This window comes from Lissotriton helveticus, chromosome 6 (genome assembly GCF_964261635.1).
Source record: "Lissotriton helveticus chromosome 6, aLisHel1.1, whole genome shotgun sequence".
NCBI lineage: Eukaryota > Metazoa > Chordata > Amphibia > Caudata > Salamandridae > Lissotriton > Lissotriton helveticus.
This window is the reverse complement of record NC_136067.1, coordinates 16844969-17133326: the sequence shown is the minus strand read 5'-3', so window position 1 is coordinate 17133326 and position 288358 is coordinate 16844969. Positions and strand designations below refer to the sequence as shown.

Sequence of the window (288358 nt, the reverse complement as noted above, 5' to 3'; positions counted from 1 at the left end):
TACATGAGGTTCCAATGGGTTTACTTCGTCCTATGACTATTCCTCCTCACCCTTGGCATACAATCAGTTTAGATTTTATTACTGATCTCCCTAAGTCTAATGGTTTTACTACAGTCCTTGTGGTGGTGGATCTGTTATCCAAAATGGGACATTTTATTCCATTACATAAGATTCCCTCGGCAACTGAATTCAGTGCTGTATTTTTATCTAATATTGTGAAACTTCATGGTCTGCCCTCAAAGATTATTTCGGATAGGGGTCCTCAGTTCATTTCTAAATTCTGGTCACAACTTAGCAAACTTTTGGGAATTGAGTTGGCTCTGTCTTCTTCTTTTCACCCACAGACGGATGGTCAGACGGAGAGATTGAATCAGCATGTTGAACAGGGTTTAAGATGTTTGTTAACTACCTCCTCTCACCCTTGGGATGAAATGTTACCGTGGGCTGAATTTTCCTATAATAACACCACTCATTCAGCTTTGGGTTGTTCTCCTTTTTATTTTCTCACTGGTCAACATCCAAGATCTATTCCTATACTTTTACCTGATGAACAATTGTCTATGCCAGCAGTTACTGATAGGTTGACTCATCTGTTGGATATCCAAGATAAGGCTAGAAAACAATGGGTCAAAAGTAAGGTATCTATGAAAAAGACTGCTGATTCCCATCGTAAAGCTGCTCCTTTGTATAAGGAAGGTCAGTTGGTATGGTTATCCACTAGAAACATTCAGATGGAGGGTCCCAGAAAGTTAAAGCCTAGGTATATTGGGCCTTTTGAAGTTAAGAAGGTTTTGAACCCTGTATCTGTAAAATTAGTTTTACCTGAGGAATATGCTATTCACCCTGTTTTTCATGTTTCTCTGTTGAAACCTTTTGAACCTTCTACTCGTGCTGATAATCCACCACCGCCAGTAATTGTCGGTGACCATGTTGAGTACGAGGTTAAATCCATTTTAGATTCCAAAAGGATTCGGGGTGCTTTGTTTTATTTGGTTGACTGGAAGGGTTATGATCCTTCTGAGCGATCTTGGGAACCTGAGAAAAATGTTCATGCTCCTAGACTTGTTAGATCTTTTCATGCTCTGTATCCTGATAAACCTAGACCTGTAAGACGAGCTTTGGGGGGAGGAACTGTTAGGGGTGTTACAGGTCGTCTTAAATAGATTCTGGCCCAGAATTGATTCAGTGTAAATATTGAGAATCAAAAGGGTTTATTTAGTTTTGTGATTTCATTTAAAGTATTATTTTAATGTTAAGTTTAATTAAAATTCTGTTTAGAAAAATAATCGGTAGCAATTGCCTTTAGCAATGCTTGTTTGTTATTTTGTGCAGTTACATAGATTGTGCGCTCTGAGAGACAGGCTCGGGGCTCCCTCGCGCTAGGTGTCATTAAGTAAGAGCCTCGCGCAGGTCTCGTGGCTGAAGCTATAAATACTAGCTTCAGCCAACTGTCAAATGCTTCGTCTCTCGTTGATCTTTCCGAGAGCTTCTGCCCCTGCGATGGAATTCCTCTGTAACTGAAATCTTGTAAATCCGTTTGGTTAAATCAAGTCCTGTAACTCCTTGCAGTTTATTAACCTTTTCCCCGAGTTCCGGATGCCCTGCCTGTCAGCGTCGCAGATAAAACCTTTGAAGACGACGTGACAGGACTACCGGCATTTCTCTGCGGCAGCCGGGAGGTTTGTTTCCCCGCTTCCCTCTGCCGGCTGCCAGTTCGAGTCTACTGTTCTACGGTGCCGTTTTAAAAAGGAGAAGAACAGTAAGAGGTTTTAACTTTTCTTAAAACAAGCCACGAACTTCCTGATTTGTCTTTAGATGTGGCGAGGGTTATACCTTCCATGACTCTCACAAGACGCTTTCAGAATCACTACGCGTCGAGGAGAGCTAGACATTAAACAAGCCTTGACAAAGGCAAGCCATCCCTGAATAGAGAGCAGTGACTAATTCAGTGTGTTAGCGCAAGCAAGGAGAAGAGACTCTTAAGCAAGGACTTTAAGGAATTTTAAGCCTGCAATTGAATTGAGTCAAACCTAGAAAAGGATTAAGCGCTCTAAAGGTGGTCAGTGTGAAATAAACAAGCCTTGACAAAGGCAAGTCATTCTGAATAGTGAACTTTGACTAATTCAGAGGTTTAGCGCAAGCTATGAGAAGAGATTCTTAAGCAAGGACTTTAAGGGACTTAAGCCTGTAATTGGCATGAGTTTAACCTAAGAAAGGTGTTAAGCGTTCTTAAGATGGACAGTATGAAATAAACAAGCCTATGTAAAGTCAATAGTGTAAAATATGCAACCTGAATCTATATGTACAATTCCGTGTAACAAGTAACATAAGAAAGGTTAGCATATTTACAAGTTTGGTTAGGAATAATAATCTTAGGTAGTAGAGTGAATCTAGATAGGCTGCTGTATTTTTTCCTGTCTTCCAACTGCAGAATCTCTTTACGGAAGAATCATTTAAAGACTCAGGTATGACCTTGCATGAAGTTCTTTGAGTTCTGTTAATACTAACCTAACTAATAGAATTGGTCTGTTCCCTCAGTAAAAGTGTTAAGCTATTTTGACATGTTATGTTTACTCAAAGGTTTCGAGACTCAGAGTCAGAGCTAAGACTTCAGTAAAGTGCGGACAAGGGTCAGACGGATTTATGGTCAGTAATCACTATGTTTAGTTAATTGTTAAGGTTAGTTAAGGAGTCATCAGCCAGGTAACTGTTGTTAATATTGCACCGCAGTATAGCGTGAAGACAGCGCAGAACATACCTAACAGAAGGTCCTCGGCCTGGAGCACTTCCTAGAGAGAGAGACAACTGAAGATTTTTATCTTGTATAATTTGTTGTGAGTCTCTCTGTCCACTTCCCCTTTCCCTGAAGGAGAAGTCAATTCAGTCAGTGTCAAAGTCCTGAGTGTGTTGGTTAATCCTTGAGGGAGTTGGGAGTTTGCAGCTTGAGAGGAAACGCCAGAAGCGTCTCGGAGGACTCCCCAACAGTTTACTTTAAAAGGACACGATTTAAGACCATTTTGGGAGCCTATAACATCTGGAAAGCTTTCAGTAAAAAATATAGTTTGGGGAAAATTAATAGATATACTAGAATAAAAAACAATCTAGTATTTCCTGAGGATATATTTTCCGATTCAGTTTATATAGAATGGCACAGGAAGGGAATAATAAGAGTGGGGGATTTGATGGGTATGCAGGGGATGAGACAATTTGCAGAAATACAGGGGAAATATGATCTGGCAACAAGGCATTTTTTTAAGTACCTCCAAGTAAGAAGTTTTTTGGCGAACAAAAGGGGGGGTTCGAGTGGATTTGAGGAAAACTCCATACTTGAGGTGGTACATAATGGAGTAAACTGTACTATTAAAAGGTTTTATGCAGAGTTAATTGAAACAAAACCAGATGATATGGATAAGTGGGGGGAAAGTTGGTCGACGAAGTTGGAGACAGAATTGGAATGCTTCAATTTGTCACTAGAATTGGGTCAAAATATTCTGTGTTCTGCAACATTACAGGCACAGCATTATAAAACTATATATCGGCTGTACTATACTCCGGCAAAACTTGCACATTGGGGGGCGGTTACTGGAATCAATTGTCCTAGATGCGGAAGTTTGCAGGCCGATATAATTCATATTTTTGCAACATGTCCATGCTTATCTACAATATTGAAAGAAATACAGAATTTTTTACAAAGAGCATTGAAAATAGTCGTCAACTTAACCCCTACGATCGTGATACTGGGAGTGAACTCAGACAGCACCCAGGGAGAGGGTTGTTATTTTATTTTTGTTGCAATGGCTGTATTTAGATTATGTATTGCCTGAGCATGGCTCGATCAGTCACCACCAGTATTTCAACAATGGCTAGCCAGGATCCTAAATATTTATAGCTTGGAAAAAGTAATATATTCTAGAAAAGGAAAAAAGGGGAGGAAACTAGGGTTGAAAATATGGGAGCCGATAACAAATTGGAAGGAAGAACTATGATGTATTATAAAGTATAGGCTTGTAATGTTTATTGTGCTAGGAGGTAGGACTCCTAAGCGTCTAGTAAGAAATAATGTTTTGTATGGTTTTTTTCCCCTATTTCTTATTGCTTACCCCTTTTTTCTTGGTTTTTTGTGTTTTGTTTGGTCTCTACTATTCTCTCTTTACAGATTTGCTTTGTTACTTGTCAAATATAGTTAAAAATCCTATATATGATGTATATGTTCCTCTGTTTGTAATGAAGTATTAGATTTTTTTGGTTTGGAAAATATGTTTGAAGGTATATGGTAATTTGTTCCTCATCCCCGGTGTAGGGGGTGCAAAATGTGTTAAAAATTTCAATAAAAAGAATTAAAAAAAAAAGAAATTGTAGAAAAAAAATTATTTGACGAAATGCATCCTTTCACATTGGGGCCAGCTCGATGTGAAAGGGCTTGCGTCAGTCTTAGGCCTGCTGTGAGGCAGGTGCAAGATTTTAACACAACAGCATCCTCAAAGTGACGCAGTGAAATCTCTTGGATGTTACTGCGTCACTTGTACGACCCATCTTTGTGTCAATAAATCCCTTTGCATATATTATACCTGGTGCAGGTATAATGTGGCGCTAGGGTTTACAAAGTGACACATCTACCTAAATGCATTACTTTGTAAATATGACTCAACAAGGTGCTATTTTTACACCACTGGTGCGTCACAAAAAGTGACAAACTGGCGCCGTAAAAGTGACACATGTCCTCATAAATGAGGTACTGAAGCGCACCATAGGGAAAAACAGGTCTTCTCTTTTATTTTATTTCCTTTCTTTTGTTTTAATTCATTGTTTTATATATTTCCCTTATTTTATTCTCCTGACTCCACTTCAATTACTACTTCTTTTTCTATGTCTGTCTTCTTAGTTCTACGCTTCCCTTCCTTTAATATCTTTCTGTTAGCCTAATTCTCTCCATCCGTTTAGTCTCTCACTTTTCTTCTGTCACGCTCACTGCCTATAACTCGTCCATACTCATACACTCACATTCTTTCAGACCTTATACTTTACTTTCTTACCTCTCTTTTCCCATCCTTTACTCCTTCACTCTTTTCACTTTCCTTACTCCTTTTCTGCAGTTCAGTAACTGCTTCTGTCAATCCCTCTGTCCTCTAACTTACTCACTCCCCTTTTCTCACTCTCTCTGAGTTACCGCAATTCTCTCCATCCTCTTAGTCTCTCACTCCTCTTCTATCATGCTCACTCCCTATTAGTGAGCCATACTCTCACACTCATCTTCTTTCAGACCTTCTCTTTTACTTTCCTTCCTCTCTCTACACTCCCCCTTACCTCATTCTCTCTCTGTTAGTCTCATTCTGTTCGTCTCTTTAGTCTCTCGCTCCCCTTCTGTCAAGCTCACTCCCTATAACTTAGATATACTTACACACTCACCTTCTTTCGATCCCCCGACTTCACTTCCCCTTCCCCTCTCGTCCCTTTTTTTCATCCCTCGCTCATTTTCTTTTCCTCTCTCACTAAAATTAGGACTGGGGATGGCAGCGGTGGTTCTCTAATGCTCAAACAATGAACATAATACTTTGTTCCCCGTAACAAAGTACGGCATCACAATTTTTGCCTTTGATGCTGATTATTTGGGATCAGCTGCTCTGGTCGCCCCCTGACCAATGAAGTTATTCCGCTAGTTGAAGTAGAGGCACTATTTCTTGGAGCCTCTCGTGCCAGAGCCCTGACACTCTTTCGGGCATAGTTCTGGGCGTGCCTCCTCTGCACGTGCCGAATCATAGTTTGATTACCAAAATTGTACTTCATTCTGGGGTCTTTTCTGCAAAATATAGTATGGCACATATTGAATTCCATGTTTGGAGTATTACAATTCTCTGTATTCTGAAAATACAAAAAATGGCGGTGATAGTGTACACTAGAGAGAAATAGTGAGAGAAAGAAGGCATGAGATGAAAAAGAGATGTGAAATGCACATTGGAGAAAATATATTGGGAGAAGGGAAGTAACTGTGAGTAAACTTACTATGTAATACAGAAAAGTTGCACTCTATACTATAAGTCTCACTTTATACCACAATTATTTCACTACTATCTCATAAATTTCAAGTACAATAACAGAAAAATGTCTCAAACAATTTATAATTTATAAATATAAATTTATTCTTCAGAATTTTCATAATTTAGAAGTACTTCTAGCATTATTTGATCAGGAATCTCCTCATCACAACTCTTCATAAATGACTCCTGGAACTCAACATCGTCCAAACATTCCAATAATTGAGCATCCAATGTTTTATCATTAAAATCCTCCATTCCATCTTCTCTGAAAAGAAGGTCTTCTACATGGATAGTGTTATGAATAGGATCGTTTGAGACCTCAAACTCTCCTCAACAAAGGTTGCAGAAATTTCAAAATTAATATTAACGGTGTCCTCATTGATATTCATATTCTTTTCAAATTTCTTGCTGTAAATAGCAGAAAAAAACTCACTTTAATTTATTGTTTTTAGTAATAGATAATATTAAACTAGCTTTATCGAGTATTAAATTCCCCTTACAAATTAATAACTCACCTTTTAGAAAGGAGTAGAAGAGATAATACTGTGTAAATTTCACACCAGAAATAGAACACCAAATATTCCTCACAAATGTACCTCAAAGAGTACTATCACAAAATGGCTGTGTTTACCTCTTACTTGAGAACCATTTCATTAGTAGAAAACCAATGAAACTTCATCACACACAAATTCAAGACCGAAGAAACATTTTAATTGGTTGTAAATTTCAAAAGCTAATTGGCTCTTGGGTGTCTGTAAACATTCTAAATGGTCTGCATAGTCCGTCATCTTGTGACTCTGAAGAACAGAGACACAAGAGGTGAAAAATAAATGAGGAAATAATTAAAAAGGGGCAGAATAGACACCCTCTGCCTAGAAGGACCCTGACAGGCAAAAAAACTATTTTTTTTTATTTCGCGCTGGGTGTGTTCCCAGGTGCGCTCTCCGGTACGCGCACCCTGAGCGCACCACAGGGAAAAACAGTGTAAAAAATAGAGTTAAAAAAAATAATGTAGAGTGTTTAGAGGAAAGTGATGCATTGCTGGAATTTGTCACAAAAAGGATGCAACTCCAGCAATGCATTCTTTCACATAGGGCCAGTCTTATGTGAAAGTGCCTGCATCAGTCTTACGGCTGCTGTTAAGCAGGTGCAAGATTTGGACGCAAGAGCGTCATAAAAGTGACGCAGTGATATTTCTTAGATGTCACTGTGTCACTTCTACGACCCTTCCTTATGTCAATACACACCCTTTGCATACATTACAGCTGGCGCAGGTATAATGTGGCGCAGGGGTTTACAAAGTGACACATCTACCTAAATGCGTCACTTTGTAAATATGAATCAACAAGGTGCATTTTTTACAGCACTGGTGTGTCACAAAAAGTAACGCACCGGTGGCATAAAAGTGACGCATGGCCTCATAAATGAGACCTTCAGTCTTCTACTCATGCGTCATATTTAATGTATGACACATTATGTCGAAAGAAGTTACAGATACGTCAGTATTTCTGACGTATCTGTAAGTGCAAAAGTGATGCATTGCTGGAGTGTGTTACAAAAGTGACACAACTCCAGCAATGCATCCTTTCACATGGGGCCAGGCCCATGTTAAAGGACCTGCGTCAGTGTTACGCCTGCTGTGAGGCAGGTGCAAAAATGAGGCCTTCAGTCTTCTACTCTTATTTTTTCTTACACTTTCTCTGTTTCTTGACTGCCTTAATTACCTGGTCTCACACTTACTTGTCTTTATCCAGTCTGTATCTCTAGTCTTTCCAAAACATCACTGCTCTTTTCATACCCTTCCACCCCCCCGTTCCTTTAGTACATTTTCTTCGCATATCCACATTCCCCATGTTCACTCTCCTTCTCCTCACTCTCCTTCCCCACACTCACCTTCTTTCAGTCCCCCTACTTCACTTCCCTTCTCCTCTCGTCCCTTTCTGTGCTTTCTCACTCATTTTCTTCTCGTTTATCAATGCACTCCACTTCACTTACTCTTTTTCATTTTTTTAAGAACACAGCTCTTTGATGAGAATTGGAGGTAGTTCTGAAAATAACTTTTTTTTTCTTCTTTTTTCCTTTTTTTAGAACAAAAACAAAAACAGGGACTGGGAAACTGCTCAACAGGAGCAAAAAAACAAAACAAAATTAGGGCTGGGAACAGCAGCGATGGTTCTCCAATGCTCGAGCCATGAGCAGAACACTTTGTTCCCCATAGCAAAGTAGCTGATCGCAATATCTGCATTTAATAACGCCTTTATTAAAAGCAGGCTGAATGTTAGGGATCAGCTCTTGTGATTGCTCCCTTCCTGATGCAGTTTGTCCTCCGGTTGAAGTAGAGGCCCCATCACTGGGAACCTCTCGTGCCAGAGCCCTGACACTTTCCCGGGCAAAATTCTGGGGGTGCCTCCTCTCCACATGGCGAATCATTGTGGAGTTACCAAAAGAATATTTCTTAGTGGGGTCACCCCGTGACAGGACAGTGTGACAAATCCTGCACTCCACTTTTGGAGCATTTACTTTCTTCTGGTCATGAGGAATAGAATTTTTTTTCCAAATAAAGTGTTCTTTTATTTTCGGCTGAGGAGGCTCTTCATCAAGAAATTCATTGGAGTCATCTTCACTGCTGGATGGTCTGGCAGCCATGATAATCCAAGATTTTATTCCCACAAAGATCCGACAGCAAAAAGGCAGGTCTTGCAGTCACAAAAGTGAAAGAAGAAGTGAAGGAAATGGGTGGGGATTTCATTTTTTGTAAAAAAAACTGTTAGGAACCAATGAAAAGAGTTATTTTAAGATCACATGACTTGACGCGCTTACGCTGCGCGCACCGGAGCGCTTCCGGGGGCGCTTACGCGGCACGAACGTAGGCGCTTCCGGGGTCGCTTACGCGGCACGAACGTGGGCGCTTCCAGGGACATCATCAGTGATGTCATTTGAGATGTCATCAGTGATGTCATCAGTGATGTCACTGACCATGTCATGAATGATGTAATATGTGACATCATCAGCAGTGGAATGCGGGCGCGCGAGTTATAGTGAGTCCAACTAACTATAACGTGGTAATTTCAATGGTTTTGTATGAGTAAAATGTTCAGCTAACTATAACTGGTGTGAAACCTATGGTTTTTTCAGTGAATATATATATACATATATATATTACCTACTGGCGATAGCCAGTAGGTATATATAGTTAGGACCTAGCTACCATAGGAAATCCGCAACATTCTATTGGGAATAACTTTGGCGCCGGTTGAGGAATTTGCGTGTAATTTTCCAAAATTTTGGCCAGCTCCGCTGCGCTCATTCCCTGAAAGCTTTGGGGGGATTTGTGAAGTGGGGGCTGAGAAAAAAGGAGGGTCCCAAAACGTGTTTTCCCCATGTTAATTTCCATAGGACGTTCTGACAAGTCTACAGCCTGAACCGCTGAACGGAATTACACCAAACTTGGCAAAATTGTAGGGACTGGTACGCAGAAGTGCCTTTGCTATATTTGGTGAAAATTGCTACAGTGGTTTTTATGAAAATTAACTTCAAAAACACATATATATCTGGGCGGAGCCTAACCACACATCTCATCGTGAAATCTGATTGGCTGTCAGCACTTCATCCAAGAAGTGTTGGCAGCCATCTTGGGACCAATATACATGATAGCACCTCATTAAAAAACATTGTAGTTAATAGAGGGTTATAGTGATGAAGCAAAGCTTCGCATATTTTGCGGCTTGCCGAAATCAAGAACCTCGTTTATGTGTAATAAGGTAACAAAAATGTATGTTTTACTAACCTTTATTTTGTTTAGGCAAAGTTCCCGAAGCTTGCCTATGTGTATTTCTAATGAATTAATCCGTGTCCCTAAAAATGGCCGCCGCTTGTATTTTAGTTACTGCGCATGCGTCAGCCACACTCACGTGTCCTGACGCGTCTGCAGAAGTGGAGGGAAAGTTATGCGCATGCGTAATTCATAGCTGTGCTTATCATGTGGTACTGCTCGTGCCACTGCTCTTGTGTCCGTGTCAATGTAGCTAACATTTAGATGCAATAAGTTTATTTCTTGATGATGAGTTAAAAGTACAAACCCTGTGATGTGTTTTCATAATGACATTATTATGTATTAATTTGTTTTCGCTTACTTTTCATGTACCGCGGGAAATGGGGGTCTGAGTGAAAGGAGAGCCATATTGGAGGTCCCTTCTGCGCCTGTGCGACATTCGGCAGCACGAGGGACCTTGACAGATGGAACACCGCCAGTTGGCAGTGATGGGCAAGATGCTCCTGAGAAAGTCACCCCTGCCCTGCGAGAACAGCGAATGTGGCTCCTTATATGATACATTGTAATGTTGCGCTACTGTTTGCCGTGTAACTTCTCATGGGAACCCCAAACCTGCTAGGCGGTACCCAAATATGTTAATGAAGGCTTCAAATCGTGTATTGTGATTGGTGTGTTACCCAAACCCTACCTTAGGACCAATCGAAATTGAGGGATTCTGACACTTTGCAACATTGGGGGGTGGTACACTGTCCCCAAACTGTATATCTACCCTGGGTTCACCTAGTGAACCGTCCGACTTGTCTGGTTTAGCTGACCTGTCACTGACCCAACACACTCAATAGGTGACTGAAGATACAGAGCGCTGCGGAGCACTCTGTCCGAATTTGACCATAGACTAAGGTTCTACTGAACCTTAAAGTGCTGGCAAGGCACTTAGCTGGGAGTTCGCTAACCCAATCGGGGTCTTGATCGATAGCTGCAGAGCGGGTGGAGCGCAGGCGTTGCTTCCGAACTGTGGGTTCCGGTCCTGTCCTGAAGAGGGTCCTGTCCTGAGGGTTTGCTGTCCTGTCCTGAGGGTCCTGTCCTGATTCGTTTTCCGAGGGTATCCTGTCCTGTCCTGGGTGTCCATTCTGCACCTGCTGTCCTTTGAGGGGTATCCTTCCTTGAGGGTTTCCTGTCCTTAACTGACCCGTGGCCAGGGTTTGGTTTCCACACCTTTCTAGGTAAATATTGCTCTGAACCTCTTGAAATTCTTGCACCTTCTGAATTTCTAACTTTTGCTTTAATAAAGTTCAACATTGCATATGTGATATTTTCCATGCCTTTCTGCAACTATTGAAAGTCATTTATATTTTCCCTAAAGTTTATTCCTATGTCTTCTCATTTGTTAGAAATTATATTTTGCATAGCAGTGTGTCATTTCCTGATATGGTCTAGAACTTCGTTGCCTAGATTGTTCAAAGGCCCATTCACCTTAAGTGAAGCGTGGTATTCATTATAAACTCTCCTATAGTCACCCACACTTAGGCTATCCCTGTTTAGATAATACTGACTTGCATAGTATCTTTTTTCGTTACATTTTATTAGTACCTTGATGATTACTCTGTCATTATTTCTTTATGCTTATGTGATTTACGTTATCTTGGTTATTGATTGCCTTGTTTTATTGTACCTCATGCAAGAAAATATTGAACTTTAGATAAACATTTTAAAACTTCCAGTTGTCCGTGGTCATTTAAACAGTATTTGAATGTTATTGGTTGGGTTTGTATTTTGCTGCCTTTCTTTTACAGCTAGCTCCCTGATTCATTGTGGTCATTAGGCACCCGCATCGGTGGATGGTAAGTCGGGTGCACCGAAAATTGGTAGCAGGGAACACACACACACTCAACCTGGTAGAGCTCGTGAAGTCACCCGATCGATGTATATGGTGATTTGGAAAGTATATGGGCCCTGAAGCCGGAAACGGCGAAACTATTGGCCGGGTGGCCTCGCGCGCTCTATCAGTTTTCTGGTAGCTAGAGGATGGTTAGGGACTAGTTGAGAGTAAGGCAGGGATTAGTTGGACTAGTTAAGTCGGAAGCTGCTATTATATTAATGCTGCTATAAGAGCGGCTGTTCTAAGAGACCTGATCAATCTCTTGTGAATACGCACGAATAATATCTTGTAAAAAAAATAATTCATGAATTTTTGTATTGTCATTATTCTTGTTCTTATATTGTTATATGTACTAATCCATGCATTTGTAAATCGAATCGTTAAGTGTTGTCCGAACTCCCCGGGGAATTGAAAGGGCAAGTGGTGAATAGAATCCATTGTCCTGAGGTCACAGGTTCGAGGAAAGTTAGGTGCAGGTTAGGATAACCGGGAAGCACTAACTAGGGTTTTCTGAATACATGTGTGAATAAATGACAGTAACGGGGTTCATTGGCAAAATTCCCATAGTGGCGTAACCTAGTAAGGGTCACATCGGAAAAGTAGCAGGTTCCTCGGAGCTAGCGTGAAAGCAGAGGGGTCCGCTGAGAAACCTTAAACTCGGAATATATCCCGGACAGAAGTGGATGAGTTTAGGGGAATAACAGGTTCACCGATGCTAGAGTGAAGGGTAGGCGGAAGAGATCTGCCCGCAGCGAGTGAAAAGTAAATGGAAGTAGTTTACTTGCAGTAAAAGAATTCTTTCTCTGTCTAGACACTTGAGCACTGTGGCGAATGTGTATTTGTTGTAAAATAACCAAGCACTGAGCACTTTAAAAGAAAGAAAGTTTCCGTTACCTTGTGAAGGGAGGGAGTCAGTCGCGAAGCGCCTCTGACGTCACTCTGTGCCGCGCTGGGATTGGTAGAAGCAGCGGGCGGGTAGCGGAGCTGAAATTGTAAAGGAGGGGTGGGCGCCGGAGCGTGGGAACTGTCTCACGAAGGGGCCGCGCACCCATTGGCGGAGCTTATTTTGTGTCGCGCACCCATTGGTTGCACGAATTTTCTGAAGCGCGTTTTGATTGGAGGTAGTTTGTAAACAAAGTTAGCGCAGAAGTCGTATGTGGCACTCGCAGACTACAGAGACTCGACCTGATCCAAGGCATCTAGGGTTTGAAAGGGATCAGTGGAAGGCTAATAGATACGATATTATGTACGGAACCAAGAGAAAAATGTCCCTTGTAAGTAAGGTGAAAAATTATTTTAAAACGGACAAACCGATTAAATCTAGAGAAGGTGTTCTTGTCCCAGCACCCAATACTCCCGCCTCATTCATGATGTTTGACCGAGGGTACAATACCTGTGTGTGGCTGGAGAATTGGGTGAAGTACACAAAAGATGACGGAGTATTGGCTTTTCCGTTAGATGGTACTTTCAATGGTAGGATCTTATTTAATTTAAGAACCCGAATGAATGAACTGCATCCCAGACCAAGACTAACGCAGTATGAGGCATTAGAGGAATGGGAGATTGAGGCTTTTGAAAGAGAAAGACCCCGAATGGACAAGGGTTTGACCAAGTGGTACCCCAGGCAGAAACAGGAGTCCAGGGATAAAAGGATGAAACAGTGGAGACAGAGCATGATTGTTGAGGGTCTGTTTCCCATGATGCCGGCATGTCATAACATTGGAGCGGGTGAGAAAAGTACTGAAAAATGTAAACATTGGGGGGCCCTGGGGGAATCAGATGATGAATTGCTAGATGACATCTGTACCAGGAGTCCGCCACCTTACAATGAGGGAACCCGACCTTCCAGTGTAGGAGATGTTCCCCGACGCCACTTCCTAAAGGAAGAAGACAGGTCCCTGGGACTGGGAGGGGGTGGTCAAGTATTGCCCTATCCTGAAAAACCCGAACCGACGGAAACAAGGGATATATATCCCAAAGTGCCCGCAAGCCAGGAAGAAAAATATTCACGTACGAAAATCTTTTTTCCCAGACCCTTGTATGAAAGCGAAGAGAAACCATCGAATTCAGGACTGCCTTTTGTTCAACCTCCATATGGGGAAGAGCGCAGGTCCTTTAATACTGGAACTTTATTCCCGAAACCAAATTATGGGGGAGGACCAAGTGAAACGCATCCTACTGCCCCGAGTTTTACTCCTCCATTGACCCCCCAGATATTACATGACACAACTTTAAGAAGGGTACTAGTGGAAAAGGAGCAAGAGGCTCTAGCTAGACAAAGAACAGAAATAATTCAGAAAATTTCCCAGTTAAATACCAGTCCTGAGGCATTGACTATTCCAGTAACTATTGGACCGGTGGTCCCGTTATACGGAAATGGTCAGGGAAATCCGATTACTCCAGTTATGACCCCAGTCATGGCAACCCCGAGACAGGAACCGATCATCATAGATGATCAGTCCAGTGAATGCGAGTCTGAAGTTGCGTTCTTGGAATTACCAAACAAACAGACTGGAAAGGGAATACAGCAGAGGCATAACCCTTTTAATACAAAAGAAATTAAATTAGAGACAGCAACAGGTACTAGGAATGTCTCTCTGGTAACTCCGGACGAAATTGAGAGTTGGAGTCGTGAATTAGAGAAGCAGACTCCGCAAACAAAACCTTTAGACCTCTACAAGCTGAGGGTCGAAATAGAAGAATTAATGGCAGGAAATGTGGGGTTGGATCGATTGAATACCTACTCTGAAGAAGAATTGTCGTTCATATGTAAAAGCTTTACAAGGAACACCAGAGTGCTCCACGAAAAACTGACCGAAACAGCAGTTAGTATGGGGGTAGATATCTCAAAATCCAAGCCCTTACAGAAACTGTACAGAGCAGACTTCTCAGACAAAGATATAGAACACCTGAATGTGGCAGGGAAGAAGTTGCAGATTAAAGAATTAATGGGGGTACTGCAGAAATGGGGAGATGTGGAAAAATGGAGAAGCAGGTGGGCGAAAAAGAGGGAAGAGGTTCGCTCCCGACAAGTGACTCCCGAGTTTGCTTTAAGAGAGGTAGAAAAACCTGAGCAGTTATGCCCCATGCGCGAAGTTCCAGGAGGGAAATATGTGCATGTCCCCTGGTCTAGGCAGGATATTGTGTCCTTCACGAACGATTTTCCAAAATTACGAGAGAAACCAGTTGACTGGTACAGGCAAGTGGAGAGGTTCGTGAAGGTACAGAAATGTCTGTGGAAAGACCTGGATGGGTTTTTCGACATTGTGGTCCCAGTAGATTTATGGACCCAGTGTAAAATAGCCATAGACTGGCCCAATGAGGAGTATCCCAGAAACAAGGAAACTGGGGAGCCATCGAAGGATGTCATGCGAAAATATGAGCAGGTAATTCAGCACTTGAAAGAAAAGGTGCCCGCAAAGGAAACTGATTGGACAAAAATAGATAGAACAACACAAGAAAGGGACGAGACAGTGCACTCCTTCTATGAGAGGTTATTGCAGGTATTTAAAACATACAGTGGTATTGATAACATCGACCTGAAGGATATGACGCACTTTATTTACAGGTTTGTAAATGGTTTAAGACCTGAAATTTGTCAGTGGATAAAAGACAATAAAATCTGTTGGCATACTAAGAAAATGGATGAGGTCCTGCGGTACGCTAAGTACTGCGAGGACGAGATGGCAGAAAAGAAAAAGGCCCTTAAGGAGAAGGTTATGTGGGCTCAGGTGAAGCTCGCAGAACAACAGGAAAAACAATTGAGTAACATGGTTAAAAATGCTGAGAACAAAGGTCCTGGGGGAGGGGGTGGAGGAAAGCCCCGGCCCAAATTTAGCAGGGAAGAGGCTATGAAAAAATTTCCCTGCCATCAGTGCGGCGAAATTGGACACTGGCGAAACGAGTGTCCCCAATTAGTCGATGTTAATGAGAAAACTCCTGATTTAACTCCACAGACGCAGAAAGAAAGACCAAGAAAGACTCAACCCCAGGTAAAAACAGTTCAGGTGCCTCGAGCACCCAAGCAGGTATACAGGGGAAGACAGGCAGAAAATGAAGAGATAGAGGTTTGGGAAAGCGGGGAGAACAGAAATACAGCAACTTCGCAGTATCTGCTAAATGATACCTTCCTTTGTAACGATCAGGACTGACGGGGCCTGAGAGGGGAGGACGAGGAGTGCGTACTTGGCGCTTCCTTGCCGGTAGACCAGTCTGGACCATATATTGAAGGAAAGGTTGACGGAAATGATGTCACCTTCCTGTTGGACACTGGCGCTACTCGTTCCACTGTAAGAACAGTGGACGTTCCAAACCTACCCCTCTCGGGAGAAAATATCCAAGTAGTAGGTGTATCTAATCAATTGATTAGTACTCCTGTTACCGAACCAATGGAGATTTCAATTGGAAATTTTAAACAGATGCATAGATTTGTCGTCTGTGACACCAGTCCAGTGAATCTACTGGGACGTGATTTGCTGTGCAAAATGAACTGTACCATCTTTTGCACACCAAAAGGTGTTGAAATACAGACCCCAGATGAAGACGGCATTTATAAATTATTGTTGCTTAGACCTGACTCAGAAATTAAAAGATTGACCCTGCAGGACTTGCCCCAAGAACTACAGGAAGCTGTAAAGCCAGAGGTGTGGGATTTCACTGGAAAGGATGTGGGGTTGATGAAAGATGTGGACCCCATACAAATAGCCATCAAGGACAATGCAGTATATCCTAACACTAGGCCCTACCGAATGAATGCTGAAGTGAAAGCAGGTGTCACTCTGGAAATACAAAAATTATTGGAAGGAAACATCATACAGGAAGTGATGAGCAGCCCATGCAACTCACCGATTATGGGCATCAAAAAGCCTAGTGGCAAGTATAGGGTAGTGCAGGATCTAAGAAAGGTTAACAAAATTGTAGTTCCTTGCTGCCCTATTGTCCCAAACCCTGCAGTGATATTGTACCAGATTCCTTGGGATGCTGAATGGTTCACTGTGATTGATTTGTGTCATGCATTCTTTTCGATACCCCTGCACCCCGACAGCAAATTTCTTTTCTCATTTGCTTTCGAGGGTCACGTGTATTGTTGGAACAGGGTCCCTCAGGGGTATACAGAGAGCCCCTCTATCTTTAATCAGATCTTGAAAAAATGTCTAGAGACTTTGATCTTACCTGGGAACTCTGTGTTAGTGCAGTACATAGACGACCTTCTACTGGCGTCTAAAAGTCACCGGGACTGTGTAGTTGACACCATTGCCCTCCTAAATCATCTGTGTGAGAAAGGGCATAAAGTAGCCCCTGACAAACTACAGTTCTGTGCGAAATCTGTAAAATATCTGGGACACCAAATAGAAAAGGGTGTCAGAAAAGTCACATCAGAAAGAGTGAGAATAATTCAAAAAATGCAGTTGCCCCGTACTCAAAAAGATGTCAGAATGTTCCTGGGTGTATTAGGGTACTGCAGGCAGTGGATTCTGGGATTTGCAGCCTTAGCCAGGCCCTTGATAAAAATGACCACGAGAGGAATGCCAGATGTTGTACAGTGGGACGATGAAAGTCTAATGGCTTTCACAAGACTGAAAAACTGTCTGTGTACAGCCCCTGCGTTGGGAATGCCAGATTATTCCAAAGAGTTTGCCCTTTTCTGTGACACTCGCGATAATTGCGCATTGTCTGTCCTGACTCAAGAACATGGCACGACCAGAAGGCCTGTGGCTTATTTCTCTGCCACACTGGACCCAGTAGCGGCTGGGTTACCAGGCTGTCTGAAAGCAGTAGCTGCTACCTGTGCAAGTTTGGAACAGAGTGAGTCCATTGTCATGGGACATCCTGTGACCGTGTATGTTTCACATGGAGTGGTAATTCTATTGACCAGAACTAAAACACAGTATCTCACCCCTAGTCGGCTGACTAAATACGAGAGGATTCTTGTGGGTGCAGCAAATGTAAGCATTGTTAGGTGCGGTATTCTGAACCCTGCCACCTTACTCCCCGACCCCTTGGAAATGGAAGGTGGGGATGATGATGAACATGATTGTATTGACCTGACAGAGTTCAGTACTAAGCCACGCCCAGACATAAAAGAAGTACCATTGCCTGAGCATGATAAAGAACTATTTGTGGATGGTTCCTGTCTAAGACATGAATTAGGAGGCTTGAGTGCTGCTTATGCAGTAGTGTCTTTCACAAAAATTGAACAAGCAGGTTACCTATATAACATCAAGTCTGCACAAGTAGCCGAATTGATAGCCATGATAATGGCTTGCAAAATTGGGAAGGACTTACGCATAACAGTGTATACTGACAGTCAGTACTGTTATGGCGTTGTGCATGACTTTGGCCAATTATGGCTACAGAGGGAATTCATGACTTCCTCAGGTACTCCCATTCGGAATGCAAAAGTTGTTCATGACCTTTTAGAGGCCATCCAGTTGCCCAAAGAACTGGCAGTGGTAAAATGTACCGCTCATCAAAGGAGCATGGACAGAGTATCACTGGGAAACGATTATGCTGATCGAGTGGCTCAATGGTGTGCCAAAGATCGGTATATTGTAAATCCAAAACGAGGGGGGCCAGGAACCAGCTGCCAGCTTCAGGTGTTTGAGGAAGTGCCTACATGGGATGAGGTGAGAGAGTGGCAGGAGTCGGCTCCTTGGCAAGAAAGAGAGAAATGGAAGGAGGATGGATGTAGACCGAGACGTGTGGATGGTGTCATCTTGGGCCCAACTGGTATGCCTGTGTTACCCCGACACTTGCTTGGCACAATGGCTAGATTAATACATGAAGGATCACACATTGGTAGGGATGCCATGATTCTGGTATTTCAACAGACTTGGTACAGTAAAAAGTTCAGGAAGGTAGCAGAGTCCCTTTGCCAGAGGTGCCTGTCATGTCAACAGATGAACCCAGGCAAGAGGACAATGGTTGAACTGAGCAAGATTGGGAGATCAGGGGGTCCCTTTATAAGGATACAGGTTGATTTCATCACCATGCCCCGTTGTGAAGGGAAACGATATGTCCTTGTCATTGTTTGCGTATTTTCAAAATGGGTAGAAGCTTACCCTACTCCTCAAAGTGACGCACTGACAGTAGCGAAGTGTTTACTAAAAGAACTGATACCTAGGTTCGGAATACCATGCATTATTGAATCAGATAAGGGTGGACATTTCCAGAATGACATACTGGCTGAACTCTGTAAGGCCTTTGGAATAAGGCAGAAACTCCATTGTGCATACCACCCAGAGGCTTCTGGAATAGTGGAACAAGTAAATGGAACTATCAAAAACAGACTAGCAAAGCTGACAGATGCTACTGGCATGACCTGGGTGAAGGCCCTGCCCCTGGTCCTGATGGGACTGAGAAGTGTTCCAGACCGCAAGACAGGCCTAAGTCCCCATGAAATCATTATGGGAAGAGTGATGAGACAAGCATGGGTGCCAGGAAGCAAACTGTTGAGTATTACTGATGATTTGGTGCTTGAATACTGCAGAAGATTGGGTGACCAAGTGCGTTCTATCTCTCGCCAGATTGGAGACGACGGCATCCTCAATCCAACGACTCCTCTCCACAGCTTGGTTCCAGGAGATTGGGTCAAAATAAAGAAGCACACTCGATCAAGCTGTCTGGCACCAAGGTGGGGAAAGAAACGCCAAGTAATCCTGGTGACAACCACTGCAGTGAAGGTCGCAGGTGTTCCTCAGTGGATCCACGCTGGACACACCCAGAAGGTATTGCCAGACAAAGGATTTGAAGAAGAAGGGCAACCAGCAGAGGACCCTGAAGGAGCCAGACCAGAAGCAACTGACAACGAGCAGCCCAGCACCAGTCAGGTTGCAGGAACAGCAGACGTTGGCCCAGGAGTAGTTGACTACGAACTGCCAAGAATCCAGCCTGCTGAAGAGGTCCAGGAAACTGAGCCAGGAGTAGCTGAAGACGAGCTGCCAAGCATATGGCCAGAAGAATGGATACCGATGATTGATCTGACTGAAGATCCTATCAGAACAAGAGAACGACTTAGTGAAGGTAGAGAGTGGACTAGTCAGGAAAAGCAAGGCACAGGCGAAGAACCTCAGCCACTTGAGATTCAAATCAAAACTGAGGAAGGAGAAGGTCAGACAGGGACAGAGCAGGTATTTGATACACCACCGCGCACACCTGATGCAGATAAGGGAGAGACTAGAAAAAGAGTGATAGTTCGAGCAGAAGAAAATCAAGAGATCGAAGTGCTTGAACAGGATCAGAGAGGGTTAGAAGAACGGGTTCAGGAAACAGAAACAGAAATAAAGACAATCGAAAGCCAAAAACAAAATATTCCTGAACAAGGCCAGATTAACAACCAGGCAGAAGAATTTGATGCTAGCCCTGGAACTAGCCAGATAAGGGAAGTAGGAGAAGAAAGTGGAGAAGAATTACCACAAGATAGAGATAACAAAAAGATAAGAAAAGAAAGTGAAGTCCAAGTACCGACTAAGAGACTAAAGAAAAGAAACAACCTTGAGCCTAGGTTTGTAAAAAGATTGAGACTTAGGATAAAGACAGTGGAAGAAAAACGTGCAGAGGCAAGAAGAAGTGCTCGGATAGCAGAGCAAGAAGAAGACTCTTCCAAAAGAAGGAGTGAGCGAATAAAAAGACAAAACAAAAAGTACAAGTCTCCTGAATGGACACTGGTTTTGGAAGAACTTGAAGATCTTGATATAACTGACGTGAGCGACGGGGAGCCTGTCCCAGAGTACTCAGCTGAAGAGGAAGACGAACCACCGTGAATTTGCACAAAGTAAGCTAGTTGTGTAAAAAGCCAAAAAGAGGGGTGGGAACACTCCTTCTGAGCCAAAATGTCTGATTCAACAGTGAATGGTAGACCTAGTTGCAGCCGTTTTAAGACGTGTTGCAAGGTGTGTATATGTAGTGTAGTAGTACTGATAGTTATCTGGATAGGATTAACAATTTTCATTCCCTTTGCTGTAAGTAAAGATACTAACATTGTCCCTGCTGACACTGTAAATACTGACAGTGAGGAGTTGACAACACAGAGTGTAGAAAGACATGAAAGAGCTTTGAGACAAACAAAACAGAACTTAGAAGCATCAGATGAGGGAGGACTACATTATCATGGAGTTAAGAACAAGACACACTTAAATGTTTTCGCAAACTTGTTAATACACTATGTAGAGACTATGGAAATTGAAGATTGCTATGTCTGCATGAAGCTACCTACTTCTGTGGCTGAAGGCGTGACATACCATCATCTGCCATTGACATATGGAATTTCCTGTAGCATTTTAGCTAGTTTATTTTACAAAAGGGCACCGTTACAGTATTATTACTCTAACAATGACGTGATTTTTTCTGAACTTCCTATACGTGGGAACTTGAATCCAGTACATACCAAAACTGACACCATAAGATATATGGGAGACTACTTTCTGACTATAGGGAACATTGACATAGCAGACACACACAGAGATAACTTGACTTGTTCTTTGCGTGAGCAGGAAAAGATGTTCCTGAACATGGCAGAGAAAAGGAGAATTAAAATTCAGAAGAAGGCTAATGACGAAAGTCAGAAAAAGCCAAAGTGGGCAGAAAACATGGAAGGCACCTCATCTGGTGGAGCGGGTCCTGCTCTGTTGCTGGATTTTGAAAAGAAAGGCAAGCTATGTCTTCACCGCGAGAAGACTAGCTACTATAATAATGTTTTCATTGGTTCCAGTGAATGCGAACATAATTACAAGGTAATTGGAGGTTGGGGTTTCAAAAATGGGTCAGAGCCTGTGTTTCCTGGAATTTATTACATTTGTGGGGACAAGGCTTATTTCAAATTGCCGGATCACTGGTATGGGAGCTGCTACTTTGGCATTGTTTTCCCGAAAATATACCATGTGAATGGAAAAGCTGGAAGCAATGAAGATACTAATGGCTTAGTGCGTAGTAAAAGAGAAAGTATAGGTGAAATTATGGGTAGTATTTTCAGTGCACTGATACCTGGAGTGGGAGTGGTTCTGAATACTCACAGAATTTGCAAATTGTCTACTATAGTAGATGTGCTGTCTACTGAAACAGCTCATGGATTTCTGCTGGTCAATACCGAAATGGTTGCGATCAGATCAATGGTTTTACAAAATCGACTTGCTCTTGACACCTTATTAGCGAAAGAGGGCGGAGTCTGCCGGATGTTGAAGGCGCAACATTGTTGCACTTATATTCCGGATAAAAGTGTGCAGATCAAAAGATATGTGAAAAACATTACTAATTTGGCAAAGGAACTCAAACCACTCGAGGTTGATAGTGCCTGGAAGAGACTGGTAGATGGTCTCTCAAATGTAGGTCATTGGCTTGCTAGCATAGGTAAAAGCTTATTATTCAAAATTCTGATGCCAATTGGTATTATAGGTCTTATTATACTTTCCATTTTCTTATGCTGTAAATACCGCAAGCGCACCAAAAAGCACGAGGTAAATGCAAGAGGAGTGAAACGAAGTGTGGATGAGATTGAATTAGAGGAAGTGAATGATCAGATATACAAAAAGGTGAAGACTTCTCACCCTGCTAAAACTGAAAGAGAAAAGTTAGAACGGTTGCTGGAAGAAATAGAACTTTATAAAGTGTGAAAGAAAGTTGGCATCTGGTTCCATTATAATTTGTGATGATAGTAGATATCATCAAAGAGGGGATTGATGAAGCAAAGCTTCGCATATTTTGCGGCTTGCCGAAATCAAGAACCTCGTTTATGTGTAATAAGGTAACAAAAATGTATGTTTTACTAACCTTTATTTTGTTTAGGCAAAGTTCCCGAAGCTTGCCTATGTGTATTTCTAATGAATTAATCCGTGTCCCTAAAAATGGCCGCCGCTTGTATTTTAGTTACTGCGCATGCGTCAGCCACACTCACGTGTCCTGACGCGTCTGCAGAAGTGGAGGGAAAGTTATGCGCATGCGTAATTCATAGCTGTGCTTATCATGTGGTACTGCTCGTGCCACTGCTCTTGTGTCCGTGTCAATGTAGCTAACATTTAGATGCAATAAGTTTATTTCTTGATGATGAGTTAAAAGTACAAACCCTGTGATGTGTTTTCATAATGACATTATTATGTATTAATTTGTTTTCGCTTACTTTTCATGTACCGCGGGAAATGGGGGTCTGAGTGAAAGGAGAGCCATATTGGAGGTCCCTTCTGCGCCTGTGCGACATTCGGCAGCACGAGGGACCTTGACAGATGGAACACCGCCAGTTGGCAGTGATGGGCAAGATGCTCCTGAGAAAGTCACCCCTGCCCTGCGAGAACAGCGAATGTGGCTCCTTATATGATACATTGTAATGTTGCGCTACTGTTTGCCGTGTAACTTCTCATGGGAACCCCAAACCTGCTAGGCGGTACCCAAATATGTTAATGAAGGCTTCAAATCGTGTATTGTGATTGGTGTGTTACCCAAACCCTACCTTAGGACCAATCGAAATTGAGGGATTCTGACACTTTGCAACATTGGGGGGTGGTACACTGTCCCCAAACTGTATATCTACCCTGGGTTCACCTAGTGAACCGTCCGACTTGTCTGGTTTAGCTGACCTGTCACTGACCCAACGCACTCAATAGGTGACTGAAGATACAGAGCGCTGCGGAGCACTCTGTCCGAATTTGACCATAGACTAAGGTTCTACTGAACCTTAAAGTGCTGGCAAGGCACTTAGCTGGGAGTTCGCTAACCCAATCGGGGTCTTGATCGATAGCTGCAGAGCGGGTGGAGCGCAGGCGTTGCTTCCGAACTGTGGGTTCCGGTCCTGTCCTGAAGAGGGTCCTGTCCTGAGGGTTTGCTGTCCTGTCCTGAGGGTCCTGTCCTGATTCGTTTTCCGAGGGTATCCTGTCCTGTCCTGGGTGTCCATTCTGCACCTGCTGTCCTTTGAGGGGCATCCTTCCTTGAGGGTTTCCTGTCCTTAACTGACCCGTGGCCAGGGTTTGGTTTCCACACCTTTCTAGGTAAATATTGCTCTGAACCTCTTGAAATTCTTGCACCTTCTGAATTTCTAACTTTTGCTTTAATAAAGTTCAACATTGCATATGTGATATTTTCCATGCCTTTCTGCAACTATTGAAAGTCATTTATATTTTCCCTAAAGTTTATTCCTATGTCTTCTCATTTGTTAGAAATTATATTTTGCATAGCAGTGTGTCATTTCCTGATATGGTCTAGAACTTCGTTGCCTAGATTGTTCAAAGGCCCATTCACCTTAAGTGAAGCGTGGTATTCATTATAAACTCTCCTATAGTCACCCACACTTAGGCTATCCCTGTTTAGATAATACTGACTTGCATAGTATCTTTTTTCGTTACATTTTATTAGTACCTTGATGATTACTCTGTCATTATTTCTTTATGCTTATGTGATTTACGTTATCTTGGTTATTGATTGCCTTGTTTTATTGTACCTCATGCAAGAAAATATTGAACTTTAGATAAACATTTTAAAACTTCCAGTTGTCCGTGGTCATTTAAACAGTATTTGAATGTTATTGGTTGGGTTTGTATTTTGCTGCCTTTCTTTTACAGCTAGCTCCCTGATTCATTGTGGTCATTAGGCACCCGCATCGGTGGATGGTAAGTCGGGTGCACCGAAAATTGGTAGCAGGGAACACACACACACTCAACCTGGTAGAGCTCGTGAAGTCACCCGATCGATGTATATGGTGATTTGGAAAGTATATGGGCCCAGAAGCCGGAAACGGCGAAACTATTGGCCGGGTGGCCTCGCGCGCTCTATCAATAGGACTTTAGTTACATTATAAATCATTTGTTGATGGTACCATACTCATTTTAGGAATTCTGGTGTGTTCTAAGGTGATTTTACCATGTGAAAAAGCCTTCTGCTGGGATATCATGAATCATGTGTGAAAGAAACCTATTATCTCATGCTTTTCCCACAGTGGTTTGGAAGGGGATCTATAAGCTAAACTGAAAGCATATTTTCTGTAAATTCACATTATCTTTCTCAGTCATGTGAGCATGACGTCTGACATTCTCAGTAAAACATGTACATCCAACAAGGACAGAGACTGTCAGTTGATTCCTTTGTGTTCTACTGCAGCCTCCTAGAGTGTTCTAAAGAACAACTAGAGCACTAACAGTCCTACTTATAACAAAGGTATGGCACACCTGAAGCCATCTTGATTCGAATAAAGTGGTAACTCTTAAAACATTTAATTTAAAAAGGAACAAAATGAGGGGGTATATTTTGCCATAGAAGTATGATTAGTGCTGCAGAAAGAAAAATGAGGGCACATTTTGAGTGACTTCTCAAATCCTCTTCAATTTCATTAAAAAATTCTGACATGCAGTCTCCCAAGATGGCCACCAGAGACAAAAGAGCCCAAATGTAGCCCAAATATCACCAGATGTAGCCCAAGTATAGCCCAATGACAGAATGTCCCGGAGTGTTCTAAAGAACAACTAGAGCGCTAACAGTCTTACTTATGACAAAAGTATGGCACACAAGAAGCCATCTTGATTGGAATGAAGTGGTAAGTCTGAAAACATTTATTTTAAAAAGGAACAAAATGAGGGGGGTTCAATTTGCCATAGAAAGTATGATTAGTGCTTCAAAAAATTAGGGCACATTTTGAGTGACTTCTCAAATCCTTTTCTATTTCATTAAAAAAATTCTGGCATGCAGACTGAAACATGCACTTTGAATACCAGCAGCAGACTTCCCTGGTGAGCAGTAGCTTTACTACAGTGATCTAATGATCAACTAGAGTGCTAACATTCAGAATTTATGGCAAATGTGTGACACATCTGAATGCCTTCTTGATGGAACCAAAGTAAACAAGCATTGACAATGCAATATATCTCGTCCTCGTTTAAGTTAAAGCCATTCTGTTTGTAATGAGGTGGCTTTTTAGCTTTGCTTTTATTAGTGTTTTTAAACCTTTCATGTAAATAACATGCATATGTATGCATATATGTATATGTATGCATGCATTTATATTTGTATTTATAAAGATATGCAGATTATATATGTTTATATATGTATGTATATATATATTCACTGAAAAAACCATAGGTTATAGACCATATATAGTTAGGAATTAGCATTTAAAAAACCTTATTTTACTCACACAAAACCATTGAAATTCCATATATAGTTAGTTGCACTAACTATATATCGCGCACCCGTAATCCACTGCTGATGATGTCACATATTACATCATTCATGACATGGTCAGTGACATCACTGATGACATCACTGGTGACATCTCAAATGACATCACTGATGACAACATCCAGTGATTATGTGTTTCTGTAAAGTTTAAATATGTTTTACATATTGAAGAATGAGTGGATGTATAAGTGTCTCAATGAAGGTTTTAGTAGGTGCGTGATTGACTGTATGAGTGAGTGATTAAATGCGTCTTACTAAATGCACGGGTTAGTGACTAAACTGTCTGAAAGTGTGCATCAGCATGTCTGTTGTTGTGCAAGCTGCTGCATGTGTTGATCAGTAGCTATATAAGTAGCTATATGGGTTATTGATTGGTTGCACAAGTATTTGTATGGGAGACTGAGTGTGTGTATGACTGGCTGGGAGGTGTGTGACTCTGTGCAGATCAATGTGTACTTGTATCAGTGATTCTATAAGAGAGTAAGTATGTGTTAGTATATGTTTTAAAATGTAAGGTACTCTATGTTTAACTGTGTAGATTAGAAAATGGAACTGTGATTGATTCTTTACAGGACTGACTAGGTGTGTGAGTAACTCCATGGATGAGTGGCAGAGTGTGAGTGTCTGTATAGGTGTATGAGTGCATATGATAGTGTTGTAAAGATGAGTGATTGTATGTATGAATGATTGTATGGGTGAATGAGTGAATGTGTGTGTAGACGTAGGAATCAGTGAGTGGGTATGTAGTAACTAGTATTGGTGTGTCAATGGTTTCAAAAATTATACTCTGTATTTAACACTGGGTGTAACAGAGGTTATATTAAAGTGTGAGGAGATGCATTGTATTGTCACATTAATGATATCATCATTGATGTGACCATTGATGTCAAATGAGATATCATCAGTGATGTCATTTGAGATGTCATCAGTGATGTCATCAGTGATGTCACTGACCATGTCATGAATGATGTAATATGTGACATCATCAGCAGTGGATTACGGGTGCGCGATATATAGTTAGTGCAACTAACTATATATGGAATTTCAATGGTTTTGTGTGAGTAAAATAAGGTTTTTTAAATGCTAATTCCTAACTATATATGGTCTATAACCTATGGTTTTTTCAGTGAATTTTCAAGGTTTTGTAAATGCTAATTCCTAACTATATATGGTCTATAACCTATGGTTTTTTCAGTGAATTTCATTGGTTTTTTAACAGCTAATATCTGTAGCTGTAAAATGTATTCTTCTTTAAATCCAAAAATATATTTTATATGTTTATGAATAATTTTTTTTTTTTAATATTTTTTTTTCTTCGTTCCCGCTTCGCGAATCGGGAAGCTTCCCGTTAGCTGACCTTGATGCCGCGAAATAGACCGCGAGCCGGTAAACGTTTCTTTACCGCAACTGCCGCGTTAGAAAACAACATCGTGACGCCTCCCGTCCGCATGACGTTTCGCGTTGTCGCGTGATACGTCATATGACGTGCTACGTTAGCGAACTCGTACGCTTACCGAGTCGCAAAGCACAGGTTTCTGGAAGCAAACCGGGAGGCCCTGCAAAGCGCGTAACGTAAACACAGCAGGTCATGTGACTTGGTAATAACACTTTTCATTGGTTCATTTCACTTTCGGTTTCCTAATGATGTAAGACTAGGTCATATGATCTAAAATGAACACTTTTCATTGGTTGAGAACTATTTTTTTTCCCAAATGGTGAAAATCCCTCCTTCTTTCCTCACTCTGACTTTCATCATTGTGAGAGAAAGACCCTTTGTTACCAGTGAGCAATGGCTTCTTTACTAGCTTCAGCTGGTGCTTCCCCACCACCTCCACCACATCCAAGGAAGAGTGGACCACCTGCTAAAGTTATAATTCAGCAAGAAGAGGAAGAAGAGGAACAGGACGACCTAGATAATCTCCCTATTATGGCCAGAAGATCTGTTGTACCGGAAGTAACGGGACCAGAGGGCAGGGAGATGGTGCCAAATATACAAACGAGATTTCGTGAAGTAAAACAAGTCTGCGTACATTGCAGTGGAATCATTTGCTACGCAGAAAGTAGCATCACTCTGATCAACAGAGCTATTAACAATCATGCTCATGTTTGTCCGAAACTCACCAAACAATAAATTCTTTTTTTTGTTTTCTTCCTCCTGTTGAGCCCTTTACAATGAATCGTTTTCGTTGCCCCCTCCGAAAAAAAAACAAAAAAAATATAAAACTGTTCATAAAAATTCAAAAAAAGTAAAAAAAATGTTCAGAAAAATAATAAAAAAAATATAAAACAACAAAAACAATTTAAAAAAAAGTTCTTTTCAGAACTACCTCCCCGTTATAAAAAAATTGGTACAATATTTGCAACTGTGCCAACCTCTATTTCTCTTAGTTCGCTTCCCAGTTCGCTCCCCGGTACGCGAACCGGAAGCGAACCAAAAAATTTTTTTTATAAAAAAGAACAGTAAGTATAAGGGAAGGAAACAGACAGTTATGTTAAAAGAAAGACAGCTATAGGGGAGTAAACTAGAGATACTATTACCCGTAATCCACTGCTGATGATGTCACATATTACATCATTCATGACATGCTCAGTGACATCATCAGCAGAGGATTGCGGGTAACAGTATCCCTAGTTTATTCCCTATAGCTGTGTTTCTTTTAACATAACTGTCTGTTTCCTTCCCTTATACTTACTGTTCTTTTAAAAAAATTTTTTTTAGATCTGTCAGAAACAGTGAAAGTAATGAAATATAAAAGACTACGTAGAATATGAGCACTGTATGCAACAACTTTGACACTGACAGAAGCCTCACCTTCTCCATGCCTCCTACACAGTTCTACATGTACATCATAAATGCAAACAGAACATAATTAATTATACATGTTAAATGGTTTATTTTTGCTGTTCTCAGAATGTATCAAATTTCACTAAAACAGTGACTTGAAGGTATTCATCATATAACAGCGGGGAAAAAAAAACACAATCAAAATGATTGTGTTTAAAAAACCCATACATTACAAATCAGAATTCAGAACTCCTTAAAGTTAACTTACTTTCCATGACGGCCAAGGATGTCCTATGAACAGCTTACACTCTGTTGTGCTGTTATTACTTTCAACCCGCCACTTTCTGAAAGAAAACCTCCATCGTTTTCAAAAACATGTTACATACAATAAATGACTTCTCGCTCTCTACCACACGATTCCACAAGGCCAAATCGTGTCAGAGCCATGTATAACTCTTGGATTTCTTGTAAGCCAATCCCGTCTTTTCGCATTTCCGCAACTTTCAGAATTAAAATGTTGAAGATCATTTACACAATCCTGGACTAGTAATATCTTCCCCTTCTTGCTCAATCATGTTCTACATTTCCTATCACACTGATACTGCTTACTATGAAGCAGACTTACACTACCTTTATGACTAGTACAATTATTTAATTCTCTACATCACTTTTAATCACAAAGCAATGTAAAACAGTAGACAGCATTGCAGACTTACATTCCCTCTACTCCATGTTTTGATTCGCTGCTTCAATTAGCTTATAAAAAGAAATAGTTTTTCTGAACTCATTCAAAGTGCAGTTATTTTTCCATGACGTCCAGTCTTATGGTTAGAAGTTATGTCTCTGTACTACACTTATCCTCAAGGCCAAATAGTGTAGGAGCCATAAGAACTTCTTGAAATTCCTCAGAGCACATCCCGAGATTCTTTCCCTAAAATTTTGGTTTTAAAAACACCAGGTAAGAGTTTTTAAGGTCATATGGCAATTTTTTTTTGAAAATTAAAACAGAATCATTGCAGAATGACCAGCCATTTCTACACTTTAAATAAGCTGTATAATGTCCTGATGTTATTGAAGGACCATCATGATATATAATTGCTACAGTTACAAAAGTCCTTCCTGATATTGACAACTGTGAAGCCACAAAATTTTTAATTAAAGTTGTCAATTTTGTTCCATCAGGCCTACATCGTTGGAACATTAAAATGACATACTGGCCATATGTTCGTATAAATAAAGTGGACATCATTTCAGATTTACATTGGCTACACTCCATGTTGTGATCAGCTGCTTTTACTAGCTTATTAAAAGAGACTGATTTACTGTCTGGCAAAGTTAAATATATAAATCTTTCTGAGTCTACACTAGTAGTAGCTGATACCCTACAGTTCTCGCAGTCATGCTGCCATTGATAAGAAAGCCCAAACAGGTGATCTACATCTACACCTTCATCATGCAATACATCAAGCATATACATTAAAAACTCCTGACAATCTTGCTGACTATTTTGAGAGAATTGTGTTTGGCCTGAACATCTGTCTAACAGATTTCGAATTTCAGACACACTTTCTATGTTTGTTCTATCAGTGCTACATTTCTCTAACACAGAATTTAACAAACTGCAAAATCTTTGATCCGAATTGACCACAATCTGTTCTTTTAAAGTTTCTAGAGAAAAGACAACATTAACCACTACATTAGCATAGCAGTTGACACCAGAACTGTTTTCAAATTGAAAACCAACAACATCTTCAACAGAATCCTTTTTGTTTCTGCTTATAATTTCAGGTTCATCAACTTTTCGTCTTTTTGCTACAACCTCCCCAGTATTGGTCACATTTCTTCGTTTCCGGCCTACCACACGTTTCTCAAACAAAGGATACTGAGGCAAATGTGGCGCATACTCTCTTCTCAACCTATTGTATTCCTTAACACAATCTAGATCCGCACAAATGTTTGTGACATCACACTCAATCAAGTACAATCCCGATAAAGTCCTAACTCGTGACAATGCCACATATGCCATACCCTCCTTGAACACAGAACTGCCAATATTCACCAATGCACAGTCTACACTTAAACCTTGCGATTTATGGATTGTCACCGCATATGCCAAGCAAACAGGAAACTGCTTACGACGAACATATAAGTCTTTTACAAGCAAAAATCTAGCAGAACAACGAGCAATTAGCTGTACTTCCTCAATGCCATCAAATTTAATTTTTAAAAATTCAATTCCATCTCTATTTCTGTATTTCACAAAATCAACAACATTACCCATTGATCCATTTACCAGACCTCTTTCAACATGTAAATTCCTTCTTAAAATTATACGGCAGTTCAAGCACACATTCAGAGTCTTTTCAAAACCCGCAGTTTTAGATATACTCTTCTCTAATGAATCCAATTTTGTTTTCAGATTCTCAGACAAAATAATTGTTGATCCCATATGCTCTACTCTGTCAATAGCTTCCAATTTCACAATCTCTTGCTTTTCTAAATGCAACATTTTGTTGTTGAATTTGGCACATTCTGCAAGAGTTGGCATCAAACATATTCCAGATTTTTTCTCAGTAACTTTCTGAAAAATATTCTCAGGCACAACATCTTCGTCTGGATATAAATTTGTCAGTAATCGTGCATGTAAAGCTTCTTTCCCATGCTCGGTCACTTTTCCAATTCTAACATCTTGTAGAATAGTCTTGTAAACTTCATCCTTTGCCTGACGCATATTTTCATGCAGTTCAGCATAATTGAAGTTTAACCATATATTGACGTTGCCAATACTCCCTAAGCACTTCCTGGTATCTTCATGCGTGAGCATTTTGAACACAGGTTGCCCTTTCACTGGTGTCAGCTGCAGAAGATCTCCAAAAACAATGATGTGTTTGCCACCAAATAACACATCATACTCTGTTTTGAGAACTTCTTGCATTCTCAAATGCACAAAGGCAAGCATAACATTGGAAACCATGCTTACTTCGTCAATGATAAGAAGTTTCATTTTCCTCAAGACTCTTGAAACTTCAAAACAAGCATCTCCAGATAGCTTGTGATATTCTAATTTGTTGTCATGCTCCACTGGCAGCATCAGTAAACGATGTAAAGTAATCCCTTTAATGTTATGTGCTGCCAGTCCAGTTGGAGCGGTGACAACACAAGACAGCGATGACTCTGTCCTTTCCTGCAAATAACATGAAATTGCTTTAATAAGGAAACTTTTTCCAGTTCCCGCTTCTCCACTCACGTACAGTCGGACAGGCTTCAACGACGTACATGAGCACTCTTTCTTATCATGACTTAATCCATGATCAATTTGCATGGTAAGTTCGTCATATATTTTCCTCTGCTCAACGTTGAGTTGTCTTTCCAACTCTTCTAAGTTAACCGCATCCTCCTGAGCATGTGCCATGGCTCTTTCCACTTCATTCATAGCAGTGGCAGCTTCATTTTCGATAAGAGGTCCTCCTAGTGGATCCTGACTCAATGAAGCAGAACTCTGACTGTCCTGAGAACTGTCTCTGGCAATCTCGGCTGCAATCGTTGCTTCCTGCTCAATTTCCACATTCAACATTTCTACATATTTGGGAAAAGCAGGACATTCTATGGTCTCCTTGGCAGCATTGAAAGAGTCTTCGTAACAGAGGAAATCTCCAAGCAGTTCCTCTTCTGCACGCCAAGGCTTAAAAAGTTGCAAAAGTGCTAAATAGAAAAACTCCTTTTTTTCAGGAGATTCGCCACTCAATTTTCGATGGTTTATCAAGTGGCATTTTCTTTGCTTGACCAGACATCCCTCACTTCCTATTACAGCATACACTCCTTTCTCAGTATCTTCTTTGATGTTCCTCTTGAATATGTAATTTTGCAGAACCTCATACAGACAAACATTCTCGAGGTGACTGCTTCGATTTGGATAATATGTATCCAACATGTTGCTCTTCAAAATGTCGGTACTGTTTGGCTCCTTTTCCGCCAAATACTCAATTTCCCGCACAGGTTTCAGAACTCGATTACGCGTTGCAGCAAGACCAACACTCGCCCAAACGATACTCCTGGACTTGGCATAGAGACTTGCTGAAGACAACCGGTCAGAACATTCGTAAGCTCCGATTTCTCGATGCGACAACATCTTCAGACTGAAACTGTACAACTTCTTGCTGAGGCTCTTTTCATGGGAAATGTCCTCCCACATATCCTTCAATTCTGTCTTCTCTTTTTTGGTGATGTAAGATGTCACATACCTAGCCACAGCCATACAGTTATCAGCCACAAACTGTATATCCATGTTAGCATTCCACATGGACAAAATCACCGGGTTGTAGTCGTTGATGTACTTAGACTCTTCGTTCCTCTTCAAATTGTATGTGTTTTTAGGTGATTTCTTCATCACATTATGTCGCAGCGAAGACATCAAACTGTTCACTCTTCCTTTAGAAATCACCGATCGTGGAAAGCCGAAACGACATTTGGTGTAGAACTTGTCTTTGTTCCGGAATTTACGACGACAGTACTTTCCACATCGATGGCTTTGGAAACGTAGAACTTTTTCTCTTAGGCTTTTTTTCTCCTTTGCGTTTGGAACAGCACACGTAGAATACTGTTCTATGAAACTCATCACTGAGTCGTCTGCATCCGTTCCAAATTTAGGTGCATCCTTGATCCACAGCAACATATGTATATGAGGAGCACCTCTTGCTTGGTACTCCTTCCTCCAGAAGAAATCCAACACCTCTCCAAGAGGTGGATTCTTCTTATTCATGATGAAAGACATCATACCTTCAAATCTATGATTGAAGTACCTACATACATTGACTGGATCCAAAGAGCACAGTTCTCCGGGTGTCTTGAATTCGATGTTTTCTACGTTAGCATTTGCCTCTCGTAGAAATTCAAGTAAGTCTTCCCAGCCATACTCAGCACAGCTCAAAGTGAGGAACCATGTGGGAGTTCCTAAGTTCCTCAGCATACATTTTAAATCACCATGACGACGGTACCAGTACTCATTAGTACCACGCTGACACGCCATGAGATTAATCAGGTGAGAATCCAAAATGCTGTCTTGGACATTGACTTTATCCATAAAGTCACTTGCCGAGATGTTTTGCATGTGTATACCACTTTTCAAGATGTGGTTCACTGCATATGACAGTCCAGACAGATCGCTTTCAAACAGGAGATGAAACAAATAAGGAATGCATTGTCGAAACCTAGGATCTCCTGCATACAATCGCAAAGTCCGGTATTCAGAAGCAGGAATTTGATGAGGTCGCTCATCATATCTTCCTCCCTGACCTGTTGGAAAAAGCTGTGGGAAACACCGAGCTTCCAAACTTTCCTCCCAAACACTAATGGGACTCCCTTTCGCTTGTTTCATTTGAAACAACTCAATAGCATTCCCCATGACTTCCTTGGAATGCAAAGGATGAACACTATAATGTTCATATATTTCTTCACTAGTACAGGGTTCTACTTTCTCAATTTGACCAGCACACAAATCGCTATCCTCTTCCTCACTTACTTCCTCTTCTGCAACATATACATTTTTATAGTATTTATTATATTTTTTCAAATACAATGTTGCCCTTTTGACTTTCCTAACATCTACTAAATCTTGCCATATTTTCTTATTCTTTGTCGGAACCCCATTAACTAAGATAACCAGAGGTTCCTCTTCCACTTTTTCTACTCCAATTGTGTTAATGTTTTTCTTCAAATCTAGAGGCAAATAAACAACTCTTCCCTTTAATCCTCTCTGTAAATCTGATGGAGGCAATTTCCCTGTCTTTGGCTCCATTCTTACAATAGCCTGAAAGGGATGGATACTTTGAATCAAAATAGATTCATAAGTATTTAAATCCTTCAATTCAGAAGGAATTTCAACCAATTCCAGATTATTATGAACTGCTCTAGCAGGCATCTGGTTTTGATTTAATTTGTTACAACAATAAGTACACACACGTTGATCCAATCCCAAATCAAAACAATTTTCTACCATCAAGTATGTTGTAAAATCCTTCCATTCACTATTATTTTCCCTTTCACTTTTTCCATATAAATCCACTAACTTAGTCTGATTCTTATAATAAGTGCGTCGACAACACACACAAGTGAAATTTGGCCTCTCACTTGATTTCACCTCAAACGTCGCAATTTCCCTCTGGAAATTATCTGTACTGGAAACCTGTACACTATCTTCCACATTACTCTCTTCTTCTTGGTCAATTTCAACATTCTCCTCTTTACTTCCAAAGTAACAAAACTCAATTTCTTCACATATATTTTTCACATCTATTTCAGAACCATGCAAAAGAGCAGCGCATAATTGTTTTAGCATAATTGCTGGACTCTTAGCATAATACAACATTCTAACTAATTTCCTCACTTTATTATGATGCACTGCTAGCATCCTGAAATGATGAAAAACACTCTGGCATACTCTCCTGGAAAGACAAGCCAGTGAATGACCATGCAAACCTATCACGTCTCTCACTCTGCAAGGATCTAATTCTTGCAACAACTTCATTTTCTGCTTCAAACTTTTCTTACTAAATGACCGTATAAAATCACAAAGCAAATTGATGGAATCCTGTCGTACACTGCAAATACTACTACACTTCCAGGTGTACACAGGACCCTTAGGACGTCTCCCTAAAACCTCATTACCTAACACCTCTTCTATCTCTGTTCTCACAAGTTTTTCTTTTTCAACTGGACAACCATCTTTCACTTCATAAGCTCGACCACTGGTGTCAACTGCATGCACCAAATCATTATCCTGGAAATAACTCTCCTCATTAAAAAATGCCTCAGAGCTTGAACTATGCATCCATTCTCCAGAAAAAACTTCACAAAAATTACTACGATTAACTATTCTCTTCCATCTACTATTTCTTTTGAAATCATAAATTACCTTGTTTAGCTTCCTAATTCTATTGATTGTCAAAATAAATAACTTACGTTTAAATTCAAATGCCTGATCAATAACTTTCTCAACTATTTTTTTTCTCTTATAAAAAACCACTTTCTGCTGACCTTTCTTAATATTTTTTAACAAATTCCCAATTATCCTGTTGCGGAACATTCGTTTACGAATATCCCTAAACTGTTGTTTCCTTCTACTTTCATGCATAGAGTTATCTCTTACTCTAGCAGTAACATTTCTCATTGGCCTTTCCTTACCATTTGAATTCGGTCTCCTTTTCTGGAGTGAAACATTTTCTGTAGTAATATTTTTTTTAGTACACATATTTCTTATGACTGTTTTTCGACTCTTACCCGGTGCTTTCTTGGTGACTTGACAAATCTTTTTGTTAGAGGACTGCTGCAATATTCCATGCTCCTGCTGTCTTTGACGTTTTCCAGCCTTTCTTACTCTTTCTTTGCTAGGCATCCTAAAATCTTGAAATAATGTGCAGTTGAATCTGTGGTAAAATATAATAAAAAATGTTATTAACCACTATTACCCAACAGTAAATTAATAACAGTCATCAAAAACTTAACACACTACTTAAGTATATAATATACTGAAGCCTATCTCCAATTTTTCACTGAACAGGACTCATCTCTTCTTAACCTTGGATAAACCTCACCTACTCTGTGTCCCCTGCACATAATTAAATGTAAAGGGACAGATTTATATTAACTAGCACATCCCCAGGGATGCACCAGTTAACGTGCACCGCTGCTCTGCCACCCACGGTGTGCCGCATTTACAATCAGATAGGACAAAGCTACATCAAAACCCTGCGCCTGCTTGAAGCAGGCATAGATCTTGACGCAGGTAGGCTGAAAGCTAAAGCAACAACTAAGTGTCGTGTGCAGAAGTTACAAAAAAGGAAAAATGGCGTTTAAACCAGTAATGAGACCATGCTAACGTAATACAGAGTAAAAATATCCAGGATCTACATCAGTTTGGGGTTCACGAACCTGGCAGGTACAAGGCACTGAGGCTTTCCACCGTGCATGTCTCATCCCAAAACATATGTTGTTTGTGAATGAAACAATTTCCCAGACCAAATGCTTTGGATTGGCTACTTCTAAAAAATTAAACACCCCTACTATCCCGGAGTTAGAGGAATACGATGGTTGGAGTAATTTTACTCGTTGTCTATTAAAGATTTACAGGCCCTACTCCGTAATTCTTCCTTTAACATTTCCAGTATAAATCCAAAAGGTTGACTGCTTTGGCAACGTGCCTTATCCACGGTTTAATAACGCTGCCTTTTGCTTTATATAAGTTTTCAAATTGTATGAAATATATACCAATAGGTCGTTATTAACCTTTAGGTAGTGGTTTTCTTCATCAAGTCTGGTCGCTTCCATACACATACAGATTTTCAAAGATGATCAAGAACTTTATCTGAATGGAGAGGAATGCACTGAGACGCCAGATCATTCACTAATGTGTAGGCACAGACAGTTACACGGTTCATGCAACAAACACCGACCAAATATGGCTTGCGTGTTGCAAGGCACGCCAGTTCCTGCTATCATCCCCACGTTCAAGTTCTTGGAAAATGGTAGTTATTTGATGCTCAATAATGAAGATTGTTCTGGGTTAATTAAAAGTATTCATTTTATCGTAACAGTAAATGAACGGGTTATTTGCTGCAGAAATGTTCTATTTCCTCCCACACATGAACATAGGGAGTTTTCAATCTGGCCACAAATACCAACCTTGGGAGCACATTTCAACAGCATGGCAAGAATAAGAGCTCTTTTGTCTCAGAGAGAGGTGGCCTTGAGTTCGGCCCGTGAAACTTTCGTGCTTCACATAGCGAACACCCGTACAGAGGTGCAGACCCTTTTAAATACAGATTCGACTTTGCATTTCAGCAAGATTACCCATTCATTTCCATGCAGCAGGAGGCCCATAGGAATGAAGGTGCAATTTGCGATTAGCAATTACCTCATCGCAAATTACGAATTTTTCCGACGGTGCAGGGGTATCTCAAGAACACCCTGCTGCACCCCTGAAAAAAAAATTTGGGGTCATATGGCGCACATAAATTTTGAAAACATTCCTTTACCTCAAAAACGATTTTCAACTCATAATTTGAAAACACTGCACATGGGGAAATGACTTAAAATGTCCTTAAGACACATAAAAGCATTTTTTGATTGCCTTTGCAGCATGTTTCAGTCACCTTTAACATGCCTATGTAACGGAAACATTCAAAATCTAAATTTGCCATGCACAGGTGGGAGCATATTTACAAGCAATTTGCTCCACAGACAAACTTCTTACATTGAAATGGGAAAGACTCTCAATTACCTTATAAAGAAGCAGACACCATTATGTCCTTCTCATCAATATTAAAACCATTGCTTTTTCTCAAAAACGATTTACAAGTCATAATTTGAAAACACTCCACAGCTCCTATGCACATAAAAGCCCTGTCAGTACTAATACTTCACATTTTCTCCAATTACAATTTCTCAAACAAACAAAATCTATTTGTGAAACACTTGAGACAAAGCAACATTTGAAAAACACAACTTTCTTCATAATTTTCTCCTTAAAGCACACTATTTTCTATCTAAATTAAAGAAATTTTTTCTCACCTTAGCAAGTACTTTGAGTTTCAAAACAGTCTCAGAAACACACCAATTTGTCTTCAGCAGAGCAAAAGGTATGCACTCCAGAGTCTGCAGCTATCAAAAGCACAGAAATGCTGTAATTCCTCACACAGATCTCTCATGTCACCCAATCAAAACTCTTCCCTCACTTTTTTTCAAAGCAAAACCCTTCCCCCCTCTGCCCCCTCTCTGCTTTTTCTGCATAGCAACCACCTCTTGCAAGACCTCTCACACAACAATGTTGCAATTGAACTCTGAACTCTCAGTGCACCTGCATATCCAAAGCATTCTTTCATTTAATGATTTTTTCTTCGCCACTCAAAATACATCTTTCAACGAACTCATCCATGCACACTAACTTTCTGTTTTCAGCAATCAAAATCCACCAATCACTCTTACTGCTTCATTAACACAGAAACTCCTCAGTTTTTTTCATTTTACACTCTCATTTTTTCAACTGCCATTTCATTGCCACACTTCATCTGACTGCAGGAGAACCTTCTCTCGCCATGTTTTCTGTCTGGATTGTTGGACATAGCTACATCTATTGGGCTCAAAGGTACGCTGAAAACAGGAATTTACCTAACCTCAATTTACAAGATGTGGAAATTAAGTGGTTTGGCCACAGAGGATTAAAATGTCACCAATTGATACCATTGGTGAAAACCTTTATGCATTTGCCAAAACCTGACCTGTTAATTGTGCACTGTGGAGGTAATGATTTGGGCACTTTGACTGGGGTAGGTCTGGAAATGCTTTTAAAGGACACCTTTGAGCAATTGATGGCACTTTTTCCTCAGACTGCCTTGGTATATTCAAATATATGCCAAAGACAGAAATGGAGGTGGTCGAACCAATTTTGTCCACAAATTGAGAAATCGAGGAAGCATGTAAACAAATCTGTTTCAGCTTACATGAGAGACCATGGAATGGGCTCCCTGTACAACAATAACTTGCGTTACTACATGCAAGATATCTACAGAGGAGATGGAGTTCACTTCTCAGATGAGGGCAACAGAGTTTTCACTCTGAATTTAAGAATGTGCATTGGTACCTACTTATAAGTACCTAAATGTACCATAAACCCAAAAGCTCTTCTCAGAGCTACCCTACATCTGATCACTCACAATTATTATTGTACTCTAACTTTTTTCACTAATTTTCAAGAAAGTACGCTCCCCAGAACGCTTCCCGGTTCGCGAACCGAGCGCACTCCACGCAAAAAAACTAAAAAAACGGTATATATTTTTTTGCCCTGCGAGAACCTTTCAAAGCCTCCACATCAAACCTAGGGGGTCAGGGACGATCTACTATGCCCCCTTATGGTCATTTGCCCCTTCGCTTTGGCCTCCTCTTGTCTCTCGATCCTACCGAGAGACAAGATGGCGGCCGCTACGGACTGTTTGGAATGTTTACAGACGCCGAAAAACCAATCAGCTTCGCAAACCTCCGTAACGCGAAAAGTACGCGAAGCGGAGCGCTGTTACAGATATATATCTTTTTTTGAACGTTAATTTCTCAAAATCCACTGGAGCACATATATTGAGACCTAGCAAAGGCACATCGGGCTACCAGTCCCTACAATTTTGCCAAGTTTCGTGCAAATCCATTCAGCCGTTCGATTATTATTATTATTTTTTTTTTTTGCCCCGCGGGGCCCTTTTAAAACCTCCACATCAAACCTAGGGGGTCAGCGAGGATCTACTATTCCCCCTTATGGTCATTTGCCCCTTCGCTTTCGCCTCCTCTTGTCTCTCGATCCTACCGAGAGACAAGATGGCGGCCGCTACGGACTGTTTGGAATGTTGACAGACGCCGGAGAACCAATCAGCTTCGCTTCACAAAGCTCCGTTGCGCGAAAAGTCCGCGAACCAGACCGCTGCCTGGTCCGCGCTTACAGATATATATCTTTTTTTAAACGTTAATTTCTCAAAATCCACTGGAGCACATATATTGAGACCTACAAAAGGCACATCGGGCTACCAGTCCCTACAATTTTGCCAAGTTTCGTGCAAATCCATTCAGCCGTTCGGGCTAAAAGTGAGGCCAACCGCCCTATGGAAATTAACATGGGAAAAACGCGTTTTGGGACCCCCCTTTTTTCTCGGCCCCCCCTTGACGAACCCCCCCCAAATTTTCAAAGGCTGCTCAGAAACAAAATGTGCCATTTTCCTGAAAATTTCAGCCAATTCCGTCCACAAACGCCAAAGTTATTAGACATAGAATTTTCAAAAAACCCATAGAGAAAAAATCCTAACTATATATACCTACTGGCGACCGCCAGTAGGTAATATACACATACATATAAATAAATGCATATGCATATATATGCATATATATATATGTGTATATGTGTGCGTGAAGAGAGAGGTGTAGAGGTGTAGAGGTAGAGAGGTAGAGGTAGAGAGGTAGAGACTAGTAGAGAGAGAAGTAGAGAGAGGTAGAGAGTGAGTAATAGAGTAGAGAGTGAGTAGTAGAGAGTAGTAGAGAGCAGTAGAGAGAGTAGCAGAGAGTGAGTAGTAGAGTGAATAGTAGAGTGAGTAGTAGAGAGTAGTAGAGAGTGAGTAGTAGAGAGTGAGTGGTAGAGAGTAGTAGAGAGTAAGTAGTAGAGTGAGTAGTAGAGAGCAGCAGAGAGTGAGTAGTAGAGAGTAGTGAAGAGTGAGTAGTAGAGAGTAGTAGAGAGTGAGTAGTAGAAAGTAGTAGAGAGTGAGAGAATAGTAGAGAGTAGTAGAGAGTGAGTAATGTAATGTAATGTATGTATACTTGTAAAGCGCACTGTTACCTCGTTACGTGGCGTCCTGGCGCTGTATACCGCTGGGGAACCCGTCCTGGCTTTCCCTGTGAGAGGGCACCCCAAGGTGAAGCCAGGCATCCCCGGCGTTGCTGGGGCCGTTGTGGAGATTAAGCAAGCTATTGCTCAGAGTTGCAGAGTGGAACCCATGGTTAGCGTAGGCACCTAAGCGAGAATTATCGGGTCCGCAGACATTGACCCAAGACCCTGCCGCGTCGGGAATTGAACCCTGGTCCCGGGCCGACCTCTGCTTCAGGGTCTGCCGCTTCTAACCAGTGAGCCGCACTTCTCCACGTAGTAGTAGAGTGAGTAGTAGAGAGTAGTAGAGAGAGAGTAGTAGAGAGTGAGTAGTAGAGATTAGTAGAGTGAGTAGTAGAGAGTAGTAGAGAGAGAGTAGTAGAGAGTGAGTAGTAGAGTAGTAGAGAGTGGGAAGTAGAGAGTGAGTAGTAGAGAGTAGTAGAGAGTGAGTAGTAAAGAGCGAGTAGTAGAGAGAGAGTAGTAGAGTGAGTAGTAGAGAGTAGAGAGTAGTAGAGAGTGAGTAGTAGAGAGTAGTAGATAGTGAGTAGTAGGGAGTGAGTAGTAGAGAGAGAGTAGTAGAGAGTAGTGGAGTAGTAGAGAATGAGTAGTAGAGAGTGAGTATTAGAGAGTAGTGGAGTAGTAGAGAGTAAGTAGTAGAGAATAGTGGAGAATATTCCAAAGTTTGGCACAGCACCACTTGCACAATAAGTCCAATCAAATCATATCACTTAGAGTCCTTATTGAAGCGCTGAATCTTGGTGTATATTCAAATGATTTTATTTTCCTTAAGTTTATGTACCACATCCAGCCGACACGTTTCGTTCTGTACAACAGAACTTCTTCAGGGTGTTCTTATTTCCTTCAAGCTATGTCGGTATCCTGTTGTCATATAACTAGATATTTCTTCCAAATGTTAGACGAGACGTAAGTACATTCTTAGTCAAAGTGACTAGGTATCAATTTTACCCACACAATTTGGGCAGACTTGAGTAATTTATAGCATCCTCAAAGTCAGTCTTTCAAAACTTCCAAAGAATAGGACATGATAATCCAAATCCAAATGTTTCTCAAGAAAAGTAATTTTCAATCGTTCGGCATATCGGCGTTTGGGCAGATATGACCCAGGCACCCCCAGTATGCAAGGGGAATTAGTCCCCCCTCTACAAACGCGCCAGTGGCCTGCGTTCCAGAGAGGTGTAAAAAGGGTCATAGCTTCATTACACCTCTGTGCAATGCAGACCCCTGGCGCATACTGGAGGCTCCTAGTAGGATAGTTGGCCCCCAGGTACCCCCAGTATGCAAGGGGAATTAGTTCCCCCTCTGCAAACGAGGCAGGGGGCTGCGTTGCAGAGAGGTGTAACAAGGGGCATAGCCTCATTACATCTCTGCAATGCAGCCCCCTGGCGCATACTGGAGGTTCCAGGTGGGCTAGTTGGCCCCCAGGGGCCCCCAGTATGCAAGGGGAATTAGTTCCCCCTCTTCAAACATGCACGGAGGCTGCATTGCAGAGAGGTGTAAAAAGGGGCCTGGCTTCATTACACCTCTCTGCAATGCAGTCCCCTGGCGCATACTAAAGATTCCTGGTGGGCTTTCAGGTCTTATATAGTTAGGAATTAGCATTAAAAAAAACTTTGAAATTCACTGAAAAAAACATAGGTTTCAGGCCTTATATAGTTAGGAATTAGCATTTAAAAAACCTTGCAAATTCACAGAAAAAACCATAGGTTTCAGGCCTTATATAGTTAGGAATTAGCATTTAAAAACCTTTAAAATTCACTCAAAAAACTAGATGTACTGTGTAATACATAGTAAAACAGTGTAAAAGATATAACAACGTGTAAGAGAGAAAATGTAAAAAATATAAGGCTGTGAAACAAAGAAAGAGAGAAGAAGAATACTAAAGCAGAGGCACATGAAGAATGTGAGTGTCTGTAAAGAGTAAAAGGAAAGAGAAAAAATGATGTACAAATAAAAGGTAATAACGGAACCAGATTTAAATAACACTGGTAAGGGAGAGAGAGAAAAAAGTGGTGTGCATAAATAAAGAGGGATGAAATAAGATGAATAACATCGAATAAAGTTAAAACATGTCGATTGACAGAGAAAAAAACTAAAAGAAGAAGTAACAGAAAGGGAATAATTGAAGCAGCAAAGAAATGTAAATAACATAATGTGCTTGAACTTCAGGGAGAAAGCATAATGAACAAGTAGTGAAAGAGTGAAGAGACAGAGACAATTACAGTAAGATAGACGGACTGAGTGAACGGGAATGAAGAACTGTGAGAACAGAGGTACTGAGAAAAGGAGTGGAAGGAGTGCAGTAAGTAAATCACCCACACAACACAACAGCTACCCTACCTCAAAGCACTCTAAAATATTATTTTACTGTTTCTCTTTGTTTTCCCCTTGTTACGCTCCCCGGTGCGCTACCCATAGTAAAAGTAAAGAGGGGTGATAGAGGGAGAAATATTGAATTAGGATAACACACGGTGAGTGACATAGAGAGTGGACATAGAGAGTAAAGGAAACAGTACCTGAATGGGCTTGAGTACAACAGCAAAAAAAGATAAGTAATGCAGTGTGTGTGACTTACAGGGAGTTAGTGGGTGTAGGTCAAAGTGTGGGTGTGTAAGGTGTGTCTGTGGATGTGGTTGTGTGGAGTGTTTTGGTGTGGGTAGAGATGAGGGTGTGTGAAATATGTGTGAGAAGTGTATGAGTGTGGGGTGTATATGTGTTCAATGTATGTGTGTGTATGGAATGTGTGTGTGTTTTTGAGGAGTGTGTGTGGGAGGTTTTTTTTGTGTGTATGGTGTGTAGGTGTGGTGTGTGTGTGGGGTGTATGTTACAGGTGTGTGTATGTGTTGGGAGGGGGATGAGGTATATATGTAGGAGTAAGGTAAATAATTAAGAAAAAGAGAATGAGTAAATAAGCACAGGAAGGGAACAGAGGGTAAGTGAAGTAAAGAATAGGGATCAAAAGAAGTTGAATATGAGAGGGTAAATAATGAAAGGGGAGTAAACATGGAGAATAAAAATAAGTGAGAGAAGCAGAGTAAAAACACAGGAGTGAGGTAGATTGAGAAAATGTTAGTGACCTTAAAGCAAAGGGTGATAACAAACTACATTTTTTTAGTCATACTTACCATATAATAAATGTAACTATATTTTTTTTACTACAGTTGGTATCTGTGAAAGAGAGAAAAAAAATATAAGTTATAATTAGTAAAATATGTATTTTAAATTAAAATATACAAATGAAGAGCTAAAAACATCATAACACTCTATTTAGAAATACAGTGATAGTGAAGAACACAGAAAGGGAAATAAACTAAGGTAGAAGGACAAAAAAAAGGGAAAAAAAATAGAAGGAGAGCAAATTACAATGAGTAAGGCATATAGATTCACTAAGAAAAAGAGAGAGAAGTACAGAGAAATGAACTGAACGTAAGAAAGATACTAAAACAATGTGAGTTAGCAAAACTAAATCAGGAAACACAAGTAAGTAAAAAGATAATGACTGAGACTGAAAACAGTCTAATTAATGATGCATTGAGAAGAATGAGGAATAGAAGCTAACTGAGAGTAAGTGAAGAACAGTCATAGAGTGAAAGGATGAAGGGAGACAGAATAATATACAACAATTGAAGGAAATGGACTAAGGAAGTTATAAGGTAGACACACTAAGAGAAAAACAGAGTGAGGTGGAGTACAATGAGTGAGAAAAGAAAAAAAGTAAGTGAGCAAAAAAAAGGAAAGAGAGGAGAACACGACTAAAACAGTGCTACTGAGAAAAAATAATTTGGTGATGAAAGTAAAGAGAAGGACAATGAAAAAAAGGAAATGATGGATAGTAACGGAACCAGAGTAAAAGAAATGGGATGAAGAACGACAAGAGAGGAGCAGTGAAGTTGTTGTAAAAGAAGTGATAGAAGGTAGATAAACACAAGTGAAAATAACACAAGTAGAGTGAGGCACTGAGTACAGAGAAGTAGTGAACGAAAAATAGAGAGAAGAGGTCAAAAGTAAGAAGCAAACAAAGATAAGCGAGGGAGAGTGGATGTCAGAGAATGGGAATACAATTTAATTTACACAATCCAAACTATAGAATAATTTCTACAACATGTTACATAGTTTATTTTTGCTGTTCTCAGAATATATTGATTTTCACTTAAAGCAGTGAGTTCAAATTACTCATCATATGACAGCGGGAAAAAAAAACACAATCTAAAAGATTGTGTTTTAAAAAAACCCTTACATACTGACAAATGACAAATGTACGCTAATCTTTGATTGACTTACTTTTCCTTGAGGCCAAATAGTATATCATGGAGGTCCTTTTCTCGTTACATAGTATTTTGCTGTTCACTTAGAAATCCATTTCATCGACTTTCTACAAGAAAAGCTCCAAGAACATCTGAAATATTTTCAAATTTTTAATATACTCCTTTTTTTCAGTCATGACTCTTTACTCATTCTTGCACCTTTCCATTTGGCCAAATAGTGTCAGATGTATGTGTATATATGAGTACTCCTCCCGTCTTCATAGGCCAATTACCTTTACCTAAATTTTGGCTGTAAAAACACTAGGTAAGAATTTATAAAGCCAAAAGGCAAACGTTGTTTGAAAGTCAAATTATTGTCGTTAGATTGGGTCCAACCTTTAGAAGTTTTTAAATAGCATGTGTAATGCCCTGATGTTGTAGAAGGACCGTCATGAAAAATAATAGCTACAGTTGCAAAGGTTCTTCCTGATATCGATAACTGAGAAGCCACGAAATTTTTAATAGAAGTTGTCAATTTAGTTCCATCAGGTCTACATCGTTGGAACATTAAAATAACATAGTGACCATAATTTTGTAGAAATAATGTGGACAGCATTGCAGACTTACATTGGGTACACACCATATTGTGATCCGTTGCTTTAACTAGATTATTGAAAGACACTGATTTGCAGTCTGGTAAAGTTAAATATATAAATCTTTCAGAGTCTATTCTAGTAGTACTCGATGAAGCACAGTTATCACAGTCATGTTGCCATTGATAAGAAAGGCCAAATATATTTTTTATATCTACTCCTTCATCTTGTAATACATCAAACATATACATTAAAAATTCCTGACAATCCTGCTAAATATTGTGTGAAAATTGATTTTGACCTGAACATATATCTAGAAGATTTCTAATTTCTGAAACACTTTCTATTTTAGCTCTATCACTACTACATTTCTCTAACACAGAATTCAATAAACAGCACAATGTTTGTTCCCGATGTTCAACAATCTGTCTTTGTAAATTTTGAAGAAAAAAAACAACATTAACTACTACATTAGCATAGCAGTTGACACCAGAACTGTTTTCAAACTGAAATCCAACAACTTCTTCAACAGAATTCTTTGTGTTTCTCTTTACAATTACACTTTTATCTACTTTATGCCTTTTTGCTGATACCTCACTGCAATTACTCTCATTTCTTCTTTTTCGGCCTACAACACGTTTTTCAATCAGAGGATATTAAGGCAAAGGTGGAGCATACTCTCTTCTTAACCTATTGTATTCTTTTACACAATCTAAATCTGCACAAATCTTTGTTTCATCACACTCAATCAAGTACAGTCCTGCTAAAGTTCTGACTCGTGATAATGCCACATATGCCATACCCTCTTTAAACACAGAACTTCCAATGTTCACCAAAGCGCTATCTACACTTAAACCTTGAGACTTATGAATTGTCACCGCATATGCCAAACAAATAGGAAACTGTTTTCGGCGAACATATAAGTCTTTCACGAGAAAAAATCTAGCTGAACAAAGACAAATTTGTTCTATTTCATCAATGTCATCAAATTTAATTTTTAAAATTTCAATTCCATCTCTATTTTTGTAATTCAGAAAACCAACAACATAACCCATTGCTCCATTTACTAGACCTCTTTCAACATTTAAATTCCTTCTTAAAATGACACGACAATTCAAACACACATTCAGAGTCTTTTCAAAACCAGCAGTTTTAATATAGTCTTCTCTAATGAATCCAATTTTGATTTCAAATTTTCAGACAAAATAATTGTTGCTCCCATATGCTCTATTTTATCAATAGCTTCCAGTTTCACTATCTCTTCATTTTCTAACTGTAACATTTTGTTGTTGAAAATGGAACATTCTTTCAGAGTTGGCAACAAACATATGCCAGATTTCTTCTCATTAATTTTCTTAAATATGTTCTCTGGAAGAATGTTTTCATTTGGGTACAAATTTGAAAATAATCGTGCATGTAAAGCTTCTTTCCCTTGCTGACTTACTTTTCCGATCCTTACATCTTGTAGAATATTTTTATAATCTTCATCATTTGCCTGCCGCATATTTTGAAGCAGTTCTGCATATTTAAAGTTTAACCATATATTAACGTTTCCGATGCTCCCTAAGCACTTCCTGGTATCTTCATGTGTGAGCATTTTGAACACAGGTTGTCCTTTCACTGGAGTCAACTGCAGAAGATCTCCAAAAACAAGAATATATTTTCCACCAAATAAGACATCATAGTCTGTTCTAAGAATTTCTTGCATTCTCAAATGCACAAAAGCAAGCATGATATTTGACACCATGCTTACTTCATCAATGATAAGAAGTTTCATTTTCTTCAGGACTCTTGAAACTTCGGAACACGCATCTCCTGATAGCTTGTGATACTCCAATTTGTTATCATGCTCCACTGGCAGCATCAGTAAACGATGTAATGTAATCCCTTTAATGTTATGTGCTGACAGCCCAGTTGGAGCAGTAACAACACAAGACAGCGGTGATTCAGTCCTTTTCTGCAGATAAGTTGCAATGGCTTTAATCAGAAAACTTTTTCCAGTTCCCGCTTCTCCACTCACGTACAGTTGGACAGGCTTAAATGATGTACATGAGCACTCTTTTTTCTCATGACTGAATCCATGTTTAATCTGTTCTGTGACTTCGTCATATATCTGTTTCTGCTCAAGGTGTAGTTGTTTCACCAAATCTTCTAAGTTAACTTCATCATCTTGACCTTGTTCCATAGCTCTTTCCACCTCATCCATAGCAGTAGCAGCTTCATTTTGGATACTTGGTCCTCCTAGTGGATCCTGACTCAATGAAGCAGAACTCTGACTGCCTTGAGAACTGTCTCTCGCAATCTCTGCAGCAATTGTGGCTTCTTGCTCTATTTCTTCATTCAACATTTGCAGATAATTTGGAAAAACAGGACATTCTATGGTATCCTTCGTTGCATTAAAGGAGTCTTCATAACAGAGAAAATCTCCAAGAAGTTCCTCTTCTTCACGCCATGGTTTAAACAGTTGCAAAAGAGCCAAATAATACAATTCTTTTTTATCTGGATTATCACAACTCAATTTGCGATGATTAATCAAATGACCTTTTTCTGTTTCACTAGACATCCTTCACATCCAATGACTCCATATATTCCATTATTGATATCTTCTCTGATGTTCCTCTTATAAATATATCTCTGCAGAACTTCATAGAGACAAGCGTTCTCAAGGTGATGACTTCTATTTGGATAGTATGTATCCAACATGTTTGTCTTCAACATATCTGTACTTTCTGGTTCTTTCTCCGCCAAATACTCTATCTCTAGAATTGCTAGACCTCTGAGGCGGAAGCCGGAGGTGTTATTACGCTCGTTTTTTTAACAAAAATTGAAATTGTGATTATTGTATTTTAAAACTTGTGCACCTACCCCCAGTCATTGCAATCACTTTCCCGCCAAGCAGACACCCAGAACCAGCGGAACATAGCGCTGTTGGGAAAGGCAATTGGCACACGGACGCCATCGCGGGGAAACGCGAGGCCACGCCCACAGGATAGGCCACGCCCACCTCCCACCCTATGTAAGCGCTGATTGAGAGCGCCGCGCACTAGAATTGCTAGACCTCTGAGGCGGAAGCCGGAGGTGTTACTACGCCCTTTTTTAACAAAAATTGAAATTGTGATTATTGTATTTTAAAACTTGTGCACCTACCCCAGTCATTGCAATCACTTTCCCGCCAAGCAGACACCCAGAACCAGCGGAACATAGCGCTGTTGGGAAAGGCAATTGGCACACGGACGCCATCGCGGGGAAACGCGAGGCCACGCCCACACGATAGGCCACGCCCACCTCCCACCCTATGTAAGCGCTGATTGAGAGCGCCGCGCACTAGAATTGCTAGACCTCTGAGGCGGAAGCCGGAGGTGTTACTACGCTCGTTTTTTTAACAAAAATTGAAATTGTGATTATTGTATTTTAAAACTTGTGCACCTACCCCCAGTCATTGCAATCACTTTCCCGCCAAGCAGACACCCAGAACCAGCGGAACATAGCGCTGTTGGGAAAGGCAATTGGCACACGGACGCCATCGCGGGGAAACGCGAGGCCACGCCCACACGATAGGCCACGCCTACTCTCCTTCCCCATAAATGTGTGTCCCATGCAAGCGCAGCGGACGAGCGCAGCGGGAGCGCCGTTTGCGCGCAGGGGCCACCCCCCCTGCCCCTCCCGTTTCGCCGATCAGGACTTACAGCCCCGCGGCCCTACGCTCCATAGGAAGCAGAGCTACTGCCTCATGTACCCGTACTTTTGCAGCCACATCCCTTCCTCTCTGTTGCTCCGAATGCAAACATTCCTTCCGAAACACCCTGGCTGGCCCCCCGGCACAGAAATATTGCATGCTGGCATTAAACTGTCGATCATTGCCAAAGCATGGCACTCAATTGTCCATGCTGCTCGAGGAGCGCAAGCCAGATGTTATCTTTTTAACAGAGACTTGGCTCTCCATTCAATAAGACCCAGACATAGTCGCAGCTCTACCCAGTGGATATCACATTGTCAGATTGGATAGACCAATGGGAAGAGGCGGCGGTCTGGCTGTCATTTTTAAAGACCAGTACCGCTGTCGTACCACAGAGGAGAGTATTCCCGAGTGCGAAAGCATGGAATTCTGCATTGAGTTCAACGCCAACACCTCCTTCTCGGGTACGTTGATTTACCGCCCCCCTGATCCATCAAAACTGTTCCATAGGTCGCTCCCGGAGATAATAGCGAAAAGAACTTTATCTGCGGCTAATTACACAGTCCTAGGAGACCTGAATCTTCATTTTAACTCCCCCGCAGACAATATCGCTAAGGAGCTAATAGACGACCTTGGAGCTCTTCAGCTATCCCAGCTGGTTACAGCTCCTACCCACGAGAAGGGCAATTTGCTCGATCCAATCTTTACCAGCTGTAGTGATCTGACTGTTGACCATCCCATCCCCCTCCCATGGTCAGACCATTTTTTGATTCCGTTTTCTTGGGCCATTCACAAGGTCCCCCAGCTACCCCCCCGGACAACAATCAGGAGGAACTGGTCAAGACTCCAGCTGGAACCCTGGATGTACAGCCTGGATTCCACCCGCCCGCTTCCCTGCTCAAACCCCAGTGTAGCAAATGGAAACTTTGTCAGCTGGATTACTAACTCACTGGATACGATCCTTCCCCTCCGGAGATCCTCATCCAAGAGATTGCATAAATCTGCACCCTGGTTCTCCGACTCCTTAAGAGAGCTAAAACGCTGCTGCAGGCAACGAGAGAGGGCCTGGCGTTTAGACTTTCTCCCGGAAAAGAAGGTAGCCTACAAAGAGGCTATAAAGGCTTATAGAGATGGGATTAGGACGGCGAAAGCGACCTTCTACTCTGATAAAATCCTAGAGGATAAATCCAAGCCCAGGGAAATTTTTCAGATAATAAAACATTGCTCAAGTGTCAATACCGCCCCCCCTCCGAGCAAAACCCAAGACCAATGCAACGAGCTTGCGGACTTTTTTCACAACAAAGTCCTGAAAATATATTCCACCTTTCAAATGGGAGCCACAGCCCCGGAGATAGCCGACTCACCCTCCTTCAGAATCCTCCATCCCTCAGAACAGTCAATCCTCGAGCACTTCCCTCCCCTGGACCTCGACACCCTAGGCAAAATGGCATGCCAAGTTAAATCGGGCTCCCCGTGTGACCCAGCCCCACCAGAAGTCATGATACAAGCACATGCATCCACCATGCCTGTTATCTTGGAACTCCTAAATACATCTATAGCCTCCTGTACGGTTCCTATAGCATGGAAACAAGCCATGGTACGGGCGCTGCTAAAAAAACCTAACCTGGACCCCGATGACTACTCCAACTACCGCCCTATTTCACTCCTCCCTTGGGTTGGCAAGGTGTTGGAAAAATACATAAATGCCCAGTTGGTCCAGTTCATCGAAAACCACTGCCTACTGGATGTATCCCAGACAGGTTTCAGGCCGAAACATGGCACCGAAACGGCCTTATTAGCGGTAGCCGAGGAATCCCGAAGGGTCCTGGATCAGGGAGGATCAGTGGCAGTGATCCTCCTTGATCTAAGCGCCGCCTTCGATACGGTCAGCTATGCCACCCTGCTGAACCGTCTCCGGGACATCGGAGTCTCAGGCGATGCTCTAAGGTGGCTCGACTCCTTCCTGTCTGATAGATCTTTTCAGATCTTTGATGGCGACGTAATATCAACCAGCAGGCCTCTCAGCTGTGGAGTAGCACAGGGCTCTTCTTTGAGCCCTGTGCTATTTAATGTCTACATGAGACCGCTGGCTGGGATCGTCGAACCGTACGGCATCAAAATTGTGTCGTACGCCGACGATACCCAGCTAGTGGTATCACTGGCCCAAGAGAACATCAGTCAACTCCATGGAGGCCTGCGGAGCTGCCTAGAAGCTGTTAAGGAGTGGATGACCAGCTCCTCCCTTAAACTGAACGGGGACAAAACGGAGCTCCTGCAGCTGGGCCCAGTCTCGCCGATACCTTTCATGTCCCTATGGCCCCAAGCCCTGGGCACTCCCCCTACCCCCAAGGAAAGCGTCAAGAGCCTAGGAGTGTGGCTGGACAGGAAGCTTTCTTTTTCTACCCAGGCTACTAAGCTGTCCGCCACCTGCTTTGGCATCCTTAAAACTCTAAGGAAAGTTCTTCCACTTCTTCCTCTAGAAGCCAAGAAAGTGGCAGTACAAGGCCTCATCCAGTCCCGCCTGGACTCAAACAATGCCCTATATGTAGGGGCCCCCGAGATGACTCTCCGGAAACTCCAGGTGGTGCAGAACTGCGCAGCACGCACCCTGCTATTGATTCCACGAGCCCAGTCAGCCAGACCTGCATTAAAAAGCCTTCACTGGCTACCAATTAAGCACAGGGTGATATTCAAGGCGCTGTGCATTGCGCACCGGGCCTTCTGGAAAACAGGACCCGCAATTAACGGCAACCTTGTCATCCCCTATCACCCAAATAGGAACCTCCGCTCCACTGAGGCTTTCCTGGCAGTGGTTCCTAGAGTGAAGAGAGCTAGATCCGGGGGCAGGCTGTTCTCACTGAATACAGCTAAACTTTGGAACGCCCTCCCCCTTTCACTCCGTTCCAACCCGGACCTGCCCTCTTTTCGCAAAAAGCTGAAGACTTTACTATTCGCCAAAGCCACCGAGCTCTAATCTGTCACTCAGCATGTCTATCCAATTCTTATCTCAGCGCTTGGACGCCCTTGGGCAGCAACCGCGCTCAATAAATCTATTTCTATTTCTATTCTATTCTATTCTTGTACAGATTTCAAAACTCGATTTCGTGTTGCAGCAAGACCTAGACTCACCCAAATGATGGTTCTAGATTTGGCATAGAGACTTGCTGACGACAATCGATCAGAACATTCATACGCTCCAATTTCTCGATGCGACAACATCTTCAGACTGTAACTGTATTGTGATGTAAGATGTCACATATCGAGCCACAGCAATAGAGTTGTCAGCAACGAATTGAATATCCATGTTAGCATTCCACATGGACAAAATCACTGGGTTGTAGTCGTTGATGTGCTTAGACTCTTCGTCTCTTTTTAAATTGTATGTATTTTTTGGTGATTTCCTCGTCACAGTATGTCGCAGAGAAGACATCAAATTATTTACTCTTCCTTTAGAAATCACTGGTCGTGGAAAGCTGAAACGACATTTTGTGTAGAACTTGTCCTTGTTTCTGAATTTTCGACGACAGTACTTTCCACAACGATGGGATTGAAAGCGTAAAACTTGTTGCCTTAAACTGTTTTCTTCTGTAGTTTTCGGAACAGCACATGTTGAATACTCTTCAATGAAACTCATCACAGTCTCATCCGAATCTGTTCCAAATTTGGGTGCATCTTTAATCCACAACAACATATGTATGTGAGGAGCACCTCTCTCTTGATACTCCTTTCTCCAAAATAAATCCAAAACCTCTCCAAGGGGAGGATTTTTTTTGTTGGTAATAAAAGACATCATAGCTTCAAATCTATGATTAAAATATCTGCATACATTCACTGGATCCAAAGAGCACAGTTCTCCAGATGTTTTGAATTCTATATTTTGTATATTAGCATTGGCCTCTCATAGAAATTGAAGTAAGTCCTCCCATGCATACTCGGCACAGCTAAGAGTGAGGAACCATGTAGGAGTTGCTAAGTTTCTTAGCATACATTTCAATTCCCCATGGAATGTAAAAACCATTTATTTTCCCCAAAATCGTTTTTGACATTACATTTAGGAAACACAGCACAGATCCTATTTACCATCATCTGCCTCACAGCAGGGATAAGACTGAGGCAAAATCTTGCACCTGCCTCACAACAGGAATAAGAGTGAGGCAAACAATTTCTCATGGAGCTTCACAATTTTACAAAATACAATTCCTCTATGCAAACAAACTCAATAAGCTTCCTACACTGTTTTAAAACACAGCTAACATCATTGTAAAGAGTCAAATTGACACCTGTCTCTAAGAATGCAGACAGGGATATGCTTTATGAAGCCTAGTCCACTGCACACTTAGATACAATCCTCACCACCTAGGCTCCCCAGGAAAGCCCAAACATGTACCTTTTTTCCCCATATTTAAAAAGTGACGCATGTATGCGTCATTTTTTAAACCTTTGCGCCACATTATACTCAAAAATGTAAAATCCATTTATTTTCCCCAAAATCGTTTTTGACATCACATTTAGGAAACACAGCACAGATCATATTTACAGCCATCTGCCTCACAGCAGGGATAAGACTGAGGCAAAATCTTGCACATGAAGCTTCACAATTTTACAAAATACAATTCCTCTATGCAAACAAACTCAATATGCTTCCTACACTGAGTTAACACAGCTAACATCATTCTAAAGAGTCAAATCTATTTCTATTAAACATGCACACTTTCTTTATTCCTTTTAAAAAATGTAAAAACTATTTTTGAGCTTCATGAAGCCTAGTCCACTGCACTTTTAGACACAAGCCTCACTACCTACGCTCCCCAGGAAAGCCCAAACATGTACCTTTTTGCACCATATTTAAAAAGTGAGACATGTAATTAGATGCGTCACGTCTTAAACCTGTTCGCCACAATATACTCAAATATGTAAACAAAATTCATTTCCCCAAAATCGTTTTTGACATCACATTTAGGAAACACAGCACAGATCCTATGTACAACCATCTGCCTCACAGCAGGGATAAGACTAAGGCAAAATCTTTCACATGAAGCTTCATAATTTTACAAATTACAATTCCTCTATGCAAACAAACTCAATATGCTTCCTACACTGAGTTAACACACGTAACATCATTGTAAAGAGTCAAATTCACACCTGTGTCTAATAGTGCAGTCAGGGATAGGCTTCATGAAGCCTAGTTCACTGCACTCTTAGACACAAGCCTCACCACCTACGCTCCCCAAGAAAGCCCAAACATGTACCTTTTTGCACCATATTTAAAAAGAGACACATGTAATTAGATGCGTCACTTTTTAAACCTCTGTGCCACAATATACTCAAATATGTAAAAAACATTCATTTCCCCAAAATCGTTTTTAACATCACATTTAGGAAACACAGCACAGATCCTGTGTACAACCATCTGCCTCACAGCAATGATAAGACTAAAGCAAAAGCTTTCACATGAACCTTCACAATTTTACAAATTACAATTCCTCTATGCAAACAAACTCAATATGTTTCCTACACTGAGTTAACACAGGTAACATCATTGTAAAGAGTCAAATGTATTTCTATTAAACATGCACACATTTTTTATTCCTTTTAAAAAATGTTAAAAATATTTTTTCCCCCCAAAATCGTTTTTTACATCACATTTACAAAACACAGCACAAGTCCTACGTAGAAGCATTCCATGTCACGACTAAAAATTCACAATTTTACAAAATATAATTACTCTATGCAGTAAAAACTTTTTACCAAGCATTATCAAAAAGCATGACACAAAGCAACATGTAAAGACCACAATTTTCTTCCAAATCTTCTCCATAGAGTATACAAATCTCTATGTATATTAAATGAATCATAACTCACCTTTACAAATGCTTTAGGACATTCACAACAGTGTCAGATACACACACCAATATTTCTTTAGCAGAGTAAAAGGTATGTTCTCCAAGCACTGCAAACCATAAAGGCACAGAAAACCTCTAATTCTACACAGATATCCCTTTTTGTTAACCAATTAAAACTCTTCCCTCTCTATATTCAAACCAACACCCTTCCCCCCCTCAGCCCTTTCTACCTGTTACCATAGCAACTCCCTCCTTACTGAGCTGCCTGGGTTAAAAGTTTATTCTACAATGTTGCAAATCACCTCTGCAAGGATGTTTGACCTGCAAATACACCAGCTTATCTGGTGTAAGGTTTCTTTAACCCCTTCGACGCTCATGACGAGCTGGGCTCGTCATGGCGTAGCCTCCTCGCACGCTCATGACGAGCCCAGCTCGTCACGTAAAGTGCGATTTTTAAAAACCCAGCGTACGGGCGGAATTCCGCCCGCATGCGGTTAAATAACTTTTTTTTAACCATTCAAATTACTTCTTACACAGAACACAACCATGCACCCTAACTTTCAGTTTTCACCTATCTCATACTACCAATCATTGCTTGTGATTCAAGAGCACTGAAACTCCACAGGTTTTTTTTTGCAAACTCCTATTATTCCAACTGCCATTTCTTTTCCACACTTCATCTAACTGCACCAGAATCTCCTCTGACTATGTATTCTGTCTGGATTATTGGACATAGCTATATCCACTGGGCTCAAAGGTATGCTAGTACCAGAAATTTACACAACCTTGATTTATCAAACGTGAACATAAAATGGATTGGCCACAGAGGATTAAAATGTCACCAATTGATTCCATTGGTGAAAACCTTTTTGCATTTGCCACACCCTGACCTGTTAATTGTGCACTGTGGAGGAAATGACTTGGGCACTTTGACTGGTGTAGGTCTGAAAATGCTTTTAAAGGACACCTTTGATCAATTGATGGCACTTTTTCCACAAACTGCCTTGGTATATTCCAATATATGCCAAAGGCAGAAATGGAAGTGGTCCAACCAATTTTGTCCACAATTTGAAAAAGCACGGAAACATGTGAATAAATCTGTTTCTGCTTACATGAGAGACTATGGAATGGGTTCAATATACAACAACAACTTGCGTTACAACATGAAGATATTTACAGAGAAGATGGTGTGCACTTCTCAGATGAAGGGAATCAAATATTCCTCCTGAATTTAAGACTGTGCATTGGTACCTACTTGTAGGTACCTAAATCAGCCACAGAACCCAAAAGCCCTTTTCAGGGCTACCCTATCTCTGATCACTCCAAATGATTATCTTTTTCTAACTTTTTTCACTATTTTTCACCAAAGTACGCTCCCCGGTATGCTCCCCGGTGCGCGTACCGGGCGCTCCCCCCGCAAAAATAGAAAAGAAAAAAAATTGTCCCACGGGACCCTTTTATGGCCCCCACATCAAACCTAGGGGGTCAGGGGGGGTGTACCCTGCCCCCTTTTGCTCATTTCCCCCTTTGATTTTTGCCACCTCTTGTATCTCAATCCTACCGAGACACAAGATGGCGGCCGCTGCTGACTGTTTAGAATGTTAACAGACACCCGAGAACCAATCAGCTTGCCGTGCGCAAGTCGCGTGGCGCGCCCGGAGCGCTCCCCGGTACGCGTACCGGGGCGCGCTTACAGATATATAATTTTTTTTAAACCTAAATTACTCAAAATGCACTGGAGCACATATCTTGAGACATAGCAAAGGCACATCGGGCTACCAGTCCCTACAATTTTGCCAAGTTTGGTGAAAATCCATTCAGCCGTTCGAGCTAAATTTGCGACAGACCGCCCTATGGAAATTAACATGGGGAAAACACGTTTTGGGACCCCCCTTTTATCTCGGCCCCCATTTGACGAATCCCCCCCAAACTTTCAGGGAAGGAGCGGAGAGCAAAGTTGCTGAAAAATTCAGCCTGATTGCTCAACCGGCGCCAAAGTTATTCCAAATAGAATGTTGTGATTTCCCTATGGAAATCGATCCTAACTATATATACCTACTGGCGACCGCCAGTAGGTAATATATATATATATATATAGATATATATATATATCTATATATTACCTACTGGCGGTCGCCAGTAGGTATATATAGTTAGGATTTTTTCTCTATGGGTTTTTTGAAAATTCTATGTCTAATAACTTTGGCGTTTGTGGACGGAATTGGCTGAAATTTTCAGGAAAATGGCACATTTTGTTTCTGAGCAGCCCCTGAAAATTTTGGGGGGGTTCGTCAAGGGGGGGCCGAGAAAAAAGGGGGGTCCCAAAACGTGTTTTTAACATTGAGTTTTCCATAGGTCGGTTGGCCTCACTTTTAGCCCGAACGGCTGAATGGATTTGCACGTAAGCTTGGCAAAATTGTAGGGACTGGTAGCCCGATGTGCCTTTTGTAGGTCTCAATATATGTGCTCCAGTGGATTTTGAGAAATTAACGTTTAAAAAAAGATATATATCTGTAACAGCGGACCGGGCATCGCTCTGGTTCGCGGACTTTTCGCGCAACGGAGCTTTGTGAAGCGAAGCTGATTGGTTCTCCGGCGTCTGTCAACATTCCAAACAGTCCGTAGCGGCCGCCATCTTGTCTCTCGGTAGGATCGAGAGACAAGAGGAGGTCAAAACAAAGGGGGAAATAACTATAAGGGGGCATAGTAGATCCTCGCTGACCCCCTAGGTTTGATGTGGAGGTTTTAAAAGGGCCCCGCGGGGCAAAAAAAAATAATAATAATAATAATCGAACGGCTGAATGGATTTGCACGAAACTTGGCAAAATATTAGGGACTGGTAGCCCGATGTGCCTTTGCTAGGTCTCAATATATGTGCTCCAGTGGATTTTGAGAAATTAACGTTCAAAAAAAGATATATATCTGTAACAGCGCTCCGCTTCGCGTAACGGAGGTTTGCGAAGCTGATTGGTCATTCTGTCACTGGGCTATAGTTGGGCTACATCTGGCTGATATTTGGGCTACATTTGTTTTTTTGTGTGTCTGGCGGCCATCTTTGGGCTACATTGGGCTACATTGGGCTTCATTGGGCTACATTCGGCTAATTAGCAAATAGCTCATCGCAAACTAGGAATGGTAAAGAATCGCTATTTATTCCTTAAAGTTCGCTATTTAGGAAATGCAAAAAACTTTGATGATACATATGGCGGTTCATCTCTAACAAGATAAGAAGCATAGGGATACATTTATGATGACTGGCGCATCACCAGGGATGTGTTAGTCATTCTGTGCCGCTGTTCCGTCACCTATGGTGTGCTGCATTTACAATGCGGCGCATCATGGGGCAAAAACAGCACAGATGCGTGATGTATCTGTGCCGTAAAGGTGGCGCATTGCTGGAGTTGTATCGCAAGTGTGATGAAGCTCCAGCAAGGGTCGGGGGTGCCCCTGTCGCAGGGTTTCTGTTCTCACACAGAACCGTGGTCAAAGGATTGGAACCTCGGCGAATGCATTGCTGGAGTTGTATCGCAAGTGTGATGATGCTCCAGAAAGGGTCGGGGGTGCCCCTGTCGCAGGGTTTCTGTTCTCACACAGAACTGTGGACAGAGGATTGGAACCTCGGCGAATTAGGGTGTCCCAAAACTCACGTTAGTAATCAAAAACTCCTTAGCAAGCTAGGTACAGTGTCACATTGGATATAACAAACTCTCAATGTTTAGACAATCCAGAATATGAACTTATAGTACCTCAGGATACGTGGAACTCATGAACAGTCGGTCGTTATAGATTTCTTAGAAACCAGAACATGGAGTTAAGAAGAACAGATGTGTATTTGAAATGTTTATTTACTAATGCCGTCTTCTCAGGCGTAGTACCTTAGATAATAAAAGTACACATATTATCAGTAGCAAATTACTAGTACATAAAAAGTGAATGCTGATAGTATGTTAACATGCTGTAAATGAATAAGAGTTAGCAACACTTATAAGCAGCCGCGGGCCGTGGAGGGAGTTACGGTGAGGCAGGGAGGCGGGGAGGGGGAGAAGCAGGGTGGAGAATACAAGTACACATATTATCAGTAGCAAAATTACCAGCATAGTTACTAGTACATAAAAAGCGAATGGTGACAGTATGTTAACATGCTGTAAATGAATAAGAGTTAGCAACACTTATAAGCAGCCGCGGGCCGTGGAGGGAGTTACGGTGGGGCAGGGAGGCGGGGAGGGGGAGGGGCAAGTTAGAGAGGGCTCCACCCTGCTTCTCCCCCTCCCCGCCTCCCTGCCCCATCGTAACTCCCTCCACGGCCCGCGGCTGCTTATATCTCACCCTCCCTAATACACATATTATATTATTTGCTAAGAAGGTCTCTTTGTGTTGGTTTAGGGCGTGCCCATACTTTAGTGTCTTAGATTTGAAGGAATCACATCAGCATACACCAGCTCTCTCTTCATGTGAACCGCATCAACTGTTGTGTATGTGTGTTCGGCAAAGCAATATAAAACCCGCCTCATGCCCAGAATTGGCAGAAGTTGCACTTATGTTATGAGTATGAAGTCGTGGAGATCAGACCTCATAACAATTCTGTATCGTGTTGTTCTTGAAACTTTAGCACTCGCTGTACAGATATAGTTTAACAAGTAAAGCAGATAGTAGACCAATAACATATTATTCTCATGTAAACCACGATGAACTACTAGGTGGAAAGCTAAAGCAACAACTAAGTGTCGTGTGCAGAGGTTGCAAAAAAGGAAAAATGGCGTTTAAACCGGTAATGAGCCCATGCTAACTTAACACGGTGTAAAGATATCCAGGACCTAGATGACACCTCCTCATGATCCGGAAACGAACTGAATAAGATAATAGAAGTGCCATCTCATGAGAGCAGATTGCAAGTTTATATGTGGACGGTCCGCAAGGTAAAGCATTAAAAACTAGGAAAATTTAATGCTAAAGAAAAATAAAACAGCCAAGTACTTTATCGAGTCTTAAGCCAATAGGCAAGGTAAATAATAAAAACTTGACAAATAAGTCAATGAATTGTCAATGAAATGCTAGTACTCAGCATATCAAACATGAAAAAGGTCTATGACATAACTGTGTATGCAAAATAAGCTGCAACAGCCTCCAATAGGAAGTCACCGTCTTCATCCGAAAACAGTTCAGCCATCCAATTTAAAAGCGGAAAAGAACATACGTGCTCTCCCAGCACCGGATCCTCTATCACCATCAGAGGACAGCTCGGTGGGTTTTCAAGAAAGCTCTGTTCCAAGAAAGACTGTGCTGCCGCCAGTAAATTCCAGGGACCAAGTAGTCCATGCATCAATGCCACAGCCATAATCCTTTCGCCAGGACAAACCAACTCGTGAGTAATGATAGGAGTCATCAGCTGATTAAAGTCGACGTCAGGAGAAACCGGTCCGCAGAGACACAAATCAATGGCCCAATCGAAATCACAGGTCAGGCAGTGAAATACAGGCTGGACACAGGTGAAGTAGGAGAATCGAAAAGATAATCCATATGCCGTGCTTAATATCGCCAACGGCATTGTGCCATAATATTCTAGCATGCGATTGCGGAACAGTGTCAGCAGCTGCAGGGTGGGAGGTTGCATAGGAGGGACATCCATATTTAAAAATGTAAAAAAGCACAAGAGCGTCCGCTGGTAATGCAAGTAAAAATGCCAATCCACGAACCAGAGTGCAGAAAATAGAATGAAAGGAAGCAGGGATGACTCCAAAGATTTTCTCAAATGAAGTCACGAGACCACTGGCAACAACTTTAAAAAAGTGCGCCAGGGACTTTGTGGAGGATGCGTTAAAGATAGTCGGAAACATGTTGCTGAAATTGAAAGGCAAATCTTAATTGAAAAGGGTGTGCACCTCTGTACGGGTGTTCGCTATGTGAAGTACGAAAGTTTCACGGGCCGAACTCAAGGCCACCTCTCTCTGAGACAAAAGAGCTCTTATTCTTGCCATGCCGTTGAAACGTGTCCCAAGGTTGGTATTTGTGGCCAGATTGAAAACTCCCTATGTTCATGTGTGGGAGGAAATAGAACATTTCTGCAGCAAATAACCCGTTCACTTACTGTTACGATAAAAGGAATACTTTTAATTAACTCAGAACAATCTTCATTATTGAGCATCAAATAACTACCATTTTCCAACAACTTGAACGTGGGGATGATAGCAGGAACTGGCGTGCCTTGCAACACGCAAGCCATATTTGGTCGGTGTTTGTTGCATGAACCGTGTAACTGTATGTGCCTACACATTAGTGAATGATCTGGCGTCTCAGTGCATTCCTCTCCATTCAGATAAACTTCTTGATCATCTTTGAAACATCTGTATGTGTATGGAAGCGACCAGACCTCATGAAGAAAAGCACTACCTAAAGGTTCATAACGACCTATTGGTATATATTTCATACAATTTGAAAACTTATATAAAGCAAAAGGCAGCGTTATTAAACCGTGGATAAGGCATGTTGCCAAAAAACCCGCAATCCTCTGCTGATGATGTCACTGAGCATGTCATGAATGATGTAATATGTGACATCATCAGCAGTGGATTACGGGTAATGGTATCTCTAGTTTACTCCCTTATAGCTGTCTTTCTTTTAACATAAGTGTCTGTTTCCTTCCCTTATACTTACTGTTTTTGGTTCGCTTCCGGTTCGCGTACCGGTTCGCGAACTGGGAAGCGAACTAAGAGAAATAGAGGTTGGCACAGTTCCAAATATTGTACCAATTTTTTAATAACGGGGAGGTAGTTCTGAAAAGAACTTTTTTTTTATTTTTCTGAACATTTTTTTTACTGTTTTTGAATTTTTCGGAACAGTTTTATATTTTTTGGGGTTTTTCTTGGAGGGGGCAATGAAAACGATTCATTGTAAAGGGCTCAACAGGAGCAACAAAACAAAAAAAAGAAGTATTTATTATTTTGGGCGTTTCGGACAAACTTGCATATGATAGTCAATAGCTCTGTTGATCAGAGTGATGCTTTTTTCTCCGTAGGAAATGAATCCATCGCAAAATGCGCAGATGTGTTTTACATCACCAAATCTCATTTGTATATTTGGCACCATCTCCCTGCCCTCTGGTCCCGTTACTTCCGGTACAACAGATCTTATGGCCATAATAGGGAGATTATCTAGGTCGTTCCGAAACTGTGCAGCACTGTAGTTGTTAGGATGCCACCTAGTCATATGGCGATGCATTGTGTAGTTTCCGAAACTGTATTTTTTGTCGGTCCCTCTGGACAGTCTATCTTGACATATAAGGCAAGTTACGTATCTTGCATTTACTTTTTTCTGACCTTTGGGAATTTTAAAAAATTGCCAAATGAAGTTTTCTTTCCGGTGAGACGTCCTGGGCTGCTCAGGCAAAAACTGCCTCTCTTCGTGCTCATCCTCCTGTTCCTCCTCTTCTTCTTCTTGTTGAATTATAACTTGAGCAGGTGGTCCACTCTTCCTTGGATGTGGTGGAGGTGGTGGGGAAGCACCAGCTGAAGCTACTAAAGAAGCCATTGCTCAGTGATCACAAAGGGTCTTTCTCTCACAATGATGAAAGTCAGAGTGAGGAAAGAAGGAGGGATTTTCATCATTTGGGAAAAACAAGAGTTCTCAACCAATCAAAAGTGTTCATTTTAGATTATATGACCTAGTCTTACATCATTAGGAAACCAAAAGTGAAATGAACCAATGAAAAGTGTTATTACCAAGTCACATGACTTGCTGTGTTTACGTTAAGCGCTTTGCAGGGCCTCCCGGTTTGCTTCCAGAAACCTGCGCTTTGCGACTCGCTTCGCGTACCAGTTCGCTAACGTAGCATGTCATATGACGTATCACGCGACAACGTGAAACGTCATGCGGACGGGAGGCGTCACGATGTTGTTTTCTAACGCGGCACTTGCGGTAAAGAAACGTTTACCGGCTCGCGGTCTATTTCGCGGCATCAAGGTCAGCTAACGGGAAGCTTCCCGATTCGCGAAGCGGGAACGAAGAAAAAAAAATATTTAAAAAAAAATTATTCATAAACATATAAAATATATTTTTGGATTTAAAGAAGAATACATTTTACAGCTACAGATATTAGCTGTTAAAAAACCAATGAAATTCACTGAAAAAACCATAGGTTATAGACCATATATAGTTAGGAATTAGCATTTACAAAACCTTGAAAATTCACTGAAAAAACCATAGGTTATAGACCATATATAGTTAGGAATTAGCATTTACAAAACCTTATTTTACTCACACAAAACCATTGAAATTCCATATATAGTTAGTTGCACTAACTATATATCGCGCATCCGCAATCCACTGCTGATGATGTCACATATTACATCATTCATGACATGGTCAGTGACATCACTGATGACATCACTGATGACATCTCAAATGACATCACTGATGACATCTCATTTGACATCAATGACCACATCACTGATGATATCATTCATGTGACAATACAATGCATCTCCTCACATTTTAATATAACCTCTGTTACAACCAGTGTTAAATACAGAGTATAATTTTTGAAACCATTGACACACCAATACTAGTTACTACATACGCACTCACTGATTCCTACGTCTACACACACATTCACTCATTCATCCATACAATCATTCATAGATACAATCACTCATCTTTACAACACTATCATATGCACTCATACACCTATACAGACATTTACACTCTGTTGCTCATCCATGGAGTTACTCACACACCTAGTCAGTCATGCAAAGAATCAATCACACCTCCATTTTCTAATCTATACAGTTAAACATAGAGCACCTTACATTTTCAAACATATACTAACACATACTTACTCTCTTATGCAATCACTGATACAAGTACACATTGATCTGCACAGAGTCACACACCTCCCAACCAGCCACACACACACTCAGTCTCCCATACAAATACTTGGCCAACCAATCAATAACCCATATAGCCACTCATATAGCTACTGATCAACACATGCAGCAGCTTGCACAACAACAGACATACTGATGCAAACTTTCACACAGTTTAGTCACTAACCTATGCATTCAGTAGGACGCATTTAATCACTCACTCATACAGTCAACCACGCACCTACTAAAACCTTCATTCAGACACTTATACATCTACTCATTCTTCAATATGTAAAACATATTTTAACTTTACAGAAACATACAGTCACTGGATGTTGTCATCAGTGATGTCATTTGAGATGTCATCAGTGATGTCATCAGTGATGTCACTGACCATGTCATGAATGATGTAATATGTGACATCATCAGCAGTGGATTGCGGATGCGCGATATATAGTTAGTGCAACTAACTATATATGGAATTTCAATGGTTTTGTGTGAGTAAAATAAGGTTTTGTAAATGCTAATTCCTAACTATATATGGTCTATAACCTATGGTTTTTTCAGTGAATTTTCAAGGTTTTGTAAATGCTAATTCCTAACTATATATGGTCTATAACCTATGGTTTTTTCAGTGAATATATATATATATAAAACAAGCGAGATATGGAGTCAGCACCCATCAAAAAGTATCTTCAGCAGTCTATAATGTCTTTCAGTCAATCAAAAGATGAATCCCATAATAAACAGGTCCGGACTTGAATGATGTTTCTTTTTCAATTCTTTATTATGATGATCCAAAACAGAGTGGAGTGGTGTGGCTCACTGGTTAGAGGCGGCAGACCCAGAAGCAGAGAACGGCCCGGGACCAGGGTTCAATTCCCGACGCGGCAGGGTTGTGGACCAGGGTCAGCGGACTCGATAACTCTCGCCTAGGTGCCTACTCTAACCAGGGATCACACTCGGCAACTCTGGGCATTAGCTTGCCTCATCTCTACAACGGTCCCCCACATTCGCCGGGGATGCCTGGTTTCACCTTGGAGATACCCAGTAGGGACCATCTCAAAGGGATAGCCAGGATGTGTTCCCCAGCGGTCTACAGCGCCACGACGCATCAGGGCAGCAGTGCGCTTTACAAGAGACATATATTTACATTAAAATATCCAATTTTACAAGTTAATTTTTTCTTTTTAGCCAACGCGTTTCGTCTCAGGAATGAGACTTCTTCAGGGCTCATAGAGCTGTCTTTATCAAACTAATGCAAAACAGGATGGTACCTTTATCAAAAGCAGATATTTAGGCAATATGTTAATCCCATTCTGTATCTTAGGATAACGAGAAAGGCATAGTAGTCAGGATCATAACGATCATCGAGGGTAGAGCAGCACCAGCTATATATATATATATATATATATATATATATATTCACTGAAAAAACCATAGGTTTGACACCAGTTATAGTTAGCTGGAAATTTTATTGATATAAAACCAATGAAATTCCACGTTATAGTTAGTTGGACTCACTATAACTTGCGCGTGTAATGCACTGCTGATGACGTCACATATTACATCACTCATGACATCACTGATGACACCATCCAGTGAATGTGTGTCTTTCTGAAAAATAAATATGTGTTATATATGTATATATTATTGAATATCTTAATGAATACATATATTACTGAGTAATGCTTAAATATTTAAATATATGTATTAGTGTTTCACTCTGTGTATAAGTGGCTCCATGGGTTGATGAGTAGGTACATGTGTATGTATATAGGTTATTAGATGTTTTTCTTAGTATCAGTATGAGTGTTTGCATGGTTTGGTGGGAGTATTACTTACTACATAGATGCAAGAATGACTGAGTCTCTGTTTGAATGTGTTTTGAAGACAGCATATGTGCAGGACTGTATGGGTGGATTAGTGTGCATATGTCTGTGTTAGTGAGTGAATGACTGTCTTATTAGTGTCTTTATCAGTAACTACATATGTTTTAATGTAGTATATGTGAATATTGATGTATATAAATGAGTATATGTGAGAGTGAGGGATTATAAGAGTTCCTGTTTAAATTAGTATGTGTTTCTATAAGTGATTTTTTAAGAGAGTAAGTATGTGTATGTTTCCTTAGAAGTAAAGTGGTAGTGTGTGTATAGCTGTTTATGCAAATAAATGGATGTTCAATAGTTTATTTGCATGTGTGAGTATGTGTGTGAATAACTTTTGGATGACTGTCGGTGTGTAACAGGATGTGTAGGTGTATCACTACATATGATTAGTGAATATATGTATGAGTGACTATATAGAACTGTTGGTGAATTAGTGCATGTGTATATAGATGGTGGAATTATTTAATTGGTTGTTGTAACTGGTATGGGTATCTCCATTTTTTTGAACATTTTAGTTTCTATTTTTGAATATGCGTTTCAAGGGTTACATTACAGTGAAAGGAGGTCTGTCACTGTGTCACAAGGATGGTGTCAGCAGTGATGTCATGAGTGATGTAATATGTGACGTCATCAGCAGTGCATTACACGCGCAAGTTATAGTGAGTCCAACTAACTATAACGTGGAATTTCATTGGTTTTATATCAATAAAATTTCCAGCTAACTATAACTGGTGTCAAACCTATGGTGTTTTCAGTGAATTTCATAGGTTTTGTAAATGCTAGTTCCTAACTATAACGTGTGTAAAACCTATGGTTTTTTCAGTGAATTTCATTGGTTTTTAAAATGCTAATTCCTAACTATCTCGTGTATACAACCTATACTTTTGTCCATAAAGTTCTGGCAATATTTTTTTCGGAAACAAGCCGTTTTCTTCACTGTTCAAGTTGCATAGAGACTCCTTGTAAAGCGATACAGAATTAGAAAGTCTGTACCTTGCCTTTTTTTCAACGCATTAAAATTTGTCTGTAAATAAAAATAGCCTTCCTAAACTTTCATGCGCGACCCGGTGTGCGCACTCTCGGCAACAGTTCTCAATAAAATGGATAGCGCATTTCCAGGCTTTCGTGCGCGACCGTGTGCGCGCACCCACCTATATATTTCGTGAAAACTTTGCAATCTGAACCTATTGAATTTCTTCATAGACCCATCAAAGAACTTATAATACGTCAAACAGACTAAACCTAGGCTTCTTTTTTAATATTATGAAAATTTTCATTAAATGGAGCCGAATGTCTTTTTAAACTTTCGTGTGTGACCGAATGTACACACCTTGGTATTTTAAAAAAATATATAAAAGGTTTTATACTTTAACAATTGTATGCTTGAATCGAGCTCAAAGATATATTAAATCCGAATATGTTTGAATTTACTTCTTTTCACGTTTTGAAACTTCGCTGAATTAGACCGCTACTTCCAAATGACGTACGTGACTAGATACTATCACCGCGTACACGTCCTGAGACGCGCATGTGAAGTCATGTGACTTGAAAACAACACTTCCAATTGGTTCTTAGTAGTTTCTATTCTGCAATTTACACGGAGGACTCCACCCACTTCCCTCACTATCTTTTGTACTCTCAAAAGAGAACAACGTTCCACACCCTTCGGAAGACTTTGCTGAAATGGCTGCCGCCCCACATTCATCTTCTGAATCTGAAGGAAATGAGCGACTACCTTTAAAAAGAAAGAAGGAATCTTTTATTTGGCAATTTTTCACTTATCCTGAAGAACAAAAGAAAGTAAATGCGCCAAAAGTTACATGCACGATATGCAATTCGGTTCTCTCAAGAGGAAATCCAAGAAAAAAATATTCCTTTTCCATACATACCATGATGCGGCATGTCAAACAAGTGCCCCCTGTGGAATTTGCAAAGGCAGCGACAAGAGCCCTGGCCACGCTATTACCATCAGAGGTGGCCAGCACATCTTCTGGTGGACGACCTGTATCTCCATCGAGTGCTGTGATGGACTTGAGACCATATCTTGCAAAGGTGCACATGAAATGCAACGAGTGTGGAGAAATTCTTCTGTACGGAGAGCAGAGCCTCATTCTTACTAAACTAAAAATTGAGAGTCATAAATGCCCCGAGAAAAGATAAATTTCTTCATTTCATTTTGATCCTGTGTCACACCTGAAAATGTTGTTGCAAGTTAAAAAAATAAAAAACAACATAACAGTTGTTTAAAAAAAAAAAAAAAAAAAAGTTCTTTTCAGAACTAACTCATTGTACCAAAAACAGCTCCAGGAGCATATTATAAAGGGCGTTTATCTCTCGTTTTTTGGCTTTCGATCGTGCGCGACCGTGTGCGCGCACCCGCCTATATATTTCGGGAAAACTTCGCGATTGCAACCTATTAAATTTCTTCATAGACCCATCATAGAACTTATACTACTCAGAAGATATATTAAATACGGATATGTTTCGATTTACTCCTTTTCACGTTTTGAAACTTCGCTGAATTAGACCGCTACTTCCAAATGGCGTACGTGATTAGATACTATCACCGCGTACACGTCCTGAGACGCGCATGTGAAGTCATGTGACTTGAAAACAACACTTCCAATTGGTTCTTAGTAGTTTCTATTCTGCAATTTACACGAAGCACTACACCCACTTCTCTCACATCTCTACCGTGTTATCTGCAACTGTGAACATCAAAAGGAGCTGCGCTACGCCCCTGTAAGAGGCCTCACTCCCACTGCTGCAACGGCTTAGCAGTCCTCCAGATGCACAAGAACAGCCCCTCCGATCCATTGAAGTTCTATGTCGGTCTCAATACCACTTACGAAATGAAAATAAGCACTGAAGAATATTTATGCTGTAGCAGGAGGAGTACTACATGCTTGCAGAATGCATTCTATTACCTATAAAAAAGTGAAACACCCACGCTTCAATCATATAGAATACTTCCTCTAAAGAAACCTATGAATAACTTTCGAACATCAGGTTAACCTTTTTTTACTCTCTCATTGTTAAAGATAAGTATTTACAATGCTATATTAAACAATGCCATGGTTTTTCCTTTTTAATTTTAAAAATCTTGCAATCATTCACAAACCCAATACTCATGGCTTATTTCTCGTGACAAAAATCTTGCAATATTACATACCTACATAGAATAACAGAAAAAACATAAAACTACAAAAGCCAAACAGTCTACTAAACGCGGATTTGTAACCTATGGGGCAGATTTATGTTAACTACTTCATACCCAGATATGCACCAGTTAATGTGCACCACAGTATGCTAGTGCTCCGATACCCATGGTGTGCCACATTTGAAATGTGGCGCACCATGGTACAAAAACACCATACATGCGTAACACATCTGTGCTGAAAAAGTAATACATTACTAGAGTTGCATCGCAAGTGTGATGCAGCTCCAGCAAGGCTCACCAATGCACTATATTCACAATACTGCGTCAATACCTACGCCTGCTTCAAGCACATGCACAGTTTTGAAACAGCATTGGTCTGAAAGTCACTGAGTGAAATATCAAGCATTACAGTCAGCCACTTTCATGACGCATTCCTTTAGAGGAACACTTCCTTATGGTGCAGGCCTTTAGAATGTGACATATCCTAGATCCATAACGTTGTAAATATGGTACATTATTTCCACTGTCATTGTATTAAATAAACTGACGAAATTGTGGCGCAAAGAGACGCAACGTCAACATAAAGCTGCCACAATGTGTTTTAAAGTGCCCTTTAAATTACAACCAACACTCTCGTTGAAGAGACCCCTCAGGTTTTTTTAACACCTGTTAAGTCCTTCCATGCTCATGACAGAGCCGCTCCATCACGAGCATTGCTTCAGCTGTCCTCAGGATAGACCAGTTTTGTCATGGGCTTGCCGCTGTGCTTGCACAACACTAATATTGCGCCTCCATGACACGTTCTATTGACTAAGCAGAGCCATGACAGAACCACTGTATCATGAACAAATCTCAACCGTGGCTCATGAAGGAGTAGCTCTATCATGAGCATAGAAGTACCACTCAGCCCCCAGGCCCCCTAATGCTATGGCAGAATTGCCACTGCAGCAAATAACTTAAACTCCTGGAAAGAACAACATGTAACATTTAATATCATTTCCCACCAATGTTTTCATATATCAGTGTTGTTGAACTCACTCAGTGAAATGTCGCTCATTTCATTAAATCACTTTTAAAGCATGCCTTATAACAATGCACCCAATCCTATGTGGAAGTGCTTATATTAAACATGACATTGCTTTAAACAGGATAGACAAAGAAATGACACAGTGATGTAAAAGTTTCTTTATTTTTTATACTTACCTAAAAAATAATAAAAAAGTAAAATAAATTTCTTTTAAAAACGTAGTACCTGTGGAAGAAAAGTAAAAATAAAATTATAATGTACATTTCATAAAATTAAAAAAAGTCGGAGTCAATAAGAGAGAGGCAGAGAAAACTCTCGGATGTTATTAGTTGTACTTACCTTATAAATATAATATCTGTGGAAGACAGTAAAAAATATGTTTTAATACATATTTCTAAATTCAATGTAACAAAATACCTCAAACAACATATTAAGTGGTTTATTTTTGCTGTCCTCAGAATACATTGATTTTCACTATAAACAGTGATTTCAATATTAATCATCATATAACAGCGGGGAAAAAAAACCACAATCAAAATGATTGTGTTTAAAAAACCCATCCAAAATCTCCATACATATTATAAATACCTGAAAAAAACATATCTTAAATGTTTTTCTCAAATTCGCAATTTCTTGAGTAAGCACACTACATCTTCCACAGTTACAAACTAATTAAACTATACGACCTATTTTTAAATATATCTAAAAAAACACTGTGCAAGTATCTCCTATAAAAATCTATCTTAAGTATACATTTTCTTCTCTCATACCTTTCCGCATGGCCAAATTGTATAAGTTAACTCATTACCTTTTAAATACCTCTCCCAAAAACTTGCGTCCATATATGTTCTAAAATAATTATCTAAAGTACTCATTTTCTTCTCTCATATTTTTCCACATGGCCAAATACTACGAGTTAAGTAGTTTTTTTATGAAATTTCTTAATCTTAATCTTATCTTTTCTTTTGTGAACCTTTACAGTAAAAATGTGTAACATGTTTTATACCATCAAACATTAACTACATTTCTACCTGATGTTATCACTATACCAAACACAAATTTCATTTATAGATTTGTAGACCCTCAGTCACATGATATTTGTAAACAAGAAAGTTTCATATCTTAACAGTATTAATCTTCCTACAGCAAGTGATTCTACTGAAATTTGGGTTCCAAAAATAGCAGATAGGAGTTAGTTAAGGCAAAAGGCAAACGTTTCTTAAAAGTCAATTGGGTATCATTGCAAAGCGTCCAGCCACTTCCACACTTCAAATAAGCTGTATAATGTCCTGATGATGTGGAAGGCCCTTCATGAAAAATAATGGCTACAGTTACAAATGTTCTTCTAGAAATAGATACTTGAGTAGCCACAATTTTTTTTATTAAAGTTGACAATTTACTACCATCAGCTCTGCATCGTTGAAACATTAATATTACATATTGTCCATATCTATGGATAAATAAAGTTGATAACATTTCAGACTTACATTGAGAACAGACCATGTTCTGATGCGCATCTTTAACTAGTTTATTAAAAGACACTTCTTTACAGTCAGGTAATGTTAAATATATAAATCTTTCACTGTGTATATCAGTACTACTTGAAAATGAGCAATTGTCACACTTATGTTCACCATTTATAAGAAAGGCCAAAAAGATTATCAATATCTACACTTTCATCTTCCAAAACTCCAAAATTCCTGACAATCTTGTTGAATATTCTGTGAAAATTGATTTACTCCTGCACATATATCTAAAACATTCCTTACTTCTGAAACACTTCCTACTTCACTTTCACCACTACTGCATTTTTCAAATATAGAATTTAAGGAATAGCAAAATGTTTCCTCCTGATTTTCTACAATCTGTTCCCTTACATTTTTTAGAAAAAAAACAACATTAACTACTATATTTGCATAACAGTTGACACCAGACCTGTTTTCAAACTTAAATCCAACAATCTCTTCAATACTAACCGTTGTCTTATGCCTACCAACAACAGCTACATCTTTTTTTCGTCGTTTCTCAACTACTTCAGCACATTTATCATCATTTTTCCTTTTCTGACCAACCATACGCCTTTCAATTAAAGGATATTGAAGTAAACTTGGAGCATATTCTCTTCTTAACCTATTATACTCCTTCACATAATTAAAATCTGCACTAATCTTTGTCTCATCATAATCAATTACATAAAGTCCACATAAAGTTCTAACTCGCGATAAAGCAACATATGCCATTCCCTCTTTGAATACAGTGCTTCCAATATTTACCAAAGCACAATCTACACTTAAACCTTGAGATTTATGAATAGTCACTGCATATGCCAAACAAATTGGAAATTGCTTCCGACGGACATATAAGTCTTTCACAAGCAAAAAACGATTTGAACAGCGACTAATTTGCTGAACTTCCTCAATTCCATCAAATTTTATTCTTAAAAATTCAATCTCATCTCTATTTGGGTAATTTACAAAACCAACAACATTACCCATTGCTCCATTTACCAATCCTCTTTCTACATGTAAATTTCTCCTTAAAATTATCTGACAATTTAAACATACATACAGATTTTTCTCTAAACCAGCAGTTTTAGATATACTTTTTTGAAGAGAATCCAATTTTAACTTCAACTTTTCAGACAAAACAATAGTACTACCTTCATGCTCTATTCTATCTTTAGCTTCCAGTTTCCTAATTTCTTGATTTTCTAAATTCAACATTTTCTCATTAAAAACTGATCATTCTTTCACAGTTGGCATCAAGCATATCACTGATTTATCTGCTACCTCTATACTATATATTTTCTCAGGTACATTATCTTCATTAGGAAACAGCTTGGAAAGTAATCGTGTTCGTAGAGTGTGTTTCGCATCTTCAGTTAGTTTTCCAATCCTGATATCTTGAAGAATATTTCTATATTTAGTATCCTTTGCCTGTCGCATATTTTGAATCAGTTCAGTATATTTGAAATGTGACCATATATTAACATTTCCAATACTGCCCAGGCACTTTCTAGTCTCTTCATGCGTAACAGTTTCAAATACAGGTTGTCCTTTCACTGGAGTTAGTTGGAGTAGATCTCCAAAAACTATGACATGTTTACCTCCAAATAACACATCATACTCTGTCTTAAGTATCTGTTGCATTCTTAAATGCACAAAAGCAAGCATTAAATTAGATACCATGCTTACTTCATCAATAATAAGAAGTTTAATTTTTTTAAGCACTCTAGAAACTTCAAAACAAGCTTCTCCAGATAGCTTGTGATATTGTAATTTATTTTCATGTTCAACTGGCAGCATCAGTAAACGATGTAAAGTAATACCAATAATATTATGTGCTGCCAATCCAGTTGGAGCAGTAACAACACACGACAGTGTTGACTGAGTTCTCTGCTGTAAATATGTAGTAATTCCTTTAATTAGGAAACTTTTACCAATTCCAGCTTCTCCATTTACATATAATCGAATAGGTTCAAATGACATACATGAGCAATCTTTTCTCTCATGACGAAAGCCATGCTCAATGTGCTCTGTCACTTCATCATATATCTGTCTTTGCTCAATATTAAATTGCTTCTTTAATTCTTCTAAGTTGATTACTTCCTCTTGACCTTGCTGCATTGCTCTTTCCACCTCATCCATGGCGGTGGCTGCTTCATTTTGGATAATTGGTTGTCCCAGTGGATCTTGACTTAATGAAGCCGAACTTTGACTATCTTGTGAACTATCTCTAGCAATCTCCGGTGCAATTGTCGCTTCTTGCTCTATTTCATCATTCAACATTTGCAGATAATTACTAAAAACAGGACATTCAATACTACTTTTAGATGCGTTGAATGAATCTTCATAACTATCAAAGTTCCCAAGTAGTTCCTCTTCTCTACGCCATGGCTTAAAGAGTTGCAAAAGAGCAAAATAGTAAAATTCTCTCTTGTCAGGTGTTTCGCAACTCAGTTTCCGATGATTAATCAAGTGTCCTTTTCTTTGCTTCACCAGACATCCTTGTTCTCCCATTACAGCATATACACCTTTATCAATGTTCTCTGTAACATTCCTTTTAAAAGTGTAGTTTTGAAGTATTTCATATTTGACAAATGTTTTCTAGAAGAGTACTTCTATTTGGATAGTATGTATCCAACATATTTGTTTTCAAAATGTCTGTACTGTTTGGTTCTTTCTGGGCTAAATATTCAATTTCTTGCACAGGTTTTAGAACACGGTTTCGTGTTTCTGCAAGACCCAAACTCACCCAGAGAATAGTCCTTGATTTAGCATAAAGACTTGCTGATGACAATCGGTCACAGCATTCATATGCTCCAATTTCTCGATGAGACAACATCTTCAAACTGTACGTATACAATTTCTTGCTTAGGCTCTTTTCATGAGAAATGTCTTCCCACATCTCCTTCAGTTCCGTCTTTTCAGATTTTGTGATGTAAGACGTTACATATCGAGCCACAGCAATAGAGTTGTCTGCAACATATTGTATGTCCATGTTAGCATTCCACATGGACAAAATGACTGGGTTATAGTCATTTATATATTTGGATTCTTCACCTCTTCTTAAATTGTACGTATTTTTAGGGGACCTTCTTCTGATGTTATGTCGCAAAGATGACATCAAATTGTTGACTCTTCCTTTTGAAAGTACCGGTCGTGCAAATCCAAAACGACATTTGGTGTAGAATTTACTCTTTGATTTGAAGTTTCGCCGACAATATCTTCCACAACGATGATTTTGAAAACGTAACACTTTTCCTCTTAAATCCTTATCAGTTGTACTATTAGGTATGTCACAAGTGACATACTGTTCAATAAAAGACAGTACAGTCTCATCCGAGTCTCTTCCAAATTTAGGAGCATCCTTGATCCATACCAGCATATGAATATGAGGAGCACCTCTTGCTTGGTATTCTTTTCTCCAAAAGAAATCCAGTACTTCACCAAGAGGCGGATTTTTCTTGTTTGTAAGAAAAGACATCATAGCTTCAAATCGATGATTAAAATATCTGCAAACATTAACCGGATCTAATGAACACAGTTCTCCGGGTGTCTTGTAGTTTATATTTTCTATGTTTGCATTCGCCTCCTGAAGAAATTCAAGTAAATCTTCCCAAGCATACTCTGCACAGCTTAGAGTTAAAAACCATGTTGGTGCTCCTAAGTTTCTAAGCATGCACTTCAAATCTCCATGACGACGGTACCAATACTCATTAGTACCACGCTGACAAGCCATTAAATTAATTAGGTGTGAATCCAAAACACTATCTTTCTGTTGCACTTTATCCATAAATTCCTTTGCTGAAATATTATGCAGATGAACTCCACTTTTTAAGATATGATTTACTGCATAAGAGAGACCAGATAAGTCACTCTCAAACAGAAGATGAAACAAATATGGAATGCATTGGCGAAACCTCGGATCTTCTGCATATAATCTTGTTGTCCGGTATTCAGATGCAGGAATCTGCATAGGACGATCATCATATCGTGTACCTTCACCTGTAGGGAATAACTGTGGGAAACAACGACCTTCCAAACTTTCTTCCCACACACTAATAGGATTTCTTTTCGCCTTTTTCATCTGAAATAATTCAATAGCATTCCCTATTGCTTCTTTGGAATGCAGTGGATGAACACTGTAATGTTCATAAATTTCTTCACTTCTAGATAGATCAACTTTTTCAATTTGTCCAATAGACAAATCACTCTCCTCTTCTTCACTTACATCTTCTTCTTCTACGTATACATCTTTATAGTACTTATTGTTTTGAACTAAATACAACGTTGCCTTTTTGACTTTTCTAACATCCACTAAATCTTGCCAGATTTTCTTACTCTTTGTAGGTACACCATTAACTAAAATAACTACAGGTTCCTCTTCTACATTTTCAACACCAATTGTTTCCATATTTTTTTTTAAATCAAGTGGCAAATATACAACTCTACCCTTTAATCCTCTTTGTAAATCTGAAGGATTTAATTTACCAGTCTTAGGCTCCATACGAACAATAGCCTGAAAAGGATGAACATATTGGATCAGAATAGTCTCATAAGTATTTAAATTCATCAATTCTGATGGAATATTTATCAACTCTAGATTATTATGAACAGCTCTAGCAGGCATTTTATTTTCATTTAATTTATTATAACAATATTTACAAATACGTTGCTCAAAACCCAAATCAAAATAGTTTTCCACCAACAAATAAGTTGCAAAATCTTTCCATTGAACATTACTTTCATCTTCACTTTTTAAATATAAATCAACTAACCTAGTTTGACTTTTGTAATGAATGCGTCGACAACAGACACAAGAAAAATGTGGTTTCTCACCTGCAATTACCTTAAACTTTATTATTTCCTGTTCAAAATTTTCAATATTAACATGTCCAACATTTTCTAACACATTTCCTTCTATAATTATATCAGTCTCTGCATTATCTTCCTCTGGACCAAAATAACTTACCTCAATTTCTGCACAAATCTTCTTAACATCTAATTCACATCCATGCAAAAGAGCACTATTTAACTGTTTAAGTTTAAGTGCTGGACTTTTTGCATAATACAACTTTCTCACCAATTTTCTCATTTTAGTATGATGCACTGCTAACATCCTGAAGTGATGAAACACACTCTGGCATATTTTTTTAGAAAGACAAGCCAGAGAATGACCTTGCAGACCTATTTTTTCTCGCACTCTGCAATGATCTAATTCTTGCAACATAACAATTTTTTTTTTAGACTTTCTTTAGTGTACTTACGTAAGAAATTGCGAAAGAAATCAATTGAATCCTGTCGTACACTACAAATGCTACTACAATTCCAACTGTAAACAGGAACATTAGTACGTCCCCCTGAAGCTTCTCCAGCCATCACCTCTTCTGCATTTCTAACCACAATTTTCTCTTTCTCAATTACACATCCCTCCTTCACCTCGTATCCTCGACCACTGGTGTCAACTGCATGCAACAAATCGTTACTTTGAAAGTAACTCTCTTCATTAAAAAATGGTTCAGACGTTGAAGTATGCATCCACTTCCCAGAAAACACTTTACAAAAATTACTCCTATTTATGTGTCTCTTCCATTTACTTTTAGCTTTTAAAACTCGTATTGCCTTATTTAGCGTATTTATTCTATTAAGTACTAAAATAAATAATTTTCTTTTTGTCTCAAATGCGCGCTCAACAATACCCTCTATATATTGTTTCTTCTTAAGAAAAGCAGATCTTCTTTTAGAAACTTTCTCCTTTTGTAATAAATTCGAAACTACTCTGTTGTAAAACATACGCTTCCTGATTTGGCTAAATTGATTCATCCGAGTTTTACTGTACAGATTTTCCTGGCTCCTGATTCCAGAAACATTTTTATCTTTGGTTCCATGTCTCCTTCTCGATACTGTTATACTTTTTTTCTTGTGCACTTCAATACTAACATTTTTCCTTCCACATATTGCTCTCAAAAACTTTTTGGTTTGCTTACCAGGAGCACTCTTCTTTTTATCCGTCCTATGTTCTTTTGATACATCTTCAATTCCTTTCTTCTTCAAATTGTAAGTCCGTTTATAGAGCTTTCTTTTTTCAGTTCTGGTCGGCATCTTAATTTAAGATTTTGATGAAATTCTCAATCTGTAAAACACAAACATAACAAATATTATAGTTGACTACTAGCATATAACGTACAAATTTAAACCACAGATTCATTTTATAACTAGAATAAAGAAAATAACAGAAAGTCTCTGAACAGAGTAGGAAATCCTGTAGTGAATGTTGGTTCTTAATTTTATCACACTCCATATCTGTTTTAACATTATAGACAGTTTTTAATTCTAATTTTTAAAGCATACAAACAGTACACTTTTTTCAAGAACTATGGGTCATCGTAGATGTTTTAATCTTTTTACTACAAACTCTTTTACACTTCATGAGAACATGTCTTATCACTCTCCTAAAGCACATCAACGACGAATAGGACAAGAAAACTCTCTTCAAGAATGCTTTACTATCAAACAAAATTTTTATTTATTGAAATCTTCATAATTTTGTAGAACTTCCACCATTATATCATCAGGGACTTCTTCAAGTCCAAAGTCCTCATCTCCTTCTACCATCTCTAAGTAAGCGGAGTCTAAAGACATGTCCATAAAATCATTTTTTTCATCTATTTCCTCTTGAAATATTACGTCTAAAATTTCCTCCATTACTTCATTAACGATTTCAAAATGAATTCCTTTCTCTTCTGAGGAATTCTCCATAACTAGACTCAGTTTATTCTTCTGTATCCTTTTAAAAAAATATAGAGACTAAATTATATCTTTTTTCATAAATGTGTAACTAAAAAGTACTTTTACTAATTTGTAAACGACATATTTTTTTATAATTTCTAACTTATTAACTCTATATATTTTAAGATACCACGTTCCTCTTGTTTTGAAAAGAAATTGGCAATATAACCCTAAACATTAACACTAATCTTTTTTTTCATTAAATAATTACTGTTGTTAAAAGACATTTTACTGTAAAATTTCTTTTTAGATTTTCTAGATATCACAAATATTTATAATCTGTAGAATTATTTTTTACAGATCAATTTTTTCAGTTCACCAGTACAAAGAGCTATGTAAACTATATGCACTCTGAAGAAAATGTTCACACTATACAAACCATAGCATTCACTTAACAGATTACTACTTCCCACAGAGACAGTTACTTTTATGTTTCAACAGCATACTCACCATGTAAAAGTCATAGCATATACAAAATGTCATACTAAGTATGAAGAACAACCTCATAATAAACCTCTGCATGAATATGTAAAACAATGCCTATACATAGTATAATCACAGATATGCAGGAAAGATACCCATCACACCTAGAACCATATCATAATACATCTCTGTAAATAAAGGACAAACACTGCCAAACATAATGCAACAAGATTTCAAAAATCATGAGCACTTCAAAAGATTTAAGTAATGGAAACATGAAAGAATTATAACCCAATGATCCGTAAATCTGAACTCCATCAAAAACAACACATGCACCAAGCCCATTAAAAGATAATTTCAACTGTCAGTGGAGAATATCCCAAAATACATATCTAGTATAAACAGATACAGCCCATGTGAATAATCCAAGATAAAATCATATTTCAAAATGACATTTTACAAACATTTAAAAAAATCTTCTTCATTATTTGGATATGCACCCAAAAAAAATGACTATGCAAAAATACCAACTCACCTGAAAAAAAAGAATATAATTCCTCAAACTGTATAATTCAGAAGGCAGGTTGTTGCTTTTCAGCACCAAACACTGTAAAAAAGAAAATAATAAAATTTAATTAACTTATTACAGACTTATTTCTTACACAACATAGAGCCATTATAGCAAAGAACAAGCATAACAGATACATTCCCCAAGATTCTCTATCATTACAATAAGATACAAAATGTCTCATTTATGAAACCATTGTGCCACAGATATATCACTTTTTCCCATGTTAAAACTCATGCACCAGCAACACAAGGCCTTCATAACTAAAAGCCCATGTGACGGAGAACAAGTGCATAGACAGAAAATACAGGGCCAACCATGGGTATATTCAAGCAGTACACCTGCACAGGACCACCAAACCCCAGGAGCCACCATATTAATATATATTGTTAATATAATAATCCTCTAAGAATGCATACATATTTGCGTAGTGGACCATGGCAGGAATTTGGCGTGCTCTGCCTCTGTTCCACTTCCAAACACCTTGATCCACCCCCCCCCTCTTCAGTGGGCTGCACGCTCCACCCCGCCCAAATCCCCTGTTACTGAGCCCCCTACCTACGGTAAATTTTTCTCTCTAACCAAGCAATAGCTGATTGATAAAGACATAATGTCTAACCACTAGCATTTTCATGTATCGTTCCTAAACTGAAAGGCCAGAGACCTTCTTCCATTTATTAAAATATAATGAGCCTTATTTATGAAGGCCTTGCGCCGCCGGTGCTTCACTTTTTCCCATGTTAAAAGTGACGCACCAGCGGCGCAAGGCCTTCATAAATCTGCCCCAATATACTTCCTCATAAGAGTGTATATTTAATTTTGCTAAACCATATTCATTTTTCATCAACTATACCGTTTGTATTTTATGTACTAGTGACTATACCGATTACTTTGTTTTTTGCAATGTCTACTCGTATTAGATAAGAAACTTGCCTTGAAAACAGTGCATTTCTGAATAAACATTTCAAATATACACGTTCTCTCTTTTAACCCATAATCTCAACTAAAATGATTGTATACTGAAACAGTATTCATGTGTTGCACGTAACTTCAGCTGTACTAACTTAATATTTTCTTTTGTCGACCTGACTTACTCATACTAGAACCCGCAGGCCTATAACAGCCCGTGAACCCTTTCTTAGTAGGTCGCGCACCATGCACACAGTTGTACCTCTGTAAAAAATAATTTATTACTCTTCTCAAGCACCGTCGTAGTTCCGTTTCACTCAGTGTTAATCACTGCTCCCACGCTTCTACAGACCAGACGCTATGTCGTATTTCACTCCTTATCACACTTTAATCTCCACAATAACAAACACTTCTCCGCCAGCCACCAGAGAACAGAGTGCAGATGCAGAGGCACTAAGTAGTGAAATACAACATACCCTCTGCTCTATGAAAACAACCGAGCGGTAATTGTGAAAGAAAACATTCACTAGCGCTTCAAAAAAGCATTTCAATTATATAAATAGTTTTTTGAAAACGTTCGAACTACTTTGATGCGACTATCTGTGTGTGCCTCCACAACAACACCTGCCCCTGAGCAGTTCTTAGCCATGTTATCCAATGGGAGGTGGATAACATGGCTAAGAGCATTAGCTCGGTAATGCATGAATATCGCTGACTTTTCAGCGATATTCATGCATTGCGGCCGTTTTTTATCGCATTTGAGATAAACATTGTTAATAGCAAGGCTTATCTGCGATAAAAATCGCCGCAGCTCTGCGGTAAATTTTTCTCTCTAACCAAGCAATAGCGATAATTATCGCTATTGCTTGGTAATATGCCCCCAAATGTGTACAACTCGACAGGCTATACGTTCCACACGTTGACTTGATAAGAGAGATGTTTTTGTACGACTTGAGTTATGATCGAACGACCGACGGAATGAGGAAAGAGGGGGTCTGAACATGGTGCCTCTTTGTTTACGACGAACAAGCATAGATATAACACTTCCTTACTTAGAAACGACTCACTCTCTGAACCCAACACTGATTTGCGAACGATCCAACACATTACATACATGCACCTCTCGCCATTTTGTCGGTTTTGGCGCGCTTTTTTTCCCTTACACAATAGCATAACAGAAACGTGATAGTGCTTCGCATGCAGAGAGCTCATTGATAAAGACATAGGGGCAGATTTATGAAGGCCTTGCGCCGCCGGTGCGTCACTTTTTCCCATGTTAAAAATGACGCACCGGCGGCGCAAAGCCTTCATAAATCTGCCCCATATTGTCTAACCACTAGCACCGTCGCAGTTCCGCTTCACTCAGTGTTAATCACTGCTCCCACGCTACTACAGACCAGACGCTATGTCGTATTTCACTCTTTATCACGCTTTAATCTCCACAATAACAAACACTTCTCCGCCAGCCACCAGACAACACAGTACAGATGCAGAGGCACTAAGTAGTGAAATACAACATACCCTCTGCTCTATGGAAGCAACCGAGCGGTAATTCTGAAAGAAAACATTCACTAGCGCTTCAAAAAAGCATTTCAATTATATAAATAGTTTTTTTAAAACGTTCCAACTACTTTGATGCGACTATCTGAGTGTGCCTCCACAGCAAAGTTCCTCAACCCGGACTGAAGGCAGACACAAACAGACACACACACAATAAGATAACACAGGGCAACGGAGACGGAAAACAGAAGGCAGATGAAAATGCAGTCAAACAGCAGGAGTGACAGAGATATTTTTATATTCAGTTTGATACCTCAAATTACTAACACATTTACTGCACAAATCTGTGTACAACCTCATGGTCAGAACTTTTCATTTTATTTTAATCGACCACCTCCCCCTCTCACCCCACCAGTACAAGCTGCGGCCACAAACTACAATGTAATTTTGTCGTCTGTCAGAAAGTTTAAGAATTCATTAAGCATTACCACTTTTTCAAGACGGTATCACATGTAATATACCAACTTTTGATTTTATTTCACTCAACCACCTGCCCCTCTCAACCTACACCCACCAATGCAGGCTGCCTCCTGAAACCGCACTCTAAGTTTCTCGTGTGACAGAAAGTTTAACATTTTTTCACGACGGTATCACATGTAATTTACCATTTCTCTCTCTATCTGCATTATCTGTCTCTCTGCTAATATCATTTTTTCACTTCATAAACAACTTCTCTCATTATATATAAAAGCTTCAAAATCACACAAATAATTACTCTTTATATTACACATATTTTATACTTCATATTTCACATTTAAATTAAAAATAGTTTTAGAAATACAACACATTATGACAGCCAAAAATGAGTTTAGTTTCAAACTAGTGAGGAAAATCAATCCTTGTTTGTGAGTAAACCATATTTTACTGTACATGACAAAACAAACAGTTACAGACTTACCTTTACCAATGCTTTGTACGATGTACAACAGTGACAGTCACAAAATAGATATTCGTTTGACGAAAGTCTCAATTATGCTGCTATCACTGCAACCAAAATTCAATGGCACAGATATACAGTCAATACAGACTCTTATATGTCTCTTCAGCCAATCATATTTCCTCCCGCAAAATTTTGTATTCAAATTTACATTTCAGTTGGTTGTCCCTCACAATATTTTCAATGTCACATAAAAGTCACCCATGAGCCACTGCCATCTCTGCCTGTTTCCATGGTAACACCTCATTCTGCACCTGGCTGAAGGCACAGGTCAAAAGTTCATATCTCAACGTTCTACAGCAAACTAACAACACTGTTTTCCCTCCAAAAACACCTGCCTATCCACAGCTCTGTTACATGTCATATCAAACAGAATCTTCCTCTGCAACATCAGACTCTGCATCGGTACTTACTTAAGTAAGTAAGTAAATCGATTATTGTGATGATTATTTAAAATCTTACAATATTACACATCTCAGACAGTACTTACTTATAAATGCAGAAAAAACTCAATTAACACAAGGGCTCTTTTCAGAGCCACCTTATATCAAACCACTCAAACTTCTGATTTATCTCCATTTTCACACTCTTGTAAATAGGTGTGCGCGCCCGAGTGCGCGCACACCGCAACTTTTACAAAAAAAAAATATATATATATATTTTCGCGTTTAAGGGCCTTACTGCACACCCTGAGAAAAGCTACGCAGCAAAACAATCTCTACCTTCTCCCCTTTCCATGTTCCAACGCTTTGAAACGAGAATATATTTACTCGTGCGCACCCTGCAACTTTAAAAAAAAAATATATATATATATATATATTTTCGCCTTTAAGGGCCTTACTGCACACCCTGAGAGAACCTACGCAGCAAAACAATCTCTACCTTTTCCCCTTTCCATGTTGTAACGCTTTGAAATGACAATATATTTACTCGCAGTGACAAAATGGCGGTCAACACTTCCTGATTTCCTTCGAATCGAACGTTAACAGACGTCACGCAGCAAAAAAAAATTCCGCTCGCTCGCAGCCGCTTGAGTGCGCGCACCCGTCCGTATCTATATTATAGATATATAATTGACTTTGACTTTAATTTTCTCAACAACTACTGAACGGATTTACACCATTCCACAAAAAGCGTAATCTGCGAGCCGGACTCTACAGTTTTGCCAAATTTCTTATAAATCCATTCAGCCGTTCGACCTGTAGCCGTGTCTAAACGTCCTATGGAAAATAACATGGAGAAAACACGTTTTGGGACCCCCCTTTTATCTCAGCCCCCACTTCACCAATCCCCCCCAAATTTTCAGGGAAGAAGCGCAGCGGACCGAGCCATCTTCTTTGAGAAATTCGCAAAGATTCATCCACCAGGGCCAAAGTTAATCCAAATAGAATGTTGACGATTTCCTATGGAAACTAGGTCCTAACTATAACTACCTACTGGCGACCGCCAGTAGGTAATATATATATATATATATATATATATATATATATATAGGTATATATAGTTAGGATTTTTTCTCTATGGGATTTTTGAAAATTCTATGTCTAATAACTTTGGCGTTTGTGGACGGAATTGGCTGCAATTTTCAGGAAAATGGCACATTTTGTTTCTGAGCAGCCCTTAAAAATTTGGGGGGGGTTCGTCAAGGGGGGGCCGAGAAAAAAGGGGGGTCCCAAAATGTGTTTTTAACATTGAGTTTTCCATAGGGCGGTTGGCCTCACTTTTAGCCCGAACGGCTGAATGGATTTGCACGAAACTTGGCAAAATTGTAGGGACTGGTAGCCCGATGTGCCTTTGCTAGGTCTCAATATATGTGCTTCAGTGGATTTTGAGAAATTAACGTTCAAAAAAAGATATATATCTGTAACAGCGGACCGGGCAGCGCTCCGGTTCGCGGACTTTACGCGTTACGGAGCTTTGTGAAGCGAAGCTGATTGGTTCTCCGGCGTCTGTGAACATTCCAAACAGTCCGTAGCGGCCGCCATCTTGTCTCTCGGTAGGATCGAGAGACAAGCGGAGGCCAAAGCGAGGGGGCAAATGACCATAAGGGGGCATAGTAGATCCTCCCTGACCCTCTAGGTTTGATGTGGAGGTTTTAAAAGGGCCCCGCGGGGCAAAAAAAAAAAAAAATAATAATAATCGAACGGCTGAATGGATTTGCACGAAACTTGGTAAAATATTAGGGACTGGTAGCCCGATGTGCCTTTGCTTGGTCTCAATATATGTGCTCCAGTGGATTTTGAGAAATTAACGTTCAAAAAAAGATATATATCTGTAACAGCGCTCCGCTTCGCGTAACGGAGGTTTGCGAAGCTGATTGGTTCTCCGGCGTCTGTAAACATTGCAAACAGTCCGTAGCGGCCGCCATCTTGTCTCTCGGTAGGATCGAGAGACAAGAGGAGGCCAAAGCGAAGGGGCAAATGACCATAAGGGGGCATAGTAGATCCTCCTTGACCTCTTAGGTTTGATGTGGAGGTTTTAAAAGGGCCCCGCGGGGCAAAAAAAATAATAATAATAATAATCGAACGGCTGAATGGATTTGCACGAAACTTGGCAAAATTGTAGGGACTGGTAGCTCGATGTGCCTTTGCTAGGTCTCAATATATGAGCTTCAGTGGATTTTGAGAAATTAACGTTCAAAAACAAGATATATATCTGTAACAGCGCTCCGCTTCGCGGAGATAAAATTATCTCTGTATTACCTAGCTGTTGCTAACACCAGTTAGCGACGGCTAGTAGGAGATAGCGACCATCTTGGGCCCCACTTTGCATGTGAGTGATATTTATCACTAATGACATGCAAAGTGGGCATGCCAAGATGTTAGCGACTGGAAACAGTCGCTAACATCGCTATCTCCTATTACCAACTTTTGGAAATATTCGCGATAAGCGCGAATATCTCCAAAAGCTACCACCTGCCCTGAGCAGTTCTTAGCCATGTTATCCAATGGGAGGTGGATAACATGGCTAAGAGCATTAGCTCGGTAATGCATGAATATCGCTGAGTTTTCAGCGATATTAATGCATTGCGGTCGTTTTTTATCGTATTTGCGATAAACCTTGATAATAGCAAGGTTTATCTGCGATAATTTCTGAAGATGCTTAGCGGTAAAAAATTTGTTGCTAAGCATCGTTAGGGATAAATATCGCTTAACTTTGGTAATATGCCCCAACGTCTGTTAACGTTCGATTCGAAGGAAATCAGGAAGTGTTGAAAAACATTGTCTGCGCCATCTTGCCTTTTTTCAAATGCCACACTTTTGTCGTGCACGGCAGTCATTTTAGATGCCTTGACCAGACGCACTCTCTGCACGCTGTCGATCCTTAGCATGGCTCCCCACCCTCGCAAGCATCTCCCCCAGGCAGTGGTCACCCCCGCTCTCTGTCTTATGCATGGGTAATAAACCACCCCCCATCTGCGCTGCTCTTCCCTGAGAATCACACCCTGTGCCCGCCCGACACCTCCCTTTCTCCCTATTCACTACCGCACCCTCTGACACTCCTTTTCCTCTGTGTCCGATTGTCCAGGCCGGTCCTAGGCTTTCAGCTAGCCCTCCAGATGTAGTTTATGGCCCCAGCTGTAAAGAATCACCCCTCTTCAAAGGAGTTATAGTAGATCAAGGCCCACACTCGATGAGATCCGTCACAGCAGACGCGTTCCTATTATCTGAAAACCATCCTGTATTGTGATTGGGGAGAGGACCGAGCCTGAAGCGGAAGATTCCAGGGATGACTCTTTGTACATCAAAGTTTTTACAATTATGTGTCACATTAAAAATATATAGCACTCCAACAAAGTAGTAAGATTATAAAACTTTAATAACTTATAAATATATACAAGAAAACAAAAACAGTAATAACATATAAACATTTTTAGGGAAAAACAACGAAGTAGCGGTTGGCTGTGCTGTCGTGTATTTCTATAGGTTCTGAATCAGTCCCCCTATTCCTGACCCTATTCTGGTTAAACTAACTATCAAGTTAACTAACAGTCAGCCCATGAGGCAAGAAATCCCCCATGATGCAGATACCGTTATCTGACGCAGTCACACTACGGCACAGGAACGTGTTATCTGATTAGGTCATAACGCTTGAGATCTAATTAGACAAGCGACATTCCTCCAGCCCCTGATAAGGCATACGACGTTCTCATAACAAATCAAACCTATGACAACCTGTATAATCCGTGCGGCCATTGTTTTGATTTCACAGAGAACTTTTGCAAAAGAATGTGCTAACGAGCAAGTCGTATGACATCTTTATTGACGTACCTATGTCCATCCTTACGTCAATCTCGGCACCTTTAAGGTATAAATATTGCCGACCTTGCCCTATGCAAACACACGCGTGGTGACAAGACGGAGCAGCCATACTTGCCGAAGCCGAGAGCAGAAGCAGACCCCGCTGGCAGCAGCCCCGCCTTCCTGACGCGCTGAGAGACGCGCTGCTATCTCAAGCCGAGAGACCCAGCACCGGCGCTTCCGGGTAGCCCTCGCAGGCAGCCTGGAATATCGAGAGCAGAGAAAGAGATACCATTCCTCATTCATCCTAACTTCCAGGTACAGAACTGAATAACCCCTCACAGAGAATTCTTTAGTTATTCACTTGGCAAAAACAAACTTAACTTAAACTGTAACTTTCTATTCCCGCCCACGCATTAGACTTAGGTCAGGTACACGGGGTAGGGGTATTTAGAAACACCAGTTGAGTACGTTTAGTCAAATGTATATGTGTATGTAAATATATTTTAATCATTTTAAACATCATATGGCTCAGAAACCATATCAATGTTTTTACAGTATTATTTTATACTATTGCTTTTAATGTATGCACTTTACTTAACTATAAGTATTGCAATAATATCGATCCATTTCTCATGTATGAGAAAAGAGACTGATCAATAAATAACATCTTTTATTGAACACGCCCGTCTCTTCCTTTTCTCTACATTCTGATGAGACTAAGAATGCACGTACTGACTGAGTAAAATAATTGCCTTGTGCTCACACGACTCTCGAGATTGACTCTTGATTAGGGGAGAGAAAAGTTGTCATGTTCTATGGTTGTCAGAAACTAAATCCCTTCTTGTCTAATCAGGGGAGTTAATCCCTTCCTTGAACATTCGAGAAAGTTTCTAGCGAACTCTGAGCTTAGCTGGCAAACCCAAAAATTAAGTCTAGTATCGACAGTAGTAGACCTAGTTAACGTCTGGCCTAGGCCTTTACTGCTGTAGGTACTATTCCAATGCGCAGAGCCTATTGGGAAAATAGGAGCTACACTACATGGCGCCCAACGCGTTTGGAAAGGGCGATAAAACTAACGTAAGACATTTAGAGTAACTCAGTCGTGCTTTCTCACTCAGACCCCTTTTCCCAAATACTCCAAAGACGTCTGGAGTGGGTGAAAGGTTATATCCTCCAAAACCTCGCAGGAGGGAACTCCTATGTATGGTTCTTGGTCTAGTCAACGTTGAAGGATAAAAACAGTTCCATAATATTGTGCATCTAATCTTTGTTCCATAAAGAAACCTGATCTGCAAATAGACATAATACCATCCTGTCTGTAAAATGGGAGACAGTGATGAAGAAAGAGAGGCAGTTAGATTAGCAGCTGAAATAGCAGCAGCAGATACTGCACTAAAGGATGCAGACGCGGATATAATACTCATTCCGGTCAGCAAAAGGAGATCTATAACCTTAAAACTTATAGAAAATGGACTGACACCTAGAGGTGGCACAGTCATATTCGTAATTGAGGCACACGAATATCGGCAGACAGAGGTATACTATACATGGATACATTTTCCAGCAGCAAATGCTGTAACAAAGTACTTCCACTATTACAAAATAGAGGTACCACCTGACATTTACACTCCTTTCGAGGAGGTGGAAGTACCACTCAAATTCCAAGAGCATTTGCTCTTATTTGATGGCGCCCTAATACATAACAATCACATTACAAGGCTCGGTCCTTTAGGAAGACCAGGAGCAACGTGGCCGGTCTTAGCCGGATACACACCACATCCAGACATCGAAAGAATGCCTGCAGCAGAGCTGTTAATACAGCTAAAACAACTACTAAAAATTCATAGACAATTAGTTCAGTATGTAATGCGGACTTCAACAATTCAGCCAGCGATTAAACTTCCACAGCTGACCCCTCACCAGGGGAACACAAATAAAATTACACCACAGAACATCCAATCCTGCCTAGGTAAAGTTCCAGCTAAACGGGAACAGATACCATTCTGGTTGGCACAGAAAATTACCCAAATAGAGGCGGTGTTTCCTGACACCACCCCATTAGAAAAACACAGGATTCTGACTATATGTCTCCCAATGGGAATCGCACCACACATTGAGGACTGTGACACTTGGGGTACAGTCTTTGCTTCCATCTACACAAAACGCACGGTGTCCCATCCATTTCGGTGATACCAGATGTGCTAAAACAAATTCAAGATGAATACGGTCCAGAACCTGCTTTAACTCTTGGTATGAAATTACTGAAAGACTTCAAGCAGGTCTCGGCTATATTACTAGCCAACATAAAAGGTGAAGCAGCAAACGTGGCGATCCGCCAGAGGTTAAAAGAGACAGATATAGCAGACCAACCAGCTGAAATTGCCAGAATCATAGAAAAATCCTATGAAGAACTAGGCAGAGATAGTCTAGGTGGAATACCAGTAAAACCGCAACAGACTACAAGTCCAGAAAAAATATTTTTTAATAATAATTCACCAAAAAAGAACTGGGATGGAAATAAACAATCCAATCCTAAAGAAAAGAAATTCCACTCCCGAGGGAGGTCTCCCAGGCGAAGAGAGAAATCTCCAAACCAAAGACAGAGGTCACCGCAGAGTGACCCCTCTGGGAATAGATATAACCTTAGAAATAGGGATAATATTAAAAAACCTGATAGATATCAAGACATTGATACACGTCCCTCTCAATCTTTTCAGAATTCCTCGCAGAAATCAGAAAGAAGAGGACGATCAGAAGAGCACGCCAAGTCCAAAGACAAGGAACCTGCTCAACTAAAAAAGAAATTACAATTTCCAAAAAAGAAGGTAGCCAGTATCAAGGTAGTTAACAATGCCGAGAATACTGAGGACACAACTGAAAAACGGAGAGTGGGCTCAGACAATGCTAGACAGCGCAGCAGAGGTGAGCATAGCTCGCAAAGTCCTTATGAATCATCTGGAGACAGTGGACACGAATGAATACCTTCAAGTGGAAACTGCAGATACCAGAGTTAGCAAGCCCCACAAGATATACGAGATAACATTACGTATAGAGGGAGATAATACTAGGAAAATAAGGGGACTATTTTGGGATAACCTCTCCAAAGGCTATGACATCCTTCTAGCTGAAAAAGACTGGCCACCAGAGTTTGTCAGGGAGTGCCCTCATGGCGAAGAAGTAATTATGCCTGCCTTCTCGAATCAAATCCCGATTCATAAAAAATACACACTTGCTAGAAAGTGGGCAGTGGCCTTAGCACCTGCTTTATATAAAAATCACGTAGGATGGGATGAGGATTCTCCTCCTCACAAAATCCAGTTAAAATCACAACCTACTGCACAAAGGCAGTACCCAATTAAGCAAGAAGCTAAAAAACAAGTAAATGAAATACTAGATCAGCTAGAATACCAGGGGGTGATTGAAACTTGCACCTCACAAATGAACAATCCATTGTTTCCGGTCTCCAAACCAGACAATTCATACCGTCTAGTTTTGGATTACCGACACCTTAACACATGTTGTAAAACTTTTGCAGTGCAAAACTCACACAGTGCTGCACTAATGAATAACATAGTGCGCAAAAAATACAAAACAACCTTGGACATCTCCAATGGATTCTTTTGTCAAAATATAGCACCAGAGAGCAGATATTTAACTGCATTCTCAGTAAATGGCACTCAAAAACAATTCTGTCGGTTAGCCCAGGGGTACAAGAACAGCCCAGGGGTATTCTCAGCGAGAGTAACAGAATTACTACAACTATATGATGATGAAGCATTATCTTATGTTGATGACATTTACTTAACAGATGATGACTTGGAGACTCACTTGAAAAGGGTGAACACCATAATACTTGGTTTCGCTGCAGAGGGTTACAAATTCAACTTCAAAAAGTCCAGAATTGCCCATCTGACAGTCCTATTCTTAGGATATGAGTTATCAAGTGAAGGTAAAAGCCTGGCAGACAATTTCCTAGAGAAATGTGCCGTAATCCAAGCTCCAAAAACACTAAAAAACCTACAGTCAATTCTAGGCTTCCTAAATTTCGGAAGAACATACATTGCAAATTCCGCAGAAAGGGTCAAACCCCTTTATGATCTAATTAAACCAGACTTTAAAAGATCCAGTTGGACTCAAACACACACAGAAATTTTGAGATCCTTACAAACAGACATGCTAATTAAAACAAAATTAGAAACCCGTGATAATACACGCAACCTTGTGATCCGAGTCATCCCAGGGAGATGCGGATTCACATACCTAACCTCTAATGAGGGAGATAAGGTACCAATTGCATTCAAATCACACATGTACACAGAAGCTGAACAGAAATTCAGTAATACAGAAAAAATCATTCGTGCAGTTCAAACCGCAATAGCTAGAGAAAAAGACATAGCTGACGGTAGACATATCACAGTCAGAACAGCAGAATCAGCCTTTGAGGCACTAACAACACCGTGTAATTTACCAACAACAACATTGAATCCGGAATGGATACAATGGGTGAATTCAATCACAACGGACAAAGTATACTACTACTTTGATCCAGAACTAGAAGAATTGAAAAATCTAAAATATGAAAAGACATATCCTCTGCCAATCGACATTCTGCCTCTACGACATTACGCCTGTGTAATCTATACAGACGGACATGCTCAACCCTCCGTTTGGGGAGAACAAGCATACAACCCCACATGTGAGATTACAAAAGAAGTGTGGCGCGGAGGTAAATTAAAACCTCTATTAACAAAATCACACTCAGTAGAAACTAATTCAGAAAAACAAACTGAAATAATCGCATTGAAAATGGCGCTAGATAATGCGGATCGCGAATTCCCAACACTTATAGTGTCAGATTCATATTACTGCGTCAAATCATATAACAGCGATTTGCAGACATGGATTCAGAACGGTTACAAAGATGACACAGATGCACCAATAAAGCAGAGACTGCTCTGGGAACAAGTAGCTCTTTTGAAAAAAGAACTACCAAAGACTCACGTGACACACTCACTGAGTCATCAACGTGATGGCGTTCACGTTGTAGGGAATTCATTGGCTGCAGCAGCCGCAGCGGCAGCCACTAAACCGGCTCCCGTAGATCGAAAAAAGCGTACATTAAAATACATTGACGGTGAAACATTGCTGGCGGTGAAAACGTCATCAAAAGGCGACTGCTCAGCGTTACCGATCAACTATCCACTCAATTACACATACATAATCGATGCAAACTCCGTCCCTTTTGCTCAAATCCCTGGAGTGGGGGATAGAGTGATTCCAAATATGGACAGGAGAAACTTGTTAATCGCAGACGCACACATGGGCGAGGGTCTCAGACACCTCAAATTAAAAGATTCTCTGGAAGAATTACAATCACGGTACTGGTGGCCAGGCATGAGCCTGCACTACACCATGTTTGTAAAAAACTGCCCAAACTGCAACAGAGATCGCAGTGGGGAGAGAAGCAGTTTAATACCTCGTCGTATCAAGGCAGATAACATCACCACTAAAAAGAATGGCTTGCGATTAACATATACAGGCTAGTTTCCACTTATAATGTAGATCACCAGCACTCGGCTGACGTCCGGACTATTATACAAGATTTGCGAGTCTAAATGGCATATACGCTAAGAGCATGCTACGTTCGACCATTTCTTTCACTCAGGCAATCCAGCCTGGGGGGGAAACATGGCCAAATGAGCACAGCCCAGCGGGAATCTTCTCACTTCCTTCCTGAGGGTATGGGATGGTGTAAAGAAAAAACCAAGGCAGAAAGCAATCTATAATAGAAAGGATATTAGGTTCGGGAGCTGGGTGGGTCAAACATCTAATAAGTATCCAACGTAGTCTAAATAACTTGCCAAGAAATTCTCTGAAGGGATTCAGTCCGTACGAATTATTATTCGGAACTAGGATGTTGATCTCTGACCTTGATAGTCAGACTTCAGTGGTAATAGAAAAAACCTTTGATGTCAAAGACCGTTTGGCTATTTTGCAGGACTTAAACAAAACAAGAAAAGACCTGAGCAACATACAGTTGAAACAACAGCCAACGACCACTGAAGAATCACCACCTGTCCCAGCAAGACCTGTCTGGATTCCAAAAGTCGGGGATCTAGTCAGGGAGAAGATCGCGGTAAAGAAGGAATTTGGGCCTTCTTACAGAAAAGCAGTTCCTGTCTTGTCTGTCAACGGGACAAGATCAGTTGTACTACCGCCACTTGCTGGTAAAAAGGAGAACCGAGTTGTATCCATCGACCTGGTAAAACCACAACATGTGGCCGATAACAAACAGTAGGCCAAGTGGACTCCCAATAAGTAGCAGAACACCAAGGTTTGCTACCAGTACAGAGGTCCTAACAAAAAGGCTCATCACATTCGAAACGCCTAAAGAAGAACAAGAAGGACTATGCAACAATGCAATAGAACTCAGACCTCTGAAAACCCAAATAAAGACATTTAGCAGAGACACACCAATCTATACTGAAGTACCAAGTGAAAATGCAAAAAACAGAAATCCTGAACCAATTGGAACAATTGACAGAACTGCATCTGGTTACTTCATCAACTTCGATGATTCCTCTGAAGGCTTCAGTGAACCAAAGACACAGCCATCATCAAAATCCTTTAAAGACAAAGCTAAGGAACTTTTGAAACAACTGAAAGAAACATATCTGGTTTCTCCATGGATTGAATTTTGGGTGGGTTTTGGTGCATTTATCCTCATACTTTGGCTCATCATGGTATTTACTTTGGGACGCTTCATTGAGGGAAAATATGCTAAAATGGACACAGCAAGTCAGAACATCAACTTGGTCCTCAAACCACACACATCTTCACACGTCGAGAAAAGAGAACTTTCTTCAGCCAACTTCACAGCAATTCCAATACCTGGTGGGGTAGCCTGGGACAACACTGACTATGAAATTTATGGTCCGGTCGAGATCCTGAAATATCCACACCAAATCAAGATCTCCTTGAGTGACTTTGCAAAACCAAACTCATTTGCTGATGATTGGGACTTTGAAAGTATTAACAATATGATGTCGGACTTAGTAATGTCTGCTAAATTTACAAAACATGATTATTTGCAAGGTTCTACAAATTATGATAGTATGTATTGCTATAACCATTATGGTAACCATTTTTTGCATAAATCTGCACAACCTAGAAATGTTTTAAATTATAATCAATGGGAACATTGTGCTACACCTCCAAAAGGGAGCTCTAGAACCGTGTATGACAAATATTCATATTTTTCAGGTTTTAACATAACTAATGCTGAAACATTTTATTACAAATTGTCAAACAAGACAGGGATGAAAACCATGATAACCAACACAAAATTGATATATTCAGATTCATTCTTTGAAAAAATGAATACTTTTGGATTTGATTATTGGGACAAAAATGTTGATTTGAAAAGTGTTTGGGGTACAAAAGAATGGCAAGTACAGGGTTTAGAAGCTTTGTTTAGAGCCTGCATGATCCCAGAACAAATGATATTTTTAAATGACACTGTTCAACAAACCACCTGTCTTGGCTTAGCCAAAATCAAAGATTTAAATAACCCGTCTATTCCAAAGCCAACAATGTTTAGCAACAGCTCTAATACAGATGAAGAAATAGACGTAAACCATATACTTAACCAAAACAGAACACATCCTGATTGGAAACAATGGTTGATCTGGCCCACAGATACAAATAACTGTCAAGAAAGATTCCTGAATAAAACACAGGGTTTTAAAATGACCAGGCCAGACCCAAGATATCCCCAAAGACATCACCCAGGGATAATAACAACCTACAGTGTGGGCAAATTATGCCTTCAATGGCTACAAACTTCCACACTGCCTGAAATTAAGCAACACCTAACTTTACTTACTGATGGTGCTGACTTGCGTGATTTCATACTGGGACCACGCAAACAGCGTCAAAAGCGTTTCATAGCAGCCTCTGTATATGCAGCATACAATGAGGCCTGGAAGGTTACTCAAATTGAAACAGCAGAAAGAATACGGGAAATTGACCGTATTAATTTGGAAAAATCACTTTCTGTAGTGGATAATGGGTTAATGACTCTGTCCTCCAGAATTTTTTCATTGGACAGCATTGTGTCTTCAGCAATCGATATGTTATCGCAAGACTTACTGTTATTACAACATGGTCAGTCACAATTGCGTTCCATTGTACAGCTTGGCTGGACGTTACAAAATCTGCGTTCAGGCTATGTGCCTTGGCGTTTAATCAACACAACGTCACTATTCCAAATCTTTAACCTTACTGATAGACAAATCGGTATGGCGCAAAAGGGTGCTGATTATACAATCTTGAGCATTGAAAAACTAGAAAGATTACCGTTGACAATGTCAGAACGACCTGTCAGTGAATGGATAATCCACGGAATCATAAATATTCCAATCTCAACCTTCAGGTTTCAATACTGCCAAAAATATATACAGGCTGGCATGTACGAGAAATTGGGAAAGGGGTACCTTAAAACAACTTGGAACCTGCCCTATTCACATGCATGTGTCAGTAATAAAGGACAGAAAGTGTTTCTTAGTGGCAACAATTGTGCTATGTCACTAAGCGGCACGCTTCTGTGTAACGGAATTAGTTTGCATGGAGCCTGTGAAGGGAATTCATACAACCTTTCATGTCACCAGCAAGGCGCACCTGCAACTGAAATAGAACCATTCTTTCAAAGACTCTATAATGGGAGTTACATTCTTATTGTAGACCGCAGATGTTGCAGTCTTATGCCCGGGACTCCTTATCTAGTAACTACAACGGCGAAGGTCAAGTGCTGTGGACGTTCTTTATTCCCCAGCTCCTTTCCAGACAGGGAGGCAAGGGCATGGCCCGGTTTGAAAATTACTTCTATTCGAATAGATACTTTAAGCAGAATGAAAACAGTGCTTCTACAGACGCCTACAAGGCTCACGTCATCAAAAGAAACATATGATCTACAAGTCGCAAGGACGACTGCAGAGATACATACATTATTATCAACTAATTCCCCCGTACATTTCGCGGAAATCCTAAGCGAAATCTTAAATATTTCTGATACCACTGGGGTCTCAAAGGTATTTAAGACAGTATTTTCGATGGCATTAACACCATTCAAAGCCATACTGGGTATTTTTCCAGATTTCGTCCATTCGATTTTTGGCGGACTTCCCCTGATCCTAGGACTAATTGCGGGAATCCTATTCCTAGTCCTTATTTTTCGTTATGGCAACCCATGTCACAGATCAAACTCTCGCGACAATGGAAGATACGATCCTAGCCATTGGATACCGGGACCGGATATCAAAAATCCTGGGACTCTCCCGGCTTAGAGACCTAAACATGACTTGGTTTCTATCATTTCGACCAATGTGGCAAAGGTGTGTTTTACCTGTACTAAGGTGTCTGCTATGCGGAGAAGAATGCGTGTTAGACACCTGTCTGACGCTACAATCGGATGCGCCGGTGGATGCAGATACACTGTTGGTTCCTACCAAGGTTCACGCTTTGTGCTGCCCTCAAAGGCTGCCAATCCTGATGACGGCATTCCTGGAATCTTCACCACTACGATTGAAGAGTAGTGAAGTTCAAGATGAAAGCAACATCGAACAGGTACGACCTTCTGTCAGCAATGCAAATCAGAATGTCAATGGAGACAATCATGCGCATGAATGCATGGTTACCCCTATTTCCGACTTAGTGGAACTTTCCCATGAAGCTGTTGACAGTTTTTTCGAAAGCCTGAATGATATGATGTTCTCTCCGGAACAGAAATAGAGACTTTTGAGTAAACTCGCACACGGCGTTCCCTGAATTCGGCCTTCAACTTTAAAAATAAAGTCACATGAACAATTACCATCCAGTTCACGGACAGCAAAATATTTTTCTACATATTTTTTCCCGGGACACTGATCTTCTGCTTAAAGTAAGAAACTATTCCTAGAGAACTAAGATTTCTATTTTTAGATACTTTATATAGACTTTAGCTGCCCGCTGGTAGGTTCACAAATATTTTATTATGTGATGAAATGGTCTCGGACTTCCTTTCTGTATAGCCATATTAAGAGCCATTTCATGTGTATTTCTCATATACCAATAAGCAATAATGCATAACAATGCGTGTTTACTTTTACATTTAATTCATAGCTTAAGTGCATACAATATATATGACTGCAATTTTTCAGTATATTTGAAAATTTCGAAATGCATTTATGTATTTTGGGGTGGTAAGGTATACACTATACTCTATAGTATGTTGTACTATGTTATACTATGCATAGATTAGTAGATATGACCATAGTTAGCGTGGAGTGGGTGTCGTGTATTTCTATAGGTTCTGAATCAGTCCCCCTATTCCTGACCCTATTCTGGTTAAACTAACTATCAAGTTAACTAACAGTCAGCCCATGAGGCAAGAAATCCCCCATGATGCAGATACCGTTATCTGACGCAGTCACACTACGGCACAGGAACGTGTTATCTGATTAGGTCATAACGCTTGAGATCTAATTAGACAAGCGACATTCCTCCAGCCCCTGATAAGGCATACGACGTTCTCATAACAAATCAAACCTATGACAACCTGGATAATCCGTGCGGCCATTGTTTTGATTTCACAGAGAACTTTTGCAAAAGAATGTGCTAACGAGCAAGTCGTATGACATCTTTATTGACGTACCTATGTCCATCCTTACGTCAATCTCGGCACCTTTAAGGTATAAATATTGCCGACCTTGCCCTATGCAAACACACGCGTGGTGACAAGACGGAGCAGCCATACTTGCCGAAGCCGAGAGCAGAAGCAGACCCCGCTGGCAGCAGCCCCGCCTTCCTGACGCGCTGAGAGACGCGCTGCTATCTCAAGCCGAGAGACCCAGCACCGGCGCTTCCGGGTAGCCCTCGCAGGCAGCCTGGAATATCGAGAGCAGAGAAAGAGATACCATTCCTCATTCATCCTAACTTCCAGGTACAGAACTGAATAACCCCTCACAGAGAATTCTTTAGTTATTCACTTGGCAAAAACAAACTTAACTTAAACTGTAACTTTCTATTCCCGCCCACGCATTAGACTTAGGTCAGGTACACGGGGTAGGTGTATTTAGAAACACCAGTTGAGTATGTTTAGTCAAATGTATATGTGTATGTAAATATATTTTAATCATTTTAAACATCATATGGCTCAGAAACCATATCAATGTTTTTACAGTATTATTTTATACTAATGCTTTTAATGTATGCACTTTACTTAACTATAAGTATTGCAATAATATCGATCCATTTCTCATGTATGAGAAAAGAGACTGATCAATAAATAACATCTTTTATTGAACACGCCCGTCTCTTCCTTTTCTCTACATTCTGATGAGACTAAGAATGCACGTACTGACTGAGTAAAATAATTGCCTTGTGCTCACACGACTCTCGAGATTGACTCTTGATTAGGGGAGAGCAAAGTTGTCATGTTCTATGGTTGTCAGAAACTAAATCCCTTCTTGTCTAATCAGGGGAGTTAATCCCTTCCTTGAACATTCGAGAAAGTTTCTAGCGAACTCTGAGCTTAGCTGGCAAACCCAAAAATTAAGTCTAGTATCGACAGTAGTAGACCTAGTTAACGTCTGGCCTAGGCCTTTACTGCTGTAGGTACTATTCCAATGCGCAGAGCCTATTGGGAAAATAGGAGCTACACTACAGTGCGAATAGTCCCAACGCAGCACAACGTCCAGATTTCACTGATTTCGGAATCCGGCGTGGGGCGTCGCGGGGGGTGGGTCATCAGTAGCAAACTGTTGTGCGAATAGTTCCAAGGCAGCAGAACGATGGCACCAAGGTGATGTCCAGTAAGTTGCCGCACTGGTTTTGGTATCCTACAATGCTGCTCCGAATAACGGCGTGGGGCGCCCCGGGGGAGGCGGCGTGAACGGGCCTCTCCAGGTGGAGTCTCGTCTGTTGTAGTGGGGCGCCCCTTTACCGTTTCAGTTGCCATTCCGTCCGCTTTTGGTCCACTGTGTCAAAAGCCGCAATTCAGCTGAGTTGCGCCCACTCTTGCGGTGCAGCGATAGGCGGCTGTCACAGGACTCTCAAAATGGCGGCAGGCTGTTTCCTTTTTGGGCCTGGTCCACTGAAATGGCCCTGGGACACCTTGGAAATCGGACGCTTGTCTGCTAGGTCTTGGACCCCATTCTCGAAAGCGTCCCCTCCGCCTTGAGGATTCATCAAAAGTTTTGGGGGCCCCCGACTCCTGCAGGCTTCTGGTGGGGAGCGGCTGCCATGATTGCTCGCGGAATGACTACGACGGAGCCACGAGATGGTGGTGCTTTCATGGTGACGCCAGCTTCAGTCTGAAACATCCAGAAACAAGGTGGGGCTTTCATCGTTTGGGGAAAAAAAAAAGTTTTCATCCAATGAAAAGTGTTGTTTTTAGGTCATATGATCAAGCCTTCCATCATTAGGAAACCAAAAGTAAAATGAACCAATGAAAAGTTTTATAAACAAGTCACATGACCTGTTATGCGGCATAGGGTATAAAATGCGGAGAAAATACGTTGGCACGTGAGGCGGCGTCAGTAGCGGAGCGATGTGCGAATAGGCCGAAGGCAGCACAACGCGCCAAGATCCGGATGGCACCGAGGTGGTGTCTAGTAAGGTGCACTGGTGTGGCCATCCTACAATGTTGAAAGTCGGCGTGGGGCGCCCCGTTGGCCTGTGAGATGGCGTCAGTAGCGGACCGATGTGCGAATGGGGCCAAAGGCAGCGCAACAATGTTTTCTGAATAGAAGACACCACAAGGCGCTGAGATGCCAAGATCCGGATGGCACCGAGGTGGTGTCTAGCAAGTTGTGGCACTGGTGTGGCCATCCTACAATGGTAAAAGTCGGCGTGGGGCGCCCTGTTGGCCTGTGAGATGGCGTCAGTAGCGGACCGATGTGCGAATGGGGCCAAAGGCAGCGCAACAATATTTTCTGTATGGAAGATACCACTAGGCGTTGAGATGCCAAGATCCGGATGGCACCGAGGTGATGTCTAGCAAGTTGCCGCACTGGTGTGGCCATCCTACAATGCTGAAAGTCGGGGTGGGGCGCCCCGTTGGCCTGTGAGATGGCGTCAGTAGCGGACCGATGTGTGAATAGGCCGGAACCAGCACAAGGCCCCAAGATCCGGATGGCACCGTGGTGGTTTCATAGTTGAGAGGCACTTCATCTGCAGTGGAGCGCCGAGATCCGGATGGCACCGAGGTGATGTCTAGCAAGTTGCTGTACTGGTGTGGTCATCCTACAATGCTGAAACTCGGCGTGGGGCGCCCCATTAGCCTGTGAGATGGCGTCAGTAGCGGACCGATGTGCGAATGGGGCAAAGGTAGCGCAAGAATATTTTCTGAAGAGAAGACACCAGAAGGCGCTGAGATTCGGTTACCACCGAGGTGATGTCTAGCAAGTTGCCGCACTGGTGTGGCCATCCTACAATACTGCTCCGAATAACGGCGTGGGGTGCCCGAAGGGGGGGGGGGGCGGCGTGAACGGGCCTTCCTAGGTGGAGGCTCGTCTGCTGTAGTGGGGCGCCCCTTTACCGTTTCAGTTGCCATTCAGCTGAGTTTCGGCCGCTCTTGATGCTACAGCGACAGGCGGCTGCAACAGGACTCTCAAAATGGCGGCCTGTTCTTTGGATTTGGGCCTGGTCTACTAAAATGGCCCTGGGACACTTTAGAACTCGGACGCTCGATTTTTTTTTTCCTTTCCTGTACATGCAAAAAAAGGTAAATTCCCGGTACGTTACACGCTTCATCTGCCACGATGTACTCTCCAGAGAAACCGAAAAAAAATATAGTTATGGTAACTATACCATGCATCGTCATATGGAGAGGTGGCACCAATTAATTATAGTGCTGCATAAAAGAGAGATTTGGAGGAGAACCCCCGACCTACCAGTACATTCATCAAAGAAGTGGCACTGACAGCATCAGAGGCAAGGGAAATGGTCCCAAATATTTAGAACTTTGGAAAGATTAAAATGACATGTTTAGATTGTGGCAAATTAATTTCATGTGGACAGATGAGTGTTACTCTAATAAATACAGCATATGAACATCATCATAGTCGATGGTTGGTAGAGACATTTTGACTATATCCTGGACCTGCCCGTCCTCACCCAAAATGGCGCCGGAATAAATGGGACTCGTAACTCCTTGTTGTGTACTGGTTGCAGAACCTTGAAATCACGAGATACGTATGCAGTTTTGAAGCATATGGCGGGCGGGGACGAGAATTGATTGAATATTTCGACATCCCTATTGATATTAAGTTCTGATGTGTTATTGATTACTGTACTATTGAAAGTTCGAATTAACGTCACCCATGGTACTTGCCCGCAAATGTATATCTAGATAATTTTATTGTAACTGGCCCTGTCGTATTTTAATTATAAAATGTACGTCCACCGATTCCGCAACTGTTAGACACCTTAGTTCTTGCAACCTAATGGCCCGCCCGTTACGTTCCTCTACAGTGTAAATGTCTACTCATCATATACGATTACAGTTTGCTCCGTGGCCGGCCCACGTGGTTATAGGCTCGTATTTGTATAATGAAATTTTCACAATAAAGGTTTTTAAAAGAAAACATGGTAGTAGTATATACATTGGTAAAGTTTTTAATAATAGTCACTGTTTTAGAATCATTAAAAGGCAAGTGAAATAAAGCAGACCAATTACATGAAGGGTAAAAGGTATAATACGCAGGAACGCAGTAAAGATAAATGGTCAAGGGCTGTTGTGTTTTCTACTCCTGCAACATAAAGTGATCGATAAGAATCTCATATTCAGGCGTATCGGCGACTAAGACAGCAGGTCGACCCTCTTTTGCTCAACGGCTCCGTCATGGGACGAAGAAACGCTCTTTTTCTCGAAAAAAGAATATATTTTACTTGCAGGACAGTTGTAAATTTTCCGGGAAAGTACATTAGCCTGGAACATTATAACATATATTTAAGAAAAAATAATGTTCGGAAGTAATAAAAAGCGTAATTTTTAGGTCATATGACCAAGCCTTTCATCATTAGAATAAGAAAAGTAAAATTAACCAATGAAAAGTTTTATTAACAAGTCACATGACTTGTTATGCTTACGTTACGCGCTGCGCGTCGCGCCCCGGATGACTTCCGGATGCGCTAACGCGGCGCGTCATATGACGCATTACGCGAGAACGCAGGTCCAGAATATAGTCAAAATGTCTCCACCAACCAGCGATCGGAACACAACCCCTTTCAGCAGGCTAAATAGTTCTGTTAAATGACAACAGAAGGGACAGGCAACAAGAAGCATCAGTCAAAGAGGGGAGGGCTAGTTCTTCTCTACCGGGTTACATTGGGGCGCTACCGGAACTGATCGAATTGGTAGTCTACAGTGTTTCTGGATGTTTCAGACTGAAGCTGGGGTTAGCATGAGAGCACCACCATTTCGTAGCTCCGTCGTGGCCATTCCGCAACCAATCATGGCAGCCGCTCTTTATCGTTATTTTGGGCGGGGTGGGTGGCGGAGCCGAGCTGTTTTGCAGCCATCATTGTGTGGAGTTCAGTTCATCTCACTAGTTTTGTATTTGTCATGAGGGGTTGTTCCTAATGTTTCTATTTTAGCGAGGTCAAAAAGAGATCCCATTAGTGGCCTACTGATTTTGCTCGATTCCTTTTCTTTTTTTTTACACGATTTTTCGTTATCTGCAAAGACTAAACAGAGTATTGCGACTCTGTGTTTGTTTGTAAATAGAGAATGAACCAAAGAGAACCAATTCTAAAACAGTAAATGCTTGGATAACAATCAATCAAATGGAGAGAGAAGCAGGCACGACGTATTACAACGGGGGCAAAGGCCTGCGTTAACTACCTTTCACTATCTGCAAAGAGAGAGTACTCCTAATAGAAATGAGGGGGGGGGGCACCATTCAAAGCAGATCAGTGTGCATAAACACGAAAATGTTTTCACTTACCACGTACTTGACATTCGACAGCTTATGATATTTGCTATTAAAAAACCATTGAAATTCACTGAAAAAACCATAGGTTATAGACCATATATAGTTAGGAATTAGCATTTACAAAACCTTGAAAATTCACTGAAAAAACCATAGGTTATAGACCATATATAGTTAGGAATTAGCATTTAAAAAACCTTATTTTACTCACACAAAACCATTGAAATTCCATATATAGTTAGTTGCACTAACTATATATCGCGCACCCGCAATCCACTGCTGATGATGTCACATATTACATCATTCATGACATGGTCAGTGACATCACTGATGACATCACTGATGACATCTCAAATGACATCACTGATGACATCACTGATGACATCTCAAATGACATCACTGATGACATCACTGATGACATCTCATTTGACATTACTGATCACATCACTGATGACATCATTCATGTGATGATACGATGAACCTCTTCAGACTCTAATATAACCTTAGATACACTCAGTGTAAACAGACACTCACAGACTGTCACTCATCCATGGAGTTACTCACACACCTAGTCAGTCTTGCAAAGAATCAATCACACCTCCATTTCCTCAACTATATAGTTATACCCACCTTACTTATTGAAACATATACTAACACATATTTACTCTCTTATACAATCCCTGATACAAGTTCACAATGATCCATACAGCCACTCACACATTCACTGGCTCTTATGCACAGTTATTTATATATGTCAACTCTCACATGTACTGTGTTTTACATATGTACTTACTTTGACATGTAGCACTGAGATATCCATTCACTCACCAATACACTCATGCACACAGTCAACCGCCCTTACAGCTGTTTCCACGTGCACTTTTGAACCCATACATCTAGTGAATCAACTGCTCACACATCTATGCACAGAGGCATACACCTCCCAGCCACCCACACACACACTCAGTCTCCCATACAAATACTTGGGCAACCAATCAATAACCCATATAGTTAGTCATATAGCTAATGATCAACACATGCAGCAGATTACAGAACAACAGACACAATGATGCACAAATTAAAACAGTTTAGTCACTAACCCATGCACTCAGTGAGACACATTTAATCACTCACTCATACAGTCAGTCATGCACCTACTAAATCCTTCATCCAGACACTTATACATCCACTCATTCTTCAATATGTAAGACATATTTTAACTTTACAGAAACATACAGTCACTGGATGTTGTCATCAGTGATGTCATCAGTGATGTCATTTGAGATGTCATCAGTGATGTCATCAGTGATGTCACTGACGATGTCATGAATGATGTAATATGTGACATCATCAGCAGTGGATTGCGGGTGCGCGATATATAGTTAGTGCAACTAACTATATATGGAATTTCAATGGTTTTGTGTGAGTAAAATAAGGTTTTTTAAATGCTAATTCCTAACTATATATGGTCTATAACCTATGGTTTTTTCAGTGAATATATATATATATATATATATATATATATATATATATATATATATATATATATATTAACAGAACCATAGGTTCAGGGGTGTTATAGTTAGCTGGACATTTCACTCATACAAAACCATAGAAATTCCTCCGTTATAGTTAGTTGTGCTAACTATAACTCGTTTGCCACAATCTACTGCTGATGATGTCACATATTACATCATTCATGACATGGTCAGTGACATCACTGATGACATCATCCAGTGAATGTGGTTTAGTTTGAAGTTGAAATATGTATTAAATATATACCAACCTGTATTGAAGATTGAGTGTATATATAACTGTTCTGGTTGGAGGATTTAGTAGCTGTCTGACTGTTTAAGTGAGTAATTAAAAGTGTCTCACTTAATACATGGTTTAGTAACTAAACTATGTGAATATGTGCATCACTGTCTCTGTTGTTGTATAACATGCTGCATCAGTTGGTCACTAACTACATGAGTGTGTATAATAGTTTTTGATTAGTTGGCTGAGTATTTGTATGAGACACTGAGTTTGTGTGATTGGATGGGTTGTGTGTAACTCTATGCATAGATGTGTGAATGGTTGATTGAATAGATGTATAGGTTTAAGAGTGCATGTGGAAACAGTTGTTTGGGTGACTGAGTGTATTTATATGTGTGTTGGTGAGTGAATATATGTTTTAGTTGTACATCTTCAACAAAGTAAAAAAAGAAAAGGCATTGTATGTGAGATTTGGAGTATATCAATAAGTATATGTAAGAGTCAGTGTATTGGTGATTTTTTAACATATTAACTATGAGTTACTATGTGTTTGAACAAATGAGGTGTTGTGTGTATAATTGTGTAAGTGAGAACATTTAAGTGTGATTATTTTTTTATGAGTCGGATGACTGCATAACCGACTAAGATGACTGCTGATGTGTCAATGTCTATATATGTGTATAAGTGCATTAGTGTTCTATTAATTAGTGACTGCATGTATAAGTGATTATGTTGTTGAATGGGTAGTTGTGTATGTAGACTTAGGAATCTGTGAATGGGTATGTAGTAACTGGTATTTGTGTGTCAATGGTTTCAAATACGGTACTCTGTATTTTACAGTGAGTGAGGAAAGGTTATACTAGTGTATGAGGACGTGTATCAGATTGTCACATGGATGATGTCATAATTGATGTCATCAGTGATGTCATTTGAGATGTCATCAAGTAAGTAAAATTACTTTTATTTCATTTGGTTTAAATCATAAAAAAGAGTGGGTTAAACGCTAAAAACACATTGACGCTTGTGGCTTAAAATTCATGAGTAAAATACACATTAATTAATAACTTCACATTAAAAGCCTTTTTGATCAGTGAAACAGAGGAAACAAAGAAAAACAACGGTGCAATTTGTGCTTTTAGTCTTATGATAATTGTTATAGTTTGGGGTGACTGTTTCTTATTCTTAAATTGGCTCGAGATGATTATCTAGGCGTTTTTCAGAGTCAAGTTCCATGTCTTTCTTTTCTAGAGCTTTTGCCGCCAGGCTTAGGAACTTTAATGATTTACATGCCAATTGCACTGTTGATCCTCCTAAACATTTTATTACTGCGGATCTGCAGGTCCTTATCTGCTCTTTTTTCATTGACGGCCGCAGAAGTTCTTTCCGTTTGGAGGATAATGCCGAACAAATACAAAGTAAGTGGAGCACTGATTCATTTCCTTGTCCACAGAGGCGGCAGTCTATTGAAGGCCAGGTGCGTTTCCATATTGGCGTTAGATCTTTAGTCGGATACACTCCTAGTCTCATTAAAATTAGTTGCTGTTTCATTCGGTTTGCAAAGTGTTCCAAAAGATATGATTGGGGCTTTAGCTTTTTATATGTTGGCAGCACCATCCATGCATGTGTTTTCTTGGACAACGTGGCTTTATCCTGTTCTTGGGACCTTTGATTATTTATTTTGTTAACCAATTGTTTAAACTCTGGATAGGCCGATATGGTGTGCCATGATTCCTCTAACTTTAAAGCCTCAATCGATTTCTTTAGGATTAAATAGACAGAATTAGTCAATTTGGATTGTTTTTCGGCCTCCAGCCAACAGTAATGTGCCAGAGAGTCGTCCTTTGCTGCCCGCATTCTCCAGTAGTATTTTACCAGCGCTCCTTGTCTTGACATGGTCTGGTTTTTTAGCCCAAATTCAAGTCTAATCCGATCTTGAGAGATGTGGCGTGGAGTATTAAACAACTTTTTGAAGAAGCTAGTTTTGCGATATTCAGAGATTCTGTATCCTTTAAGTTTAAAAGTTCGGAACCATATGTAATTGCAGGTAGAAATTTTGATGCCACAACCCTAGTAAGTGAGTGGTAAAACTATCACTAAGTTTCTTTTGCAAAATTTTAAATGCAAATAATAGCTGTTTGGCTTTTGTTTTTCGCTGTTCTTGGTGTAGTTTGTAGTTAAGATGACAATCCAGAGTAAATCCCAGATACTTGTATGTCCCCTCACGGTGCAAACAGTTGCTGTCAATCGTCCAAATAATTTTTGGTATTTTTTTCTGTGGACTAGAAAAACACATGACCTTTGTTTTTTTGAAGTTTATCTGTAGTTGGTTTAGGTCTGTGTATTCTACTAATTTGTTAATCAGTCGTTGTAGCCCGCGAGGCGTTTGGGAGAGCAGCACAATATCATCTGCATATTGTAGGCTTGCTTCTCTCACGTTCCCCAGTTTTGGGGGTCACCGAATGACGAACGTAGGTTGTAGTCTAGATCAGCTGTATATATGTTGAATAGACAGGGGGCCAAGACACACCCCTGTTTTATTCCATTGGTGGTGGTAATTTTGTTTGTTAGGGTTCGGCCGTCTCCCATTTTTACTTGAACCCATGTTTTTGAATAAAGGTTGATTATCGCATTCAATAGATTTGTCGGTGCACCCCTAGATTTCCCACAAGGCTTGTCTAGGGACCTTATCAAAGGCCGCCTTGAGGTCTATAAAACATGCGTACAATACTTTTGAGTTTACAATAGCTTGGTTAGCTAGGAGTGTTACGGCGGATATGTTTGTTAAGGTACCCATTCCGGCTCGAAAGCCCGTCTGTGTATTGGGGATCAATTTGATATTCTCTACCCAATCTTCTAGGTCTTTAAGCAAGTTTGCCACGTAAATTTTTGCCTCGACATCTATGAGGGCTATTAGCCCATAATTCGCGGGATTTGCGCGAGCCCCTGATTTAAATATTGGGTGCAGAATACTTCCTCGCCAGGAATAGGGGATAGTGTGGGATTCCAAAACGTTCTCAAACAGTATGGCTAGATGGTTGGACCAGAATGCTAAATCTTTTTTAAATAGGGCGTTTGGCAGACCATTAGGTCCCGGCGCCCCGTCTGATCTCTGTTTTTTTATGATGTTCTTTACTTGTTTTTGTGTAGTGTGGATGTCAACAATTGATTGATCTGACCCCGCTGTTTCTGGCTGATCTTGTTGCGATTTTCCTTCCATTTGTTTTTGTTGTGAGTTGTTATTTTGTTTCTGGTTCAGCTTACTTGCCGTGTGGTATGGAGCATGCAAGGATGGTATCTGTATCTCTGCCTTCCTCTGCTCTCTTATTGGAGTCTCACTGGGGTTTCCGTGGTTTAGTAGTATCGCCATCCGTATGTCAATTTCGGTAGTAGTCTGTGAGTTATATTTAGCTTCTATGTGAGCTCGCCATGCATGCTCAGTTGTATCGGAGTTGAAATGCCGTTTTTTTCCATTGGATAGAGCGTTAATTTAGGCCCAAAACTGTTTTTCTATTGTTGACTTACGTAGAGCATTTTTGTCCAGAATTGCTCATTATATGTGCGTTTGGCATCCCGGGTCTCTTTTTTTAGGTCACTTTTAATTTTTTTAATTATCGTTAAGACCTCCCGGGATGGTTGCTGACCGTGAGTTCTCATTTGTCTCAATGCTTTATTGAGTTTTGTTTTTTTTATCCTCAGAGCTTTAGTGTACCATTCTGACCTGCTGATCTGTGACGTATTTCGCTTTTTGGGGCTGTGTATAAACTTTCTGTTCAAGTTGTTAATTAAGGACTCCCACGCCTCTATCCCCAATGGTTTTTCACCTATAGTGGTCAGGAAAGCTGTACAGAACTCCAAAATGATGTCTATGGTGTTTTTGTTCCATATTAACCGGTTTAAATTGTACGGTTTAGTAAATTGCGTCAGGGCTCTTGATGGTAGAGGCTTTTTTCTGAAATCGATTAGTGTAAAAGTTTGAGGGTAGTGATCACTCTCTACTCTTTCTAGTATTTGTGATACTGGGGAATAGTTCTGGATCTGCTAAGGTGAAATCAATGATTGCTCCTGATTTTTCCGTCACTCTTGTGAAAGCTGCCGGACTATCTTGTGGGCCTCGGCCATTTAGCGTATATAATGCTTGTTTGTCTAGCAATGCGGCACATTTCTTTCCAAATGTGTCGCGTCTGGTTGTGTTGTCTCTCCTGACGGTTATTACATTTGGTAGATTTTTCTCTTGTGCTTGCATCAAATTCATATTGAAATCTCCAGACAATATTATGTTGGCTTGTGGGTATGTTGCCTTTAGCGTTTTGATAGTGGCGGCCAATTGTTGTATATCTCTCCCCTTGTGCTTGTGGGCTGGGTGGATGTATATGTTCATAATTAACAATGTACAAGCGATGTTTACTGCAAGTTTGATGCATTGCATCCAGCTTGAATCCAGGTCAATATTTTCTTCTTCCCATCGGATATCTGTGGCGATGTATATTGATAAGCCACCCTTGGCTCTTCCATGTGCTGACTCTTTTTTGGCTAAGTTTAAATGTTCTTTGTAGCCTACTATCGGAATAAATGTTGTCTGCCAGGTTTCCTGCGACAGCAGTATATCATACTGTAATATGAAGTGAGCAAAGTCAATTTCTCCTGTTTTGAATGCTAGGCCATTCACATTCCAAGAACAGATGTTAATGTCTTGCAATGTTTTCACTTTTCTTTGAGATTGTATTCATCAACTCCTTGTTGCATGGTTTGAGATCTCAAATGCTGATTGACCTCATTTTTGGCTTTATCTGGGTGTGAAATTGTGATTTCTCTTATGAATTTGACATCATCCTTTAATTGTTCACGGGTCTCTGGTCCTTTAGCTCCTTTTAGGACACCTTCTGTGCGGGAAAGTTGTTGCAGGGGGCTCGGGTAACGAGGGGGTACCACCTCATTTAGTTCTATACCACATTCTTCGAATGCCTCCTTGTGCCTCAAGATCTGTTCACTGACTAAATGGTTTGTCCAAGTGGCTATTGTTATTTCTTCCCCCTTTTGGTTGGGAGTAGATTTGAATTCAATTCTTTCCAGGTCGGCAGATGTTATATGGCTCAGGGCAGGTAAAGATTTGAATAGCTTTATTATTGCGCTTCGATTTAATGTGTCATGAGATCCTCTCGATTTGTAATGTGGAATCAGTTCTATCTGGTTTTGGGCAATGGGCGATTGTTTTTTATTGTAATTGATCGGATTCCCTGTATTTACTTCTGTTGGATCTTGTCGCTGTATTTTGACATGCTGGGTTGATTTGACTTCGTCTTGGTGTATGTTTTCGATGGGATCTGTGATACTATATGACTGTAAATTATTTTGGGTTTATTTATTTCTTGTTGATAATTCTCCTTTCCCACTCTTTACTATATCCTGCGTGGTGGTTTCTTTTTCCTTTAGAGTTTGAGTTTTTTCGTTTTTGACTTTGTCCTTTTCCTTCTCAGCGGTTGATTTGAATATGTCGTAAATTTTATTGGTTGACTGATTTCCCTTTTTTGTTTTGTTTTTGCCATCATGAGTTTTTACGGCCGCAATTTCTTTTGTTGTCAAGACTTTATAGTTCGGCATGCTCAGTGTGTTACTGTTACTTTCATTATTTTTTTGATTTGTCGTAATAACAGTATCTGTATCCCTTTCGTCATTTTTGTCTTGTTTTTCCTGGGTTGATGTCAGTGATGCTTGTTGGAGGGCTTTGACTTTGTTTGTTTTACTTTTCCTTGCTTTCCTCATGCGTTTGCGTTCCCGTTTCGAGGGAGGTTTTTCTAAGTTTTCTGATTCCTTGCTTTGTGCTAGTGCCTTCGATGAAGATCTTTGATTCAGGCATGATGTTGAGCTTTCTGAATGCTGATGTTCCTCTATTCGTTCCGTGCCTTTCTCGGTGACTGAGGTATTTCTACCTTTGCTTTCTTGCGGGTCGTCTTCTTCTTTTATTGGTGTAATCTTAGTGGCAAGGGCATCCTTGTTAGTTCCATCTGTCTCCTTGAGCCCTCCTTCCGTTGTAGTTGAGGAGTTTAGTTGTGTTTCCCTTACTACCCCCAACAACTCTGACATTATAGTCGGGACGGCTGCAAGCTTGTCAATTATTTGATGGCAGTGACACGCATAATATATGGTGTCCCGTGCTTGTTGTACCCTTGCTATCATTGCATTTAAGTCATGCAGTTTTTGATCTATTCCCTGCACATATAAAGCTAGTGCATTTAATAGCTCAACTTGGGTATCCAGCTTGTCAGCATGAGTGGTTACAGCTGATCCGATTGTCTTCATGGTGCCTAATATCTGATCCCAGAATAGTCCGGTTGATTGGTCCTCTTGTTGTTCCGTGGGGTAATGACCCTCGTGTTTCTTAGCGTATCGTCATGGAGATGGTCATTTTTGGAGTTCTTGGTGACTAACAGGACTAATTGGTTCAATCTCTTGGGGATATTTAAGAGGTGATACGTTTGTCTTACTTTGACTGGGTGTCTGCGTCAGGTACTGTGCCATTAGTGGTTGCTTGAGTCGTGGATTCAAGTTTGTAGGAAGTTGTTCCTGTGCGGTAGTTATTTGGCCCCCTTTCTGAGCTAGAAGTGGATCAAGTTGTAGGTCTGCGGGTGTACTTAGTATAGCGCAGGTGCTGTCGAAGCTGTCTTGCCCGAGCACCAAGTTGTCCTCTTCACAGTACCGTCTCGCAGGTTGTTGGACCATTAGCAGTCGTTGGTTTTGCTGCCTTAGGTTATTTGTTTGGGCTTGGCTGATCCATTGTACAGGTGTGTGTGCTAACTCCTCTTTGATTTCATGTTCTTTGTGGACTACTGCCTGAATGGCCTGTTGATGGAGTCCATGGAGTCCGTGATGAGCCGATAGTGGGCTCTGAATAATATTGGTACAACTTGCCTCCTCTGAAGCAAGCAGGTTGAGGACCTTATGTTCTGCCTCTTCTGCATCCTCTGTGTTTGTTTGTATGCTGAGCTTGTCCTTGTGCATCTCCTTGTCCACACTGTCCCCCTTTTGCCTGTACTTTTCAGCTTCTTTTGCCTCCTTTGCTTCCTTGACTGCCTTATGCGTTTTTTGCTTCCCTGGGGATAGGCTGCGACATACTTTTAGAAAATCGGTGATGAGAGCCCGTTTACTGCTTTTGATGCTGGCTTTGATGGGGGAACTGGTTGCCCTGATGGGGGTGTGATTAAGTGGTTGGGTGTAATCCTTTTCTATTTTACCGCCCGAGTCATTTTCCTGTTTGGGGTCAAATTCCAAATGTTGTTCCTGCTCCCTATCGTTTAGCTTTCTGGGCTTTTCCAGTTCTGATTTGTCCTCTGTTTGGGCCTCTGTTGGCTCTGTTGGGTCCTCTGTTAAGTCCTTTCCCTCCACTCCCTCTTTTTCTGGTTTTAATTGCTGATCGCCTGGTGCCCCCCTAATTTTCCCCGATCTCATGGTGGACTGTACACTGTGCTAGTTCTTGAGGTCAGGGGTATAGGTATAGGGGTTCGGGATTTAGGGATTCAGGACTGCTGACTTGTTACTGCTGCTTGTAACTGCTTCCAAAGGCACCTGGCCCTGTAGTGCGCTCCCTAGCTGGCTGGCTGGCTGGCTGGTGGCCACTGCGCCTTGCCTTACCTTACATTACCGTGAATTATGCGCAGTGGTTGCAGGTGGTTGCAGGTGATTTTACAAGTGTAACTGTTACTGCTTTTAATGCTCTTTACTGCCCCCTCCACTGCTTCCTCCGCTGTGGGGATTCTCATGCAGCCTGCTGCTGCCAGTGAGGGGCGCTTACTGCTTCCTTCTTGCCTCTTGGAGGGCTCCTCACTTGGCTCTGCCGCTGTGCTGTTAGTGGTTGCAGCTGCTGCTGCTGCGAGGCCCGTGACTCCTGCTGTGGGTGAGTATGGTGGTTCGGGGTTATTGAGCTCTCCTGCCGCTACACAACTTTAAGCGGCTCCCTGCTGCCCGCTGTCTCTGCCGCTATGGAGGACTCGAGGCTCGCGGCTCCTGCTGCTGGTAAGCCGCCGGTGGGATCGGCTTTTTTGTGCACACACGGCTCCTGCCGCTGCGCAACGCCACCCTCGCGGCAGCGGGAGGCTCGAGCCTCCTGCCACCGGTAAGAGGCTGAGGAGAGACTCCTGTGCACTGTGCGACAGCGCTCGCGGTTCACCTGGAACTGTGAGACTGTAGAGCTGCTGAACGCGGCTACATGCTGACTGTGATGCCACCGCTACTGAGACCCACAAGCTGAGGGCCGATCAGCTGGGGTCAACCACAGAGCCACAGAGCCACGGAAGCATCTTCCTCACCTCCTCACTCGCTGCTTCCGCGCTGCTCCTTCGCTCGTGCTCCTCACAAAGGTGAGATGTCATCAGTGATGTCATGAGTGATGTCACTGACCATGTCATGAATGATGTAATATGTGACATCATCAGCAGTGCATTGCGGGTGCGCGAGTTACAGTTAGCAGAACTAACTATAACGGAGGAATTTCTATGGTTTTTTACGAGTGATATGTCTAGCTAACTATAACACCCCTGAAACTTATGTGTTTTTCCATGAATTTCTAAGGTTTTTTAAATACTAATTTCTAACTATAACGCCTCTGAAACCTATGGCTTTTTCAGTAAATTTCAAAGCTTTTTAAAGGCTACTTTCTAACTATAACGTCTCTGAAAGCTATGTTTTTTTTCATTGAATTTCAAAGGTTTTTTTAATGCTAATTTTTAAGTGTGGTAGTAGTTATACCTATTTTTTTTTTTACTGATTTTCTAGTTTTTTAACTGTTTATTTATAAATATTTAATTCAATAAATAACATTATATACATTTCTTAAAATTTAAAAAAATAAAAAAAAACTTCAAATTGAAATCTTGTTTAATTTCTTTGTTTTATTTTGATATTTTAATATATTTACAATAATTTCTTTTTTAATTTTGGTTTTTCCCCAAAATTTTCGGAGTCGCCCACCCACAGCGTACACCTCATAGTGGGTGCGCAGATTAGAGCCACCATTTTAGAAAAGTCATGTAGGATCCGTGTACTGTGTGCGAATGGCGTGTTTTTCAGTTACATCATATACATTTAATATTACGTGATGTGCGCAATTGGTATGCTACTAGTCCGCAACTCCAGCTCCTGCGTATTCGTGACACATGCACATTAAGGTACGTGATGCTTGCGCCGTGGCAGGTCCCGCGTGATGTCATATACCTGCTGGGGTGCGCTGGGTGCACGACTCCCGCAAAATATTTTTTTATGTTCCAAAATGATATGTATGTGTCTTTTATATACATATTAGAGCAAGAAAATATCTAAGATATTCATAAAAATAATATATTTATACGTATGATAAACATAAACATATTATTTTTAAATATATTTTCGCAAAGTCACATCGGGTGCGTGCTTCTTGAGCGCAGAGTGCGTGGATCCCATGTAACCTAAAAAAAAAAATGTATTGATTCATAACATTTCCCACTGTAACTATTGAAAGACACCACCCATTTGAATCATTCTTGATGGAGCATCTTTAGAGAGCTATCTCTTTTCCCACAAGAACACTTTTTGCTTTTTTTTTTCAAAAAATATCAAACAAAATGGCATCTGGACAGCAGCAGCAGCAGAATGAAGTATCTTCTGAAGAAGAATTCTTGCAGGAGGCACCACGTCCACAGAGGCCGGAATCTGTTGTGTGGAAATTCTTCACTTTTCCACCTGGAGAGAAGATAGTAAATGCGAGAAAAGTGACATGTAAAATTTGTGACCGAGTCCTGTCAAGAGGGAGTGAAAAAAAATACTCTTGTGGCACTGCTTCTATGTACAAGCATCTCCGGACCACACATCCTCTCAATCTATCTTGCTTAGGAGGAAATGAGGCGAGCTGCTTTGAACCCCTGACCTGTTGTGGCAAGTACATCTGAAGCGTCCTCAGGAACAACTGCAATAGACATTAGGCGAGAATTCGCCTTTCTCGAGCAACACTGCATGAAGTGTAAAAACGTATATGCTTTGGTGAGCAGTCGCTGGATGCAGTTTGTGCGTCGCAACGCAACCATCGTTGTTAATTTTTTAGTTTTTTAGTTTTTGGAATGATAAGTAATTCCAAAACGTTCCTGTTTTATTCGTTCTTTTTTTGTTTATTTTTTGAAAAAACACCCAAAAAATACAAAAGAAAAAAGAAAAAAAAAGTTCTTATCAGAACTACCTTATCTGGTTAAAGAAAGAACTATAATTGCAAGGTGATGTGTGAAAGTTTGGTTAAATATAGGTACACAGCATGATTGACTGAAAGAATGCATTAGTAGTGTATGGTGAATTTATAGGTAAAGATTTTTAAGGAAGTACTGCAGCATGACACTGCAAGCTCTTCACTGTGGCACTTCCGAAGCACAGGGATGTGACAAATGTACATGAATATGTTGCAACTCTATGCTTCCCTCTGCACTGCTGCACAAACTGCAGCCATGCGGTGACCCAGGCACCCTTGCACCATGGTGCAAGGATGTCTGTGTCGTGCGGAGATTGTTTTTGTGCAGGAAGGGACACATTCCTGCATAAAAACAATCAGTAAAGGCAGTTTCCTCTTTCAATGTATGCTGTGGTTTTCAGCATGCATTGAAAGAGGAAAAAATGAGGAGAAATTAAAACAATTCTCCTTGCTACACCAACCCTAGGATGGCGCAACATTCACACATATCTCCAGATTTACGATTTCTCATAAATCTGGAGATGTGTCTTGTTCTATGGGTGTTGCATGGGAACACCCACAGTAACCCCTATGGAGCGCCCCTTCAATGCAAAGTTCTGTGTATGAAGGGGTTGTATTTACAAGGAGAGGAAAAAACAAGCAGGGTGGCTTTTCCTCTCCTTGTAAATATGAAGGATTCCCTCTCACCAATACTACGTTACAAAAAGCGATGTACTGGTGGCACAGGGGGCTTGTAAATCTGCCCCATAAGTGCTTAGGTATTGGCAGACTGATACAATAAGAACATAGTGCTGGATGGGTGATTGAAGAATTGCATGAGACTGACTGGAGGTATCCTACACTGCATGGGTACTACTTCAGTATTTAATGGAGTGGACCAAAATTATGTATCTGCTTAGAGATTTGTAGGGATTATGCACAGAATATTTGATGTGTACTTGTGTTGGTGCCTAGGTCATTTTATAAGAATGCCACTAGTAACTGGAATGATGACAATGCTGCAAACAGAGTGAACACGTAATTTATAAGTGCTTACGTATTGGTGGGGGGATAGGATAAGTAGATAGTGGTAGATAAGTGATTAAAGAAGTGCATGGGACAGACAGGACGATTCCTACACTGCATGAGTATTAACTGGGTATTTAGAAGAGTGTATCATTAGTATTTAGCTAGGTAGAGGTCTGTTTGGATAGTGCACAAAATATTATAGCTGTACTTGTGTTAGTAGCTGGGCCATTCCATAAGTTCATGACTAGTAACTAGAATATTTACTGTATTACAAACAGATTTAGAAGAGCGTATCAATAGTTTGTAGCCGGTTAGAGGTGTGCCTGCATACTTTCCCACCCGGGTCCACAACAACGCCCCAACAGTTTTGAGGGTCAGTTACACGTCCTAAAGTTCCAATGTTCATTCGGCCTTATGCCAGTACAGTATTAATTTGGCAGAGAGGAACATATTGCATCCAAAGGGCAAGAGACCCCCCGCCCCCACCATGCAATAGAACAATAAGATAAAGAGCTACAGACCAGTGGAGTTCATGCAGCCTTTCATTTTCCCGCGCACGCTGTATCACTGCCAGGGATGCCAGAGCGGGATCTTCTGGATCGTGATAGCGAGTGCAGTCTGCCTCCACGCCAGTGTAGAGAGTCTTTAGGGCATTGGCCAGAGATTCCATGGTCTTTGTCTTCTCTGCAGCGATGTGTCTGGGATGAGCCTTTGTCAAGCTAGCGTTGTGCCTCCTCCGGCGTCAGGAAGTACCAAGATTTGTCCCCGTCAAGTACTTTCAGCTTGGCTGGAAAAACATCTGTTCCTAAGAGCCCGTTAAGAGCCCGTTTGATCCCTTCAAAGGAGCATCTTTCTCGCTGTACTTTCAGCGTGAAGTCTGGGAAGAAACGGATCATCGCGTTATCGTAGGGGAGGTCGCCGTTGACTGTAGCTGCCTGCAGGATTAACTCGGTCACTAAAATTTAGAATACGCACTTTGATAGTTCGAGGATGCACACCAGGTTTCAGCTTCAGAATTGGGGCTCTGTGTGCCCTTTCTATAGAAAATAGTGGGGACAGTCTTTTGGGATGCAGGTGATGCAGGATGATGTCTTCAAGGAAGAGATCCATACTGGGACCCTCTGCCCCTTCAGGTACCCCTACTACTTATATTTTGTTGCGACGGGCACGCCCTTCCTGATCATCCATGTGTAGCGCCATTTCTTTATGTCGGTGGACCAAACTCTAACCTTTTCTTCCAGTTCATGTGTTGAAAACCTGTAGCTCCTCTATATTTTTTTCTGTGGCGGAGACCCTTTCAGATGTTTTCCACAAATTGGCTTGCATGAGATTCATCTCGATCGTGACTTTATCAATTTTTGTTTCTAAGTTAGGTCCAACTGTTTGTATCGCCACCATTATTAAACTGAGGGATGGTGCTCCTGCGGTTATTGCTTTGTCACGCACCCCATCTTCTGCAGCAAGCTTCCACGGTACCACGTATTTGTTCATCTTGTTGACTTGTATGGAGGCCGTACCTGCCTTAGGCTTCGTCATAGTGCAGTGCGATACCTAGGCTAGGTGTCGTGTAGTGGGCAAGGATTGTTGCGCCACCCCAAGCCAATATCTGTTGCCATCCTAGGGTTCCGCTTTTGAGAAGGGTTCAGGTCTTCCTCAGGGTGATAATGCAGTGGCCTACAAGAAAAGTTGATTCAATACTGTAATTGGTCACTCGCTGGCAAGAGCACCCATACACTCTCTCCGTTTGGGTCCAGTGGTTTGCCATGTGCATCACTCCTTCCCCTTGTGTATCGTTCCAAGCCAATGTCTTTTGTCTGCACTGCAGAATCTGACTATCTTAACAAATTCAGTGGCCTATGGCTGCCATTCATAGACGGCAAAATCTGGCTACAGGTCAAGATCTTGCAAGTGTTTGTCCTCCTTTAGCACCCCCATACAAGCTCCAGTGTTCATACTATGTATCATTACCGCGCCATGCTGGGTCAGATGTTTCTAGCATTTCGGGAGCCGAAAGTCTCACTAGGACTCACCTCCCCTGGTGCAATGACCGAGTCTGACTCTGTGTAGGCCGTCACTCACAGTAGTAGGCGCTCTGGTGGTCTGAATCTGCCACTCGTATGCCGGGGTATCCGGCTGCACTTTAGGATGTTCACACGGGTGCCCCCTCGCTCCGTCTCTGGTGCCCCCGCAGTGCAGTGTCACCGAGCGAGGCGTGATCAGGCACTTCCTGAGGGAGGCGTTGCACACAGTCTCCCGGGAATCACCTCGTGAAGTATTATGGCAGGATAGAGCTTCTTGGGGGGCCGCCGCCTACAGTGATGAGCGCTCCTGTTCCAGGCCGCAAGCCGGGGACCTTGCACAGTTCAGAGCTCCAGCCCCACGATCTCAGTCCAGGCAGGTGTGTTACGTGACTCCAACTCCTTCTTTCTGGGGCCGCTGTGTCGCTGTCGGGTTGAGCGCTGGTACGATATCGTGGCTATTTCGCACCGCTGACACTCACAAGACGTTTCCTCCACGGCACCTCGGTCTCGGGGACTTTTGGCTCTGTTCTTTTCCACCAGGCTGTCGGAGTCATGTCCGATTTTACGGGCTATGTTGCAGGCCCTTACGGAGCTCAAGAGCTATGCCACCATCGTAGTCAGCACCAAGCCACGCCGCTCGTTTTTTTTTATTTTTAAAGATGTTGCATAACAGCGGCTCTTGTCCAACATGGCTTAAAGTAAACAAAAACAAAAACCTTTGCTGCGGCCAGCATTGCCTCTCCATACCACTTTTTTGAAATTTACTTTAAGCCATTTTGCACAGCTGTTGTGCAACACTTTAAAAAACATTGACAACGGCAACTGGTCGTGCATAGGTGAAACATGTTTGCTTTGCCAATTCTTGATTCACTTGTTCACTGCCACGGCTTACCTAAAGGGCCGTTCAAACCTTACATGTCAATTTCATTAATATGATCAACTGATGCAACTAATTATTGATTCCAAATTGTTGTAGTCTGTCCTTACTCCACTGTGTCATCAAGGCAGCAGCCACGTTCCTGATCAGGGAAGTGATAACGAGATGGGTAGCGCCAGACATTACCTGATTGGACCACGGCAGACACTTTGTCAACTCCATGTTTGACCACATCTGCACCCTTTTGGCAATAACTCACAAATTAGCCTCAGTGTACCATCCTTAAATCAACAGCATATTGAGAGACTCACTGGTCTGCTAAATAACAAGATTAGCAAAACCAGGCCAGTCTTAACAAAATGTTGCTCTACTGCCTCCCAATAGACCTGTTTGCACTAAGAAACACGCCTAACAGTGATCATCACCTCAGACCTCAAGAGATTGTAACCAGTAGGCTGATGGGAACATCCATCCCAATGCCCTGGAATGAATTAAGTGGTGAAGCAAGTTCTCATGCATTAGGGGATGAATTGCACATGTACCTCTCTGAATTAACAAAAACTGGCAAGTTCCTTTCCAACCAGGTCCACCATTGTAGTTCTAAATGCACCAACACTAAGTTTCCTTATCAGACACCTCACCCAGGATAAGAGGTCTACATCCATAACTTCATGGCGAAATGAAAGCCAGCAAAGTTTGAGGGTCCCTACCAAGTAATATTTCCAATGCCTACCACCTTACAGTTGGAAGGGAGAGAGGCCTGGGTTCACCTCTCCGACATGCAGCTAAAAAATTCCCCATCCACTTCCCTTCAGCACTCACAGTAAAGTTCTCTGTCCTGCCATAGTGAGTGAGGGGGAGAAATAACCACAAAAGAACCCTGAGGTGACCTAACCTCTCTATTCCCTAAAGTACTGCCACCTCCTTGCTGTTCCCCATTAAAATGTGTTGTGAATAGTGAAGCTCCAGAATATACCTTTAAAAAGAAGGCACAGGAATTTTTATGAAAACTGTCTAACAATATGTGTTTTTTCCAAGCTAACCTCCAACGCACAGCTCTTATCAACAGGTCTATAATCAAGCGGCATGTGCACCATTGTTAGAGCAGCCACCCACCTCTTCAGCCAAACGTCCAAACTTACTTCAATGAGGCTCAATTGATCAAGAACACAGACTGCAAACTAACTTTATGGTCACTTTTTACAAACAAACTTTTTTTGTGCAGTGCACCAACCCAAGACACCCCTGGGCTCCCAGACAACATACATCTCTTCAAAGACCATCCCAGGACATATGAAGGTTTTACAAGTTAAGCATTTATGTATTTTTGTACACTCTCTGTCTAGCATGGGTGCTTTCGCGCCTTTCCGAAAGTCAGAATTCTGCCTAGTTTCATGGAACCTACCTCGACATTCTTGTAGTGCTTGCATAGGGACCTCTCCTACCTCACTTACACTTATATGGAACCAAACACTAGCACTCTACATGCACTATACACCACACTTCTACACACCACCAGCACATGACCACTGTGGACACCCAAACCACAAACAGATTGTGTTACATATGTTCACTGATATCCTACCTCCTAGGCGCAGCCAGGCTTTACTTATGCCACGAGATTGTTCCTGTGTAACAAAATATCTCATCCATCTGTACCTATGTAGTATTAGGGTCCAGACACAACCCAAAAGAGTAGAAGCCCCTTAGAGCAGTAGTAAACATCAGCCGGTATTAGACAACCCCCTTCAGCACTCTACCTATGAACCTATACGCATTCAAACCAAGCTAGACAAAACGCACAGAAGGGGCACTATAGGGAGGACACTGTTTGGGCCAGAGACTTCATAGAAAAGAGGTTCTTGGAGGTAGGAAAACCAGTGAACAAATATGTCCGATCCCATCCCCAGCTGTCATTTCAGGTGCCCCTTTCCACATTTGGGGCTGCCTTTCCTAATGAACAATGGACCCCTGACCTGGAATTCCAGTGAAGGGCCATTCATCTCGATGACATTAGGGGAAATGAGTCCTATGGGAGGGGTTCAAACACCAGCACAGATTTCCCATGCCAGGAGATCTGGAATACCGAGATAAATTGGTACACTTGGTTGGAAGGGAAGGGCCAACCCCTAATTGTATTGATACTCACACTGTATTCTTAGTGTTTCAGAGGCAAAGGAACCACTCTGTTTGTTACTAATGAACACTGTGAAGCAAATACTGGGCATATCGGAGTGGCAATGGTGCACCTCCGCGCTGATTAATTACTACTGGCAACGCAGCAAATTTGCCTATGCACAGCTCGCCCCTGGATGGCAGGGCCTCTGCATCCTCATGACCATACACACCCAAAGCCTGGTCATCCCTGGAGGAATAATGTCTCAGTTGTTTCAACATCTGCTACAGAAGAAAACAACTCTGTAGCATCAGACTCTAAAAGAATTACTGTAGTCTATTTTGGCTGGGCTCAGTACAAGGATTCCGGAAGAATTTAGACTGCTTTCTTAACCTCTTTGATGTGTTGGACGGCCTGGGGCCGTCCGACGTCACGATGGGCAGTCGGTTCCGCTCAAACGTCAAATTCTTCCGAACCGCGGCGGAATTCCAGCACCGTCGAAGCGGTTAAACTCTGGTTAATGCAGAATGGTCAATACCCTTCTTCTGTTTGCAGACGAGAGTGGATGCTCGCTAGTTACAAATCACCAGGTGGAAAATGGTGAAGACCATAGACATCCTGCCCCCTTCCTTTCCTTGCTTTTCATTGGTTCCTGTGTTTGCCGTTTACTTTTTCCTCCATTTCTATTGGCGGTAGTATGTTCTTCCTTGTGTGCTTGCTCTTATCAGTTTCTTATCAGTTTCCAAAGGCCCAATTATTGCTTTAATTCGCTTTTAAAGCAGACCTTTTTTTTCAAGTTTTGCTTGCATGCATAGCCAACAATTCTAAACGTGGCCTCCCTTTCACACAAAACTGCATTTGTTCAGTGATCCATGTTAAATGACCATTGCCACCGTGAGCCTGACTGGACTGCTACTGTATTCACTAGCTACTTTTGTGACACTCTCAGTTAATGACAGCCATCTGGACCTTAAATACTTAACTAACATGTCGCTTTGCTTTCGATTTCTCTCTTCGCCCTGAGTATTGTGGGTGAGCTGCTGTTAAAGCTCGAGACTTGTTTGCTTTGGACTTGTTGTAGTGGACTGTGACTGAGGTTGGGTCCACGAGTAGTCTCACATTTCAGTGATGACTGCTAATATGAAGTATCTCTTGGTACTCAGCATTGCGGCGGAGAAATCCTAAATTATAATTACGGCTTCATACATTTCTCCGCAATTATAGATCTTGTTCATTATAAACTTTTCTCTGATTACGTGAGGTCGACGGGACTCGGACCAAAATGGTGATTCACACCAGGTACTAACAGCCACTGAAAGTTAAAGGATGCCTACTTTCTATAGATAGGTGGTTAGCCAGGTTATGCAGAAGGGGTAACAGGCAGCAATGTAGAGCCCCAGTGGGAAATCCCTCTCGTGGACTTGGCACGTGTTGGAAGTGAATCACCTCTGGACATGTGGTTTTAAATTATGTTAAAGCTGACAATGAGTAGGCTGGATGCACAGCGTGCCCTACCCCTGGCTCGCGTTGTGACCGTCATTCAGAGCTGGGAGCATAGTGCTGCTTCCACTGCTGACTGATGCCGGATGCAGTGACTGCCGTGGGGAGCCCCAGCACCAGACACTTTACAGAGAAGCACCTAGTCGCGGCCGGCATGACTCATGGATGGGGGGGCGTGGATTCACACAGGGAGGTCATTATTATTATTATTTTTATGATTAAACTTACCATCTCCTCCGGTCGGGTCTCCTCTCTCAGACAGCCTCCCTCCCCTCCCCTAAGCAAATCACAATGCTGCAATGCCAGCGCTGGATTTTCTAGCACGCCGGGCCTAAAGGCGTGTATGTGGAGTCCATTTTCTCTGTGCAGCCTACATAATGAAAAGCCACTCCTCCCGTGGACTCGTGCAGGACCGATCACCCACCCGTCATCAAGCAGGCATATCCTTCTGCTTTCTTATAGTACGAAGCAGAAACATAAAATGGTATTTAAAATACCATTTTATGTTTCTGCTTCTCGCACTGCGAGAAAGCAGTGGGGCGAAGCTCCTCCGCCCACGTGGAGTCGCCTCCCCTGGAAGCACCATGTCTAGAAATGTGAGCACCCTTCTGCTGCCAGAGTAAGTGGGGACCTGCCTTTTCTCTTCTCGGTTTGGAGTGAGTGTGCAGGAGTGAGCTCTCTTTGGCTCATCAATCAGGGGGAGGTTGGCACTGCTGCTTGCACCATCTCTTATGAGTGTGGATGCCTCGTCGCGTTATCGTAGGGGAGGTCGCCGTTGACTGTAGCTGCCTGCAGGATTAACTCGGTCACTAAAATTTAGAATGCGCACTTTGATAGTTCGAGGATGCACACCAGGTTTCAGCTTCAGAATTGGGGCTCTGTGTGCCCTTTCTATAGAAAATAGTGGGGACAGTCTTTTGGGATGCAGGTGATGCAGGATGATGTCTTCAAGGAAGAGATCCATACTGGGACCCTCTGCCCCTTCAGGTACCCCTACTACTTATATTTTGTTGCGACGGGCACGCCCTTCCTGATCATCCATGTGTAGCGCCATTTCTTTATGTTGGTGGACCAAACTCTAACCTTTTCTTCCAGTTCATGTGTTGAAAACCTGTAGCTCCTCTATATTTTTTTCTGTGGCGGAGACCCTTTCAGATGTTTTCCACAAATTGGCTTGCATGAGATTCATCTCGATCGTGACTTTATCAATTTTTGTTTCTAGGTTAGGTCCAACTGTTTGTATCGCCACCATTATTAAACTGAGGGATGGTGCTCCTGCGGTTATTGCTTTGTCGCGCACCCCATCTTCTGCAGCAAGCTGCCACGGTACCACGTATTTGTTCATCTTGTTGACTTGTATGGAGGCCGTACCTCCCTTAGGCTTCGTCATAGTGCAGTGCGATACCTAGGCTAGGTGTCGTGTAGTGGGCAAGGATTGTTGCGCCACCCCAAGCCAATATCTGTTGCCATCCTAGGGTTCCGCTTTTGAGACGGGTTCAGGTCTTCCTCAGGGTGATAATGCAGTGGCCTACAAGAAAAGTTGATTCAATACTGTAATTGGTCACTCGCTGGCAAGAGCACCCATACACTCTCTCCGTTTGGGTCCAGTGGTTTGCCATGTGCATCACTCCTTCCCCTTCTGTATCGTTCCAAGCCAATGTCTTTTGTCTGCACTGCAGAATCTGACTATCTTAACAAATTCAGTGGCCTATGGCTGCCATTCATAGACGGCAAAATCTGGCTACAGGTCAAGATCTTGCAAGTGTTTGTCCTCCTTTAGCACCCCCATACAAGCTCCAGTGTTCATACTATGTATCATTACCGCGCCATGCTGGGTCAGATGTTTCTAGCATTTCGGGAGCCGAAAGTCTCACTAGGACTCACCTCCCCTGGTGCAATGACCGAGTCTGACTCTGTGTAGGCCGTCACTCACAGTAGTAGGCGCTCTGGTGGTCTGAATCTGCCACTCGTATGCCGGGGTATCCGGCTGCACTTTAGGATGTTCACACGGGTGCCCCCTCGCTCCGTCTCTGGTGCCCCCGCAGTGCAGTGTCACCGAGCGAGGTGTGATCAGGCACTTCCTGAGGGAGGCGTTGCACACAGTCTCCCGGGAATCACCTCGTGAAGTATTATGGCAGGATAGAGCTTCTTGGGGGGCCGCCGCCTACAGTGATGAGCGCTCTTGTTCCAGGCCGCAAGCCGGGGACCTTGCACAGTTCAGAGCTCCAGCCCCACGATCTCAGTCCAGGCAGGTGTGTTACGTGACTCCAACTCCTTCTTTCTGGGGCCGCTGTGTCGCTGTCGGGTTGAGCGCTGGTACGATATTGTGGCTATTTCGCACCGCTGACACTCACAAGACGTTTCCTCCACGGCACCTCGGTCTCGGGGACTTTTGGCTCTGTTCTTTTCCACCAGGCTGTCGGAGTCATGTCCGATTTTACGGGCTATGTTGCAGGCCCTTACGGAGCTCAAGAGCTATGCCACCATCGTAGTTAGCACCAAGCCACGCCGCTCGTTTTTTTTTATTTTTAAAGATGTTGCATAACAGCGGCTCTTGTCCAACATGGCTTAAAGTAAACAAAAACAAAAACCTTTGCTGCGGCCAGCATTGCCTCTCCATACCACTTTTTTGAAATTTACTTTAAGCCATTTTGCACAGCTGTTGTGCGACACTTTAAAAAACATTGACAACGGCAACTGGTCGTGCATAGGTGAAACATGTTTGCTTTGCCAATTCTTGATTCACTTGTTCACTGCCACGGCTTACCTAAAGGGCCGTTCAAACCTTACATGTCAATTTCATTAATATGATCAACTGATGCAACTAATTATTGATTCCAAATTGTTGTAGTCTGTCCTTACTCCACTGTGTCATCAAGGCAGCAGCCACGTTCCTGATCAGGGAAGTGATAACGAGATGGGTAGCGCCAGACATTACCTGATTGGACCACGGCAGACACTTTGTCAACTCCATGTTTGACCACATCTGCACCCTTTTGGCAATAACTCACAAATTAGCCTCAGTGTACCATCCTTAAATCAACAGCATATTGAGAGACTCACTGGTCTGCTAAATAACAAGATTAGCAAAACCAGGTCAGTCTTAACAAAATGTTGCTCTACTGCCTCCCAATAGACCTGTTTGCACTAAGAAACGCGCCTAACAGTGATCATCACCTCAGACCTCAAGAGATTGTAACCAGTAGGCTGATGGGAACATCCATCCCAATGCCCTGGAATGAATTAAGTGGTGAAGCAAGTTCTCATGCATTAGGGGATGAATTGCACATGTACCTCTCTGAATTAACAAAAACTGGCAAGTTCCTTTCCAACCAGGTCCACCATTGTAGTTCTAAATGCACCAACACTAAGTTTCCTTATCAGACACCTCACCCAGGATAAGAGGTCTACATCCATAACTTCATGGCGAAATGAAAGCCAGCAAAGTTTGAGGGTCCCTACCAAGTAATATTTCCAATGCCTACCACCTTACAGTTGTAAGGGAGAGAGGCCTGGGTTCACCTCTCCGACATGCAGCTAAAACATTCCCCATCCACTTCCCTTCAGCACTCACTGTTAAGTTCTCTGTCCTGCCATAGTGAGTGAGGGGGAGAAATAACCACAAAAGAACCCTGAGGTGACCTAACCTCTCTATTCCCTAAAGTACTGCCACCTCCTTGCTGTTCCCCATTAAAATGTGTTGTGAATAGTGAAGCTCCAGAATATACCTTTAAAAAGAAGGCACAGGAATTTTTATGAAAACTGTCTAACAATATGTGTTTTTTCCAAGCTAACCTCCAACGCACAGCTCTTATCAACAGGTCTATAATCAAGCGGCATGTGCACCATTGTTAGAGCAGCCACCCACCTCTTCAGCCAAACGTCCAAACTTACTTCAATGAGGCTCAATTGATCAAGAACACAGACTGCAAACTAACTTTATGGTCACTTTTTACAAACAAACTTTTTTTGTGCAGTGCACCAACCCAAGACACCCCTGGGCTCCCAGACAACATACATCTCTTCAAAGACCATCCCAGGACATATGAAGGTTTTACAAGTTAAGCATGTATGTATTTTTGTACACTCTCTGTCTAGCATGGGTGCTTTCGCGCCTTTCCGAAAGTCAGAATTCTGCCTAGTTTCATGGAACCTACCTCGACATTCTTGTAGTGCTTGCATAGGGACCTCTCCTACCTCACTTACACTTATATGGAACCAAACACTAGCACTCTACATGCACTATACACCACACTTCTACACACCACCAGCACATGACCACTGTGGACACCCAAACCACAAACAGATTGTGTTACATATGTTCACTGATATCCTACCTCCTAGGCGCAGCCAGGCTTTACTTATCCCACGAGATTGTTCCTGTGTAACAAAATATCTCATCCATCTGTACCTATGTAGTATTAGGGTCCAGACACAACCCAAAAGAGTAGAAGCCCCTTAGAGCAGTAGTAAACATCAGCCGGTATTAGACAACCCCCTTCAGCACTCTACCTACGAACCTATACGCATTCAAACCAAGCTAGACAAAACGCACAGAAGGGGCACTATAGGGAGGACACTGTTTGGGCCAGAGACTTCATAGAAAAGAGGTTCTTGGAGGTAGGAAAACCAGTGAACAAATATGTCCGATCCCATCCCCAGCTGTCATTTCAGGTGCCCCTTTCCACATTTGGGGCTGCCTTTCCTAATGAACAATGGACCCCTGACCTGGAATTCCAGTGAAGGGCCATTCATCTCGATGACATTAGGGGAAATGAGTCCTATGGGAGGGGTTCAAACACCAGCACAGATTTCCCATGCCAGGAGATCTGGGATACCGAGATAAATTGGTACACTTGGTTGGAAGGGAAGGGCCAACCCCTAATTGTATTGATACTCACACTGTATTCTTAGTGTTTCAGAGGCAAAGGAACCACTCTGTTTGTTACTAATGAACACTGTGAAGCAAATACTGGGCCTATCGGAGTGGCAATGGTGCACCTCCGCGCTGATTAATTACTACTGGCCACGCAGCAAATTTGCCTATGCACAGCTCGCCCCTGGATGGCAGGGACTCTGCATCCTCATGACCATACACACCCAAAGCCTGGTCATCCCTGGAGGAAAAATGTCTCAGTTGTTTCAACATCTGCTACAGAAGAAAACAACTCTGTAGCATCAGACTCTAAAAGAATTACTGTAGTCTATTTTGGCTGGGCTCAGTACAAGGATTCCGGAAGAATTTAGACTGCTTTCTTAACCTCTTTGATGTGTTGGACGGCCTGGGGCCGTCCGACGTCACGATGGGCAGTCGGTTCCGCTCAAACGTCAAATTCTTCCGAACCGCGGCGGAATTCCAGCACCGTCGAAGCGGTTAAACTCTGGTTAATGCAGAATGGTCAATACCCTTCTTCTGTTTGCAGACGAGAGTGGATGCTCGCTAGTTACAAATCACCAGGTGGAAAATGGTGAAGACCCTAGACATCCTGCCCCCTTCCTTTCCTTGCTTTTCATTGGTTCCTGTGTTTGCCGTTTACTTTTTCCTCCATTTCTATTGGCGGTAGTATGTTCTTCCTTGTGTGCTTGCTCTTATCAGTTTCTTATCAGTTTCCAAAGGCCCAATTATTGCTTTAATTCGCTTTTAAAGCAGACCTTTTTTTTCAAGTTTTGCTTGCATGCATAGCCAACAATTCTAAACGTGGCCTCCCTTTCACACAAAACTGCATTTGTTCAGTGATCCATGTTAAATGACCATTGCCACCGTGAGCCTGACTGGACTGCTACTGTATTCACTAGCTACTTTTGTGACACTCTCAGTTAATGACAGCCATCTGGACCTTAAATACTTAACTAACATGTCGCTTTGCTTTCGATTTCTCTCTTCGCCCTGAGTATTGTGGGTGAGCTGCTGTTAAAGCTCGAGACTTGTTTGCTTTGGACTTGTTGTAGTGGACTGTGACTGAGGTTGGGTCCACGAGTAGTCTCACATTTCAGTGATGACTGCTAATATGAAGTATCTCTTGGTACTCAGCATTGCGGCGGAGAAATCCAAAATTATAATTACGGCTTCATACATTTCTCCGCAATTATAGATCTTGTTCATTATAAACTTTTCTCTGATTACGTGAGGTCGACGGGACTCGGACCAAAATGGTGATTCACACCAGGTACTAACAGCCACTGAAAGTTAAAGGATGCCTACTTTCTATAGATAGGTGGTTAGCCAGGTTATGCAGAAGGGGTAACAGGCAGCAATGTAGAGCCCCAGTGGGACATCCCTCTCGTGGACTTGGCACGTGTTGGAAGTGAATCACCTCTGGACATGTGGTTTTAAATTATGTTAAAGCTGACAATGAGTAGGCTGGATGCACAGCGTGCCCTACCCCTGGCTCGCGTTGTGACCGTCATTCAGAGCTGGGAGCATAGTGCTGCTTCCACTGCTGACTGATGCCGGATGCAGTGACTGCCGTGGGGAGCCCCAGCACCAGACACTTTACAGAGAAGCACCTAGTCGCGGCCGGCATGACTCATGGATGGGGGGGCGTGGATTCACACAGGGAGGTCATTATTATTATTATTTTTATGATTAAACTTACCATCTCCTCCGGTCGGGTCTCCTCTCTCAGACAGCCTCCCTCCCCTCCCCTAAGCAAATCACAATGCTGCAATGCCAGCGCTGGATTTTCTAGCACGCCGGGCCTAAAGGCGTGTATGTGGAGTCCTTTTTCTCTGTGCAGCCTACATAATGAAAAGCCACTCCTCCCGTGGACTCGTGCAGGACCGATCACCCACCCGTCATCAAGCAGGCATATCCTTCTGCTTTCTTATAGTACGAAGCAGAAACATAAAATGGTATTTAAAATACCATTTTATGTTTCTGCTTCTCGCACTGCGAGAAAGCAGTGGGGCGAAGCTCCTCCGCGCACGTGGAGTCGCCTCCCCTGGAAGCACCATGTCTAGAAATGTGAGCACTCTTCTGCTGCCAGAGTAAGTGGGGACCTGCCTTTTCTCTTCTCGGTTTGGAGTGAGTGTGCAGGAGTGAGCTCTCTTTGGCTCAGCAATCAGGGGGAGGTTGGCACTGCTGCTTGCACCATCTCTTATGAGTGTGGATGCCTCGTCGCGTTATCGTAGGGGAGGTCGCCGTTGACTGTAGCTGCCTGCAGGATTAACTCGGTCACTAAAATTTAGAATGCGCACTTTGATAGTTCGAGGATGCACACCAGGTTTCAGCTTCAGAATTGGGGCTCTGTGTGCCCTTTCTATAGAAAATAGTGGGGACAGTCTTTTGGGATGCAGGTGATGCAGGATGATGTCTTCAAGGAAGAGATCCATACTGGGACCCTCTGCCCCTTCAGGTACCCCTACTACTTATATTTTGTTGCGACGGGCACGCCCTTCCTGATCATCCATGTGTAGCGCCATTTCTTTATGTTGGTGGACCAAACTCTAACCTTTTCTTCCAGTTCATGTGTTGAAAACCTGTAGCTCCTCTATATTTTTTTCTGTGGCGGAGACCCTTTCAGATGTTTTCCACAAATTGGCTTGCATGAGATTCATCTCGATCGTGACTTTATCAATTTTTGTTTCTAGGTTAGGTCCAACTGTTTGTATCGCCACCATTAATAAACTGAGGGATGGTGCTCCTGCGGTTATTGCTTTGTCACGCACCCCATCTTCTGCAGCAAGCTGCCATGGTACCACGTATTTGTTCATCTTGTTGACTTGTATGGAGACCGTACCTCCCTTAGGCTTCGTCATAGTGCAGTGCGATACCTAGGCTAGGTGTCGTGTAGTGGGCAAGGATTGTTGCGCCACCCCAAGCCAATATCTGTTGCCATCCTAGGGTTCCGCTTTTGAGAAGGGTTCAGGTCTTCCTCAGGGTGATAATGCAGTGGCCTACAAGAAAAGTTGATTCAATACTGTAATTGGTCACTCGCTGGCAAGAGCACCCATACACTCTCTCCGTTTGGGTCCAGTGGTTTGCCATGTGCATCACTCCTTCCCCTTCTGTATCGTTCCAAGCCAATGTCTTTTGTCTGCACTGCAGAATCTGACTATCTTAACAAATTCAGTGGCCTATGGCTGCCATTCATAGACGGCAAAATCTGGCTACAGGTCAAGATCTTGCAAGTGTTTGTCCTCCTTTAGCACCCCCATACAAGCTCCAGTGTTCATACTATGTATCATTACCGCGCCATGCTGGGTCAGATGTTTCTAGCATTTCGGGAGCCGAAAGTCTCACTAGGACTCACCTCCCCTGGTGCAATGACCGAGTCTGACTCTGTGTAGGCCGTCACTCACAGTAGTAGGCGCTCTGGTGGTCTGAATCTGCCACTCGTATGCCGGGGTATCCGGCTGAACTGTAGGATGTTCACACGGGTGCCCCCTCGCTCCGTCTCTGGTGCCCCCGCAGTGCAGTGTCACCGAGCGAGGCGTGATCAGGCACTTCCTGAGGGAGGCGTTGCACACAGTCTCCCGGGAATCACCTCGTGAAGTATTATGGCAGGATAGAGCTTCTTGGGGGGCCGCCGCCTACAGTGATGAGCGCTCCTGTTCCAGGCCGCAAGCTGGGGACCTCGCACAGTTCAGAGCTCCAGCCCCACGATCTCAGTGTAGGCAGGTGTGTTACGTGACTCCAACTCCTTCTTTCTGGGGCTGCTGTGTCGCTGTCGGGTTGAGTGCTGGTACGATATCGTGGCTATTTCGCACCGCTGACACTCACAAGACGTTTCCTCCACGGCACCTCGGTCTCGGGGACTTTTGGCTCTGTTCTTTTCCACCAGGCTGTCGGAGTCATGTCCGATTTTATGGGCTATGTTGCAGGCCCTTACGGAGCTCAAGAGCTATGCCACCATCGTAGTAAGCACCAAGCCACGCCGCTCGTTTTTTTTTATTTTTAAAGATGTTGCATACCAGCGGCTCTTGTCCAACATGGCTTAAAGTAAACAAAAACAAAAACCTTTGCTGCGGCCAGCATTGCCTCTCCATACCACTTTTTTGAAATTTACTTTAAGCCATTTTGCACAGCTGTTGTGCGACACTTTAAAAAACATTGACAACGGCAACTGGTCGTGCACAGGTGAAACATGTTTGCTTTGCCAATTCTTGATTCACTTGTTCACTGCCACGGCTTACCTAAAGGGCCGTTCAAACCTTACATGTCAATTTCATTAATATGATCAACTGATGCAACTAATTATTGATTCCAAATTGTTGTAGTCTGTCCTTACTCCACTGTGTCATCAAGGCAGCAGCCACGTTCCTGATCAGGGAAGTGATAACGAGATGGGTAGCGCCAGACATTACCTGATTGGACCACGGCAGACACTTTGTCAACTCCATGTTTGACCACATCTGCACCCTTTTGGCAATAACTCACAAATTAGCCTCAGTGTACCATCCTTAAATCAACAGCATATTGAGAGACTCACTGGTCTGCTAAATAACAAGATTAGCAAAACCAGGCCAGTCTTAACAAAATGTTGCTCTACTGCCTCCCAATAGACCTGTTTGCACTAAGAAACACACCTAACAGTGATCATCACCTCAGACCTCAACAGATTGTAACCAGTAGGCTGATGGGAACATCCATCCCAATGCCCTGGAATGAATTAAGTGGTGAAGCAAGTTCTCATGCATTAGGGGATGAATTGCACATGTACCTCTCTGAATTAACAAAAACTGGCAAGTTCCTTTCCAACCAGGTCCACCATTGTAGTTCTAAATGCACCAACACTAAGTTTCCTTATCAGACACCTCACCCAGGATAAGAGGTCTACATCCATAACTTCATGGCGAAATGAAAGCCAGCAAAGTTTGAGGGTCCCTACCAAGTAATATTTCCAATGCCTACCACCTTACAGTTGTAAGGGAGAGAGGCCTGGGTTCACCTCTCCGACATGCAGCTAAAACATTCCCCATCCATTTCCCTTCAGCACTCACTGTTAAGTTCTCTGTCCTGCCATAGTGAGTGAGGGGGAGAAATAACCACAAAAGAACCCTGAGGTGACCTAACCTCTCTATTCCCTAAAGTACTGCCACCTCCTTGCTGTTCCCCATTAAAATGTGTTGTGAATAGTGAAGCTCCAGAATATACCTTTAAAAAGAAGGCACAGGAATTTTTATGAAAACTGTCTAACAATATGTGTTTTTTCCAAGCTAACCTCCAACGCACAGCTCTTATCAACAGGTCTATAATCAAGCGGCATGTGCACCATTGTTAGAGCAGCCACCCACCTCTTCAGCCAAACGTCCAAACTTACTTCAATGAGGCTCAATTGATCAAGAACACAGACTGCAAACTAACTTTATGGTCACTTTTTACAAACAAACTTTTTTTGTGCAGTGCACCAACCCAAGACACCCCTGGGCTCCCAGACAACATACATCTCTTCAAAGACCATCCCAGGACATATGAAGGTTTTACAAGTTAAGCATTTATGTATTTTTGTACACTCTCTGTCTAGCATGGGTGCTTTCGCGCCTTTCCGAAAGTCAGAATTCTGCCTAGTTTCATGGAACCTACCTCGACATTCTTGTAGTGCTTGCATAGGGACCTCTCCTACCTCACTTACACTTATATGGAACCAAACACTAGCACTCTACATGCACTATACACCACACTTCTACACACCACCAGCACATGACCACTGTGGACACCCAAACCACAAACAGATTGTGTTACATATGTTCACTGATATCCTACCTCCTAGGCGCAGCCAGGCTTTACTTATCCCACGAGATTGTTCCTGTGTAACAAAATATCTCATCCATCTGTACCTATGTAGTATTAGGGTCCAGACACAACCCAAAAGAGTAGAAGCCCCTTAGAGCAGTAGTAAACATCAGCCGGTATTAGACAACCCCCTTCAGCACTCTACCTACGAACCTATATGCATTCAAACCAAGCTAGACAAAACGCACAGAAGGGGCACTATAGGGAGGACACTGTTTGGGCCAGAGACTTCATAGAAAAGAGGTTCTTGGAGGTAGGAAAACCAGTGAACAAATATGTCCGATCCCATCCCCAGCTGTCATTTCAGGTGCCCCTTTCCACATTTGGGGCTGCCTTTCCTAATGAACAATGGACCCCTGACCTGGAATTCCAGTGAAGGGCCATTCATCTCGATGACATTAGGGGAAATGAGTCCTATGGGAGGGGTTCAAACACCAGCACAGATTTCCCATGCCAGGAGATCTGGGATACCGAGATACATTGGTACACTTGGTTGGAAGGGAAGGGCCAACCCTAATTGTATTGATACTCACACTGTATTCTTAGTGTTTCAGAGGCAAAGGAACCACTCTGTTTGTTACTAATGAACACTGTGAAGCAAATACTGGGCATATCGGAGTGGCAATGGTGCACCTCCGCGCTGATTAATTACTACTGGCAACGCAGCAAATTTGCCTATGCACAGCTCGCCCCTGGATGGCAGGGCCTCTGCATCCTCATGACCATACACACCCAAAGCCTGGTCATCCCTGGAGGAATAATGTCTCAGTTGTTTCAACATCTGCTACAGAAGAAAACAACTCTGTAGCATCAGACTCTAAAAGAATTACTGTAGTCTATTTTGGCTGGGCTCAGTACAAGGACATTCCGGAAGAATTAAGACTGCTTTCTTAACCTCTTCGATGTGTTGGACGGCCTGGGGCCGTCCGACGTCACGGTGGGCAGTCGGTTCCGCTCAAACGTCAAATTCTTCCGAACCGCGGCGGAATTCCAGCACCGTCGAAGCGGTTAAACTCTGGTTAATGCAGAATGGTCAATACCCTTCTTCAGTTTGCAGACGAGAGTGGATGCTCGCTAGTTACAAATCACCAGGTGGAAAATGGTGAAGACCATAGACATCCTGCCCCCTTCCTTTCCTTGCTTTTCATTGTTTCCTGTGTTTGCCGTTTACTATTTCCTCCATTTCTATTGGCGGTAGTATGTTCTTCCTTGTGTGCTTGCTCTTATCTGTTTCTTATCAGTTTCCAAAGGCCCAATTATTGCTTTAATTCGCTTTTAAAGCAGACCTTTTTTTTCAAGTTTTGCTTGCATGCATAGCCAACAATTCTAAACGTGGCCTCCCTTTCACACAAAACTGCATTTGTTCAGTGATCCATGTTAAATGACCATTGCCACCGTGAGCCTGACTGGACTGCTACTGTATTCACTAGCTACTTTTGTGACACTCTCAGTTAATGACAGCCATCTGGACCTTAAATACTTAACTAACATGTCGCTTTGCTTTCGATTTCTCTCTTCGCCCTGAGTATTGTGGGTGAGCTGCTGTTAAAGCTCGAGACTTGTTTGCTTTGGACTTGTTGTAGTGGACTGTGACTGAGGTTGGGTCCACGAGTAGTCTCACATTTCAGTGATGACTGCTAATATGAAGTATCTCTTGGTACTCAGCATTGCGGCGGAGAAATCCTAAATTATAATTACGGCTTCATACATTTCTCCGCAATTATAGATCTTGTTCATTATAAACTTTTCTCTGATTACGTGAGGTCGACGGGACTCGGACCAAAATGGTGATTCACACCAGGTACTAACAGCCACTGAAAGTTAAAGGATGCCTACTTTCTATAGATAGGTGGTTAGCCAGGTTATGCAGAAGGGGTAACAGGCAGCAATGTAGAGCCCCAGTGGGACATCCCTCTCGTGGACTTGGCACGTGTTGGAAGTGAATCACCTCTGGACATGTGGTTTTAAATTATGTTAAAGCTGACAATGAGTAGGCTGGATGCACAGCGTGCCCTACCCCTGGCTCGCGTTGTGACCGTCATTCAGAGCTGGGAGCATAGTGCTGCTTCCACTGCTGACTGATGCCGGATGCAGTGACTGCCGTGGGGAGCCCCAGCACCAGACACTTTACAGAGAAGCACCTAGTCGCGGCCGGCATGACTCATGGATGGGGGGGCGTGGATTCACACAGGGAGGTCATTATTATTATTATTTTTATGATTAAACTTACCATCTCCTCCGGTCGGGTCTCCTCTCTCAGACAGCCTCCCTCCCCTCCCCTAAGCAAATCACAATGCTGCAATGCCAGCGCTGGATTTTCTAGCATGCCGGGCCTAAAGGCTTATATGTGGAGCCCATTTTCTCTGTGCAGCCTACATAGGTAAAAGGCAGAGTGTGTATGACTGGTATGTTTGACCCTGGGGCCGATCAAACAGTCAGCGCACTCAGAGTGGGCAAGCCACTCCTCCCGTGGACTCGTGCAGGACCGATCACCCACCCGTCATCAAGCAGGCATATCCTTCTGCTTTCTTATAGTACGAAGCAGAAACATAAAATGGTATTTAAAATACCATTTTATGTTTCTGCTTCTCGCACTGCGAGAAAGCAGTGGGGCGAAGCTCCTCCGCCCACGTGGAGTCGCCTCCCCTGGAAGCACCATGTCTAGAAATGTGAGCACCCTTCTGCTGCCAGAGTAAGTGGGGACCTGCCTTTTCTCTTCTCGGTTTGGAGTGAGTGTGCAGGAGTGAGCTCTCTTTGGCTCATCAATCAGGGGGAGGTTGGCACTGCTGCTTCCACCATCTCTTATGAGTGTGGATGCCTCAGTCAGTGGGCACTGTTCACTGCCAGAGCCACCTTCCAGATCTATAGCACTGTTATTTTTAGGCAGGGGCTGATTGGCAGGGCGGGCAATCAGCCATTGACCAAAGGGCCTGGGGGATATCCAGCTTGTGGGCCGATATAAGCCCAGCATGTGGTGGGTATCCTCCCATCGATAATGAGGCCTCGGGGAGTAGCAATGCAGTTTTTGAGCAGCACAGCTAGCACTAATGTTACATGGGGGTAGAGTGAAAGGGGGTTGTGCAAGGAGTCAGATTCAAAGTGGTAACTATTTAAAAGTCTCTACTTTTGTCTCCAGAAGCAGTTAGATGAGATTCATCTGTCTGCTGCCAACTTGTCATCTTCAAAACTGTGAGGGTCTCCCCTTCATCAATCAGAGAAAATAAAAGCATAAGGCTGACGACCAACTAAAGCAAAAATAAAAAAAAATTGACAATTCAAAACAATTGTTTTTTGGCAACATTACTGAAAAAAACATTCATTCTGGGACAAAATGACAAACGGGAGGGAGAATAGACATGCCGGGGAGTAACAAAATGGAATGAGCGAGGGACGCAGCTTGGAACCAAAAGGAAAAGTGAGACGCGCAGAGTGGAGAAGTACAACAAACAAGGGGAAGAGAAAAAGAAACTAAGGGGCATATTAACAAGCGCATTATCCAAAAAAGTGGAGATAATCTTTTCGCCTTATTTACAAGTGGATGCTAACATGCATATGTTCTGGCACTACCGACCACCCCCTCCCTGTCATGCAAACCACCATATCAATCCTAAAAAGTAACTTAGCCATGCAAGAAGTTTCTTTGGAAGGCGGGGGGTCTCAAGACCCCCTGGCCATATTTATTAAAATATGAAAACAAATTAGAAATTTGTTAAAATGAACATTATTTACACAATCATTAATATGCAAAATTCTGACATTAGATTTACAGCAACGTAGACAGGTATGAAGGGCTAACCTTAACAAATGTCTAATACAGCGTGTTCCTAACCGAATCTAACATACTACGTATGAATTTTGCAACCTAACAATTTTAGGCCTACGGCAAGGTCATTTACCGGTGTCAGATCCTTATTACTAGCTACGACCTCAGGTATGAGTGCGCATGCGCAACAGGGCCCGGTTACCGGGAGAGTACGTCCCTCTCCTGGTTACCCCGTACGCTCCGTGAACTCCATTAAACCAAAAAGGAGGGCCCTTTCACTCACGCCACTTTAGACGTCATAGTGTATGTGCGGGGTGGCTACCAGCCCAAGGAAAGCGTTGCTCCATCTCCCGCACCCTTCCGACCAAGCGGATATCCTGCCCCTGAAGTTCTAGGAGAGACCATTGGCCCCTCCCCCTGGGCGACCCCATTCGAGAATGGTGCTGCCCCCTAAGGACCTCAAATTGCTGCTCACCGATCATGACCTTACCGCCACAGGCCAGCATAGTTGACCAACTATCTGGCCCCCCCAAACCTCCTACACTGAAAGGTCATACCTACCTCACGAAACTTTCTAACCATGCCAATATGTTCCTTGTTAGTAAGTCATTGCCTGTCTCAGTCAGGTTGACCCAATCCTGCAAGTAGAAATGATCCCCCCAGATGCACCGATGTGGAATACTCTGCAATTGAGGTGTTCAGAACAGCTTCTCTATCTTGTTGTTGACCCTCTTTACTGAGTGATTCAACGCCCTAACTGATTCACCCCCCCTCCACTGGAGTCTAGGTATTAACTGAGACCACACTATGGTGCAAACCGGGAGCAACTTCGCCAGCCAACCTGCTGCCGAGATAATCTCTTCTAACAGGACCATTCTGCCCAGCGTCACCAAATAGTTTCCCCCGAGATGTAAGATAACAATTGAGCGCGGCGGGGTGTGTCTGTTGAGTAAGTCGGGAAAGAAGCCCCTAAGTTGATTAAGGCAAAGCCCCACTCTACCATGAAAGGAAACCTAGAAACCCCCGCTCTCCGCCCTTCGTCTACAATCACCTGAAAGGAAAAATGGCTTTGCACATTTCACATAAGAATGACCAACGACCCATACAACATGTGTCCTCTTCCTGTCTTCTTGCTTTTGCCGTGTTGCTGGTGATCGTATTTGATGACCCGGTACCAGTTTCCGCCCTGCATCACAGGATCGAGAAACTGAAAGAAAACAGACAACAAGGCAGGTGTCAGGCTGCTTTGCTAGTACTTTACAACATGTGCTGCCGCACATAATGCTTATAGGCGTTAGAAGACCATCTCCCAATCCTCTTTACACTGCTGGCATGCAACCCTCTCGCTGTTGCTTCAGTGGTCGCACCTATTCGGAAAGAATGTGTCCCACATTCCTTGGTGTTCAAACCCGCCTTGGCGATTGCCATTACTAACACTCTTTGGAACTGGAACCTGGTCAATGGGGTACCATCCGCATGTATTAACAATGCCCCCATTATCCCGGCCACCCGTTGCCTGGTGAATGCCTCCACGTGTGACACTTGGCAGCACGGGTTGGTCGGTGCCCGGTGTAGTACCAGGCTATCCCCCATGGCCTCCTAATCAGATTTTGATTTCCATATAGTTATCCAGATCGACTCACCCTTTATCATGATGTCATCCAGCTGATACCCACCCAACCTGTCCAGTTTGTTGTTGGCCACCAGTTCACTTACCCGCAATGCCCCATAAAAGGCAAAAGTAAACGCAGCTTTAAATAAGAATACTTCCCCTGGGGAGCTACATGTGTCAGACAAGGCATCCAATACTAGTGCCAACCGTTCCAAACCTATTGGCGTCTGTAATCAGCGGTGCTTGCCTGTAGGCGTCGCCACCCCTTCAATGCCTTCCGCACTAAAAAACTGTTTGTGGGGTCCCTGACACCTTTTATCTGTGCAAAGAAAGAGACAGCCGCTTTGTGTCTGCAAGCTGTCGCCGCTGAGTGCCCCTCTCCGTGCAGTGCGTCCAAGTATGAGGTAAATTTCACCTCCTGCCCCCACTTAACTTCCCATTCTTGTCCCAAAAAATTACAATAAGACATGAACGCCCCTTCGTAGGCTGTCCTTGTCCTAGGTGCTAAGCTGGCTGCCACGAGGTTCTGTAGTTGTGGGCACCAATTTGCCAAAGTGTTGTTGGGAAGTGTGCAGGTGAAGCTTCTGCAGCAAGTAAGTGTTCCCTTAATACATGCATCTTAAAGCCCTGGGACACGTCTGGCCCTAAATTGCACATTCATCTTTAAGCATCTTAGCACAATCTCCTTAATGAGGCGGAGTATAAACTTACATCGCGCTGCCTGTTGATTGATGCATTCCACTACAGTCATCTTGTCTGACCAGAAGACCACAGATTGATTGGACAATTGTTCAGGCCAGACCGTTAGTGCAACCCATATTGGGAAGAGATCTAGGAAACCAATGTTTGCTGTCAAACCGCATTCTTCCCACCACTCCGGCCACCTTTGTGCCACCCACTTGTTGCCAAGTATGGCGCCAAATCCCACACTGCCAGCAGCATCGGTCCATAGACCTAACTCCGCCGACGCAGTGGGGGGGCCCCACCACTCCACCCTGCCATTGAAGTCCTCCAGAAATGCCATCCATATCCACATGTCCTGGCGCACTTCGGCTGACAGTCTCATGTGATGATGCTTGTCCTGCAGGCCCTTCAAGGCCTGCACGATTGAGCGGTAAAATGGGCGTGCCATAGGTATCACTCTTAATGCAAAATTCAGCTGACCAACGGTCTGTTGCAGCTGTTGCAATGTGACCTTCTCTTTAACCAAACATTGCTGTAGGGCTGCTCTGAATTTCACAATCTTTTCTTTGGGTAACCTGAAACAACCCTCAACAGGGTCCAATTCAATGCCTAAGAATTCCAAACATGTCGACGGCCCCACCGTTTTTCCTGGTGCCAGCGGGAACCCAAAATCCCGAATGAGCACGCAAAATTCCTGCAATGCCCACGCACACTCCTGAGAGCCCACTGCCCCCAGCAAAAGGAAGTCGTCCAGGTAATGCATCATATGCTGGTACCCTGTTGTCTGTCTCATAACCCAAACCAGGAACAAACTGAATGTCTCAAAGTATGCACATGACACGGAGCAACCCATGGGCATAAACATATCCATATAGTATTTGCCTTCAAAGGAAAAACCCAGCAGGTGTTGGTCCAAAGGGTGTACTGGCAGCAGTCGGAAAACTGATTCAATATCTGATTTTGCTGTCAATGCCCCGGGACCGAGAACTCTCAACATCTCTACTTCCTTGTCAAAAGACGCATACTTTACGCTGCAAATGCCTTCGTCGATTGCATCATTAAATGATTTTTTATTTTATTTATTTAATATTTGTTAAAGAGCGCGAACTTGACCTGTGAGGGTATCAGAGCGCTTTACATGGTATACAGTGCTACAAATAAGAAAAGTTTAGTGCAGAAATATACAATCAATCAATCAATCAATCATGCCATTTGTATAGCGCACTACTCACCCGGGAGGGTCTCAAGGCGCTTGGGGGGAGGGGTATGCTACTGCTCGAACAGCCAGGTCTTGAGTTGTTTCCTGAAGGCGAGATGGTCCTGGGTCAGCTGAAGGTGGATGGGGAGGGAGATCCAAGTCTTGGCAGCCAGGTAAGAGAAGGATAATACAAGATCAACATGTAAGGTTACAATCACGAAGAAAGTTTGTAATTGCGCAGGACCTATAAGTTCTCAGTGTAAGGAGTTGGTGATCTGGGAAAAGTGTTAGTCTTGGATTAGTCAGGCAAGGCAGTGATTGTGCAAATGCCTTAGACGAGGAATTTACCCATGAGAAAGGTTTTGGCCTCGTTTTTGAAACATGCTAGAGAAGGGATTATTCTGATGGAAGGTGGGAGAGAGTTCAAATTATTGGTGCTGCTCCGGTGAACGCTCTGTTGTAGGTTCTATTTTTCTAAAAGGAGGCAGGTTGGATTAGGAGGTTTCTAGCGGACCGGGAGTTCCTGCTTCCTCCAGATAGCACTAGTTTCTGTGCCAGATAGGCCGGGGAGTTTGTGTATAGGGCTTGTGTATAATGCATGCAAGTTTCAGCTGAATTCTGGCCTCTAGAGGGAGCCAGTTCAGTGCTTTCATGTGTGGCGAGATGTGGTCGAACTTCCTGGTGCCTGTAAGTAGCCTGGCGGCCGCGTTGAGGAAGGCTTTTAAAGGCGCTAGGGATATCTTGGGCAGTCCAGTGAGGGTGGAACAGCCATATTCCAGTCTGGAGATGACTAGTGCTTGAACTGCAATTTTTAGGTCAGGAGTATCGATGAAAGGTTTCAGCTTCCAGAGGTAGCTCAAGTGGAATCTGGCTGCTTTAGCCATTGAGTCAATATGGTCTCGCATGTTTAGGTTGCAGTCGAGGATTATGCCCAGGGATTTAGTCCACAATGGTTGGTGGGCAGTTCAGGGCTGTGATGGTCTTGATCCAATTATGAATCTCCGGGTTGGTTTTTGAAGGGGAGATTAGGAGAAATTCCTGTTTCTTTGCATTAAGTTTGAGTTGGTTGTTGGCTAGCCATTGAACGGTAATTTCCAGGGTCTCGTTCAGGTGGAGGATCACCTTGAGCGAAGAGATATTGATGTAAATTTAGGTATCGTCCGCATACATATGATAGGAGATGTTGGCAGTACAGAGAACTTCGGTGAGTGGCTCTAGGTAAAGATTGAAAAGGGTGGAGTACAGGGTTGAGCCTTGGGGTACTCCAACCATGACCGGGGTGGGAACTGATAGGCTGCCGTTAATGAGAAATCTCTGAGAACGGTTGTGGAGGAAGGACCTGAACCATTCCAGTACCACGCCATCCAAACCCATCCTGAATTTGAGGCATTCAAGTAGTTTTTCATGGTTGACCGTATCGAAGGCAGAGGATAGGTCAAGCAGGATTAGAAGGCAGGTGGTCTAGGGCTTGGAGGGCATCATCTACGATGTGGAGCATAGCAGTTTCAGTGCTGTGCCCTGGTCTGAAGCCAGATTGAAAGTCGTCAAGTAGGTGGAAGTTGTTAATGTGCTGGCTTAGTTGTTGTTGTACGCACTTCTCCAAAACTTTGGCTAAAAGCGGGATATTGGAGATAGGTCTAAAATTGTCAGTGGAGGCTGGGTTCAGTGTGGGCTTTTTCAAAATGGGAAGGACGTGGCCGGCTTTCAAGGGGTCCGGGACAAGGCCTTGTTGAAGAGAGGCGTTTATAATTGTAGTCCAGCAAGGGACGATGGATTGGGAGACAGCAGCGAGGCAGTTGGAGGGTAGCGGGTCGTTGAAGTGGTTATTGGGCTTTAATGTAGAGAGAATTTTTGAGATAGTATCTTCGGAATAGAATTCGAAGTCAGTCCAGTGGGCTTTGTTCTTGTGGGGCTAGGACGGTTGGTGCAGAAGAATGGGGCAGGACAGGAAGCGGTTGGGAGTAGGTGGTGGAACTGAGTTCAATTCCTAGTCAGCAAAGAAAGAGGAGAATTCATCTGATGAAATAAGCGATTTGGGGGATTCTTTCATTGTTTTTTCCAGTTTGGAGTTTGACCAGTTCGAAGAGCTTTTCGGGTATATTCTTGGCGTTCCCCATTTCTGATCTGAAATATTCTTTTTTGCAATTGCGGATGTGCTTATTGTAGGCATTTCTCGCCTGGCGGATGAGTTTTAGATGTGTTGCAGAGGGGTGTTGTCTCCAGATTCTTTCAGATTACCGTAGGGATCTCCTCTCCATATTGAGGGAGCCAGTGAACCACGGGTTTCTGTCTTTGACTTGAGTTCTTTTTAGTTTAAGGGGGGTAAGGTCGTCCAGAATGTTTGAGATGGATGACGAGTAATGCTCATTGAGGTCACTGACCATGGTTATGTGCAAAGGGGGGGGAGGTCGGATTTTCAACGGGACTCTAGTCTCATCAGGTCGAGATTCTTAGTATCTCTGGTCCAGCATTTGGGACTCACCGGTTGAGGCTACTTTGTCTTGCGGGCCCCCGGTAAAATGAAAGAGATGGAGTGATGGTCAGACCGGCCACAAGGGTCTATGGAGATGAGCCTGACAGTGAAGTCCTTAGAGATGATCCAGTCGAGGATGGCCCCTTTTGAGTGGGTTGGCAATGACCAGGCTTGAGTCAGGGCTAGGTCACTTAAGAGGTCTTTGATGGCGTTGACGTGGGGATCTTTAGTGTCATTCCAGTGCAGGTTGAAATCACCAAGGAAAATCTCTGTGGAATTGGATGAAATCTTTGTTGTCATGATTTCCAAGAGGTGATCAGTGAAAGAGTCGTTGGAGCCTGGGGGTGGTAGAAAATGTGCAGGTTACAAAGGCTTAATGAGTTGCTGCTGATGGAGAGTGCGAGGTATTCGCAGGAGTCAGTGGAGATTGTTGTTAGTTCTGTGACAAGCAGGGAGGATCGGTAGATATTGGCAATGCCTCCTCCTTTCTTGTTGGAGTGTCTGTCCAGTCTGGCAATGTAGTAATTAGGCGGGATTAATAGGTCCAGACAGGGGGAAGAGTATTCGATTAGCCAAGATCCAGTTAGTAAGGCTAGGTCTAGGTTTTTGTCCAGGACGAGTTCAGCAATATCAGCGGCATGTTTGACTGCTGACCGGCAGTTGATTCATATACCAGATAGGGGGGTGTCTAGAGGAGTGTCAGGAGTCTGGGCGGATATAGATACAGGCACGAGGTTGCTTTTTACCACACTTCTGTTATGGAGAGTGGCTCGCCTGTTGGGGTTGATGGTAACTGTACTGATGGGATGTTCAGGACTCATTTGTAGCAGGCGGGGGATGGTTGGGACAGAGTTGTGGTCTTGGAGAATGGCTAGAATTTCGCTTTCTGTGAGGTCTAGGGGATTGGAGGAGACGGTAGGGGCGTTATAGGAGAGTGCGAGAGCACAGGATTCCTCCTCAGAGAGGAGGCAGGGCAGTTTACGTGGACGAAGATGTCTCAGAGGTAGCGGGAGTAGGAGCTTGGGGGGCTCAGTGTTCAGTGAGGGGGAAGTAAGTGGTGGTTTGAGGTTAGCAAGTGAGATCTCAGCGAGGTGGAGGAGGTTCAAGAGGTCCAGAATGGAGCTATGAATGCTCTGGGTGAGTTTAGCCGCTCTGGAGTGCAGAGTTTCAAGGTCCTTATAAACAGGGGGAGCTAGAGGGCAGGGGTTTAAAGTTTTAGGAGCTGTCCCAGGGGCATGTAAAGGTGGGAGGGGGAGGGGGAGGGATTGGCTAGAGCGGGCTCCGGGGTCTTTGGGGGAGGAGTATCTAGCTCACGATGTTGACGGATGGATGGCGGGGACGAGCTAGGAGGTCTCGGGGTGGTACTGTTATGGGTGCCGGGGGACGAATTATTGTGGACGGGGTGAACGGTAATGGGAGGGTTAGCTCTCGCAGAGACAGGGGATAATGGGAGCGTATCAGTCTCCACATCAATGGGGGCACTAGGTGGAAGGGGATCACAGATGTAGGGGAGATTCTGTAGTCGGGGACAGGGGACATGTTGGGGGGGATAGGGTGAGCAGATACTGAGAGGCCCTTGGAGGGTTGGCCTGTGGATGGCTAGGCATGTTAGGCTGGCCGGACGGATAGTCATTGGTGCGGGTGTTAGTTACGCTATCTGAATTAATCACGTGGTTTATGAGGAGGGGGAAGAGGTCTGAGAATTTATTGAGGTTTTTGGTTGAGCCTTAAATTAAAACAGTGCTGTTTTTGTAGAGGGTGATGGTGAGGTCCGCTCGCAAGGTTGGGGAGGGTGGCATTGTGAGCTTGGTGCCATATCGAATGTTCCTGGTTAAGCGAATATAGAGAAGGTGCGCAAGGGTATTACGCCAGGAGGCGGTTCTTCTGGAAAAGAAGATAAGGTCATTAATGACGGTGCCTATAACCACGCTGTAGCGCAGGTCGGTTATCAGGGTCTATGGGTGTCTTTTTAGGGTAGCATGTTTGAATGATTTAGTGCAGTTTTGGAGAGCTTTGGGGGTAGACTATGGTATGGGAGTTGTCACCAGATACGGATAGGTCAGGGCTCGACATGATGTTTGTGTGGGGAGGGACAAGGGATCCAATTTAGAAGAAGGAAGGGAGCTGATTAGGGTGTCCGTTGGGTGAAGGTTAGCCCTTGTAGGATGGCTGCCAGATTGATAGGGGTTCCTTCTATGCTCTGTATGTGGTGAATTTACTTTAATTTACACTGCTACATTAGCAGTATCTCATGTCTCTTGACACTGCAGTTATTGGAGTTTTTATTCCAAACTACATTTTTCCAGACTATTGTTGTGCACCATACCAAGATGGCTGCCGCTTTACCTTGTGGAAATAGTCCTCTTTCTATGCTACTTAATGTGCCCCTAGGTGCTGAGAGGTTGTGTATGAGTCTGAATTTGCCCTTTTCTTTCTTTGGGACCACCCCGAGGAGTGAGCAAACAAAGTTAGGTACTGGGATGTCATCAAAAGGACCCGGTACCCTACCCAGGCGTAGCTCTTTCACAACTTTGGAAACCACCACCCCATGGTTGTGTCTAACGGACAACTGATTCCTACACTCTGGCGTCCCAGCATAACCCCCCCCACTGGAATCTGAAAACCATGTGTGAAACCTTCTTGCAGCATCCTTGCGGAGGCATGATCTAGGTACCTGTTCAGCCAAGGAATCATAGACAGGAAATCGATGGGTGAGTGAGCGACTTGCAGGTATCCCCCCTATTCCTGTTTCCTCTCCCCCCTATTGTCTGAGGTACTACCCTTTGAACGGCATGCTGTTTCTGGGTGGGACGAGTGGCCGCATATGTAGCATGCATGTCTGAATTTGCAAGTGCCCGCTGCCCTGGTGCATGTGCGCCTGTTAAAGTCCCAACACACGCCTTTTCCACCTCCATTGCCTCTGGCCTTACTGGACACATCCCCCCCTTGCGCTGGCCGAAAGGGCTGCTGGGGCTTGGGCGAATATCCTTTGTTCCAGCTTGTGCCAACCCCTGCGGACTGACCACCTGAAAACTGCCCATGCCAGGAAATGGAATCTACCTTGTCCCAGGCTAACGATCGGTAAAATTCTCTAGCTTTCCTGAAAGAAATGTCATATTCTTTCCATCCGTCCTCCCCATGCTTCTCACTGAACATTGTAATTCTACTTTGGTAACAAGCCATCTCTTCCTGCAATTGGGTGAGCGTTCAGCGGTGACTGCCATAAATACAGAAAAGGCTTGAATCCAATTGATCAGTGTCTCCTCCACCCTGAAGTCAGACAACTGAGACCACCATTCACTAGGAAACATTAAATCTTTTTGTGACTTGGCATACTCCAACTCCCTATTATCAATCAACAATGAAAATATATTCACATATTTGTCTGCCCAAATCAATTATTTCACTCCTTGCGCAACATGTTGAGCCAGGTTCTCCCCCCTGGAGGGTATTGCACCTTCGCCCAATACCGGCAAAGCAACCTCCTTACCACTCTCAGCGACTCGCGTAGGTTCTAAGGTATTGTCTTTCCCTGCATCACTGGCCGAAAATGTTTGGGGAGAATTTGGTGTGCTTGGCACTCCACCATCACCCCTAGACAACATGATCTTCGCCACCATTCTTGGCGCCTCCGCCGAGGGATCAGCCGAGGAAGGTAACATCGCCCTAATCCCCAACCAGGGGAGTACCGCCGCTATTTGCGCTGCCAATTCAGGGGGTACCTGACAAACCCCAGGGGGTTCACTGACCGGGGAGGATAACGCCATGGAGGGCACCGGCTGTACCCCAGGAATTACTGGTGGGACCACTGGTTGCTCTTGGGTTTTGGGTACACTTATCGGGGTTGGCAGAGTTGGGGTTGAAGCCTCAGGTGATGCCGGTACTACGTAAGGGACTGCCCCAGAGGACCCCCCTACCACCCGCGACTTGTCAGGCCGGCCCTAACTCCTCTTGGCTCTCCCACGCTTAGGTAAAGCGTCTAGTTCCCCCCTGGGCTTAGGGGGCATTACTACCTATTTGGGCCTCCCATGATGGCCCTGCCTGAGCCTCAAGCCTCTCGCCCATTTCCGCCACGGTCTTCCCCACTTTCCCTAATGTCCTGTCCATCGCTGACATTCTGCGCATTATGGTCTGAAACATGTGCTCCATGCGGGAACTCCTTGCACCCCGGCTACTAGACATTCCTTCACAGTGAATCACAAACCTACACTGCACAAAACGTCACTTATGGGCACTATGTGCCTTGTACCTGCACCAAAGTTGGAGGCTCACAGGCTGGCTGTATGCACCACGCAACTGTGACCGCAACACACCAGCTAGCCTGGGTGCTTGGGCGAGCGCACTCTAGCCCCGCGGCCCGCCAGAAGCAGTGAAATGCAGGCCTGCCCTTGTCCTCAGATCGAAACGTCCACTGTACACTCTCCGGCAGCTCCGTCCGCAGCACCCTCTGAATGTATACCTATGATGAGAGAAAAGTTAGAAACAATCCTGGGTCGAGGAGACAGTGACCCTTGCAGTTGTAGACCTCTTGTCAATACATATTGCACTTAATAAAATTCACTAAAAAGGACAACATGCAACTGGGAGGCGTTCCGCTATGGTCTCCCATCCAAGTACTAACCAAGGCCGACCCTGTTTTGCACAACAATGTCACTCAAGTTCACCACACTTCCACTTGTATCTCTAAACAGTTGTTTCTTGAAAACTCCCTCTTACAGCCTTAAATGTGGGCTCAACACCTCAGTAAACAGCTCACGTGTTGATGCAAAGTCCCGAGTCTGCTCACATACAGGGGGGGGAGTAGTGGTTAAAATGTCTCAGTAATGCTCAGCTCGCCAATTAGGTTCAGCATGTCTTGTGGCTCAAAATGCCACGGAGTAGGTAAATTATCAGATTAAAACCAATAGTCAGGGTGCTACAGTGTGTCTTGGTGCCTCACTATGACACAATGACGATTAAAGTGCCAGACTAATGCCCAATATGCCTGGGTGACTCTTAATATAGCACAATTCACAAGCCATGCATATTGCTTCATTTATTCACGGTTTAATGGCAGCCTGTATGAATTGCCCACGCTCCGACGAGCTAGTAACACCCTCAGCCTGCCCCAAAAATACCTCCGGTGTTCGTGGTGCTTTATCCACCAGCCTTGCGCTTTCTACTTATGCCCGCTCCTTCTCTGCCGCGCCTGCTAGCTTCCGAGTGAGGGGCTCAGCAATGCCGCTCCCGACGAAAAGCACCCTTTTACCCAACGCCTCCCTTTGCAACTCTAATGAGATGCAAAGTGGGTGTGACTGGGCAGTACAACCTTGCAAATATCGCTGATGTGCACATCGCAATATTTACAAGGCTGCCCTAGCATTTAAGCAAACATTCGTTTTTGGAGATAACCGCTGTATGCTAAAATGCGGACTTACCTATCCCTAAATTAGGGGGTGGATTATGCTGATACGATCACAGGGTCGTATCAGCAAGGTTATCGCTGTTTTGCAGGGAACATCGCTGGAATTTTTATCGCCCTGGAGAACCACGTTGTTAATAACGTGCTACCAGGGGGATAAATTCCATAGATAGATGGCAATAAATAAGAAGCGCTAAGCGCGCTTTGCGTCATTAATCGCCGTCTTTGATGATATGCCCCTAAGAGAGAAGAAAATAGCTCCCCAGATAATATCTAACAAACATCTGTGGAAACGTCATGATGCAGAAGTGTGTGCCACTGTTTCGTTCGGTGCCCTTGCCTAATTTGTATCCCAATCCCATCCTGTTTGTAGGCACTGGTACCTGGGCACGGAGGGCGCCGCTCAGTCAGGTGCCCCAGGGCCAACCGCAGGAGTGCCGGGTGAACGAGCTACATCAGCGACTAGATGTGCTTCTTTAATGGAAACACGATGGTTCGCTGTCTCTAACTAGACAGATTTATAGGGTTTAATTCCTCTGTTTTGCAAATCATTGTTTCACCAGCATGTGTTTACATAGAGCTAAACATCACTTGCATATGTCATCTAAGTTAATTATGTGTTGGAAAGTTACAAGAGGCACACGTATTTTAGCCAAGCTCGCGCTTTGCATGTTGTGTCATTTCTTGGAACCCGAAGAACACTGCGTTCGCCTTCTACTGGGCGAACGTGATGTTCAAGACGGAAGAGAACACTGTGAAGAACAGGCAGAGGTGCTGACCTTTCAACACTGAAATGCCTTTCTTTGCCAAGGGCTGGGAAGGGACCGAAATCACTGCATAAAAACAACCGCGGTATTGAAAAGAAGGACTTTGTCTTTCAAAGAAATGCTTTATCAAAGGAGTACACAGAGGAAAGCATTTTTTTAAATTGTAATTCATTCTCATAACATGTCGTGGGATTAGACGCGTCATAACTCTCCACAAAGCGATTATGCTGCGTAGAGTTTTGCCTGTGTTGACCTATCCTCAAGGCCTCTGGATTTATATGGTAGAGGAAGGCCAAATTATGCGGCGGGGTTGAGTAAACTATGCAGCAACTAACAATAGTATTCTTTTATTATTTTGACATTTCTACACTTGTTAATACAGTCTGGCTGTTGACTGTGATGGAGCAAGAATTCGCACATTGCGCCACTTGCTTGTACTCATGAACCTCGAATAACTATAATGAATTAACTCAACATGTTTGTCTTACTAATTTCCCCGTTATTCTGACATCTTGGGTGTCCCAGAGACGCTTGCATATGCGTGTATTAACATTAACAACGCTTGTCATTAAAATGGCCGCTGCTTAGCGGGGTTTTCTTCTGCGCATGTGTTGGTCACAATCACGTGACGTGACGTACTCGCAGTTCTGGTGGGAATCTTTGCGCTTGCGCACTAGCATTAAGATGGCCGCTTTGTGTTCTCACATGCCGAAGCTTGCGCTGCTACTTTTGCGCTACTGTTCGTTTGCATTAATATTAATGCTATAAGTTAGTATAAAGTAAGGAGAGTCATATAGGGATTCCTGGTATACAGTGTATTCATTTATTTCTGTGTTTTAATTTGTTTTCGCTTACTTTTCATGTATCGTAACCCTTGGGCCTGGGAGGGAGTCCAAACCCCATTGTAGAAGTCCCTACTGCGCATGCCATCCTGGCAGAGGGAAGAAAACCTTGTACCAGTCGAACTCAGCCAGCTGGCAGCCACAGCCAAGATGCTCATGAGAAAGTGACCTGCGACCCAGCAGAACGAAGCTGAACTGTCCTACAAATGAAACAAATGTATATAATCCATTGTATTTTGTAGAACATGTCATGGGAACCCCAAATTCAATAGGCGGTCCCAGAGTATGTAAATTTGGTCTTGTAGAAATGAAATGTGGTTGGTGTGTTAACCTGGCCTACTTGTGGATCAATCGAAATTGGGGATTCTTACACTTGCAACATTTGTGGGGTGGTACACAGACCCAAAAACAGTATAACTAGCCTATGTTTAGCTAGAGAAATTGTCCGACTTGTCCGAATAGCTGACCTGTCACTGACCCAACGCACTCAATAGGTGACTGAATACAGAGAGCTGCGGAGCACTCTGTCCGTAATTTCCATAGACTCAAGCGGGGTTTTGGAAACCTTAAGTGCTGGCGGAGCACTTTGCTGGGGAATTCGATAACCCAATCGGGGTTCTGACTGATAGCTGCAGAGAGGGTGGAGCGCAGGCGTTGCTTCCAAACTGCGGGTGCTGGTCTTACCTTGGTGGTCCTGTCCTGATCCTAATCTGGTTTTCCTGTCCTGTCCTGGGGTGTCCATTCTGCACCTGCTGGCCTACTGGCGACTGTCCTTCCTTGGGGTTCCTCCTGTCCTTAACTGACCCGTGGCCAGGGTTGGTCTTCACACCATAATAGGTAAATATAGAGCTGAGAAATCTATTCTGCATCTTCTATTTTTCCTTTCTTTGCTTTAATAAAGTCATACTCTTGCATATTTGATTTTCCATGCTTTTCGCACCACTAAATGAACAGGTCATACCTTATCGTTGTTATTTTAGCATGTTTCATTTCTTACCCATCTTTTAAGTACATTCCAGTGTTCAGTTCATGATATATAGATGTTCCTTTTCTTTACCCATCCTTTAGTCGATTCAAGTAATTGCACCGTTTTATTAGTATGGTCCATTCTTACTTTACCTATAGTTCCTCTTCTTGGGGAAATATTTCACTGTGAAATTCTAGTATGTTCCTTATTTTTCCCGTCCCTTAGACAACATACTGAGTCTAAACTCTAAAACCTATATTAGTATGTTCCCTGTTTTTACCTTCCTTTAGACTCTTAAATGGTTGGTCTCATCCACTTTCTTTATGGATACGTGCTCTTTGTAATCTTGGTTATTGATTGCTTACTTATTGTAAATCTTATGCTTTCGGAATCTGATGAAGTTTAGATAAAGGTTTTAAAACTTCCCGTGTCTCTGGTTATTTTCATGAGTGCAAATATAAACAAAGTACTTTTGGTGTCTGCCTTTCTTTACAGCTAGCTCCCTGATCCATTGTGGTCATAGGTACCCGTAATGGTGGATTGGTAAGTCGGGTACAGTCAGTAGGAATAAATAGGAAGGAACAAGGGATACTGATAGTAGAGTGTAAGGTTACACGATTAATAAATGGTAAATCGAAATATATGGGCCCGATACGTATGGGGTAAAATTGTTGGTTAGGTGACCTGCGCGCTCTATCAACTGCACCTCATTAGTACTGGTCTAAAACTCAAATATATCAAAAGGCACCAATCAACCTTTTCAAAGCGACATCCGCTGCACAGTAACCGGTTTCTGTGTTTTTAGTAACTTTTCAACCCTTTGAGCTAGAAACAATCTTGATGGTTAAAATCTGCCGAATATGTAGAAGAGAATGGATTATATGGCAAATGTGGCTTGCAAAAAATGCTGTCACACAATAAAATATTTCCAGTGACCCTGCCTATGCTATTCAGAGCTGTGCTCTGCCAGTCTCTAAAGGGCCTGTGTGATAAAGAGCTCTGCTCTGACAGTCTCGGAAGGGCTTATGCTATAAAGAGCTATGACATGAAAGTCTCAGATGGACAACGTTTGAAGAGCTTTGCTCTGGCAGTCTCTGAAAGACCTAAGCTCCCCTTGCTATGTTCTATGCTTTCCTGAAGGCTCTACGCAATAAAGAGCTATAGCCTGACAGTTCTGGAGAGCCTATGCTACCATGAGTTATGCTCTGACAGTCTCTAATGGTCCTATGCTGCCTTGTGCTGTATCTGAAGGATCTATGCAGTCATGTTATGCAATATGTTGTGCTGTGACAATCTCTGAAGGGCCTACACTGCCATGCTTTATGCTCTGCACCATTGGTGAAGGTCCTATGCTGCCATGTGGTATGCTCTGGCAGTCTCCGATGGTCCTATGCTGCCTCGCGGTAAGCTATAACACATTATGTCGCCATGTGCTATGTCCTGACAGTCTATGGAAGGATTATGCTGCCATATTGCAGGTATTGCCGAGTCCCCACTCACAGACACCCCAATTCCATCCAGTGGCTTCGTGGGTACCACCCCCACTCAACCCCGAGGCATAGATTACACAAAAACATCACAGAACTTTTCTTTGGGTTAGTGGTCGTAACAACCTTGGCCGTATTTTATTAAAACACAACATATTAAAGTTTTGTATATTTAAATATGCAGTAACCTCCCGTAACATTCCATACAATATTCATATACCATATGTGTGTACAATATTATTTACACTGTTTATAGATGACTAACCTTAACAGAGATTCTAATACATAGCCATTCCCAATCCTAAACTAATGAATATATACAATTGTCTCTGCGTATCCCAAATAGAGCCTACAGGCAAGGTCATGACTGGTCCAACTACGTGGTATGTCCACCCCCGCCCCCCGGAGTGACCTTGAGCAGGAGGCCTGTCTGCCCATAAGGGTTCCTAGTTTGCGCACCCCCTATGCCCTCAAATACCACCCCCAAGGGGTGTGCATGAATTGGCTGCAAGGGCCTACTGGAAGGGTGCTCTTCCACAACCTCCACACCCTCCAGCTGACTGGCTATAAGCACCCCGTAGAGTTCCATGAAAGACTGCTGTTTTCCAGCTATCCCCATAATCGATGGCGAAGCCGACTAAGGACTGTAACTGCCCCACCAATCAGGCCAGCATAGTTGGCTGACTTTCCACCCCCCCCAGGAATGCCTTAAGGTCATGCCCTGTCCCGTCCCCGGATTAACCATGCTAGCAAATTTTCTAAGAAAATCTCATTGCCCAACGTTGAGAGGTGAAGGCCATCCTGCAAGAAAACCTCTCCCCCCGAATGCATCCATGTGAGTAAGTTTGGGGTTTTGGGGACCTAAGCAACTAGTCAATCTTCTTATTCACTTTTTTAACACAATGATCAGGGCCCAGACCCAATCGCCCCCCCCTGCCATTTGAATATTGGGATAATGTGGGACCAAGAAAAAAAACAGACTGTGGGTACCTCCTTGCAAACCAACCAATCTCCGTGATCAGTGCCTGAAACACACCCCTCCTGCCCAAGTGTGTCCAGATCGTTGCCCCCAGATGTATCACCACATTTGCAAAGGACGTGCACACCTTAACCAGCATAGACTCTAACATGCTCCTTAACTGCCCGAGCTGCAACCCTTATTCCACATGAAAAGTGATGTTGAACCCTGCCTGACGGGCCCTCTCCAAATACTTTCCTGTGAAAAAAGGATGTTTTAATCTGTTTACCTAAGAATGGCCTATGACCCATACTTCAGTTTCACCCGGCCCCAGGCGGGTTCTGGACTGGACAAGGATATGACGACCAGCTCACAAAAGCAAGCTTCCTTCCTGCGTCATAGGACATGAAAACTGCGAATAATGAAGAAACAATGTTATTAGACACACATCGTAGCCTTAAAACATGTGTAGACTAACATATCGCTTCCAACAGTCAGAAGACCACCGTCCAATGCTCTATACTGCTTGCCCTGTAAGGTCGCTCGCCGCGGCTTCAGTGGGCGCTTAATTTCTGAAGGAATGGGAACCGAATTTGGAAGGGTCCAACCACGCTTCCCTGAGTACTAAATCAAGAACCCTGTTGAACTGGAATTTGGTGAGCGGGGTTCCATCCTCTTCAATTAAAAGTGGACCCCCCCCACACCAGAGGTCTGTTTCCCAAGAATGACTTGAGGTTGCCTACGTGACAGCAAGAGCTTCCTTGAGCTTTATGCAATCTAACCAGGTCCAAACCCCCCGCCGCCCTGGTCCTTTTTTGACTGAGGGATCGATAAAGACAACAAACCCTCCCTGTACCTGGTCAGATGAACTTCCTGTGTGTACCTACAAATGTTCCCACGTGACCCCAATACTGATGCCAATGTGTTAATGCCAATTAGGCACCGGTAATCTGGTTGTGATCCCTGCAAGCGTTGCCACCCCTTTAGAGACCTCCTCACTATGAAAGTGCTGGTTGGATCCCGGTGGCCCAGCACTTTTAAAAAGAAAGAAATCACCACCATACGGCACCATGTACACGCTGCAGAACTCCCCCATCCCTCAATGTCCTCAGAAATGATAAGATATTAGAGGGTTAATGCCAAGTCCCTTCCCATCCTTTTACAAGGGAAATACAATAGGCGCTAAAGCCCCCTCGTAGGCCCGCCTCGTCCTGCGTGCTAGGCTGGCTGCCATGAGGTCTAATAGGTCGGGGCGCCAAGTTGCCGTAGATGGTCTGACAAAGGTGTTGGGTTTTCCCCTGCTATCAGGTGGTATGACTTGAACAGCTGCATCTTGAAATGACAGAGCATCAGCAGCACTATTCAACACCCCTGGTACATGCATGCTTGGCCATAAACAACACATTCAATTTCATTCATTGGAGCACTCTATCTCCTTTAACAGCCTCTGTATTATTTTACATTTAGCTGCCTGCTGGTTAACGCACTCCACTACTGGCATGTTGTCGGACCAAAAATGTATTGCAAAACTACTTTGCCCAAATGGTCAATGCCTGCTAGATGAGGAACAGCTTCAAGAAACCTATATTAGCTGTCAAACCAGTCTTCACCAACCGCGACAGCCAATGCTGCGTGGACCAAGCCCGGCCCAGGATGGTACCAAACCCCTCGCTACCCGTCGTATCTGTCAACAGGCCCAGGTCCTCACTGGGACTGGGGGGACTGGGCCACACCATGGTGCCTTTGAAATCATGCATCAAGTGTGGTGGTGCTTATCCCTCAGGCCAAACTTGCACTGCCCATCAGTTGTTTGCAGCTGATGAAAGGTGACCTTCTCCTTACTCAGTCACTCCTGCAACACGAGGGTGAAAACAGCAATCTTCCTCTGTGAGAGCCATGACACACCATTTATTGATTCTAACTCGATGCCCAGGAATTCAATTTCAGTCAACGGCCCCACAGTTTTGCCTGGTGCTAAAGGGACTCCAAATGTGTCCATGAGTGCACAAAAAGACTACAACGCCATGCCACACTCTTGTGTACCGATTGTGCTCATGAAAAGGAAATCGTCCAAGTAGTGCAGAACACCCAATGACCTGTCACCTGCCTGAAGATCCATTCAGGAATAGAACTCAATTTCTCAAAGTATGAGCAGGAACCAGAGTACCCCATGGGCATGCACTTGTCCATGTGGGATTTCCCATCGAACTGAAAACCCAACAAATGAAAATCCTGTGGGTACACAGGGAGTAGGTGAAACGCTGACTCAATGTCTGTTTTCGCTAAGAGGGTTCCTGGCCCCAGCTCTTGGAGCATCTGTATTGCCTGATGAAGAGAGGCGTACCTGACGGTGCATAATGTACTGACAATCGCATCATTTAGTGATTGCCCCCTGGGAGCGGACAAATTGTGAATCAAGCGAAATGCTCCCGGGTCCTTCATGGGCATAACCCCCACTGGTGAGTAAACAAAACCCTCCACAGGCACAGTCTCAAATGGGCTATCCACTCTACCTAATTGCAGTTCCTTTTCGATCTTTGCCACCACCACCGCTTTGTTGTACCTCACAGATTGTAGTAGCCGAGTGCTAGGATTCTAAAACCCTCTTTGAAACTTTTGAAAATAATCTGGGCCTTGGTTGGGCAACTATATCTTTAACCATGGTATCAATGCACTTCACTGGGGAGGGAGCCCTGATGAGGAGTAAATCATGATTATTATCGCGTCCTACCCCCTTTATTCTTTATTTACTTAAAACATTTGGATTCATGGTAGGAGGGGAGGCCGCAAAAGGAACAAAGGTGCTTGAATCTTCAGGACCCTTGCAGCATGTTGCATGTTTGCTTGGTATAGTCCTAGCATATACACCCCGTGTTACCCGAAGGGCCTGCTCGAAAGGACTGCTGGGGGGTGGTGTCTTGGCACCCTGGTTTCATGTGACTTACCAACAAAATGGGGTCAATCTGATCCCAAGTTATGTCAGGGTCAGTCGCCTTTGCTCTCCTAAATTCCATTTTGTTCTCCTTCCACCCCACCCCCCCGTATTCATCATGCACACAAGCAATCCTATTCTGATAGTATACCATTTGGGTGCCCAAAGTGGTAAAACACTCTGCCATGATTGCTTGACAATTGAAGAAACCCTTTATTCAATTAACCAAAGTCTCTCCAATTTTCTTTTTTTAAGGCTAGTAGCCACAATCCTTGAAGTGGATGCACTCTTAACACCTTTTCCATTTCTGGCTTGTCGAGCAAGAAGTCAAACAAATCCACATATTCCCCTTTCTAGATTTTTTCTTTCACTTCCCGTGGGATGTACCTGCCTAAACGCTCCATGTTGCCCAGTTTACCTAAACCTTACAACAGTTGGGTCATACCTGAGGCTGAGGCATCTTGCTTCTTTGTGGGATCTCCCTCCACCACTGCACAGACGTATCAGGCTCAGGGGCATCCTTGCATTTTCCTGCACAGCCCCAATCAAATCTGATGGCTGCAGCACTACCAGCCACTTATGTCTCCACTGCTACAGTCTGGACTCCTGTCTGCCTGCCTCTGTTAGAAATGGGATCCCTGGCTGGCCAGGGCTTGCGCCAAAGTCAGTCAGAGACCACCACTTCCACGTCAGGGCAGGGAGTTACACGCCAAGATAACCCCTGCTCACCCCCTTGGTAACGTGACACGAGCAGTAAGGCTAAACTCTGAGGCAATGTGAGTTAAGTGTTTGCGCACGCACCCCCAGCAACAACACCCAAGGCCCACCACGAAGGAAACTCCACACAAGGTTATGTATAAAAATAGCCTTTGTATTACACAAAAACACATTAGATGAAAACACACACTTTACAATGTGCCAACAGGCACGGGCAGAATTTACAGGGCATATATGTACAGGACAGGGACACCTGGACCACTGTCAGGAATCAGCACTTTTAGAACTAGAAGTACTGTTAGAAATAGCATGTTGTAGGTCATAGAATAATAATCACTTCAGCACACAACCAGTAACTACTGGTAACCGGTAAGTACCACCTACGCAACCCTAACCACCTTAGGAGAATATTATGCAGGGAACCAGGACCTCACAGGGAACACCTGTACTAGAAGAAAACAACCAAATACCACCATACATTTAGGAGTATAGGCATGGGAACAAAACACATGATGTATAAACATACATTCAGCGGTGTAGGTACAAGGCACATGGCAGCACGCAGGTACCAAACCATCTCCGCTGCTGAAAGAAAGGGGGCAAATGGTAAACTCAACCAACCACTTGCAAGCAAAGCACTCCAGAAAAACAATATGCTGCAGAGGGAAAGATGGATATTCTGGAATCCCTGACCCTTCCTCCAAAAGGCCACCAAAAACCCATTTGCTGCAATAACGTGCAAAAAAATAGCACTCCTAAACGCTTCCTCCTCACCTGGGCCTCATCGCTAGAGCCACCACCACAATATCCGAATTGTGGGTCAGGCGAGGGTAATCACTCGAGGAGTGGCTCCTAGCTGGCCCCAAGCAGAGAACAGCTGATTCCCATTGCACTGCTTTCCCTCCTGTTCGACTTGCCAGCACTGCAAACCTTTAGAGAAGAGGAGACAAAACATGAGAAAAGTGGTCCGTAAATCAGTGAAAACACACTTTCAGAAGACCCCTTGCTGTGATGGAGCAGCCGGCGGGGCGATGCAGGTGATGCAATTGAAGTGGCGAGAAAAAGATAGCCCCGTGTCACAAAGCAAGGCAGATTGACTAACCTTGCAATCCAGATACAGCTGGAGCGATGTCGTTGCTCTATTCGTCCCTCCCTTGGAGAGCTACCCCTAGTGAGTATCTATATCAACACTTCACCAAGAGGATCTCACCCAGGGAAGGGGAAAAGTGGAGAAAGAAAATATAAAGGCTGGCAGCCAGAAACCATCTACAGCAATCGGTGACCAAATAGTCACCCTCCGTAGTTCAGTATAATAGGTTCCTGCAGGAAAGACATAAACGATAACATAAATACAACCCACCCTTCCCTTTTGGCTATCTGTCTTTATGTGTATATGTGTGAACTCACTTACTTAAGAAAACTGCCACAAACATCCAAGAAAAAGATCATAAAAGAAAAGCAAAAATAAAGCAAAGAAAAAAAGGATGAAAAGGCTTCCCATGAATTATAGTTCTGTTGAGGTATGGGTTGTATCCATCACAGGTAATTAGTCATTCAAATATTTATCCACGTAGCTTAGGAAATGTTTTCCTTCCTGCTAGCAACACAGTAACTGATTCAATCTGTTTCAAGGTTCAAAGGCAATTGCTCTTGCTTTGTGACCCACTCGTAAAAAATATGTACGGAGTCTCGTAACAGCTCTCAAGAGAAAAGAAAACAAATTGGAACCTCTGTCCCAATTTCGAATGAAAAGTCCAAGTTCAAAACGAGCACTTACGTGCAGGAGAAAGCGTCTCCCACACGCTTCCACCTACTTGATTTCAAACGGAAAATCCAAAGCGCATCAAACGCTACAAACACAGAGAGCTTCTTCGTGGCTCCCGCCAGCTCCTTCCCAGCGCGATTTCAGTGTGGCTCCAGGATAAGGGTCAAAGTTCACGGAACGCCGCGAACACAGGAATCGACTCAAAATCTCCAACTCGGCAAACAAAGATCAGAACCAGCAACAATCTCTCCTGAGGCAAGACACGGGAAGTTCAAGGTAACACCACAGGTGACAAGCACCAGTTGCTAGCAGGAGACAGTACTTATAGAACACGGAGAGCAGGAGTGAGAGAAAAGAGAGGACAGACCACATACTCGAGCATTCTGGGAAACGTATTCTCCTATCTAACGTGCCTGAATCATGACAGAACCCCCCCACTACGACCGCCGTCCCGGCGGTCCACCAGGTTTAGAAGGATGTAAGGTGTGAAATCGTCTCAACAAATCAGGACAATGTAGGTTAGTATGCGGTTCCCAAGAGCGTTCTTCAGGCCCATACCCTTTCCAGTCTACCAAATACTGCAAGACACCCCTTTGTCTCCTGGAATCAAGCACTGCCCGCACCTCATATTCTACCTCTCCCTCAATCCCCAAAGAACAAGGTCTCACAACAACCCTGGTACCCGGTATATACGGTTTCAACAAAGACACATGGAACAAAGGGTGTATGTGCCAAGAAGGGGGCAGCTGCAACTTCATGGCAACCGGATTGACCACAGCAACAATGGGATAAGGCCCAACAAATTTGGGTTGCAAATGAGTATTTCCCTTAAACTTCAAGTGTTTGGTACTCAACCACACCTTATCTCCCAGTACATAACTCGGCTCAGGGGTTCTTTTTCTGTCCGCTTGTTGTTTATCGTGGTTTCTGGCTGCCACCAGATGCTCCTTAGCATCATGCAAAACAGAAAGAAGATGTGTATGATGTTGTTGAATAGAGGGTAGGGGAGACACACCAGGTTGTTCGAAAGGCAAAGAATTAGGGAGATCTGTGAAGATCTCGACAGTGTGTCTGGCACCCAGGAGATGGTGACGCCATTCCTCACATGCTCTGTTTATAGCCAGCAATTCTTTGTCAGTGATACTATAGTTAACCTCACTAGAAGACAGTTTCCGAGAAAAGTATGCCACCGGATGTAATTGGCCAGAATCAGGGTTTCTTTGTGATAAGATGCCTCCGATAGCATATTGTGAGGCATCCGTCTCCATCACAAAGGGCTGACTGGCATCAGGATGTCGCAAAATGGGCACCGTGATGAAACGGGTCTTCAAGGCTTGGAAAGCATGTTCAGCAGAGTCAGTCCATTTGAAAACCGCTCCTTTCTTTAAGAGATAGGTCAATGGTTGTATGATTCGGGAGAAGTCTTGGATGAATCGGCGATAAAAATTTGCAAATCCCAGGAAACTTTGCAAGGCTTTTACACACGTGGGGGATTCCCACTGAATAATAGCTTGTGTCTTTTTATGGTCCATCCGCAAACCATGTGGTCCTATGACGTATCCAAGAAACTCTACTTCCGTAGTATGAAAGAAGCATTTCTCTAATTTGGCATAGAGTTCATGTTGATGCAACCTTTCCAGTACTTCAATAACGTGCTTCACATGATCTTCTGGAGAGGGAGAATAAATCAGGATATCATCAATATAGACTATGCACTACACTTTAATAATTGCTGCTAAATATAAACGTCCCCCTTTTCTTTGCATATTTTGCACATGTTATTGCACTTTAGACCTGGAATAGGTCTCTTGTTTAAAGTACCACCTATCTGCATGTTGTACTAAATGTAAAAAAAGGGCTGCTATTTACAAGTGATTACTCTATGGTATATTGATGTGATATGTTTTGCATTAATTTGCTGATTGTCGTTAAGTGCTATGTCCAATCCTTGCCTATTTTGCACACATTACTGCACTTTTCGCCCTGTGTAGGTCTCTTATTTAGTATTATCCCCCCCGGCATGCCTTGCATAAAACGTGTAAACTGACGCTATATTTAGTGATTATTTTCTCTTTTAGATTTTATTTTTGCCTGTATTAATGCAATTGTTTTAGTAGTTTCATCATTCTTTATAAAAGTGACTTCAATTGTATTTATGAATGTTGCTATATGGTTGTATCTATACAAACCGAATAAAGCATTTTGAAACTGAACTGACTATGCATGATACGTCAAGCAAGCCCCTCAACACCTCATCCATAAAATATTGAAATGCCGCAGGGGCATTGCACAGGCCAAAGGGCATGACCTGGTACTCATAAAGCCCATATTTGGTGCGGAATGCTGTTTTCCACTCGTCTCCACTGCGGACTCTGACCAAATGATACGCACCCCGCAAGTCAAGTTTGGTATATATCCTTGCGTCCTTCAACTGATCCAATAGGACCGGTATCAGAGGAAGCGGGTACTTGTTCTTTCTGGTCACCCGATTGATGGCTCTATAATCGATACATATGCGTAATCCTCCTTCCTTTTTAGGGATGAAAAAGAGAGGAGACGATGCAGGCGAAGTAGAGGGACGTATAAATCCCGATTCCAATAGCTTCTTCAGATATTGTTGAAGATAGGTGTTCTCTGCCTCAGTAAGAGCATATATCCTGCTACAAGGGATGCTAGCTCCAGGCTCCAACTCGATTACACAATCGTACTCTCTGTGTGGAGGTAACTTGCTAGCTTCCTTCTCACTGAAGACCTCTTGGTACCGTCGATAGACCTCAGGAAGGGTGGTGACAGCATTTACACTCAGAAATCATCCTCCATCCGCCAAAGAACATGCTGGGGATTCCATTCGAATTTCCTCATGTATACACTGAAGGGTACAATGATCAGCACAGTAGTCCGAGCTGAGTGTGATCGTAAGAGCTGCCCATCTTACAACAGGATCGTGTTGTGTTAACCACGGCATTCCCAGGATCAGCTTGAACTGAGGAGCATCAATGAGATTGAAGGAAATGTGCTCGTAATGATTTTGTCCTACTTGCATGATCAATTGGCGAGTATGGTAACACACCAGGCCCGACGTCAAGTCTGAACCATCTACGGCCTTTACGACTTCAGGTGTTTCTTTCTGAATGCATGGAACTCCCAGGCTCTTGGCATATTGCAGATCTAGAAAATTGCCTGTAGCTCCTGAATCCAACATTGCATGTACCATCACGGGTGTTTCTCCTGGCCATTTGATGGTAACGCACAAGTTCATATGGGGTACTGAAGGTTGCATTGTGTTCACAACAGCATGATAGACCGCTTTCTCTTTGTCTTGGCTCAAACAAGGGGTCTCAAGCTTGTCTGAGCATTCTCGTTTCCCGAAGCTCTAAAGGGATACTCAACTGCTGGAACGTTTCTTGCTCCCTTGGTCTTCGCTTTACAATCTTTGATAAAGTGCCTCGCCTTTCCGCAATACATGCAGAGCTTCTGATTGCGTCTTCGGGTTCGTTCTTCTGGACTTAATGGACCCCGTACTCCTCCGATCTGCATAGGTTCAATTGCATCATTAGGTGCAGCACCCTCTGTAACAGCTCTAGGTTTGGATGACAGAAAACGCATTTCGTATCGATGCTTATCGCCTTTGCGTTCCTGTAGTCTATGATCCAGCTGTACTGTAAGATCGATCAACTCTGCACATGTCGTCGGCATATTCACCACTTGAGCCAGCACGTCCTTTAACTCCCCTCTCAACCCTTGATAAAACAAGGAGACTCTTTTTGCAGGTGGCCAATCAGTTTCAACAACAAGACTGTTGAAAGTAGTGATATAGGACAAAAGATCTTGTGAGCCCTGTCTGAGTGTAATGAGTTCCCTATCTAGGGAAAGCATGTGAGCCTTGCGATCAAACAATTTCCGCATTTCTTCGCAAAACTTATCAAAATCATTTCAGACAGGATAATTTCTCTCAATTAGAGGAAAGGACCAGCTTGCAGCATTACCACCTAAATAAGACAGCATAAAAGCTGTTTTAGAATGGTCGTCGGAAAAGACAGCGGGTTTGCACATAAAATGCAATTTACACTGTCCCAGGAAGGTACTGTATTTTTTAGGGTCCCCATAAAACCTCTCTGGTGGTGCTAATGGTAGTTGTACTGGTTGTATGACCTGAATAGTAGACGGTCCTTGCATTCCTTGTATCACAGGGGTAGGAGTCTGCACAGGAGGGGAGAAGGTAGCTTCTCTAATATAATGGGCTCCCTTAGAACCTATAGGGCCAGACCGAGCCACATCCGCAACCTCATGTCTAAGGATACTCATATCGTTCCTCATTCCTTGATTTTCCCCTCTAATAGCCTCCACTTCCACCCTCAAAGCGGAAATGGCGTCCAACACAGACACCAGGACCCTATCAGTATCCATCGCTCAGGCCGTATGACTACGTGGGCTTGTCACTCTGTCACAAAGCAAGGCAGATTGACTAACCTTGCAATCCAGATACAGCAGGAGCGATGTTGTTGCTCTATTCGTCCCTCCCTTGGAGAGCTACCCCTAGTGAGTATCTATATCAACACTTCACCAAGAGGACCTCACCCAGGGAAGGGGAAAAGTAGAGAAAGAAAATATAAAGTCTGGCAGCCAGAAATCATCTACAGCAATCTATGACCAAATAGGCACCCTCCGTAGTTCAGTATAATAGGTTCCTGCAGAAAAGACATCAACGATAACATAAATACAACCCACCCTTCCCTTTTGGCTATCTGTCTATATGTGTATATGTGTGAACTCACTTACTTAAGAAAACTGCCACAAACATCCAAGAAAAAGATCATAAAAGAAAAGCAACAATAAAGCAAAGAAAAAAAGGATGAAAAGGCTTCCCATGAATTATAGTTCTGTTGAGGTATGGGTTGTATCCATCACAGGTAACTAGTCATTCAAATATTTATCCATGTAGCTTAGGAAATGTTTTCCTTCCTGCTAGCAACACAGTAACTGATTCAATCTGTTTCAAGGTTCAAAGGCAATTGCTCTTGCTTTGTGACCCACTCGTAAAAAATATGTAGAGAGTCTCATAACAGCTCTCAAGAGAAAAGAAAACAAATTGGAACCTCCGTCCCAATTTCGAATGAAAAGTCCAAGTTCAAAACGAGCACTTACGTGCAGGAGAAAGCGTCTGCCACACGCTTCCACCTACTTGATTTCAAATGGAAAATCCAAAGCGCATCAAACGCTACAAACACAGAGAACTTCTTCGCGGCTCCCGCCAGCTCCTTCCCAGCGCGATTTCAGTGCGGCTCCAGGATAGGGGTCAAAGTTCATGGAACGCCGCGAACACAGGAATCGACTCAAAATCTCCAACTTGGCAAGCAAAGATCAGAACCAGCAACAAACTCTCCTGGGGCAAGACACGGGAAGTTCAAGGTAACACCACAGGTGACAAGCACCGGTTGCTAGCAGGAGACAGTACTTATAGAACACGGAGAGCAGGAGTGAGAGAAAAGAGAGGACAGACCACATACTCGAGCATTCTGGGAAACGTAGTCTCCTATCTAACGTGTCTGAATCATGACACCCCGCAACTCCAAGGCCCCCTAAAGTGGGGATGTAGACCACCAGGAACCGGCTGAACCTGCTTCACTTACCCCGGAATTTCTTGAAGGACTTATGGGGCATCCACGCAATTCCCCAATCACCATGCAAGGTCGGGGCTGGTGCCGGCAGCATCATCTGCTCTGTCACCAGCCCCGCTCCCTTCCCAGTGGGGACTGGCACAACCCCCAAAGGCACGGCGTGCCCTAACCATGTGCTGCCTCTTAATATGCCATGCTCTGAAAGTCTTTGCCATGGGCCTTGGTTCAAGAAGGGACATGTGCCCCTTTGACCGCTGCTGGGGCAATGTAAATTACAGCATTGTCAGGGTTCAAGGTGCACAGGTGCCACTGCCCCGTTTGCATCATTGGTGGCTGATTTCAGCATTGGACTAGACTCAACGTAATAATTCCAACCCGAACTGAGCCTGTTTGATGTAGACACACTCTGCTAAAGTGAGGCTCCACACAATTTGTGTTTACCTTTGATTATATTAGTTAATATTGGGAGATTTCTTCACCAGTGCTAAGACACCATTTCATATTTTCGTTTATTCACAGCCAAACATTGATAGTTAAGCGAGTGAAAACACATAAAATAGACTTGTAAAGTCAAGATTGTTGTTATGCACTTGCAGCACGCCCTGGTCCCTCTCTCCCACTTCCTTCATACGTTTAAAATGAAAATGTTTTGGTTGAAACCCTCCAATTCAAAGTGTACAATGCAGAGAACTCCTCATTGTAAAGGTTTAAGGTCGAATTGTGTGCAGCTATATTCAGTGGTTGAGTTGGAGATGTATGTTATATTGCATCAGTTCATCTGAAAGCACAAAGACCACAATAGCCAATCAGGTAAATGCAAATGTGGAAATGGAAAATATCCTAGACAACTATATTCACAAAATACTCAATCCACACTGCCCATACACAAGCTTATCCAACACACATGCAACAAAGATACAAGCATTCATTCCAGACACAGTACCCATACCACAAATCAGGGCCAGGTCCCATGAGCAGCCTTAGATTAATGAAGAATTAACAACCATCTATTAATTAGATGCCACTTCCAAAGTATATATTATTTGAATAGTGGCTGTTGGTCTTTTCACCAGATTTTTACAGTCACACTTCACAAAGTTATATGGTGCTATCATTGTTTTTTTTTTTATGTTGCATAACAGTGACTGCTGTCCAACATGGTTTAAACTAATCAAAAACAAAAAGCTTTGGTGTGGCCAGCATTGCCTCCTCATACCACTTTTTTAGGTCTCTTAGGCATGCAGTATACACTATTGCAGGGGGAAGCTCTGCCCACTTTCCGGCATTCATATTGATTGGCTTCAATGATAAATTCTGCATCTTGATTGGTTTTTGGCTTGTTGGTCTCGCCTCCTGACAGCCATGTCATCATTATTGTTCTTCCGAGGCAATCACCCCTTTACTTCAAAAACTGTTTTGTTTCCCTGCCTCTCCCCATTCCCTCCCCCAGTCTGTAACTTCTTGGACCACAACCACCCCTCACCCCCTCCCAGTCGTGCCTTCTTTCATGCCTGCACTTCCGTTTAAAATGCAAAAGGTCTTGGGTAAATACGAGTCCTATTGCATTTTCAATGCTTGTTTGTCATGTGATTGGTGGGTGAATTTGCACTCGGTCTTGCATGCGTGCGATGCCTTACATCGTACGCATGCGCATCAAAATGGTTGCATTTTCCCAATTCACGGCGGGAGGCAGAGACAGCTCAAGCAGTGAAGCAGGACGTGATGAAGTGCGGCGGGTTCCACTCCCTCCTCCCCACCCAAAGATCACCCGCCTGACTACTCTTCTTCGGTCCGCAGGTAGGTGGCTCAGGTGCGGCCTGCAATTGTGCCCTGTAAGCCCCGTTTGTAAAGAGATTATACTTGTTTAGACTGCGGCGTGAAGCCCCGTGGCTGGCAGTCAGACAACTAGCGTCTTGCAGTACGTGGTAGAGATTCCCTTTTTGGGGGGATTCTGCTCGTAAACAGAACTGTGCACAGAGACCCAGGACATCAGTGAATTGTGGTGGAGCAAAAAAAACACCTCAGTACCTAGAACCCCTAACCGACAGTGCCACATTATCTCTTCGTCCTATAGCAAAGGATGTCAATGATTAGACAACCTAAAACATGCGACTTAGGTTACTCTCAGGAACGGTGGGAATCAAGAACACTCTTTCGTTATATTCTCATACCAGTCCAAAACATGGGTGAAAAAGAGACACGATAACGTTTAAAATATTTATTTTAACGATGTGCACTAAGATGCAGTACTTTTGCTAACATGAGCAGGCATATGATTAAAAATAATACGATCAGCATTGTTGCAATTCCATAAAACACAAAAGGAGAAATCATATTATAATGATAGTGGAAAACAGGTCCTATAGTGCCTTGTATGCCACCCTCCCTAGCTAGGAAGTATGTTTTATAAAATATACAAGGTATCTCAGGCTTGAATGGATAACCCTATACCTCCAAGAGCAGCAGGAGTTAATCACATTGGGATCTGCCAAAGCTCTCGTTCTCGTTCTCTGTATAACTGATTTTTTCCAAGTGTCTAAAATCATGTATGCAGTGCAATATTAAAGGAGCCAGAATTTCAGCTAGCTGCATCTATGTGCATGTTGTGTCAAGATCATGAGCCAATCAGTCCGAACAACACCTAACCTTGTTATGATAACCTTGGAGGCTTCAGCACTCACTGTGCACACTAAGGTCGAGATGTTAGTCTAGGGACATTGAAAACAAGCCTTTCTAATGTGAAGCGATTCATGCAGCCTAACTTACAACAACAGTTACATATAGTGTCATGTGCAAAAGCAGCAAAAAGGTAAAATGGCGTTTAAACTTCTAATAAGCCTATGCTAACATAGCAATGTGTGACAACAAGGCCCTGCCTTCACTACACCCTTACTTTGCTACCAGATTGATTGCGGCCTTTCGTTTTGGTTTAAAACGATCAACACAGAAGTCTACAGTGATCCACAGCCATAAAACCCTTGCGTGTCCTGGTTTCCCTGTGTTCAACCCTCTCTACCTGGGCTGCCGCCCGCAGCTGTTTTACCTGCAATCCAGTCTGCGGGATGTTAACTTTCAAGAGGAATGCTTCTGGCATAGGCTTTGTGGTTCTGAAAATTCTGGACTCGAGAATAAAACTTTGTCGTAACAGGACGAATTTGGTATCAAAAGACCGAGAATGACGAGTACACTATGTACGAGCATTTTCGGCACATTCGAGTAACGATTTCACCTCGAGATCGTCATTTTCGTTCTGAACCCTTGGGTTCCATTTTGTGTACGGCAGCCATTTTGTGAGTTGCCCTCACATAGGCAGATGAATTAAGCCAAATTCGATTCCAAAGGACACGTACAGCTTAATTGACTTCTCTGTGACCTGGGCAAGCTGGAACCATTGCCCCAGGCCGAACCTGTCCGGCCAGTTCCTTTCCCAGTGGCCGAACGAGATAGCATCAAGGCACAGCCTGCCATAAACCTTTTCATCACACACACACCCTGCCTAATCTTGCTCACACCTGTCCCTGCTCTTTTCTCTCTCACTTGCTTTAAGATGAGGAGGTGCCCGTTTTTATTGGGGGTCCGTCGATATCTGATGAAAATACTGGGCCTTACCGGATAATTTATTGTGGGCTGAACAAACTGAAATGTGGGCTTGTCATCATGACTCTGCTTTTCCTTTGTAGTCAAAACATGTGAATGGTATACTAAAATGTGGAGAATGTTTGCCTGAAGCACAATATTTTGTATACAAAGAGAAGCCTGGCTTTGTAAGATTGAGCAGTCTCCTGAGAATATACACACGGTGTTGTTGAACTTCTAGGACGCCTGTTACTTGGTTGCAGCCAATAAATTCGATCTTTGACTTCACCTAGAAGACTCTGAGTTTTTGTGGTCTAAGCAGGAAAGTACCCGAGGTCTTTGGGTGTACCCTGACACCACTGGGTTACCGGTTCGGTACCGGTTCTGAAAAACCCAGTACCTCAGTTGGCGCCCAACGTGGGGCGATTCCAACGGTACCGGTCCAAGCCTGAGGTTCGTGAGGAGCTTCGTGTGAAAATTCTGGAGGAAGGCCAACCACTTCATCGACCCCTGCATGTCGACGTGGTCCGAAAGACTTTGCTGCGAGGTTCCCCGCTTCCCGACGGCTACAAAGGACTGCTGCCCTGGCTATCGCCCTGCTTTGGTCCCTTGATGTTTGGTAGAGCGAAACGATAGACGAGTCTTCTGGTGACGTCTTCGATATCTCAGTTAAGTATAAGTGGAGCGTCTCCCAGTCCTTAGTTTGTTCTTAGTTTTGGGTATCCCTTCGGGATCTTTGATTTGGAACTTGCAAGTACCAAAGCCGAAGGATTTGTGTATTCACGAGAATATCGTAATCGATAATCCTTTGAAGTTAGAAGCTAGACTAGAGAGCGAAGATGCCTGGTCTTAGCAGACTTGGAAATTTGTTTTGTCTTGGTTGTAATAAAAGGGATTCCCGGTTGGAGGACTCGTGTCCGGTTCCTCCGATTGGAACTCCGACGTATGAATTGTATGTGAAACATGGAGTAGGCCCCATCACATATAATGAAGTGTGGATCAAATACACCATGGAAGATGGTGTTTTAAAATGGCCCCAATACGGTAGCTTTGACACGGAAATCTTAGATAATCTTGAAGTTAAACTTTTTAAGAAGAAAGCCCGGCCGGCGATGTTTGACTCTTTCCGCCTATGGCGTAAGGAGGCCAAACAGAAGGAAATTAAATTAGTGAAGAAAAATAAGAGAGAAAGGGGTATTTCGATAATGCAAGGTGCTATGCAGTTTAAAGACAATGAAGAAGAACAGATGAGTGAGCAGTTGCACAGGCAACGTAAAATGGTGATTGATAAATGCTATCCAGTTTTGCCGCCTCTTCAGCAAGATGCAGCAAAAGACCTTGAAAAAGATCCCCTAATGTCGCATTTATTTTGTTCGCCACCCCCCTATGTGCAGAATGCTACGGCACCTCCGCAACCTTTAGTTGCGCAACCCGTGGTTGCATTGCCTCCTGCTCCTCCACAGCACCCACCAGCTACTCTTCAGCTGGCTCCTGCTCATCCGGTGCAGCCTCCTCCTCAAGTGCCACCGGCTTTTACATCTGCTCTGCCTTTTCTTCCTACAACTTTGACTACTGTCACGACTACCACTCCTGGTACTCCTCCTGACACTGCCTCTGCATCTGCCTTGACTCATCCTGCTTTCCCGCTTGTCTTTTCATCGACTTCTCCTTCTGTTCGTCAGAGCGTGGCTAGCACTGTTACTGGTCTTCTATATCCTTTCTTTGGAGCGGCAAGTCCGGCTCCTGTCTCTGAGCGAAAACAGTTGCGTAGCCAACAGCCTGATTCTAGGGAGAAGGAAACGTTGAATTATTTGGCACATAGATGGATGACCGAACCGACAAAATATGGTCTAGAGTCTGTTATGGATGTCTTCCATCAGTGGGAAGCATCGAAGCAAAGATACGTTTTTGAGAAAATGTGTGCTTTTCTGTGTGAAGATTTAGAGGACAGTGATTTGGAACCTAATCCGCCTGAGTTGAGCCATGTACGGTTCGAGTTTTCAAAAGGCGCAATTGTAGGTTCGGATGTTGAGAAAGCAGTTGCGACGTTGTTGTCGCTTAGGACTGAAGGTGTTTTCAAGTCGTTGTTTGAGTCTGATTCTTCTGTTAAGAAGAAGGCGAGACGATATCCCATGAGAGAAGTTCCTCCAGTATGGAAGGAAGAAGTAGCGGCTGGTCCTGGTAATGTTCCACCAGCTGTTCCAGCACATTTTCAGCGTGTGTGGGTACATGTTCCATGGAAGCGAGCTGAAGTTTTGGCCTTAAGCAGACATTGCCTGATCCCCGTAAGAATCCTGCAGGGTATTACATGGAGTTGTCACAGACGGCAGGCTCTTGCATTATGAATTTAGCGGATATAGACATGTTGTTTGGGAACGTTGTTCCACAGCCTTTATGGGGAAAGATTCATCATGCAGATCATGATCAGGAGTTAGGTGACTCATGGGCTAATATTACGGCTGCAGATGCCCGACAAGTTGGTGGTGCTAAACCTGAGCCTTTAGTAGCAGAACTTCCTGGTAGTATAATTGATTACATGAAAACTTTAATGCCTGCGATGCGAGTAAACTGGGATAAATTGTCTGCGTGTAAGCAGAAGAAAGATGAAACGGTGTCTGATTTCTTCACCAGGTTTGAAGAAACGTTTGTCGACCACAGTGGTCAAGATATGAGTACAGAAGGTGGTCAGCGGTTCGTCGATAAATTCGTGCACAATCTGCTTCCCGAGTTGTGTAAAAAGTTAAAAGATTCAGAGAGTTCTTGGGCAGTTTCCTCTTCAGCACAGATATTGGCTACTGCACAATATTACGAAAATAGAGACAAAGATGAGAAAGATAGAGCAGAAAAGAAAACTAAAGAGTTAAAAACGAAGGTTCTGTTACAGCAAGCATATCCGCCACGTAATGGTCAGAATAATGGTGGTCAGAGTAACTATCAGAATAATTATCAGCAACCTCAACAGTTTCAAAGGCAAAGAGTAGAGTATACTCAACCACGTGTTCCTGTAGGTCCCAACCAGTGTTCGTATTGCAAGGAAGAGGGTCATTTCAAGTATAGTTGCCCTATCTTGTTACAGCGCGCGAATGGTGTTTCAAACACAAGAGGTAGAGGTGTTCAGCAAGCGCCTAGAGGTAGAGGACGTGGAAACGTCCCTCAGAACGCACGTCCCCTTCCGCCTCAAAATTCTATGAATAGTTTTGATCAGCAGAATAACGCATCTGGTAGGACGGCTCAGTACTATGCTGATGATTACTATGCAGAAGATGAGAATATGGAAGGTAATGGTTGCTAGGACAGCCATAGACAAAGAGAGGGAGTTGTTTCAGTTCCAGTATATCAGAGTGGACCCTACGTTGAGGTGATTACATCAGGTGTGTCAGATCCTTTTCTGTTGGATACTGGTGATACAAAGAGTTCTATTATGCACTCAAAACTCCCTGGCGCACCTGTGTCTGGCGAAATGAATGTTTCAGTAGGTTTTTCTGGCGCCCCGGTTAGGAACCCAATTTCTAGTCCTATGTCCCTTTCTGTTGGTTCTCGTGAATTAGAAGCACTTATTCTGACAACAGGTTGTGGTGAAAACTTGTTGGGATTGGATCTGTTAAAAAGATTGTATGCGACTTTGTACTGTTCTCCTTCGGGAGTACAACTTACACTGGGTAAGAAAGTGGTTTCTCCAATGTATTTGTCAAGGGATAAACTTCCGACAGAATTGTTGTTTCTTCCTGATATTCTTTGGGCTACTGGTCCTAATGATGTGGGTCTTTTGGAAATACCACCATATGTTGTAACATTGAAAGCCAATGTTAAAATGCCACGAATTCCCCAATACAAAATCTCTAATGAAGGTGAAAAAGCGTTGTTAGCGATCATTTACGATCTGATTGAAAAAGATGTGATTGAAGAGACAAGAGGCAACGTTTGCAATAGTCATGTTCTGCCTGTTTTGAAACGTACTGATCCTTCTCAGCCACCTGTTTACAGATTTGTGATTGATCTTAGAGAGGTGAATAAAAATAGTTGTGCCACAATTTCCAGTTGTTCCTGACATTACTGCCCTATTGACTATGATTCCAGCTTCTGCAACCTGGATTTCGGTGATTGACTTGAAGAATGCTTTCTTCAGCATCCCGATTGCTGAGGAGAGCAGGGATATTTTTGGCTTCAGTTTAGGAGGACGAAGCTTCCGCTTTAAACGCGCTCCCCAGGGCTACTGTGAAAGTCCATCAATATATAGTCAAGCTCTAAAGACACAGCTTGATACGATTGTTTTACCTAAATGTGCTACACTTGTTCAGTACGTCGATGATTTGCTTGTTGCTGCAGATACTGAGGAAATCTGTAAAGAAGCCACGTTGTCTCTATTGCGTCATTTGTGTGAGTTGCATCACAAAGTGTCTCTCTCAAAATTGCAATATTGTCGACAAGAAGTGACCTACTTAGGTCATCTCTTATCGAAGGAGGGAAGGAAACTGACCCCAGAAAGAATTCAGGCAATAGCAAAATTGAGTGTGCCAAGAACACAGAGAGAAGTGCGTGCTTTCTTGGGTATTACATCGTACTGTAGACAGTGGATACCAAATTTTTCCTTGCTGGCCTAGCCCTTGGTGGCATTAACATGTAAAGATACACCCAATCCCGTTCCATGGTCTGAAGAGTGTCAGAAACGTTTTTCCGAATTGCAGGATGCATTATGTTCGGCTCCTGTGTTGGGTACCCCCGACTACAGTAAGCCCTTTACATTGTATGTCCATGAGAGGGAAGGTTGTGCATTGTCAGTGTTGACACAGTTGTTTGGAGACAAGCAGTGCCATGTGCATATTTTTCGTCGACTTTGGATCCGGTAGCTAAAGCATTGCCGAGTTGTTTAAGAGCAACAGCGGCAGCAGCTGTTTCTATTCGACAGTCTGCTGGTCTAGTGATGAATAACACGTTAATTGTAATGGTTCCACATGCAGTAGACACATTGTTAAACAGAACCAAGACACAGCACTTAACTAGTGCTCGATTGTCAGGTTACGAGTTGACATTGTTAGCGAGCCATGTGCACATAAAAAGATGCAACACTCTTAACCCAGCTACGTTGTTGCCGAGTGTAGAGGAATTAGATGCTTCAGAACAGCATGATTGTTTTCTTAGAACAGAAGAAGAAATGAAAGGGAGAATAGATCTTAGGGACACTCCTCTTGCAAAGTGTGATGGTACATTATGGGTGGATGGTTCATGCTTCAAGCTTCCGAATGGTGATACGACTGCAGCATATGCTGTCACGACTTTGCATACAATTGTTGAAGCTGCACGTATTCCACATAATTCAGCTCAAGCAGCAGAATTGATTGCACTTACAAGAGCATGTGTGTTGTCGAAAGGAATGAAAGTGACCATCTACACCGATAGTCAGTATGCGTTTGGTGTGGGTCACAGTTTTGGACGATTGTGGAAAGAACGTGGGTTCCTGACTTTGCATGGAGCTAAGATACAGCATGGTCAGTTGGTGAATGAGCTTCTTGAATCACTGACCTTGCCTCTGCAAGTTGCGATTGTGAAATGTAGTGCTCACAAGAAAGTGACTGATGATGTTGGTCGTGGAAATGCATTTGCTGACGAAGTCGCAAAAGAAACAGCAAGGAATGTGATGAGCCAAATGTATGTTGCAGGCCCTGCAAGATGGGTTGGTGATGTTGGAATGTGTGAAGACACGATAGAGAGTGTGAAGTCTATTCAAGCTGAGGCTACAGAGAAAGAGTTGAACATATGGAGAGAAAGTACGGGTAGAATGGATGCAAATGGTTGTTGGATTGAATTGTCAGAGCATCAGAGATGGTTGTTGCCTGATGCGTACGTGCTTGCAGTGGTTACAATGGCCCATGGAATGGCTCATATCAGCGTAAAAGGGATTTGCAAGTTGTTGGCTCCAGTATGGCAAAATGCTGGAATTCCTAAGTGTGCAGAGAATGTGGTCAAGAATTGCATGGTGTGTCTGAAGTACAATCCTGGTAGGAGAACCACAACTCCAGCTGGTCATTTTGCGCCTCCTACGTATCCGTTCGAGGTTTTGCAGATAGATTTCATCCACATGGAGAGGTGCAACAATTTAAAATACGTACTCGTTGTTGTTTGTGCCTTTTCAAGATGGGTAGAAGCATATCCCCTAAAGGACAATACTGCCTTGTCCACAGCGAAAGCCCTTGTGAAAGAGTTCTTCCCAGATTTGGAATACCGAGAATGGCCTGGAGCGACAATGGGAGTGAATTTGTAGGTCGAGTGATGAAGAAAGTATGTGAAGGGCTAGGCATTCAACAGAAGTTTCACGCTGCAAACCACCCCCAATCAGCTGGACTAGTAGAATGCTATATTGGCACGCTAAAGCTAAAACTGGCCAAAATTCATGCGAGCTCTGGTCTTAAATGGCCTGACGCTCTACCCCTAGCACTCCTATCCAACAGAATGACTGTGCATTCGCGAGTGGGACTTAGTCCCTAAGAAATTGTTTTTGGCCGCCCGGCCAACATATGGGGAGTGCCCAGGCCCACAAAGTTCAGTGAAATCGAACACCCTGTTTTGCTTGACTATTTGTACGAATTGACGGCTAAATTGCGTGTTTTACACCAACAGGTCCATGACACCCTGCCTCCGGTCTCTGAAACTCCAGGTCATCCCATCGACCCTGGATCCTGGGTTCTAGTAAAGAACTTCCAGCGAACAAAGAACGATCAGCCCAGGTGGACCGGACCGCATCTCGTTCTTCTCTCAACAAGATCAGCCGTTCGAGTGGAAGAGAAGAAGCACTGGATCCACGGTGTACACTGTAAGAGGGTGCCTTTGCCTCTGCCGTACGACCAGTGGGTCCAGGAGGGTGTCGGGGACTCAGAGACTGAAACCGTGCCACGTTTTCTGCCTTTCAGTGATGCACGTGTAAAAGGAACAATTACTGAAAAAGAGAGTGACAATATTTTGCAACCAGCTGTATCACAGTCAGTTCGATTGGACACTGCAGAGCCTGAACTCCTGTTTCAGGACCAGACAGTACCTGGAAAGAAGCGCTATAATTTGAGGCCGAGACCTATGAACAAATAAAAGGTTTTTTTTGTTGCTATTTTTGAAAGTGCAGCTCTCCCATCTGAGAAACTTGCTTATTTTTGCTTTTTGAACCGCCATCCGGGTTCCGCTGCTAGGGTCGCGATTGCCCAAAGTCTTTGGGGTGCAGCTGATGACGTTAGGTCGACAGTTCTGGTTGGTCTAAGGGAGTTGCCCTAGACTGACAGAAGCATTCCTTAGCAGAAACAACCTACCATCGCGAGCAGCATTTTAGAGAGGATGGAGTTTTTTGAGATGGAGAGATCTGCCAAAACTGTGGGGCATATTATCAAGGGGGTTTATCTCCGCTTTTTTGGCTTTAAAAGCCAAGAAAGCGGAGATAAAATTATCTCCCTATTACCTAGCTGTCGCTAACACCAGTTAGCGACAGCTAGTAGGAGATAACGACCATCTTGGGCCCCACTTTGCATGTCAGTGATATTTATCACTAATGACATGCAAAGTGGGCGTGCCAAGATGTTAGAGACTGGAAACAGTCGCTAACATCACTATCTCCTATTACCAACTTTTGGAGATATTCGCGCTAAGTGCGAATATCTCCAAAAGCTAACACCTGCCCTGAGCAGTTCTTAGCCATGTTATCCAATGGGAGGTGGATAACATGGCTAAGAGCATTAGCTCGGTAATGCATGAATATCGCTGACTTTTCAGCGATATTCATGCATTGCGGCCGTTTTTTATCGCATTTGCGATAAACCTTGATAATAGCAAGGTTTATCTGCGATAATTTCTGACTATGCTTAGCGTTAAAAAAGTCGTTGCTAAGCATCGTTAGCGATAAATATCGCTTAACGTTGGTAATATGCCCCTGTGGACTTTAAAGCTAGAATATGTGAAATGATGACCAAAAAACGTTTTCTGATAGTATGCATTTTTGTTCTATTCAGTGTATTGACGTTTTTTATTGGATACGTTTTATTCTCTTATCAAGTGACATTTGCACCCACTACATCGCCCGTACCTCCTCCTACTGTTTCCTCACATTCTTTTCAACCCCTTCCTGAACACAAATCAGCTAGGAGATTAGAGTTTATTAATAACTCCTTTGTTCAGCTCTTGCACCAACACCAACTTGTAATGAACACGACTAACTGTTGGGTGTGTGGTCTTATGCCTCACACAACGGATAAAGTTATCCCTTTATCTGGTCCTGCCTTTCAGCCATAATGGTTCTGTGTGGGCATACAGAACAATGTTCATCTATGCACATGAAGTCTACCCCCTACGTTATGTAACAGACAATCCTAAGAATAGTGCTCTAGTTAAGGGTATAGTGGACATGATTAAGGAAGATATTTCCTACGAGACTATCCCGAGAGATGAGACACTAGTATACATAGGATGGAACGTAACTGGATATGGAGCTACTCTGAGTGAGAAACAGCAAGCAAAGAGATCTTCCCCGATTTGGATTGTACCCCATCAGGGCCACCTGTGTCTGCAAGGTACTGGCAAGAATCCCAGAGCTCAGTTAGGGAAGAGTGTCTGTACTGAAATGTATGTTTTTGCATCCCAGACTTCCCCTTCATTTTTACCTATTTCATCTGCCATGATAGAGCCTATACATTGTTGCCCCCTGACTTTTCGGGCACATGTTTTGTTTCGTTCCTGTTGCCTCCCACCTACACAGCAGCGGCAGACTACCACAAGACAAGGATAGTTATAGGTGTCTTGAGTAAAGAAGACACTGCAGGACAAGAATTTGGGGACTTCGCAAAGGGTTTTCTGCCGTTCTGGGGACCCATGGTTAACAGCAGGAACATAAGGCAATTGACAAGGGTAGTTGAATCCACCGTAATTGAAACTGCTGGTGCCCTTAGTAACTTGACTGCTGAGCTCCAGTCGGATCGTCTTATGACCCTTCAGAACAGGGTCGCATTAGATGTCATACTTGCAGACCGAGGTGGGGTATGTAAATTGATCCAATCGAGTTGCTGTGTTTTCATTCCAGATAACGCTCCAACAGTGTACCAGGCCATCTCCAAACTGCATAAGATTTCCAAATCTATTCATGTGGATAAAGGAGATTGGTCGTTAATGGGATGGTTCTGGGAACTGATATCCGCCTGGGGATGGAAAATTCTGATGGTCATTGGGATGGTCTTAGCCATTCTTTTCCTGTTCTGTCTGTGCGTGCAGTGTGCTCCTGCAATATGTGGCCTCTGTGCTACATCATGTGTAAGGAAACCTGTATCAAAAGACGAACTAAGTAATAGAATGATGTTACAGCAACATCTCAATGACTTTAGGAATATAGACCTGGACTCAGATTAGCATGAGGATAGGTTAATTGCCTATGTAAGGGCAAAAGGAGGGTTTGTGGTTCTGAAAATTCTGGACTCGAGAATAAAACTTCATCGTAACAGGACGAATTTGGTATCAAAAGACCGAGAATGACGAGTACACTATGTACGAGCATTTTCGGCACATTCGAGTAACGATTTCACCTCGAGATCGTCATTTTCGTTCTGAACCCTTGGGTTCCATTTTGTGTACGGCAGCCATTTTGTGAGTTGCCCTCACATAGGCAGATGAATTAAGCCAAATTCGATTCCAAAGGTCACGTACACCTTAATTGACTTCTCTGTGACCTGGGCAAGCTGGAACCACTGCCCCAGGCCGAACCTGTCCGGACAGTTCCTTTCCCAGTGGCCGAACGAGATAGCATCAAGGCACAGCCTGCCATAAACCTTTTCATCACACACACACCCTGCCTAATCTTGCTCACACCTGTCTCTGCTCGTTTCTCTCTCACTTGCTTTATGATGAGGAGGTGCCCGTTTTTATTGGGGGTCCGTCGATATCTGATGAAAATACTGGGCCTTACCGGATAATTTATTGTGGGCTGAACAAACTGAAATGTGGGCTTGTCATCATGACTCTGCTTTTCATTTGTAGTGAAAACATGTGAATGGTATACTAAAATGTGGAGAATGTTTTTCCTGAAGCACAATATTTTGTATAAAAAGAGAAGCCTGGCTTTGTAAGATTGAGCAGTCTCCTGAGAATATACACACTGTGTTGTTGTACTTCTAGGACGCCTGTTACTTGGTTGCTGCCAATAAATTCGATCTTTGACTTCACCTAGAAGACTCTGAGTTTTTGTGGTCTAAGCAGGAAAGTACCCGAGGTCTTTGGGTGTACCCTGACACCACTGGGTTACCGGTTCGGTACCGGTTCTGAAAAACCCAGTACCTCAGCTTCTTGATAACTATATATATTACCTACTGGCGGTCGCCAGTAGGTATATATAGTTAGGATTTTTTCTCTATGGGTTTTTTGAAAATTCTATGTCTAATAACTTTGGCGTTTGTGGACGGAATTGGCTGAAATTTTCAGGAAAATGGCACATTTTGTTTCTGAGCAGCCCTTGAAAATTTGGGGGGGGTTTGTCAAGGGGGGGCCGGGAAAAAAGGGGGGTCCCAAAACGTGTTTTTAACATTGAGTTTTCCATAGGGCGGTTGGCCTCACTTTTAGCCCGAACGGCTGAATGGATTTGTACGAAACTTGGCAAAATTGTAGGGACTGGTAGCCCGATGTGCCTTTTGTAGGTCTCAATATATGTGCTCCAGTGGATTTTGAGAAATTAACGTTTAAAAAAAGATATATATCTGTAACAGCGGACCGGGCAGCGCTCTGGTTCGCGGACTTTTCGCGCAACGGAGCTTTGTGAAGCGAAGCTGATTGGTTCTCCGGCGTCTGTCAACATTCCAAACAGTCCGTAGCGGCCGCCATCTTGTCTCTCAGTAGGATCGAGAGACAAGAGGAGGTCAAAACAAAGGGGGAAATAACTATAAGGGGGCATAGTAGATCCTCGCTGACCCCCTAGGTTTGATGTGGAGGTTTTAAAAGGGCCCCGCGGGGCAAAAAAAAAACAAAATAATAATAATCGAACGGCTGAATGGATTTGCACGAAACTTGGCAAAATATTAGGGACTGGTAGCCCGATGTGCCTTTGCTAGGTCTCAATATATGTGCTCCAGTGGATTTTGAGAAATTAACGTTGAAAAAAAGATATATATCTGTAACAGCGCTCCGCTTCGCGTACTTTTCGCGTTACGGAGCTTTGCGAAGCTGATTGGTTCTCCGGCGTCTGTCAACATTCCAAACAGTCCGTAGCGGCCGCCATCTTGTCCCTCGGTAGGATTGAGAGACAAGAGGAGGCCAAAGCGAAGGGGGAAATGACCATAAGGGGGCATAGTAGATCCTTCCTGACCTCTTAGGTTTGATGTACCATTTTGCCAAGTTTGGTGTAATTCCGTTCAGCCATTCAGGCTGTAGACGTATGTAAATGTCCTATGGAAAATTGCATGGGGAAAACACATTTGAAAGTGTTGAAATTTAGAACCAATTAAAATGTTACTTTGGTTTTGTATTTGTGTGTGATGAAAGTTAATTGGTTATGTATATATGTCAAATGAGAGGAAACCACAGCCATTTTGTGATACTACTGTCTGAGGTACATTTGTGAGGAATTTTTGGTGGTGAATTTCTGGTGTTTGATTTACACAGTACTAACACTTCTGCTACTTTTAAAAAGGTGAGTTGTTAATTTGTATGGGGAACTATGTTGTACACTTGAAGATAATTTGAAAAATGTTTTCTGTTATTTATTTGCAGTCCTTCTGTTATACTAAATACTTGATAAAGTTAGTTTTATATTATGTATTACTAAAGACGATAAATGAAAGTGATTATTTTTTTCTGCAATTTACAGCAAGCAATTTCAAAATAAAATGGCTCACAATGAAGAGACCGTGGCAATTTCTTTTGAATTGTCCAACACATTGATTGAAATTGAGAGCACCAATAATGAAATATTGTCACAAGGAGGACATGACTTGTATGATTCCATTAGATTGATTGAAATGGACAGCACCAAGAATGAAATATTGTCACAAGGAGATGACTTGAATGATTCCACTACATTGATTGAAATTGAGAGCACCAATAATGAAATATTGTCACAAGGAGGAGATGGCTTGTATGATTCCATTAGATTGATTGAAATGGACAGCACCAATAATGAAATATTGTCACAAGGAGGAGATGACTTGAATGATTCCACTACATTGATTGAAATTGAGAGCATCAATAATGAAATATTGTCACGAGGAGATGACTTGAATGATTCCACTACATTGATTGAAATTGACAGCACCAATAATGAAATATTGTCAGAAGGAGGAGATGACTTGAATGATTTTTTTGATCAATCTCTTGATGGCGAATTTATCGAGTGTTTGGAGACCATAGAGTTACAAGAATCATCATTGGAGACTTTTAATGAGGACATTGCTGATGAGGACATGTTACTAGTTCTTTCAAATTTAGAAAATTCTGAAGAATAAATTTATATTTAGAAATCAAAAATTGTTTGAGACATTATTCATTTTTATTTTTAATTTATGAGGTTGTAGCGAAGTGATTGTAGTATAAAATGAGACTTATAGTATAGAGTGCAACATTTTTATGTTACATGGTAAGTTTACTCATATTTACTTCCCTTCTGCCACTATATTATCTCCAATGTGTATTTGACATGTCTTCTTCATCTCCGGCCTCCTTTCTCTCACTGTGTGTCTCCGATGCATCTTATCGCTGCTATTTTGTGTAATTACAGAAGAGAGTAAAATAAAATAGTTCGGAACGTGAAAAGGGGGCAAAGTAGAGTACTCCTCACCCCCTAGGCCTTTTTAGGCGGTCCCAAAAGGATCAGTTTCTGCTTTCCTGAGAGATTATGGTATGAGTTCCATATACCACAATAACTTGCATTACAACATGCAAGATATCTATCTCCTATTACCAACTTTTGGAGATATTCGCGCTAAGCGCGAATATCTCCAAAAAGTAACACCTGCCCTGAGCAGTTCTTAGCCATGTTATCCAATGGGAGGTGGATAACATGGCTAAGAGTATTAGCTCGGTAATGCATGAATATCGCTGAGTTTTTAGCGATATTCATGCATTGCGGCCGTTTATTATCGCATTTGCGATAAACCTTGATAATAGTAAGGTTTATCTTCGATAATTTCTGACGATGCTTAGTGGTAAAAAATTGGTTGGTAAGCATCGTTAGCGATAAATATCGCTTAACTTTGGTAATATGCCCCAACGTCTGTTAACGTTCGATTCGAAGGAAATGAGGAAGTGTTGAAAAACATTGTCTGCGCCATCTTGCCTTTTTTGAAATGCCACACTTTTGTCGTGCACGGCAGCCATTTTAGATGTCTTGACCAGACCCACTCTCTGCACGCTGTCGATTCGTAGCATGGCTCCTCACCCTCGTAAGCATCTCCCCCAGGCACTGGTCACCACCGCTCTCTGTCTTATGCATGGGCAATAAACCTCCCCCCATCTGCGCTGCTCTTCCCTGAGAATCACACTCTGTGCCCGCCCGACACCTCCCTTTCGCCCTATTCACTACCGCACCCTCTGACACTCCTCTTTCTCTGTGTCCGATTGTCCAGGCTATCAGCTAGCCCTGCAGATGTAGTTTATGGCCCCAGCTGTAAAGAATCACCCCTCTTCAAAGGAGTTATAGTAGATCAAGGCCCACACTCGATGAGATCCGTCACACCACACGTGTTCCTACTATCTGAAAACCATCCTGTATTGTGATTGGGGAGGGGACCGAGCCTGAAGCGGAAGATTCCAGGAATGACTCTTTGTACATCAAAGTTTTTACAATTATGTGTCACATTAAAAATATATAGCACTCCAACAAAGTAGTAGGAATATAAAACTTTAATAACATATAAATATATACAACAAAACAAAAACAGTAAAAACATTTAAACAACGAAGAGACCGTGGCAATTTCTTTTTAATTATCCAATAGATTTATTGAAATTGACAGCACCAATAATGAAATATTCTTGTCAGTAGCGGTCTGTTGTGCGAATAGTTCCAAGGCAGCAGAACGCGCTGAAATCTAGATGGCACGAAAGTGATGTCTAGTAAGTTGCCGCCCAGCAAAAAACGGCGTGGGGCGCCGCGGGGGTGAGTGAGTCCAGTAGGCACCACAGCTATTCTTACCGGCATTGCAGAATTACTGCTGGGGACAATGCCTGTGCTGTAGCAGGGTCACAGCAGAAACAAAAAGGATTCTGTTGAAGATGTTGTTGGTTTTCAATTTGAAAACAGTTCTGGTGTCAACTGCTATGCTAATGTAGTGGTTAATGTTTTGTTTTCTCTAGAAAATGTAAAAGAGGGGGAGGCAGTCCAAAGTTCCGTTAAAAGGGCAAAGGAAAGGATCGGTGGTTTGAACTATCAGTCAAAAAGGGGAGGGGGTGCAATAATTTTTCCTACCGGGTCACACTGTGCTTTCACCGGAAGTGAGGTCTGCAGGATTGTAGTAATTCAAAGTGAGGCTGGCGCCAGCATGGGAGCGCCGACGTCCCGCGTATACAGTTTCGTCACTCCACGGGCGATCATGGCAGTCATTCCCCATCGGGGGTCGGAGACTCCCGCGGCTCCTCTAGAATCTTCAAGGTCGTGGAGGACTACGGTGGTGGAGTCAACCAGTGACCGGGCCATTTCTTTATGTTGGGCCCGCTCTTGCCAGGTCGACCGCCATTTTGAGAGTTCGGCAGCTACCGGCGATCGCGGGGTCACATGAGCGGACGGGCTCCACCCTGCCGGGCGAGACGTTGCAGCATGGCCACAGTGGAAGAACCGTTATCTAGGTCGTTCCGAAACTGTGCAGCACTGTAGTTGTTAGGATGCCACCGCCTGGAGCGCTGAGGGTGCAGCTGGGAAGTCTCCACCTGGGGAGGCGGGAGAGGCCTGTTCGCACCGTCTCTCCCTCCCAGTGCACCCCACGGCGTCTCGCTTGAGATTTGTTATGGCCGGACCAGGCGATGAGGACGAGGGGGGGGTCGGAGGCATGTGCAAGACATCCCCCCCCAGTGTTGTCGCAGCCATTATAAAAGAAAGAAGTGTCCCGTCCGTCTTCGGGCCGGGCTTCCGGTGGATGTCGGCCGGACGCCCCTGGCTCTGGCCCCATGAACGGGTTTCTTGGTTTATCGGCTGCAGCCGGATCCCGTCGGCCTCGGCCCCCCGACCGTTGGTGGTCGGACCGGAAGAGCATGTGGCGGGACTACCTGCAACTCTCAAGGGCCACCGCGGCCGGACTGGGAGAGAGAGGGGAGGGTCGAGGAGACATTCCCCCCCCCTGCAACTGTTCAGCGTTGTAAAGGCAATCCCCTGGCCGGGTCCCGCTGGTCTCGGCCTCTCCTCCGGCTACACCCTACGTTAGGATCTCCTGGCCGAGGCGTGGCAGCAGGACCTGCCTTATATGGGCTGCTCCCGGCTGGGCGTAGCCGGAACCCTGCCCCACCTTGGAAGTTTCCAGAGTGGGGGTGGATGTTCTACTGACTTGCATTTTCCCTAGTCTATCGATTTTTTTGGCGTGGCAGGCGGTGGGACAGCGAGGGGTGATTTGGTTTCTCTTACTGTTTTTCTGGTCTCTCACCACTGGCATATTTTAACGTTTTCTTGTTTCTAGGACATTAATAGGTTTTATCATTACGTTATGTTATCGTTTCTTTGTTCGTTGTTTAATAAAAGTTCATGTTCATCAGTGGCCTACTGATTTTCGTTTTCCTATTTTTTTCTTTCCAGGTTGTTTCATGGTAAAGTTTCTGTTAACAGGATACAGTGATCACTTCGTTATTATTGCATATGTCCTTTTCACTAGGGGTGCTCTCTGGTCGGGCCAGATGACGTATCTCTAGTAAATGGTCCGGGTGAAAAAGGTGCATCAATCAGTGGGGAGTAGATAGGCATGACAGATTACAACGGGGGAGAACGGTCCGCATTACGTACCCTTTCACTACTTGCAAAGATTTTCCTACGTTTATTTGCAAACAGGGAATACCTCCAAAAAGAACTAATTCCCAAACAGTCAATGTTCGGACAATCAATCAATCAATGAGGAATGAAATAGGTACGACGTGTTAAAGGCTTGCGTTACCTACCCTTCACTATCTGCAAAGGGAGATAGAATATTCCTATTCTTCCTCGTTTGCAGGTAGAGAAGATCGTTAAGAGAATTAACTTCGAACAATTCAATGCTCGATTGAAACAATCAACAAGGGGTACTGTGAACACAAATGAACGCCGCTTATATACATACGCATTGCTATTTTCAACAGGTTGTTCCTAATGTTTCTATTTTAGCGAGGTCAAAAGAGATCCCATTAGTGGCCTACTGATTTTGCTCGATTCCTTTTGTTTTTTTACACGATTTTTCGCTATCTGCAAAGACTAAACAGAGTATTGCGACTCTGTGCTTGCTTGTAAATAGAGAATGAACCAAAGAGAACAATCAATCAAATGGAGAGAGAAGCAGGCACGACGGATTACAAAGGGGGAAAGGGCTGCGTTAACTACCCTTCACTATCTGCAAAGAGAGAGTACTCCTAATAGAAATGAGGGGTGGGGGGCAGCAATCAAAGCAGATCAGTGTGCATAAACACGAAAAAAATAATTCTTACCACGTACTTGACATTCGACAGCTTATGATATTTGCTATTAAAAAACCATTGAAATTCACTGAAAAACCATAGGTTATAGACCATATATAGTTAGGAATTAGCATTTACAAAACCTTGAAAATTCACTGAAAAAACCATAGGTTATAGACCATATATAGTTAGGAATTAGCATTTACAAAACCTTGAAAATTCACTGAAAAAACCATAGGTTATAGACCATATATAGTTAGGAATTAGCATTTAAAAAACCTTATTTTACTCACACAAAACCATTGAAATTCCATATATAGTTAGTTGCACTAACTATATATCGCGCACCCGCAATCCACTGCTGATGATGTCACATATTACATCATTCATGACATGGTCAGTGACATCACTGATGACATCACTGATGACATCTCAAATGACATCACTGATGACATCACTGATGACATCTCATTTGACATCAATGACCACATCACTGATGATATCATTCATGTGACAATACAATGCATCTCTTCACACTTTAATATAACCTCTGTTACACCCAGTGTTAAATACAGAGTATAATTTTTGAAACCATTGACACACCAATACTAGTTACTACATACGCACTCAGTGATTCCTATGTTTACACACACATTCACTCATTTACCCATACAATCATTCATACATACAATCACTCATCTTTACAACACTATCATATGCACTCATACACCTATACAGACTCTCACACTCTGTCACTCATCCATGGAGTTACTCACACACCTAGTCAGTCCTGTAAAGAATCAATCACACTTCCATTTTCTAATCTATACAGTTAAACATAGAGCACCTTACATTTTGAAACATATACTAACACATAATTACTCTCTTATACAATCATTGATACAAGTACACATTGATCTGCACAGAGTCACACACCTCCCAGCCAGCCACACACACACTCAGTCTCCCATACAAATATTTGGGCAATCAATCAATAACCCATATAGTTACTCATATAGCTACTGATCAACACATGCAGCAGTTTACAGAACAACAGACATAATGATGCACAAATTAAGACAGTTTAGTCACTAACCCATGCACTCAGTGAGACACATTTAATCACTCACTCATACAGTCAGTCACGCACCTACTAAATCCTTCATCCAGACACTTCTACATCTACTCATTCTTCAATATGTAAAACATATTTAAACTTTACAGAAACACACAGTCACTGGATGATGTCATCAGTGATGTCATCAGTGATGTCATTTGAGATGTCATCAGTGATGTCATCAGTGATGTCACTGACCATGTCATGAATGATGTAATATGTGACATCATCAGCAGTGGATTGCGGGTGCGCGATATATAGTTAGTGCAACTAACTATATATGGAATTTCAATGGTTTTGTGTGAGTAAAATAAGGTTTTTTAAATGCTAATTCCTAACTATATATGGTCTATAACCTATGGTTTTTTCAGTGAATTTTCAAGGTTTTGTAAATGCTAATTCCTAACTATATATGGTCTATAACCTATGGTTTTTTCAGTGAATTTTCAAGGTTTTGTAAATGCTAATTCCTAACTATATATGGTCTATAACCTATGGTTTTTTCAGTGAATATATATATATATATATATATAGTTATATATATATATTGTCTTTATTGTCTGATTAAATAAAATCATTACAATAAAATAATACAGTTCATAAAACATGGCAATTTCTTACATTCCTTGTAATGAGGAAGTGTTAACATCACTTTATAACTGTTAGAAGTACATAAAATATCATAAAAAGTTATTTTGTTCATAACCAAATATAAACATTACATTTCATTATTATTCCCCATACATATTAATAAACCAGAAATCAACAGAAGAAAATGGCAGTAAGGGATGCTGGCGGGCCGAACTACCAAGCTATACGAATTTGCTATTTAAACATGCACAGATCAAAGTTGCCCACCTCATTAGTCCACTGCCAAAGGACTCAACAATTACTAAACAATCTTAGATACAGAGAGGCAACATAACAGTTATAAAAGGCATACATGCACAATGTGGTAATCAAATCCAAATTCTTTCTTCATTTTTAATACTGAATCTTTTAATCTTGTCTTTTTGTCACATTGAATGCCAAAAGGTATTTCAAAACCAACAGCACAGCCAGAACAGCCAACGCGTTTCGCCCCACAAGGGGCTTCCTCAGGGCTGTAAATACAATATCAATGGGTCATGTTTGTGACCAATATAAACTAAGGACATGAGAAGTTTGTTTGAAGATCATGTTAATAAGAATTAATATTATTTATCTGCTTATCTCCTCTTGTATTTGAATGTTACCTGATTGGCCCTTATCGTGAATATAATGAGATTGACATGCATTATGACCAGTGAGGTTTGGTAATTTATGTGGAACAAAGGTTTTAGAAAAAATTGTTGAAGATATAAATATGGGTACTGAGCATTTCAATCATGGACTGCTAATATATTGTTAACTGCATAATTTGTCACCTTATGTGTGTGCACACTTGGGAACCGTACATACTGTTTCATCATTTATCTATCCATCTACTATTTTTAACAAAGTATTTCTATACTCACATCTTTCTTTTGAAGCACACACATTCACGAAGATGGTTGTTTTATGTCTGTCATACTCGGCAATAATGTGGTGTGTACTGTGAGCTGTACCGCCACCGATATGGGCCTTTCCTTATACTTGAAAAACTTTGTCTGTTTTTAGAAACGTAGGATCACCTGTCACCATCGGTTATGAGAAGAAAGTGGTTCTATATGATCCGGAGGATCATATAGAATATAGGTAATTATCGATTACCCAGTTGGGGTATCTAAATTGGGTGATGCTGGTTTTGCACTTAGCTGAGGTCAACCGTCCTGTCCTGTTGGTACCTGATTAGTCGGGTGCCCTATCTTTACCAAAGCCCGTGGCCAGAGTTGGTCTTCATACCATTCTAGGTAAATATAATCTATGTGTTATGTCCTTGTGCTATTTCCCTTTTTCACCCTTCCCAGGTACCAATGTCTAAAGGTGTTGCTATAGTTTGTTTGCAAACTTATGTCTTATTAATTGTTTTCTTATCTGTAAAATGTATGGTCACTGTCTTATGGCCTGACTCTACAAAATTTGCATAGATAAAGGGTTTAAAACTTTCCTCGACTCTGTGGTTTATTACAGGAAAGGTAAATTGTTTAAATGCTACTGCTACTAATCTAACATGCTTTCGATCCCTAGGACTTATAACATAAGTGCCAAGGATTGGTAAATCATGGTTTACAGGTATAAGTCCTAAAAGGACTCAAAGTACTGATAGACTGTAAGTAAAGGAAAAGGGAACACGCAGGACTGCTAGTTCAATATTATGAATGTTTTATGGGCCCAGGTGAATATGGTAAAACTGAGGTAGTGGTCCTGCGCTCTATCAGTATAATTTCTGCTAGCAGAGCGACTGTTTGGGTTTAGTTAAATAGGTAGTTAGTTGTGTGTTGATTATTGATTGTATATTGATTTTATTGATGTATGTAGTAATCAAAACCTGTTTTTGTATTGTTTTATGTTGTCTGAAAGCCCCGGGGGTATTGTATAGCGGGTGGTACATGGAAGCCACACTGCAGTGAGGGTTACTTGCCGTGATCAAGTAAGTGCGGAAAGTTAGGAAAGACTTAAAGCACTAGTTAGGGATCATTTCTAGTACAAACGTGAGAGTGATTGGTAACAAAGAAGTTCGCTGGTGGAACTTTGGTCTTATATCACCTAGAAAGGGCAATTCCGAAGGAGTAGCAGGTTCTTTTTGTTTAAGTGTAGAGTAAACAGAAGGTTGTTTTACTCGCAGTAAACGAAGGGTAGACGGAATTGAGTTTACTCATTGTGAAAGAAATTGTCTTTTCTTTTGAAGTTAGTCAATCAGGCACAGTAGCGAATCTTTTTATGTTATTAAATAATGAAATGTGTAATTGAATTTTGAAAAGAAATTGAGTTATCGAATTACCTTGCAAAGGAGGAGTAGTCGTGGGTGCTGAACTTACGTCATAGAGAGCCATGCTGGGATTGGTAGAAACAACGGGTGTGTAGCCATGAGGAGAACGGGATACACAACACAGAAAAGCCACGCAATCATTGGTTAACGCTGCTTGTAAGTTAAATACTCATTGGTCATTGAAAATAAGAGACGCCCTGGTATTTGAGAAATATCTCTGCAAAGTAAACATAGTAAATTAATTGAATTTATTGAAAATTCCGTAGAAAACCTAAACAGCGGTATATGTGGCATTTAGATCCAGCAATCATAGGAAATCGCTCAGATATAAGATATTTAGGTTTTGCCCGAGAACAGAGTATTAGAGGAAGACCATATAACATGTACAGAGAAAAAAGAAAAATTTTGTTTATGTAGAAAATCAAGAACTACTTTAAAAAAGATAAACCAGCAAAAATGAGAGAGCAAATTATTATTCCACCACCAAAAACACCCGCATCATACATGATGATAAAAAGGGGCTATCACACTTGTGTGTGGTTAGAGAATTGGATAGAATACACCAAGGACGATGGCATATTAGCATTTCCAGAACATGGTACATGGAATGGTAAAATACTGCACAATCTACATACTTGCATGAATGAGTTAGACCCCAGACCAAGATTAGCGCAGTATGAAGCCCTAGAAGTGTGGGAGACAGATGCTTTTGAGTGAGGCAGATCTCAAAGTTACAGAAGCTTTAACCGATTTTATCCCATATTTCAAAAAGATACTAGAGGAAAACAAATGAAACAATGGGACAGTCTATGCTAGTGGAAGGATGATATCCTATTTTTACAACAGAAGAACCGACTGGAAGTAAAAGTACTGAGAAAACAAGACATATAATGACTAGTGGTGTTGATTCAGATGAGGAATATCTAGATGATTTGTTAATGAAAAATCCACCACCTTACCAAGAATAAACTAATAGAGTTACTCCTAGTGCTCCGTTTCTACTACCACCTTTGGTTCAGCAGATTATACATGAAACCTCATTAGAAAACGTATTACAAGAAAGAGAGAAAGAAGCATTAAACAAACAATGTAGTGAGTTAACTCAGAAAATCACCCAATTAAATATGAGTCCTGAAGATTTGACAATACCCGTAACTATAGGTCCCGTAGTTACTCTATATGGAGATAAGCAAACAAGTCCTAGAACTCCCATACATTATTTATTTATTTATTTATTTAGAAGTTTTATATTGCGCTGGCCAAACCCGAGGGTATCGGAGCGCTTTACAACAGAAATTAAGCTGTAATCACAGAAGTAAAGCATAGTCCCATATAAAAGTTCAGCGAACCGATTGAGCTGCACGTCATTGAGGTGAGGAAGTCCTGAGATAGCCTGGATGAACGCACAATAGTACAGCCTAGAAAAGAAACTCTAATAGTTGATGATCAAGCAAGTGAATGCGAATCAGTAATTTCCCTGATGGATTTACCTATACAAGAACCAGTGAGTGACTCAATCTGGAAAATTACTCCAAGAGGTTAAAAAGAGGTACAGTTCAAAACATCTTCAGGAACGAGAAGTGCAACTGTAGTAAGTCCTGATGAATTAGAAAGATGGACCAGAGATTTAGAAAAGCCAAAAGCACAGCCAAAAGTATTGGACATTTTTAAATTAAAAGTAGAATTGGAAGAAATGGTAGCAGGAAATGTAGGATTGGATAGGCTAAATTCTTTCAATGAACATGAATTATTGTTTATTTACAGAAGTATTACTCGAAATACAAAAATATAGCATGAAAAATTCATGAATTTGGATTCTGAAATGGGAATTGACATTGGTAAATCAATAGTATTACAGAAACCGTATAGAGATGAATTTTCTGACAAAGATTTAGAAAACAGGAATGTGTCAGGACATAAATTACAGATAAAGGAATTGTTGTCGTTGTTACAGAAATGGGGAGATTTAGACAAATGGAAAGCTAGATAGACAAAGTAGAAGGAAGAAGCTCAGGCAAATAATACTACTTCTGAGTACTGGATAAAAGAAACAGAAAAGGCTGAAAGCTTGTGTCCAATGAGAGAAGTGCCAGGAGGAGGTTATGTACATGTCCCATGGTCTGGACAAGATATTTTATCATTTACTAATGACTTCGCAAAGCATAGAGAAAAACCTGTTGAATCGTACCGGAAAGTTGAAAGGTTTGTGAAAGTGTTTAAAGTACTGTTAAAAGATTTAGATGGTTTATTTGACATTGTTGTCCCAGCTGATTTGTGGTGTGAGTGTAAAATTACAGTGGATTGACCAAATGATGAATACCCTACAGATCCTATAACAGGAGCCTAGACAGGAGAGGTAATGAAAACGTATAGTCAGGTAATAACTGATTTGAAGGGAAAGATACCTCCAAAAGAGACAGATTGGACTAAAATAGACAGAACTACTCAAAATAAGGGTTCCTCTGTGCATGCATATTATGAATGCCTATTGCAGGTATTTAAACAGTACAGTGGTTTAGAAAACATTGACAAAAATGACATGACACATTTTATGTATCGTTTGTGTCCGAATTGAAACCAGAAATCTCTTAAACGATTAAAGAACATAAATTATGTTGACAAGCGTAGCCCATCGACGAGATTCTCAAGTATGAAAAAAACTGTGAGTATAAAATTGATAACAAGCGAAAAAAGATTAGAGGAAAAAGTCATGTGGGCTCAAGTAAAAATGACAGAACAACAGGAACTTCAGTTAAATCAGCAAGCTAACAAACAGAAAAGAGGGAATGGACAAGGTGAAGGTATTGGAAGTAAACCTAGTGGAAAAATGAGTAAAGAAGAGGCAAAGAAAAAGTTTCCCTGTCATGGGTGCAGAAAATTGGGGCATTGGAGAAACAAGTGTAAATTAGTACTGAATAATAATGTCCAAAATCAAAATTTAAATCCACAGACGCAGAATGAGGTGTCAATGAGACAGCCACAACAGGTAATACAGAATCAGTTACCTCAGGCTCCTATGCCAGATTTTATGAGTCAAGCCAAATACAGTGTGGACACCGGATTTCGAGAGGGAAGTGGTAAGAAAAATACGGTAACACCACAGTTTCCTTTACAGGACACATTTTTTGAAGACGAATACTGACGGTGCCTGAGAGGGGGGAAGAGGTATGCGTACTTGGCGCATCCCAGCCGGTAGATCAGTCAGGACCTTTCATTGAGGGAAAAGTGAAGGGAAATTATATTGCCTTTTTGTTGGTCAATGGTGCTACTCGTTCTACTGTGAGAATAGCAGACATCCCAAACATATCCCTCTCGGGAGAAGCGATCCAAGTAGTGGGCGTTTCTAATAAACAAATTAGGACTCCTGTCACAGAACCAAATGGATGTTTGTATCGGTAATTTTAGAGAAATTCACACGTTTGTAGTGTGTGATTCCAGTCCTGTAAACTTACTAAGGAGGGATCAACTGTGCAAGATGAATTGCACAATCTTTTGCACACCCAATGAGTAGCCTCACACATATCTATATGTATTACATGTTTCACTGACAAAATATCCAGTACTAAATATCAATTTACAACAATATCAAGTGAAAAATATAGATGTTAAAAATATTGACTCCCTATCTTTCTAATTAAAAGTTCAAAATATTAGATATTTCTTCAGAATAACGACTTTTAAATGAATATGAATTAAAATGGTAAGCATTAATTGAATAAATATTAATTCTAATAACAATTAAATATGTGTAATAAGTAGATTCAAAATTATAACAATTATGATTATTTTCAAAATTTAAAAAGAAACATATATAATATTAAAATCTTTATATACATGTATCTAATTTAAAAACTGTATTACAATATATACATAAATATCTAATAACATAAAATATTTAGTAAACAAACCGTTACATTTCAAATAAGAAAATTCAAACAAAATAAAATGTATACTTTGCAAAAAATTCATATAATATTAAAAACATTAATATACATATTATATCATTTTAAATAACCAAAAACATATTAATAAAACTGTAAACAATATAAACTGAACAAAAGCAATTTAAACATAATTTATATACTATTCCCATTAGAACTTATAAAAAGTAGACAAAGGGCCTAATTTCAATGTCTGTTAGAAAGCCTTTTTTCATCAGTCAATACATTTACGCCTTTCTGAAATGGACTGGGTGCCCCCTAAACATCCCTGTATGGTGTGCCTGGTACACAGTGCAGGGAGGTTTATAAACTTTAATTTTTCAATGGGTGCTTGTGCTGTGAGCTTTCTCAACCTGCCGCTCAAGCTCCCATTATCCTATCCATATCCTAATGGAGTTGTCGGAACCACCGACCTATGGTCAGGTTCCTTCCTCCGAAATGGCCTCCGACGGACATCATATTTAGGCCCAAAGTGTTGTAAGTCTGTAACATTTACAAGTATCACTTCAGTTAATGCAACAGCTGGGAAAGTGTTGGATTGCGGAGGGGTAAAATTCACTAGCTCCACGCCCATGAGTGCTACAGTAGGCAAAGTGTTGGATTACGAAGGGAGAAAAATTACTATTCCCACTCCAGTCAGTGCAACAGTAGGGAAAGTGTTGGATTGAAGAGAGGTAAAATGTACTATTCCCACTCCAGTCAGTACAACAGTAAGTACTGTGTTTGATCGCAGAGGGTTAAAATGTACTATTCCCCAATCAATGAGTGTGACAGTAGGGAAAATGCTGGATTGCAGAGGAGTAAATTCTCACTCCAGTCAGAGCACAAGTAGGGTGCTTGAAAGTGGAGGGGGAAAATGTACTATTCTCACTCCAGTCAGGTGAACAGAAAAACAAATTAATTTAAAAAACAAACTGAAGAAAGAAAAATATAAATATGAACAAAAGAACTACATTTATATTTAATATTACACATCAAAAGAAATAAAATCATATTACAATTTTAAATGAATAGCACACAACAACAAATATTATTATAAGTAAAATACAAAAATAATTTTATACAAATACATATTTTTATTTGGGAATTATTTATTAACAAAAACATATTTAGTAAATAATTTTAATCTAGTTACTTGTCACCCTGTAACCCCACAAATCTCACAACCTGCACTTAAAAATATTTCCACTATTAATATAAGTATTTATCAGGAACTAATTATCATTTATTTAGTCTCTCATTACAATGTGCCACTCCTGACCTTCTGGTAGGTCGCTCCCCCTCCGCTGCAGCACCACCAGTGACTCTGCCTTCCTGCTGCCGCCTCCAGCCTGCTGACTCGTGCTTGCTGCCCCCTTGCCTTACGCTCTCCCCTCTGCTGTGTACCTGTGCCCCTTCCCTTCTTTTTTGCACCCTGCATGCCTGTGCCCCATCCTTCTTTTTTGTACCCTGTGTGCCTGTGCCCCAGCCCTTTATTTTTAGGCCCGCTTCGTGCCCTTTTCCTGCCAAGTTTCACGCCCCGCCCCCATGCCCATGCGCTGCCCGCATTCCCACCTCCCGCCTCCTAGCTGGTCCTCCCTTCCCCCCCTGCCCCCTTAAATGGTGGCTGCTGCGCGGCCGCGCCGCTGACGCGCTGAAGGCATGCCTAAGGCAAGCCCATCTGCACCCGTCCGTGCCTGGACCACGCCCAGGGCCAGAACCCCTGGCCCTCACAACACCCGCAACACACACCACCGCTATGATGCCAGCACCCTCATCGCTCTCAACCACGGACGCACGCCCAAATGCTACAAGGCCACCCCCCAACGCACTCACGGCCCCTTCACCTGCCAGAACTGCAACTTCTCCTGCAACAACAACGCCGAGATCACCACAGCAGCGGAACCCAACCAACTACGATGCATCCTGCTCAACACCCGCTCCGCAAGCAAGCACGCCGTCGAGCTCTGGGACCTGCTTACCACCACTTCACCAGACGTCGCCTTCTTGACCGAGACCTGGATGCCTCCACCACAGACATCGCAGTGGCCATCCCCGATGGATACAAGATCTCACGCAGAGACTGCACCAATGGAGCCGGGGGAGGCACCGCCATAATCCACAAGAACACCATCAAAGTCTCCACAACATGCACTTCAGGATCCACACTGACCCCAAGACCACCCTCAGGGGCACCCTCATCTACAGACCACCATGCCCACGTCCCCAATTCTGCAACTCCATCGCCGATTTCATCACCACGCATGCCCTGACCTCCACCAACTACATCCTGCTCGGCAACCTGAACTACCACAACAACAGCAATTCCTCCACGCTGATCGACAACCTCACCACCCTCTGACTGAGTCAGATCGTCACTACCCCAACCCACATCGCCGATCACCCGCTCGACGCCATCTTCACCGCCAGCCCCCACGGTGCCTTCAGCCACACTTCAGAGCTCACCTGGACCGACCACCACTGCGTCCACTTCACCTTCAGGAAACCCGTCTCCCACCATCGCACTCTACAGATCCCCTGCCGACGCTGGTGAAAAGTCACCAAGGAACGACTAGAAACACACCTCGCTCTCCACCCACCGACCAGCCCCACCGACCCCGAGGAGTGTGCCCACACTCTCAGACTCTGGACGGAGGACTGTTCCAACACCGTAGCACCCATGAAACAACCCACCGACAGAGACACCAGCCAGAGAGCCAGCTGGTTCACCCCGGAGCTCCTAGCCTCTAAACGCACCTGCCGGAAACTGGAGAACATCTCGGTCAACGACAGAACACCCGCCAACCGTACAGCCCACAAAGACGCCATCCGCAAACATCACCACCTCATCTGGACCACCAAAAATGCCTCATTCAAAGACAGCCTCGACAACAACGCACACAACAGAAAGAGCTATTCAACATCGTTAAAGATCTCTCCACTCCCAGCTCCTGCACCAACGACATTCCGCCATCTGAAGCCCTGTGCGACACCCTTGCTGTCTTCTTCCACCGCAAGATCACCGACATCCACAATAGCTTCACCCCCCGGACGCACCCCAAGGACCCCGCCACGTCGAACACCCCGAGCCCCACCGACCACGACCCCCTGACCACTTGGACCAACGTGAGCACCGAAGACATAACTAGGATCATGAGCACCATCCACTCAGGCTCCCCGTCTGACCCGCTCCCCCACCACATCCCCAACAAATCCATCAGCATCATCGCACCCCACCTGCGTAACATCATCAACCTCTCCTTTGAGACCGCTACCTTCCCGAAGAGCTGGATACACGCCGAAATCAACGCCCTCCTGAAGAAACTCAAGGCTGACCCAAGCGACCTCAAGAACTTCCGGCCATTCTCCCTGCTTCCGCTCCCTGCTAAAGTCATGGAAAAGATCAACAACACCCAGCTCACCCACTACCTAGAAGACAACAGCATCCTGGACCCCTCCCAGTCAGGCTTCCGCAGCAACTACAGCACCGAGACGCCCTCATCGCCGCCACAGATGACATCAGAATCATACTCGACAACGGCGAGACAGCGGCCCTCATCCTCCTGGACCTCTCTGCCAACTTCGACACCGTCTGCCACCACACACTGCGCACACGCCTCTATGATGCAGGGATCCTAGACAAGGCCCTGGACTGGACCACCTCCTTCCTCACCGACAGAACCCAGAGAGTCCGCCTCCCCCCGTTCCACTCCGGAACCACCACTATCATTTGCGGCATCCCCCAGGGATCCTCACTCAGCCCGACTCTGTTCAACATCTACATGGCCCCCCTCGCTCACATCGCCAGACTACACGACCTCAACATAATCTCCTACGCCGACGACACCCAACTGATCCTCTCCCTCACCAAAGACCCCCTCACCACCAAATCTAACCAACACCAGGGCATGAAGGCCATCACCGAGCCACCGTCCCGCGCATCCATAGAACCACCTCCGGGGGCAGATCCTTCTCCCAACGCGCTGCCAAGTCCTGGAACACCCTCCCCCTCCTCCTACGACAGACCGCAGACCTCCCAGCATTCATAAGACTGCTTAAGACCTGGCTCTTCGACCACTAGCTATAGCGCCCCCCCCAGTGCCTTGAGACCCTAGCGGGTAAGAAGTGCACTTTTACAAATTCCCTGATTGATTGATTGATTGAATGTTGGGTGGACTTGCGTCCCCTCGAGACCTTTTCAGTGAGGGAACTGCCCGACTGTAGGTCAGCGGTTCAGAATACCTAATTATGATGCAGTCGCAAACTTACATTTTTCAATGGGAGCTTGTGCGAAAGGCTGAAACCGTCTGCAGCACAAGCTTCCATAAAATTGAAGTTTTTGCACATCATGGTGCCTACCACATTGTGCAGTGATGTGAAGGGCAGGCCATGACCGGAGGGCCAGGGGGAAAGGGGGCCCTGTTAGGCCCCCCAAACGGCACTTCCCAACAGCAGCTCCATGTCGGAAAGGCTGAAATGGAACTGCTGTTGGAAAGTGCCATCATAATCCCTACGGTGGCAATGCTGTCCGTTAGGGATTATGAGGCCCTTTGGACTGGGCGACGGGATCCTTGACCCTATTAGAACCCTATGTCAGAAACGTTTCCCCTTTGGGTAACTTTGTCACACAACAACAGTTATTGCCCACACAGTTCTATACATGAATTTAACTTTAGACAATAGACAGAAAACTATAGGTGATAAGTGTTTACCAAAAAATGTACATTTTATTACACATTAAAAACAATGAAGCATCAATAAAAACAATTAGTACATATCAAATCATAACAAATAAACAAATGGGAAACATACACAAAGGAAAATGGTTCCAATTAAAAGAGTGATGACAAACGCTAGTAGGAAGACAATTAATCAAACTCCAATTTGTAGTATTATCACAGAAGGAGCAGTTATATCCATTGATTTAGCGTGTCAAGTCTCAGTGTAAGCATTGATGCGTTTCGGTTATGGCTCTTGTAATTTATGGCCAACACCTTCTTCAGGATTAAAATTGTAATTTCCCACACAATATATACAATGTCTGAAACAAAAAATATAAATGTACATAAATGACTTGTACAAAATCTGTGCAACTCTCCTTCACCACCTATAGTATTACATCTATTACACAACACAAATCCATTCAATCACTCCTGTGACATTCTCATATATCATTTAATAAATGTCAAATGACATTATAGTTGTCTAATAAAGTACAAGATCACCATTTAATTATATTGAAATGGATAAAACACGACATATATAGAATATTAGGCTTTTGAATGTCTTGAATAGAATAGAGTGTTGTACTAGTGTTGTAAAGAACATAAATTATGTTGACAAGCGTAGCCCGTCGACGAGATTCTCAAGTATGAAAAAAACTGTGAGTATAAAATTGATAACAAGCGAAAAAAGATTAGAGGAAAAAGTCATGTGGGCTCAAGTAAAAATGACAGAACAACAGGAACTTCAGTTAAATCAGCAAGCTAACAAACAGAAAAGAGGGAATGGACAAGGTGAAGGTATTGGAAGTAAACCTAGTGGAAAAATGAGTAAAGAAGAGGCAAAGAAAAAGTTTCCCTGTCATGGGTGCAGAAAATTGGGGCATTGGAGAAACAAGTGTAAATTAGTACTGAATAATAATGTCCAAAATCAAAATTTAAATCCACAGACGCAGAATGAGGTGTCAATGAGACAGCCACAACAGGTAATACAGAATCAGTTACCTCAGGCTCCTATGCCAGATTTTATGAGTCAAGCCAAATACAGTGTGGACACCGGATTTCGAGAGGGAAGTGGTAAGAAAAATACGGTAACACCACAGTTTCCTTTACAGGACACATTTTTTGAAGACGAATACTGACGGTGCCTGAGAGGGGGGAAGAGGTATGCGTACTTGGCGCATCCCAGCCGGTAGATCAGTCAGGACCTTTCATTGAGGGAAAAGTGAAGGGAAATTATATTGCCTTTTTGTTGGTCAATGGTGCTACTCGTTCTACTGTGAGAATAGCAGACATCCCAAACATATCCCTCTCGGGAGAAGCGATCCAAGTAGTGGGCGTTTCTAATAAACAAATTAGGACTCCTGTCACAGAACCAAATGGATGTTTGTATCGGTAATTTTAGAGAAATTCACACGTTTGTAGTGTGTGATTCCAGTCCTGTAAACTTACTAAGGAGGGATCAACTGTGCAAGATGAATTGCACAATCTTTTGCACACCCAATGAGTAGCCTCACACATATCTATATGTATTACATGTTTCACTGACAAAATATCCAGTACTAAATATCAAGTTACAACAATATCAAGTGAAAAATATAGATGTTAAAAATATTGACTCCCTATCTTTCTAATTAAAAGTTCAAAATATTAGATATTTCTTCAGAATAACGACTTTTAAATGAATATGAATTAAAATGGTAAGCATTAATTGAATAAATATTAATTCTAATAACAATTAAATATGTGTAATAAGTAGATTCAAAATTATAACAATTATGATTATTTTCAAAATTTTAAAAGAAACATATATAATATTAAAATCTTTATATACATGTATCTAATTTAAAAACTGTATTACAATATATACATAAATATCTAATAACATAAAATATTTAGTAAACAAACCGTTACATTTCAAATAAGAAAATTCAAACAAAATAAAATGTATACTTTGCAAAAAATTCATATAATATTAAAAACATTAATATACATATTATATCATTTTAAATAACCAAAAACATATTAATAAAACTGTAAACAATATAAACTGAACAAAAGCATTTTAAACATAATTTATATACTATTCCCATTAGAACTTATAAAAAGTAGACAAAGGGCCTAATTTCAATGTCTGTTAGAAAGCCTTTTTTCATCAGTCAATACATTTACGCCTTTCTGAAATGGACTGGGTGCCCCCTAAACATCCCTGTATGGTGTGCCTGGCACACAGTGCAGGGAGGTTTATAAACTTTAATTTTTCAATGGGTGCTTGTGCTGTGAGCTTTCTCAACCTGCCGCTCAAGCTCCCATTATCCTATCCATATCCTAATGGAGTTGTCGGAACCACCGACCTATGGTCAGGTTCCTTCCTCCGAAATGGCCTCCGACGGACATCATATTTAGGCCCAAAGTGTTGTAAGTCTGTAACATTTACAAGTATCACTTCAGTTAATGCAACAGCTGGGAAAGTGTTGGATTGCGGAGGGGTAAAATTCACTAGCTCCACGCCCATGAGTGCTACAGTAGGCAAAGTGTTGGATTACGAAGGGAGAAAAATTACTATTCCCACTCCAGTCAGTGCAACAGTAGGGAAAGTGTTGGATTGAAGAGAGGTAAAATGTACTATTCCCACTCCAGTCAGTACAACAGTAAGTACTGTGTTTGATCGCAGAGGGTTAAAATGTACTATTCCCCAATCAATGAGTGTGACAGTAGGGAAATGCTGGATTGCAGAGGAGTAAATTCTCACTCCAGTCAGAGCACAAGTAGGGTGCTTGAAAGTGGAGGGGGAAAATGTACTATTCTCACTCCAGTCAGGTGAACAGAAAAACAAATTAATTTAAAAAACAAACTGAAGAAAGAAAAATATAAATATGAACAAAAGAACTACATTTATATTTAATATTACACATCAAAAGAAATAAAATCATATTACAATTTTAAATGAATAGCACACAACAACAAATATTATTATAAGTAAAATACAAAAATAATTTTATACAAATACATATTTTTATTTGGGAATTATTTATTAACAAAAACATATTTAGTAAATAATTTTAATCTAGTTACTTGTCACCCTGTAACCCCACAAATCTCACAACCTGCACTTAAAAATATTTCCACTATTAATATAAGTATTTATCAGGAACTAATTATCATTTATTTAGTCTCTCATTACAATGTGCCACTCCTGACCTTCTGGTAGGTCGCTCCCCCTCCGCTGCAGCACCACCAGTGACTCTGCCTTCCTGCTGCCGCCTCCAGCCTGCTGACTCGTGCTTGCTGCCCCCTTGCCTTACGCTCTCCCCTCTGCTGTGTACCTGTGCCCCTTCCCTTCTTTTTTGCACCCTGCATGCCTGTGCCCCATCCTTCTTTTTTGTACCCTGTGTGCCTGTGCCCCAGCCCTTTATTTTTAGGCCCGCTTCGTGCCCTTTTCCTGCCAAGTTTCACGCCCCGCCCCCATGCCCATGCGCTGCCCGCATTCCCACCTCCCGCCTCCTAGCTGGTCCTCCCTTCCCCCCCGCCCCCTTAAATGGTGGCTGCTGCGCGGCCGCGCCGCTGACGCGCTGAAGGCATGCCTAAGGCAAGCCCATCTGCACCCGTCCGTGCCTGGACCACGCCCAGGGCCAGAACCCCTGGCCCTCACAACACCCGCAACACACACCACCGCTATGATGCCAGCACCCTCATCGCTCTCAACCACGGACGCACGCCCAAATGCTACAAGGCCACCCCCCAACGCACTCACGGCCCCTTCACCTGCCAGAACTGCAACTTCTCCTGCAACAACAACGCCGAGATCACCACAGCAGCGGAACCCAACCAACTACGATGCATCCTGCTCAACACCCGCTCCGCAAGCAAGCACGCCGTCGAGCTCTGGGACCTGCTTACCACCACTTCACCAGACGTCGCCTTCTTGACCGAGACCTGGATGCCTCCACCACAGACATCGCAGTGGCCATCCCCGATGGATACAAGATCTCACGCAGAGACTGCACCAATGGAGCCGGGGGAGGCACCGCCATAATCCACAAGAACACCATCAAAGTCTCCACAACATGCACTTCAGGATCCACACTGACCCCAAGACCACCCTCAGGGGCACCCTCATCTACAGACCACCATGCCCACGTCCCCAATTCTGCAACTCCATCGCCGATTTCATCACCACGCATGCCCTGACCTCCACCAACTACATCCTGCTCGGCAACCTGAACTACCACAACAACAGCAATTCCTCCACGCTGATCGACAACCTCACCACCCTCTGACTGAGTCAGATCGTCACTACCCCAACCCACATCGCCGATCACCCGCTCGACGCCATCTTCACCGCCAGCCCCCACGGTGCCTTCAGCCACACTTCAGAGCTCACCTGGACCGACCACCACTGCGTCCACTTCACCTTCAGGAAACCCGTCTCCCACCATCGCACTCTACAGATCCCCTGCCGACGCTGGTGAAAAGTCACCAAGGAACGACTAGAAACACACCTCGCTCTCCACCCACCGACCAGCCCCACCGACCCCGAGGAGTGTGCCCGCACTCTCAGACTCTGGACGGAGGACTGTGCCAACACCGTAGCACCCATGAAACAACCCACCGACAGAGACACCAGCCAGAGAGCCAGCTGGTTCACCCCGGAGCTCCTAGCCTCTAAACGCACCTGCCGGAAACTGGAGAACATCTCGGTCAACGACAGAACACCCGCCAACCGTACAGCCCACAAAGACGCCATCCGCAAACATCACCACCTCATCTGGACCACCAAAAATGCCTCATTCAAAGACAGCCTCGACAACAACGCACACAACAGAAAGAGCTATTCAACATCGTTAAAGATCTCTCCACTCCCAGCTCCTGCACCAACGACATTCCGCCATCTGAAGCCCTGTGCGACACCCTTGCTGTCTTCTTCCACCGCAAGATCACCGACATCCACAATAGCTTCACCCCCCGGACGCACCCCACGGACCCCGCCACGTCGAACACCCCGAGCCCCACCGACCACGACCCCCTGACCACTTGGACCAACGTGAGCACCGAAGACATAACTAGGATCATGAGAACCATCCACTCAGGCTCCCCGTCTGACCCGCTCCCCCACCACATCCCCAACAAATCCATCAGCATCATCGCACCCCACCTGCGTAACATCATCAACCTCTCCTTTGAGACCGCTACCTTCCCGAAGAGCTGGATACACGCCGAAATCAACGCCCTCCTGAAGAAACTCAAGGCTGACCCAAGCGACCTCAAGAACTTCCGGCCATTCTCCCTGCTTCCGCTCCCTGCTAAAGTCATGGAAAAGATCAACAACACCCAGCTCACCCACTACCTAGAAGACAACAGCGTCCTGGACCCCTCCCAGTCAGGCTTCCGCAGCAACTACAGCACCGAGACGCCCTCATCGCCGCCACAGATGACATCAGAATCATACTCGACAATGGCGAGACAGCGGCCCTCATCCTCCTGGACCTCTCTGCCAACTTCGACACCGTCTGCCACCACACACTGCGCACACGCCTCTATGATGCAGGGATCCTAGCCAAGGCCCTGGACTGGACCACCTCCTTCCTCACCGACAGAACCCAGAGAGTCCGCCTCCCCCCGTTCCACTCCGGAACCACCACTACCATTTGCGGCATCCCCCAGGGATCCTCACTCAGCCCGACTTTGTTCAACATCTACATGGCCCCCCTCGCTCACATCGCCAGACTACACGACCTCAACATAATCTCCTACGCCGACGACACCCAACTGATCCTCTCCCTCACCAAAGACCCCCTCACCACCAAATCTAACCTACACCAGGGCATGAAGGCCATCACCGAGCCACCGTCCCGCGCATCCATAGAACCACCTCCGGGGGCAGATCCTTCTCCCAACGCGCTGCCAAGTCCTGGAACACCCTCCCCCTCCTCCTACGACAGACCGCAGACCTCCCAGCATTCATAAGACTGCTTAAGACCTGGCTCTTCGACCACTAGCTATAGCGCCCCCCCCCAGTGCCTTGAGACCCTAGCGGGTAAGAAGTGCACTTTTACAAATTCCCTGATTGATTGATTGATTGAATGTTGGGTGGACTTGCGTCCCCTCGAGACCTTTTCAGTGAGGGAACTGCCCGACTGTAGGTCAGCGGTTCAGAATACCTAATTATGATGCAGTCGCAAACTTACATTTTTCAATGGGAGCTTGTGCGAAAGGCTGAAACCGTCTGCAGCACAAGCTTCCATAAAATTGAAGTTTTTGCACATCATGGTGCCTACCACATTGTGCAGTGATGTGAAGGGCAGGCCATGACCGGAGGGCCAGAGGAAAGGGGGCCCTGTTAGGCCCCCCAAACGGCACTTCCCAACAGCAGCTCCATGTCGGAAAGGCTGAAATGGAACTGCTGTTGGAAAGTGCCATCATAATCCCCACGGTGGCAATGCTGTCCGTTAGGGATTATGAGGCCCTTTGGACTGGGCGACGGGATCCTTGACCCTATTAGAACCCTATGTCAGAAACGTTTCCCCTTTGGGTAACTTTGTCACACAACAACAGTTATTGCCCACACAGTTCTATACATGAATTTAACTTTAGACAATAGACAGTTATATCCATTGATTTAGCGTGTCAAGTCTCAGTGTAAGCATTGATGCGTTTCGGTTATGGCTCTTGTAATTTATGGCCAACACCTTCTTCAGGATTAAAATTGTAATTTCCCACACAATATATACAATGTCTGAAACAAAAAATATAAATGTACATAAATGACTTGTACAAAATCTGTGCAACTCTCCTTCACCACCTATAGTATTACATCTATTACACAACACAAATCCATTCAATCACTCCTGTGACATTCTCATATATCATTTAATAAATGTCAAATGACATTATAGTTGTCTAATAAAGTACAAGATCACCATTTAATTATATTGAAATGGATAAAACACGACATATATAGAATATTAGGCTTTTGAATGTCTTGGATAGAATAGAGTGTTGTACTCCCACCCTATTGCATGTCATAGAGTCAGCTTCTCTTCTTGCTGTACTCAATATTTATTCAGTTACCAGAGAATATCTTGCAATGATGGTACACAATATAAATTATTTAGTGTGTTATTTACCTCATTAGGGGGTACAGATAACGCTCAAAATAAATGTCAGCTGTATCAATGTGTGCTCCCAAGAAAATCATTTAGTGGAATGAGAACATCACTGAGGGGTCAATGACCACACATGTTCCTCGGCTTTCTACAAAGAAGGAATATTGAGATTTTCAGTTGGCACTTAGGCAGGAGGGATAATAACAGTATATCTTCAATTACATAGATAGAAGCGAAACGGGTCTTTTCCGTAAACTTGCGGAAATACTCATGTAACTGAAAGAGATCCTTTCATTATATTAAGGCAATAGTTACCAATTATTTGGTCATACTATTTCTAATATTCTGTAGGTTATCCGCCACAAAAATAAGGGCATAGTATGCGGTACATATCACGTTGTATTTCATATATATCTGGCAGGGAACACACTATTTTATCGATATTTTTAGTTCGTAAAGGCGTAAATATATGCGTTCTCCCTACGCCAGCCCACGGGGAAGCATGCAACATGACCCAATAAAAAATTCTTTACCTGACAGTGATAAGGTCCTTGCATAAAATATTGTTAAATGATTAACGGTAAGAGTCACAAACGTGCTTCTTAGCTCGGTCCGGTACGGGGCTCTTAAATTATAATAACCCTCTTCCTTTCTTTTCCCCAGCTAGACTGCCCGCAGACTGGAAATTAAACAAATATAAGGAGTATTATTAGTGTTACCCTCATTATCCCCTTTTCGGGCATAGACCTTATTCTAACACCCATCATACCTGCTATTTGCTGAAACCGGAGTACTCGTCTGAAAATATCGCAACAGTGTGCCGACTGGGATAATCTCACATTCTCTTATTAGATAGTAAAATTCTCCCGCGCTTAGAGACGCAATGGCTATGCAGTCTCAATCTCAATCTGATTCCGGATTAGTACTATCTACTTCCGGTTCACTGCTCGCCCCTTACAGGAATCGAGATAGAAATGGGACAGGCGGAGGAGCCAAGCTTGCAAGCGTAATGGTCGCCTTTTAGCTCGGCTCCCGCAGCCCTCCGGCCTGATCATGTATCCTGTATAATATCCTGTCCGGAGACGACACATTATCGGACAATCGGAAACGGAACACCTCGCTGGTACTCACCATTTGGCTCGGAGGTCTCGACGTGCAGCGGCTCCGAAGTTGTGCCCTCCGCAAGACCGGGGCCTCCGTGGAACCTAGACCGGGACCTAGCCTGTGGGGTCCGACGACTGTCGGCCCCGGTCGGGAGAGTGAACCAATGATGAGAGCCGTTGTGCGAAAATCCCTGGCGATCCTGATCCGGGCCAGCCCTGGTGATCGCGCGGCTGATGTGGTTGAGATGCACCGGGGACTGATTCTGTGAAGGGGTCCTCCCCCCGCCGCTGCTTTGACCGGCGGCCCTGGACCTCTGCGCCCGGACTCTGCTTGTTGGGGGCGCCGGTGCTGGTGTAGGCGGAGACCCGCATTGGGCGGACATCCTTTCGGCACCAAGGCTGCCATTGCTGGGAACCCCCCGGAGCTCTGTGAAGTCCTACATTTTTGAACTGTTTTTTGGGGGTCGCAGAGGGCGGCGACTGGGCTGACTTCGCGAAATGGCGGCCGACCGTCTGAAGCATGAATCGCCTTGTGGCGGCGGGCTTGGGTTGCCTAATTGCGCGGGGGTCCGGTCTAGTGAGCGTGAGCTTACGGTCAGAGATATCCTGGAAGCTCTAAGAGCCCTGCGCGCATCCCTGACCCCCGATATCCCTGTGAGTCCGCCACGATCTGCCGCCATTTTGAGCAGCCATTTCTTCTTGCCGCCCCCTTGTTTCAGTGACTCCATTGCCTCGCCCCCCTCTATGGTCGCAGGTGTTGCTGCCGCTGATCGAAGATCATTTTGTGTGCCGGTGACTTTGGAGCTCCCTGTTTTTCGAGGTTCTGACCCCGGGGACTTGGACATTGTGCCGCGGCCCTGTTCGGCTCGGATGCCTAGAAATATTGGTGGACTGCCGCCTGCACCTGCTCCGATGGCTTCGCCTTTGTTTACTACGGAGACCCCCTCGCCTTCCCAAGCGGCGAAACTGAACTCCTGTTCTTCATCACCCGTGCTGCGATCGCTGATGCATTTAAACTCTCTGCGCGGACTTTTGCTCACTTGCGGACTGATTTACCCCCCATGTCTACATGGTAGTCAACATTTTTTTCGATTGTGTGCTGGTTTTGTATTGAATATCTCATTCTACACTGTCATGTGGTGGGTGGGATTTGTGGTTCGGAAGGGATGGGGGTGATATGCACGACTCCTGGTTGATTATTGGTATACGACTTAGTGGCGCAGTTGTTTGTACCCATAGAGCGGTGGGTAGTCCCCTCCTCTGTAAGTTTTATGGCGCTTGATGGGGTGTCGTCCTGGTCTGTTTTTGTTGCGATTGTCTGGTTGGGCGGAGGGCGGTGGCCGACCATATTGATTTCTGTTCTTATGCTCCTCCCTCCTGTTTTCTTTATTTTTGTTTCTGTTTCTTTTTGTCTCGTTCTTCTCTCTTTCTTTCTTGCTATATTTCGGGTTCTGGTTTAGGGCAACAGGCACGCTGTCTGAAGGGTAGGCCATAGCCTTCTACAGGGGTGCAGGGTGGGTTGGGTGGGTTGGGTTCTATCTGTTGTTTGTTTTATGGTTCTATGGCCCTTTTGTATCTCTTTATAGTAATGTCGCGTCTGTCCCTGCCTCCCGTGGTGTGTTCGGGGTGAGGTGTGTGGCGTTGTTAACCCTCCTTTTATGGTTCGGTTGCATTTCTTCTCGATTGCTGTACCCTCACTGGTGCTGATACTCCTGTTTTCTCCTGTACTCCCGCCACGGGACGCCTGTGTCGGCGTGTCTTCTTTCTTTCTTTCGTTTTTGTATTTCATTTCTTTTTCTCATTGTTCCGTCTTGTTCTCCTCCCCTCCCCTTCTTTCCCCCCCCCTTCCCCCTCCTTTCCTCGCCCCCGTCCCCCTCCCTCCATTTTCCTAGAGGTCACTATGACGGGTTAGTTTTGATGTAATGTTTCTCCGATCCCTCTGTTCTGGCTTGGCTGTGGTTTGGGTGGTGGGCATGTAACGATGATACTGTTCAAGTGTCGATTATGTCTAAATTATCCCGATCTTCCTGTGTGAATTGTGTTGCCTCTTCTGTATTGTGGCCCCATACCCCCTTATTGTCGCTGAGGCTGGTTCTGGGATTTCGGACGTCTCTGCATTGAAAGTGAGCCTGTCATATGCCTTATCCCCATATTATAAAATTAACCTTTTTTGCTCCTGTGTCTTGGCCCTCTGGTTCCTAGGTATATTCTCCCTTTTTACGATTGTATTGCCTCTGCTTCTTGCTGCTTGACTCTGTAATGTTTGCCTTGGAACTTCTGATTGTTTTACGTATTGAGGCCGGCCGATTTGGTTGTAGGCCTAGACTTGTATATCCTTTTGACGCTAATAAAGGTTTTAAAAAAAAAAAAAAAAAAAAAAAGAAATGGGACAGGCCACCTAATCCACATCCGCGGTGATGATATAAACCCACGTTAATACGATCCTGGTTGGCATGTACACTCGAAAGTGTCTTGCTATATTTTTCCACGCCCTGCACAAAAATCTCAGTGATCACGTGATTTAAAGCAATAGTAAGAAAACCAACGTTTCCTAAAAATAAAAACAGTCATTTATAAAAAATTATTTTAAAAGAATCAGCATATCAGCAAACTGACACCTACTATTTTAAATTGCAATTCTAACAGTAAGATATAGTACACAATAAATCTAACCATATCCTTTACAGATCATTTGCTGTATGAATTGCGATAATAGATTTATCTAAATATGCATATATACAGTAATCGCCAAAATAGAAAAACAACATTCTTTGTAACAGGTACTTATGTATATACATAAGCAAAATAGTTGTGTAATCATTAGTCGTATTCTATATATCGCAAACTTAGTACATAATATGCATTCAATTGTACAGGCTGATAGCAGCATCATAATATCAGTATCATAATATTAAACAAACATAGAGTAGCCATCTGTTGTTATTCACTGTAAATGCTTTGAATTATATTGCATACAACAACTTAGACTATATCTAGTACATTTAAATATTCATACTGTATACAGTTGCATAAAAATCTTCTAGGGTATTAATATTGCTCTTTGGAGTTCAAACCCTTCCTTACAGTGTCAAGAAATGAAATGTACCATTGTTCCCGGGCTTTGCGTTTGGAAATTATGTTACCACCTCTATTACCAATTTTGATTTTTTCCAAGATGAACCATGAGAATTCATTCTCATTCTGGCCAGCTTCAGGAAAATGTTCTACTAAAGGTGCTGTAACCTTCTTGGTTTTTATGTCTGATCTGTGCTCTTGGAATCTGATCCTAGCCTCTCTCCCTGTCTCCCCCACGTAGCCAAGGCCACAGGGGCAAAGGAGAAGATATACAATATTACTACTCCTACAGTTATTAAGACTTTTAGATTTTAATGTTTGGTTGTTATACTTCAATTCATTTGTCTGTAGACACTGAGGACAAACATTGCATCCTCCGCATCTAAAGTTTCCTACTGCTACACTGTTGTCCAACGTTCTTTGGGTGGTGTGAGTTTCCTCTCTGTACGTATGGACCAACAGATCTCGTAGATTTTTGTTCTTTTTAAATGCAAAGATCGGTTTTTCAAGTTTAGTTTCTTCATCATGGTTAAGAATGTGCCAATTTCTATTGACCATATTCTTAATCTGATTGCTGAAAGTAGAAAATTAGCTTACAAACACCACTTTCTTAAGAGGCTCCTTCTCGCGAGTTTCTTTATTTAACAACGCTTCCCGGTTATAGAACCTAGCCCTTTTCATGGAATGCGAGAGAAGTTTTTTTGGATATCCCCTATCCTTGAATTTATTTTTCAAGATTTCTGAATGTCTGTAAAAATCCTTGAGTTCTGAACAGTTCCTCCTCAGTCGGAGGAACTGACTAAAAGGGATACTCTCTCTCTGAGTCTTAGGGTGAAAGCTGGTAAAATGAAGAAGCGTGTTTTTCGCTGTAGGTTTAGTGAAAAGTTCCACTTCAAGTAGCCCATTGACCGCTTTGATTGTTATGTCCAAGAAATCTACCTTCGAAGTACTATAGGAAGACGTAAATCTTAGGTTAGGATCGCCCAGATTAAAACCCTGTCAGACTAACCGGCTGGTTTAAACTCTGACTGCCGTCTCTGGAAAACAACAGTCAGAGTTTAAACCTTAGATGTTGGTTTACCAACCAATATCCAAATCAGTCCATTTGAAACTTGTAATACGGCCGGCGGTGCTAGACATTGGCGCAGCAAAGGCGGCATTGTGCTGTCATCGCTGCGCCAAATTTATAATCAGGCCTACAGACTTCAGACAGGGAATGCTTTGCTTTCTCAGTGTCTATTTGTACCTGATCATTAGAATGCATTTTTTTTTTTGAGTCCTCATTTCACCGTTGGCAAACACAAATAAACACTAACAGCCCTAGTTGTGTCCTGGGCGCCTCGGGCTGAAGTTATTGTTTATGCCTTGGGCCGGCCCGGCCAGCCCATTTTGTCCAGGGCATGGTGTAATCATAGGACCCCGAGGCTTTAGACCAACCTCATTTAATTTCCCCACTCCATTAGGGGATCCCACACCATTCTATTTACATTTTGTGTCATACCAACTTCCAGGTGTGCTATTCTCAATACAGCTCTAAGCCAATTCTCGTACAGGGGGGAGCTCGGGTCTTTCCAGGTCTTACAAATCTCTCTGCGGGCAACAAGAACAAGGTTAAAAAATAAAGCCACCTGTGTTTCCCTAAACCTGCAAACAAAATCTGTGTCTAACCCAAAAAAAATTCTAACTGTGTTCAACTTAATTTTAACCTTATAAATGCCCTCCAAAGCTCTCTCTACATTGGCCCAAAAAAGGTCTAAGCTGGGACATTGATAGAATGTATGGATATCATTGGCCTCTAGTAAACCGCATCTAGGGCAACAGCATGGTGAAGAGGCAAACTTAGCTATCTTTTTGGGGGTGTAATACAGCCTATTTAAGGCGAAGAAATGTTTTTTCTTGAGAGAGGCAGACCTAACAAATCTGTAGAGATAGTGGAGAGATGTTTCGTATAGTGTACTTGAAGCAACCTCTAAGGGAGATGAGTTCCAAACAGTATGCAACGATGGTGTATGTCCTTCCTCGACCTCAAGCATACTTCTGTACCAGTAACCCACTTCTTTTTCTCATACCCTGGTGTTAAAAGAGTGAATTCAATGTCCCAATTACCACAAACGTTAGGCTTCTCTACAGAAAACCAAGAACAAATTTGTATGTATTTGAATCTGGAGAAAGAATCTCCAATCTTCAGCCTCAGCACCTCCCAAGGAAGGACCCATTCCGATGTTACCAGGTCAGACCACACTGTTATGCCAGCCCTCTTAAGAGGAATAGAGAGACTATCTTTAAGGCATATTGGTAAGCCAGGGGAATCCCAAATTGGAGCTAAGTCAGAATAGTATTTTATGCCCCATCTTGCCTTTACTCTGGTCCAAACTAAAAATGCCATTTTCAAAACCTTTAGACGTACCTTTTTATAGAACTTTGGTGCCCCAAACTTGTGCAAAATACCGGGCCCTCCCTCTTCCTGATGAGCCATGATCCCCAAGATCTTTCCCCAGTTGGATTCATCTGGGTTAGAGAGGAGACTACGGATATTCTTTAGTTGGAAAGCAAGAGCATACCCCAGAACATCTGGAAGAGCTAGACCCCCCTTTAACAGTCTTCTTTTCAATTTCTTCCACGATAGCCTGGAGTTCTTATTAGCCAAAATGAAACTTCCAATTTTTCCCTGGATTCTGCCGAGCATTTTTTCAGGGAAAACCATGGGTATCATATTAAAAAGGTATGTTAACTTGGGCAGTATCACCATTTTAATCAAATTGACTCAGCCGTATATCATCAGAGGGAGGTTCTGCCATCTCAAAAAAAGCTGATCAATATCCTTGGCCACCCTCTTTATGTTAATCTGGGGTATATTGGTTATGTCAGGAGGAGCCTACACCAGTTACAGTGCATTCAAAACTCTGCTGCACGACTGGTGCTTGGTCTCCCTAGGAGAGCATCCACTAAAAATGCACTTGCCAAGCTTCACTGGCTACCCATTAAAGAGAGGATCATATTCAAAACTCTCTGCTATGCACATCGCATTGCCCAAAATAAAGGTCCCAGCTATCTGAGAGGCCTTCTTACCATCCATAGGCCGGTCAGAGACCTCAGATCAGCAGGCATGATGCTATTTAAAATCCCTCGCATCACTAAAGCTAAAATGGGAGGAAAATCCTTCCGCTACTTAGCCACCAAGCTTTGGAATGCCTTACCGACACAGCTCCGGATGGAGCCATCGGAAACCAGGTTCAGAGCCAAACTCAAAACGCATCTATTTCCCACAGCTTAGCTCCTCTACTTGTACTCTGGCCTCTGGATGGGTTGAACTTGCAGTCAGCGCGGGGACACACAGTTTTGTGCAGCCAGGCGCTCAATAAAATGATTATTATTATTTATTATTTATTATTAGTATGCCCAGATATCTGAACTGACTACTTTGAACTCCTTGCCAGTTGTTAATCCCCCAACACATTGTTTCAGTTTTTACGGTGTTAATAAGGTAGCCTGAGTGTTGCCCAAAATCAGACATTATCTCCTCTACTCTGGGGAATACCTCTGCCGGATTGCTTGTATAAATCATCAGATCATCCGCGTACAACGCGAGCTTACAACTGTACTCATCAACTTTGAACTGTTATCCGGTCGTCCAACCTAAACGCTTGCGCCAGAGGCTCAATATAGAGGTTGAACAGGAGGGGCGAAATAGGACACCCCTGCCTTGTTCCAGGGCTGATGTTAAAACGAGATGGCAATAGACCATTCAACAAGATATTAGCCTAAGCACCCTCATAGCAGCCTCTCAGTACATGGGGGAAGATTGTCCCAAACCCCATGACATTCAGGACATCCCATAGGTAACCCCAGTTGACACGGTCGAAGGCCTTCGCGGCATCATATGCAGCCACAGCCAGGGACTCTGACCGTGCCACAGCCAGATCAATGCTGCTAATCAGCTGGGAAGTCAACTCATGAATGTGCCTACCAGGCATAAAGCCCTTTTGGTCGGAATTAATGAGTAGGGGAGCCAGTTTGGCCAATCTCCTTGCCAAAATACTGGTAAAGATCTTGTAATCCGCATTTAACAGGGAGATTGGCCGAAAAGAGTCTGTCTTAAGAGGGTCCTTCCCGGGTTTTAGTATAAGGTCAATTGTAGACTCCTTCCAAGATGGTGGTGCCCTACCCTCCAGGCTATATACGTAATTAAAAAGTATGCTGAAGACCTTTGTATACATCGCCAGGGAGGGCGTCAGGACCGCTGCTTTGTTATTTTTATTCTTTTTTATATGAAGACTAACTTCTTCATTCGTAAATGGTCCATTCAAGATCTTGCGCCCTTCGTCTGTCAATTTGGGTAGGGCCATACTCTCTAACCACCGAAGTGTATTTGTAGCACTTGGAGACTGTTCTTCCTTGTATAGTTCAGAGAACATGGTAAGAAGGCATTCTTCCATGTCCTCTTGTTTGGAAGACACGGTGCCCTGGTCATCGATAATTAATTTGTTGATGTTATTTCTCACCCGGTCTGCCCTTATCTTGCTGGCCAGGGTTGCCCCTGCTTTTTCTCCATACTCATAGTTTTCCATAGAGTAGGCAGCCCACTGTGCTTTGACTTTCTGGTCCAACAACCCTCGATATGCAGATCGGAGGCATTCTAGATCTACCAGGATATGTGGTAAGTTATCTACATGTGATATCTGCCTTAAGCTCTCTAGTTTGGAGATTTTGTCTTCTAAGATTTTAAACTTCAGTTTCTGTTTCCTGTTATAAGAACAGATCAGGCTGTGGAACTGGCCTCGAAAATAGGCCTTATATGCGTCCCATACTATTTCAGTTGGCGCTGATCCCCAATTATCAGAGAAATAGTTGGTAGTGGATGTAGAAACCATAATAACCATATCTGGGTCCTTTAGGGCTGTACGTTTTAAAGTCCATCTGGATATGGTCGCTCTGGTAAACACCCCTTTTGAGAGAATGAACATCACAGGGGCATGGTCAGATAGTATACTTGGCAATATTTCTACCTCTACTAATTTGTCCAGACATAATCTATCCATAAGAACATAGTCTAGTCTAGAGGCATGCCCATGCATTTTACTAAAATATGTAAAACCCGGCCCATTCCCCTTCTTAGCTCTCCAGGCATCAATTAGACCAAGCTCGTGCATCATGTTTTTCATGGCACGTCGAGATCTCGGAGCTGCAATACGGCGGCTATAGTTGGAACGGTCCTGCTGGGGGTCGAGAAGGACATTAAAGTCCCCTCCTATAACTATAGGGGTATTAACCACAACCAGAGTAGACTGTATGTTTAATATGATAGAAGGATCGTCTATGTTTGGTCCATAGTATGATACAATGGTTAGTTCCCTTCCACTAAACTCGGCCCCTGCTAGGACCCACCGTCCTTACTGATCTGTTGAACTAAACTTTAATGTGCCACCACTACCCACTTTAATCAAAATGGCAACTCCTTTGGTAATCACGGACTGCCCGGAGCAAAAAAATGTATCTATCCATCTGATCTTTCCAAAAAGTTCCCTTGCCTCAGTGATACTCAAGTGAGTTTCCTGGAGAAGAATTATTTTAGCTGGAGACTGCTCAAGATATTTTAAAATTAACATACGCCTCCATGGACAACGAAGCCCATTAACATTCCAGGTAATACAGGATATTTTATTATCCGCCATCATCTGGTCTCTCTCCCCCTGGAGCCTGGTACGCCCACTTTTCTGATTAGAGATACCCACTACCTATTGTGAAATAAGGATATTTTTTTATTTTTTCCTACCATCACCCACCCTCACCTCCCCCCACCCTCCCTGGGGAACCCTCCCGTCCTTCATGAGCATTAAGCTCCTTGACGGGACCCTCTCCCCCCCCCCGGTCTGTATGGATTAGTAAAAGAAAAAGTGCGTATTTTTTCTAGAGTGATTTAGCTTAATTAGCTTGGTGTATCAACAGTGAATACATTGGAAATGAGAAAAGGAGACAAAGAAGAAAAGAAAATAGAAATATAATATTCATACTATCCTTACCGCCTGACTACCAGCTGCAATGCCTCACCATTCCCCTCTTTATCGCCCCCCCCTGATTTTTTCAATCAGACTGTCTGCTTCTTCTACATGACCGATGTTATGCATGTGATTATTCCACATTACGCGGAGTGAGGCGGGGAATCTAAGCTGGACACACGCCCCCAATGAATTCAGAGTCGTAAGTCTCTTCCCCATCTCCCATTGTTTTGTCGCAGTAATGTGAGAGACATCAGAGCGTATTGTAAAAGAGAAGGGGGGTAGAAAAGGATGTTGATCTTATTGAGCCTGCTTTAAGGGCCAAGGAAAGAATCTTGTCCTTGATTGAATATGTCAGAAAATTGACAAGGATCTTCCTGGGATGCTCCTTCGCAGGGTTCCTTCTATACGGATCCCGATTAACTCTCTGGATGTCCGTCAATAAGTCTTGATCAACATCTGTTGAGTCCTTTAAGATTGTATTTTTGAGAACAGCAACGATAAACGCCATTATATCCTTTCCCTCGAGATCCTCAGGGACATTCAGGAATTTTAGATTGTTCTTCCGTGAATGATTTTCATGTCTTTCAAGGTCATCCTGCATTTCTCGATTTTGTTGAGCCAATTTATCCATGGCGTCTGAGGAAGCGGCAAGTGCTTCTTCGATCTTAGGGAGCTCTGCTTCCAGGGCGTCAGTCCTTAAGGAGACCTCCTCCACCTTTTTGGCCACGGCCTCACACGAGGCCTGAATGGCCATCTGATTCGTCTCTGATATGGGGAAACGCTTCCCTATGTCCTCCCTCAGGCCCAATAAAATAGCTGCCAAGGACCCCCGGGTAAAATCTATCGGATGGGTATCACTAACAGATGCACCGCTATTAGTTGGGCCTGTGCTCTCTGGGTTATGATTACTGCCGACCTCCTCTTGATTAGATGAGTCATTCTTGGATTCTCCCGGATCTCTCACAGCTATATCCTGCTCCTCTTGACCATCATGAACATCGTAGATATCTAGAGCGGAAAAGCTATTGGAAAGTTCTATTGCGGGATGAACTGTGTCCGCTAATGGCGATGATGACATCTGTATCTTGTGGCTAGACTTAGATATCTCGCCCTCAGTGTTCAAAGCAGTCGGTGCAGTATCTGCCTGTGTTTTACTCGAAGTAGGAGTGACATTATTTACATCAATTTCAATTAGAGTAGGTGCAGCATTAATTGCAGCCATTATCTTTGACTTTTCAAAGCCGGATGAAGAGAGGACCTTGTAATAGGATTTCAGCGATGGAGTTACTCTCACTGAAGCAGAGGTACCGCCTTTAGCTTTTCGCCAGCCCTTTCCTCTTTCAGGAGGAGTTTCTGCTCCAGAATGTCCCCCCTCCCTTTCCCTCTATGTGTAGTAGGCTTAACCTGAATTATAGGTGGAGAAATGGATGGGTTTTTATTTAGTGGATTTTGTGGAGCTGATGTTAAGTTAGCAACCCGATTTCTTAATGTATACCGGGTAACTCTCGTTTGATGTACATTTCTTTGGGCTAATACCGACACGGTTGCCGAGCCCAATTCTAGCATGGGAGCTTCGGGATCACAAACCACTGCACTTTCGACGTCTGTCTCCATGCAGGATTTCTTCCTGCTATCGGATTGGGGATCGCTACAAAGATCAGGATACGGGCACCCACTGCCAGAGTACTGATTGCGTTCATCCCCAATATCGAAACTTGTTATGCTCGGGTTGCCGACTATCTTACTCTGATTCCAGGCTTCTACTTTCTTGTAGGCCTGAACTGCCACAGCTTTTAACACAAAATCCAACAGTTCCTCAAATAGGGGGGTAGCTATAGCGATACACTCAAAGGGTTTTCACATGATCCGAGTTCGCCGCCTCTGCTCCGAAAACGGGTCTGATCACCCTGCCCTTCTTTCTTCGCCACAGTCGTGCGGCGCCTAGCTCTCGGAGCCAAGCCGGCTCTGAAAGGTGGCCGCCCCCTTCACAAAAGACCATCCGTGTTTTCCAACACTAGTGACAGCCGGGAATCTCTAAAAAAAAAAAAAGTGCAGTCATAGGGGTGAGTCAGCAGGAGGCGGGGAGCTGAAACGCCAAACTTTCAAGCACCAGCTCGGCTTCGACACACACGTTCACAAAGAAAGAAAGAATCAATCCTGTCAGAGCCTAGGAGGGACCCAGAGAAAATACCTTACTCGCCCTGATTCTTCTCCACTTCTCCGCTGTGAAAAAAACTGAGCAGAAACGCACCAGACACGGAGAGACCGGCAAGCTGCTGCCGGACTCAGAACGCCATACTCGCCATACTCAGGGGGAGAAGCTCCGTCATGGCCGTTAGCTTCCGGCCGTCATGTTCCCCATTAGAATGCATTATTACGTGAGTGTCTTAGAAAATAATTGTACGGGCACATAGGTCCTCATGTTGTTATGCAGCAATAGAACATCTATGTGTGTGTAAAAGCCTAAGCTTACTTTGACATATAGCACATCAATGGGGTTCTACATTCAATTCATGACATAATGTTGTCCATTGGCAAAATGACCATCCACAATTGTACGACTGTGCATGTGTCCTCGTGTTCAGATTTACAGATTCTGAAACCATTGCCGTAGTATCTGTGGTTTTCCCTCTTACAATGTGTGTCACAGAATAATTATCAAGATCCTTTTGGAAATCATAATGAGCCCTATGCTTATTTATCTGCTTTTGTGGTTCCCTAGGGTGTCACACCAGTTGCACACTGACTCATGGTGCCTGTACAGAGGATGTGTGTATTCATGTTGTAGTCTACATTGTTTTGGCTGGGAAGGGATAGCACATTCTCCATGGCATAAATGTTTTAATTAGAAAAATGTAGGTTTTTCTTAGTAGTGACCTGCCTTACTTCATATATATGAGGCTTTGCAATGTTATGCAGACATATTTCCCATTACCATGTTGACATGAAATGAGCATGTGCTCCACCATAGCATCATGACAGTCCCTCATCCCATTAGACTGGCTTATGTGGCCACACTGACTTATTCAGTGTCAACATGTGCAACTTGTTCACTATATGTTGTACTTTATCGATTTTATATTTGAAGTGCAATGGGGTGACAGCAACAATGTATGCACAGTGGAATTCAATACATGAGCAGTTTGACAATGTTTTCCAACATAATTGAGTTCCTTGTGGAATGTTGTGTGTTTGAGTTGTACTTACCAATTAGCAGGCCATCCCAATAGGTCCCATTCTAAACACACTAAATGATGGCATATTGGCAGCAGAGGCAGGAGTCGTGCGCACTGCCAGGGTACTTTGCGAGTACAATAATAAATAAGCCCAGATAGTCCACGATTGTGTGCACAAGCATTGAATAGGTGTGATTCCTGTTGTGGTAGATTGTGCAGTTTCTGCAGGAGGCACATGTGTGCAGTCCATTGCCCTAACATATGCAGAAATCCAGCAATGGCGTACAAGCCTTGCTTATTGTCCTGTTGCTGCTGCACAGTGTTGGTGGAGTATAGGTACTGTGGCATGATGCTTATGATGGCATCCAGGACGGTGGAGAAGAACCTGGGTAGGATGCCCAAGATACTCCTGCCACTCTAGCGATGGTGGGTTGGAAAGTTCCTGATGCCAGAATATGTCGAATAGAAAGTAGTTTTGCCTGTGGAGGGATGTTGTTGAAGGGCTGGGACGTGGGTTGCAGCCTTGGTACCATCCGGTTCAGGAGACAAATATTGGGTCCCCTTCTTGAGCCTGGAATGGGCACTGACCTCCTCTTGCCTGAGGTCTAAGAGGGTGATCCTCTGACTGCATTTCCGCTCCCTTTTCCAGCATTGCCTCTGTGGTTGTGGTGGTGATGATAGTGGTCTCCTTGGTGCACCTAGCTGCAATAGCTGAAGATCCATGGCATAGTTGAGATTGCCAAGCATGATGTGAGTCTGTTCTACTTTTACACAAGTGTGTTAGCAGAATTTATAGGACCAGGTATTTCCTAGCAGTAGAAATCTGCCCCTAATGGGACCTAGTTGCATATTTCATTTTTAGTGACTTTCAGGATAATTCTTGTACGTATGGCGGTGTGTGTTTTGCTATTTTTTCTGTGGGAACATTTACCTTGCATATCATTTTCAATAAGTCCCACTAGTCGAACTGGCATTGTTTAAAATAACCTCTAACTGTGAAAAGGGTCACTAGAGAGTTCTAGTGGCACTTTGTAGATATGTCAATAACAATAAAAAAAACATTGCAGCATCAACAAAATGACACTACAGCAGCATTAAATCCTTGTAAATAAGCCCCCTGATGTCTACACTTATGATTCGATTACGATCTTGTTAGGAAAGCATTCCGATCGATTTGGTTCAGTAATGCTATCCAAACAAGTCAACCGCGAGCTGACTGATGAGAGAGTATGACGCTTTTTATGTTTACTCCCACGACTCATCCGGAGTTCAATCTGTTTGATCGGTCAGTCCAAAAATCAGCCTGAAGCGACCAGCTCGTAGGTAAATGCTGAAATATTGCATTGCGTGCATAAAGCAGACTCTGTTTTTCCAGCGAACAGTTGATGATGCATGCTATGCAGTTTTTGAACTGTCTCAGTTTGTGTCACAAAAGGCAACTGGAAAATGTTAAATATTGTCAAAACGAGGATTGGCAACGCCCCCCAAAAAGTCTAAATCATTAGCCACACCCACCAATCCACCTAAAAAAAGGGCCAAACAGATGACCATGATCCATTACAACAACAGAACGGCTTAGAGGACACATAAATAGCCATTGATTCACTGCTCTCTGCCTCATTTACACACTTCATCCACCACACAACTTGCACACATTTTTTTGTTGTCTAAGGACACCCTCAAACACATACTCTTTTACTTATTCACACTCAACCCCACCTCCATCTTCAACCTCCCCCTCACCATGTCCCTAAAGAAGCACCCAAGGTTCACAGAGAAGTAGTTGGAATGCTTGTAGATGACATTGTTAGAGCTGAGGCGCAGTTATTTTGGAGCCTAGTCCAACATATCCCCCGGTCCCAGAAAGCTAGGATGTGGGAGAGGATAGTTAACAAGGGGAATGCTCAAGCACCTTGCCTGCACACACTGGATGATACCAGGAACAGGTAATATGATGTGCAAAAGTAGGTCAAGAACTGACGATGGCCCTCCTGTACTACCAGTAAATTTCACTTCCTGGGAGGAGAAGATGTGTGCCATCCTTCTGCTGGTGGGCATCCATGGTATACCAGGAGCACAGAGTCTGGTGAGTACCTACTCAATTGGCCACTAATGTTACCAATTACACATCCACAGGCATCACTGTCAAGGATACAGTGATACAAACTACTGTCAGCAGTCCCGCCGTCAGCTGCCTCCCTGCCTCTCTGCCTGGTCTTCATCACGGCCGGAATGCAAGAGCCCACAAGCCAATCACAGCACCAGGTGGCGCATAGAAAACAGGAGCGGCTTCACGTACCGCGGGTCCCACTGTCAGCTGCCTCCCTGCCTGGTCTTCATCACAACCGGAGCCGCAAGAGCCCACAAGCCAATCACAGTACCAGGGGGCGCTTAGATAACAGGAGGGGGCTCCCGCAGTGCGGGACACACGAGGACGCACCTGGTCAAAGCCCAGGCCAAGGGTGGGCCCATCTGCGCCCGTGAGAACCCAAAGGAGGCTGGGTTGAACCACCTCTCTTGGTCAGTTGCTTTCAGGAAACTTGCATAACTAAAGGTCCCCACTAATGGATCGTGACTAAAGAATTATCGTTTCCTGCCCTATATGAGAAACAAGTAAGACTCATTCTTATTTCTTATACATCATTCTGTGAATAACGTGCTATTAAAATGGGGAAACAAAAGATAAGAGAAAGCCAGACAACTAATTCTTTGTGGAAGCCCAAAAAAAAAACATACCTCTGCTAAATTATCTCACAGGGGCCGTAGGTGTATTGGAAAAATAAATATCCTCAGTAGAAGAAACCTTAAACGCGGACTCCTCGTCTATCCCATCAAATGACAAATTAATGGCACCAAGGGGTGTGAGGGTGGATGAAAACTGCATTCAGCTTAACACGACTGCAGAGAAATGGATAAATGGATGTGTTCAGATTATTCCAGATGAAATATGCATTAGTGACCTAGACACTGATATTTCACCCCCTTTAAAAAACTTTGTAACCCCTTGAGTCTAGAGAGTCCTGATATCATCACGGGTGGAACACACCTGATCCCAAAAAAACCTAAAACATCTAATATTACTATTAAAAAACAGCAGGGAGAAAAGGGCAACATTCAGTCTAATACAGGCAGTGAAAATATGTCATGTTAAAAAAATGAAGAAAAAAACCCACAAAATTTGCCTACACCACCCTTACTTTTGAATAATCTTAATTGCACAGGTCAAATGACCAGTTCTTTGGTTTGACCCGGTATCTTTATTTATACCATTCAATTTTATACTTTCTTTTTGAAGACTTTTTGTTCATTTATGCATGAAAAAAGGAACAACTGTACATTCATGTATTTACACTAATATACAATACAATTTACACACAAAAGATTGACATTCCATATATACACTGAATCAAAATAACATCATATATCCCAAAAACAATATTTTATACAGACAAACATCATATGTTTACATATATATTTTTTGTTCCAAAAAATGAGGGACAAAGTCAAAGACAAGGAGCACAATCAATAAATGAAAAAAGCTATAAAATATGCAATTGCTAGTATGCATTATAGATGAGAAAACTCACTCCTTCAAATCCACCGACGCGTTTCGAAACCAGGAAACTAGTTCCTGGAATCTCATCAGGGCTTTGTCTCTTTTCTATGTGAGATGTAAAGAAAACAATAAAGTTTTATTTACAAAGACTCCTCTCTATTTTACGTTACACTATTAAAGTTGTCGATATTTAAAATTGCACCTGTATCACTCTTCCAGGTTTTAAAAAAAACGAGAAGGACTTTAATTAATTCAGACGGAACACTAGTGGTGCTTCCTCTCAGGGCATATTTTCAGGTCTGGCTCTTAATTCACAACCAATTCTAGTGAGAGAAATGGACACTATTAGTGATTTAAACACCCCCAAAAAAACTCACGAGTGATGCTTGTAGCGCCCCGCGTCTGTCACGTACCTTTCCAGTAGTGAATAAATCTAGTGTGAACCCTTTCGTTTTTGGTCTCAACTTAACCAGCGTCTTCCATTGCAAAACAAGCAACAAAAGGAAAGATTGAAAGCATTTTTAACCTTATGCCCCCAAGTGTTTACTAGGTTGTTTCTCAATGTCTCACGGATACGCTGATGAAAGCGTACCTGTTTACAGTTGTCGCTTTCTCTGCCGGCTTGCAGCCACCATGAATAGTCAGAACATTCCAAAACAAATACATGCATTCGAACAAGTGTTGCTATCATCTATCAATAAACTTGAAAAAACAAAGAGGTATGTCCAACAAAAATTTTTTAACAACAAAATTAATATGGTGTATGAGTCATTCTCGGTCTCTGTTATGACAGAGAAGTCAGACTCTGCCGTAAGTACTGTACGGGCTCAGTCACTTCCCTGCTTTCGACCAATCGTGCAGCACAAAGCGTTGGCCGAGATTGTTAAATGCAAATCTGGGGCACCAGATGACCCATGCCCCCCCAAGCTGTGGAAAATGATTTCCCCTTTTTTGGTAGACACTCTCACTCATATTTGGAACACCTCTTTGGAGACTGGGATTTTCCCTGATGGCTGGAAACATGCTACATTGCTTCCACTGAAAAAGAAACCAAATGGAGCCAAAGAGGATCTCAGTATTCTTAGGCCAATTTCGCTTTTACCGGCACCGGGGAAAATGCTAGAGAAACTAGTACAACGTCAGCTGAACTGTTTTATTGAAAGCAATGCGATCCTGCATAAAACACAATCTGGCTTTCGGCCGGGTTTCAGCACCGAGACCACCCTTATAGAGGTGGCGGATTCAATTAGATGGGCTTTAGATTCAGGGGCATCAGCAATGCTGGTGCTCCTGGATTTATCTGCGGCTTTCGACACGGTCGATCATGCTAGACTGCTTCAGAGACTGGAAAATATCGGGCTGGGCGAGAAGGTGTGTGCTTGGGTGCAGTCTTATCTAAGCGCCCGCTCACAGAAGGTCGCCCTATGCCCGTTTTCATTCACACCTAAACCATTGTGGTGTGGGGTTCCCCAGGGCTCTGCTCTAAGCCCCCTGCTCTTTAATGTGTACCTAGCCCCCTTTTCACTTTAATAGCCAACTGGGGTGTCAGAGCGATATCATACACGGATGACACACAGTTTGTTTTTTCTTATCAAGAGCTGACAGCTGAGGCCATTAGTAATTTTAAGGGGTGTCTTCGAGACATTGCCATCTTGATGAATTCGAATAAATTGAAAATGAACGCAGGTAAAACGGAAGTAATCTTGGAAAGGGGCCGGTGCCCTCGCCTGATCTCTGGTGGCCTACTGAAATGGGCCCCCTGCCCTCCCCCAGTACTAGTGCCCAAACTTTGGGTGTGAGATGGGACGCTGACCTCTCCTTCTCTGCCCATATTCATCAAATTGCGGCGAGCTGATTCACTAAACTTAGAAACCTTTGAAAGTTCTTGGACCTTCTGCCGGAAGATTGCCGCAAATTAGTAGTCCATGCCACTGCACATTGAGGCTGGATTACGCCAATGGACTCTATCTCGGTTTGCCTAAGTATGTGATTCAGCGACTACAGGCAAGGTTAATTAAACACATTCCTTTAAGACATCATATCTCCCCGCATCTGCGCAGTCTTCACTGGCTGCGTGTGGCATCCAGGATTGATTTTAAAGCCTTGCCATTGACCTATCGTTCTCTGCAGGGTAAGTGCCCAAATTATCTTAAAGCTAGATTCCTTAGCTACAGGCAGGTACGGCCTCTGCGGTCGAATGCTCTGAACTTGATCTCTGTCCCCTGTTTCGCCAAGGTTCGCCTTGGTGGAAGAGCTTTCTCGGCGCGATCTGCTAAATTATGAAACACTCTGCCGCTTTCTATTCGCAATGCTATCTCTGAGCCCGTCTTTAGGAAACAGCTAAAGAAATGTCTTTTTAATCAGTAAAATGTACTTTTTATTTGTTTTGTTACTACTCAGTTTATCGTGTTGTTTACTGAGCGCCGGGACACCTCCTTGTGAGGTAGCTGTTCGCGCTATACAAACTTCTGTATTATTATTATTATTATTAAAATATTGGTCACACACAACGAGCAGCAATTAAGGGTTTGAAGGAAGATTCATTGGTGGTAGTAAAACAAGCCGACAAAGGCGGGGCGGTGGTAAACTGGCCCCGTGATATGTATCTGACGGAAGGATTTAAACAGGTTAAGAATGAAACTTGATATCGTCAACCACCGGATGATCTGGTTAGACAGATCCAAGGCATAATTGCAGAAATCTTACAATTAGGGAAAGACGGAGGATTCTTAGCGCCGAAGGAATATGACTATCTTTTAAAAAAAAATCCCAGGACCCCAGACCTATACCTCTTGCCAAAGATTCATAAGAACTTGAGTGAATGCCCTGGTCGCCCTATAGTCTCGGGGTGTGATTCTTGCCTCGAGTCTATTTCGAAGTATGTGGACTTCTTTTTAAAGCCGTTCCTCAAACAGGTTAAATCCTACCTAAGAGACACCACAGATTTTTTTTTTTTTTTAATAATAATATTTTATTGAAACAAATATCAGAGTCAGCATCCAATAGTCATTTGATACAGTACAGAATCAATACAATGGGCATTATGTCATAAAAACATATTATATCAAGGATTATTGTGGCGTTGGGGTCCAGCCCTGTCCATGGCCATATCAGCTGTGGGGGAACTACAGATCTCACCCCTATATGCATTCCAATGTCCCCACATCTTGTCCCATTTCTTGAGACACCCCCTGATCTTATACACAGTTTTATCCGCAATCATACATCTGTCCATCTCCGCTACCCATCCCACTAGTAGTGGCCTTTGTGGGGCGCCTCATTGCATCGCCACTGCGCGCTTTACCAGCAGAAAACCCAAAGCCACCCACTGGAGCTCTATTTCCGTCAGGTCTCTGGCGCCCCATATGTTGAGGAGCCCCTCTTTAGGTGACAAAGGGATGGGCTTTCCCAGTGCATCAGTCATTTTTCGGGTCGCTCTCTCCCATAGGTGCTGAATTACAGGACAGTCCCACAGGATATGATAAAAGGAGCCTGTGAGTCCGCATCCTTGGAGACACAGATCGTCAGGACGCCTGCCTATCCTAGCTAAGAGGGGTGCAGACATATATGCCCCATGTAGTACTTTCAGCTGGATCAATCTGAAATGATGATTGATCGCCGTTTCCCTGGGGGACATCAGTGCCGACCTCCATTCGTCATCCTCTAGGTGTCCTATGTCCCCCTGCCACTTGCCTCGCAGGGTCTGGAAGGAGTCTGGCATGTGGTTGCATAGTTTGCAATAGATGCATGATATTGCCTTAGCCTGAAGGGGCTCTAAAAGCAATCTGTCCTCGAGGGGTGAGGCTACCGGAAGGGAGGAAAGATCAGATATGTTTGTGAGAATAGCATGCTTAATTTGGAGGTATCGGAAGACCTCGCCCTGGGTTAAAGCGTGTTTCTGTTGGAGGTCGGTGAAGGTCAATAATTTCCCCTTGTGAATCATGTCACCCAGTGTGGATATGCCTATCATATCCCATTTATCAAAGCCCATCTGGTAACAAAGGGAGCCGAGTTTTTGGGATGCCCAGAGCGGTGTGGCCTTGGTAACCGTGCAAGACCACCCCATACTCCCTTTGGCGCGGTGCCATATAGCTATTGTTTGTGTCATGGGACCTACGTATCCATTACGGGGAGGTTTACCATATAGAGCTCCCAGGTAACCCTCTCGATAGCGTTCTAGGTGAAAGGCCGGGTTGGTAGGCGGCCCGTGGAGCCATTGATTAGTGGCCACTAATTGGGAAGCCCAGTAGTTACGGCGCATGTTTGGTAAGGCGATACCCCATCATACCATCCTTGGGTACGTTTTATGAAGGGCTATACGGGGTGTCTTACTGTCTCATAACAGGAGGCGAAGGTCTCCTTCTAATGAGCAAAAGTAGGAATCGGCAACAGGAAAGGGACAGTTTTGAAGGACATAAAGAAACCGCGGGAGCGCCAACATTTTGAAGAGAGCTGCCCTGCCGGGGAGGGACAAAGGTAGTGAGCGCCAATGGGATATATCACTGTGGAGCCTTTGTAGTGGACCTTTTAAATTACGGTCGTAGAGTATTTTGGGATCTGGGTTAACGAAGATTCCGAGGTACTTAAACCCATCTTGGGCTATGGCAATAGAATATCCTCGCGGGAGGGGGGCGGAGTGCCATGCAATCCGTAGAGCACCGATTTGGACCAGTTGATTGAGAAACCAGAATATTTACCGAAATTGGTGATGACATGCAGCAGACTATTAATGGAGAATCTAGGGGAGGACACGTAGACAAGGATATCGTCAGCATATAGAGAGATTTTATCAATAGTGTCTTCGTTCCACTGAAGGATCCTGATAGAGGCATCTGTTCGGATCCAGTGGGCTAATGGTTCTAGGGTGAGTGCAAATAATAGTGGGGAGAGGGGGCAACCTTGTCTGGTCCCCCTGTGTAGCTCAAAGTGCCTGGAAGTGTGGTTATTGACTCATACCTGGCCTAACAAATCTGTATAGAGCAGTCGGATGCATTGAATAAATTTAGGTCCGAAACCAAAGCGTTCCAGGACTTCGAAGAGGTAAGATCGAACACCATTTTGGCCTCAAGTGACAGTATTGCGGCATCTTCTTGTATGTATGGCTGCCGACCTAGAACATTTGGCACCCTACGGAGGTTCAGGGCCGTGTTGCAACCCGGGAGGAATCCCGATTGGTCGTCATGGATTAAGGAGGGGAGAACTGTAAGGAGTCTATTAGCTAGGAGTTTAGCCAAAATCTTAACTTCGGCACTTATTAGAGAATTCGGCCTATAGGAGCCGCAGTCTGTGGTTGGTTTAGTTGGTTTGTGGATCATGACTATGGAAGCCAGCCGTTGATCGAGTGGCAGGCTTCCCCCATCGCGGCTCTCTTCAAACATATTCGTTAGATGAGGGAGTACCCCCTGGGCCATTCCTTTCAGAAATTCAATGGGAACGCCGTTAGGTCCCATGGCCTTGCCCGATTTTATGGCAAAAATCGCATTCCCAATCTCTTCAACCGTGAGGTCCGCCTCTAGTTCCTCCCTATAAATCTCAGAGAGAGTGGGTAAGTGCATTTTTTCTAGGAGTTGCAGAGACTCTTCCGCTGTGTATTGCGCTCTAGCCGAATAAACCTGTTCTAAGTGGTCCGCAAATGCCTCTGTTATCTCCTGCAGATCTGTGACACGTGTGTCATCTGGGCGAACAAGTAGTGGTACCCATCTAGTGCCTTGTTCGCGTCATTCAAGCCAAGCCATCATTTTGCCCACTCTGTCGCCTAGTTCATAGACTCGGTGGCGAGTCTTAAGGAGTTTAGCTTGTGCCTTTTCTTGGGCCAGTGTCTTGTATTTAAGTTGTTTGGTTCGGAGACGTCTAGCCGTATCTTCGGATGGGTTGTCGTTATGGGCCGATTCTAAGTGAACCAAGTCGGTTTCAACCTGGAGAAGCTGTTCATTTTGGTTGTGTATGTACCCGGCTTTAAGAGCCAGCGCTCTACCTTTGATAACAGCTTTATAAGCCTCCCAGATCGTGACAGCCGGTTGCACCGACCCAACGTTCTCGGCAAAATAATACTCTGTGTGTTCAAGCAGGCTGTCCTTAATGTCAGAGATTTTCAGGAGCCATGGATTAATAATTATGGGTCCCCGGGTGACTTGTTGGTGGAATGTGGACTCAATAGCAAGAGGGGAATAGTCGGAAATGCCCCAAGGGAGTCCCCTTGGATGTCGAAAGAACCCAACGTCAGTTGTAGGGCAGAAAAAATAGTCAATGGGAGACATACTATTGTGTGCATTGGAATAGTGTGTGTAGTAGGAAGTGTCAGGATGATATGTTCGCCATATGTCCTCTAATCCTATGTAAAGTCCATAAGGTCTGAACCCTGCCTATGGGAGCTACGCTGGGGGTGTCTGTCCATCGCATTCTTCATTGTCATGCTGAAGTCCCCACCTATAATCAGCGTGCCCTGGGAGAGATCCAGTAGTAGTCGGTCCAGGGTCTGTAGCGCCTCCCTGCCTAGTGCCGGTGGGATGTAAACTGAGACAACATGCAGCTGTCGCCCTTCCCAGGTGGCCTCCAGACCACAGATTCTTTTGACGAAGGTAGAAGGAACCTCGTTTGACCCACAGACACAGATAATGGTAACGATGGATGTGGCATCCCTCTATACGCAGATCACACAGGATGAGGCATTGGAGGTGATGGAACTATATCTAGAGAAGAAAGAGACACCACATAGAGTGCCTACTTCATTCATCATAAAATTAGCTGAGGTTGCTCTGAAAAAGAACTACTTTTCTTTTAATGACCAATTCTTCATGCAGGTGAAGGGGACTGCCATGGGGTGTCCTTATGCCCCAGAGATGGCAGTCCTCTTCATGGCACAGTATGACGAAAAATTTGTAGAGACTAACAATCCATTGAAAGTCACATCTCCCAATGGCTACGGTATATATATGATATCTGGCTCCTGTGGCAGGGGAGCCAGGTTGAACTATTGGCGTTCCATGAATGGCTTAATGCCAGGCATGCAGACATAAAATTCTCCATTGAGCATAGCAAGACAAGAATGACATTTTTGGATGTTGAATTAACATGCGTCGAAGGGCAACTGAAAAAATCCCTGTATAAAAAGTCCATTGACAAAAATATCATCCTGCATCATAGAAGTGCCCGTCTAAGGAATTTAAAAGCAAACCTTCCATATGGGCAACTCCTACGTATAAGGAGGAATTGCACGGAGTTGAGTGACTATGAAGAACATGCACGCAACTTCTGTGTAGAAATGAAACAGAGAAGGTACCCCTAAAATCTTTTAAAACACTCTTTTAAAAGAGCACGATTTACCCCTCGTGAATGCCTCCTCCAAGTCAAAAAGAAGCCAGAGTTAGACAGACTAGTGTGTGTAACAACTTATGGACCAGACACACACAAAATGAGGCAGACGTTACTTAAAAACTGGCACCTCCTTGAGGGTTTGGAATGTCCCTTTCCACAACCTATTTTTGCCTATGAAAAGAATCAAAGAATAGGCCAACCGATTGTCAGAGCAGATGTTTCAATACCAAAGATTAAAAGTGATTTGCTATCCCAATGGAACATGAAACCTGTTGAGGGCCACCACAAATGTGGGAATTGTGTGGCTTGTCCCAATACCATCGAGGGGAATGAATTTAGCCATTTAGGCATCAGGTGGAAGCATCTGGGGTTTTCAAATTGTAAGACCAGAAATGTAGTCTATGTGATATTGTGCCCATGCATGAAGATTTACATAGGTAAGACCAACCAACAGGTGAACCTGAGAATCAGCCAACATAGGTCACGCATTAAAAAGAAAGTGATGACAGCACCAATGGTCGAACACTTCGTTGAAAAGGGCCATGATGAGAATGATTTCAAATGGTCCATCTTGTTTACAATGAATCAAGCAAATCGCCCTCCTGATGTGGACAGAGTGTTATTGCAGAAGGAAGCATATTTAATCTTGAAATTCAATAGCACACAGACAGGACTTAATAGCCTGTCAGAGATAGCAAGACTGTAGAGCTCGATAGTGTGTTGATGGGCTGTTCTGTATAAGAAGTGCTTTCAGAACAAGATGATGTTATGACAAGCCTGTTGAACATAGTGATGTTTACATATGAAGTGCCTTGGCGGGATGTACATACAATCCATGATTTAAAAGGAGTATCGTGCTTGTGAAAATATCTCTCCTTGCTTAAAAATTATGTACCCCATAACTAAACTTAGCAAGTTTAATATTGGCCGCTGCTTTCAGTAGTCAGAGACTTAGGCTGCTGAGACATCTGAGCTCTAGGTCATATTGCCATAAAAAGCGTCTGCATAACATTACGGCACTTTGACAATTTCACCCGGATATGAAGTGACTTGGCGTCATGTATATACAACCTGTGACTTAAAAGCAATATTGTGGTTGTGCCAGAATCTTCCTCGTTATTCAAAACCTACGTGCCCCATAATGCCTCACGCACCAGTATGAAACATATTGAGCAACTTCCAAGATGGCCAGTGTTTCCAGTTGAGAGAGGTCTAGGCTGCGGCGGTTTTCGATTGAGAGGTAAACCTTCTATTCAATTTTTACATCCCGGCTTAGGTCCGAATTGCGACTTTGATTTGAACCATTCTAGAGACACAAACCAAATAACTGTTGTTGTGTCAACAGAAACCGTTGAATCCGGACAGCAAGCCGGCAGAGAAAGCGACAACTGTAAACAGGTACGCTTTCATCAGCGTGTCCGTGAGTCATTGAGAAACAACCTAGTAAACACTTGGGGGCAAAAGGTTACAAATGCTTTCATTCTTTCCTTTTGTTGCTAGTTTTGCAATGGAAGACGCTGGTTTCAGCAATTAAGTTTTGACCAAAATCGAAAGGGTTCACGCTAGATTTATTCTCTACTGGAAAGGTACATGACAGACGTGGGGCGCTACAAGCATCACTCGTGAGTTTTTTTGTGGTGTTTAAATCACTAATAGTGTCCATTTCTCTCGCTAGAATTGGTTGTGAAATAAGAGCCAGACCGGAAAATATGCCCTGAGAGGAAGCACCACTAGTGTTGTATCTGAATTAATTAAAGTCCTTCTCGTTTTTTGGAAAACCTGGAAGAGTGATACAGGTACAATTTTAAATATCGACAACTTTAATAGTGTAACGTAAAATAGAGAGGAGTCTTTGTAAATAAAACTTTATTGTTTTCTTTACATCTCACATAGAAAAGAGACAAAGCCCTGATGAGATTCCGGGAACTGGTTTCCTGGTTTCGAAACGCGTCGGTGGATTTGAAGGAGTGAATTTTCTCATATATAATGCATACTAGCAATTGCTAGTTTAAAGCTTTTTTCATTCATTGATTGTGTTCCTTGTCTTTGACTTTGTCCCCCATTTTTTGGAACAAAAAATATATATGTAAACCTATGATGTTTGTCTGTATAAAATATTGTTTTTGGGATGTATTATGTTATTTTGATTTAGTGTATATATGGAATGTCAATCTTTTGTGTGTAAATTGTATTGTATATTAGTGTAAATACATGAATGTACAATTGTTCCTTTTTTCATGCATAAATGAACAAAAAGTCTTCAAAAAGAAATTATAAAATTGAATGGTATAAATAAAGATACCGGGTGAAATCAAAGAATTGGTCGTTTGACCTGTTCAATTAAGATCATTCAAAAGTAAGGGTGGTGTAGGCAAATTTTGTGTTTTTTTGTTATAATATGGTCCAGCCTACCCATGCCCCAAATGGGCCTAACTCCTTAGCTTTACAAAATGTTAAAAAAATAAGCAAAAGGTACACCTGATTGAGATGGAAAACCTATTGACCCTGGAAAAAGACCTTATTGAGTCAGTTAGCCAGTCCTTTATCACTCTGGAAGCTATTGAAGTAGGCATGATGTAAAATCATTTTGTACTCTGTTGGTCACCTTCGTCTCACCCTGTCCTTGCTAGCATCCTTCTGACTCCCTGACCAAACCTGATATGTGTGCTGGGGGCTATAAACCCTATTGTCACAACAAACCTCAGTGCCACTTGCTGCCACAAATTCATTTTTCTTTTCATCTCTGTTTACAGACAAGCCTTTGAATAATCTTCCCCTCACCGCACCTAGTTACTCAAACCAGTCCCAGACACTAAAATGACTCTTGAAGACATGGTTTATTGCACTACAAACAGCGAGGCTTGTTTTACCAACAATGGGAGCTGTTTTAATCAACAGAACGGACTCTTACATCTGGCCGTCTCACATGTTTTAGACCCTGAAGAAAGGTCCAGCTGCAAGATAAGATTGTCTGTTTGACCTGGGTCGGGGGAGAATTACTTTTGGGCTTGTGTGGGAACCTGCCCGGGGTGGGGACTCCAAGCTTGTGTGACCATGTTGATAAAACAAATACATTGTATCAAACCTGTATAAAAGGAAGAGCCAAAAGAGATGTAGTTAGAACACCTCCCTGAGACATCCCGGTGTCTGCAGTTGACGTGGTCTCCTCATGAGAAATAAACCTTTTTCTTGTTTTCCAGTTTCCAGCGCCTGTCTCATTATTTAGATAGCGAATCCAAGGTGAATTAAAGGTGATCCTGCGACATGCAGCATTGGGGGTCTTAGGAGACTTGCTGCCTTTCAAAAATTGGCGTCCAAATGTGGTGCCCCAAACTTGTGCAAAATACCGGGCCCTCCCTCTTCCTGATGAGCCATGATCCCCAAGATCTTTCCCCAGTTGGATTCATCTGGGTTAGAGAGGAGACTACGGATATTCTTTAGTTGGAAAGCAAGAGCATACCCCAGAACATCTGGAAGAGCTAGACCCCCCTTTAACAGTCTTCTTTTCAATTTCTTCCACGATAGCCTGGAGTTCTTATTAGCCAAAATGAAACTTCCAATTTTTCCCTGGATTCTGCCGAGCATTTTTTCAGGGAAAACCATGGGTATCATATTAAAAAGGTATGTTAACTTGGGCAGTATCACCATTTTAATCAAATTGACTCAGCCGTATATCATCAGAGGGAGGTTCTGCCATCTCAAAAAAAGCTGATCAATATCCTTTGCCACCCTCTTTATGTTAATCTGGGGTATATTGGTTATGTCAGGAGGAGCCTACACCAGTTACAGTGCATTCAAAACTCTGCTGCACGACTGGTGCTTGGTCTCCCTAGGAGAGCATCCACTAAAAATGCACTTGCCAAGCTTCACTGGCTACCCATTAAAGAGAGGATCATATTCAAAACTCTCTGCTATGCACATCGCATTGCCCAAAATAAAGGTCCCAGCTATCTGAGAGGCCTTCTTACCATCCATAGGCCGGTCAGAGACCTCAGATCAGCAGGCATGATGCTATTTAAAATCCCTCGCATCACTAAAGCTAAAATGGGAGGAAAATCCTTCCGCTACTTAGCCACCAAGCTTTGGAATGCCTTACCGACACAGCTCCGGATGGAGCCATCGGAAACCAGGTTCAGAGCCAAACTCAAAACGCATCTATTTCCCACAGCTTAGCTCCTCTACTTGTACTCTGGCCTCTGGATGGGTTGAACTTGCAGTCAGCGCGGGGACACACAGTTTTGTGCAGCCAGGCGCTCAATAAAATGATTATTATTATTTATTATTTATTATTAGTATGCCCAGATATCTGAACTGACTACTTTGAACTCCTTGCCAGTTGTTAATCCCCCAACACATTGTTTCAGTTTTTAAGGTGTTAATAAGGTAGCCTGAGTGTTGCCCAAAATCAGACATTATCTCCTCTACTCTGGGGAATACCTCTGCCGGATTGCTTGTATAAATCATCAGATCATCCGCGTACAACGCGAGCTTACAACTGTACTCATCAACTTTGAACTGTTATCCGGTCGTCCAACCTAAACGCTTGCGCCAGAGGCTCAATATAGAGGTTGAACAGGAGGGGCGAAATAGGACACCCCTGCCTTGTTCCAGGGCTGATGTTAAAACGAGATGGCAATAGACCATTCAACAAGATATTAGCCTAAGCACCCTCATAGCAGCCTCTCAGTACATGGGGGAAGATTGTCCCAAACCCCATGACATTCAGGACATCCCATAGGTAACCCCAGTTGACACGGTCGAAGGCCTTCGCGGCATCATATGCAGCCACAGCCAGGGACTCTGACCGTGCCACAGCCAGATCAATGCTGCTAATCAGCTGGGAAGTCAACTCATGAATGTGCCTACCAGGCATAAAGCCCTTTTGGTCGGAATTAATGAGTAGGGAAGCCAGTTTGGCCAATCTCCTTGCCAAAATACTGGTAAAGATCTTGTAATCCGCATTTAACAGGGAGATTGGCCGAAAAGAGTCTGTCTTAAGAGGGTCCTTCCCGGGTTTTAGTATAAGGTCAATTGTAGACTCCTTCCAAGATGGTGGTGCCCTACCCTCCAGGCTATATACGTAATTAAAAAGTATGCTGAAGACCTTTGTATACATCGCCAGGGAGGGCGTCAGGACCGCTGCTTTGTTATTTTTATTCTTTTTTATATGAAGACTAACTTCTTCATTCGTAAATGGTCCATTCAAGATCTTGCGCCCTTCGTCTGTCAATTTGGGTAGGACCATACTCTCTAACCACCGAAGTGTATTTGTAGCACTTGGAGACTGTTCTTCCTTGTATAGTTCAGAGAACATGGTAAGAAGGCATTCTTCCATGTCCTCTTGTTTGGAAGACACGGTGCCCTGGTCATCGATAATTAATTTGTTGATGTTATTTCTCACCCGGTCTGCCCTTATCTTGCTGGCCAGGGTTGCCCCTGCTTTTTCTCCATACTCATAGTTTTCCATAGAGTAGGCAGCCCACTGTGCTTTGACTTTCTGGTCCAACAACCCTCGATATGCAGATCGGAGGCATTCTAGATCTACCAGGATATGTGGTAAGTTATCTACATGTGATATCTGCCTTAAGCTCTCTAGTTTGGAGATTTTGTCTTCTAAGATTTTAAACTTCAGTTTCTGTTTCCTGTTATAAGAACAGATCAGGCTGTGGAACTGGCCTCGAAAATAGGCCTTATATGCGTCCCATACTATTTCAGTTGGCGCTGATCCCCAATTATCAGAGAAATAGTTGGTAGTGGATGTAGAAACCATAATAACCATATCTGGGTCCTTTAGGGCTGTACGTTTTAAAGTCCATCTGGATATGGTCGCTCTGGTAAACACCCCTTTTGAGAGAATGAACATCACAGGGGCATGGTCAGATAGTATACTTGGCAATATTTCTACCTCTACTAATTTGTCCAGACATAATCTATCCATAAGAACATAGTCTAGTCTAGAGGCATGCCCATGCATTTTACTAAAATATGTAAAACCCGGCCCATTCCCCTTCTTAGCTCTCCAGGCATCAATTAGACCAAGCTCGTGCATCATGTTTTTCATGGCACGTCGAGATCTCGGAGCTGCAATACGGCGGCTATAGTTGGAACGGTCCTGCTGGGGGTCGAGAAGGACATTAAAGTCCCCTCCTATAACTATAGGGGTATTAACCACAACCAGAGTAGACTGTATGTTTAATATGATAGAAGGATCGTCTATGTTTGGTCCATAGTATGATACAATGGTTAGTTCCCTTCCACTAAACTCGGCCCCTGCTAGGACCCACCGTCCTTACTGATCTGTTGAACTAAACTTTAATGTGCCACCACTACCCACTTTAATCAAAATGGCAACTCCTTTGGTAATCACGGACTGCCCGGAGCAAAAAAATGTATCTATCCATCTGATCTTTCCAAAAAGTTCCCTTGCCTCAGTGATACTCAAGTGAGTTTCCTGGAGAAGAATTATTTTAGCTGGAGACTGCTCAAGATATTTTAAAATTAACATACGCCTCCGTGGACAACGAAGCCCATTAACATTCCAGGTAATACAGGATATTTTATTATCCGCCATCATCTGGTCTCTCTCTTTAACGGAAACTGCATTTTTATTTTATTTGGAACTCCATCACTTGTTTAAGGAGATCTTAACTAGAGCTCAAGAAGTAAACATTAAATATACAAACATCAATGTTCTCCCTCTGGGGTTCTTTTACCAGTCTAAGCCCCTGTACGTTACAATAGAAATCCTTTACCCACACAGTCCAACGAGTATTCATGGTAAAATATGAAGGTGTCAAATAGATTTGGCCCTCTTCAAACACTGGATGAGAACAACTGATTACTTCCTAGACAAGATTTAAGCATAATCACCAAGAGCTGTGACTCACAGATTGTTCTTGAAGCTGCCTCAACTGATCAAACTGACTCGCGGCAATGGTAGTCATGTGGTGAAGAATATTTTGGCTCAGTACAAAACATTAAGGGAAGAGATAAAATTGGGTGTGATTGGTGCTCATAGTGAGATATGCAACCTAGAAATGAACAAATTTGCCAGACTGATTCTGCTTCTATATCTTCATCCCCCAAATCTGTTTGCATTCTTTTTTGGAACATAGCTGGTCTCCGAAGTAAGTTGAATAACACCTCTTGGTTAGATTTTATTGAAAAATTTGATATTTTATGTGTGCAAGAGACATGGGCAATTGACGAAGTACATATAAATGGCTTCAGGACATTTCACACTTCAGCGGTTCGCCCAATACATGGATGACCAAAGAGGGGAATCTGTGTTTGTATCCAATCTGATTGGGGTAATAAAGTCAGACATGATAAAATATGAAACTTATTACCAAATCGTATCGATATGCATAGACAGTAAATATACTCCGGTAATAATCAACTTTTATAACAACATTGAAAAAAACGGCTAGGGGCCATAATGAAGATGCTTAGTGAAGATGTCAATAAATTAAAAGTAACAAGTGATAATGAAATTATTATCATATGGGGAGGTGATTTTAACATTGGGCTATGCACACTAGCGTGGCTTAGAAAATGTGGCCTAACAGTGCAGGATGAGGATCCCGATGCATTTTGTTCATTCAGATAGTGGGGAGATGTTTAATGAGTTCATATTTACACACAATCTTGGCTTTGCGAATTGTCTATGCTCCCCCACAGTATTTTGGGCACACATTTATAGAAAGTGGGTTAGAATCCACTATGGATTTTATAACTGCCCCAAATTGCTAAGCAAGTCACATCACGAGCTGTGAAATCCACAAAAACGTCACAAGTGATCATCTGCCCTTAAGTATAGACACCACACTTCCAATCGCTTTAGAAAGGCCATACCATAAACAGGTAGTATGGATTCAAAATGTACAAATGGGCAGATTGAATGCGTCAGCCCAGGCACTATCCATCTCAGCTTAGTAAACAAATAGTAACAAAGGCTTATGATTCTATTCTAATGTGCCTACAGGAATCCACCTCTCATGAAAATATATTGCTAGCATTTAATGAAATTACCTTAACTGTTCAAAACTTGATTAGAGCTGAAATTAAGGAAAATCACAATAACAGGAAGGGGTGGTTTGACTCAAATTGTACTAAAGCATATAAGAAGCTGAAAGAGTCCCTACATAAGACAGAAAGAGATCTGGGGAGATTAGAGAATGTAGGGCACTCTACAATTAAGCCAGAATATCAAGACAGAAGGAACATAGAAAAAAAAACTTGGGTCACTCTACAAGAAGACTCCATAAGTAAAGATAGCTTTTCTTTCTGGCAGGCAGTAAATGCACCATTTTTTATTAAAACTAATACACCGACGATAGAAGTGTCAATTGAGCCATATCAATAGATTCTTGAACAAACCGGTCAGGAATGCCAAGTCTGGTACTCCATTTTCCCTCTTGTATATCAATATCATCACGCTGCGTACACAACAAACTATCATATAAAGTCCCGATCTTGGCCGGTTTGTTCAGAACTTCGAGAAAATCATTAATGCCTATAGGCAGAATACTACGATGCTTGAAAATAAAGTCCCGTAGCTGTAAATATTAAAAAAAAGTTGTTCTGGGGAATCGCATATTTATCCTTTAAATGTAACCATAACACCGGCATGAAACATGCTACCTAAGCAAACAATGCCTTTATCCACCCAAGTCCGCATCTTAATGTCCCAGAATATAGAAGGAATCAATTCTATTGAATCACAAGGGGTATAGAAGTTGATTCGGTTAAGAGAAATAATTTTACGTACCCACCTCTACCCTTTGAATGCTGCTAATACGGTCTTGAATCTCGTTCTTTTATAATAACTCGGTTCAAGAAAATGTAGCAGCACTTGTCGAGATTGACATCCTAATAGCATTAAGTAAATATTAGGGCTTTCAAATACTGGTGTCTCCCCCCCTATCACCAACATTTTCATATTCTGAAGAAGGCAGGCTAAATAATAAAAAGCAAAATTCTGAACTCCCCGTCCACCTCTTGAAAGCGGCAATGTCATAAATTTGGAATCCCGCCGGGGAGAATCCCAACCCTATAAAAACCTATCTGTAATGGATTGCAGCTTCATTAATTGTACACGTGACAGTTCCAATGGTACAGTCCGAAAATAATAAAGTACCCTAGGTAAAATACGCAAAATTATTCTGACGGCCAACTTACGGTCCCAACATTATAAAACGTTGTTCAACTTATATCATACACCGGCTAAGATGATGAAGTGGGGCAATATACATGATGGAAAATGTTATAGGTGTCAAGCCGATATAGCGGACAGTGTGCATATATTTTTTGATTGCAGGGTGTTGAAACCATTTTTTGTATCTATTGCACAATTTCTGTCAAATATTTTAAATTTCGATGTGGTGATATCTAGAGAGATGATGATGTTTGGATTATGTAAAGATATGAATATTCTGCTGCTGTAAAATCAATATTGTTTTTTCTTCTTTATGGCTATGTGAGTTGCCCGATTATGCATCCCCTCTTTGTGGCTGAAGCCTGATGCGCCTTCATATGAGATGTGGCGGGCAAAGTTATATAATGTATTCCATCTAGAATTCAATCTGTACCGCATCAAATCATTAAAAAAAAAACAACTGGGGATTAAAATTTGGCAGCCTATGATTGATCACGTAGAAAGTGAATGCCCAGATTAGCTGGTTGTACTTATTGCTGATTTACTTGTGGAATTAATGTTCAACCACTTTGCCTTTTCTTTTTTGGGGGTTTTGTTTATGCTATAATGGTTCGATTTTCTGGTGTTCTACTGAACTTGCAGCACTTTATCTAATGGATTGGTGTCTATATGTCTTTTATTTGTTTTGATTATGCTATGAACTGAATGATAATAAAAAAAATATAAAAAAAGAAGTGCCAATTGAGGAGAAATTCTGGGTGGATTTCTTCTCAAGTGTGTATAAATCACAAGGGGGCATTGTTAAAAGTAAAATCATGATCGTGAACATTGCCTGAGCCATCTTGTTTAGTGGGAATTTCTATGTGCACGTAAGCTACAGCCATTTTAGCCATCACAGCCATTTTGTACTCTGTTGGTCACCTTCGTCTCACCCTGTCCTTGCTAGCATCCTTCTGACTCCCTGACCAAACCTGATATGTGTGCTGGGGGCTATAAACCCTATTGTCACAACAAACCTCAGTGCCACTTGCTGCCACAAATTCATTTTTCTTTTCATCTCTGTTTACAGACAAGCCTTTGAATAATCTTCCCCTCACCGCACCTAGTTACTCAAACCAGTCCCAGACACTAAAATGACTCTTGAAGACATGGTTTATTGCACTACAAACAGCGAGGCTTGTTTTACCAACAATGGGAGCTGTTTTAATCAACAGAACGGACTCTTACATCTGGCCGTCTCACATGTTTTAGACCCTGAAGAAAGGTCCAGCTGCAAGATAAGATTGTCTGTTTGACCTGGGTCGGGGGAGAATTACTTTTGGGCTTGTGTGGGAACCTGCCCGGGGTGGGGACTCCAAGCTTGTGTGACCATGTTGATAAAACAAATACATTGTATCAAACCTGTATAAAAGGAAGAGCCAAAAGAGATGTAGTTAGAACACCTCCCTGAGACATCCCGGTGTCTGCAGTTGACGTGGTCTCCTCATGAGAAATAAACCTTTTTCTTGTTTTCCAGTTTCCAGCGCCTGTCTCATTATTTAGATAGCGAATCCAAGGTGAATTAAAGGTGATCCTGCGACATGCAGCATTGGGGGTCTTAGGAGACTTGCTGCCTTTCAAAAATTGGCGTCCAAATGTGGTGCCCCAAACTTGTGCAAAATACCGGGCCCTCCCTCTTCCTGATGAGCCATGATCCCCAAGATCTTTCCCCAGTTGGATTCATCTGGGTTAGAGAGGAGACTACGGATATTCTTTAGTTGGAAAGCAAGAGCATACCCCAGAACATCTGGAAGAGCTAGACCCCCCTTTAACAGTCTTCTTTTCAATTTCTTCCACGATAGCCTGGAGTTCTTATTAGCCAAAATGAAACTTCCAATTTTTCCCTGGATTCTGCCGAGCATTTTTTCAGGGAAAACCATGGGTATCATATTAAAAAGGTATGTTAACTTGGGCAGTATCACCATTTTAATCAAATTGACTCAGCCGTATATCATCAGAGGGAGGTTCTGCCATCTCAAAAAAAGCTGATCAATATCCTTTGCCACCCTCTTTATGTTAATCTGGGGTATATTGGTTATGTCAGGAGGAGCCTACACCAGTTACAGTGCATTCAAAACTCTGCTGCACGACTGGTGCTTGGTCTCCCTAGGAGAGCATCCACTAAAAATGCACTTGCCAAGCTTCACTGGCTACCCATTAAAGAGAGGATCATATTCAAAACTCTCTGCTATGCACATCGCATTGCCCAAAATAAAGGTCCCAGCTATCTGAGAGGCCTTCTTACCATCCATAGGCCGGTCAGAGACCTCAGATCAGCAGGCATGATGCTATTTAAAATCCCTCGCATCACTAAAGCTAAAATGGGAGGAAAATCCTTCCGCTACTTAGCCACCAAGCTTTGGAATGCCTTACCGACACAGCTCCGGATGGAGCCATCGGAAACCAGGTTCAGAGCCAAACTCAAAACGCATCTATTTCCCACAGCTTAGCTCCTCTACTTGTACTCTGGCCTCTGGATGGGTTGAACTTGCAGTCAGCGCGGGGACACACAGTTTTGTGCAGCCAGGCGCTCAATAAAATGATTATTATTATTTATTATTTATTATTAGTATGCCCAGATATCTGAACTGACTACTTTGAACTCCTTGCCAGTTGTTAATCCCCCAACACATTGTTTCAGTTTTTAAGGTGTTAATAAGGTAGCCTGAGTGTTGCCCAAAATCAGACATTATCTCCTCTACTCTGGGGAATACCTCTGCCGGATTGCTTGTATAAATCATCAGATCATCCGCGTACAACGCGAGCTTACAACTGTACTCATCAACTTTGAACTGTTATCCGGTCGTCCAACCTAAACGCTTGCGCCAGAGGCTCAATATAGAGGTTGAACAGGAGGGGCGAAATAGGACACCCCTGCCTTGTTCCAGGGCTGATGTTAAAACGAGATGGCAATAGACCATTCAACAAGATATTAGCCTAAGCACCCTCATAGCAGCCTCTCAGTACATGGGGGAAGATTGTCCCAAACCCCATGACATTCAGGACATCCCATAGGTAACCCCAGTTGACACGGTCGAAGGCCTTCGCGGCATCATATGCAGCCACAGCCAGGGACTCTGACCGTGCCACAGCCAGATCAATGCTGCTAATCAGCTGGGAAGTCAACTCATGAATGTGCCTACCAGGCATAAAGCCCTTTTGGTCGGAATTAATGAGTAGGGAAGCCAGTTTGGCCAATCTCCTTGCCAAAATACTGGTAAAGATCTTGTAATCCGCATTTAACAGGGAGATTGGCCGAAAAGAGTCTGTCTTAAGAGGGTCCTTCCCGGGTTTTAGTATAAGGTCAATTGTAGACTCCTTCCAAGATGGTGGTGCCCTACCCTCCAGGCTATATACGTAATTAAAAAGTATGCTGAAGACCTTTGTATACATCGCCAGGGAGGGCGTCAGGACCGCTGCTTTGTTATTTTTATTCTTTTTTATATGAAGACTAACTTCTTCATTCGTAAATGGTCCATTCAAGATCTTGCGCCCTTCGTCTGTCAATTTGGGTAGGACCATACTCTCTAACCACCGAAGTGTATTTGTAGCACTTGGAGACTGTTCTTCCTTGTATAGTTCAGAGAACATGGTAAGAAGGCATTCTTCCATGTCCTCTTGTTTGGAAGACACGGTGCCCTGGTCATCGATAATTAATTTGTTGATGTTATTTCTCACCCGGTCTGCCCTTATCTTGCTGGCCAGGGTTGCCCCTGCTTTTTCTCCATACTCATAGTTTTCCATAGAGTAGGCAGCCCACTGTGCTTTGACTTTCTGGTCCAACAACCCTCGATATGCAGATCGGAGGCATTCTAGATCTACCAGGATATGTGGTAAGTTATCTACATGTGATATCTGCCTTAAGCTCTCTAGTTTGGAGATTTTGTCTTCTAAGATTTTAAACTTCAGTTTCTGTTTCCTGTTATAAGAACAGATCAGGCTGTGGAACTGGCCTCGAAAATAGGCCTTATATGCGTCCCATACTATTTCAGTTGGCGCTGATCCCCAATTATCAGAGAAATAGTTGGTAGTGGATGTAGAAACCATAATAACCATATCTGGGTCCTTTAGGGCTGTACGTTTTAAAGTCCATCTGGATATGGTCGCTCTGGTAAACACCCCTTTTGAGAGAATGAACATCACAGGGGCATGGTCAGATAGTATACTTGGCAATATTTCTACCTCTACTAATTTGTCCAGACATAATCTATCCATAAGAACATAGTCTAGTCTAGAGGCATGCCCATGCATTTTACTAAAATATGTAAAACCCGGCCCATTCCCCTTCTTAGCTCTCCAGGCATCAATTAGACCAAGCTCGTGCATCATGTTTTTCATGGCACGTCGAGATCTCGGAGCTGCAATACGGCGGCTATAGTTGGAACGGTCCTGCTGGGGGTCGAGAAGGACATTAAAGTCCCCTCCTATAACTATAGGGGTATTAACCACAACCAGAGTAGACTGTATGTTTAATATGATAGAAGGATCGTCTATGTTTGGTCCATAGTATGATACAATGGTTAGTTCCCTTCCACTAAACTCGGCCCCTGCTAGGACCCACCGTCCTTACTGATCTGTTGAACTAAACTTTAATGTGCCACCACTACCCACTTTAATCAAAATGGCAACTCCTTTGGTAATCACGGACTGCCCGGAGCAAAAAAATGTATCTATCCATCTGATCTTTCCAAAAAGTTCCCTTGCCTCAGTGATACTCAAGTGAGTTTCCTGGAGAAGAATTATTTTAGCTGGAGACTGCTCAAGATATTTTAAAATTAACATACGCCTCCGTGGACAACGAAGCCCATTAACATTCCAGGTAATACAGGATATTTTATTATCCGCCATCATCTGGTCTCTCTCTTTAACGGAAACTGCATTTTTATTTTATTTGGAACTCCATCACTTGTTTAAGGAGATCTTAACTAGAGCTCAAGAAGTAAACATTAAATATACAAACATCAATGTTCTCCCTCTGGGGTTCTTTTACCAGTCTAAGCCCCTGTACGTTACAATAGAAATCCTTTACCCACACAGTCCAACGAGTGTTCATGGTAAAATATGAAGGTGTCAAATAGATTTGGCCCTCTTCAAACACTGGATGAGAACAACTGATTACTTCCTAGACAAGATTTAAGCATAATCACCAAGAGCTGTGACTCACAGATTGTTCTTGAAGCTGCCTCAACTGATCAAACTGACTCGCGGCAATGGTAGTCATGTGGTGAAGAATATTTTGGCTCAGTACAAAACATTAAGGGAAGAGATAAAATTGGGTGTGATTGGTGCTCATAGTGAGATATGCAACCTAGAAATGAACAAATTTGCCAGACTGATTCTGCTTCTATATCTTCATCCCCCAAATCTGTTTGCATTCTTTTTTGGAACATAGCTGGTCTCCGAAGTAAGTTGAATAACACCTCTTGGTTAGATTTTATTGAAAAATTTGATATTTTATGTGTGCAAGAGACATGGGCAATTGACGAAGTACATATAAATGGCTTCAGGACATTTCACACTTCAGCGGTTCGCCCAATACATGGATGACCAAAGAGGGGAATCTGTGTTTGTATCCAATCTGATTGGGGTAATAAAGTCAGACATGATAAAATATGAAACTTATTACCAAATCGTATCGATATGCATAGACAGTAAATATACTCCGGTAATAATCAACTTTTATAACAACATTGAAAAAAACGGCTAGGGGCCATAATGAAGATGCTTAGTGAAGATGTCAATAAATTAAAAGTAACAAGTGATAATGAAATTATTATCATATGGGGAGGTGATTTTAACATTGGGCTATGCACACTAGCGTGGCTTAGAAAATGTGGCCTAACAGTGCAGGATGAGGATCCCGATGCATTTTGTTCATTCAGATAGTGGGGAGATGTTTAATGAGTTCATATTTACACACAATCTTGGCTTTGCGAATTGTCTATGCTCCCCCACAGTATTTTGGGCACACATTTATAGAAAGTGGGTTAGAATCCACTATGGATTTTATAACTGCCCCAAATTGCTAAGCAAGTCACATCACGAGCTGTGAAATCCACAAAAACGTCACAAGTGATCATCTGCCCTTAAGTATAGACACCACACTTCCAATCGCTTTAGAAAGGCCATACCATAAACAGGTAGTATGGATTCAAAATGTACAAATGGGCAGATTGAATGCGTCAGCCCAGGCACTATCCATCTCAGCTTAGTAAACAAATAGTAACAAAGGCTTATGATTCTATTCTAATGTGCCTACAGGAATCCACCTCTCATGAAAATATATTGCTAGCATTTAATGAAATTACCTTAACTGTTCAAAACTTGATTAGAGCTGAAATTAAGGAAAATCACAATAACAGGAAGGGGTGGTTTGACTCAAATTGTACTAAAGCATATAAGAAGCTGAAAGAGTCCCTACATAAGACAGAAAGAGATCTGGGGAGATTAGAGAATGTAGGGCACTCTACAATTAAGCCAGAATATCAAGACAGAAGGAACATAGAAAAAAAAACTTGGGTCACTCTACAAGAAGACTCCATAAGTAAAGATAGCTTTTCTTTCTGGCAGGCAGTAAATGCACCATTTTTTATTAAAACTAATACACCGACGATAGAAGTGTCAATTGAGCCATATCAATAGATTCTTGAACAAACCGGTCAGGAATGCCAAGTCTGGTACTCCATTTTCCCTCTTGTATATCAATATCATCACGCTGCGTACACAACAAACTATCATATAAAGTCCCGATCTTGGCCGGTTTGTTCAGAACTTCGAGAAAATCATTAATGCCTATAGGCAGAATACTACGATGCTTGAAAATAAAGTCCCGTAGCTGTAAATATTAAAAAAAAGTTGTTCTGGGGAATCGCATATTTATCCTTTAAATGTAACCATAACACCGGCATGAAACATGCTACCTAAGCAAACAATGCCTTTATCCACCCAAGTCCGCATCTTAATGTCCCAGAATATAGAAGGAATCAATTCTATTGAATCACAAGGGGTATAGAAGTTGATTCGGTTAAGAGAAATAATTTTACGTACCCACCTCTACCCTTTGAATGCTGCTAATACGGTCTTGAATCTCGTTCTTTTATAATAACTCGGTTCAAGAAAATGTAGCAGCACTTGTCGAGATTGACATCCTAATAGCATTAAGTAAATATTAGGGCTTTCAAATACTGGTGTCTCCCCCCCTATCACCAACATTTTCATATTCTGAAGAAGGCAGGCTAAATAATAAAAAGCAAAATTCGGAACTCCCCGTCCACCTCTTGAAAGCGGCAATGTCATAAATTTGGAATCCCGCCGGAGAGAATCCCAACCCTATAAAAACCTATCTGTAATGGATTGCAGCTTCATTAATTGTACACGTGACAGTTCCAATGGTACAGTCCGAAAATAATAAAGTACCCTAGGTAAAATACGCAAAATTATTCTGACGGCCAACTTACGGTCCCAACATTATAAAACGTTGTTCAACTTATATCATACACCGGCTAAGATGATGAAGTGGGGCAATATACATGATGGAAAATGTTATAGGTGTCAAGCCGATATAGCGGACAGTGTGCATATATTTTTTGATTGCAGGGTGTTGAAACCATTTTTTGTATCTATTGCACAATTTCTGTCAAATATTTTACATTTCGATGTGGTGATATCTAGAGAGATGATGATGTTTGGATTATGTAAAGATATGAATATTCTGCTGCTGTAAAATCAATATTGTTTTTTCTTCTTTATGGCTATGTGAGTTGCCCGATTATGCATCCCCTCTTTGTGGCTGAAGCCTGATGCGCCTTCATATGAGATGTGGCGGGCAAAGTTATATAATGTATTCCATCTAGAATTCAATCTGTACCGCATCAAATCATTAAAAAAAAAACAACTGGGGATTAAAATTTGGCAGCCTATGATTGATCACGTAGAAAGTGAATGCCCAGATTAGCTGGTTGTACTTATTGCTGATTTACTTGTGGAATTAATGTTCAACCACTTTGCCTTTTCTTTTTTGGGGGTTTTGTTTATGCTATAATGGTTCGATTTTCTGGTGTTCTACTGAACTTGCAGCACTTTATCTAATGGATTGGTGTCTATATGTCTTTTATTTGTTTTGATTATGCTATGAACTGAATGATAATAAAAAAAATATAAAAAAAGAAGTGCCAATTGAGGAGAAATTCTGGGTGGATTTCTTCTCAAGTGTGTATAAATCACAAGGGGGCATTGTTAAAAGTAAAATCATGATCGTGAACATTGCCTGAGCCATCTTGTTTAGTGGGAATTTCTATGTGCACGTAAGCTACAGCCATTTTAGCCATCACAGCCATTTTGTACTCTGTTGGTCACCTTCGTCTCACCCTGTCCTTGCTAGCATCCTTCTGACTCCCTGACCAAACCTGATATGTGTGCTGGGGGCTATAAACCCTATTGTCACAACAAACCTCAGTGCCACTTGCTGCCACAAATTCATTTTTCTTTTCATCTCTGTTTACAGACAAGCCTTTGAATAATCTTCCCCTCACCGCACCTAGTTACTCAAACCAGTCCCAGACACTAAAATGACTCTTGAAGACATGGTTTATTGCACTACAAACAGCGAGGCTTGTTTTACCAACAATGGGAGCTGTTTTAATCAACAGAACGGACTCTTACATCTGGCCGGTCTCACATGTTTTAGACCCTGAAGAAAGGTCCAGCTGCAAGATAAGATTGTCTGTTTGACCTGGGTCGGGGGAGAATTACTTTTGGGCTTGTGTGGGAACCTGCCCGGGGTGGGGACTCCAAGCTTGTGTGACCATGTTGATAAAACAAATACATTGTATCAAACCTGTATAAAAGGAAGAGCCAAAAGAGATGTAGTTAGAACACCTCCCTGAGACATCCCGGTGTCTGCAGTTGACGTGGTCTCCTCATGAGAAATAAACCTTTTTCTTGTTTTCCAGTTTCCAGCGCCTGTCTCATTATTTAGATAGCGAATCCAAGGTGAATTAAAGGTGATCCTGCGACATGCAGCATTGGGGGTCTTAGGAGACTTGCTGCCTTTCAAAAATTGGCGTCCAAATGTGGGGTCCATCAGCGACACGTGGGTCCGGTGAGAGAGGTCCTAACGACGGAGTGAACATCTAAATGATTGAAGTTAACCTGCCCTGAAAAGACCCTCGTCTGGCTGCCGATCAACTGAACTTCACCGGTTCCGAACGGACCTCTCTCTCGAGTGACCTGCGGTCCTGACTGGGGCCTTAGAGGTGTGCTGCATTGATATTGGAGTGAGAGGACAAACAGGCGCTGGAAGGGGAAGACGAAGAACTGTCCATACGCTCCGGGTAAGGTCGTGAAAAAGCGACAAATTGATTGATTGATTGATTGAATAGTTTGATTAAATACTAGTATTCCTTTTTTTGATATTGAGTTATTTGAGACATTCCCTGCTTGCAAACAACAGAGAATAGGAATATTCTCCTTCTTTGCAGAGAGCGAAGGACAGGTTGTGCAGGCTTTTTGTCTACATTGATTGTTTGAGATATTCATTTTGACCGGTAAATACGTCAATTCTGTTTTCTCTAAATTGTTTTGTAGTTGTTTTAGACCGGACCGGTTGTTAGAGGTCAGTCAGCCGGCGCCGCCAGAAGGCACCCCTAACAAGGACATGTACGTAAAATATTAATTAGCCACCGTAGCTTATAGCAAACTATGGCATAAATACACTAGGAAGGACCAGGTAGATCAGTGACCACTGACGGGATCTTTAGATCCCGCTAGATAGAAAAGCTAGAATTAGTTCTCCACAAAAAGAAAACTACGCCAGCCATGCTTGACAATTTTGGGCGATGGCAAAAAGAGGCAGCTCAATGAAAGAAAAGAGACGAAACTAGACAAGATAAAGAAATGCGAAAATCAGCTTACCAAGCCTGTAACAAATTAAAAGAAGAAATAAAAGAAAAAGGAACCGATAAAAAGGAACAGGATACAAAAATATCAGGTCAATACCCTGTTAGAGCGCCCTCGACTCTTTACCCAGAGTTACCGGCGAAACAAAGAGTAGATAATGATTGATTATTAGGTCCCCCAATCATATTTATGCTACCCCTTTACGCCCCTACTCATCCCGTAGTACAATGCCAGGAACCCCAAAGTATAGCCGGAGATGGCACGATCGTCTCGGTCTCCACCACCTCTGCGCCCACCGAGTCACTAGCACCAAAGTCCTCTTCAAAAGATACAGTAGTAGACGTAGGATCAAAGGAAAAAGGGTTGCCTAGGGTCCCGCAATTAAGTAAAAATGAGCGAGCAGGCATTGATAAAATAGTTAAAACCCTCATGGATAGGAATGAGACAGAAGAATATGTAACTGACATATGCAACTCCTATGTCGAAAACCACAACCGATACTTTATTATAAGTCTCTGTTACCACACTCTTACTGCGTATGAAGAGAGGTACCAGGCTGTAGGACCCGAGCTACTTGTGGCTCTTTATAGGAAAGTAGACACTGGAGATGAAGGCGAAAACGATGTGACAGAACTCTTTTCATCCACACTAGAAGTATTCTGTCATCTCATAGAACAAGAATAGGTAGATAAGGACAGGACATCTAAAATAGCAGGACCCCCGATAGAAAAACCAGATAGCATGATGACGATAAAAGAAGCTGCCCCTTATTGGGTTCCTCTTAGAGGACAAGAGACTCATGATGATATAAACCATCGAGACGCTAGAGGAAGGGTGGTCTACAATTGGGTGTATCAGCCATGGGACAGATAGGACAACTTGATGTTCCGTAAATCTTTGCCGGATTTACATATGAACCCCACCGCCTTTTACAAAGAGCTAGATACCGCTTTGGGATCAACAAAAATAACGCTCGCCGACATAGACTTGTTCTTCAGGTTATGTTTGCCAGCAGATATGTGGAAACAGATTAGGAAAGTAGACCACACAGAACTGCTAGGTCATACCTGAGAACAACTCAGCACACTAGATAAACAGCGGAACCCTGGTCAAAAACCGGTTAATGCAATATTGGACCTCCCTGACAAAATAGTGCAGAAAGTAAAAGCACTGATCCCAGAGAAAAAGATAGACTGGTCCATAGTAACCGCGTGCCGCCAGAAACCACAAGAGGATGTCTCAGAGTATTTCTCCAGATTCGAAACAGTGTTCTCCGATTACAGTGGACATGACATGTCCACCACAACTAGACACCACTTATTTGTGCAGAACTACATCAAAGGACTACTGCCAGAGGTATCTCAGAAATTACAAACCAGCGAAAGTAGTTGGGCAGCTACTAAACCAGCGGCCATCCTCCAAATAGCCCAGTACTATGAGCATCAGAAAAAAGAAAATGACAGGGTTACAGAAAAGAAAAAGAAGGACTTGAAGCAAAGGGTAATGATAGCACAACTCCAGGGGGGGAATACAGGAAGGCAGCAATATAAGGGAGGATACCAGCAGAATGCCCCTAGAGTACAGCCACCTAGAAACAATTCATCGACATCATATGTAGGATGCCAAGACCTAGTACAGGATCATTGCGCATTTTTCAAAGAATATGGACACTGGAAATCCCAATGCCCGGCATTGTTAGGAGCTGGTAGGGGAGAGGGGTGAGGGAAATTGCAAGTGGACAGAGAGGAAGAGGACGTGGGAGAGGGTACGCGAGTGAAGCAAGAGAGAAAAGGCCAGGAAGAGTGAACGCATTTGACCATCCCAGATAGAATCAGTACCAACAGACAGATTATGACAATACGTACGACTTTGCATCGTTCAGGCAGGGGCAAGGGAGGGATCCAGTCGAGCTATATGTTGATCAGCAAGGCCCTTATGTTACCGCAGAGGCCCTGGGCACAAAGTCGCCATTTTAGGTAGACACAGGAGCAACACGTAGTGCACTATCCAAACAACTGATTCCAAGGGAACCCTTGTCAGGCTCACATGTAACCTCAATAGGATTTGATGGTACCCCCTCCACCAACCCTTTGTCCCGACCAATCCCTTTTAACCTTGACAACAATATTGTCAAAACGACATTCCTCCTCTCTTCTAACAACCCAGACGTCATTATGGGTCTCAACCTTTTGAAACACTTCCATGCGACTATCAGATGCTCACTGGACGGAGTGCGTGTCATCCTGTATGACAACCGCCAGCACCATAGAGATAACCCTTCTCAGCACATGTTTCCCATCTCTGAGACTGACGCATCCCTACTGGACACTTTGCCATCACACTTATGGGCTAGGGCTGATTCAGACGTAGGACGAATGATGATTGACCCAGTACACGTAACGATAAGACAAGACACAACCCTACTGAAAGTACCGCAGTACAAACTATCGCCAGAGGGTGAGAAGGCACTGACAGAGATCATACAGTCTTTGGTAGAGGCAGGGGTGGTAGAGGAAGTAGTGAGCAATGTTTGTAACAGTCCCATACTACCGATTGTAAAAAGACAGGGAGAGGGAGACGGAAAAGCCTACCGCGTCATCATTGACCTGCGGTAGATAAACAAAATCATAGTACCACAAAACGCAATAGTTTCTGACATCACCACAATTTTGAATTTAATCCCCTCAACCTCCACCACCTTCACTGTGATTGATCGTAAAAACGCTTCTTCTCCATACCTATACACAAGGACAGCCGTTATCTATTTAGATTTACCCTAAATTCTCGTTCGTATAGATTTTGTAGAGCATCCCAGGGGTACACCGAGAGCCCGAGTATCTATAGCCAGGCGCTTAAAAGACAGTTGGATGCCATACAATTGCCAGACGGAGTGGCACTAATACAATATGTAGACAACATCCTTCTAGCAGCAGACACCATACCAATAGCCGTCACAGCCACCATCAAACTACTCCATTTTCTTGCTGAGAATGGTCACAAGGTCTCCCGAAAGCAATTGCCGTTCTGTAAATCACAAGTGACCTATTTAGGTCACCTTTTATCAAAGGAAGGGAGTAAACTCACGCCTGACAGGATCCAGACAATCCTAGACCCTGTCCCCAAAAATCAGAAGCAAGTCCGCTCTTTGATAGGTCTCACCTAGTTTTGCCAACAGTGGTTACCTCATTGTCAAACGCCTTCTCTCCCTCCTAGCTAAAGACATCCCCTCACCTCTCCCCTGGACCCCTGAATGACAATCAGCCTTCAAAGAACTATGCAATGCCCTTTGTTCAGCGCCTGTCCTAGGAGCCCCAGATTACTCCAAACCATTCTTCCTCTACACGCACAAGAGGGAGGGATGTGCATTGTCTGTCCTAACACAATCAATTAGTCACAAACAACGCCCTTGTGCATATTTCTCTGCCACCCTCGATCCAGTAGCCAGTGTACTGCCAGCGTGCTGGCGCACTGTGGCAGCTGCAGCAGTATCAATACTCCAGAGCGAAGGAATAGTGCTCTCCAATCCAATCACTGTGTTAGTACCTCATGCAGTCGACATACTACTAAACCAAAAACCCAACACTTGACTAGCGCCCGACTGACAGGATATAAGTTGACCCTGCTAGCACCACACATTGCCCTAAAAGCGATGCACCACCCTCCATCCAGCCACACTGTTACCCCTACCCAAAAATTATCCTAGTGTGACTCTACCACACGACTGTGTGACACTAACCGATGAACAAACAAAGAGTAGAGTAGATCTCAGAGACACCGCTTTTCTAGAGCCAGATGGAGAACTATGGGTGGATGGTTCGTGCATCAAACTCCCCGACGGCACCACCTCAGCCCGAATTGCCCAATGTTCAGCCCAGGCTGCAGAACTCATTGTCCTCACACAAGCATGTATTTTAGCAGCTGGCAAAACAGTTAACATATACACCAACCGCCAATACGCCTTCGGGGTGGTTCACCATTTTGGGATTTTATGGAATGAAAGAGCGTTCCTGACTTCACACGGTACACCCATCCTTCATGGAGATTTAGTCTCCGCCTTGACGGAAGCAGTCCTCCTCCCCAAAAAGCTAGCAGTGATAAAATGCCAAGCACATAGGAAAGTGACTGATCTCATAGGACAGGGAAATGCGCTAGCAGACATTACTGCCCGAGCCACGGCAGAAGACAGAGTACGACACGAATGTATGTGACCAGGTTACAAGTTGAACAATGGACTGACGCTAGAACGACTGAAAGGGACATACAGACGACAGGCACACGAGACGAATTGACCGAGTGGAAAGGGTGGGACTTAAAGACAAGGAAAATTGCTGGTAGAACTAAAGACGGGAATAAATGGCTATTATCCAATGTCTATCTAATCCCCATATTGACCATAGCTCGACCTCGCAAGAAATGAAGCCGCAAATCAGCATGGCCTATGGTGCGGACCCCAGATAGAAGGTAATCCGCGGATACCAACCTGTTCCACCACCAACCAGAGGAGGGCAACCGGATGCTCGCACGATCGAGCCTTCCCCAAATCATGACGAGCCCAAGCTGGCCCATGTATAGACGGTTGAAACACAGACCGTTCCCACATCACTTTTGTCCTGAAGAAGACCCCAACATGAGGCACTACTAACCCTTAACCATCTACGGGGTCGAAACGTAGACTACACCAAACAGACACACCATAGGATCTAATGATTTGGATTAACCTAGCCTATGTGTGATGTGACTAGGGAACATGTATACAAGCTAGAATGTAAAGGTCTACTGATTTTATTGTGATATTATTTGATGTCACACCACCTTTACCCAGTCCCTCACATACCCTACCAGGCCTATTCCTTCCTTTCTGACTGTTTTCACCAAGAGCACTACTCAAGTAATGTTTTGAAAACTATGTGTGTAACTTTGATTCCGAAAAAGCCATTTTCTAATATGATTACTTAATTCATGATTCAGACACAGAAAATACAACTGAATTTTGAACTTGAAACTTTTGTAATTTATTATTTCTACTCATGTAACGAATTATGAATGATGTCATATAACATGTGGTGAACATATGTATGGTTGAATACAGCTTTGAAATAATTGTTCAATAATCATTCAAACTTGGACCATCTCTTTCGTACTTACATTCATGGCTCATTTACCAGCACACATAGCCTCCACCCCCATGATTGAACTAATCACCGGAGTCTGGCATAATGTCAAGAGAACAGAATCTGCAAAACGCCTAGTACAACAATGTATGGTCTGCCTACAACACAACCCAGGGAAGGGGACAGTAGTACCACGGGGAGGGTTTGGAGTCCCTTACCACCCCTTTGAAGTCCTTCAAATGGATTACATCCAACTAGAGAGATGCCATGGTCTAAAATACGTCCTGGTGGTTGTATGCACTTTTAGCAAATGGTGGAGGCATACCCCACCCGCGACAATACCGCCTTAGCCACTGCGAAAGTATTGCAGAAAGAATTCTGTCCCCGATACGTCCTTTGTAGAATGTTATGGAGCGACAACGGCCCTCACTTCATAGCTGAGGTGATACAGAACGTACTGAGAGGGTTGGGGGTAAAACAAAAGTTCCATGCCGTCTTCCACCCCCAATCAGCGGGCCTGGCAGAAAGACACAATGCAACATTGAAACTAAAACTGGCCAAAATAGTTGCCATGACCGGGTTGAAATGGCCCGAGGCCCTCCCATTGGCGTTGCTATCAATGCGCTCCACCCCAACCAAACACAGACTGACCCCGTATGAGGTGGTCTTTGGCAGGCCTATGAGCATTTGGTCGGTGCCAAAACCAACCTCCATTAACAATGTCCCGAACATATTAATGTCAGATTATTTGTATAAATTGACAAACAAGCTAACAATTATCCACCAACAGGTGCAGCAAGCCTTGCCAGACGTATTCAGGGGCCTGGGACATGAAATAAAACCGAGTGATCACGTCCTCATCTGTAATTTCTAAGTATGGATGAATTTTGCAGATTTGCGGTCTGCAAAATCACGCGAAATGGCAAAAAAAAATTTGCGAACTCGTGGATTTGCACAAATAGTACTGCTTTTACTTTCTACTGGCTAATCGGTAAGTGCTAGCTCGTTGGGTAAATGTATACTGCTTTTCCTACACTGCAGCTGCGTAAAGGCCAAAAGAGTTGTGTCCAGTGACCACGTGTGTTTATAACTATGCCACCGCGCCGAGGTCCCTCGAGTGAGCTGTCCATCATAGTGGGGGAAGGGCGGGAAGACGTTGCATATCCTAGTGTGTTTGTGGCAGGGCCAAACGGGTGGGGCTTCTATGCGAGTTTACATGCCTCTTGTTTATTAAGGGTCAGAGACTGATCAGAGCATCAGATGAGGAGAAAGCAGCCTCCTGGTCACAGGAAGTACACGGGGATTACGCTTGAGAAACTCTTGGATGCAAAGACCTCCATCAAGGATTACAGCTGATTGTAGACAGTCGATCTGGGGAGAAAGCAGACCTGCCTAGCCTCGACCGTGCTCACTAGTTTTTTGGGCTGATTATAATGCGTTACTGAATTTGAGCTTCAACTCGAGCACCTGCTTTATTTATATCTGTAAGTGCTTCCTGTTGAGGTTTAATTTTTGTGACAGGAGCATTGTACCAGAGTGAATCCTGCCGGCATATGTATCCACGAATATACCTCCATGTTGTACCATACCTCTACTCAACTGGAGTACTTTTTACTGGCTAATCAGTAAGTGCTACCTCGTTGGGTAAATGTATAGTGCTTTTCCTACACTACAGCTGCTAAAGGCCAAAAGAGTTGTATCCAGTGACCATGTGTGTTTGTAACTTTGCCACCGCACCAAGGTCCCTCGAGTGAGCTGTCCATCACAGTGGGGGAAAGGGCGGTAAGACGTTGCATACCCTAGTGCAGGGGTCTTTAAACTGTGGGGCGTGACCCCCAGGGGGGGCGTGAAGTAATGCAAAGGGGGTCGCGCCTTCACAGTGTCACTTCTGCCCTGGCCTCCAGGGCTTCAGCCCCCCTCCTCCCCCATCCTGTGTCTCAGCCCGGGCTGCTGCAGTGCAGCTTACGTTCCTGGGGCCTCGGTTGGGCAGTGTCTGGAGTCTTATCTCCGGCCCGAGTTTTTCACAGGTCTTTAAAGACCATTAGCATATTTACATGCCTTTGTTAACTGATTACCAAAGCTTAGTTTTTTTATGGTTGCAGTACCTCCTGGGCCCCCACTCTGCCTGTTCCTTACATTTGTATTTTTACACTTACTGCTGTAGTGTGGGAATGCATTTAATGAAAAGAAATATAAAGTTGGGTTGCCAAAAGAAACATGCCTGCTATGTGTTGTTTAAAGATCCTGCAGAGACCTGCTCTTGATACTAAATTGAGTTATAAATAAAAAGGTATGTATTAATTAGTTATGTGACTTTTCTGTCTTTATTCTCTTTAATTATTAGTCATGGATCATTAAGGCATCCCTAGAACACAATTAAAAGTGCTTTCTATTTATATTTGCTGTTCTAAGTATTCACAGATAAGTGCAAAAAATACAGCTGTAGGTGACTGCTTATTTCTGGGCCATCAAAATAATGAGCTGGTAACCCTAAGCATTAGACTGGAAGTTTGTTGCAGGATCAGCACATTATTTATTTCTTCCACCCTCGAACCCTGATTAATGCCATTATAGCAATAGTTTAACTTATATCTGAAAACCCTACGCTTCAAGTTTTTGGGGAATGCACCCTGCTTTCAGACTACTCACTTCTCATTCTCGCCTTCACTTTCACGTTCACCCTGCACTCCCAGCGATCACAATGCACTCACACTGATCACCATGCACTCATAGCGATCACCATGCACTCACACCGATCACAATGCACTCACACTGATCACAATGCACTCACACTGATCACCATGCACTCACACTATTCACCCGCTCACCCTGCACTCACACTATTCACCCGCTCACCCTGCACTCACACTGATCACCATGCACTCACACTGATCACCATGCACTCACACTGATCACCATGCACTCACACTGATCACCATGCACTCACACCAATCATCATGCATTCACACCATTCACCCACTCACCCTGCACTCACAAAGATCATAATGTACTCACAGTGATCACAATGCACTCACACTGATCACCATGCACTCACAACATTCACCCGCTCACCCTGCTCTCACATTGATCACTCTGCACTAAAAATTCGCTTGCATTGCTCACTCTGTACCTCACCCTGCAGTCACACGAGCACACTTCTCACCCTGCACTCATGTGACACTTCACTCACCTGTCCCCCCCTTACTGCTCAATCTGTAGCTCACTCAAACAAGGCCATCACTAACCATGCACTAATTCGTCCCACTCTGCACTTACAGCCGAACCCAAATTCATATGGTCACCTCGCTCACCCTGCAGTCACTCCTTTTACCCTACTCTCACACTGTTGCATTGCTCATCGTGCAGTCACATTGGCACTCTTGTCACCCACACAGTGCAGAAGGTTAAAGTGCCTAGTACAAAGAAGATGTACCATGCACATCACAGAACTGAGTATGAATAAACTATGAGTAGCGTTATAAAAAAATTAAATGTTTGTCAGACAGGTACTATAGAGAAATGAGGTGTATTGTTGGTGAGTGGTAGTGAGGGAATTCATGGAGAAGGTGGAAAGACTGTTTCACCGTGTGCGACCAGTGCTTGGACAAGCCCTGGCTGGGAGTGCTAAACCCTGAAGTTCGGGTCTAGTGGATCCCCTGCTTCTGCCTATTATTTACATTTGTAGTGCGCTACTGTTACCAAAAGGTGTCCTGGGGCTAATAACCATCTGCCTGCAATGTGAGAGAGGGATCCGGGGTTGGGAGAGGAGAGAAGAGAAGAGAGGGATGGAAGGAACAGGGTGAGAGGAAAGAGGCATGGGTAAACTGCTTAACTCTGCACAAGACCGCCACGGTTTGAATGCACCCGTGCTGCTCCCGGCCATGGCCAGCTGAGCTTCCAATGTGGCAGCACGAATTCCTGCGGATTGGGAGGCCCTTCACAGAGGTTGACTAGACATTTTTCTGATGTTAATTGCTGTATTTTGGTTATTTATTTATTTATTTTTATTTATTTATTTATTTAATGTTTTCTATAGCGCGAACATGACCCAGTGTAGGGTATCAGAGCGCTTTACAGTAGCGTTTCATCAAAATGATTACATTAGTGGAAAAACCAGAACATAAGAGGACAAAACCAGTCATTACAATTTCACACTTCAGTATATCATATCAACTTATATACAGTCAATATTTGAATGACCAAGGCACATCTAACTAACAGGATCATCTTTGTACCAACATCAGATAGCGGAGCACTGAATGCAAGTGAGCAGTTTATCGACAAGTGCTCAGTTTATAGACAAGCTGTCGTCCAATCAGTCCTATGGGAGAAATTTGCTCATATAGAATGATTTTGCTTCCCTTTTGAAGGTTGCGATGGATGTGATTCTTCTGATGTTTGGTGGGAGTGCATTCCAAATTCTTGGTGCCGCTCCTGAGAATGCTCGGTCATAAGTCTTTTTCTTGCGGAAGCGAGCCGGTTTCAGAAGTCTGTTTTGCTCCTAGAGGGTCGGGTTACTCCGGAAAGAGTACGTTTTTTAGCCAGGTAACCTGGAGTATTGTGATTGATTGCGTTATGGGTGATGCATGCCAACTTGAAATGAATTCTTGTTTCGAAAGGCAACCAATTTAGCATTTTCAAGTGAGGGGAGATATGGTCGAATTTTTTGGATCCCGCAATCAGCCTTGTGGCTGCATTAAGACAGGCTTTCAATGGGGCTGTTGTGATTTTGGGGAGCCCTGCCAGGGTAGTGCATCCATATTCAATCCTTGAAATGACCAGCGCTTCAACTGCAGTTTTAAGGTCTGTTTTGTTCAGGAAAGGTTTAAGTTTTCGCAAGTAACTTAAATGGAATCTGGCGTTTTTTGCCATTGTATTGATGTGTGTTGACATGTTCAGGTTTTTATCTAGAGTAATTCCCAGTGATTTGGTAGAGTCGACAATCTTTGGAGTACAATTTAGAGCAGTGATAAGGTTGACCCATTCTGCTGTTTTTAATTTGCTTTTCTGCGGTGAAATAAGTAGGAATTCAGTTTTCTGAGGGTTTAGTTTCAGGTGATTCTTGGTTAACCAATGGAGTGTTCTTGATAGTGCATGGTTCATTGTCTTTATCTCTTCTGTTGATACGACCTTGATGTACAACTGAGTATCATCTGCATACATATGGAAAGCAATATTTGCTTTTTGAAACTTATAAACTGGTATTGATGGGGTGAAATCTTTCCTCAGTATTACAGTTTTTAAAAAAATTCTAAATTATAAAGCAATGCTACCCCAAAATACGCAGCATCACAGAACATTATTTACATTTTCTACTCACACAATTTAGTCAAGCCTGTCGCATAATTTGGTCCTCACCTTCCTCATAACCTAGAGGTTTAGGCATTTTTGTCAGGAGGGGGTCCTTACGCTTGAAAATGTTGACAGGGGGGTCTCGGCATCCAAAAGTTTGAAGACCTCTGCCCTAGTGTGTGTGTGGTGTGGCCAAATGGGCGGGGTTTCAATGCGAGTTCACATGCCTCTTGTTTATAAAGGGTCAGAGGCCTATCAGAGCAGCAGATGAGGAGAAAGCAGCCTCCTGGTCACAGGAAGTACACGGGGATTGCGCTCGAGAAACTCGTGGATGCAAAGACCTCCATCAAGGATTACAGCTGATTGTAGACCGTAGATCTGGGGAGAAAGCACACCTGCCTAGCATCGACCATGCTCGCTAGTTTTTTGGGCTGATTATACTGCGTTACTGAATTTGAGCTTCAATTGTTGCACCTGTTTTATGTATATCTGTAAGTGCTTCCTGTTGAGGTTCAATTTATGTGACAGGAGCATCGTGCCAGAGTGAATCCTGCCTGCATATGTATCGACGAAGATGACACCGTGTTGTGCCGTACATCTACTCAACTGGAGTACTTTCTACTGGCTAATCAGTAAGTGCTACCTCGTTGGGTAAATGTATAGTGCTTTTCCTACACTGCAGCTGCGTAAAGGCCAAAAGAGTTGTGTCCAGTGACCACGTGTGTATGTAACTTTGCCACGGCGCCAAGGTCCCTCGGGTGAGCTGACCATCACAGTGGGGGAAAGGGTGGGAAGACGTTGCATACCCCAGTGTGTGTGTGGCGGGGCCAAACGGGCTGGGCTTCAATCCGAGTTCACATGCCTCTTGGTTATAAAGGTTCAGATACCGATCAGAGCCGCCTATGAGGAGAAAGAGGCCTCCTGGTCACAGGAAATACACGGGGATTGTGCTCGAGAAACTCGTGGATGCAAAGACCTCCATCAAATATTACAGCTGATTGTAGACGGTAGATCTGTGGAGAAAGCACACCTGTCTAGCCTCGACTGTGCTCACTAGTTATTTGGACTGATTATAATGCGTTACTGAATTTGAGCTTCAACTCATATGCAAAAAAAAAAATCCGCCTGCAAGCGGATTTGCGGATTTTTGGGCAATTTTGCAAAATTTGCGGATCGCGAAATTGCCAAAAATCTGCAAATTCCACGTGCCGAACAGATTTTCGGGCCATACTTAGTAATTTCCAAAGGACGAAGAATCTGGAGCCTAGGTGGATGGGCCCTGGCAAGTCTTGATCACCTTAAAGACTAGAACCCTGACTCACCCATGGGTGGCATGCTTCATCATTTGGGTTCCTCCTTACCAGTAGAAAAACCTAGTCCTACTGGGAGCTTCGACTTCTGGAGTTTAATGAAGGAGCTCAGAGATGTTTTTGTTTAGTATGTTGTTAAAGAGGGAGGATACTAAATCCCATATGTGAGCTTATGGAGTAGCAAGGGTGTAGCGCAAAGAAAAGGTGATAAACAAATATAACTAATATATAATGCTAAGTGTGTTAAAACTGTCTAGTTTGATGGACAAACTCGATTTTTTATTCACATGCTCAAGCTGACAGGATTAAAAGGCAAAGCAATCAAGTAGTATGGATTTAAAACTGTTTATCTTACAAGGTCGACATGTTGCAGCCATATGATCAAGTTCTAGTATCGGTGGCTTTCTTCAGGACCTACATAAAAAGGTGTACTTTTTGCTGCTGGTAATGAATGGTGTAGAAACTATATAGAAATTATACTAAACCAGTATTCCTGCCGTGTAATGTCAGGTAATATGGGAATTATCTAAAACAAATGAGAGAAAGAAGAAAAATGTAAATACACACATAGATCCTTTTTAGACTACTCTTGTACAGACGTAATCAACTATCATCAAATAATCATTTGAATATTTCATAGATAATGTTGCTGGACTTACTCTCAAAAGTAGGATATTAAACCTCACCTCAACATGGCAGGCAGCTCAGGGAAGGAGGCCCCGCTCTGTAGAGAATATTATTGAGGAAAACCCCTATATTAGACCTTACAGATTGTAATTGTCTAATTAGAACGTTACTGCATACTCCAAAGTGGTGCCGAATCGTCATGTGTTTTAAAAACTAAAAATTATTTCATAGAGGTAAAATCTATATATCTATAGCTAGACAGGCTAGTTTTTTTTAATCTAGAGCACTAGCATTTATGCTGTAATATGAGCAGTACTATAGTCCACACCAACGTTGTTAAATAGTCAGTATAGACTCTTTTGGTACCTCAACATTATCTCTATATGCTGTGAAACAGGTGCCGCAATAACATTTCTTATGCAATCCACTAAGGTGTGAATCTTTTTTACAGGAAAAAGGGGGGGTTTTAGCTGTTTTTATCATTTACTTCCCAAAAAAGAGGTAAAGAAAGCATAGTTTAGAAAAAAGGTTCAAAATGCCAAATTGATGAAGTTTAACTAAGAGACATAGTATATCATTATATCATCATCCCCCTTTACCTCTCCATCGGTTCCTCGTGGCAGCAGATGAGTCTGCCTCGGGAGGTAATGTACAGACAGAGGAGGGCTCTTTTTATAGTGTCTGCTTAATCAAACTCAGCTGTCCGCGCCGACGCAGGGCCCATTTAGAAGGCTATCTCATTGCCTGCACCGTCTGTAGAAAAAACGTCATTTTGTGCATATTCGCCCCGCAGGGGACACTAATGTCTGCGCATACGCACTCAAGTTTACTAGCAGTAATAACGTACAAAATGTTAAATAGATCTTTCTCATAAAGGCTTATCATGTGATAGTATTCATATATGACCCGTAATTGAATTGTTACCACGGATGTTATTTTACTATAACATTTTTGATATTGTAGTTATTTAGTCGAGATATTTTGTAGAGATATTTTTAAGAACCAAGCATCCCTAATGGAAGTGCCCACGATAACCCCTAAGAAAGAGTATTTTAGAGTGTCAGAAGTATCATTAAAGTTATGTTAGTCATGCTGTGATACTGCAAACTACTCGATCAAAATTAAAGGTGTCCTAGCACAGAACACTTATTCTGACTCTCAATGTTAGATATAATTATAATGTAATCAACTTAGTTGAAGTAATTTTCCAAGCTTGTGGACAATTGCTTGTCTTGGTGATGTTCAGATTGGCAGTCTTGGTGTCTTTGCGGTTGCTCTTCAGGTGCTCAGTTTCTTCCATCATCTTCGAGGGGCTCAACGACTGGCAGGACCACAGACTTTTGTCTAGCGCTTTTCCTGGTAGCGTTGGTTGACTGTGCTACCGATCTGAGACCTTGACTCAGTTAGTGGCCTGGACATTGGAGCACCCTCCTTTCATCGATCTTAGGTTGTACCCTTTCTTGAATGGCACCGTGGGATCGGGAAACTCGGACAGTTTGAGGGCGTCTTCTTGCGGGTAGCAACTCAGAGCTGGTCGGTCTTTTGTGAGTATTTCCTCTTGCACCTCCACCTCTTCACAGGTTGCCAGCGTTGGAGGGATTTTTTATTTTTTTAATTTTTTTTATTAAACCTTTATTTCTATAAGCAGACAATAGAGATACATGACAGTCACATCATCACCAATTAAACAGCGCGGTACATTTATGGTACAGTAGTAGAACAGTACATAGTCCTGTGGGCTGATTCAGCTCATCCTATCCGAACAGTAAAACATTTAACAGCATTCAGCAGGGTAAAGACAGCAGCTGTAGAGCATCGCGCACGGCAAAGTGAGGACTGCGAGTATTGGGGAGAGCCCACCATCCCTATAATCCGGTCAGACCACGGATGAATCGGGAGCAGGCAATGTGCATCAGATAGAACGAGCATCAAGGTACCCATAGGAAGTAGCTGCTACACTCCACACTAGGTGTCCTTAAGCATCCCTGCTATTCCTAGTATACCCTGCGCGCAGTATTAAGGGTATCCCCTCGACTCCTCCAAATGTGTATGTGCAATGTAGGTATTTCAACAAGTGTTCGACGTGAGGCGAAGCATGATGCCCTCCCTGTTATGGACCATCCCCTACATGCTCTCAGCCGCTGAACCTAATGTGCAAGGGCCTCCCACCTTGATCCCAGCAGCAGTACACCTGGGGGGTCACGCGTGGCTTATCCAATAATCCGTAGTATACGAGCTGCCGCTGTCTCAACATTTTCCTCCCCGCCTCGACGCTGAATAGCCCGCTGCTCCACGAGCAGAGAATTTCTGTTCTCACCAGCTGGGTTTGGTGCGGTGGCCTCCGAGCGCCAACCGATATTAATTCGCACCAGGCTCATCTATCAGAGCCTCATCCATAGAGGAGTCGCTGTGAGACATCTGGGAGAACCAGTAAAGCTGTAACGGGGACCAGATATCTTTAGGCCTGCAAGGAACGGGCATTAAATCGGCATAGACGCCGTGCTGGTCCTGGCAGTATTTGAGGTCATCCAGCCAGTCTTTGAATTTCGGTGCCCTGCCCCTTCCCCATCTGCAGGCCACCCTCCTTTTAGCGAGGAGCAGCGCTATATCCACGAATCGTCGGTACGATTTGGGTATATCCTTGGTATACCCCAATAGCATCAGCACCGGGTCAAGCGGAAGTTGGCCTGCAATCATGACCTGAATCGCAGCATGTATCTGCGTCCAATATTCCTGTATCGCGCCACACTCCCAGGCCAGATGAAGGAAGCCCGAGCCTTCTGAGCGGCATCTCTCACATCTGTCGTCATCTGAGAGGCGAAACCGCAGCTTCTTGACAGGTGTGTAATAAAACCTCTGAATGAACTTGTAATGAATGATTTTCAGCCGACAGCTGGACGAGACATTGGCCGTGACCGAGCAGCAGTAAGTCCATTGCTCATCAGTAAGTTCAGTGTCCAGGTCAGAACTCCAGGCATCACGCGCTTTGGATCTAACAGGCGGACGCTGCATTCGTATGTGATTGTACAGTTTGGAGACCATGTGTCTCCCACCTGACATCAATAGCATATGCAAGGTAGTACCACCTCTGGTTCATCCGGGAAGCTGGGAAGTATGTCGCGCATACCCTGACGAAGCCTAATATAGTAAAACACCTCCATTGGAGTCGGGGGGCCCGCCGGAAACAACTGATCTTTGGTACGAAATTTCCCATCCTGGAACAGATCACCCCATGTTTTTATGTTAACGCGTTTACACATGGATCGAAATCCAGTTTCCGATAACAATGACAGTCTCTGGTGGTACGTTAGGGGCAGAGCAGGTGAGTAAAGTATGGGAGCGTCAAGCATCGTAGCTACTCTTCGCCAGGCATCGATGGTACATGTGACTGTAGTGGCAGGTGTCTCAATATCGCCAACCGCTCCCATCAACATACCGTTAAGCGGAAGCGGATGCGCAATCCACTCTTCAGCCGCAATCTGTGGCATGAAGGGAGCGGGACTAACCCAGTGATAGGCATATTGTGCCTGCGCACTGAGATAGTACACTGCAAAATCCGGCACATCGAACCCACCTTTGTCGTAGGGTTGCGTTGAGACCGCCCAGCTAAGCCGTGGTTGTTTACCTCCCCAAAATAAGCGGAGCAGCTCAGTCCGTAGTCTCTTAAAGAAGTAGGAGCCTGGGTAGTAGGGTATATTCTGGAATAGGTATAGAAACCGTGGGAGAATGATCATCTTGATCAGCGAGGCTCTGCCTGCCATCGACAACGGCAGGGCCATCCAACGAGTCACATTGTCTGCCAGTTGCGAGATAGCCACGCCATAGTTCAGGCGGATAGTGTCCTCCCTATTGAGTGATATCTCAATACCCAGGTATCTGAGTTCCGAGCTGCACCATTCCAGGGGGTAATCCAATTGGAATTTGTCAACCGCAGCCGTAAGGGGAAAGAACTGTGATTTCGTCCAGTTAATGTGCACGCCGGACATGCCGCCAAAAGCAATGAATTCCCTAAGGATTGGGATAAGGTTCTGTTGTGGGTGCCGCACATACAGGGTAACATCATCCGCGTATAAAGAGATCCCTATCTGTCGTTGGTAGCAGTTAAAGGCGCTGGCCTTATGTAGCTGCCGAATCCTGCACGCCAGTGGCTCAATTGCCAAGGCGAACAGCAGTGGCGACAGAGGGCAGCCCTGCCTGGTCCCTCTTGTGATCGGCATTTGCGCAGAAAGCACACCATTAATGACGACCCTGGCAACTGGGGCAGTGTAAAGGAGCTTCACCCAAGAAATGAAGATTCGAGGAAATCCCATTCTAGTCAAGATAGCCATGAGGTAGCTCCATTCCACAGAGTCAAACGCCTTGGTGGCATCCAGAAACACGGCGGCAACAGGCAACTCAGGCGCAATGGTGGGAATAAGCGAGAACAGCGTGCGCAGGTTATGCGACGTTGCTCGACCCGGCACAAAGCCAGATTGATCTGGCAGCACCAGGGTAGTCATGAGCAGGGACAGTCTAGTCGCCAGCACTTTGGCAAGAATCTTTGCGTCACAGTTCAGAAGGGAAAGGGGTCTATAGGAATCGGTATCCAACGGACTCTTCCCCGGCTTCAGAAGCGAGGTGATCGCCACCTCCCTCATTGAGCCTGGCAGTATCCCCACCTCTAGCGACTCCATAAAGACCTCTCCCAGCACCGGTGCCATGACATCAATGTAGCACTTGTAGAATTCAGCTGGAAGGCCATCCAGCCCTGCAGCTTTGCCGTTACTAAGGGACATGATAGCATCCCTAATCTCATCTAGTTCAAAAGGACATCCAAGAAAGGCCCTGTGATTGTCACCAAGCCAGCAGAGCACTATGTCATCAAGGAATTCCCCAAATTCCACTTCGCCTACCTGCTGGGTAGAATATAAATGTTTGTAGTGCTGCAGGAAGGTGTCCTGTATCCTTTTCGTGTCCTGATAAGTCCCACCTTTGCCATCAGCGATTTCCAATATATGGGTAGTATAGCGCTGGCGGCGCGTGAGCGCAGCAAGCACCTTCCCTGGCCTGTCCCCCTCACAGAATCTCCTAGCCGTCCAGTACTTGCCTCGGAACTTCACCTCCCTGGCAGCCTCCTCCTCAAAGGATGAAAGCGTAGACCTGAATGTCCTCGCCAGATCGGGGCTGGGATTGTGCACCATCTCCACCTCTAGTGCTTTGAGCTCCAATTCAAGCATAGTCAGCGTTCGCACTATGTCCCGAAGTATTCCGCAGCTCTTAGCAATCGCGATACCCCTGACAGTCACTTTGTAGGCCTCCCAAATCGTCTCCACACTGTCGACTGTCCCCTTGTTTCTAGGGAAAAAAGCTTCTATCTCCTCCCCCAGTTCATGCTTAAAGACAGGGTCCAATAGGGAGGAAGGAAACAGCCGCCACGGTGGTCGCAGCTTGTTCAGTCCAGGCATCTCAATTATAGCCAAGACCGGGCAATGGTCAGAGTAGGTGCGAGGTAAATGTTTCACTCTAATGACACCAGCAGCAAGGCCCCGTGAAAGAAAGCAGTAGTCAAGTCTTGCACATGTGCGTGCATAAGTCGTGAAATGTGTACCCTCTCTAGACACTCGGTGCGTGAACCTCTAGCTATCTACGAGCCCCGCTTCAGACAGTATACCCTGCAGAGCATCTCTCGCTTTTGTGTTGTATTGGCCACTCCCATCCGACCTATCCGCAGTCGGCATCAGCGACAGATTGAAGTCTCCCCCCCAGATAACATGTGTGGCTTCGACCTCCAATACATGACCCCACAGTGTCAGGAAGAAACCAGGTGTGTCGACATTGGGCGCATAACAATTCACAATCACGACCACGTCCGTGCCCAGTCTACCCCATAGAATCACATATCTCCCCTCAGTGTCCACCCTCGCTCCCAGCTTTTGGAATGGTAGTGCCCTGTTGATCAGAATGACCGTACCCCTGGAATAAGTGGAATAAGAAGAGAACTCTCTCACAAGTGCCCATCTATTTGCAAATTTAGGGTCCCTTCGCGGGTCTAAGTGAGTTTCCTGTAACAACGCTATCAGCATATGATGTCTATCTAAATACGTAAGTACATTTCTGCATTTCCTGGGATCATTAAGCCCTCGCACATTCCAGGACAAAATTGAGATGTTAGTCAATGCTTCACGACCCCAATCGCATTCCAAATAGAGAATTATAGCCAAGCCGTCAGCCCTAACATGCCTCGTACCAATTGCAGATCTATGCACAATTAGAAATATACGTATCTCCCATTCTGTAACTCTGTCAGCCGCACTAGTTGCATCAACTGTACACTTATCAAGTATATCTTCCAAAACACTGACCATAGCCACAACATTCCAACCCCCAACAGTCATACTTCCCCCCTCCCCCCACATGCAGCAACTCAACTCCTTTGCTCCCTCACCCCCCTCCTCCCACTGAAGCAACCCAAACTTGCCAGTACCACAATCCCTCCCCCCACCCCAATCCCCATACTCAACAACCATCAAAGAACTGTTTGGGGAATCCCCTTCTAGGGGTGTCAGAGGGGCGCACCAATCCACCCCGATAATCTCCTCTCGCCCCACACATGCCATGCGGGAACAGTCAGAGATGGGTGGGTGGTGCCTGGTACATAGTACCCCTGCAGTCTAGAGCCCGAACTGCATGCCAACATCTCTCATGGCCGCCTCCCCAGGTAGAGAAAGTTCCAGCACAGTCAAGTGAGGATGTCCACTCAGCAGCCGCAGCGCACACCTCCAACAAGTTAGCCAGCAGATCGCTCTCTTCAACGGTAACCGTGTTAACTGACCACAGTTTGGGAATCACCAGCCCAGTAGCAACATGTTCACATAGCCATGAATCCGCAACCTGAGTCCATAGCAAGGTAGGCCAACCAAGGCTTGGCAAGGGCCAAGGTGATGAAACAAGCAGCAGACCCACGACTGGAGGGTTCATAGTCTATATCAGGAAGGCTTTATCAGTCGTCAGCATTCTCCAGAGGAGCTTCATCCACCCGATCAGCTCCCTCGTTTCGCCGGCCCCCTCTAGTTGCGCGGAGTTTTTTGATATAGTCCTCTACCTGCTGCGGGTTGGTGAAGAAATATTGTTTGGCCTGATGGGTCACTCTGAGTCGTGCCGGGTACAGGAGCGCATAGTCCACCTGCATATCCCTAAGCTTTTTCTTCACGTCCAGGAACTTCTTCCACTGCTCCTGCACCATAGGAGTGAAGTCCGGATATACCGAGAAGGTCACACCATCACATGTCAGGTTTCGGTTCATCCGTGCTGCCCGCAATGCCGCGTCGCGGTCGCGGTAATTGAGCAAACGGGCGATGATAGGCCGCGGTGGTCTCCCCGGCTCAGGCCGTGGTCCTAGGGAACGGTGTGCCCTCTCGACAATGAATTGGGTGGAGAAGACGTCTTTGCCCACTGCAGTCATAAGGATTTTTTCAACATAGTCTTCCATACGTCCAGTGTTGGTGGATTCCGGCACACCTATGACGCGGATGTTATTGCGTCTACTCCTCGCCTCCAACTCCTCATTCTTCGCCGCTATCACCCGCAGGATGTTGTCCATTCTGGACAAGCGGGTATCGTGGGATGCCGATGTGTCCTCAGCAGCCGATAAGCGTCGCTCCGTCTCCATCAGGCGCTCCTCATGGACCTCCAGTTTCTGCGCAACCCCATCCATTCTCGAAGACAGCCGATCCACCTTGTCCACGATCGTAGCGAAGCCTTGTCTCATCTCCTCCATCATCAGTTGCATCTCAGGGGTCCCAGACGTGGAGAGGGGCCCAGCACCCGAAGGCCCACGGGCCTCACCAGCACTCGCCGCGTCCCGCAATTGTTTCCTAGTGGCCGCAGGCTCAAAAGAGAGTTTAGGCTGCTTAATGTCATTCTTCCCCATTGTGCGCCGCTTGTAGGGGCTTGAAGTGCTCGGTGAGATACGATTGGAACGATCCTCACTGCTCGTCGACGACCCCCGTTGCATCTGCACTGTCAGTGCAGTGTTCGCTCAAGTGGCGGCACCTTCAGCACGAGGAGCGGGCCAGCAGCCTGCGATTACGCACAGTGGTATATTGTGTCTTCAGCCCCAGTAACCGCCGTTACCTTCAATCACTCACGGGGGGCAGAGGTCTCACTCAGCTCCGCTGTGTGTATAGCCGTTAGTAGTTAGCCAAGGGTGATCGGCCTGGGTTCACACGGCGTTAGAGCAACCCTCCAAAGGCCGCTCTGTGGGCGACCCGCTACAATCAGCACCCTACCACCGTGTCGCCCACTGTCGCCGGGCAGGGAATGTCTATGCTTCCACGCACGCCGTGTGTTGTAAGCAGGCGCGGTGGGCCGGAACCTCCTCTAAATGCGCTCCTGTAGGTCTTCCCGCTCTACAGGGGTGCTCACAGTCCGTGCCGTTAAGGCCCAAAGAGGAAAGAGGTAGCGCGCCCCTGGCAAGTAGTATCCTGTGTGGGTTCGATCCCAAGCAGCGTCCCAAAGCAGACTCCTGAGGCCCCCTTCACACTGTCACTAGTAGCGGTAATCCCGCGGTGGGCGAGCCGTCTCTATCGGCAATCCGCTCACTGCTACCGGTTCTCCGCTCCGCCACCTCTCGGTGCAGGTGGCAGGACACGTCACCACACACGGTGCTAGCCAATCTCCGGTGCGCCGCTCAGCGACCCTGTGCCACGCAGTGGCCAGTAAGGTGGGAAGACTCACCGCTGCCCCAGGTCCGACGAGTCCCGGCAGGTGCCGCGCCCCCCAGGCGGGCCGCTCCGCGTCCGAGGCCCGGCTTCCTCGTGGTGAGCCCTGGCCTGTCGTAGACGCGCTCTCAGGCCGGTGCGCCTCTCCTCAGCAGCAGTGCGAGCCGGTCAGACTTCCCGCTCGACGAAGTCCGGCACCAATCGACAGATCGCCTCCAAACTCGGTCAGGGGCAGCGGGACGTAGTAATGTACACTCGCTGAGATCTTCAGGCAGTCATCCGCAGGGGAAAAGGATAAAAGCAGGATAATTGCGTCCAGGCAGCCAGAGCCTCACTAAAGTGCGGCCATTAGCTCGTGCGCCCTCTAGCGCCCCCCGGGACTTTTTTACAGTGGTGTGCATGCAGCCAATTTTGCTTTCATTCCACTCGGAGGGCAGTTCGGGTGGTGATCAAGACTTTAACAACAAGAATTTGTATTTGGGATCCCAGGGAATTTAATTTATAGACCAGCAAGGAGAAAATTCCCTAAAGACAATATGAACAACAACCTATCTCCTCGGGTCTTACCAGTGCACTATGAGCCTAAATAGGATCAAAATAATTTGTGTGAACTAAAAAAAAATCTCTCAATATCCAAACTAGTGTTTTCATAAACTGTGAAAATCTTTTGTTGTCATAAGGGGAATCCATCCCTTAAGGACCTAACCATTTTCTAGACAAACTTCATGCAGAATCTGAGTTGTGGTGGGTCGTTTTGGATTCCGCCAAATTCCTGCTGTGGCGCAAACAACATTGGGTCTTCAAATGAAAAACAGACAAAATGGACTAAATTATGAGATACCGTGGCTAGCCTTTTAAGAATTATCTGTTCTGTAACAAAAGCACACGGCAAATTCCTATTTCTCCCCTACCTGTTTGTCAGCGTGAGCATGTGTCTCCGAGGCAGAAGAGAGCCAAAAACAAAAGTGGAGAACGTGAAAAGGGGGCAGGGTAGAGACTCCCTGACCCCCTAGGCCTACTCAGGGGGTCCTTGAAGGACCCCAAAGGCCCAAAAAACATTTTTGTTTTCAAAGAAATCGCGCGGTACGTGCACGATGCGCGCACGTCGGCAAAAAAAAGACAAAAAAATATATAGTTAAATAACAAGTTTGAGGGTTTAGATGTTGGTTGGCTCTAAAAAGAGCCGTTGTGTTCATTGAGTGTTTTTTGCACCTACAAGTAAGAACTGATGCAGAGTCCAAAGTTCAAGAGGAAGACTCTGTTCCCTTCATCTGTGAAATGTACACCGTCTCCTCTATAAATGCCTTGCATGTTGTAACGCAAGTTGTTGTGGTATATAGAACCCATACCATAGTCTCTGAGGACAGCAGAAACAGACTTATTCACATGTTTCCTTGCTTTGTCAATCTGCGGACAATATTGGTTGGACCAGTTCCATTTTTGCCTTTGGCATATATTAGAATATACAAAGGCAGTTTGTGTAAAAAGTGACATCAATTGCCCAAAGGTGTCCTTTAAAAGCATTTTCAGACCTACCCCAGTCAAAGTGCCTAGGTCGTTGCCAACACAGTGCACAATTATAAGGTCAGGGTGTGGGAGATGCAAAAAGGATTTTACCAATGGCATCAATTGGTGAAATCTCAATCCTCTCTGGCCAATCCACATAATATCCACATTTGGTAAATCAAGGTTGAGAAAGCATCTATTTGCTGCATACCTTTCACTCCAGAAAATATAGCTGTGTCCAACAATTCACGCTCTAAGCATCATGAAGGGAGATCTGGTTGCACTCAGATGCGCTCTGGAAATGAAATGGCAGTTTGAAAAGTAGGAGTTTAGAAAAAAATGTGGATGAGATTCAGTGTACTTGAAAAAAAATGATTGGTGGTTTCTGAAAATTCAACATTGAAAACAAGGGTGCATGCTACTGTTTTTTAAAAGGAGTAATGCTAATGGTTGAGAAAATGTATTGAAAGGAACATTGCACAGGATAAGCTGGTGTATTGAGAAGTCAAACACCCTTGCTGGTTTGGTTATTAACATTTTGTGAGAACTTTTCACCTGTGTGTTCAATTAGGTGTTCTATGGAGTGTTACCATGGTAACAGGAAGAGAGAGCAGTGGGGGAAGGTTGAATATTATGCGAGTTTGAAAGTATTTCAATGTAGAACCAATTAAAATGTTAGTTTGGTTTTGAATTTGTGTGGGAAGAAATGTAATTGGTTATCTACATGGATATGTGTGTAAAATGAGAGGGAAGCAATACCATTCTATGATCCCAGTGACTGGTACACAATTCAGAGATTCTGCTTAAGAAAATCTGGTGTGTGATTGACACTGTTCTAAATGTACAAACGCATTTTTAAAGGTGAGTTGTTAATTTGTAGGGGATCTATGTTGTGCACTTTAAGTTAATAAGAAAAATGTGTTCTAATGTAGAAGCAGGAGTTTATTTGTATAGAGTCTGATTCTGAATTTGTCTGCTTTGGGAAAAACATTGTGATAGGAGCATTTGGTATGTTAATGTGTTTGGGGAGATATTTTTTTGCAGTACAGTGCTGTTGTTAAAAATGTAGAGTGTGTACATGACGTGGGCTAACCACTTACACACTTGTATACCAGGGTTAGAATTCTCAGATAGTCTCCTTGCAGTCTAGTAAACATTATGGGTGTGCTGCACAAATGCCATAGACAATCTTTCAGTAGCAGATAGTAATAATTTCAGTGAATTGCAAGGGATATTTTGATTTGTCTAGAATCACAGTGTGAGTCAGTATTCATTTCGGAAAATTGTGGCAGAATAATTTGCTTAGTTGATGTGTTTAAAAATATGGGAATACATGTACTCATGATGTGAGTCAGGCTTTAGGACATGTAGTGCTAGAAAGTCCTATGCAGTATGTCTGTCAGGCCTCTTAATTCCCAAATAGTCTCCATGCTGTGTAGTAAATATCCTGGGTGTGCTGTAGAAATGCCATAGCAACTCTCTCTGTAGCATGTAGTAATCATTTCAGTGAATTGCAAGGGATATTTTTATTTGTCTCGAATCACAGTGTGAGTCAGAATGATTTTGGGAATATTGTGACAGAATCACTTGTTTGGTGCATGTGTTTGCAGACATGGGAATATATGTACTCATGAAGTGAGTCAGGCTTTAGGACATGCAGTGCTTTATACTCCTCGCTCATGCATGATACCAGACACTGCCCAAACACAACTGTATTGCTCTAAACTCAGAGATATCAATCATACCATGACCCCCTACAGTGCCTGAACACCACTGCACAGTCCTAAACCTGAAATGCCATCCCTAGCAAAACATGCTAAACTCTTTCAACAATACTGTACTGCTGTATACCCTGATAAACCATTCTCAGCGAATGCCCCTATAATGTTGAAACACCACTGCACTGCCCTAAACCCTGAAACAGCACTCCCTGCATGATCTCCTACAATGCCCAAACACTGCTGCTGTGCCTTTAATCTTACTTATGGAGTGAACCAGACTTTACAATATATAGTGCTTCTACTTGCTATGTAGTATGCTGTAAGTGGTCTATAATTATAATTATAATTATTTTAACATGTTTTTTTTCTTCACAACAGATTTTAATTATCTACAGAAAGGAAAACCATTATGCCTTCAAAGAGTGAAAAAAGAAATACATATAAACAGGCTTACTTTTTCAAGAAAAAACAAGTACAAGATTTATCTAAAAAACAATGTGTGCAGAAAAAGAAGAAAGCTCCTGGTAAGACAACAAAGGATTTTATACGGAAAACAACACAAACTAAAAAAAGTGGGGATAATCTGAATTTTTTTTTATCTGTAACTAGAAAGGTAAACCAGACAAAGAAGAAAAATTATGGAAAACTATGTGGTAAAGAAATTGCGTACAGTAAAATACGAAAAAATCAGTTCTTTGAAATTCGCAAGTGAATGTTTTATAACAGAGTTGTTTTAAATTTATTAAAAAATATAAATAATTGTAAAAGAAAAACAGCTCTTTATAAGAAAAAGAAACATATTGAAAGTATTGTTGAGAAGGCTTTTGAAATAAAAAATAAGTTGTTTATTTTAATAATCAATAGAATTTGAATACTAGATAAGCCAATCAATGTTATGAAGGCCAAAAGTAAGTGGAAAAGACTAATTAATAGAACTAATTTTTGTAATGTTTTTTCTGGAGAATGGAAACATAGTTCAAGTTGTGAGCCGTTTTTAGTTACCTTCAGAGTAATGATTTGTTGCATGCAGTTGACACCAGTGGTCGAGCTTATGAGGTTAAGAATGGTTGTCCGATTGAAAAAGAAAAAATTGTCCCTAGAAATGCAGAAGAGGTGTTAGCTGATAAAGTTTTAGGGAGAAGTCCTAAGGCTCCAGTGTACACTTGGAATTGTCGTAGTATTTGTAGTCTATGACAGGATTCAATTGATTTTTTTTGCAATTTCTTCTGTAAGTATACTAAAAAAAATGTTAAACAAAAGATTAAGATGTTGCAAGATTTAGACCCTTGCAGAGTGAGAGAAAAAATGGGTTTGCAAGGTCATTCTCTGGCTTGTCTTTCTAAAAAAGTATGTCAGAGTGTTTTTCACCATTTTAGGATGCTAGCAGTGCATCATACTCAAGTGAGGAAATTAGTGAGAAGGTTGTATTATGCAAAAAGTCCAGCACTTAAGCTAAAACAGTTAAACAGTGCTCTTTTGTATGGATCTGTATCAGATGTAATCAACATTTGTGAAGAAACTGAGGTTAGTTACTTTGGTCCTGAAGAACACAGTGCAGAAACTGATACATTAATAGAAGTAAATGTGGAAGAAAATGTACAGAATTTTAGTACAGATAATTTTGAGCAAGAAATTACAAGGTTTAACGTCATTTCAGGTGAAAGGCCAAACTTTTCTTGTATTTGTTATAGACGAATTCATTATAAAAATCAGACCAGGTTAGTTGATCTATATGTGAAAAGTAAAAAGGAGAATAATAATGAGTGGAAGGAATTTGCAACTTATTTGTTGGTAGAGAATTGTTTTGATTTGGGTTCTGGTCAACGTATTTGTAAATATATTTTATATTAAATGAAATGAAAACAAAATGCCTGCTAGAGCTGTACATAATAATCTTGAGTTGGTAAATATTCCTTCTGAACTGATGGATTTAAATACTTATGAGTCTATTGTTATTCAATGTGTGCATCCATTTCAGGCTATTGTTCGTATGGAGCCTAAGACAGGGAAATTGCCTCCTTCAGATTTACAGAGAGGATTAAAGGGAAGAGTTGTATATTTGCCTCTAAATTTAAAGAAAAATATTGAAATAATTGGTGTAGAAAATGTGGAAGAGGAACCTCTAGTTATTTTAGTTAATGGTGTTCCTATGAAGAGTAAGAAAATCTGGCAAGAATTAGTGGATGTTAGGAAAGTGAAAAAGGCAACGTTGTATTTGGTAAAAAATAATCAATACTATCAAAATGTATATGTAGGAGAAGAGGAAACAACTTTAGAAGAGGACAGTGATTTGCGAACTGGACAGATTGAAAAAGTGGATGTGTCCAGAACTGAAGAAATTTATGAACATTATAGTGTGTATCCACTTCACTCTAAAGAAGTGATGGGGAATACTATTGAGTTATTCCAAATAAAAGAAGCGAAAGGAAGTCCCATTAGAGTATCGGAAGAAAGCTTGGAAGCTCGTTGTTTCCCACAGGCAAAGGTGGACAATATGATGACCGACATGTGCAGATTCCTGCATCTGAATACCAGACATCAAGATTAAATGCAGAAGATCCAAGGTTTCACCAATGTATTCCATATTTGTTTCATCTTCTGTTTGAGAGTGACTTGTCTGGACTTTCTTATGCAGTGAACCATATACTAAAAAGTGGAGTACATCTGCAAAATGTTTCGGCAAAGGACTATATGGATAAAGTCCAACAGAAATAAACTGTTTTGGAATCTCAGCTAATTAATCTCATGGCATGTCAGCGTGGTACTAATGAGTATTGGTACCGTCGTCATGGGGAATTGAAATGTATACTAAGAAACTTAGGAACTCCTACATGGTTCCTTACTCTAAGCTGTGCTGAGTATGCTTGGGAAGATTTACTTCAATTTCTTCGAGAGGCAAATGCAAACATAGAAAACATAGAATACAAGACACCTGGAGAACTGGGTTCTTTTGATCCAGTTAATGTATGCAGGTATTTCAATCATAGATTTGAAGCTATGATGTCTTTTATCACAAACAAAAAAATCCTCCTCTTGGAGAGGTTCTGGATTTCTTTTGGAGAAAGGAGTATCAAGCAAGAGGTGTTCCTCACATACATATGCTGCTATGGATCAAAGATGCCCCCAAATTTGGAACAGATTCAGATGAAACAGTGATGAGTTTTATTGAACAATATTCTACATCTGCTGTGCCAAAAAGTACAGAGCAAAAGAATTTAAGACATCAAGTCTTACGATTCAGACCGATCGTTGTGGAAAATACTGTCGTCGAAAGTACAAATCTAAGGATAAGTTCTACACAAAATGTCGTTTGGGATTTCCACGTCCAGTAATATCAAAAAGAAGAGTGAACAATTTTATGTCATCTTTGCGACATACTATCACAAGAAAATCCCCCAAAAATACCTACAACTTAAGAAGAAATGAAGAGTCAAAATACATAAATGACTATAACCCAGTCATTTTGTCCATGTGTAATGTTAACATGGATATTCAATATGTTGCAGACAACTCCATTTGCTGTGGCTCGCTATGTAACGTCTTACATTACTAAATCTGAAAAGACGGAACTAAAGGAAATGTGGGAAGAAATTTCTAATGAAAAGAGCCTAGGTAAGAAATTGTACAGCTACAGTTTGAATATGTTGTCTCATCGAGAAATCGGAGCATATGAATGTTCAGATCGCTTATCATCTGCAAGTCTATACCATCTATAGAACAACCATTTGGGTGAGTTTAGGTCTTGCAAGAACACGAAACCGAGTTTTGAAATCTGTACAAGAAATTGAATATTTAGCAGAGAGAGAACCAGACAGTACAGAAATTTTGAAGACTAATATGTTGGATACATACTATCCAAATAGAAGTAATCGAGAACGTTTGTCTCTATGAATTACTGCAAAGCTATACTTTTCAGAGGAATATTACAGAAGATATCAATAAAGGAGTATATGCTGTGAATGGATCTGAAGGATGTTTAGTGAAACAAAGAAAAGGACATTTGATTAGTCACCGAAAACTGAGTTGCGAAACTCCTGACAAAAGGGAATTTTACTCTTTAGCTCTTTTGCAACTCTTTAAGCCATGGTGTGCAGAACTGGAACCACTTGGAGATTTTCACAGTTATGAAGATTCATTCAACGCAACTAAAAATACTATAGAATGTCCTGTTTTTACTAATTATCGGAAAATTTTGAACGACGAAATACAGCAAGAAGCTGCAATTGCAGCAGAGATTGCTACAGACAGTTCTCAAGACAGTCAAAGTTCTGCTTCATTGAGTCAGGACCCACTAGGATAACCAATTATCCAAAATGAAGCAGCAACTGCCATGGATGAGGTGGAAACAGCAATGCAACAAGCTCAAGAGGATGTAATAAACTTAGAAGAATTGGAAAAACAACTAAATGTTGAGCAAAAACAAATATATGATCAAGTGACGGAGCAGATTGAGCATGGTTTATATCATGAGAAAAAAAGAGAGCTCATGTAAATCATTTAACTCTGTCCGCCTGTGCGTGAGTGGAGAAGCAGGAACTAGAAATTTTTTTCTAATTAAATGAATTGCAACTTATCTACAGAAAATAACTGAGTCGTCACTTTCTTGTGTTGTTACTGCTCCAACTGTGTTGGCACCACATAACATTAAAGGGATTACTTTACATCGTTTATTGATGCTGCCAGTAGAGCATGAAAATAAATTAGAATACCACGAGCTATCTGGAGAAGCTTGTTGTGAAGTTTCTAGAGTCTTGAAAAAATGAAACTTATCATTATTGATGAGGTAAGCATGGTATCAAATTTAATGCTTGCCTTTGTGCATTTAAGAATGCAACAAATCCTTAAAACAGAGTATGATGTGTTATTTGGAGGCAAACAGGTCATAGTTTTTGGAGATCTACTACAGCTAACTCCTGTAAAGGACAACCAGTATTTAAAACAGTTACACATGAAGACACCAGAAAGTGCCTAGGAAGCATTGGAAATGTTAATATTTGGTCATATTTCGAATATTCAGAACTCATTACAAATATGCGACAGGCAAAGGACGCTGATTATAAAAGTATTCTTGAAGATATAAGAATTGGAAAAGTGAGTAAACATGGCAAAGAAGCTTTACAGGTATGATTACTTACAAATTTGTTTCCAAACGAAAATATTGTACCAGAGAATATATATAGAAAAATTGCAGAAAAGTATCAGCCCCGGGCAAGGTACCGACATCGCCCTTCTCATGGCAGTGGAGGAGGCCAGAGCACTCTTAGACGAAGGGGGATCAGTGGCAGTGATCCTCCTCGATCTTAGCGCGGCCTTCGACACCGTCAACCATCAGCTCCTTATCCAACAACTTAGGAGCGTCGGCGTCGGAGGAATGGCTTTGTCCTGGATAGCGTCCTTTCTGAGTCAGCGCTCCTTTCAAATCTGGGAGAATAACACCTGCTCCTCCGACATCCCCCTCCAATGTGGCGTGCCTCAGGGCTCTTCCCTGAGCCCCACATTATTTAACATCTACATGTCCCCCTTGGAGGAGGTTGTAATTCCGTTCGGAGTGAGCATCGTCAGCTATGCGGACGACACCCAGTTAGTGGTATCCCTCTCGCACCCTAAACAACAACCTGCAGACCTTTACAACTGTCTCACGCAGATACAAGGGTGGATGAACAGATCGTCTCTGAAGCTCAACGGAGCAAAGACTGACATTCTCCTCCTTGGTCAGAAGGGACCCACTTCACTCCAAAACATCTGGCCCCCCTGCTTAGGCCCTCTCCCGGATTCGAAACCAGAGGTGAAGAGCCTGGGCGTCTGGCTCGACAAAGAGCTATCATTCACAACACAGGCACAAAAGGTTGCCGGGATGTGTTTTGGGCTGCTCAGGTCAATTCGGAAGATCCTGCCCTTACTCCCTCTCAACTCCCAAAAACTTCTGATTCAAGGCCTGATTCTCTCCAGGCTGGACTTTAGCAACTCCATTTATCTTGGGGCCCCGGAGGCAACCCTGAACAAACTTCAAAGGGTCCAAAACACAGCGGCCCGGATCCTCACTAACACCCCCGCCAGAGTCTCGGCCAAACCAGCTCTGAAGCGCCTCCATTGGCTCCCGGTGAGAGAACGGGTAAAGTTCAAAGCCCTCTGCCTGGCACACAGGCTGACCCAAAATACTGGCCCCCCAGGACTAAAAAAATTTATCAAATCCTATAAAGCCCCCAGATCCCTCCGATCCGATCAGGAACATCTAATCGTCATCCCTAGAGTCAAAAAGGCTCGAACTGGAGGCAGGCGCTTCTCGGTCCATACCGCACGCCTCTGGAATGCCCTCCCTTACCATCTGAGAACTGAACCTATCTACTTAAGGTTCAGGAAGCTACTGAAAACTCACCTCTTCCCTTAAACTTCCCTCTCCCCCCCCGCTGACCCGCCAGGGGTACTGATCCTAGCGCTGGGATACCCACGGGTGACTACGCGCTCTATAAAATTAAATAATAATAATAATAATAATAATAATCAGCGATATGCTTGATGCCAACTCTGCAAGAATGTTCAATATTCAATGAAAAAATGTTAAAGTTAAAAAATCAATAACTTATAAAACTGGAAGCTATTGATAGAATAGAGCATGAAGGAGCTACTATTATTTTGTCAGAAAAGTTGAAGTCAAAATTGGATTCTTTAGAGAAATCAATATCTAAAACTGCTGGTTTAGAGAAGAATCTATATGCATTTATAAATTGTCGGATAATTTTATGACGTAATTTACATGTGGAAAGAGGTTTAGTAAATGGAGCAATGGGTAATATTGTTGATTTTGTGAATTACCCAAATAGAGATGACATTGAATTTTTGAAAATCAAATTTGATGAAATTGAAGAAGTACAACAATTGAGTCGTTGTTCAGCTCGATTTTTGCTTGTAAAAGATTTCTATGTCCGCCAAAAACAGTTTCCTGTTTGTTTGGCATATGCGGTGACTATTCATAAATCTCAAGGTTTAAGTGTAGATAGTGCTTTGGTGAATATTGGAAGTACTGTGTTTATGGCATATGTTGCTTTATCTTGAGTTAGAACTTTATCTGGATTATACTTGATTGATTTTGATAAGACAAAGATTAGTGCAGATGTAAATTGTGTAAAACAGTATAATAGGTTAGGAAGAGAACATGCTCCCAATTTACCTCAATATCCTTTATTTGAAAAGCGTGTGCTAGGTCAAAAAATAAAATATGAGAAAAATTGTAGCGAGGTTGTAGAGAAAAGAAAAAAACTAGATGAACCAGTGATAGTAAGCAAAAAGAAAAGGATACTATTGAAGAGGTTGTTAGTTTTCAGTTTGAAAACAGTTCTGGTGTCAACTGCTATGCTAATGTAGTGGTTAATGTCGTTTTTTTCTTGAAACTTTGCAACAACAAATTGTTGAAAATCGGGACAAAAGATTTTGTTGTTTGTTGAATTCTGTGTTTGAGAAATGTAGTAGTGATTAACCTAAAATAAAAAGTGTTTCTGATATTCGAAATATTTTGGACATATATTCTGGTTTAAATCAATTTTCACAGAATATTCAGCAAGATTGTCAGGAATTTCTAATGTATATGCTTGTTGTATTGCAAGATGAAGGTATAGATATTGAAAATCTTGTTGGCCTTTCTTATTAATGGCAACATGACTGTGACAATTGTTCGTTTTCAAGTAGTAGTAAAATAGACACTGAAAGATTGATATATTTGACTTTACCAGACTGAAAATCAGTGTCATTTAATAATCTAGTTAGAGAAGCAAATCAAAACATGGTCTGTACCCAATGTACCTCACAAATGTTATCAACATTATTTATACAAGGATATGGACAGTATGTAATTTTAATGCTGCAACGATGCAGACCTGAGGGAAGAAAACTGAGAACTTTAATAAAAAAATTTGTGGCTTCTCAACTATCAATATCAGGAAAAACTTTTGTAACTGTAGCAATTATTTTCCATGATGGTCCTTCTACAACATCAGGACATTACACAGTTTATTTGGAATGTACAAAAGGCTGGACTCATTATAATGATACTAAATTGATTTTTAATCAACGTTTGCCTTATGACTTACAAAATTCTTACCTAGTGTTTTTACAACTAAAATTTTAGGGAAAATAATTGGCCTGGGAAAATGACTGCTGTTAAGAAAGGGTAGTCTGGTGTTGAAAAGTACTTTGTGAGTCAGGGTGATCAAGTTAAAAAAATTCTTGTAGTTGAAGTGGAGGTAGTGTAAGTGTATCAGATCGTGTGTGATGTGGCTATCACAGGAGATGTTGATCATCAGTGAGGCAGAGGTGTTTTAGATTTGTTGTAGTTGTTGTAGATGTTGGTGACATTTTTTATTCCCTTGTAGAGGTTTCTTTTAATGGTATACACCTCCTTGCTAAGATAAAGGATTAGCAGAGTGTCATTGGCATACCAGATGATGTTGAGATTCTGATAGCATGCTAGTTGTTTAAGGTTCTATGTACATGACAAATAGCTTTGGGTGGAGGTATAACCATTGTTAGATGGTACAAAATATGTTGGTGCTTTTGATTCAGAAGGTTGGGAAACAGAAGCTTAAGAGTACTATTAAGTAACTTCCAAACTGAGGATTTTACACATACTATTTGGCCATGCGGAAAAGTATCTGAAACAAAAAATGAATATTTCGGGTAAATGTTGTTAGCATATGTTTGTACATAACTTTATTTAGAGTGTATACAAAAGAAGTAATAATGTTTTGTTACTTTGTGATTGTTGGAGATGTCCCATATTTATGTAAAGAAATTGCTGGTCCAAAGAAAAACATTTAAGATATGTGTTTTTCTAATTTTTACATTATTAATTAAAATGTTGAATGGGTTTTTTAAAGACAATCTTATTGATTGTCTTTTTTTTGCCCGCTGTTATATCATGAGTACTATTGAACTCACTGTTTTCAGTGAAATTCAATACATTCTGAGAACAGCAAAATAAGATACATATCATATTGTACAAATTATTTTGTGTTGTGAAATATATATTTTAACTCAATTTTTTCTTCTCTTCCACAGATACTATATTTATAAATAAATGTATTATTAACTTGTCATTACTTATAAGGTAAGTATGACAAACAAAAATACTTTTTCATCACTCTCTTACTTCTCTTTCCCTCTTTCCCTTTCTTCACTTTCTCCCTTACTCCCCTTCCTTTACTCATCTTATTCCCCTTCTCATTACTCCCCTTTATTCACCTTTACACTCCTTCTCTCACCATCAGTACCCTTCCCTCACCCTCACTCACATTCTCCTGCTCCTTCTTTCCCCTTTCCGTCCCTCACTTCTCTTTCCTTTCTTCCTCCATCACTACCTTTGTCTTGCTCTATCCCTCACTCTCTTCTCACTCCCCCTCACTCTCTTTCCTTCACACCATCCCTCACTCACCTTCACTCACTCCCCTTCTCTCACTCCCTCACTCCCTTTTGCTCTCTCCCCTACCTTTATTCCCTCCCTCACTCCCCTTTCTTCCATCCGTCTCTAAATCTCTTCCTCTGTCTCAGTCATTATAACTGCCTCACTCCCTCACAGTCCCTCTCTTTCTCTCTCACTGTCTCCCTCTCTCTCCCTCTCTCTCCACCACTCTTCCCTTTCTTTCCTCTCTCTTTCCATAAATCCTTCTCTCTCACGCACTCTTTTTTCCTCTCTCTTAATATGCTTCCTTTTCCCTCACTCCCCTTCCCTTACCTCATATCCCTTCCCTCACTGTCACTGCCCTTCACTCAATCTCACTCCTCTTCCACCACTTCCTGTTCTCTTCTCTGTACCTCACTTCCATTCTCTTTCTCCTGCTCCCATTCCCTCACTCACTCTCCCTCACTCCATTTCTGTTTCCTTCACTCCTACTTAATCTCCTTCCTTCTCTCTCATTCCCTTTCATCACCCTCATTCCCCTTCTCTTACTGTTACTGCCTTTCACTCACCCTCACTACTTTTCCCTCACTCCCCTTCCTTTACTCCACTTTCCTCACTCCCTCACTCCATCTCACATACTCCCTTTCGTTCACTCCCTCCCTCACTTTTTTTCCTCCGTGTTTCTCTCCCTGTCTCCCTCTCTCTCACTCACTCTAACTGTCTCACTCCCTCTGAGTCCCTTGCTCTCCCTCTCTCTCACTCTTTCCCTCTCTCTCCCTTACCCTTAATCTTCTATCCTCTGTCTTTCTACCACTCCTCCTCTCTCCCTCACTCACTTTCCCTCTCTCTTAATTTTCTTCTTTCTCCCTCATTCCCCTTCCCTCACCCTCATACCTCTTCCCTAACTGTCACTGCCCTTCACTCACCGTCACTCCCCTTCCCCCACTCCGCTTCCTCCTGTCGGTATTTCTCACCCCTTCCCTTTCCTGCTCCCTTTCCCTATTCCCCCTTGCTCTCCTTCCCTCACTCCATTCCTTACTCCCCTTCCCTCACTCCCCTTCCCTAACTCCCTCCATCCCCTCACTCCCCTTCTGTCTCCCTCACTCCCATTCTCTCACTTTCCCTTACCCCCTTTTCTCATCCTCATACCCCTTCCCTCACCATCACTCCACTTCCCTTACCTTCACTCTCCTTCCCCTGCTCTACTTCCCCCTCTCCGTCCCTTACTCCCCTTCCCTGTCTCCGCCCCCTCTCCCCTTCTCTCACTTCCCCTCCCTCGCTCTCCTTTCCTTTCTGCCCTTCCCTTACTCTTTCACTCCCCTACCCTTAGTCCCCGTCTTTCAGTCACTCTTTGACTCCCCTTTCCTCACTCACCATACTCCCCTTTCCTCACTCATTCCCTCAGTCCCTTCCTCCCCTTCTCTCAGTCATTTCAGTCATTCATTTATACAGTATATAAGAAATATAGCTCTTCTTGGAGAAGTGAAGTTAGTTCTTAGAAGAACTGTTTTTATATTTTTGGGGGATTTTCTGTAACAAAAAATAAACAGGTAACTAAAAACTGCTCAACAGGAACAGGAACAAAAATAATAAAAGAAAAAAAGGTAATGGCGGGAGCATCTGTGCTGCCTCTTCTTTTACACAATCAAATCAATGCTTTGCTCTCCATAACATAAAAGTTTGTTGCAATAGTTCAACTTATGTTCAAGTCTGCAAAATCCGTCTGGATATCTGGAGCAGTTGAAGATGGAGATGCGCCCAAAGAAGATGTGCTGGGGACAGCAGCTGCAGGATTTTCCCTGATGTGTTGTGTAGATGCCCGAGCATAGTTGTTGGGATGTAGAATTTTGAGATGACGAGTCATACTCGCAATTCTGAACGAATAATGTTTGGAAGCATCACCTCTTGAGAGGAAGGTGCCACAGATTTTACAAGTAACCTTGGAGGCATTTACCTTTTTTTGGCCTTCTGGGTAAGTAAAAAACTTCCATACAAAAGACTCTTTTGTTTTCTTTTGTTTAAGCTGTTCAGGCAAAAACTCCACATCAGAGTCTGAAGATTGCTGTTCTGCCATTTTCAAAGCACGGAGAAAACAATGTAGATGCTTCTCCCAGGAAAGTGAAACAGATTGTGAGGGAAGTGGGTGGGGTTTTTGAAGATTTGGAAAAGAAACTACTATAAACCAATCAAAAGTGTTGTTTTCGAGTCTCATGACTTTAGGTGCGCGCAGGGTGCGATCATGTTGCACGACTGTTGCATATGAATGACGTTTTACCTGATTTTCAGAAATGCTTTTAAAGCTAATATACGGTTCTTAAAAGTCAAAAATACTATTTTTACAGTTATGTCACAGAATGTCTTGGGTTATTATGTACATTACATTTACATAAATGACTTTTTGGAATGAACACATTTTCATCGAGTGCAGGCAGCGTGCGCGCATGCGTGCGGGCAGCGTGCGCGCACCTATAAAACACAAAAAAGCCAGAATTATTAAAAAAACAAAAATTAGTAAATAATAATACATAAATCAAAATTAAAATGTAAGTATTGTAAAAAAAAAGAACATTTGTATAATAACAAATAAATATAATAATTGATACATTTTAAAATTAGCATTTAAAAAACCTTTGAAATTCCCTTAAAAAACCATAGGTTTCACACATGTTATAGTTAGGAACTAGCATTCAATAAACCTTTGAAATTCACTGAAAAAACCATAGGTTTCACACCAGTTATAGTTAGCTGGACATTTTACTCATACAAAAGCATTGACATTCCCCCGTTATAGTTAGTTGTACTCACTATAACTCGCGCGCCCGCAATCCACTGCTGATGATGTCACATATTACATCATTCATGACATGGTCAGTGACATCACTGATGACATCACTGATGACATCTCAAATGACATCACTGATGACATCATCCATGTGACAATGAAAAACACCTCATCACACACTAGTATAATATTTCATCACTCTTTGTAAAATAGAAAGTGCCATATTTGAAACCATTGACACACCAATAGTAATTACTAAACACCCACTCAGTGATTTATAGATCTATACCCACATCTAATCACTTACCTATAGATTCAGAGTTATGTGCAGTGAATAATTAACAGAACACTATCAAATATACTTATACGCCTATTCCAACATTACACACCAGCACACATTGTATTCACTTACAAAGACATCCTTCTGACTCATGCAAACAATTGATTATACTTACATTTACTCATCTACACACTTATACAAACATCACTTCATCTATTTATATAGATAGTAACACACTTAGTGTGTTATAAAATCACTATTATAAGTATACTGTAATCCATATAGTGACTCATACAATCACTAAGTCTTAGGCACACTTAGTTAGATATAACTGTCACATACACTGCTTTTTCTTTCAAGTTTAATGGAGATGTACCATTGAGAGAAATATTTCATCACCACCCACCCATAAACATATACACTCACTGAGAAAATTGTTATAACATGTAGTCTTAACCTTATATACCTACTGAATGAACTATTCACACATTTTTGGGCAATCACACCCCCCCCACCAAACCACATAGACATTCATTTATCCATACAGATAGTCAGTTAAGAAACCAATAACAAATATAGTCTTTAACCCCTCGGCTGCGCCGCCGATTTTGCGGAATTGCGGCACTTCCGCAAAATGGGCGGGGCCGGGTCGGCCATTGGCCGACGGCAGCACCAGCGAGGTAGAGCAGCCGTCGGCCAATGGCCGACGGCAGCATGGAAGGGGTTAACATAGCAATTAAGACAAAGCAATGAAGACTTTCACACAGTTTAGTAACTACACGTTATATATAGTGAGACTCTACAAATTAGTCAAGGAAACAATCAATAACACTGTTACTAAATCCACCATCCACACATTTATATTTATGTAGCCACTCATTCTTCTATGCAAAGTAGTGTATTTATAATACATATTTAAATATCAAAGCAAACCACATTCACTGGATGATGTCAACAGTGATGTCATCAGTGATGTCATTTGAGATGTCATCAGTTATGTCATCAGTGCTGTCACTGACCATGTCATGAATGATGTAATATGTGACATCATAAGCAGAACATCGCAAACGCAGGAATACAAGTGACAGATTTTCATAACTAAGTATTTCTCACTCTATGTCACGTAGAGCAAGTACTTCTGTAAAAAAAAAAAAAGAAAATTGATGGAATTACATTAATTTGGGGTTGCAGCGTTTTCCACATAATTATGCCACATATTCCATAATCTGCTCTTTAATTCGCAGATGTTGACACAATAAAGTATGCTTCTAGCTTAAATGGTTAAAAAGTTACTAAAAATGACGCAATCTGTTGCCATTCAGTGAAAGACCCTTTGTAAAGTTTGACTGATCCCCTTTCTGTTCCTTATCACTGTATTTGGGTGCTAAAATGTACTAATAAGGGAAAACCTTTGCCCAGACAGTATTAACCTGTGTAAAAAATACAAAATCCCGAAGCAATGCCATCACAAAATGTAGGCACTACGCTGCATAATTTGCCTTTTCAAGCAGCATAATATAGTCAGTCCTGCCGCATAACTGTGTCCTTCCCGGCTACATGATTCCAGTAGTCATGTTCATAAATCATGCAAAAAACTACAGCACCCTATTAAATACCATATATTTGTTACAATACTTCAGATATGGACAATCAGGAAAATCTGTTAATGCTGTCTCGCTCTGTGGCATGCAATAGTATGAAACAATTAATATTAATTTGCTGCTCTCTTTCGTTAGTAATATTATGCTAAAATACAGTTTCTCAAGATACACAGCTCCTTTTGCATTTAAAGAAGTGGTAGCATCTTTATTTACAATAAGATACATACACACCCTATTTTCACATCTATGGAGGAAGCGTTTAGTAGACTTAATATCTCTTACTTCGGGCAGCTAATCATATTGAATACAACTCCTCTGAGGTCACATTCTTTCAAATCATTTATCATACAGAGAGTTTCAGCATGCCTCAAGACACAGATATAATAGACCTGAAAAAAAGTATTACTTTAATGAATATCTCCTACATAACCAAACCTGTTGCATCCATATCCATGGGTAAGACCAGCCTGAATCCACCCACCTTCTTTCCCTTCCCACTGTGTACCAACCTTCTCTGGATTTACTTCTGGGGCTTCTACTACATCCATTTGTAACCTGATCCTCCTGATGTTTACATGGCAGCAAACCGCCTGGTCCTCATTGGTAACTGACTTCTGTGCGTTAATGACTCTAGGGCGATAAATATTCAATTGGAGGATACCACCCCACTGGCATAATGACTAAGCAAACAATAAAATTAAATATTGTAACAGCTGAAGAAGAAGGGAGATGCAAGCAGTATGAAAGAGGTATAAATGGAAAATAGAAACCAAATACAACTAGATGGGGAGTCAGAAAACAATTTAGACACAGAGAACGTACAGGGAAAGAGCATTAAAATAAAGAGAAACAAAAAAGTAAGACGAGGAGCCCCTGGAAAGCTAGAGAGGAAGTACGCTGCAAGAGGACTGTTAATACAGATAGCCTTAAAGAATGAGTAAAATAAACAAAGAAAGTCAGCACAGAGGGAGGAAGAAAAACGCAAAAGAGACAAGCCAAATTGAAGAAGATGCATGAAGCAGGAAAAAAACGGATCGAACCAGAAAAAGAGTTAAGGAGACGGAAAGAGGTCACATTGAACGAAATCAGAGACAAAGTGAGATATATAGCACAGATAGTAAGATATAACAAACAAGTAATACTTTAAATATCACCAACTCAGAACTTACATATCCTCACTGGGTGCATGCAGTGCACATCACTCCCCAGAAATAGAATAATTAAACTGATAGACCTATGAAAGGGGAAGGTTAATCGGGGATTACTACACCAGAGACTGGATCTTCGTATGGGGGTTAGGAGAGCACAGGGTTGGTATGCACGTTTCGGGTAGGTAGAGGGACTTTAGGGAGAAGGTGGAGAGTTGCTTTTTCTTTAAAATCCCTTTAACGCATTTAAACGCAAACATCAACAATGTAAGTCCCAGGAGAGAACTCACTCACTCTGCATATCCTGTGTCCCACTGGAGAGGCCAGTCCTTGGTTGAGGAAGATATGGGTCTGAGGCCAAGACTTTCCTTCTCTGTAGATTATAGGCAGGAACCGAGGTCTCCGGGGCACCGTGGTCTTCTGTGCTTTTAACTCCCGGGAAATGGGTCCGCTATCACCTTCCTCAGGAAACGACCGCCTAGTTTTAGCAGAAAAGAATTTTCTAAGCCAAGTAAAAGACATTTAGGAACCTCCTCAAATTCAAAATCAGTGTCCTCCTAACTTTTGACAATTTAGTACGTTTCTTTTTCATCTATTTCCTCGCTTCCTCTCGGCGCCTCTCTTCCTTTGCTCTACCTACATTTTTTTCGTTTCTTTCACTTTTGGCAGTGGTCAAACATCAACCTTACTTGTTTATCATTCTCCCACCTGTCGTACAGTTTTCCCTTCTCTCACTCCTGCCTCGTTTTGTGCTTGGCACACTGTGTCCTTTGACCCTTTCAGCTGAGCCGCTCTTAAAGAACCGTCTCCTTTTTGACTTCCGATTAATAGCAGTCCAACTTCAAATATCTGAACTCTCAAAGCAGAAATAAAGTCTTCGTTTAGGTTTAGCCATGTGAACGAGCAGATGACGGTTTCACTTCCCCATTCCATCAAAATCAAGCAATCTGATTCAGCTGTGGTCTGAAGTATAAAACTGTAAGGTTTCTTAGATAAACATACCGCTTACAGCTCAATCAAAGGTAACGTTGAACTTTAGCCATAAACAGGTA

General features: G+C 42.8%; 2 long non-coding RNA genes across 5 annotated transcripts; both read right to left on the bottom strand.

The window, feature by feature from the left end:
• Positions 1–77860: 77860 nt before the first annotated feature.
• On the bottom strand, positions 77861–149043 carry LOC144761193 (uncharacterized). The gene is made up of 3 exons (XR_013595619.1): positions 148955–149043; positions 79571–79642; positions 77861–77956 (listed from the first exon to the last, which is right to left on the bottom strand). It is a non-coding gene; the product is annotated as an uncharacterized LOC144761193 (long non-coding RNA).
• Positions 149044–153885: 4842 nt separating this feature from the next.
• Positions 153886–286676, bottom strand: LOC144761192 (uncharacterized). 4 transcript variants are annotated; one of them, XR_013595615.1, is made up of 4 exons: positions 286594–286676; positions 204544–204670; positions 188825–188992; positions 153886–154004 (listed from the first exon to the last, which is right to left on the bottom strand). It is a non-coding gene; the product is annotated as an uncharacterized LOC144761192 (long non-coding RNA). The 4 variants fall into 4 exon arrangements; XR_013595618.1 differs by lacking the exon at positions 188825–188992; XR_013595616.1 differs by lacking the exon at positions 153886–154004 and having other exon boundaries at positions 188794–188992.
• Positions 286677–288358: the final 1682 nt, after the last annotated feature.